General features: G+C 40.0%; 13 protein-coding genes across 30 annotated transcripts in view; 8 read left to right on the top strand and 5 right to left on the bottom strand.

Moving 5' to 3' along the window:
• c1ql4b (complement component 1, q subcomponent-like 4b) overlaps positions 1-16,646 on the bottom strand; it is a 22,287-nt gene extending 5,641 nt beyond the window's left edge. The window contains exons 1-2 of the mRNA XM_023299307.3: positions 16,122-16,646; positions 14,216-15,346 (exon numbers count right to left, since the gene is read on the bottom strand). Of these exons, the coding sequence (XP_023155075.1) occupies positions 14,216-14,755 (540 nt within the window). The 5' untranslated portion in view covers positions 14,756-15,346; positions 16,122-16,646. The remainder of the gene's footprint in view (positions 1-14,215; positions 15,347-16,121) is intronic.
• Positions 16,647-58,103: 41,457 nt separating this feature from the next.
• pfkmb (phosphofructokinase, muscle b) lies at positions 58,104-66,531 on the top strand. Its single transcript, XM_023299284.3, has 22 exons — positions 58,104-58,308; positions 59,798-59,871; positions 60,276-60,353; positions 60,609-60,798; positions 60,923-61,088; positions 61,179-61,223; positions 62,616-62,724; positions 62,837-62,932; positions 63,020-63,112; positions 63,244-63,369; positions 63,555-63,619; positions 63,714-63,777; positions 63,892-64,038; positions 64,129-64,199; positions 64,356-64,443; positions 64,573-64,725; positions 64,809-64,973; positions 65,068-65,129; positions 65,224-65,335; positions 65,435-65,534; positions 65,626-65,731; positions 66,286-66,531. The coding sequence occupies exons 1-22, from the start codon at positions 58,224-58,226 to the stop codon at positions 66,425-66,427; spliced, it is 2,337 nt and encodes a 778-aa protein (XP_023155052.1). The 5' UTR covers positions 58,104-58,223; the 3' UTR covers positions 66,428-66,531.
• A 1,098-nt stretch (positions 66,532-67,629) lies between these two features.
• Positions 67,630-82,364, top strand: espl1 (extra spindle pole bodies like 1, separase). Its single transcript, XM_023299310.3, has 32 exons — positions 67,630-67,796; positions 67,950-68,038; positions 68,312-68,614; positions 68,723-69,478; positions 69,578-69,679; positions 69,834-69,945; positions 70,083-70,210; positions 70,812-70,999; positions 71,115-71,357; positions 71,547-71,691; positions 72,001-72,160; positions 72,353-72,492; positions 72,973-73,107; positions 73,765-73,881; positions 74,031-74,202; positions 74,326-74,457; positions 74,552-74,708; positions 75,165-75,274; positions 75,620-76,725; positions 76,819-77,215; positions 77,579-77,704; positions 77,827-78,040; positions 78,205-78,410; positions 78,691-78,818; positions 79,634-79,756; positions 79,971-80,120; positions 80,251-80,418; positions 80,575-80,679; positions 80,796-80,911; positions 81,011-81,094; positions 81,349-81,513; positions 81,867-82,364. Exons 2-32 carry the CDS (start codon positions 67,958-67,960, stop codon positions 82,066-82,068), a joined length of 6,471 nt encoding a protein of 2,156 aa, XP_023155078.2. The 5' UTR covers positions 67,630-67,796; positions 67,950-67,957; the 3' UTR covers positions 82,069-82,364.
• A 1,187-nt stretch (positions 82,365-83,551) lies between these two features.
• pfdn5 (prefoldin 5) lies at positions 83,552-86,252 on the top strand. The gene is made up of 6 exons (XM_023299313.3): positions 83,552-83,709; positions 83,951-84,053; positions 84,797-84,828; positions 84,942-85,016; positions 85,112-85,217; positions 85,949-86,252. Exons 1-6 carry the CDS (start codon positions 83,644-83,646, stop codon positions 86,032-86,034), a joined length of 468 nt encoding a protein of 155 aa, XP_023155081.1. The 5' UTR covers positions 83,552-83,643; the 3' UTR covers positions 86,035-86,252.
• Positions 86,253-89,443: 3,191 nt separating this feature from the next.
• On the top strand, positions 89,444-101,010 carry larp4ab (La ribonucleoprotein 4Ab). Of its 2 annotated transcripts, none has more exons than XM_023299312.3 (15): positions 89,444-89,869; positions 91,429-91,567; positions 91,809-92,052; positions 92,394-92,530; positions 93,270-93,373; positions 93,692-93,802; positions 94,225-94,278; positions 95,044-95,256; positions 95,488-95,591; positions 95,908-96,129; positions 96,937-96,988; positions 97,114-97,269; positions 97,368-97,501; positions 97,591-97,768; positions 98,245-101,010. In XM_023299312.3, exons 1-15 carry the CDS (start codon positions 89,867-89,869, stop codon positions 98,617-98,619), a joined length of 2,226 nt encoding a protein of 741 aa, XP_023155080.2. In that variant the 5' UTR covers positions 89,444-89,866; the 3' UTR covers positions 98,620-101,010. The 2 variants fall into 2 exon arrangements, with proteins under 2 accessions (XP_023155080.2, XP_023155079.3); XM_023299311.3 differs by lacking the exon at positions 89,444-89,869 and adding an exon at positions 90,843-90,984.
• A 398-nt stretch (positions 101,011-101,408) lies between these two features.
• On the top strand, positions 101,409-112,634 carry atf7b (activating transcription factor 7b). Of its 6 annotated transcripts, none has more exons than XM_055010899.1 (12): positions 101,409-101,549; positions 102,658-102,719; positions 103,080-103,176; positions 103,352-103,479; positions 103,609-103,746; positions 103,841-103,998; positions 104,691-104,787; positions 104,905-105,024; positions 106,353-106,475; positions 110,123-110,296; positions 110,405-110,510; positions 110,652-112,634. In XM_055010899.1, the coding sequence occupies exons 1-12, from the start codon at positions 101,543-101,545 to the stop codon at positions 110,885-110,887; spliced, it is 1,446 nt and encodes a 481-aa protein (XP_054866874.1). In that variant the 5' UTR covers positions 101,409-101,542; the 3' UTR covers positions 110,888-112,634. The 6 variants fall into 6 exon arrangements, with proteins under 6 accessions (XP_054866874.1, XP_054866873.1, XP_023155071.1 ...); XM_055010898.1 differs by having other exon boundaries at positions 101,410-101,549; positions 110,108-110,296; XM_023299303.3 differs by having other exon boundaries at positions 101,411-101,549; positions 106,326-106,475.
• Positions 112,635-123,700: 11,066 nt separating this feature from the next.
• On the top strand, positions 123,701-168,186 carry dip2bb (disco-interacting protein 2 homolog Bb). Of its 4 annotated transcripts, XM_035943416.2 has the most exons (40): positions 123,701-123,975; positions 140,375-140,446; positions 141,756-141,902; positions 146,333-146,458; positions 146,574-146,897; positions 147,879-148,022; positions 148,200-148,217; positions 148,656-148,775; positions 149,596-149,793; positions 150,638-150,729; positions 151,101-151,211; positions 151,298-151,421; positions 151,639-151,748; positions 151,983-152,085; positions 152,181-152,245; positions 152,856-152,949; positions 153,036-153,155; positions 153,264-153,378; positions 153,702-153,841; positions 155,563-155,699; positions 155,813-155,893; positions 156,000-156,127; positions 156,857-156,971; positions 157,243-157,444; positions 158,409-158,521; positions 158,815-158,838; positions 159,367-159,447; positions 159,572-159,695; positions 159,811-159,932; positions 160,693-160,804; positions 161,452-161,561; positions 161,845-161,975; positions 162,078-162,246; positions 162,326-162,496; positions 162,585-162,646; positions 163,526-163,583; positions 163,672-163,746; positions 163,847-164,021; positions 164,251-164,374; positions 165,044-168,186. In XM_035943416.2, exons 1-40 carry the CDS (start codon positions 123,891-123,893, stop codon positions 165,294-165,296), a joined length of 4,875 nt encoding a protein of 1,624 aa, XP_035799309.1. In that variant the 5' UTR covers positions 123,701-123,890; the 3' UTR covers positions 165,297-168,186. The 4 variants fall into 4 exon arrangements, with proteins under 4 accessions (XP_035799309.1, XP_023155055.1, XP_023155056.1 ...); XM_023299287.3 differs by lacking the exon at positions 148,200-148,217; XM_023299288.3 differs by lacking the exon at positions 158,815-158,838.
• Positions 168,187-169,540: 1,354 nt separating this feature from the next.
• On the top strand, positions 169,541-176,669 carry atf1 (activating transcription factor 1). 2 transcript variants are annotated; one of them, XM_023299296.3, is made up of 8 exons: positions 169,541-169,722; positions 170,536-170,639; positions 171,760-171,882; positions 172,006-172,103; positions 172,193-172,326; positions 172,662-172,844; positions 173,716-173,869; positions 175,800-176,669. In XM_023299296.3, the coding sequence occupies exons 2-8, from the start codon at positions 170,541-170,543 to the stop codon at positions 175,942-175,944; spliced, it is 936 nt and encodes a 311-aa protein (XP_023155064.1). In that variant the 5' UTR covers positions 169,541-169,722; positions 170,536-170,540; the 3' UTR covers positions 175,945-176,669. The 2 variants fall into 2 exon arrangements, with proteins under 2 accessions (XP_023155064.1, XP_023155066.1); XM_023299298.3 differs by lacking the exon at positions 170,536-170,639 and having other exon boundaries at positions 169,542-169,722.
• LOC111588752 (putative methyltransferase-like protein 7A) lies at positions 176,329-181,532 on the bottom strand. Its single transcript, XM_023299299.3, has 2 exons — positions 180,872-181,532; positions 176,329-177,064 (listed from the first exon to the last, which is right to left on the bottom strand). The coding sequence occupies exons 1-2, from the start codon at positions 181,379-181,381 to the stop codon at positions 176,828-176,830; spliced, it is 747 nt and encodes a 248-aa protein (XP_023155067.2). The 5' UTR covers positions 181,382-181,532; the 3' UTR covers positions 176,329-176,827.
• A 2,337-nt stretch (positions 181,533-183,869) lies between these two features.
• On the bottom strand, positions 183,870-187,257 carry LOC111588757 (putative methyltransferase-like protein 7A). The gene is made up of 2 exons (XM_023299306.3): positions 186,681-187,257; positions 183,870-184,581 (listed from the first exon to the last, which is right to left on the bottom strand). Exons 1-2 carry the CDS (start codon positions 187,173-187,175, stop codon positions 184,348-184,350), a joined length of 729 nt encoding a protein of 242 aa, XP_023155074.1. The 5' UTR covers positions 187,176-187,257; the 3' UTR covers positions 183,870-184,347.
• A 12,421-nt stretch (positions 187,258-199,678) lies between these two features.
• On the top strand, positions 199,679-252,641 carry scn8ab (sodium channel, voltage gated, type VIII, alpha subunit b). Of its 6 annotated transcripts, none has more exons than XM_055010884.1 (29): positions 199,679-199,717; positions 201,489-201,568; positions 207,704-208,041; positions 216,917-217,035; positions 217,268-217,357; positions 217,447-217,575; positions 218,959-219,050; positions 224,424-224,645; positions 224,849-224,912; positions 226,740-226,881; positions 227,850-228,056; positions 228,158-228,439; positions 230,961-231,317; positions 232,640-232,772; positions 233,253-233,491; positions 234,711-234,884; positions 235,125-235,481; positions 235,597-235,770; positions 235,925-236,218; positions 237,756-237,873; positions 238,056-238,210; positions 239,021-239,194; positions 242,607-242,729; positions 244,586-244,870; positions 244,966-245,019; positions 245,103-245,240; positions 245,634-245,738; positions 245,851-246,121; positions 247,079-252,641. In XM_055010884.1, exons 3-29 carry the CDS (start codon positions 207,760-207,762, stop codon positions 248,242-248,244), a joined length of 5,946 nt encoding a protein of 1,981 aa, XP_054866859.1. In that variant the 5' UTR covers positions 199,679-199,717; positions 201,489-201,568; positions 207,704-207,759; the 3' UTR covers positions 248,245-252,641. The 6 variants fall into 6 exon arrangements, with proteins under 6 accessions (XP_054866859.1, XP_035799311.1, XP_054866861.1 ...); XM_035943418.2 differs by lacking the exon at positions 218,959-219,050 and adding an exon at positions 219,327-219,418 and having other exon boundaries at positions 199,681-199,717; XM_055010886.1 differs by having other exon boundaries at positions 199,681-199,717; positions 230,961-231,284.
• Positions 252,642-257,622: 4,981 nt separating this feature from the next.
• On the bottom strand, positions 257,623-272,759 carry si:dkey-195m11.8 (fidgetin). 2 transcript variants are annotated; one of them, XM_023299308.3, is made up of 3 exons: positions 272,600-272,759; positions 271,555-271,785; positions 257,623-261,613 (listed from the first exon to the last, which is right to left on the bottom strand). In XM_023299308.3, exons 2-3 carry the CDS (start codon positions 271,577-271,579, stop codon positions 260,454-260,456), a joined length of 1,185 nt encoding a protein of 394 aa, XP_023155076.1. In that variant the 5' UTR covers positions 271,580-271,785; positions 272,600-272,759; the 3' UTR covers positions 257,623-260,453. The 2 variants fall into 2 exon arrangements, with proteins under 2 accessions (XP_023155076.1, XP_035799306.1); XM_035943413.2 differs by lacking the exons at positions 271,555-271,785; positions 272,600-272,759 and adding an exon at positions 265,130-271,437.
• Positions 272,760-277,799: 5,040 nt separating this feature from the next.
• The window catches only part of slc4a8 (solute carrier family 4 member 8), a 37,008-nt gene continuing 27,090 nt past the window's right edge, over positions 277,800-287,717 (bottom strand). The window contains exons 10-25 of one of the 2 annotated variants that reach the window (XM_023299305.3): positions 287,617-287,717; positions 287,376-287,476; positions 286,315-286,489; positions 286,034-286,167; positions 285,679-285,924; positions 285,331-285,436; positions 284,802-284,963; positions 284,594-284,707; positions 284,345-284,506; positions 284,010-284,261; positions 283,683-283,751; positions 283,009-283,182; positions 282,779-282,910; positions 282,576-282,679; positions 282,222-282,327; positions 277,800-282,059 (exon numbers count right to left, since the gene is read on the bottom strand). The exon at positions 287,617-287,717 is cut by the window's right edge and continues 46 nt beyond it. In XM_023299305.3, coding sequence (XP_023155073.3) covers positions 282,054-282,059; positions 282,222-282,327; positions 282,576-282,679; positions 282,779-282,910; positions 283,009-283,182; positions 283,683-283,751; positions 284,010-284,261; positions 284,345-284,506; positions 284,594-284,707; positions 284,802-284,963; positions 285,331-285,436; positions 285,679-285,924; positions 286,034-286,167; positions 286,315-286,489; positions 287,376-287,476; positions 287,617-287,717 — 2,144 coding nt within the window. In that variant the 3' untranslated portion in view covers positions 277,800-282,053. The remainder of the gene's footprint in view (positions 282,060-282,221; positions 282,328-282,575; positions 282,680-282,778; positions 282,911-283,008; positions 283,183-283,682; positions 283,752-284,009; positions 284,262-284,344; positions 284,507-284,593; positions 284,708-284,801; positions 284,964-285,330; positions 285,437-285,678; positions 285,925-286,033; positions 286,168-286,314; positions 286,490-287,375; positions 287,477-287,616) is intronic. The other variant, XM_035943415.2, reaches the window with a different exon arrangement.

The following is a 287,717-nucleotide window of genomic DNA, read 5'->3' as shown; positions in this document are numbered from 1 at the left end:
CTTGTCTCCTCCTCTGGGTCTGGGTCTGACTAAGGATATGGTCCATCATCTCCACCAGTCATCAAGCTTCCCTGATCCCTTGTTATCACAAAGACAAATCAGAAAAGACTAAACTGCCCATTTCTCCTCTTCCTCTATCCAACAATGATTTTGCTGCCCATTTCATCAATTTAGCTAAATATATTTCTCTGTACAAGCATTTCTTTTGTGTCGAGAAGGTGAACATTTTTATTCCCCTCCTTACGACAGAAATGAATCGATACATTTCCTTTGTTTTAATTCAACTCACATCACTCCATTAATTGTTGTCTCTCCCTCCACACCTTACGCCCCTTCCATCATCCCTCTCCCATTCGCCACACCATTGCTATCTCTTCATTCTGGACCCATCTATCCATCTTTTTGTGTCCGCACGCCGGAATAAGATGCAGGTCACGCACACACTTTCTCTCCCCCGCCATGGCAGTGTTGGCGGGAGCAACGACTAAGTGTGTCCCTGTCCGGTCTAAATCGGATTGATTAACGACGTGCTGCTGTGGCAGGTCTCCTGAGAACCCCCTCACCCGACCCCCAACACCCCGCCTCCTCCCATCCACCGTGCCTCCTCTCCCACCCCACCCCCCATATCCCTTTACAACACCCCTCACCCTTCCCTTACCTCCAGATGCATCAGGGCAGGCTATACATGGCTACAGGCTACAGTAATTGGTAGTCAGACAGCCGTGGCAGCTCCCCGCCTAATAGGTCCAACTCCTCAATAACTCCATACAATCACAATAAATGGGGGCACAGGATAGGCTACAGTGGTCAAATGGGCCCATGAAATACTAGCAGGAGGTCAGGATAAGATGCTACACACACACACACACACACACACACACACACCAGCCTACTCTCTCTATACGTCTCGATAAGAGCAGCTCTCCTTCCTCTTTGTTTTTATGAATCTCAAGTGAACACCTGAGATAAAAACACATGCGGCATACAAGGCATTTTGTTACTTTATAGTGTTCGACTGCTTTACTCTGAAGGGACTGAACAGCTCCCCTGAGGAGACCTAATAGGTTTCAGGAAAAATATAACAGCAAAGAGATTCTGACATCTTGTACATCCAACATCTGTCTACATGGTTGAGCGGCAGGATTCCCCTGACAGTACTGTCAGCTGAGTTAGAGGCTGAAAGGCTGATATAACTAGCTATGAGTACAGTACACCAATGAGCCAAAAACATGATGATCAAGTGAACAACGCTGATTATCTCATAACAGCAGAGCATGTCAAGGTCAGGGATATATTAGCTGGCACGGGAACTGTCGGTTTCCGTTCAACGTGTTGGATGAGGGAGAAATGAGCAGTTTGTAAAGACTTAAGAAACTTTGACAACTTTGACTTGTTATGGTCAGAAGGCTGAGTCGAAGCATCTCTCAAACAACACGGCCTGTGAAGTGCTAACAGTTAGCAATGGTGAGCACCTTTTATGGTGTATCCAAGGAGGAAACACCCAATTTATTGAAGGATTTGCCAAAACAAATCTGATCCAAGGCAGTCTGACTCACCGGATGTAGACTGTGGGTATAAGCCTCCCTTTGGCCGTCCATTTCACATGGCTTTCTTCTTCCCTCCTATTATCTGCCTGTTACCATTTTTTAAAATCCTCTTCCCAATAGGAAATAACAACAACCTCCATGCAGCAACCTATTATGCTGAAAATTTCAAGTATTGCTGAAAATATGGCTGGTGCAATAAGGCAGCCCTGCTAGTTTTGTTTTTTTTTTTGTTTTTTTTTTGGTGAATTAGCTATTTTAATACCAGAGCTCACCACTCTGTTCCAAAAAAACAATTCCACCATCACCATTTTGATTGAACATCAGAGCATCCTGTTCTTAGCCCTGTCCAAAACAACTGCAATTGGTTTAAAGAAATGCAAACCCACACTTTTTTCCACTAAAGCAGAATAATAGCATGGTGCAGTCAGACCATTCTACACAGATAGTGCTCGAGAATGGTGTGACGTTCAAAGCTCTTTGAATTCTAGGTCTTCTGGATTAATGTTAAGGACTAACAGCATATCAGACGGGAGTGTTCATAATGTTTTGGCTAATCAGTGTCTAAGTGTTGTTAATGTTACTCTCTATGTGTACATGGACAAAAATTCTAAATCTCTCCAAAAGTATCCTTAAATAACGTCCTCTTTACCTGAATCGACCACATTTAAGGGTCACAGCAAAAGTTGCAGCAGTGATATTCACAGTACCTCACCGAAATGGCCTTTTAAACATGAACATCAGCTAATTATATTTGCCAGCCAAAAGGACAGAGTTTTATTTATGGCTTCTTTATGGTTGACTTCCTTATGAGGCACGTAAGTTTGCTTAGCCTCTGCTCAGACAGTGGAGAGACATGCTGACATTTAATGTGCTATGTTTATGATTAATTCATAACTACAGTTTCCTCCTATATATACAGTAAACCCAGAGAACCAGTTCTCCTTTTTATACATTTTATGCACATATTTACAAGAGTGTGACATTTAAAATATTATCAGAGTCATCATCAATTTTATTGACACACTGGAATATTAGTAAATCATGAATAAAATGTCACCTGAGTCGGTGAAACAAAAATAGAGAAAAAAAAATCTGCTAACTTAAAATTAATATAGTGTTTAAGATTAAACTAATTGTTCATATTTGCTATCAGATGAAATGTTACTTAAGTATGCATGTAAAATCTATTTTTTTTCAGTACTATAAAACTGAACAAGTACAATTTTGAAGTACATTCTTGAGAGTTTGGATTTTATGCTGCATTAAATTTATATTCAACTACATGCATCTGACAGCTGTAGTTGCAAGTACACTGTCAGATCTAATAGTGTAAAATAAAATAATGTACTATTCACTGGGGCTATGTCAGGCTTTAACATATCAATTAAAACCTTGGTATGCTGTCAAAGAATGTTTAATAATACATATTTGAGTGATGTTTTTCCCTAAATGGCCCACAACCAAAATTCTTCAATCTCAAAGTCAATATTTGGGCATTTATGACCCACAATAGATGTTCTCAATATGTCTCACAGACTTCTGACACCTCTCCTTCTCCTCTATGATATTCTTCAGTTTCTGTGCTGCCACAACTTTCTTTAAAACCAGCCAAAGATTTTCAAAAGTATTCAAATCTGAAGACTGAGACAGTCAATCCAAAACATTCATGGAAAGATTCCAGAACACTACACTGACACACCTTTGGGATCATTGTCTTGGCAGAAAGTTCAAATATTCTTCTTCAAAATCCATCTAATCATTGATCAGCTATACAACCTTATCCTGTAGAGGGTTTTGGGGGGCTGGAGCCTCTCCCAGCTGACCCTAGTCGACCATCCATCAGTGTTCTTCTTTAAAATAGTATTCTTTAAAAATCCTGTCCAAAGAGATGCTAGTCACGTAATCAAGTTTACCAGTTCCTGCGATAGCAATTTCACTTAAGACTTGTGGCCAAAGTGAATATCTATATATGTTCCCAAGACACAAAGTTATTCATGCCTTTATTGCCATGTGGTTAGACTATTATTATTCTTTGTACGTGCATATAGGAGCAGCCATCTCCTCAGAGTCTGCAGCTGCTTCAGAATGTAGCTGCAAAGAAAGCATGATCACATAACACCAGTATGGGCCTGAATCCACATGTTTCCTGTCCATTTCAGGATGGATTCTGAGATTTTGTTGTTGGTTTTTCAGATTTTCAGTAGGTTGGTTCCACCTTCTATAGCATTTCAGTACCGCAGTTGGAGCATTTAGGTCGACCAGCCAGATTCTTTAGGATGTTCTGAGATCTACATACAAAAATAGACACAATACTGGCTGCTTTTTATCTATGGAATAGTTTGCTTTTCCATGAGAGAACTGTTTAGACTTTGGAAACTTTTAAATTGCTGCTAAAAACCCACCTCCTCTGTTTGGCGTTTAGTGTAGAAAGCTTGTCACAGGGATTACATCTCTTCATGTATTATATCTTTTATTTTTGTTATTTTTTTGTGTTTCAATTCAGATTTGTCTTTCAGTCACGTATGTTGCTTCACACTGGTTCAAATATTGGAGTTTTTCAGAGTGCTAGTTGAGTGACTTGACTCACAAAATACCGCCATAATAAGACGAACCTGTTTCCATGTGCCATGTATTCTATTCGGCCATATAGATATACAATGATCCATGCATCCTATAATAATTCCATAAAATTCCATAAAACAGACTCACAGCTTTTCTATCCAACTGTTTTCATGCACCATGCAAGCATTGGCAGTCAAACGTCTTTTTTTTCAGCACAGAAATATTCGTCATTCTTCCACAATCAGGAAGTTTAGGTAGTGTACCATTAGTTTTAAATTTGTATATAATTCTGCTAACTATCTGCTCTAGTATCCTGGGCTTATGAAATCGTTGCTTTATTGGTGTAATGAAATCATTTCCATCCTTAGCTTTTCAGACTGCTCATTTTTATCTTAATCTGTGTCACAGCTGAAGCAAATCTAGTGTTGCTGTAGAGTTTGGATGGATGAAGTGACACATGACTGTAATTAATATCATTATGTTACTTATCCCACACAATTTTGTGTAAACCCTTGCATACTCAGCAGGATTGACTAAAATTGTAAATGAGTGGTTTTACATTGTTTTATTTTCCTCTATTTTAACCATCTCAAAACTCCTCTGAATTCCATCACTGTATAACATATTCAAATTTTTTGGACCAGGCCCACGATGATCAAATTGAATTGTGTTGTAACACTGAAACCAGCACAGATGAGTCTGCAGGTTCAGCTGTCAGTAACAATCAGAGTGAAACCTTGTTTTCTTGAAGTGGGCAGGAGGCACTGGGGCTTTGGGAGTGAAAACAAGAGGGAAAGGCAAATCAGGATTATCGTCAACAGCGGCGGAGATTGATAGCGACAAGGGAGTGAATTTCTGTCTGTTGGCCCAACGCTGTTCTGACTTGATCTGCTGCTGTTGGGAAGAAGGGAGACCCAGGGGACAATAGAGAAGATTACACTGACTGCACTTTTCATTAGGGGGGCAGCATTAAATGGGGAAAGTGAGACATGGAGAGGTGGAAGGAAGACAGAAATGGGGAGAGGAAATTGACAGCATAGAAATAATTCACCGACGGTGCTGAATGCTCAATAAAATCTATATTTTTGTGCATGTGTCACTGATTTGTGTGACATATTTAAGGGCTGACATATTGTATTTCAAATTTATTTAGTCATAAGATATTCACCACTTTTATGTATGGGTGTTAATAAAATGTCTGAGCTTTGTCTTCGAGGAAATTGATGAAATGAGGGCACGGGGCAAGGAGAAAAGACACATACATAACGAAAAGGTGGTTGTGAAAGCAGAAATTTGGATTGGGTCACTCAGACGAGCGAGCAGCTGCATGCACTTTAGCAGTCTAAGCACAGGATTCGAGTAAAGAAAGCCAAAGTTGAGAGGGGCCTTGAGTGATGGAGAGGGAGCCTGTTGGATAACAAACTGATCAAGCATGCCTGTTTCAGAGGAGGAGAGGAGTATAAATGAGGATGGGGAGGTGGGCTGTCCATGTAGTGTGTTATTTTTTCAGTTTTGTTTTGTTTCGCAGTGGTGCCTTGATCCTCTGGTAATAAAACTGACAGGATTCATTCACTGTGATGTACAGACCTCTCAGAGCAGAGCGGGCGATTGAGACAGGGTCTCTTAAACTTACCTGAGGGACCTCTGGGGGTGAACTGGGAGAGTGGAGAAGGGCAATTGAAATGGCCTTTTTTGTAAAAGCTGCCGTGTTCTCGCTGCTGCCGTCCGTGTGTACCAGCCTGAGGTATCCTGTTTCTATTATGCAGGTCGACATATAACCCTTCTCCTGCACTGCAGACTCACACACTAATTGGCATACTAAATGCTAATATTTTTCCATGACACTCAAGACCCAAGGTGTCAAGATGTTGATTAAAAAGTCTCTAATTGGCTCTAGACTGAAACCTTTGAGGGTAGAGGAGATGGCTTAATTGGATATAAATGGGTTCTCTGGATGGCTTACCTGCAGAGCTTCAGTTTCAGCAGAGCAACTTAAATTCCTTTACAACATATTGTTTACTGTCTTGTAGGAACAAAGATTTGCACACATGCACCAGTACATACAAACTATATGCAGACACACACACAGCACATAGAGAAAACAGCCATACACAACCAGAAGTAAGTAAAAGTCACTTATTCATCGTATAAAAACTGTCACAGGTCAGAAGTTAATGTCCCTCTAATTCTGCTATACCTGCTCCACTCTTCTAAAAATGTTAATAACCCACTGATTATTTACAATTCCTCATGTTAGGTGTGAATGTACCTCTATCAAACACTGGGGCACACTGCTGTTGATGAAAGAGACAAAATACTGTTTCCTTGATGAGGAGGAATAATGATATAATGGGGAGGCAAAAGGAAAGCACAACAAAGGCACGGCAAAACGCAGTAACAACCAGCCGGGCCCTTTTAGTCTTCAGAATATAATGGCCTCAGCCATTATAATGGAAACACATCGTCAAATAATGGTTGTACATGCGTATAAATGTGTGTGGTCTCAGAGAAAAGACAAGAAGGAGAAAAAAAACAAGCAAAGCTGCAGGGTATATGAGAGGATTCTTTCTGTTTGCTCTGCTGTGTGAAAGGATCGACTGTTATCCTTTTTCACAAAATGTTCCCTATTATACCGTCCTGCCATTGTGTCACTGAAGCAATGCAACACACCGAAAATTAGTTTATGAATTATTCTATCAAGACATGCACAACTGCTGGGAATAAAAGCAGCTAAAATGTGGCAAAATAAAATAAATTTAAAACAGTCTAATGAAGTGCTGCATGAGGCCCACATTGACACCTCTTCTGACGTACTGTAATTAGCAGCTTCCTCCTCTCAGCAGCCGCATCACACCTACCTACTGGAGGCAACCCGCTCCTTCTTCTGATTGAGTCCAAACTTGTCATCACCACAAGTTTAAAGGGTACATTTAATTATATAATTAGCTCATAGACTCATTAGTTATTCCTTGTACATGCTTAAATCTTACATTGTAGTTCAAGATAGAATTAAATGATGATGCTTGAGAGATGTTTATAGTAATCGAAATGGGAATTAGAAGTTTGCAAAATGCTGTCTTTGCTGCTTGATGCCTGAGAGTCAAAAAGTCTTAATCCAAACCTTTGTCTATCAGCTTGCCAAAATGAATGCGTATTTAATAATTCATTCACCAATACACTCATTACAATCAACATTCTGCCACCTTTACAAGAATCTAGACTGTCTGTTTTTACAGCTTCTACATCTTTAATTTGCCTTTAAACCAAAGAATAATTGTCAACTTTTAATTAATTTCTCTTCCAACCTTTACACCTCACATTCTCAAGGCTGAGCCACATGGCAGACCATTTTGCTGAACTTAATAAATCGCAGTTTGTCCAAAGAGTCTCATCTTTCTATAGGTGAAAGTAATGCCACTGCCATAATAAGATGCCCAATGATGAGATGCTACCAACACTACATACTGACCAACTGACCATTTCAAGTTCGCCTATATTGGACCAGTTATAAATATTCATACTCCCACTCCATGCTCATCACTGTAAAGGGCAAAGTACATATTGGTGGTGAATTATATATCCATTGAAAAGGTCATCTACCTCAACACCAATCTTTGATGAGTTATGGGGCGCGGCGATGGAAAAAGATTCCTTCCACGGGGGGCTTAATTTCTGCAAACGTGACGTAAACTTGCACATCTGTTGCACATTTAATTATCTGGTTTTTCAGATTATCAGCTGGCAACACAAGAACCCGACATGTCTCATTTTTTTGTTTTGTTTTTTGTAAGTGTCTGACTAAGTTGCTCTCTCCTTAATCCTCAGCACCTCTCCTCATTGGAGAAGCTCTGTCCATTCTCCTGTGAATATCCATCCATCTCTCTCCCTCCCTTTGTCAGCCCACTTGTCTGCGCCCTGCCTGTCTCTGCGGTGATCTCTCCCCAGGATGTGTCTTATTCTCAGCTCCCTTTGACAAGACATTGATCAGCACTGTGCATATCAGTCTGACAATTGTTGTATACACGCATGTGCGCGCACATCGACCCTGCTGGGAAACATGCCGGAGACAGACGTAGCAGACTTTAAAGGAATAGTCTGAAATTTTACTAAATATGCTTATTTTGTTTATCCGAACAGTGAACATGAAGCTGGATCCAGCAGCCGATTAGCGTAAAGTTTATTTACCATTATAATTTTTTATTATTTTTGCTTTTCCAGTAAGAACTAAGTAATATAAAAACAAGACAAAATGCATGTATTAAAATATTAAACTAATTAAATTTACAGACTGCTCCGAGTCATGTCACCATAGCGATTTTGTCCTTTCTATGTTCCTAATAACTACTATTCAAATGAATTTACTAAATGGGTTTGCACCATCAAAACCTGCTGAGAAATTAGCTAGTAAAGACCGTAATATGTAAACTGGTTGCTAGGAAACATCTCTCCAGCTCAATAAGGTGCAATTAATTTACAAATGGCATTTTTTTTTTTTTTTTAAAAAGGTAGATGTAGGTTCTATTTCAAGCAGTATAAACGCAAATGAGGCATAAAACGTCATAAACTTTGACCACTCCAGAGCGTAATTTTAAATGAGTTGTCATCTGTCTGCTCGGTGGCTTACACTCGTATGCAACTCTGGAAGAAAGTGAACAGGGTATTTCTTTTTTTTAGACATTCTCAGTCATCATCTCTGGCTCAAAGGAGGAAAATGTCATCATATAAGCTGATTTTAGGGGAGGGTGTCATCTCCTTTATTAGCAAAACGAGCAAAACGCATCCCCCTAGTTAACCCATCTACAAATTACCTACTGCTTAGAGGTGGATTAAAAAAAAATGCACCGTACAAGAACATAATTTCTCACAAAGATTGTTAGAGCAATACATAATAAAGAACTAATGTGATAGTGAGGGCCTTTGCCAGTTTCTCAATTGACAGTTTCTGTTCTAAAGTTTTCTCATTGACCTGACTGCTTCCCTGCACTTGTCTATTCAGTGAAAAAGCGGCAGGTGCAATGAAACTGTGAGGGCAAGATCAGCGTTGAATTGGGTTAAATAATTTAGTTGATGGAAAAAGATAATTAATGGGGAAGGAGTCAATAGTCAGTGTGGACGGGAAAAGTGTAAAGTGTGTGTGTGTGTGTGTGTGTGTGTGTGTGTGTGTGTGTGTGTGTGCTCACGCATAAAGGAGGGGCACAGGTGAAGGGGAGAAGATCTCATCTAAAGGCTATGAAAGATTTAACAGCAGGAGAAGACAGGAATGACAATGTCTGTGAAGGCATGCAACAAACCAAGTCCCCTCAATTATATCTGGCATTTAACTGTCTGTCCTCTTTATCCTGCACCTTATACATGGCCTGTCAAATCGATAAATTGTGGAATAAATATCTTTATGGACTTGATCGGTCAAATGAAAGCTTACAGAAGCTACTAAACAATGATGTATGTATTTAAAGGCCTATAAAACAAAAGTAGGATTTTAAACAGCTGTCAATATACTTCTTTAATGTATGTCAGTAAAGCTGAGCTGAGACTACAGATTCCAGTAAAAGAAAAACTGTCACAAAATGAGACCATGACTTTTTTTTCGTCAAGCCTGATTTAGCAACATATTGTAATAGGACATGTTGATTGATTTTCCCTGTTGAATCATGATTTTTAATTTAAAAATCTGTCACATCTGTATAGACTGTACTCTTAATTGCAGATCCAGACAGCAAATTACACATTTTTGATATTAATTTGGTGGCTTGTGTAGCCTTGGTTGAAGTATGCATTTCAGATTTTCTTTAAGTAACTAATTATTCATCTAAGTCATTGTTCAAGCCAACATGCCAAACATTGTTGTTTCCATCGTTAAATATAAAGATTTGCTGCTTCTTTCTAGATTCTATCACCATAAATTTACTATATTTGGGTTTTGGGCTGTTGGTCAGGCGAAACAATCAGTTGGAAGACATAGATTCATAATTTATCAATCTTTTACTGATTAAAATGTTTAGTTAATCAAGAAACAAATCAGCAGAATAATCAATAATGAAGAGAATCATTAGTGTTGAAGCACCAATTTGTAATTTGCATCCGGGTCCAGATCTGCACAATATAGGTACTGCAACAGACAGTCAGCAGATGCTAGGTGTTAAAACAAAAAGTAATCTTACTGTGATTAAAAGCAAAACCTGTATCTGCACCAAAAGCTGACATGATCTTTCTTGACCTAAAAACTTTCCACCAACAGTTTTCGATATGTCCAGTTAACCATTAAACAAATAGAGCAGGGTGGCTTAGTGAAAGAGCTTCAGTCCAACACTGCAGGTTCTATTGGTTTGATTCTGTTGATGCTAGATTTTATCCACTCTACATTAACCTTAACCAGCAATCATGTCAGAGCATCCATCCCACTGCACTTCTTCGGTTCATACTATCATCGTCCGTTTGATTCCTGGTGGCACAGATTATGATGTTGGTCTTGATGTCATAGGTAGCACTGTTGCATTCAAGTGAATGATATCTTGTTGCTGCACTAGTGACTCCTACTGGTTGACCTGAAGGCAGCTCAAACCTCACTATGAAGTTCAGGCAGACGATACGAGGCAAAAGGGGATGCGATGACTTTTACGCCGGTGTGCTGCACTCCATTTGTCAAAAGTAGCATTAGCATGAGTTGTATCTTTGAAAAAGAAAGCTATATCTCAGAGATGATCTGCTCCTTGGTTCAACTACCAACTGCGGACTTTAAAGCAAGCATCGCGAAATCTGGACAGGAAGTGGTATTCTACTAGTTTAGAGGATGCCAGGACAGCATATTATTCATCATTAATAGAGGAGAACAAGAACAACCCCAGTTTTTTCTTCAGCACTGTAGCCAGGCTGACAAAGAGCCAGAGCTCTGTGAACTTTGTACTCCTTTAGGTCTGAGCATTAATGACTTCATGAACTTCTTTACAGATAAAGATGTTACAATCAGACAAAAAAATGGTCTCGCCCTTCCTACAACTGTCACAGATGTATCATTGAGTACACTTGCTTTAGAATTGGCTGTAAGACCAGATGGGTATTTAGACTTCTCTCCTATACATCTCTCTGAACTAATTTCAACAGATTCTTCATCTAAACCATCGACATGTCTTTTAGACTCTATCCCAACTTGATTGTTTAAGGAGGCTTTACCTTTAATTAATTCCTCAATGTTAGATCTGATTAATCTCTCTCTAGTAACAGGTTATGTACCACAGGCTTTTAAGGTTGCTGTAATCAAACCTTTACTTAAAAAGCCCACTCTAGATCCAGGTGTTTTAGCCAACTATAGACCAATTTCCAACCTCCCATTCTCTCAAAAATTCTTGAGAGAACTGTTGCAAATCAATTTTGTGAATATTCACAAAGGAATAGCTTGTTTGAAGAGTTTCAGTCAGGTTTCAGAGTGCATCATCATTAGTGACTTTCTGGTGAAAGTCACTAATGACCTTTTCATAGCGTCAGATAAAGGACTGGTCTCTATACTTGTTTTGTTGGACCTTAGTGCAGCATTTGACTCCAGTTGTTTTTGACCAGGACATGTGCTTTAACTCACACACAAAACGAGTCTGTAGGACTCCCTTCTTTCACCTGAGAAATGTTATAAAAATCAGGACCATCCTGTCTCAGAGTGATACTGAAAAACTAGTTCATGCATTTGTTACTTCCAGGCTTGACTATGGCAATTCCTTACTATCAGGTTGTCCCAATAGCTCTCTGAAAAACCTACAGTTGATCCAAAATGCTGCAGTCAGAGTACTGACAGGAGTTAGCAAGAGAGATCATATTTCTCCTATACTGGCTTCTCTTTATTGGCTTCCTGTGAAATCTAGAACAGAATTTACAATCCTTCTCCTGACATACAAAGCTCTTAACGACCAGTTTCCATAGTATGTTAAAGACCTCATAGTACCATATCATCCTAGCAGAACTTTTCGCTCTCAGACAGCAGGCTTACTTGTTGTTCCCAGAACTTCTAAAAGTAGAATGTCTTCAGTTATCAGGCACCTATACTGTGGAACCAACTCCCAGTTTGGGTTCGGCAGGCGGGCATATTCTCATCATCTATGTTACTCTTATCATGCATGTTTGCCAATGTGTGTTGTATGTTTCCGTGTCCCCAACCCCAACCCTTCTCCCATCCGTCTCCTTCTCCTCCCCCTCTACCTCTTCTGTCCATCTCAACCCAGCCGGCCAGCAGCAGATTGGTCCACCCATATGAGCCGGATTCTGCTCAAGGTTTCTTCCTGTTAAAAGGAAGATTTTTCTTGCCACTGTCGCCTTCGGTCTTGCTCTGGGCGTTCAGGCATATGGGTTCTGTAAAGCGTCTTGAGACAATCTGAATTGTAATTGGTGCTATATAAATACAATTAAATTGAACTGAATTGCTTAAAACAAATGTTCGGTACAAGTAGAGACTTTGCAAGGTGAGCATTTAAAGTTGTAATTGTAGTAGTTGCCGCAGGAATGGGGAGGTGCTTTGATTTGTTTGTGCTATGTCCACTGTACTCAGGACAACTCGGGTCCAGTCGCATTTACAAGGTGATGCAGCGTCATCTGTAACCAGCTGCTATGTCCTTGTGTGTTTCCCGTATTTGAAATGTGTAGCAATGTCACTGTGTGCTCTCAGTTTTCAATAGCTGAATTAGTCTGCTCTCACGGATACAGAAAGCTTGAATTGACCCTTAACATGCAGATACCTTAGTTGTATCTGCATCTGTCCTGCTATACAATGTCAACCATCAAATGAAAACTAACCTTTGTTCCTGTGCCAGTTTCTTCCTAGCACACTTATTTACAATCTTCTCAGATGTAGATTCACTAAAGCAAAACAGCGAACAGCAGCCCAGCACGGCGAGGGTCTGCAGAAGCATATTGCTGTCAGTTCATGTACCGTGTAAATTATGTGTAGAGGAAACTGTGGTACCATCAAAGCCTTGTAACAACGCAAGCCCTGTTTTTTCCTTCTTTTCTGGTAATCCCCAGGACATCACTCTTCTGTTCTGCAGCACACGTCAGAATCAGAGCTCCTCAACAGAGTGAGGGCTTAGTACTTCAAGCTTGTCACGGTTCTCCAGATGGAAGCATTCAGGGCTTTTTCCAGGCATTTGTACTTGTTTATTTATTAGTGTTAAAGTCAGAGTTCCTCAGAGGACAGTAGCCAGCTGTTGCATTTTGGCTTTGTTCCACCGAGACGTGGAGGATTGTTATCCTGTTGATCGCTTGGCTGTCACTCTCTCTCTCTTTGCAAGCTGTATACAAATAATTACTTTCCATGTAAAGCAGTTCTTTACCCGCCTCTGGTCCTACTTTCATCCTGTCTTTGTTTCTTCCTTTTTGTCCTCCAAAGTAAATCACTGACTTTTGGGGTGTTTTCAGATTAAATTGTGTTTTTTTTTAAACACAGCATTACTAGTTCTCAGCATGAGTCATTCTACTTTAATTTTTCTCTAAGAAAACAGAATTCTTATATATATATTTTTTTTTTGGTTAACCATGTGGAACCTTTGCTTTAGACTTCTTTGTCTAAAACTTCCCTATGATGTTCTCAATGCTTTGTTGTTAAAAATTATGTTTTGACCGTTGCAGTCAGCACCTGTACAGAACAATCCCTTCCTCCTCAATAGCGCTGTAATATCTTTGGAATTCTGCAGTTGTTATTTTAACTATATGACTACAATGGTTCTGACATTAATGAAATCAGTTCTTTCACCAAAATCTTACCTTTTTATCAGCTCTTAGTTGTTAGTGCCTCAATATAACAAAACCCTAGTGATGTTTTATGTCTGCAACTGTTTTGAAATGGTTTTAAGAAGACAAATCATGTTGCTGAGCCAACAGGGGAAGAAAATAGTTATGAGTCATTACTGAGGGTGACTGCAAATTACATATTTTGCTATTTCATAGTTTGAAGAGCTTAGTTTATGTTGCACTTGTGTGCATTGGTTATACTGTATTAAACTCTGTACATAACTGTATGAAGGATTTTCACTGATGCTTTTAAGTTCATTTTGCACACAGGAGTTTGTGTTAAAATGTGGTTCATTAAAGTTTAGCGGAACACTTCAGAACACCTTGACCACACTCACCTGCCCGTTCTTCTTCAGGTCGGCCCACATGCTCGTCCCGTCGCCGCCTCTCATCAGGACGTGGTAGGTGAAGTAGTAGATGCCAGGCAGAGGGCAGGTGAACTTGCCGGTACTCGGCTCATAGTAGTTCCCTACGTTGGTCACCACGTCATCAAATTTGAGTATTTCACTCCCTTCGTGTTGTTTGCGGAGGCCGGCATAGAAGGCGATTTTAGGACTGTAGAAGGAAGGACCGTAACCGCCGGGTCCAGGCCCCGGTGGACCAGGCGGGCCGGGCTTGCCGGGCTCTCCTGGGGGCCCCTTGGGACCTGGAGGACCAGGAAGTCCGGGGCTCCCTCTGAAGCCCTGTTTGCCCCTGCGGTTGGGGAAGTCTGGGGGTTGAGGGGAGACGGCTGTCAGCTCTCCCTGTGGGGGGGTGAAAGTGTCACACACCATCTTGCAGCTCCCGAGCATCTCGTAATGCGTGCCCCCTCCCCCCGACCCTCCCCCCTTGGTGGTGTGGACCAATAGGGGAATGGCCACCAGCAGGACCAGGACCATGGCCACGCCAACTCCAGCCCCGATGACGCGTTTCTTGCGGCTGAGCCGTGAGGCGGCCAGCGTGAGGAAGTCCTCCTCCCCTTTAGCTGGAATGGTTGTGCCGGCCAGGCTGAAGTCTGGGTAGAAAGTAGCTATTGAACTGACAAGATGGAGGAGGGAAATTTGTGATTTTGTGGGGACAAAGGATTAAAATGTGGGACTGCTGAAGAACTGGGAAAGTCTCAGACAGGAGCAGGAGAAAATCAGAAGTGAGGGGGAGAATGACAAATAGTTTTTTCCATTTCTTGGCCTTCAGTTGTTTTGTATCCTTTTATTTGTCACTTTCCTCTGATTCACGGTGTCTCACCCTATCTAAAGACAGTACATCCCACACCATAAATATTTCTAATTTCTTTGTTAAAAAATGAACATAACGGTTGATATGTTGGATTTTAAGGAAACTGCTTTTTATTTTAATCCAGCTCCGTAGTTGTGGAAGCTCCAGTGAAAATCCTTCAGTTGCTCAGGCGGAGAGCTGTCAGGTGGGGTCTACAGTATTCCCACTGGAGTTCATCTCACCCACCACATACAGGGGAAGGGCGCTTTGCTTGTCTGTCCAGGAATGAGAAGAGAAGTACAAGGAAACTGTTAAACGTCTGCTCTTTTCTTTCTTTTTTCCTCCCTGATTGTGTGTTGCTGATGCGATTTATCTCAGAGATCTATTCCTCCATTTAAACTGCAGATTTCTTAGAACTCATAAAAAAGCAAAATGTGAGTAAAAGAGCATTGAATGTGTAAACTCTAAAACATTAACATCAACAATATATACTGATTTGCCTTGATAAAATGCTTTAGCATCAAAGCAAATCAGTGTATTTCTGGCATTCCAGAAGGAAACAAAGACACACATATACACACATGCTGTATACTAACATAACAGTACATTTTTATGCTATATCACATATTAAACTTAAAATACAGAGGACATTTAACAATTTACAAACTTCATTTTGCAATTAATTGATATTTAAATGTGTACTGGGTCAATTAAACATGAAGAAAAAAGCAACAGGAGATAGATGGATTATTCATATTATTTATATGCAATGCTTCCAATCTATTTGAATAGCTTTTACATTATTCATAGGAGTAAAGAGGAGGGGAGCATCAGGATCACAATAGACAAAGTGGCTTCAGAGGTACGTGTTGATATTATAACAGGCCGACAAGATCTGCAAGTTTTTTAACAGATACAATAATTAAAGTATTTCTTATTTAATTAATTTTCTTTTAATTACTTAAATTGTAAAAACCTAAAATAGCGATTTCTAAAGAAAACTTTTGGTGAAGTCGTGCAAAAAAAGATGAAAATGCTAGATGAGCTTACCAGTGTACCAATTTTTCCTCTCTTTTCCTCTTTTTTCTCCCCGGTGTTCAGGGTCTTTTCATGCTGCGGGTTCGGATGGAAACGCCGTTAGAAAAAGAAAAAAAAAACTGTTCCGGGACCGGATTGAAATCCTCCACAGACGGAGCGCGTTCAGTGGCTCATCGGCTGAAGTTGCGCTGCGGTCCAAAGTCAGCTCGGCTCTCAAACACTCATAATAACAGCCTCGTTTCAACTCACAGCGTCTCATCCATGAGTCCTGCAGGGTCCTGAAAGCTCCGGGCAGTCCGAGGCAGACACGGAGGAAAGAAAGAAAAAAAAAGAGTGATGATAACGCAGTTTAGTGTCGGTTCCAAAAAAAAAAAAAAAAAATCACATGTTTTGAGGAATAACTTTTGTAGACTTTCGCCTTTTTGTAATAAAATCCCGGCGCACAGCGACTTTACTTGCAGAGCAACAGTTCACTCACTTGTTGTTTTTTCTGTCCTGCTTCTTCTCCCTCCTCAGCATCTGCCTACTACAGCAGCTCCCCCCGCCCTCTGCCACACACACACACACACACACACACACACACACGCACACACACACACGCACGCACGCACGCGCACGCACGCACGCGCACACACGCACACACACACACACACACACACACACACACACATGCACACACACACACACACACACACACACATCCATCGTCCCATCCTGCATGTGACCTTTTCACAAATCAAACGACTACATCTGTTTAATAGTTTAATCAAAGCTCGTCGTTAGCAGTTTAAATATTGACAATTTATTTGCCACAAATGTTGCTGAACTATTCAATCCACCAAAAATAATTCTAATAATATCAACTGTGTGTCTGTGATTCTTGTTTGACATTGCACAGATGTCAGTTACATATGACCAAACGGCGGGAAATGATTAAGAGAACCGCAGCCCTGCTTAGCTAAATAAAGATTTTCAAGTAGAGTAAGATGTAGCTACTTGTGGAGCTGTTGTTTGAGAGAACAGCAGGTGTGAGGAGACTGAAGTGTAAGCTGCAAAACGTGGGCTTACAGATGTGAGACTGAAACGCATCATGCAGGCGGGGTAAGTGAAAAGATAAAATGAAAGGAGGAGAGTGCTGTTTTCAGGCTTCTGTTGTCAATGTCTGTGTTTTTGTAGCTTTCAGACCTCGTTAGAGATGAAAGATGTATCGCCACTGACATCTCTCCTCCTCCTCCTCCATCTCCTCCTGCTCTCTTTCTTTTCCTTTCTCTCCCCCTCGTTTTTACATTTTTAGCATCCACAAATTAATTAATTCTCAGATTTGACATTTTCAGTTTTGGAAAGCTTGTTGCGGGGCATTAAAAATATATTTCTTTCTGTTTTCACCTGAAAACTACATCTGTCCTGATATTCCACGTGGTTACTGTTGTTAATCTCACTTACGCTGCAGTAAAAAAAATGTTGATTTGGGTGCATTTACACAAAAAACTGCCAAGTAAAAGCGTTTAGATGCTCGCAGTCCTAGTGTACTCGTATGCACTGTCAGTTCTGCTCCTTATTTATTCATCTCCCAACTTTACTGAGCTGGAGAGTGTAGCAGATATTGAATATGGATCAATAGATCACTCCCCAGGATGCATACTGTCAGCCGACTGAGCCCTCAGGCAGATGCCAAGCCTCTGGTCACATTTGCATTTGGAGACAGAAAATAACTACTGCTTGTCAGAAAGTGGGAAACAGTGTGGTCTTTACATTTTTACAGAATTGGGAAATTAAAAGTATAGAGGCTGGAGAACTTTCTGCATCTGTGAACATAAGATTTAGCAGTATACTCTCCATCTGTATCAACATCCACATGAGCCTTGGTGTGCTTCTTCATATGCCTTTATGGCGGCTGTGTGAGCACCTACATGCGTACATATATGCACACACGCACACATATAATTTACATGTGGGCTCTAACACACTGCTGAAGCCCTCAGTGGCTCCCTGCATTTAAATTATTATGGCCAAGAAGGAACGACAATTTAGAGAGAATGAGGTTTTTAGAGCCCTATAAAATATTAACTAACCCGATGAATGTATAAGCTGTGAAGCAATAATATCTCTCCCTGACTCTGTTTCCTTGTGATATATGATGTCATGTTCGTGTCTGCATTATATCATCCTTTCCTGTGCTTAATTAAGCCTCAGGTTTACAAGAAAAACATGCTGGATATTTTCTTTTCTACACTGAATTTTAGCTGATAAAATATTACTCAATCATTGGTTATGAACCCAGTTATGTGCCACATGTTTTTCATCTCTTGGCATTGACTCTACTATCTTCCAGTTTCTGACTTCCAGGTGTCTGCGCTGCTAAAATGAGATGATGTAAAGGCTGTGCATAAGACTATAAGCTCTGACGTCCAGAGCGTTACAGGATTAAATCTCAGCTCGGACATGGCAGTTGTTTGTGAACGCATTGACCCAAACCTGTCAATAAGCCACAGTGGGATTCCCCAGAAAACTGAAGCCAAGCAAGTAGACAGTAGCTGCTTGTAATAAAGGCATATTTTTTAGATGAGAAAAATGGTATCTTTGTATAATATATTTCCGCGAAAATCACAAGGGAAATCTGGTTGCACAAAATCTCAAATTTGCTTCTAATGGCTTTACAATCTGTGCAGCATATGATGTGTTCAGTCCTGAAACTTAAAGTAATCAGAGGCAGCATCTATGCAAGAGATGTCCCACATACAGACAGTAAATAGAAACTACTGTATGAGTTAGAATGACAACACTGTGTAAATAAAGTGCGCATATTTATAGGGACTGAATCAGAGAATTCATCGAGCAACTTTCATGTGTCATTAAGGACAAAACCTCAACCAAAACTTTAAAAAAAAAAAAAAAACTTAAATGAAATCACTAGACACACAAGATCCAAACTCAAAGATACCATCTACATGCTGGGAAAGAGACAAGATATTTCATGTAACTTCATGACAGATTTTCAAAACTTGAGATATAATATCATCAAATACGTGATGAAAAGCCGCAACATTAAAACCACCTGCCTAATATAGTGTCGGTCTCCTTTGTGCTGCCAAAACAGCACAACAGTGTCTTGTGGTATTTTGCACCTGGAGGTTGGCATCGGATACCTTTGGTCCTGCCTATGATAGGGTGTACTTGCTCTGCTATAATGTTCAGGTAGACATGTTTAAGAAACATCCACATGAATGCCAAGACCCAAGGTTTCCCAGCAGACAACGGCATCATAACTAGATGATCAATATCGCTGCGCTTTACCTGTCGGCGGTTTTAATACTGCGTCACATTGGTGCAGACCTATGTTTTTGAAATGTTTTTGCATTTACTGTATATATGTTTAAACATTTGGAAAGCATGACAATAAAAGGAATTCAGAACACACTGTAGGGGACTGTAATGTTGTTTAATTTGATTATTATTTACACTTATTTGCAAGTTTGTTTATGAGCTTTCGAATTTATCTCAGTCTTCATAAGCAGATGAGATATCTCAGTTATCATCATGAAACATATATGAAACTTTAGTCACATGCTGATTAGATCATGGTTATTTATAACAATTGTTATACACAGCAAAAATATTACAATGAACATGTTTGTCGGTTTAGTTAAAAGGTAGAAAAAATCAATTAGATAAACAAAACAAATTCTAAATATCATATCATTAAGTTAAAATGTAAAGGCGAACCTGTCAGGTGAAATAGTCTTCAGTTATTTAACAGCACTTCAAGAGCTGGTGGGAATTCTTTGTCTTGCTGCAGTTTGAACTCAGGTCTCTGCAGACCAACGGGTTCTTCCTCTGGGTTTATAAAAAACAGGCTCAGCATGCTGGAATGGCTTATTGTGGCTGATTCAGTCAGGTCTCCCAGAAGCCAGCACAGTGAGACAGATAAGGCTGGACAGAGGTAAATTACCAGCAGGATAGTCCCTCTGTCTGTTTAGAACAATCAGTAAAACCAATCAGGGCATGAGCATGGAGTCAGCATGTGATCACAGAGGTTACCATGGTATTAACCAGCTCATTCAAGGTGGAGCTACTATCAACACAGTGGGACTCAAATACGAGCCATGTAAGTGGCAGTGGAAAGGGCTTAACCTGACCTGCAATCTCACAGGTCAGACAGTGAACGGGAAGGAGAGAGTGAAGGGGAAAGGATGGAGGATGGAGAGCTGGTGAGGGTAATGGAAATGTAGGGGTCACAGCATTACATCGTCAGTGACATGCAGCTGTTGAACATGTGCGTTGTATTTCTACTCAGTGGAAAGTGTAATTAACATTTTTCTGCATGGAATGGGGAGACTGTCCTCACAGGAAAAGCAATAACATTGACCTTTTAATGCAACATGTTTGTATTTACCTGACAAGCACCTCTTGAGACTAACAGGAACTGTATATAAAGTGGCATTGTAAACTCCCTTGTGGTGAAGACCCACCATGGGCGAACAAATATCATCTCCTCCACTTTCCACTGTGAGCAGATCATTGTTGGCAAAACTGCAAATAAATGACCTTCAATGTTCTCCAACAAGTTCTATGACTATGTGTAAGAAGTCACCCAACCACAGAATGAACAATTAAATATGTTGAGTATGTCAGTGCGCTTTTCACAGCACAATGCCAGTGCTTTGTGCACTACACAACTGTTGCTACTAATCAGTTGTATGATCTAATCACTGTGGTCCAGGGAACATAAAAAAGGGGGAGATTTACTTACAACATAGTAGAATAAACTACTCACTTTTCACACACAACTGCACTCGAGGAGTGAGGTCCAGGCCCTCACATCCTAGTGTCAGAACAATGACTTGCTCCTCAACATTAGCAAAACACAGGAGCTGTTACGATTGGTCAAAAGGCTCAAGTGCAGGAAATGAACAGACAGAAATCATATGTGTTGAAACGATGTTTAATTCCACCAAAAACTCAAATGTGGACTACAACTTCCAAGGGGGAGAACTACAACAGGAAATTCTCAAAGACAGAAAACAGGCGCTAACACTCTCAGAAAATACCTTTGCAACTACTAGAGGCAGGGAGGACAAAAGGCACTAACTCACGTAGGGTAACACCCAGGCAAGAAGGTTAACAACATATACTGTGAACAAGAGAGACAATATTTAAGAATCTCTAGAGAAGAACTCAATATAACTAGAAGTACGAAAACACTATTAGCTATTTACGGAACTCTAGACTACTGGATATAGATACGGAACCAGATGCTCGTACTGGGCTCGTAGCTGGTAGACGGCAGATGGTTCTTGGCTTGGAGTCCAGAATGAAGTTGGGGGGTTGCAGCAGCAGGTGAGTATTCTCCAGAACACTGATGAATAGGGAACTGGAGATGGCGGTGGGGCCAGACGGAACAGAACAGGAATAGGTGAACCAGAATTACTAGAAGAATGAAGGTACAGAACTGTGGCTGGAGTAATAAACTATAAGCGTTTTAAAGGCTTGTGTCACAATCCAGCATTGAGAGGTGAGTGGTGTCTGCTTATATTGTGGCGAAGGTGTATCTTGATTAGAGCAGCTCCACCTGCTCCTGCTTAGGCTGATGGTGATTGTAAATGATGAACACCTGCTGCTGCTGCTGCTGCTCTGCTGAGTGAACCTACAAAAAGGAGAAAAGGGCAGAGAAAGAGGGAGGGGGCACTACCTCAGCCTGGCAGCAGCCGGCTTGACAGGAGCTTGTCATTGACTTCAGAAAACACAAGGACACAATACATGCCAGTCTGGTGATCACTGGAGGTAGAACAGGTGGGGAAGTTCACGCAAAGACTCTTCTTCCTGAGGACCCTCCAAAAATCTGGGCTCTCACAAGAACTCACTGACTTCAACTAGTGCACCATAGGAAGTGTCCTGAGCTATGGATGCACAGCGTGGTTCTCCAGCTGCACCTCAGAAGAGAGGAAAAAAACCAAGAGGAAAAGCCAGCAGTGGATCACTAAGACCGCATCAAAGATCATCGGTGCTCCTCTCCCACCCCTGGAAGAAATATACTCTGTCCGGCTGAGGAACAGAGTCGAAAAGATCCGGTCGGACAACACACACTCCGGAAAATGTCTTTTTGACACCCTCTCCTATGGCAGGCTCAAGGTCACAAGGGCACGGACAGAAAGACAGGACTATAAAAGCAAGATGGTAAACCTGAACCAAACTTGCACTTTACACCCTATCATCTATCTATCTATCCATCCATCCATCCATCCATCCATCCATCCATCCATCCATCCATTGTACATGGGCCAGGTGATACAGACTGAGGGCCCTCACCATCAGCCACTAGCCCCCTGATTTCAGTCAGGACACCATCCAAGACAACAGAGAGACTTCATAAAACGGTATGGCATGACGCTGTGTTCCATTTCCTCCAAACTTGGATGACAGAGCTGGAAATGAGGTTAGAGCTAATTGTGTTCCAGCAGAAGTTGGAAAATTAAATGCCCACCTCCGGGAAAACCTTTGTTTTCAGGTTAGCAATTTTACTTGATAACACATTGCACAACTTTTTTCTGTTGTTACATTTATGTTGTCAGCATCAAGTGGGCATTACAGGACTTGAATCTTAAGGCTTTTTCTGCTCATGTTCAACATTCTGCAGTGTTGCTGGTGTCGGTTTTAGATGTTCTATTGAGGACATTTCTGCAAAGTGAGACCATTTTGAGACTCCTCACTGCTTTCTTAAAGCCCCACTTTAGTGGTGGAAGTTCAGTACAGGGTTAAGAGGAGAATAATGATAAGGTTGCGGTCAGGGTTAAATGTTCAGGACTGCGAAGGCAGCAGCGGATATACCTCATAAGTATCAAAAAAAAATTATGTACGTGCACGAAGCCAGCTGCTGCTATGCCTCCACCTCTGTCTGTGTGCACATCTGATTATGGTCCTTGATTGCGAGTGACAGTGTGCAGATTGAGTTGCACAGCCTCTCTAATTCTCTCTATTAATGAGTTGCGCTCCACACTGCTGCCCCGGACCCCATCTATTAATCACAATTTGTCATCTGTCTTGCGCTTGCCACACCCGCCCTCCTCCCCTCGCCTCCCCTTCTCTCCTCCCCCTCCTGTCCAAACCACATTATCCCTCTTCTACCTGTCCCATTCCTTCCTTCTCCTGATTCCATCTCATCCCTTTATCTCCTCCTGACTTACTTCTCCATTGATTATCAGCTCAACACTTGTCTGTCCATCCTGCTGTATCTCTATACATTCTCCCCACTCTGTTCTCTGCACCTGTTTCCTTTCCTGCCGTTTACTTGCATCTCCATCTTCAGCTCTTGCGCTCCTTTTTTCCCCTTTGCACTCGTGTCTTGCTCTCCTTCCACGGTGTGGTCAAGCATACAGAGTGGCTTTCCCCCTGAAATCCACATTTTAATTCTGCCAGCACTCCAAGGTTAAGTAAGCCCTCTTACATTGGTAAATAATGATTTATCACTCCAATTCATATCCGTATTGCTGCTCTGTAATTAGACATTTTGCAAAAATACTAAAAAGCTCATTTGAAAGAAAACTTTCCTCCTTTTTCTCTTTTTAAAAACACATTAGTTATGTTTGTGAGGGCATAAACTGTGAAAAGCTTGTCGATTTAATGATGTTTGTGACTAAACAGTGTGACAAAACTGCTGTACAGTGTCACTGTAACCATGACTGATTTTTTGTGTGAATAGAATTCGAGTACCACAAGAGTAAAGTTCATTACCTGTGGATCAAATGTAGCAACTAAGTCCCTACAGAGCGACTGTGTAAGAAATCCTCCACACCACACTGAACCTTAATTAAAGCTGTCCCAACAACCTGCTGGAGCAGGAGCTCTACATTTAGAAGATTCACTTGCTGCTATGTCACTTAAAACTCTGAGATGAATCTTGTGATCTAAAAAAAACTTGGCATTTTCCAACACTATGAGCTTGAAAAAGACGATGAGGAAATGCATGAAACCTTGGACCTTTTGGTTTTTCACCTGTTGGTCTTGTCTGTATTCAAATTAGAGTTTTAATTAGTGAAAAAGATGAATGGGGTCCTAACATGGGGCTAAATGTAACAGACTTTTTGCATTGTTACATGGAGTTGAGCAGGTCTGGTTCTGGTCTATTTCCCACTTTGGAGATGAGTGTTTGAACATGTTTTTATGTAGATTTTTGGCAAAGAGTGGTTTGGCAGTGTGTAGCAAATGATTTTATCATATTTGTTCTTTAGTTAATAAATTGAAAATTCCAAAATTCAGCTGCCTATTAGCTTAATAACCACCTTGAGGCCTAAATCATAGCATGGTGTTGAAACATGTGACCTCCTCATAGAATGTGTTAGTTAAAGTCCTCACAACTCGTGAGCGTATTTGTAATATGGGATTTTTATCTGTGCTGTCTCACCTGGGTACCTTGTATAGTCTGGCCAGAAAGGTTGAAGAAGGTCATAGGCAGGAAGAAGTCTTGTGTGCAAAAGAGGTGAAATTTTTATTTTACAGTGCTTCTCCGTCAATGTGTGACTTAAGCTACAAAACAATACAAAAACAATTTACAAAGAAGAATAATCTCAAAATTAACTCATAGCTACTCAGAAAATGTAGAAAATGTCACATTGTGGAAGCACAGCCTCCCCCCCTTCTCTTTACCTGTTATATAGGGTGCTCAATTCAGTTTTACTCACTTCAGCTCTACCACCATAGAGCATGGTGACCTATTCTACAACCTAGATGCAAACAAATCTGTAAACAGCCTCACTGTACACACTAGAAACCTGTAGGCACTTCTACATGTTTCGCAGAAAGCTAAACACGTAAAAGCTATACTGACTGATGCCTTTAAATATAAAAGAAACATTCATCAAAAAGAAAAAACTCCTCCACTTGGTCAGGTCCAGTGACGTCACTCTGATATCAGCAACACCATCAAAGCAGGAAGTGCTGGGCCAGCCTCCTCTCAAACACTTGTCCTGCCCATGGTGAGTCAGAACAAAGGAACACATAATTAAACCACATTTGACCAGTAACTTTGTAAAGGACAACTGATACTAATTAATGGCTGTGTGTTTTACTTTAATCCTCCTGATGCATGTAAACTGTAACATAACTTTAACACAAACAAACCTGGGATGGAATGTGCTGCAATGTTACATGGTTAAATTAAAGCAAAACACACATATGGAGAGCACAATGTCAAGGGACAAGTGGCGAGGAGAAATGAGAGTTCTCACCCACTTTGTCACACCTTGTGGACCAAAATACATTTGTCAATGTCAGACACACAGTTCCTCCTGAATATTCATTTATATTTCGACATATGGCTCTATTGTGAATATACTCCATCTATCTACATCTATTGGTGCACCTTAAATATTCATCAGTGATAGACCAATAGATGATGTATAAATAGACCTGTATGGATACAAAACCATTCATCCAGGATGCAAATTGAAAAACATACACCTATTTATCCATTATCTAGAAAGGAAGGAGAGAGATCGATAGATAATCTTCATATGCATCTATCTATCTATGTATCGATCTTTCCACCCATGATGGATGGTTATGATGGGGGATAGATAGATGGATAGATATGTGGATATCGATTAATCATATATGATCCACAAACAGTATTCATCTCTAGTATATAGGTACAATTACATCACATTAAAACTAGGGCTGTCAAAATGAATGCATCAATGTGGATTAATCTATCATCATGATTAATCTGATGAAACATTTTAATGCAATTAACCCATCTGCAGATGCGTTAAAATTGAAAATGAAACACGATTAATATAGATTAAAATTTTATGATATTTAATTGTGATTAATTAATTACAAATTTTAATCGTTTGACAGTTAACTAATTAAAATTGACTTTTCTCAGCAAATTTTACAGATAACCATCCATCCGTTACAAACACCTGTGCCTATGTGGTAGGTAAGTTGAAACATTCCACTTCTGACATTTTTTTGGTGGAATCATACAAGAACAGAAGAAACAAACTTTGGGTGTTCATTTTTAACAAATGTGTGTTGCTTGTGTAAAAACACAACTGATTTAACTTAGATATCTTTTAAAATTATTAACAAAAACTCAAATGTGTTGAGTTGTGCCACACTCTCCAATAAATATTAAAGCCATTATGACATACACTACCAGTCAAAAGTTAGACACACCTTCTCATCCAATGATTTTGAAAGCCCTCCTATTTGACAACTGTTAGAATCCATATTATGGCAAGAACCAATCAGCTTAGTAAAGAGAAACGGCAGTCCATCATTACTTTAAGAACTGAAGGTCAGTCAGTCTGGAAAATTGGAAAAACTTTGAATGTATCCCCAAATGCAGTTGCAAATACCATCAAGCTATATGATGAAACTGGCTTGTCTGAGGACCGCCCCAGGAAAGGAAGACCAAGAGTCACCTCTGCTGCTGAGAATCAGTTCATCTGAGTCACCAGCCTCAGAAATCACAAGTTACAGCACCTCAGATTAGAGCCCAGATAAATGCCACACAGAGTTCTAGCAGCAGACACATCTCTACATCAACTGTTCAGAGGAGACTGAACCAATCAGGCCTTTATGGTCAAATTGCTGCGAAGAAACCACTACTAAGGAAAAGCAACAAGCACATTAGACCAGTGGAAATCTGTGCTTTGGTCTGATGAGTCCAAATTTGAGATCTTTGGTTCCACCTGCTATGTCTGTGCGACGTAGAAAAGGTGAACGAATGGTCTCTACATGCATGGCTCCTATCGTGAAGCATGGAGGAGGAGGTGTGATGGTGTGAGGGGGCTTTGCCACCAGCACTGTTGGGGATTTATTCAAAACTGAAGATACACTGAACCAGCATGGCTACCACAGCATCCTGCAGTGACATGCCATCCTATCCGGTTTGGGTTTAGTTGGACCAACATTTATTTTTCAACAGGACCCCAAACACACCTCCAGGCTGTATAAGTGCTATTTGACCAAGAAGGAGAGGGATGGAGTGCTGCGTCACATGACCTAGACTCCACAGTCACCTGACCTAAACACAATCGAAATGGTTTGGGATGAGATGGACCACAGAGTGAAGACAAAAGGGCCAATAAGTGTTCAGCTTCTCTGAGAACTCCTTCAAGACTGTTGGAAAACCATTTCAGGTGACTACTTCATGAAGCTCATGGAGAGAATGCCAAGCGCGTGCAAAGCAGTAATTAAAGCAAAAGGTGGCTATATTGAAAAATCTAAAATATAAGACATATTTTGACTTATTTCACATTTTTTTGTTTACTACATAATTCCTGTGTGTTCATTCATAGTTTTGATGTTTTTAGTGAGACTCTACAATGTAAATAGTCAAGAAAATAAAGAAAAACCATTAAATCATCAAACTTTTGAGTGGTAGTGTAGTTATAAAATTAATTACTGTCTTGCAATTAGTATTGTACAGCAAGTAATGACAACAATCACAATAGAAACTGTACGCTAATTTGTTACACTAAGTGTTCCTGTGACTTGTGTCAAAAGAAACTGCTGTTGATTAGACAGATTAAAATTAGACAGACAAAACCCTGGTGGTGTGTCGAGATGTGTGTGCACAGCATGTATGAGCAGGTTTGACACATTAGCTGTTGAGAGACACTGTGAGGGGAATATATTGCAATTATCTGAGAATGAGGTGAAATATTGTGCACTATGGTGCGTTTATTTCTCAAGTCTTTGTTTTAACAACCTTGATTTGAAAAGAAAATTAAACTACATTAGCACACAAAGACGAACTGCGAAAAATGACACCAAAATAATGGCAGCTGATAGCAAAGTGATGACAGGATGTAGAAAAGAAACAAAGAGGTAGTTATTATTTTATTTATATTTTATTATCAAAAGTAAAATAATAAATTTTTCTCTCTTTGTGTATAAATTAATACAGAAACACAAAAAAATACAGTTTGTAATGACTCATAGTAACATCCAGTATGAACAACACTATAGCACAGTCCAGTTACAGAACAGAAGAAAAAAATACCCTTAATAATTAAAAAAAAAGAAATACAAAACAAAACAATACATTTTATAATCTAATATTAGTTATTTTTTTGTCATCGATACTAACCAAACCAGCTGTTTAAAAAAAAAAAACACTTTACAATCATTTATTTTACTAATGTACAGTGTTTTTATGTGCATTTTTAATAGGTTACTGAACTACTTTCTTTGATTAATCATTTTGTTTTCATGCTGTACAAAGTTCCTAGCCAGAAAAGTTGTACAGTATTGATTAGATTACTGTTATATTATTTTAATTTTGTTGAACTCCAAAAACTAGATCCCACTTAGAGTTGTCACCCAAACCCATACACAATGCAAGGAGTTTTGGACCAGTTGTGTCAAACAGGGAGGAGAAGGAATATCCACAATAATCCCCTTTGTTGTCATTTTTTATTATTTTTGGTGCAGGATGAGGCCTGTTAACACACTTCTGTCTGATTTTATAGTCAGTTTGCGATGCTTGATTATTTCCTAAGTGCAGATATCTCGCCAAATATGCTGGGGCATTAATGTGTAGCATTACTTTTTGCTTTGAAAATCCTGAAAAAGCTAAAAATGTGGATGTTGATGACTTTCCTAAAGATGCATATTATCCTAGGAAATGTCTGTCTGATGACTGGAAGGGACCAGATTCACCAGCATTTTATCGCATGATTTGACAGCAAATCTAGCACGAGTTTCAACTTGGTCTCCTGATATTAATTGGAAGCGTAAAGTTATCTGTGCTTCAATCACACTGGATACCTTTTCATCAAACCTTCTGACCAATACTACTTTTATTTTCATTTTAATGCACATGCTGAAAAGTACCTTAATCGCAATAAATTATGTCCAAAATGATTCATCTTATATCTACTGTGTCAGTTTACTCAAAGACCAGTTGCAATGATAAGTATAGCCTTATAAGTAAAATGTGATTAAATTAATGTAATAAAAATATTGAATTTTCCTCCATCCCCGGCAGTTATGCAGAGGTGTTGCTGTTCACCATTTCCATGGTTGTTGTGAACATTCCAGTATTAAATTGTGGGAAATAGTAGTCGAGGTAGTTTGATTCACACTGGGGATTATTTCTGAAATAAGTGTGACATTTGTGTATTTTGCTACATTTTGGACCAATCAGTAGACTACGTACATACTTTAATTTTATTTTTAAATGACTTTGTGAACATTTTCCTTCATTCAAAAGCTGTGTAATATCAGAAAGAAGGTCAAAAATGATCCTTCTCATGTCTCTTGTGTCATTGCACTCAAACAGTAGTGTAAGTTGCAAAGCAAAACCTTATAAAATGTAGTGAATGTATCATTGAATTTAAGTAACATAACTATTGAATTATCTTCCTTTCTCATCACTGATGCAGAAGTGATGCTGTTCACCATTTCCATGTTGCATTGTGGGAAACAGTATACTATTCAAATCCGTAGTGGAGACTATTTCATGTATCAGTTCGACATCTGAGTGTTTTTTGCAAACTGAATGTTGTGCTTTTTTTGCACATATTGCAAAATACGCACAACATTTTGGCCTAATCAGTAGACTATATACTGATAGTATAATAGCCCAGTTTCCATGCTAAGATTAGCATGTAGCTCAAATCACTGTTGTGTGCAGCCTCAACCGCCAGCTTACTGCAGACTCTTGTTTAAGGTCCAGCAGTTTCAGGGTCACATTCGTTTAAGGCACATTGACTTCCCAGGTTATTTCAGATAAGCCACCTGCCCAACCAATCTTATACTGCATCACATCCAGCTACAGTATATAGATGTAGATATTTTTACTAAGATGACCAAAGGTGATATGGAGGAATTTAATCTGATATTAATTTGTGAGAAGCTGTGAGGAGATCCAGCCTTCAGACTCCTGAGATAGAAACGATGGAAACAGTCATTTAAACCCACCAGATTGCCACCAAACCCACAGCCACACATCTCACGCCCACAAAACGCGCTGAGATAATTCAGCAGCTGTGTAAGCTGGTCACGGTTCTCTCAGTGATGAGAGGAAATAGATCTTGCAATGCTATCTGGTGGCTCCAAGCACGTTTTATTCCACAGTCACAAACCTGCTGTGGTCTGGGGCCCTTGTCTTTCTCTGCACTGCAGCTACTTCACAGTACTTCTTTTACAGTTTACAAATACTTTTTTTTTTCCAATGGACTGTGAATGTAGCAAAAACAAAAAAATCAGTCTAGAGGAGTGGAGTTCAACATGGAGCAGGATGCAGAGGGGAAAAAAACAAAAAGAAATGGAACACAGCAACCCGTGACGAAGGACAGAAAGACAGCCGGGTTGGAAGAGAGCACGAGGGATCATCCAGTAGGGATGACAGGGGCAACAGAGAGAGGAGAGAGAAGGAGGGAGAGATAGTGAAGCGAGACATCGATGACCTTCTTTTAGCTCTTAAACCATGCTGTTCATGCCATCGCATCACTCAGAGACAAGAACACCTCCTATACCCTGCTGCTGCGACATGAACATGACAGGGCTGTCTGATATACTGGACAATGCTCTCTAATACACACAACCACACACACAGACGCACACACAGTTTTCCTTCCCGAGGCTCCCTGTGATTACATCTACAGTAAAACATCCCATTTTCATGTATTCCTAATTCAACTTGCCTCATTAGAACAGGTTCATGTGTGCTGCAGCATGGTGCATAGAGACTCTAAACCATGTTACAAACATCCTTATCTTGCTTTAATTGGCCACTACATGTTCCACACCCCAAAAACATACATCCAGGCTGTGTAGCAGCTTTTAAACCAATGTGCTTATGTGTGTTTTGTAATAACGGACATTCAGCACAATCAGGAATAAAACTAAGTGTATGAGTTTAATAATTTGTCCATATATTGTTTGAGTCAGTATGTTTTTCATTCTCAAATGGATACAGCTCTTCTGCACATATTCTTCCATTTCTCATCAGTTCATGACTCAGTTTCACATCTTTTTAATACAGTTGTGAGATTTCGCTTTATTGCAATTCGTAATTTTCCCATGAGCAGAGCGTATTATTTTAACCACTGTCTGAGAGTTGGCCTTTGTAGGTTTTCCCAGAACTCTGCAACAGAGAGCCAAGAGTCATGACATTTAGCCTCTCCACCAGTCCTGCTCTAGCCTTTGTAACTCTCTCGTTCAGCATTTCTCTCATTGGTCTTTCTGAAAAAAAAAAGAAGAAGAGAAACATATTTCTGGGGTGTACTTTCCATATTCTTACACAAATCAGCATCCACTACAGTTATTTATAGCAGTTGTTGAATAAAACTGAAACTTTTGTGATTTCTGGAATTACCTTGTTGACTATGTGTAATATTTTTGGGGGGGATTGTAGTTTAGTATACACAAATCACCAAATCCTGATGATATCATAATAGTAAATGTTTGTCGTCAATGCACATCTTCCCAATAACAAGGGGACAGAGTTGACCTCCTCCACCTTCTAATGGACTCAGTAAGCACATCATTATCTGTTATGATGAGTGGTAAGCAGAAAGTAACACCAATAAAATTGGCAAAATCCTGCAGTCATGTAAATGGGTGCAGTCGTTACCAAGGGAACATTTAAAATAAAGCTTTGTAACTTGTGCTAAATGTGCTAAACAGGGTGTATTTTAACAAAAAAAATCATTCTTTTCAAATCTAATAATTTAGGCACCTATACCTAACCAAACTACAAGTAAGCAAGTGAAAGCTTAAGTCAAAATCAGATTTAAGTTTTAAAAAAATACCACTGTGATAATGATAATCTGAAGTGTTACTAAAACTCAGGTCTCCTCTGTGAAAGTCTGCTAATAGTTCCTCTTTTGTAAGTGTAAAATGGCTGCTCCACTGCCATTAAATGTACATCCACAGACTGAGCCTACTAGAAGACAGAGGAGGTCTTATTTTCTAATATGTATGGAAATTATGTGTAGTGATAACAGCCATGTAATGGTGGTGATAGCATCCAAAGTGGGTCAACGCAATGACTGCATAGGAGCCAAACATACATTATATCAGAGCTTAGCTAGGCGACTGTCCTATCTGTGTTGCTTGTCCCTGTAAGGTTTCTGTAGCGAGCTTAGAGACTTTATAGAAAAGATGGCCGAATTTTCCAAGCCTGAAAGGTAAAGCCAATGTGTAAGATGCTAAACCTGCATTCTACTGAACATCCAGCGGGGGATGACTTCTCCAGTTCCAAAAATAAGTCAGATTATATAGAAGTCTATGAGAAAATGATCCTACTTCTCCCTTGATCTGTAACTTCAGTAAACATTTTTGTAATAAGTTCATTGTCTCAATATCTGATTTCAAGTCTCTGTCAATACAACATTATGTTTTTTCTTGTAAATTATGGTGCCGTTTAGAGTAAAATAGACAAAAAAGAAGGGTATGTTTCAGGGCATGGCTATCCTGTGATGGACAAGCTGATACTGAATGTATTTGGATGCATTGTGTCTTCATGTTCTCAGTCTAATTCACTCCTCGTTAGTCGCATCCAGTTTCAAATAACCAAAATGGCAACTGCAAAATGTCAAACATGAGGGTTTAAAACAGAAGCCCTCAATAGCTGGTGTCATGGTGAGAAAATTAGTAAGTTATGGCTAAGCTACCAAACAGGGTTATTACAATAAAATAAGATTTCAAGCACATTTTAATGTATTTAATACTGTACTGTAATGAAATGTCCTCTAAATAGGACATCTGGTGATGAATAGACTCATGTTTTACCATCAACAAGAAGCTTTCTCAATCTGTCTTTTTTTTTTTTAAATCGTATGTAATTTCGAATTGCATATTTATGCACTTTTTCATTTCAGAAAAGTTTCACGACAAACGTTTTCAACAGATTCATTGGGTTAAACTGGAATTATGTTCCACCAAGTTGCATGTGTACATCACCTGAACTTTGTGTAATTTACATATCAAATCATGTCATGTGCAACTTCACGTTGACTAGTTGCCAAAATGAGGAAACATATCACAAATTTCTTCGTTTTAATTTTTTTTTATTCACAAAAACAACAAAACAAACAATAAATTGCTCCCCAAAGTCGCTCCTCAGCGTGATCCTCCGTCATGTTCAGCTCTTCCATGTATCTCACGAAGGCTCCACAAAGTTCCTCATATTCTTTCAACACATAAATCATTCTTTCCAGTGGAAGGGTCGACATCATAGGTCCCATCTAATGTTTAACACTTGGTCTGTGAGCCTTCCTCCAGAACAGAGCTATGCAGGTATTTGTTCATTTTTATGATAATTATGTTCTTTTGGATACAGACCAAGTAGAAACAATTTTGGGTCCAGTGAAATTCTTTTTGAAATGATCTTCTCTCATGTACCTCTTGTTTTAATGCAAATGTTTTAATCTTTCTGCACTGCAACATGTCACAAGCTATTATGAAACAAACAGTGTTATCACTGTGAACTGCAACATGGAGAATTGGATAGGTAAAACTAAGAATCCTGACAAAGATTAAAATACAATGTTTCATTGAAAAAAAAGATACTGGGATTCTCATTAAACTGGAGATCACTTCATGTAAACAACCACACTAAAACTGATTTTTGTTATTGTTTGTTTGGTCTTGATAAGAACCAACACTATGTGCTGAGGCTAACTGGCCATCCATCTTCCTCCATTTGGCCTAAATGTGCAATCTAACAGTGAAAAGTCATCCATCTCATAATGTGTCTCTCTCACACTGATCTGTCCATCTGTCTTTAATCTGAAGCCTCTACCTGTCTTCGTTGTGAAGTAAACAAGTGCTCTAGACACAATTACAGTAACAAATCTCCCCCCTCCTGCACTATTTCTATTTTCCTCCCACACGGTCTCAATCGTTCTCCCTGTTTTCCAGCTGCACCTCCAGCTCTCACTCTCTAACTCTTGATCTCTCCACAGACTGCAAGTGCAGTGGCCTCATTTGTTTTTATCTTGTGGTTAACAGCATTTCATTTGGCATGCCCTTGGTTGGGCTGGTAAACCAAAACTGTTCGTTTTTCTCTGTCAGACGGAGAAATATACTCAGGCCACGGTTGTGCAGAAAATAGTCACTGCTTCAGGTTTAGCTATTCACATTTTCTTGGTAAGAAGGGAAACTTAATCATACTTGTTTGTCTCAAACTATAAGAAGCTGGATAAACAGATGTCACTGCTTCACCCTTGAATACTCAACAAAAGGCAAAAAGAGCGACTTGAAATAAAAAGGGATCTTAATAAGAAAGGAAAAAAAGGAGTCTACTTGTGTCACCATTAACAGCAAAACAGCCTCTCTTCTTGCCCTCTTAACATTAAATATCCAGATAAGGTTTTATGACTCTCCCTTCCCTCTTCAGCATCCAGTGCAGTCTTCCCAGTTTCAAACTTTACATAATCTGTTGCGCCTCACTTCTCTGCTAATCACACTCTGTGTTTTCTGCTTGTTCCCTGCACCTGATTAATAACCTGCTTGTACACCTGCCCCCCTATTAGTCATTAACCCTGGCACATAATACACGTAGTTCAGAGGCTGCATTATTTCTTCTGTTTTATCTACGCTGCTATTTTACCTCGGCTTTCCAGGCGCTGCCAGTAAACACCTCTAGGGCATAGACTTCTCGTTAAACCACAGTGTCCTGTTGTTTCTGCACATAATAAATACAGAAGATGCAATGTGTCGTTATGGGGCTGTGTATTGTTTAAAAGGTACATTTGCTGAGTAACAAAAGTGAAATGACAACTTTTGTCAAGCCACTTTAATGAGAGACTCATGGGGCTCAACAAAAATACTCCCGCAGAAAGGTATTTTCTCTGCTGACCAATTAGCCAGTTTTTTTGCAGCTTTCGGTAACTAAACATTTCATTGGAATTGAAACCTGCAGTGACAGAGAGGACCTCTGACAGGAGCGTGACACCTTGCTCGAAGTATTTCCAGGGAGGTCACCACTTTTTCTTGGCACACTTTCATCGATGGGACATGACTCAAGCCCGGACACAGAGGAAAGTCTACAGGATTGGTTTGGAACACGAGATAACCCCTGGAGGAGATGATGCTGGTCAAAGGGTACAATGTTACTTCTAATAACAGTAAAATGTGCAGCAGTCAGAAGAAACAGACCTAAAAGAACACAGTTAGCACTTGAAATAGCAAATTCATTCAATGTGCTCTGCTTAGAGTTCTGTACTACATCTATAGGCTGGCTTGTTATTTCCACTTTACCCAATAATTTAATAATTTCCTGGATTAAAAACATAATAGAACTCATTTCTTAACTTGACCACCAAACTAAAAAAATCCTGACTAATATTGTGGTAACATGTTTACCACTAATATCACTCATTAATGCTTCCTCTTGGCTGGGATTTTTTGCCTCAGACGAAGGAGTGATGGGAAAATGTAGCGTGAGATATGGACAAATGGTGGGTGCAGCTTCAGCAGAAATGTGGATATTGTATCAGACCATTGTAGTGAAAAGGAAGCTAAGCCAAAGAGGGAAGCATTTGATTTACCAGTTGATCTACATTCCAGCCCTCCACAACAGTCATGAGCTCTGTAAAAAGACTGAGGTCAGGGATGAAAGAAGTGGGTTTCCTTTGAAAGGTGACTGGGCTCAGCCTTAGAGATGTGGTGAGGAGCTCGGACATCTGGAAGGAGCTTGATCACATTGAAAGGACCGAGTTGAGGTGGTTCTGGAATTTGATTAGGATGCCTCCTGGGTGCCTTACTTTGGAACTTTTCCAAGCACACCCAACTGGGAGGAGACCCCGCAGTAGACCTTGAACTCGCTGCAGAGATTACATATCTCATCCGGCCTGGGAACACCTTGGGATCCCTCAGAAGGAAGCAGAAAATATGGGACGTCTGGAATGCCCTGCTTGACCTGTTGCCTCGGTGACCTGACCCCAGATAAGATGATGGATGGATTTAAGGTAGCACATTTCTGGAGGCTAACTTCTTTTCCTCAGTACTGGTAATGTAATACTTACGATGGATATTGTTACATGAATGGACCCATTTTCAGTCGAGTGTTCTATTTGTTGTGTTTTAAAGTTTTAAGGATTTTATATACATTGGATGTGAAATGAAAGAATGACTTTTAGGTTCAAATGCAGACTTTGAGCCCCGTAGATCCACATGCATGAGTGGAAAGTAACTGTCATGTAACAACATCATGAACTCACTGAGCAGATGATGGATTATTTGCTTGGGAGACCACCATAAGGATCCAGAATTCCAGGTCAGATGAGCTTCTGTTCAGCACTGGAGGTCTCAGATAACTGTTTCGTAAAACTTTGTCTTTACCATGATTTGTTGGAAATCATGGTGAAGACAACTTTCAATAGCTCTCACTGTGAAGGGGGTATACATAAGCAAAGCATTCATAACACCTGACATCTGGTAAATAAATAAATTTTTGTAAGGTTAGTGTGTCAATCTGACATAATGTCTAACATTTTTTTAATTGATCAGGTTACTACGTTGTTGGTTTTATTATTTTCTCAGTGAATTACTACATTAATGGGTGCTACATGCCTTTATATAAAGCCTATACCTTTCTGTGGACTGGAGCTCAGTTTATGTTCTGAATGATGTGTTGAAATAGCAAAGACAAGACAGCCATGGATTTTAAGAATATATCGGAGCTGCTTAGCCAGTGACTTATTATTTCCTGCATTCACAGCCAAGACAGTAAATCTCAGCTGACCAAACTTACTCCCTCTCTCTGTTTCTGTTCATCTATCTTTTTCTGCAGTAGTCTTCCAGCATTTCTCTTTGTCTCTGGTGTTGTCTTCTTCTGTTTTTGCAGAATAATAACTGCGCATCATGACCGCTTCATTTTCGGAAGTTGCCATGTCATCATCTCTTTAACCCTCCTCTCTGGCTTTGCTATCTGCTGCAGAATTACAATACATTGATTGCATACTCTTTATATCAACATGCCAGACAGATGCTCTCAGGCTGAAATTCAACTCTGTCTTTGCTCAGTGTGTGAGTGAAATGTGGCGCTGGGTACCATAGGAGCTGAATAATTCATGCCTGCTCTGCCTTTGTCTATGTGTTTTAAATACTGCTTATAGACCAGAAGCTATGAATCATTCATCAGAGGCGATTAAAGTCTGCTGTTAATTAACCCTTATCCTTTCGCAGTAGTGTGGAGGAGGTCAGTGACTGATCCCTGCCCCGACCTCTCAGGCCACCTGCTCACTGCCTCCGACTCTCACTCCTGAGTTCAACTATTTGTTCTGCCGGTGCGTGAGGCAGTGTGCGATTGTTTGCCTTTTCTTGGAAGTTGATCCAATTGAGATACAAGCAGTTTTTCCCATTATGAATCACCCCAAAAAAAGGCATTTTTTGTATTTAAGTGATATGACTTCTGAGAATATACTGTACTGTCCAATATAAAAGACACTTTGCAGTGCGTTTGGAGTGTACTGAGTATGTTAAATGTGTGTATGTGTGTGAGTGTGTGTGTAATTGCCGTGACGAGACAAGATGTTGAGAACTCAGCCGTGCACGTCGTCAGAGCGCTTGAACGCTCCACGGATGGCCCACAGAGAGGAGGAATGAAGGAGAGACAGAAGGGGGTAGAGGGATGAGAGGAAAAGTGAGGAGAGACGGATATATATGAATAAACAACGTTTGCTGTTTAAACAACAGAGAACTTCACAGAGACATCAGAGCGAGCAGCTGCTTGTGTGATTTGGGTTTTGCAGTTTGTTTGTTTTAAAACACTGCGTGTGTCAGGACCAAGGTCAGATTAGTTTAATTACACTCAGTTTAAAATGTCATTTACGGGTTAATTACAAAACTAAAGCAGTTTTGTTCTACTGTACATACAGACTGGGCACCTGTGTGTAATATGCTTCAGATATACAAATCTGTGTTCAAGTGAAGATGAAGTCATTGTCCCATGAATGTGCAAATCACATTTATACTGTTTAACTGTGCTTTTATTTCTTCTGATCTCTTTATGTTTCCTTGCAGGATTACAGCAGACAGAAGGCAGTGAAACTAAAAACTAACAAAAAAAATGCAAAGGGAAAAAGCAGGCGACTGAATTACAAGACAGTGATTGTTCTATTAGAGAACGTGTGCGTACGACTTAGTGGAGTGGCACCAAGCAAAGAGGTTGCAACATAAAACATGACATACCCGAACTGAAGCCAGTGTTTTGTGTGTTTATTCAGGGCTCTACGCTAATGAAAACACAAAAAACAGCTCATAATTACAGATGATTATACACAAATGAAAACATAATTATGAATATTGTATCATACAACATGGTCCTTTAAACAGTTTAAAGAGGGAAGGCAGTTAACATCAAACATGGTTACTCTACTACGTATTATGAAGATACAACAGTTATCAAAGGCTTACAGCAGCAATATATAAATGTAATTCAATGTGATGTAAGTCTGTAATCTGCCTACTTTGAACTCAAAGCCTCGTCTTATGTCTACTAGTACAGATATTTTGCAAAATGAACACTTCACTGTTTGGGCGTCTTAGTGGATGTTGTATGTAGTGGTTTCTTAATGTTTTCGTAGAATTAGAAATTAGAAGTTTAAACCTCCATTTCGCCAGCATTAACAAGCTTCTGCATCCATCATGTCTGTATACGTGTAGACAAGCCCTTCCTCACATTATCTATTATAGACAAGACAAACTGTGGTTATATTTAGTTAAAAATATGTGTTTTACTCATTTAAAGCATCTGCAAGTATGTGGGTGATACAGTTGTGTTGTTCAAAGAGCCGCTCAGAAAACCCTCAGATATCAACTGTAAAAATATACAGAATTTTTCTGAGAATACAAGAGTGAAACTGAGAGAAAAACTGAAGTCAAGGTGTGTGAGAAACTAAGATTACTGGTTCTGTTCCAGACGTAAGAAATGGCTCCAGCTCCTAGTGACATTTCTAACTACGCTAATATCTAAAATTGAGTATTTCTCAGCAGCATATCATGCGTCTCATTGCATATGTCCGTGAGTGAATTAAGGGGACACAGCTAGTTCAGGTGTAGATTTTTTTAAATGTGTGGACTGATGTGGTCAGAACCAAGTTACAATGAGATGTCACACTGTAGTAATTTCTGTGCTTATTCTTCACACAAAGAAGATTCAAAATAAAACTATGGAAACGTGCTTTATGATTTCAGAAAGGCAAACGAAACCATGGTGAATGAGAGACTGTGTGATGCCATGAATTCAACTCTTTTTGGGGAAAGATCGCTGAAAGAGAGGCTCCAATGATGTTCCAAATTTCTACAGTTCTGCTCTACTACAGTCCAAAAATGTTAAACTATCTCTTGTCATCCGTCTTGTATTTTAAACAGTTTGGAACGCTATTTGGTTCACACCACTAAAGTACTGAGTCTTTCACATTTCACTGCACATACTGTATGAGCACGTGGCAAATAAAAACTACTGAATCTTGAATCTACTGTCATGTTCTTCTGCTTGTCTTGGACACTTTCTTTAGCTAATTTTGCAGAGGATTCGTCTTTTAGAGGGAGGGAGTAACGTCGGAAGCTGGAAGAGGAAGATGCCTCTGAGGACCTTGTTGATTTCTGTAAAGTGAGCAGCATTTTAATTCTGTGTGCCAAGGCCAGCAGACTGCAGATGAAAACACACACACAACCATATTTTTATATGCACATTCCTTCTGTCTCTCTGTGGAGTGTGTCCATCACACACTTTTAATACACTAACAAACACACTTCACCAGAGCTGTTTAACAGGCTTTCGAATTTCACAACGTCCTCTTTGCAAAGGCAAACGGTAGGTAGGCTGCTGATTCGACGGACAGTATTTCGTTGACAGGGCCCGGGACTGATGGAGCGTGTGCGTGTGTGTGTGTGTGTGTGTGTGTGTGTGCATGTGTGTGCGTGTGTGTGTGTGTGTGTGTGTGTGTGTGTGTGTGTGTGTGTGTGGTAGTGGGGGAGTGACAGGCAGTGACGGTGGGTACACAGCGTAACCTTTAGAGTGGAGCCACAGGAGCATGACGGCCAGACTCCAAGGTAACAGAGAGGGAGACAGGGAGAGGTGTTGCGGGGGTTGTTGGGAGGAGAAGGAGAAAGTCGACAGGTAGGGGAGATAGAAACTTCCATGTGTCTGTGTCATCTGCTCTTCTGTCCGTTTGCTTTGCCGTGTCCCACGGAGAGACTCCCAACCAGCCAAGAGGTTGCAATAAAAAAAAAAAAAAAAAGGAAAAAAAAGTTCAAGTTGTTTGCTTTGACTCTGATCACACATCGCATTGTATTTTTGCATACTCATATGCATTAATGCACACTGAGAGGGACACATGTCGCTGTAGTCATTCCTCTTCTCCACACTGCCCATGAAGCAATGCCTTCTTAACACTAGCATATCAATGTGTACAAAAAGACATTCTAACGTTCTAAAATCAGACTTAAGTAATCAGAGTTTTGCAACCAAAAAAAAGGGTATCTTTCAAACCAAAAGGGTTAGGGTTGGTCTGATATTCCCTCTGTGCTTTGAGGCAGAGTCTAAGTTCTGGTATTAGTTTGTTTCTGAGACATGCTAGTGCAAATAAATCTACACACAACCAGGATAAAGATATTAACTCTTTTATTTTTTTTTTTGCTCATAGAAGCTTTGGCTTGACATTTCCTATGTGTATTTGCACTTGTCTCCTATTTTATTCACATTACTCAAATTAAGATAGAATGAGTTCCTTTGAGCATTGTATAAAGACAGACTTGAAAACTAATCCAAGCCCATTTTTTAGGTATAGACATGGAGCATTAATGTCTACAAACTTTCCAGTAGCTCTCCAGTCAATGATTAAACCCTAAATCTATCTCTGTGTACCAAAGTCTTATATTTAGGGGTTGTTTCCATAAAATAATCCCTTTCTGCCTTAAATAGTGAAGATAGTGAAGATGTAGCTCTAAACTGTTGCCTCCTTACAATGTAGAGGTTTATAAAGATCTGTTTTCTCTTTCAACCCTCCCCAGTCTCTGCAGCCCAGGCACACCAGCTCACCTATGACTCTACTCAAACATTGTTAAACTGCTCTGCGCTATGCAATGGCAAGTTGTAATATCGAAGTAATTCACTGCAACTGGAAACCGATTCTGAAGAAGACTTTGTAATACAGAAAGCCCCATCCTGCAAGTTGATTTAACCGGTTCTTTGGGTTTCTTACACATGGATCCCTTAAAGTCTAAATCTGTGTTTCTGAGGCTATAATTGGTGCACTGTAGTACTGAGATGGAAATGCTCAGTGGTGGCAGTGATGGCATTTATTTCGTTTTTAATGTGTCTTTCTAGTATATAAAGAACACCATATGGACATGTTAACAAGGTTAAAAAATAGACAGATTTTCAGTAGAAAGTTTGCTTTTAACTGTTGTATGTCTTCCTTATTGACAAAACATATATTTTTTCATCTGTAAAATTAAAATTTCACACCTATTGTCCACCTGAACAAGTGTTTGTCACTTATGGCCTGATTAGAACACTTATTAAGACAGTGAGGATGTGTTTAAAATGTGCTGATTGACATTTCTCTCTCCATTTCTGCCTATGAAGCTGGGACAACTTACATTTTAATCATATTGGTGTGTTGAGTTTGATGACCTTGGGTAACACACGGTAGCTCTGCTCTGCTCAGCCTCAGCCTGCTTAATTCAAAAAAAGCTGTGAGGGCATGCAGAGCTTTAACAGGAATGTTAAAACAACAATCTGTGATTTTTACATGGAGGTATCAACTGCTCTTGATTAAGTGGTTATAACGTCATCAAGAAGTCCTATTTTGTTGCTATAGTGCAGGTTAAGGGTTGCTAGAAACATTTTGTGACCAAAGATTCTGCACAGGTGTCTGTACTGTTAATACAAAACCTTGCAAGTCTCCAGGATTTAGTGAACGGTCTCTTGGGTTTGCCATTATTGGACTAAAAACAGCTACCCCACTTAATTCCCACTAAAACCCACATACTTCTGCATGTTTGCCTGCTCTCATGTATCAGTGTGATCTACCATGTTAGCGACTGTGAGAGCTTAAGATCTGAGTGAATTTCTTTTTTTTCCACCATGACTTAATTACACAGAGGGACTTAATCATTCCTCTTGTCCAGCAGCACCGATGCTAATTAATTTCTGCACACACACCCAACACACGTACATTCGAGAACACACCCTCTACATATGCAAAGTACTGGTGGCTATTTACACGTTACACATGCTCATGTTCAGGCGATGACACGGTTGAGTGTCCCCCTGCAACATTTTTCTCATTAGGATCCCTGTCCTGTCAATCGAGGCTTGGTGAATAATTTATAGATATTGGAGGGAGGATAGTTGATGGAGGATGTGTGCGTCCAGCCAAAGTCCCTGGTGTGACTTTTTAAGCTTCCACAAGTCACTGGAGTTCTTCTGTCAATACTGTCTACGAGTTAGGATCCGCCATTTATTCACAGTGACAGGCCACGTACACACACACTGTACACATGATGGCACACACACACACTACAGCCACACATACATGTAACACATACACATGAGATGAGGACATGCTCAACCAAACGTGTGCGCATTTACATTTCTTTACCAACCTTTACTCCATTTGAATTTATGTTAAATATGCTATTAATTTGTATTTCCAAATACCTTTTGGAGATTGCTGCTTGGATTATATTTACTGTATTTTCATAGAGTGACGCCTACAGTTATTTAAATTATGCTATCAGCTACATATTACTGAAGTAAATGCATCACATTTGACTTTTTCAGTGTTTAGCCAAGAGGATAAACACTGGATTAGACGTCAATCATGCTTTAGTTGCTCAAATCAATATTGTAAGTCCATTTGTAGCCAGCTGGTGTATACTTTAAATGCTGCAAGTGTACTATTGATATTGCAAGACAAGTGAATTATTTTGACAAGCTTAGGTTTTAGTCAGCGAGTTAGGTCAGTTACGATGTAATATTTAGAATATATATACCAGTAAGGAACTAAAGTATGAATTACCCATGAGATCTGCTTTCCTACAGGGCCATGCAGAGACAAATTAGTCCCATTACACGCATTTTCTCAAATTAACTTCACATACTCATGTTCAAACACATTCACCTACAGTACAGACTCAGATGGACCTACAACCACTGGACACACACACATAGACAAACACAGCCACACTTGCAGCTTGGACCTGGGCCTGTGACTATGACAAGCCCTGCTGTCTGCTTCGGTCCTCTCCCAGGCTTTGGGAGAGGATGGGGAGGAATGCTAAAGAAACCAGGAGAAGCCAAGCATACAGTTTCACTGTGGGGGTAGAGGGAGGTGGAGGCTTGAAGTGAAGGAGGAGGGGTGGATGCTGCTCACCACACAACTCTCTTTCTCTCTTTCCCTAACATCCTCTCAGTCTGCAGAGACCCCATGTGTGTCAGCCAAGCAGTGGAGCATCCCTTCTGTCTATTTTACCTGTTTTTGTTGTTCCTCCTGCTGTCTTTCTCCCACCCCTCTCCTCCTGTTGTCTCCGTTATGCTTGTTCTGAGTTTGTCTTTAATTTAATCTCCTTTTAGCATATGTTATGTTACAGGTGGTGCATAGAAAGCCATTGGAAGCAAAGACAAATTAAAATCAAAAAATCGGGCAGTATTAAGTATATGGCGATAATGGGAGGAGGTGTACAGCAAATGTGGCTGTTGTTTTAAAGTCCACACGAAGTTAAGTCAGAAAGGGACTAAATTGCAAAGAATGACTTAGCGGTCCAAGAGAGACAGCCCTAGTCAGTGAGTGTGTGTGTCGATTTGTATCCTGTTAAACTTCTCCACAGCAGGTGTCAGCTGAAGAAGGAGGCTTGGAGGCGGAGACACGGAGGAAGAAGGCAATTACTGTTGTGGAGCGTTTTGTTTTGTTTGTGGAAGCAGCATTGTGTGGCCTTCTGCTAATGAGGCCCAGAAAGCTCGTTAATAATGAATTGGGGAAAAGGTGACGCAGGGACTTTGTGTGCGTGTGTGGGTGTGTGTGTGTATGTTTGTGTGTCTGTGTGTGTGTGTGGGGTCATCTCACCAGAGGGTGTTGACATTCTGTCTGATAGGCCCCCAGGCTGAATATGGTGTCACACCGCTGTTTGATATTGATCTGGCTGCACACACACACACACACACACACACACACACACACACACACACACACACACGCATGCACACACTCTTTTTTCCACCTCAACCTTTAAGCTATTTTATCTGTGTCCATGTCAACTGTGTTCTAAATCACCTTTTATATTGACTTACTTTTCAAAAATTGTGCATTTTTAAAGAACAATGCAAATATTCTTTAACCCGTTTGTGCGGTTGATATTTTCCACACCACGTTTTGTGTGACCCTGAAATGATGTAAAGAAATGTCCTTGCTGCACAACATTTTCTGTAAAAATCTACACTTTTTCTTGACCTCTAATTCTGTCCTTTTTTCAGCAGCTTTGTGCAGCTCTCCTTCTCGTGGCGGGATTGTTCGTCAATTCCAGGTTACTGAGAAGAGCGGAGGGATTTGAGGCTGGATCTCACATGAGAGCTGACCGCTGTGATGACAACACTCGCAGTTACACACTCACCTGCGCTGTGTTGACACTTCTGCCTATGGGTGGCTTTATGTGTGTGTGTGTGTGTGTGTGTGTGCCTTTTGGCTGTATGGATGGGTGTGTCTGTGCAGAGAGTAAGGGGAGAGAGAGAGAGAATTATTACTCCCCTCGCTTTGGTGTCCAAACGAAGCCCCTTAGATTTCTCCAGACTAACACCTCCCTGAGGAGAAAGGATCAGACAGTCTGCAAGAGGAATGAATCTGTGTGTATCCGTGTGTGTCTGTTTGTGTGTGTGTGTGTGTGTGTGTGTGTGTGTGTGTGTGTGACCAGCAGCCGTGTTAGAAGGTTTTAGGTTAGCATGGACCAAAGGACCAAAGACTACTGACAGCTTCTCCTCCATTACATTTCCTCGCCTCTCTTTGCACTTTGCTCTCCTTTGTCACTTTCCATCTTCATTGTGAATACAGTCTGATCCTTCCATTTCTCCTTTTAGTCTTTCAGTGTACCATCTGACTGTTAATAGCCTCTGTCAACGCCAGCGGTCTTTTCTCTGACTGTTTTTTTCTCCCCCTGCCGCTTACCTTTAAAAAGGTGAATACTTTCAGCATCCCCCTTTTGTCTATGTAGCTGTCTGTTTTTGACACTTTCTCCCCGTGCTTCATAAACCCTCTCTCCTCCTCCAGTGACCGAAATATAGTCTTATTTAAAAAGCTCGTATGCTTCCCTCCAGCCATTTAGCTTTTCTCTCGTCTCATGTCTCCTTTCATTTCTCTCTTTCTTTTACTCGTTTGTATCCAGCAGGCGAAAGAGGGGACGTGAGATGCATTCCCTTTCTAACTTATTTGTCTATTCCTATCATCTTCTTCTCCCGCCCATCTTCATCCTCTACAGATCAGACTGATGGACAGACAGATATTTTAGACATACTTAAGTCTGAATTTTCTCGTGTCATGTGTCTACACTGAGCCCAAACGTGGCGGCGTCTTGTCGAACAGCTTTACGTGGCCTGAGGGCTTCTTATTCTCTCTCCTGCCTCCTGACCAGCCTGTCCCTCTGGGGTGGGGCAGAGGAGACCCAGCAGACCTCGTCTATTTCCATCCCCCTCGTCTCACCCGGTTCCTGGCTGACGACACAGGCGGTCTCCTGATACCACGGCTGACCCCTTCAGTCAGCTCTCATCAGCCGGATTGACAGCTGTCCATCAAATGTCTGGGCTGCAGTGTGACAGGGGAAACCTCTGATGGACAGTCGGCATGTTTGTGTGCGCTTATACTAGTCATCAATGTGCTTCTTTAATATCAGAGCTGCCAAAGCCTAAATTGATCAAAATTTTGACGCAGGGCTCATTATTTGAGGGATGTAGCATTTTGAAATTTTCGCTGAAACAAAATAAATATTAATTTTCAATTGTGTACAGTGTAGGAAAACCAAAGAACTACTTCACTGAGTCGGTTTTTTAAGATCGATATGCTAATGAGTACACAGTCATTAAAGTCAATGAGGTGAGATTAACCTCAGCAGTTGTGTTATTTTAAAACGTGCCTCCTGTGTCGTGCTACCGAGTAAGGCAAACATTTCCAGACATTTAAATGTTTTGTAGCCGCTGGCTAGAGCACTGAAGATTTCTCAGCTCGCCTCTCTTTGTGTGGGAGACACATCCATTGTTTATCTGCATTATTATTCTCCACCGGCACCAAACCACTAATGACACAGTATCCACATCAAAACCTCCTCTATTTATGGCAGCCAGGTTGGATCGCGAATCATATTCTGCAACTGTATGGATGAGATAATGGCTGAACTTTGTGACCCTGTAATATATAGTGCGGAGAATCTGCCAATCGCACGATTTTTCTGTATTAGAGTGTCAGAGAAGAATTGTAGCACTTGACACATCTCTCTTTAAATTAGACCGGTGGGAAAGAAAGATGCCACTTACCTAAAGTATTAAAAAAAGAGGAAGTGGTGCTGAGATGTTATAACTCAAGTAGAGTATAACATCTCATTAGTGAAAAAATACTCATTCAAAAGCTTACACTGTAAAAAAATTTTTCATTTTACAGAAAATAAAAGTTTTGCAGTAGTTTTCAGTTAAAAATATTAAAAGTCTGTAAAATTATAGCCATTATTTGTAAAATAACAACCTAACACTTACTTTTTAGAATTATGTCGATAATGCCAAATTATACTTATTTCCCATTTTTAAAACTGCTACTGCTACTTTTCTTAAATTACAAAAATAATTATGTAAAATGCCAATAATTATCAGTAACTTTATTATAACATTAAATTATACCTGCAATGATATAAAAATAACATTCAAACTGTCATTCTGAATACAAATTCAGCAAACTTTTTTCATTATATCCAATACAATGCATAGATCTGAAAATAGCATTTTTGCACTTTCAATATCTAGCATCCCCTAGATATTTAAGGTGTTAATTTATTGAATTCAATCTTTTATTTTTGTAAATTCTGGTGTTCTGGAGAAAGACCATTTTACGTTTCCCAATTCCTCCAAGGGGGCTCTACAGAATTATTTGTGAACAATTGGTTGATATTCTAACTTTTTGTCTGAATGAACTAAAGTGATTTGGGATTAATAGTGGCGTCTATTTTATTTGTCCTCCAAAGTGAGCTGTTACGATGTTAATTAACGTGGGTGTGTGTTAGCTAATCATTTAGGGAGATTTTGTAAAATAATGATGTTTCACTGCAGAACATATAACGAAAATGTCAGTAAATGTAATGCTTTGTACTTTATTTGAGTCTGGAAATTTTACTTTAATTTTCCTTTTTTTTTGGAAACCACTACTGCCACTCATTTGATTGTTTTTTAACCGTGTATTTAAGTATTATTAGCAAAATGTTATGAAAGTATCACAAGTAAAATGCTTTTAAGTGGGAATGATCTCTTTTATAGTGCTGTAATTACTATGAACATGTTATTGAGATATTACCTTTAGTTCATTATGTATGCACAAGTATAATTATGTAGCATTTTAATGCTATCAATGTGAAGCTAAATTTAATAACTTCATATATTTTCTGTTGTTTATTCTGGATTAACACATGTTTTGAGAACTGGTAAGAAATTGTGTACATAAAATCTGAAAAGTAACAAGCAACTGAGAAATAATGACACAAAGACATATTAGTTCTTTATGAATTGTAGTAGAAAATGAAGAACCTCTAATGAAGTTAATGAATTAATTCATTAGTAAGTAAGTATTAACAAACTCAAATTTGTTTTTTTATCAGTCATATCTTACTTTTGGTTAAATGTCCTTGAACCAGACACACCAGCAGCAGAAACACGTTACTACTGGGAAACACCCAGTGCTCAATAAAATGTCAAGGAGAATGCTTTACTATTTCTAGATTTTGATTTGATTTTTTTTTTTAAAAATCAGCATCCTGCGCTGTTGCAGCGTTGTCTTAAAACCAGTATTTCTCGGTAAATCCACAATTCGGCTGGCAGAACAATTCATCATTATACGTAATGAAAATCTTATTATCTGAAGGCAGCACAATTAAGACTGTGATTTATGTGACTGCAAATTAACATATCAGTAAGCCTTATAGGAAATGTCTAATTAATTAGTCATCCCTTAATTGGCCCTGAATGCCATTAGCGCGATGTGTGTGTCAACCATGCGTTCATTAATAACATTACTTTGCGACCCAGATCTGCATGGCCAAACTAAGATTAGTTTAACTGTTGTCTCTTCAGCTGTTGCACGACACTGTGTGTGTTTGTGTGTGTGTGAGGAGGATATGACATCCATGCCCACGCTGATGCACAGCCTGGTTCTGCTTTGACCAATGGCGCCTGGCATTGGGAGGGGGGGTGGCGTCTCAAGGTGCGGTGGGGAGTGAGGACGGGGTTTGAACCTCCCACTGGTGCTGATGAAGACGAATGAGCTAACAAGACATGACGGAATTGCTTTTGCAAAGAGGGGGGGCTGAATGCCGTGTAGTGATATTGTGTTGAGGGCGACTAAAGGGGCAGGTTGATTTATTGTTCCAGCGGCAGATAGCCACCGTTTTACCTCCCCTCCCTACTTATTCAGCGAGACCCCTCGGTCTTTAATTACAGCCCCCAGCATTCTCCATTCTCTCATCCATGTCCTTATTAGAGGAGTCATACAACACATCATACATCCATGCTCGCAGAGGACAACAGTATATATGTGACAGCACCTGAGGAGGGGGAACTACTGCCCAAAATGTCACAGCCATGTTGATTTTTCATTCCATTACCAGCTTATGGTCGGGAAAACAGGGAAGAAATATAGGAATGAGGGAGAGTAGGAGAACAAGGGAACTGAAGGTCAAAGGAAGAGCAAGGAAAAAACTGGGAATGGATGAAACCAAGGAGAGGAGGGGAATAGACTGATTACGATATGTACATAATGGGAAAGAGGGATTGGGGGTAACAAATGCAGAAGCAGAGCAATCCTCTGAGAGGGGAGGAGGGGTAAAGACATGTTAAATGGTGTGGGAGGCCTGCAGTAAGGTGGAGCCCAGTGGCCCAACCTGATGAATTCATAAAATCCCTTTGGATAAAAGAAGAGATGAGGAAAATAAGAAAGAAATGCAGAAAAAAAGAGGAAAGTTTGAGCAGGAATAGCAAGAAAAGGCTGGACCAGCTGCTTACCTGTAAGCAAAACACACATTTTCAGTCTCGTGTGCCAGTTGCACACTGGTCTGTTCTAAAAAGAACATTAATAATCTAATATGAGACTGCCCTGCACCAACAAATGGACAAACAGCTGTGCATTTCTGCATTAGCGATTCTCTGCAGTGAGAGAGGAGAGGGGTGAGGTAAGGAGGGTGAGTGGGGGCTGCTCACCCTGCACAATTTATCACTGCATTTCTGTTCGCTTCTGAAATATCAACCTATTAAAACATTCATTGAGCTGATTAAACTGCAATAAAATCTAACAAAATTTCCACTGACACTTTCAGTGCATGATTCATTAGGCCGAGACTTTGCATGTGGCTCGTCGGCACTGATAAACATGAGGACGCGAAAGATCAGATGCTGCTGCCACCTATTGGCTGACAGGAAGTCAGTCAGGTTTTTCTGCGTTTAAAGGTCAGAGAGAGCAAGAAAGTGCAGGATTGATTTTGAAATATGTTCTGTATCGCTTTATAAACGCAAATCAGGTCAGTCTATGCAACATGAAGACATTTTCAGATTAAACTCAGTTTCATTCCAAGTACGCTTCTTTTGTGTTACATGATTTGATAATGTTGGTAAGAGACAAAGCATTTTTTTAAGTTATTTTTTGGCCTTTTTGCCTTTTATTGAGTGAACTGTTTGCTAAACAGTTCACTATTGAGAAAACATCACAGAGCAGGGTTGTGACTAACAACTATTTCCTTAATAAATCAATTTAACCATTGCGTTCTCCATAACTGCTTCATGATTAGGTCTATAAAATGTCAGAAAATATTGAAACAAGCACATCACATCCACGTTTTTAATGATCTCAAATCATGGCTAATTTTCTGTTGATTGACTAATCAATTACTGTGCTAAACATTGCAAGTTTAACTAAGATGGACAGTCCAGTATGATCGTCATTACCTCCTGTTATAGAGACTAAAAGTCTTAGTAACCTGCCACGGTATGGGAATATGTGGAAAAATTTAGAAGTGGAACTTTAAATTGACAGTAGCGACACATTATTCCATAGATTAAAGACAGACAATAGAGAGTCACAGAAAAAGTATTTCAAAGACTGAAAAGTAACCGGCAGTACAAAAAGGTTGTGTAATTTGATGCTAAATATACAGCTGCTTATTTCTAAATGTCAGAGCAGTTTCTTTATGCAAATTTAATTACAAATAACCATATGGAAACCATTTGGTAATCTCTGGCAACTGTCTTAGTATATTACAAGTCATTACATAACAATTATGTTCTCTTAAAGGCAGCATAATCTGATTATTCACATAATATGTGAGATAATTGGAGATGGTGAGGAGTCAGATTGTAGCAATATCCAGTCCACATTTCACTGCATTAGCTGAGGTGGAAGTGTTTTGTGTTGAACTGCTGTTGTATTGATCCATATGGTTTATTACAGGCGGTGCGAGTGTTAACAGTGTCTGGGAAGACAGGAGCGGGGATTACCTGGAAATGGTGCTATCGATCGGGGTTCGCCTCGGGAGAGAGCTGCATGTCACTCAACCCACCAGGGGCACACAATATTGGAAAGATGGTGCACAAAGAGGCAGAGCACGGACCACACCTGAGACGTGTGTTTATGACAAACGGCCTTTTGTGCACAGTGATGTATCTGCTTTAGAGACCCTTTCTGCTGGTAGGAAGATGTGGAGTCGAAGGATGAGCCGAGCATCATGACCTTCACAGATGACAGGAGCTGATGAATGACAACAACATAAAAACATTTAATCTGAAGCTTTTTTAACTAGCATAATGCATTTGTGTTTGTGTGCCCTAAATCAATCTCTCTGAGGTTGCATTTTTATATACATTTTATTGAGGCGAGGATAAGACTTGGGTTAGAGCATGTTGTTCAAATTAAAGTTTGAGGATTATGTCAGCCATGATCCTCAAAAATAGATACTGTAAATGTGTGTATAATGAGTGTGTGTGCTTGTGTTTCTCTGTTGCACTTTCAATCTGTTCTGGTATGAGAGTCACTCCAATGTCACGTAGCTCGTTGTCTGCTGGCTGCAAACTCAGTCAGTGGTTTAAAGAACACTGACCCCATTTTACGTGACATCACAGCTACACTGTCATACTGTAACCAGAGACAGACCGTAAAGGAGTTCAGCAACTTTTCAAATAAAGTTTGTTAACCCTCTGTATCCCAAGCACTTTCTAGGTGTTTTTTCCTGCTCCTGTCACATTTGTACTCACTGTGGATTCGGTTTTCACTGTAATATAAAGTTGTGAATCTCTACGGAAAGAGCACATCGGGGTTAGAAGTAGAAAATGTCTATTGTGCAGTAATACACACTAAAAAAAAGAATCTTTTTAACAGTTTTTACTGTAATGTCATTATCAGTTTACATATTATGTCACAATTTTCCCCTATGTTGTTAAACTACAAATAATAACAAGTAAGATCACAGAAAAAAGTATTCTTTTAAAACTTAATTTATATGTTAAACACAAAGACAGGTCATGTCAGAAATCTGTACTTTTACAAATAGTATTTTTTTTTCATTCTTGCTGTATATTAATCAGTAAAAAAACATATTTTAGAGATGTTTGTCAGTACTTGCAATATATATATATATATATATATATATATATATATATAAAGGACTGAAAATGGTAAATCATTTTCTGAGCTGTTATTTACAGATTTTCTTTGTTTTGTTAAATTATAGATATCTAGTAAAATCACACAAAAAAGGTACTAATATCATCTGACATAGCATTATAACCACTGGCAGGTGAAGTGAATAACACTGATTATCTCTTCATCACAGCACCTGTTAGTGGGTTGGATATATTAGGCAGCAAGTGATTTCGTCCTCAAAGTTGATGTGTGTCAGAAGCACAGAAAATGGGCAAGTGTAAGGATTTGAGTGAGTTTGACAGGGGCCAAATTATGATGACTAGACGGGTCAGAGCATCTCCAGAACTGCAGCTCTTGTGGGGTGTTTCCAGTCTGCAGTGGTCAGTATCTATCAAAGGTGGTCTGAGGAAGGAACAGTGGTGAGCCGGCGACAGGATCATGGGCGACCAAGGTTCATTGATGCAAATGGGGAGCGGAGGCTTGCCCGTGTGATTCGATCCAACATACAGGCTACTGTTGCTCTAATTGCTGAAGAAGTTAATGCTGGCTCTAATAGAAAGGTGTCAGAATACACAGTGCATCGCAGTTTGTTGCCTATGGGGCTGCATAGCCACAGACCAATCAAGGTGCCCATGCTGACCCCTGTGCACCGCTGAAAGCACCAATAATGGACATCTGAGCATCAGAATTGGACCATGGAGCAATGGAAGAAGGTGGTCTGGTCTGATGAATCATGTTTTTGTTTACATCACGTGGATGGCTGGGTGCGTATGTGCCGCTTACCAGGGGAACACATGGCACCAGGATGCACAATGGCAAAAAGGCAAGCTAGCAGAGGTAGTGTGATGCTTTGGGCAATGTTCTGCTGGGAAACCTTGGGTCCTGCCATCCATGTGGATGTTACTTGACACGTACCACCTACCTAAGTATTGTTGCAGACAGTGTCCACCCTTTAATGATAACGCTCCGTGCCACAAAGCAGAAATGGTTCAGGAATGGTTTGAGGAGCACAACAACGAGTTTGAGGTGTTAACTTGGCCTCCGAAGTCTTCAGAACTCAATCCAACCAGGTATCTGTGGGAGGTGCTGGACAAACAAGTCCGCCCTATGGAGGCCCCATCTCACAACTTACAGGACTTAAAGGATCTGCTGCTAACATCTTGGTGCCAGATACTACAGCACACCTGCAGGGGTCTGGTGGAGTCCTCGCCTCGACGGTCAGGGCTGTTTTGGCAACAAAGAGGGGACTAACACAATCATAGGCACATGATCATAATGTTACATCTGATCAGTGTATGTGTTGACTGTAGAAAAAACAGGCCAGAACTGTTTTTTTTTTTTTTTTTACTAATGACAGTTCATCATTTTACCACGTTTGACCATAAGATTACACTTAGAGCACTGTTTACTGCTAATTAGCAATTGTTTGCATGTGATAAACATTGTACCTGCCTAAAAATTCTCCTCACTGTCAGCATGCTGATGTGAGATTAACTTCAAGTATAGCCTGCTGGTAAGTCTTCTACGACTAAATTTATTGTACTATTGCTATACTTTCAAAACAACAAAAGATGGCACCAATATTATTACTACAGTGCACCGCATATATAGCTGACAACTACATCTTTGACCAGTAACATTACTGAGGTGACTGACCCCAAAAATTAGAGTTGGTGTTCATAGAATTTTGGCTATACTGTGAATCTGGCCATTGTAATGCTGTTTAAAATCACTAAACCATCTAAACATGGATATTCACCTTATTTTGCCACATTTGGGGGCCACATCTGCAAAGTGAGAGGAGGACAGGGGCCAGTAGTAAAAGGCCCATAACTTATCTTCTTTGAGATGCTTTATTTTCAAGTAAACTGAGTAATGACCAGGGGACATTACTGAACATGTACTATATATACACAAACAAACAAATTATTCCCATTGTTTGTCAATTCATTTTCATTGTAAATTAGAAAGTCGTTTGAAAGCCAAATAGCAAGTTGTCACAGGCCTGCATAAGTTGAGCATCACACCTCTGTGGTGTTTACTCTACAGCAGTGAACTTGCTCTAATGGATGAGTAACAGACAAAAAGGTCTTTAAATCCTTCTAAACTGCTCCAATCCACACTTTGGTAATGTTCAATAAAATGTAATTAAACACTAGTTAAATAAACAGTATAACGCAGGCCTTTTGCTTCTGGCAGAAACAAGGATTCATTGTTACTAAAACATGTTGAATGGGCTCAATTACACTTTTACATTCACAGAATCTGATACATCTGCTCATAAACATTAAGATCCAAATATATATTTACACAACAATGACCACAAGACTGCATACATGAAAACACTGTCTTGAGCTTTTTGTAGCTAAAAAATTGTTCTTTTCTTTTCTCTAATATACCAATACCATGCCAAGAAATGTCACCACCATGAAGCTTTTAATCTGAAAGACATTTTTCATATTCATGTGATTTACAGCATCTATAGTTTGTCATGTGATTCAATGAAGCTGCACTTCAGGAGTCTGAAGTGTCGCCCATGAACACCAAAATGCTTTTTGATCATCCTTACAGCTACGGTCATATTACACTGTTGCAGTGCTACAACTTCTGCATGCATGGCTTCATCTATAGCCACACTGGAAGGCTAGAAACATTTCCCCTCTAATTTTAACTTATTTGGGTTTGTGACCAGTTATTTTCAACTTTAATGCAACTAAACAGCTTGTATGGTCTGACTCTATTAACATTGAAACATACATAGAGTCCATTGTTTAGTATTTTTTATCTTTTTGTTCCCAGATAAAATACTGTGCTTAGAGACACTGGCAAGTCGTATCTGATTTCCCAGCATGCTTTAACGATGAAGGTCATTACTCCACAATGTACAAGTGATATCAAAGCTATTAATACAGATCAGATGCAGAAGGGTTTCCCAGGAAGAGAGGTGCTGCGAGGATGTGGTACACTGGTGTCCTCTCAGCCCTGTGGCTCGTTGGAGCTGCACTGTTGGCTTGTCTGCTGCTGTGGTTCAGAAAGAAAGGTCAAGGTAGGCATATGTGTGGATATTTGTGTCTTTGTGATGGTTTTATTCTAGCGATCTCTGATTCAGCCTGTGTTACATTTAAATACTGACACACTGAATCTACCCGAGGATTGGTTTTAGGAACTTTTGTCTTTTTTTTTTTTTTTTTGCAGTTGCTATGTCTTAACAAGCAGTGAATCCACATGACATGGTTTCACATGTTCAGCTAAGGGCATGACTGCAGTTTCACAGTGATGGTGGTAAAGAAGGGCAGGGGTTCCTGTGAGCTTTATAGATAGCCGCTGCTATCTATTTAAAGCAGCTCCATTGAGCTGCCTGCAACAGACGGGACTCTCACTGTTGTCCCATTGATTGCCTGTTTTCATAGTTAATTAATTTATATATCTATCTATGTCAATAACTGACATCTCCCACATCGTGTTTTTATTTAAATTTGAACTTTGATGGCTTTGTGGTTCACTTGCCTTATAATATCATGTGATGTACTTAATTCAACTTTTATATTAATAGACAGAAAAATAAGCATTTAGTTCTACTTTGCTGGTTGTTCAATTATTACAGGTTCCTTAGCAGTGACTGAACAAGTAGGTTAATAGTCACAGAGACACACACACACCCAACCCACATCCAGTTGTAGTACTGTGCTGTGTCTAATTACTCATCTAATTTATAATTCAAGACATGAATAACTGACTATCAAGATATAATGTGTTTGCTGGTGGGAGAGAAGTCATTTAAAAAGACAAAGTAGTTGACAGTTTTGTCATAGGGGCCCTGGAGGTTAAATTTCCGTGTGTACAGCAATTACAAACAAGCAGAGACTGGTATTTGAATTATTGGCTTTGTGAGCGGGAGTCATCAATTTAGAATACCCGGTGGTCTTGTTGGTGCTATATTGAACTGGACATATCTGACTGGCTGTTCAGAGGAGATTTTTTTTCCAATAAACAAAAATGTATTCATGGGCTTTGTTTTATTAGCATTCATTCCTAAGCAGTCAACCTATCAACTGCAGCTCGTCGCAAAAGACAAGATAAGGCCGGTGGGAGTAAACTAACCTGCACAGTGCAGATACAGGATGTTACATGGTGATGACAAATGCTTGAAATAACACAGCAGGCAGAAAAATGCTGAAGAATAATGTTTGAGCAGCTTGCCTTTTGTAGAGAGGGTCTATCATGTGAGTTAGATCCCAACTTTCACTTTAGAGCGAGTTATTTAGTGTTGTTTTTATAATAACTACTGATATTTCTGTTGTAGAGTTCAGTCGCATACAGCTGAACGTGTGATTGCTGTCTGTTGGATCACAGCTTGAGTAACAATGGTATCATTCTCCCTCCTCAGGTGGTGATGACCTTCCAGCATCTGAATGTGAAAATAAAGCATCCTCCAGTTTTGATCCAGCAGGAGATGCTGGTAAGCCAGATTGCAATTATAGAACTGGAGTATCCCTAGTTTCTATATGTAGAGTGTTCCTAAAGTGGACTGTAGTGGAAGAAACTCAGCGGAAGTTCAGAGACCAGCTTTACCAAACCATATTCAAAAAGCATTTGTATTACACATTTACTGCTGTACAGATATTTGACAGGAAATTTTAATATCCAACAAAACAAACTCACAGTGGAAGTAATTAGAATTTTTCTTCCACACACAAAAACAGCCTAAATATTCAAAATAAAATAAATTGATCTCAATTAAGCGCACTTGAAAAAATACATATATTTCCTATTTTCTTCTTTTACTATGACACCCCTAAATTACAAGTCTGACAGCAGTTTTTCAGTGAAAAAAGGAGCATTACTGCTGTACGGCTGTGGGACCCCTGAGTTACTGAGATTCCCATCACAGACACCACCTGCATTTATGATCCGTGAATGGAAATCTGCAGTGAAATTCTTCAAATGCCTAAGGGAATAGCAAGACAAAATACCATTAGTAGGACAAGACCTGAGACAAAAACACTGTAATGGTACAGAATGAAAATGCAAATCTTTAGTTGTAAACTTATTGTAGTAGCTGTACTCTTTGATATTGTACCTAGACTTTCCAGTGATGTGCTGTACTAAAGTGTCGCCATTGTAATCAACACTAACTTTAACTTCTTCTGCAACTGTGAAATCTATATATATTTATTCTTCTACAAATATATGTATATATATATATATATATATATATATATACATACATACATATATGTGTGTGTGTGTGTGTGTGTGTGTGTGTGTGTGTGTGTGTGTGTGTGTGTGTGTGTGTGTATGTGTGTATATGATCCACAATTGAGAAATTACAAACTCTGTTAACTTTTAAAATGCATATACCACTATAAAACCTAAAGCGATTGAGGATAAGGCAAGTTACAGTTTTGTGTATCAAGAACATATGTTCAATGGCAGCAATGCAACAATGTATGATAATGTTTCAGAGCAGGAATGTAAAGTTATCAGTGTTATTCTTAACTGCCTAAATCAAATGTCTGCTCTAAAGAGTGCTTTATGAACTCTTGCACGAACATTTTTGGCTCAACTTAAACCATTAGTTTTTAAAATGAGCTGCTGTTCATTGTCGATCTTGTTTTTGGCTCCATGAAAGCGTCAGATTTTACTGTTTAAAATGTATTTTAAAAAACAAAACAAAAAACAGTACACTACTGTTCAAGAATTCAACTGTATTTTTATAGTGATTTATTACAGTATATGTTAGAAATGTAAAGTTGAGCAAACTGACAGATGAATTACAAACAAAAAATATCAATACATCGTGAGAAGTCAGATTCCAGACTTAAATCCAATCTACAACTTGCAGTGAAATTTGAAACTGATAAATAAATTAAAAAATAATTACATTTTAACCTAATCTAAAGATTAGATTAGATTACACATAATTGTGATATTTTACACTGATTTTATTCTGATTTATTAAAGAGCAGGGTTTTCTGATGAAAGATATGAAGGGTGGGGGTTGAATACTTTAAATAGACACTGTGCATGCTTGTGCATAGTGTGTGTGTGTGCGTGTGTGTGTGTGTGTGCGTGTGTGTCTAAATGTGTAAGCACAACTATGTGTGTCTCGGTGTCTGCCAAGCGGATAGTTAAGCCGTGCACTTTTGCAACTGCTATTAGTTTCCAAACAGGCGGGCTGAGGTAGAGGCTGCTTGTACTCCACACAGTACAACACAGTCTCAGGGATTTACTCATTCAAGGCCTCTTCCTCTCAGCCAGCTCCAGCTCCAGGACCATGGCACAACCGACCACCATTGATCCCACAAAGATGGGAGTGGGTCGGGCAATCGCCGTGCTGACCTCTGGAGGCGATGCCCAGGGTAAGTGGACAGTTTCCAGGGTGGTGTGGGAGTTTGCCGAGCTATGGAGTGCATAATTACAATTTGTTTACCTCAGCAGGTGGCTGAGAGGGTCTGGTGTGTGGAAAGTCATTATTTAGTGACTCAGCAGTGTTTAACGTCAAATAGAGAGACATTGAGATATAAAGTGAATCAGAAACCAATTAGTCCAGAGTTAAGCTCTTGATGCCTTTGGGATTGTCATTATTGGTCAAAGACAAGTAGACTTACATGCTGTGCGTATCTGATTAGATTTCACATTATTACGAACTTGAATCATTTGCTGGCTGTTATAAAATCTTGTAGAATTGTCTTTAGATAAAGCACCGGAAATGACACTGCCTTTTGAAAAGCAGAGACCCCAGTCACTTTATGGCCATGTTCAATCATGATTGCTGCTCCATTTTATATCAAATCTAACTACTCGTAAATTTTTTATTGATGATCATCTTTAATGATTTCTCTGCTCGAACAGTTATCTTAGCTATCTGCTCATAAAACTAACTCATGTAAAAGGACGGCATTAATTACTTCTCCCACCGTTACCAGAGACACAGAGTGAGACAGACAGTCCTCTGACCTTTAACTTGATGAGGAATATCTTCACTGTGACCTTTGAAGATGTGTCAGTGACCCCAAAAACCATGTAGTGTGAACATGTGAGGCAGTGAGCTGCCTCACATCTGCTGTTTTTCTGTCTGTATATGAACTCTGTAAGATATTAGGATATGTGTAAATGCAAAACTAGCAACCTTTTGCCTTTCTTCTTTTTCTTTTTGAAAATACATAATCCTCATCAGAGCGACCAAGAGTGTTTCTTCCTGCTTGTGAGGGTCTAGAACTGAATCTGCTATGGAGGCTAATTTTAGAGGCATGACCTTTCTGTCATGTGTATGTAAAGTGGTGCGGTAGAGCAAGACTGCAGTTTTACTCCTCCTTTCTCTCCTCAACTCCTTTAAATGTGAGCGGAGATGCTCTTGGCAAGTTAATCTATCCCCGTGTTGTCCTTTAGGTAACCTCTTAAAAGAGCAGGCAGGGGCCTAGTTTTCTTGCCAGCACCACATGTTTACTCCTATCACTGGCTGTTGAACTGTTGCCAACAATAAAACCAGGGTCAAATAACATAGTCAGTATTGTTGTATCAGTGTTTTTGTTGCACTCATTGCACCCATTTGTCATTTTGCAGCTGCAGATGCAAGTTAACGTAAAGTCTAAAAAAATTATGCTGCTTTCATTCCATGGATGACATATGCAACATCCATGCAGCTTATTGTCAAGCAAATAGTTAGCTTGGAAGGACCCTACATAAGACTAACAATGATGTACCCAAAAAAGTTTGTCATTTATAACTCTGTGTGATTTCATATAATGTACTATTGACAGAAATGAAAAAATAAAAGCAAGTTATCACAAGGTTCTCATATATTTTAAGGGGTTATTTTACACAGTCCTACACACGTTATTCCTACAGGTATGAACGCAGCTGTGAGGGCCACAGTTCGAGTGGGACTTTACACTGGAGCCAAAGTGTACTTTGTCCATGAGGTAAATACTTTCAATTTTCAGTCATTACATTTTAAAATTTCAAAACAAACACAAAAAGGTAAAAACTACGCTTCCAGAGTACCTGCTGATATCTTTAGTTTGCATTCAACTGTCTAACTAAGCCCAGATGTTATTCAGTTAACAATATTATAAACAGCAACAGCTAGGAATCTGCAGCCAGTGCATGGCTACTGCTTTTGCCTGAGAAAGGATCTAAGCGATTAATCAGTTAAACAAGATTTGCTGAATTTGTTAAATTGCATAGCATAATAAACAAAGCACTTGTTGGACTGAAATAGCTTCTCATGCCAAAACAAAAATATGTCAGTATGATTAAGCATGAGGCTTCTTTCCAGCAATGACCCCTTTTTGAGGAGGTGATATTGTGTTGCGTTTGTTGACAGGGTTACCAGGGTCTGGTGGATGGAGGGGACAACATCCGACCTGCCACTTGGGAGAGCGTATCAATGATGCTGCAGCTGGTGAGAATAAATACAAGGATGCAAATTCATGTTTATCTGTGTGTTTATCGTCTCTACTGTTTTTCACTTGGAGTAAACAGTTCATAAGCTTTTGTCTAATTTGCAGTGCTGTAGGTCAGGTGGTCGGTTAAATGCCACGGTTCATTAAAAAGCAAGACTTAATGAACATGACATTAGTGCTTAGGTTTCAGATAATCCTACCTCCCTTGTGATCCTTGTTTTGAACTGAAACCCCTCTTACTGGCCTGACACCAGGGTGGAACTGTAATTGGTAGCGCCCGCTGTCAGGATTTCCGCACCAAGGAGGGACGCGCCAAAGCTGCCTGTAACTTGGTCAAGCTGGGCATCACCAACCTGTGTGTGATTGGAGGTGACGGCAGTCTGACAGGTGCCAACCAGTTCAGAACAGAATGGAGCGAGCTGCTGGCAGGCCTGGTTAAATCTGGTGAGAGGCGTGACCCCACAGTTCATGGTTTCAAGTAACACAATACGCATGTGGGAAATTGCTATGAAACATGCAATTTACTGTAGTGGTATACCAGAGAGATGTTATTTTAATCTTTGCTCAGGTAAGATCACGGCAAATGAGGCCAAGAGTTCCTCCCACCTCAATATTGTTGGTATGGTGGGCTCCATTGACAATGACTTCTGTGGAACCGACATGACCATCGGTACTGACTCCGCCCTGCATCGCATCATCGAGATAGTGGACGCCATCACCACCACAGCGCAGAGGTATGTCTGTAGGCATTTGTATGCTTGAGAGATGGATAAAGAGGAAAATTAAGCATTGGAGCCTTGACCAAAAAATGTGTCATTCTGCAGCCACCAGAGGACCTTCATCCTGGAAGTAATGGGCAGGCACTGTGGGTGAGTACAGCTTGCCTGGGTGCTGAATGCGCATCAGTATGAATGAGGCTTCGTGGTCACAAAGCTGTATTTATAGAATGTATATGGAGTCTGAAAGTATGGTACGATAACCAAGTGGTTGCAAAATGGGATGAAAAATTAAGGGACTAGGTTTATAGAATTATTCAAAGAATGCATTTAGATAAACTGACTCCACACTCCCACCCTCACCCATCCCATCTCTAAGGCAGCCACCCTACAGAAATGGAAAAAATACCCATTTCAGTGGCTTGTGTCTTGTATGGAGAGCTTCACCTGTCAGCTCAGCTCCCATCATCATGATGGTCAGTGGAGGTTGCACCAATCCATCTGTCCATCTCATGCTCCATTTTCCTATCACTTGTGAACAAGATCCTAAAATAAATTAACACCTTAGCCTGGGGGCGCAACTCACCCCAAACTCAGAGGGAGAAGTCCATCAGTTTCTGGCAAAGAGTGCAGAAGGAAAGTTGGAGTGAAGTTGCTGCTCCTTTGCACCTTCCAGCACCTTTCTTTGGAGGTTCACCAGGAACATCCAACTGAAAGGAGAGCCCAGGGTGGACCCAAAACTTGTGGGAGGGATTAGATATCTCATCTGGCCTGGAAACACCGTGTGATCCCCCAGGAGTAACTGGAAAATATTGGTAGGGAGAGGGAAGTCAGGAATGCTCTACTTGGCATACTGTCACTATAATCTCATCCCAGATGAGTGAAAGAAAATGGATGGACATATTGACCCCACATTCACCTCTTAAAGATGCTATATGTAAATATTTTATTTTGAAAAATCAATCACTGCTAACCAGCTAGCCTCACCATCAGCTCAACCTGATTCATGATTTCCTAAATGCCGGCTGGCCAGCTAGTTCTCTGCTGTCAGGTAGATCTGTTGCGTGATGGAGGGTCACTCCAACCAGAATGTGCATCAGGTGGAGAATCAGTTCCTGTACCATCACTAGATGCAGTCCGAGATGGTGAAGTTGGAGTCCATCTATGGGATGAGGCTCAAAAATGGAGATGCAGCTGTGTACATTGAGCATCACCACAACAACAATCTGACCAGCCTGCATCTGCAACTGAATTTACAAAATACTTACATATAGTACCTTTTAAAAAATCTAATGCTTTTTTGACAAGTTTTTGATATTCATCTCTGACATGATATGTAAGTATGTGATATAATGCAGTTCGTTTGATAAATGTTCACTGTGTTCTCTGTTCAACTCAGGGGCTTTTCCATCGTCATTGCAATCAGTTTTATGACAAAAGTCAATTTCCATGTATGAAATATCTGCTCCAGTTACTTACAAAAAGTTAGCACCCAGTGTCAGTTTTGCAAACTCTACTTACTCCACTTTGACTTTTTGTCTACAGATACCTGGCTCTGGTTACAGCTCTGGCCTGTGGCGCTGACTGGGTGTTCATCCCAGAGATGCCCCCTGATGATGGATGGGAGGAGCATCTGTGCAGGAGACTAACAGATGTAATCTTTTTCTTCTGTATCATCACATTCATGACCAATTTGGCTGCCTCTGATTTTATAAGAATAGAGAGAAGCAAATGCTGATGATAAATCTGTACCCTGTCCTTCTTAGCAAAGAGGCCGTGGCTCCCGTTTGAATATTATCATTGTTGCAGAGGGAGCGATTGACCGCAAGGGTAACCCTATCACCTGCGATGATGTTAAACAAGTCAGTAATGGCAGCACTCTAATATACCAGCATGTACAGGTTCAAGTCATAATAAGCAGACTGCTCATAAACTCTCTGTCTGTTTAGCTGGTATCGAAGAAGCTCGGCTTTGACACTCGCACCACCATCTTGGGCCATGTACAGAGAGGAGGAACGCCCTCTGCGTTTGATAGAATCCTGGTAATACCTCAGTAAAACCATTTCATTTATTCATCTGTCAGTCTTATTTCTGTCTAAGAAGTATGTGGGAAAAAGAATATTTCATCTGTTTTTCTGAGTGCCCCTCCTGCTCTCTCATTGCTGTGATTCAGGCGAGTAGGATGGGTGTGGAGGCTGTTATGGCTCTACTGGAAGCTACACCCGACACTCCTGCTTGTGTGGTCAGCTTGTCTGGAAACATGGCTGTCAGGCTGCCTCTCATGGAGTGTGTGCAAGTGGTAAGTCAGTCCTGACCACACAAAGCAAATTCTACACTGCCACACTAGTTCTACAGTGCTTATAATCTTTTGTATGCAAATATAAAATCCTTGGGTGAACATGACATTAATGGTGGGAGATTTGTGTAGTATTATAATTATTTTCCCATTTTTATTTATTTTTCTCTCATCTTCTTCTATGCCAGACTAAAGACGTCACGGTAGCAATGGCTGAGGGTCGGTTTGAAGATGCAGTGAAGCTCAGGGGAAAGTAAGACATGCACCTCTGTGCTGTTTACTTGAAATTCTCATGTGTTGTGTTGACTTTCAGATGTCTGTACAATTTTGTTCATTTTCACCTACAGGAGCTTTGAAAACAACTGGAACACTTACAAAATGCTGGCTCATGTGCACATCCCAGATACAAAGGTCAGGAAATGCATTTCTACCTTCTTATCAAAAATCCTAGTCTCTTGGTCATTGAGTCTCTGTGGCAAACATTTGTATTGAAAACAAGTGTGTCTGTGAAATTGCCTTTACCAGAGTAATATCAACATCGCCATACTGAACGTTGGAGCTCCGTGTGCAGGAATGAATGCTGCGGTGCGTGCAACTGTCAGGACCGGCCTCCTCCAGGGCCACCACATGCTGGCAGTGCACGACGGCTTCGATGGTTTGGCTCATGGAATGGTATTTACACACACGTAATTAAATTCCAGGTTTACTATGACAGTGCAAAACCTATACATACTACAGAGCACATGTTTTGCCCCTGCACAGATTGAACCCATTAGTTGGTCTGGAGTGGCAGGATGGACTGGAAAGGGAGGCTCCAATCTTGGCACAAAGAGGTGATACATTTCAACAGACCGCTCTGTTTACCTATGCAATGACTGTATATGTTTTCAATGTATGTGTCTGTTGATTTGCGTGGACCCACATGGCTAAATTTAACAAATAACTGTGCAGATGTAATCTACTATATTGTGTCTTTTTCTGTTGTGAAGATCACTGCCACAAGAGTGGATGGAGGAGATCAGCCTGAACATCACTAAGTTCAACATTCATGCTGTTGTTATCATTGGAGGCTTTGAGGTGAGCAAGACTATAGAGCCTTTGATAATACCGCTGGTGGACTGTTTTATTCATCTTCCAACTACATGGCATTCATGTTGATGCTAGTGAAAGTCACTCATTGCACTTTCACTACTTTTCTTCTACCAGGCATTCAAAGGTGGTCTGCAGCTGGTCCAAGCTAGAGAGAAATATGAGGAGCTGTGTATTCCAATTGTTGTTGTCCCTGCTACTGTGTCCAACAATGTCCCTGGATCAGACTTCAGCATTGGCACTGACACTGCCCTCAACACCATCACCACGGTAAAGTTTTTTACTGAATACTCACAGAAACACAAGGCAATGAAGTTCTATTCACTACATTATTTTTCTGTCACATTTTGCAGACGTGTGACAGGATCAAGCAATCTGCTGCTGGCACGAAGAGAAGAGTGTTCATTGTTGAGACTATGGGAGGATACTGCGGTTACCTGGCAACCATGGCTGGGTTAGCATCTGGGGCCGATGCTGCCTACATTTATGAGGAGCACTTCAACATTCATGACCTCGAGGTCTGTCTCTTGTTTTATAAAAGATAGCAATGGTAGGCATCAATGAGGGACGGATGGATATTTTTAAAGTCAGTGGTCTAATTGTTTTTTGTAGGTGAATGTGGAACATCTGGTGGAGAAGATGAAGACCACAGTGAAGAGAGGACTCATTCTGAGGTTTGAGGGAACTGGCATTATTCCTATCAACATGATCGGCTTTATGCTGTGCACTGGGGCTCATATCTCATTTATTGTTCTACTTTTGCTTTAGAAATGAGAATTGCAATGCAAACTACACAACTGACTTCATCTTCAACCTGTACTCAGAGGAGGGCAAGGGTGTGTTTGACTGCAGAAAGAACGTACTTGGACATATGCAGCAGGTGTGCTACTTAGTGCAAATCTGTTTTTTGAGCACAGACTCAATAATTGCCACTCAATTTAATACCATAAATATGAGATGACCTGTTCTTTGCTTTTAGGGTGGAACCCCCAGTCCATTTGACAGGAATTTTGGGACAAAGATGGGAATCAAGTCTGTCCTTTGGCTAACTGACAAGCTGAAGGAATGCTACAGACACGGTGAGGACTTGGTGAGCGTTTTATCAACTTTTTACTGACCTCCTATACTCACTGTGTTAATGTATGTTCCTTTTTAACCTCAAACCTCCAGGTCGCATCTTCGCAAATTCTTCAGATTCTGCCTGTGTGTTGGGAATGAAGAAGAGATCTTTGGTTTTCCAGCCTCTGGCAGAACTTGCAGAACAGACTGACTTTGAGTAAGACTTAATTTCTATCATGTCTTACTTAACATGAAAAGACTCTTGGTAGATTCAATGGGCTGCTAGTGCTAGTGTTAGTTTTCTGCTGAATAATCAACACTCCCACTTTGCAAGTTGCTTTCAGTTAATGGTTTTTGTTTCCTAAACATGATAACCAAAGCCAAACCAGTTAGTATATTTATATATTTGTATACAGGCCATTGTATGAAAAATGAGGAAAGACGTGAATAAAATCCTTGGATGATAAAGCAAGTTTGCATTTATTGCTAGCTTTAAAACATGAGTAAATATTGTACACCAACTACCATCTCATGTTGGTCTGATTGTACTGGAAATGTGTCCATATGCAGTTATTTGTCACCATGTTAGCTAAATAGCTTAAGGTGAGTAAATCAAACATTTAGGGTCTTTCTGCCTCTAGTGGTCAAAATTATTTGTTACACTTTGAACTAAAAATGTCATATAAATCCCTTTGCTGCACAGGCCTTGAAATGTTAATGGTGTTGTTTTCGTTTCCCTTTTTTTTCATTGATAAATATTCCCCTTTGCAGGCACCGTATTCCAAAGATACAGTGGTGGTTAAGGCTGAGGCCCATCCTGAAAATCCTGGCCAAGTACAAGACCAACTTGGACACCTCCGAAAAGGCTGCAATGGAACATGTCATCAAGACCAGAGGCTTAGTCTCTAAGTAGTCTTTCTATGTAATTTTTCAGGACAGGATGTGAACTGACTGTCTTATTTTAAAGCACTTTGCAAACTCTGTGCAATATAAATAAAGCTTCTAATTAAAACAAAACACACATAGCAAGTCTCATTAAAAACTTTCAAATCACTTGTGAAAATTTGTTACAGTAAACATTTACACTCTGGTGGTGTTTTTTATGCCTTAGACTTACATCAATTCTCTGAGCCTCCATTCCCATTGCTGCTTTTAATTGTACAGCACTTAAAATTTTGGGTTTTGGTCATTGATGTGCACTTTATATATTAATTTAAAATCAAAATTAAGAGCTCTTGCGCACTCATTTCTAATTCCTTCTTTTCACAGTTCTCATCAGTACCTATATGTAGAATTATTAGGCTGTTTTAGCAGAATTGTTTAGCTAGGAAGAAACCTTAGATCCACATTTATATCCTTTCATGCACAAGCTGTGTAAATCATTGCAAGCAGATGTAAATCTAAATAATTAGAATGATTTCATTGCTTGAGATTTTTTAAAAATTTGATCAAAACAGCAATATAATTTAAGGTTTTGGGTTAACTAGATCACTGTCAAGGTGTTTTTTAAGGTATGTGTGATACTTTGAATATGTTCCAAACCACAGAGCTAGAATGTGACAGAGCTGCAAACTCAGAGGTGGTAGATAATAGAAAGCAGGCATGTATCTGCTAGGTAAAGTCATCCTACGTTACATCAGTCTTCTTGTTCTCTTCTTGCCCTTTGCCCTATTGTCTTATTTTTTTATGCTTTTACATCCTGTTCCTCATATATTTCTTATATGGAGCCTGATATTTATGAATACTAATGATTAAAACTACTTAGAAAACTTATTAAATAAATGAAATCAAGCTCATTTTAGAATCAATGTGGGTTTGAAGTGCAACTGTGCAATACTTACTGATTATTATGATGATTAAATACAAAAGAGGAAGCACAGTGGAAACTATGACTCCAAATCAAAAGCACAACATACTAGGTATTATTTTTAATATAAGCAGATAATAATACATTTACTCAGTGTTTCTGATAGGTAATTGTTTGTAGCCACGGTGTTATAAGATTAAATGCACATTAATGCATAGAATAGTTGGAGTGTTACTAAAACTACACTACCCAGAAGTCCATGTGTCTCCGACTGAAAGCGGATATGCTCTCTGATTGGTCAGCACACCTTTTAAACAGTGCGCGGTTGTGTCTTTCCCGTGTTTGGACATTGTGTCTTTTAACGTATACGTTTAGGATAAACTGCACAGCTGCTCAAACCAATGTTATAATGGACGACAAATCTTCTGTTTATGTGCCATAAAGAGAACTTTTTTCTTCAAACATCCACCCTCAGGTAAGTAGCAGTTAACGCTGTACTTCAGTCACTAACGTTAACGTTTAGCTCAACAGCGTCGTATCGCGCATAACGTTAACGACGGCTAAGCTAACCGACTTTATTAAAGTTCAAATTTAGCATAATTCACCTTAACTAATGTGTCTTCTACAGCTGCCAACATGAAGTGTTTGAAAGTGGAGGAATACATCAAGCGGACTGCTTCTGTGAAAGAGACGCGGCTTTTATATCAAGAACTACAGGTTAGCATAAACACATAGTTGCAGCACGATGAAATACTTCTACACCCAGTAACGTTACATGGTCATGTTGCACGATGAAATACTTCTACACCCAGTAACGTTACATGGTCATGTTGTTTTAGTACTCTGAGAAAACCTGATTAAAGCACTGCCTCCATATGGTGCCAACTCTGTTTACTGTGCAAGATATTAGATATATCAAATACAACAACACTACCGTTAGCTGCACATTAATTCTCTTGCGTTGGAAACCTTTTTAAATATGTTTTGCAGAATTATGTGAAGAATCAACCTGGGCTTCAGGGTCGCACGCTGTGTGACAGGGTTATCAGAGCCTGTAACCATCATCTCGGAGAAGGATCCCCTGACTTTGACCATGTCAGTCAGCTGGTAAAGCTGGTTGAGCTTTCCCTTCATGGCTATGATATTTGTGCAGCAGTTATTGCTCAAAGCAGTCCGCTGTACATGGAAAAGATCATTTTCCATATTGTCAAGAAGCTGAACTCCCTAGAAGTTTGCTCTCTTTGCAGCCATGTAGCTGGGTTGCTTTACAACAGACTTGCCACAGCACAACAGGTATGTATCGCTCTGTTCAGAAGGGCTGATATTGAGTCATTGCACAGTTTATCCAACATCCACAATGCAAAATTACTGTCACCCTAACAAGGTTTGTATGTTCTGTAGGGTGGAGAAGACTACTGTGTCCTTGTGAGGAACTGCTTCTCTGTCCTGTGGAGTGGACTATCTGTGGGCAAAGGCAAAAAAATTCTTAATCCACGGGACAAGCTCCACTGCCAAATGCAAGCGTTGAGCTTCCTCCTGTTATTGGATACAGAAAGTGCTATTCCTTCTTCCTCTAAAGTTCCCATATACACAGAAGATGCCATTACTACATTTAAGTGTAGCTGTGAAACGATGACAAAGGAGGATGCTTCCTTTCTTATTGAGGAAATGCACATACTTTTTAACAGATTTTTGACTGGTGGTCGCAGCAGTGAGGGAGATGGGTCCAAGCAGTGTGCAGATGCATCAAGTTTTTATTCACTTTCTGCAGTGGCGCTGATTGTAGTGAAGGTGCTTTGTACAACCAGTCACTACAGTCTGGCCTCTGCCTTCCTGGATGAAGTTGAGAGCAAGGTCTCTGACTGTGTTAACTGTCAGTGTACGGCGCTGGGGCTCGGCAAGTGGGGAATAAAAATTCATTCAACAGTAAAGGCTGGTGGAGAAAGTGGCCAGGCTTTCACAGAGTGTGCAAGAGCCTTAAGGTCTGTCTCAGCTGACCTGGGCGACAGAGAAGCTCATGCTGTTCTGGAAGGATGCAGTCTAGTGGTTTGGGCTGTCGAAAGTGGGCACAACAAGGGATTTAGTGGACCAGTGCTTCTGGCGTTGTTTTCGTTCCTTGAGGAACACCAAATCCGAATATTGAATGGACTAAAAAAGGTTGGTGTGGCTGCTGTCCACGAAAAAGAGCTTTTATTTGTCTGCTGGCTTGCTAAAAAGAAAAAAAATTTACTAATTATTAAATTTTTTTTCTCCCAGAAATCAGCACAACAGGCTGAGAGCAGCAGACTGCAGCAGGCCCTTTGCGTCAGCATTTACAAAGGCTTTGCTTTTGCTTATGAGAGTATGCTAGCATCGCAGGTGAGGATGCTTCTGTGACGTCCAGTTTCATGACGATGATAATGACAGAGTTGACAAAACAAATAATATGATGGATGAATAGTTACTACATGCTGCGATAGTTGTGATTGCTTGATTTTAGGTTTTAGTATTGATTGTGATTTGGTGCATTTAGCTGGAGGACAGTGGCATACTGGACAGAGTGCTGCTCTACTGCAAAGCTACAGCTGGACTGATGATGACAGAACTGCGCAAGTTGTCTAATGAAAACCTTCTTGTCAAAGCAGGTGATTACATTCTGTATTGGTAATGCTATTAGATCACATGATCATATGTCTCTGAAATGCTTTCTTTAAATTGCAGTGTAGTCACATCTAATATTTTATATTAACATTTTTCGTTTTGTTTTCCCTGTGCCTTCTAGTGATTACTGTGAGCAACTTGGCCTGTGGTTTATACAACCGTCGTCTCTATGACCAAGCCTTCACTCTTGTTGAGACCCTCTGCAGGGATCTATGCAAGAATTGTCCCGTCTCGCTCTCTATAGATAAGGTAAGCTCTAAGACTCCTTAGTTCAATTGTAGAAATGCATTGTTTTGTACTTTTCATAAAATGAAGGGGGAGGGAAATTTTGTTATAGCATTTGCTAAGATTTACATTTGGGGTTAAAACTGTTGTATTTTGTCGCTAAACATATGCAGATATATTATAATGTAATTATGTTTGACAGATATGGTGATATTGGTCACATTATTTAGTGGGATTTCTTTTCCACCCAAAAAATATTTTTTGTTTTGTTTTTTGCTGGGATCTGTACCAAACAAGCATGTTCTGTCATGTGTGGAGATTATGATTTATAGTCTGTAGTCTGAGGCATTGCTGTTGCATCACAGTACTTCATGTAAAATAGTATGTTATGACACATTTTACTTTATTTAAAAAACTGCAGCACCTGCACTTGTCCATATTGCAGTTTTGATAATATTTTTGATGAATTCTTCAGACCTACTACCTTGTACCACTTTGGAATTGATGTACGCTCCAATTGTAAACCCAAATTATTCTAAAGGGAAATTTTGTTATTTTTATTACTCATTTCTTCAGAACTATTGGATGATTTTTAGTTCATAATGTTTGTAATGTCCCTGACCAGTTAAGCCGACTCTTCATGCTGGCTGTGCAAACTTCACGGCGATCTGGACATTTTGAGCAAGCTTTGGACTGGGTGATCCTGTGGCTAAAGGCTCTGGGGGACAAGATCACGACTCACATGGCTGAACCTGTGTCTCTCTGGGTGAAAACAAAGACTGATGCAGCACATCAGGAGGACATAAGACTCAGGTAAAGACAAGTCCTAATAAAGTGGTTTCAGTTGTGTGCTTCATGTAGGAAGAGTATGCTATAGTGAAAATTAAACCTATAACTGTTTGTCTTGTGCTCTCATATCCTGGAACAGGACATTACGTGATGGCTTTGGTCCTGATGTACCTGATGAGAAAGTAATGCTTTGCCTTTTGGAAGAAGAGTTGCGTGCTTATAAGGAAGTTGCAGCAGACATGGCCCAGGAACGTTACAACACTCTGTGTGATTTGTTGGACATCTGCCATGAGGAGAGTTCCCATACCCAGCTACGTGCTATTTACCTCTGTGAAATGGCCCAAGTTGTGTGCTTCCAGGATTTCAGTGAGCAGACTGACTGGTAAGTTAAATTTGTATAATTTTCAATGAATTTTGGGCTGCAATAGACTCACATGCAGTGTTTTGGGTGCTTGAAAAACTTGTTACTGCCAGTTTGTACAAACAAAGAAGTTAGTCTGGGGCCTTGCTGATCCAACGTGGAGAGTAGCCCTTTGTCTCTGAGTTAATTGTGCTATTTGTGATTACACAGCACAGCAGTTGATTTCACCCATGAAGCTTTAAGGCTTCTTGAAGTAGAAACAGAGACTCCAGAGAATGCTGACAAACTGAAAGATGACAAAGCTCATGCGCTACTTTGGCTGTATATCTGCACTCTGGAGAAGAATCTTCAGGAGGTGAGCTCTGTTTGATCAATCAGGATGTCATGTGCATACTTTTGTGAACCACTTTTTATTAATACTATGTCAGTTGAAGTGAGTAATTGTTTAGAATTTCCTTTTCTGTCATAAAATGAGAATGTCTTAAATAGAAATTTCTAATGGCATGGCAATATTCTTAGTCTCAAAAATGTGCTTTTATAGAACTGCTTGAGGAGTTGATGTTAGAATGTCCAACGGTTAATTAGCTAGTATTTAAAATAAAGGCTTAGTCTAATACTTTTTAAATGTTGGGATTAATTAATGATGTTATGTCTTTTTGGTCAGGCAATTGAGAATGACAGAAAAAGAAGAGAACTGCGTAGGCAAACACCGTGTGTTGCCAGTCCCATAGGAGGCAATGATTTTGATTATGAAGACAAGCAGAAGGCACAGGCCAGTATTCTGGTCTATGAAAGACTGCATTTCAACCTGGCTGCAGAAAACAGTAGGGATTGTTTATTTATTTAATGATTATCATACTCTAGATTCCTATATGTTCTCCTGAATATAAATTATATCATAGACTGTTGATCTGCTTCAGAATGAATTGATTAGTGAAGATGATTGCTGTAATAGGCAATTATTTGTCACTTGTTGTCTTTGCAAGGGATGTAAACACATTTCTTTTCTTTTAAAGAGTTGTGTCAGCCTTTGGAGAGAGCTCTGGATGGATGGTCTGCTCTTTTTCAGCGTCGAGCCCTGCCTTCGGTTAGGAACCCCAAACAGACCTGTAGTTCCATAGCTTTGACTGCAGCTCTCTTCAGGCTCATGGGAAAGGTAATAACACAGAATGTGTGAAAACATTTTTACATGGTCTTGTGTGGTTGTTTTTTTTTTAATAGTTTCTCTCCTCAATTATAAATGGATTTTTAGCCTCCAAGAAGTAACCTCACATGAGTCATTAAGCATTGTTTTAATCATAGATTTGAATCTTGAAGAGCCTGTATGTATTATGCTTTGTGTTTTGTTCTTTCCTTTCCTTTGTTTTATATATTTTTTGTGCATGTAAAATCTCTGTAAGCTCAAAAAGCCCAAAAGCAAATGTCAACTTTTTTATTATTTTCTCACCTTAGGTGTGGTAATGGCAATCTAATAGCACTGATTTAAGAATGCTGTGCAAGAAATACTTTAATTTGAAGTTGCATTGTAACAGACAGTGTGTAAAAAGTATATTCTGGTATATTCCAGTGTTGTAATCTTCTGAACATTGGTATCTATCTGTGTATGCTTCAAGTCTCCTTATTCCTTTTTTTTTAGCCCCTGAAGGCTTTGGAAGCTTACCAACTTGTGATTGGACTTTCACGCCAACTTGCTGATGCTCAGGGTTGTGCCAGTGCTCTCTGTCAGTCAGCCAGGGTCCTTCTGGATATGGGCAGCCCTGAAGTGGCTCTGGTAATGCAATTTTATAATGATTATTCTCAACGCAAAGAGAGTGTATCTTTTTTCCACATCAATAAATGGATTGAGTTGGAACGGGTGGAGAAAAAGGTCAGGTGTGATAAAAGAGTATCGGCGAGAATGAAAGGAAAGGTGTACAAAACAGTGGTGAGACCAGAGATGTTGTATGGTTTAGAGACAGTGGCAATGAAGAAAAGACAGGAGGCAGAGCTGGAGGTAGCAGAGACTAAAATGCTGAGGTTTTCTTTGGGAATGACCAGGATGGATAGGATCAGGAATGAGTACATCAGAGGGACAGTGCATGTTAGACATTTTGGAGATAAAGCCAGAGAGGCCAGATTGAGATGGTTTGGACATGTACAGAGGAGGGATAGTGAATATATCGGTAGATGGATGCTGAGTTTTGAACTGCCAGGCAGGAGGCCTTGGAGGAAGACCAAAGAGGAGTTTTCTGGATGTAGTGAAAAAAGCTATGAAGTTAGTTGGTGTGAGAGAAGATGATGCAGAGGATTGGGTTAGACTGAAGCAGATTATTTGCTGTGGTGACTCCTGAAGGGAAAAGCCAAAAGAAAAAGAAATGGACAAGCTAATGTTTATTGAGCCATTTTTCTGACTGAGAAATGATTTTCTAAAGTAACTTGCTATTTTTAGGCCCAGTTGGAGCAAGCAGAAAAAGCTCTTGCCTCAGACACGACTGCCGACAGCAGACCTGCCCTCTCCATGCTGGCCGTCCTATTGAAAGCTCAGTACTACTACAGCACAGGACAGGTATGTAATGTGTCTGCTAGCAGCATTTCTCACATTGTCACACTAATGTTTTTTTTTTTTTTTTTTGCTTTATCATGTGATTAAAAAAATAAATAATTGATTACTTTTGTTCCGTAAAATTGCCCCTCTCCTGCTACGCCATATTTCAGGTGGATTGTGGAGTGCGTTATCTGTGTGAGGTGCTCAAAGAAGTGAATGATCAGAGACAATCAAAGTCCTGGTACTTTCTGCGTGCGCAAACCTTCCAGACCTGCAGCTCTTATCTGAGTTTAGACACCACTCAACTGCCACAAACCCAGCGAAACTGTATCACACAACATGGTTAGTAGAAGCATTTGCAGCCCTTTTATACAACCAGATGACTTTTTATTTTGTCACTGTGAGAATATAGAGCTAAGTATTTTCAGACACAACCAACTTTGGATCTGTGTTTTTATGCCTCAGGTATAAATACCCCGGATGCTGCTCTGAATGAGAGCTTGAAGCTTCTCTGCAGCCTGATTTACACTTTAGTGGGAGGGGGTCTATATGGGGCTGACAGCAGCAGCAGCTCAGATGTGCGCTTCATTGACCAAGGTATGTCCATTCTAATACAACAAGCATACTATTGGTCTTTATTTTTTGGCTTTTTGTCAATGTGGTTCACTCCCTCTCTCTGGTCTATGAGCAGGTGATAACCTGGTGTGCAAGTGGCAGCTGCTCTCAGAGGTGTTGAACAGCTCCATGAAGCTGGTAGCTGTGCGGAGCAGTTGTGGGGCCATCAATGCTGCTAGACATCAATGCCTAGAAGCCCTGAAACTTGCCATTAAGCTGCAAGCACTCAGCCAGTAAGTTGTTCACAGTAGTGAGTTAAAATACAATTAAAGAAGTGGAGACGATATATAATTGGATTTGTTTTTTTCACGTCAAATTTCAGTTGATTTGGTACAGGTAAGGTCATAAATCCTAATTTTATGAAGCCTATCACTCATTTTTATTTGACAGTGAGAGATGTGATGTTAGTTTATTTTATGGTGGTCTGGAGTTGTGTTATAAGCAAAAATGTTTCTAGTATTTTGCAGGATTGTTTTGTTTTGTAGCGTTCAGTTGTAAATATCTAACAATTAAAGCTGATAAAAATTTCACCAGATTCACATTTTTTGGTTTAATACTGAACACAGTATAATATACTATACATATGTATATATTACATCACACAAGATAAATCTTTCTGATCATGTTGCAAACTCTGGTTAATGTTGTGATGAAATTCAGTCTTTTGTTTTCTTTTGTCTGTGTTTTAGATGTGCCGAGCTGCTTGTGATGAAAGCTGAGTTGGAGTTAATGCAGGGGGAGAGAGAAGAAAGTAAAACTGATTTAGACAAAGTCAGAAACCTTCTGGAGCTCTGCACAGGTCTGTTAATGCACAACAATACTATTTCAAATAGGGCTGGGTGGTAATTTTCATATTTACTGACTTTCTGTCAGGTCATATTATGACAGTTGAGTTATTGCTTTTCATGTTAGTGATCCCAAGTAATTACTACTCAAAAACAATGAAAATTAGTTACTGAATATGTGTTTTCTAAGCATTAGGAGTTTGGCTAATGTAATGCTTAAGAGTAGAATATATTTCAGTGCAATGACTGTTCATTTCATCTGCTTTGGTTTCAGGAAAATATTTTTTTTCTGTCATTTTTCTAGTGTCCCCTTCTGTGGGCAACAAAATAAGCTTCTTTTTTCTTTCGTTTTCCCAAAGATTTTTCTGATCAGGTGAAGAGAACAGACGTGAAAATCAAACCCAGAAAAGGTCGTCCTGTGCAGAAACCTCAGTCTCCCCTTCCGACCATGGAGGATGATCTACAGGACATCCTAAGCACCAGGTGGATTGCCAAAGAACCTGTAGTGAAGGATCAGTCCAGCTCCCCTCCTCTGAAAGCACAGCCTCGCCGCTGGCTCTCCTGCCTTGCACATGAACCTGACTGTCTGTGCCCCTGCTGCTCTGAACCGTGTCTGGGTCGTGCCACTGCTCGCTGGGCAGCTACACAGGCTGATGTGGTTCTTCAGCTGGATCCCAACGAAGCCAATGTCAGCTTGAAACTTCAGAGGGCAACATTATCCCGCTGTAAGAATCTTACCAGCAAACTTCGGGCAAAATTGACTGAACTCTTCCCTGCTAAAGGCAACTCAAGATCCTCCCTGATGCAGGATGTGGTGGGCCGTGTTTATCTATGTATGGCCCTGTCTGGGCTGGAACCAAGGCTGAACAAGGCCTGTGGTGTATGGAAAATCCTAGAAGCTGGGTTAGCATTTGTGGACTCAACACCCTCACCTGTGCTAACACCTGTGAGAGCAGGCCTGATGGCAACCAAAGCCATTGCATCATTGATGCTCTTGGCTGCCAAAAAGGGCTGCACCCCAGAGGAGCTCTTCTCAGATGCTTGGACATGGAATTTACCAAAAGAGGATAAAGAGCTGAGATCACTTGCTTCCTCATCCACACTTAAGAAGGCTAAAGATGTCATTAAAAACCCAGATATTTCTGACAAAAAAAAGGAGGCAAAGAAGGTCAAGATTCAAAGGACAAGTGCCTCAACCAAAGGAAAAAGTTTAGTTCCCATGACACCGGTAATGCCAAAGTCTAGGTCCTCTGTGAGGATGCTTGACTCTTTTGACTTCAACACAGTGGTACCTACTTTAGCTTGCACTCCTGTTCCAAACACAAAAGGCCCAACCTCAGTGCAGAAAGCACCAAAGACTGCCTCTAAGCTACAGTTTCATGTGTATGAAGAGTTGTCGCCCGTTCAAGACAAACCCCAACGTGTGCCCGCTGCCCCCAGACGCACAAAGAAATCACGTTTTAAGGTAGGCATCCAATCTCAGAGGTATATTTTGTTGATGTTACAAAAATATAGTTTGTAATTTGATGAAATTGTCTTCTTTAATATTTGAATACAGGTGGAATTTAGTGATGAAAGTGACTCAGAAGCCAGCACCCAAGCAGAATCTAAAGAAAAAGCAGATGTCCTTAAAAAGCGAACAACTGCTAGAAGAGCTGGTCAGAACGCTAAAAATGCCCCAGATCCACCTGCAGAGAAGGTCCAACCCAAGAGGCAGGTAAAGGGGAAAAAGAGCACTGCAGTGCATCGTTCTACCTCTTCTGAAGATGAGACTTCGGTCTCAACAAGAAGAGGTAGAACCAGAAGGCAGCTGTCCCAGGCAGACACAGACTCAATGGAGGAGCCAGACAAAATGAGGAGCATTGAGGAGGAAACTAATGAAGTCCTGGACATAAGCATTGAGCAACTCAGGACTTCAGACATTGAGGCTGACGACAATGCGGCTTCAAGTAAAGGTAACAGTATGTGTTTTGTGCACACATTGGAAAAGAAACCGGCATGCCAGGCATTCACACAATAATAGTGTCTCTAAAGCATAAAATTATAAGTTTAGTTTTTAATCAGTCATGCCTTACTTGATACAGAGGCAATACAGGTGGTCATAGTACATCTGAAACATCGGGTTTGTTCCCAGCTCATTATTAGGATTTTCAAACTCAGCATAGTACTTGGTTTCAGTCTCAGAACATCAACAATAGGCTTGAAAAAAATGTTTGGGTTGAGAGGTGCTATATGTGTAAGATTTCCAGGTAATTTCAATACAAATAGCAATCCTAGTCTTCACGGTATCTAAAAACATGTCTTGTTTCTCTATATAGACGTAGATTTTGAGGTATTGCGGAGGGATATGTGTTTGGAAAAAGGCGAATTGTCTGAATTGAGGCACAGAGGTCATCTAAGAGAAGGCCCGCAAACCCACCTCACTCATTCAGACATCAGGACAGGTGAGTCTAACTCGCATTCGGGTAATATGTGCTAAATCCAATATGGCAGAGAAGAGCCACAGAAAATGTGAAGCGCTGTATCTAGTTTCCTGTATACATTTTATTTATTTATTTTTCCCCAGAAAATCTCTCATTGGAGGATGTTCAATCATTGCTCCGCTCAGCCTGGCTGTCTCTTCAGCACTTCCCCTCTCCCACTATCTATCCCAACCTCTGTACTCTTCTGGCCTTGACCATGGGACAGCAAGACCCCAATACTACAGCAATGCTGCATGCCCAGTCCTTGGGCGTCACTGTTCGCCATCGTACAATCAGGCATTTAGCCAGGTGTCTCAAGTAAGCACGTGTAAAATGCATAGTGTCACTTTACCTACACAACTTGTCCATGCCAAGCTGTGTCAACAACTCGCATCTCAAATCCATAATATTCTGTATTTAAATTATCACAAGTTGTGTTTTAAATGATTGAAAACTGTCTTTTCTTTGTGTGGTTTTGATAGAAAGCAGAAAAAAGTTTCCAGTGAGCTGACAGACAGGATGGATGCTCTGAGTCTGAATGAGCTCAGTGGGTCTGTGTCAAATACTTCTACTGAACGGAGGCTGTCTCAGATGGAGAACATCTTCTCTTTCCCTACTGTCGACTCCTTGAAGTTCCCTCAGAACCACTGTCAGGACTTTATCCAGCAAATTCAACACATTCCTCCAGGTAGGAAAATAAATCGTGTGTTGATCTTAGCAGTAAAATGCCAGTGTTTTCTTTAATGAGAGCCTGAATCTGGTAATGTAGTTTCATTACAAATAAGAATTATTTGTTTGTCCTGTGTGCCATTCCTCTTGCTGCTGTGACTATGCTAAAAGGTGGCTGATTTAGGAAGTATTTTTGGTAGAATGTTGGATCCTCGAGCTAAGCAAAAGCAGAACCTGATTTGCATTATACTTGCATAACATGTCCTTACTCTCTCTGTGTCTCAATCTTTTCCTTACAGGGGTGACGGTGTGTTTGATGTCTGTGCTTGGAGTAAAACCAAAGGAAATGGGCAACAGTATTATACTGTCACGTCTTGAAAAGGGCTCTGCTCCTGTCACTGTTCACATCAACACATCTAAACAGCGGGTGAATGTGGTCATTTGCATAATTTTCAGATGGATGGTTAGATATTAGCTGCAAACTGAAACTAGATAACTGTGTAAATGGTTGCAGCTTTAGCAATGTAATCACTTAAAAATCTTGCCATGCTAACCGTTTTCCATCCTTTACCACCAGTAATAAGTAGCTTAGCTGAGTGAGAAAATCTGCCCTGCAGCAGTACTTCAACCTAATCAAATGAAAACAATCTAGCAAGTAATATAAGCTCATCATGGCACGATTCCTCCATTTAAGCGAGTAAACATTTTCTTTGCCTCACTGACTGTTCATACATCAGTCCTTGCAGTCAGCAGTGACAAAACCAGAACTACATTTGTGAACAAAAGTTTACAGACACTTGTAAAGACCATGTATATTATGGCAGTCTTGAGTTTCCAATGAGTCATGTCACTCTTTGCCATTGTATTGATTAGTTAAATTGCTGTATGTATATTATTGACCAGTGGGTTTTGTCCTATTTCCAGAAGACCGATAATAACTCTATGAAAGAACCAAAATGCATGATTGTTTTTCGTGGAAAAAGACATGGGTTTCAGTGATTCCATCATAGCAAATTAATTGTAATAGGAGTCATTGAAAACTCCAGACTGGAGTGATATGCATGATCTTTACAAGTTTATGTAAATGTTTGTTCACAACTGTATTTCCTAAAATATTGTATGTTAGTAGGAGCTTTTAAGTCCTATAAGGTGAAGACAGACATTTGTGAAGTTGTTATTTCATTTAGGTTTTAATATCACAATCTGAGATGAAGACTTTTTTGTTGTCTCTGTTTTATGCAGCGCCCTATTAGTTGGATGGTGGAGGAGATTGATAGCATTCTGGTGGAACAGCAGGTTGTGAGCAACGAGTCTGTAAAAGCCATATGGTGGGGCAGTCGCAAGACTCTTGACTGCCGAGTGGAGGTGGGTGATAAAAGAATGTCTTTGCTGGGGCTTAGTAATGATTGATTATTTACTTACTTTCATTTCAAGATATACACTGAGAAATTTGAAAGAGCGTAAAGGAAGAAAAATTTAATTTTCAGATGTGTTAATGCTGTTTAGTTTTTCCAAGTTCTGACAATGAAATGTTACTGAAAAATTGGCAAGTCAGAACTCACTGTCGTCCTTCCTACAGCAACTGTTGAAGGAGATGGAGGGATTGCTTGGATGGTGGAGGAGCTTGCTTCTCCCCCTGTCATTGGACTCTGAGCTCTCTAAACAGTCCCATCAACTTTGCAAGGCCTTATCGGCAAGGGGAGTGACAGTTAGCGAGGAGATGTTGAAGGTGTGGTTTTTTTAAAAAAAAATTTTATTTGTCGTTTTCCTTTAGCATTAATGTGCTGCTTCGTTTTGGTCTGAAAAGCACCTGGATAAAGCCGAACAACAACCAGTAACGCTTCTAACTTGTGTTATAGGCTGTGCTTTCTGCATCTCCTGTGCTCTCTGAAGAAGATCTTAAAATATTTGCACATGGAGTTTCTCCGCAGTGGAATACTGAATGTGATCAGCTTCTCCATGGTGCCGTTTCCCAGCTCTCAAAGAGAGATGAGCCCAAAGGCCACATGGTTCTAATCCTGGACAAGGTTGGTTTCATGATCTATATGAAATACTGAATTCTGCTGTAGATGGATCAGTACAATGATAGCCATGTGTGTCACAAAGACAAGCATTACTACAATATGTAATTTGAGAGGACAGAGAATATTTGATACTTATTAGCTGTTGTCTTGTGTTTGCAGTACCTTCAGAAGCTACCGTGGGAGAGCACCTCCTTTCTGAAGTCTCGCTCTGTAAGCAGGATGCCTTCTCTGCACTCCCTGCTAGGACTGTGCTTACAAAAAGAGGTACGTGTAAGCTCCGTAAATGCAACATTATAGTCTGTAATACTGATGTAATTTACTTTGTGACGGGTTCAATAGTTGATATGGATATAGTTTATTTTTTTAATCTACCCTTTTAGATTGACTCTCAGTCCATCCTGAGGCTTGGGGTGGATGCAAAGAAGGTGTTCTATGTGCTGGACCCTGATGCCAATTTAGAATACACTCAGGATCAATTCAGGGAATGGTTTACCAGGTGAGACAAAAACTCAACTTGTATGACAATAGTAAGTTTGTGTGTGTATGCCACTGGTTCATTTCTGTCCCGTTTACTAAATAACCATTCCCCTCAAAGTGAACTGGACTGGGAAGGTGTGTATGGAGTTGCTCCTGACTTGAGTCAACTCGAAGAAGCTGTTGCGACCAAGGATCTATACATGTGAGTTTAAAGTGATCTTAAGCAATCTACAAGGGAAAAGGAACAATAGTTAGAGATTCCAAGAATGTTAGATAAAAAACTACATTATTCAGAAAATATTCAAAACCCTTTACCTTTTGCACATTTACTGCATTGCAGATTTCATTGTTAAATGGATGTTATTTCTACACAAAGTCAAGCTCTTACCAGTTTCAATTACTTTTCCTACATTAATGCTTTGAGTTTCACTTGCTACTTCTTTGTCTGTGCTTTAGTTACTTGGGTCATGGAGCCGGTTCAAGGTTCCTAGACAGCCATGCGGCCCTCCAACGGCAAATGAGAGCAGCCTGTCTGTTGTTTGGTTGCAGCAGTGCTGCTCTGGCAGTACGAGGGGATCAGGAGGGACAAGGCATCATTCTTGACTACCTCATTGCAGGCTGGTGAGTTATCGGTTTTTATAGAGTCATCCTCATATACCTGAATGAAGATTATTTAATATAATTTTTAATACATGTCTTTAGTGTAAAATAAAGACGTGGGTTTTCTGTTTTGACTTTGCAGGGCTTCAAAAATTGCAAACTATTGCCCTTTTATTTCGACATTTTAAAGTTATACTTGGCCTGTTACATCAGCAACTTTATGAATCTTGCTTACCACAAATTAACTTCTCAATATAAGGAATATTGGTGGATTTTAGGGGTATTGTGTGAAATAATCATGTTACTAAATGCTCCAGAGGTTTCCTGTGATGTCTGTGTCAAGTACCTTGATTTTCTTTTATTTATTATTTTAGTCCCTTTATTTTGGGAAACCTGTGGAATGTGACGGATCGGGATATTGATCGCTTCACCAAAGCCTTGCTTGAGCCCTGGTTTTCTGCTGAATCTGGAGCGTCCCTCCTGGATTACATCGGTCCAGCACGTCAGGCCCCACAGCTGAAACACTTGATAGGAGCTGCTCCAGTGGTCTACGGCTTACCAGTCCACCTGCAGTAGGACACAAAGGCTGAAACTCTTAGAAAAATCAGGATGTAAACATTCTATGCAGTATTCAGATTTTACTGTTTCAGCACACAGGGTTGTAATTTGAAGTTAAACCCTTGTTTTCCTCATTGTTTTTATTTTCAAGCTTAACGTACTTCTTTATCTTTATTTAAACCAATGCTTAAATATTGAATCAATGTTTTTTACACTGTTGATGATTTTAAACACCCTGTAATTTGTTATAGTGTTTAAATGACTTTTTAATCCGTTGAACGATCAACAATTTTGAATTAAAGTATTTTCACATCTATGTTTGTGCTGTGGAAATGACTTTGTAATTAATCACAATTATACTTGAAAGTAGAGCTCGAAACATGAAATTTCTTTATCTTATGGGAGCCAGAAACATGTTATGAAATTAAACAAGTTACTGTTTGGAAAAAGGTCATTTTACTTCAGACACAAGTTGGATTAAAATTGTGAAGGTTGGAGGAGTTAAGCAAAGCAAAGTAAAATGCTGCACCTGCAGGATTTAAGGGATAATAACATTTAATTTTCCCACATTTGCTAACCTGTGTAAAACAACAGAATTCCCTTGGCATTGCACAGTGTACAATGAAGTCATGTCAGTGCATTTATGCAATCAAAGTTTTTTTCAAAGTAGAATAAGGAATGTACACATACAAACATTTTATAGAATAGTAATATGTAGAAGTGTAATCTATGAAAACTGATACTTTATTGTTAAAAGGCTAGATTATTTGGTGTATTAGGAACTACAAATATTGTAGTGTCACTGATGTTGCACTTCTGGATATTGCACAGTGCTAAACACACAAAAATGTAAAGGCTTGAAGTAGTGCAGAAAGTACATAATGCAGTTGTACACTCTCCAAAGTATCAGAACAGTGTAGCCAATTCTTTAATTTTGCTGTAGACTGAAAACATTTGGTTTTGACATCCAACGATGAACATGAGACAAGACTTGATCCAGATGTAAATACCTGGAAATAAAAGCTGAAATGTTGATCTCTCGTCTCATGTTCGATATCAAACCCAAATGTTTTCAGTCTACAGCTAGAATAAAGGAATTGGCCTCACTGTTCCAATACTCTTGGAGGGGACTGTATGTAAACATGCACAGGTTCAATATATATAGAGGGTGCATGCGAGGAAAGGTACAAAGGTGTAGAAAGAGTGAGCATTACATATAGTTGTGAATGTCAGCTGTAACTTAAAAGCTTATCAAATATTGTCCATTTGGATTTTTTTTTTTTCCCAAAACAGCAAGATTTCATGAATGGTGAATTGAGGAATACGAAAGGATGACAACATTTTCATCAAGTTTAGCTAGAAATAAGTAGAATGCAGTTGAATTGTGACTTTGAGAATGAGCTGTTAACTGTCATCTGTGATAATTTAATTTCTGTATGTTTAGATTAGTGTGGTTGGTAGGAAGTTTATCAGGAGAAGCTTCCTGTTTGTGTTTTGTCCTCAGGTAGGCGATGTTTCAGACTAAGAACAGTCCAGCGGCTCCATAACCCGGAACCAGCAGCGCTAAAGGTCGTTTAGCATCACGCTACTAACATGGCGGTGAACCTCACAGACCTCTCCCTGCCTCAGTTAGAGGGGCTGAAAACCCAGCTAGACCAGGTAATATAAATCACTTTACTATACATCTGCTAGGAGTGTGTTCTTAGAAACTGATTCTATGAAAACAAGACTCTGGGTGGCTCTGGGAGGGTGTGTTAGCTACCAAGCTAACTAGCACACCTGAAGCTAACGGTGCAAACGTTAGCTTCTCCAGCCGCCGGGTGTGTCATGTTGTCGACAACGTGAAGCAATGTTTTCCAAATCATGTGTGTGCCGTTTGTTTTGTACGTGTGTTTTTCAGGAGATTGAGTTCCTGACGTCTTCAATAGGTCAACTCAAAGTTGTCCAGACCAAGTATGTTGAAGCTAAAGATAGTTTGAATGTCCTGAACAAAAACAACGAAGGTGCGTAAACACAGTGGCTGTATAAATAATGTTTTATTTTTCAGTTGCCATGATAAATAAGGCTATCCTCTTTCATATGTTGTAAGGGTGAACTGTGTTTTTCATCAGACATGTGTAACTGTCAGACATTTTAATTACATATTGGAAACGTTGACCAGATTAGTCACTAGTCCAGTAATATTGTTTTCGAGCAGCCCAATATCTTGGTAACATTTCTGAATCTTGTTTTGTTTTTTTGTTATTATTTGACTGGGGAAAATGCAATGCACCATATCCCATTTACAGCGCAAAAAAAATGATGTGCTGCTAAATTTAAAACTATTGCACATTTTTAACTCTTGTCCTTAGTTGGGCTCGAACACACGTTACAGTTAGAATACACAGCTTTCTTTGTCTTAAAATCACATTCAACCACAAAAAGGAAGCACAATTAATTCCTCTTAACTAGATACTATATGATGTGTAATTGGGGGAACAATAACTCAAATTAGTTATAAATGACCACAGGTCTATTTTTTTCCCTAACACTTAATTTTTGTTGCAAATAATTTGATATGTGCAAATAAGTTCGTTTTAGTTGGTAGCGTATCCCAGAGTGGACAGCCCTTTATGGAGAAAGCTGATTCTCTAAATTGAGGTTTACAATATGGTGTTTACAGTTGCTATTCATTGTGCTTCGGGTTACTCTGTTACTGTCAAGCTGATTGAATGCTACCTTGTTGTTTCTCTCCTTTCACATACAGGAAAAGAATTGCTCGTGCCCCTTACCAGTTCTGTATCCTTTTCTGCAGTGTTACAACAAATGTTTTGCTGTTTTGTGTGATGTTCTGCACATGTCTCTTAAGATGTACAGTATATATATATGTCCTTAACACTGCTCCTTCTCAGATGTATGTCCCTGGAACATTAAATGATGTGGAGCATGTTTTAGTGGATGTGGGAACAGGATACTATGTCGAAAAGGTAAACATACCGTGAACTAATTGTTTAAATATATTCACATTATGTAGAACATTCCCCTGTATACGTTATATCTTTTGTTGTATTTTTCTCTGTAGAATGTGGAAGACTCAAAGGCCTTCTTCAAGCGTAAAGTAGACTTCCTCACAAAGCAGATAGAGAAAATTCAGCCAGCACTTCAAGAAAAACATGCCATGAAACAAGGTAATCCCAGCTCCATTTTTCATAGAGATCTCTGTTTCCTCTTTCAATATACAGTGCACTCATTATACCACATGATGCATAAAGGTCATCGCTTTGTTTCAGAAGGCATTAGATAAACAGTTGTCTCATTTATAGATCAACATATAGATACATTGCTCAACTTTAACTACAATGAATAAGTCAGGTTGTCACTTGAAGAAGCGTGAATGAAACCATCTAAATGGCTACGCAGAAGCAAATAGACAAGCTGTTGGAGTTACTTGGAGCTAGTCAGCTGATGTGATCAATCATACCTGTGGTTTAATGGGATGTATGGTTTGTTCATACCACGTCAGATGGCGATACAAAACAGTTTATGACATCTGAGCAGGGCGTTGTATTAACGCTGTCAATGTCTTCCATCAGAGATGGTCTGAAAGTGTAGTGTTATTTTTGAACAAGGAAATCTGTTTTTTTCCATACAAGTGGTGTAGGTTAACTTTTTTATGGAATCCTAAACTCTGAAGTGTACACAGGAATTTTAGATGCAAGCTCTTTTATAAATTTGCTAAAAATATTAGAATATTTCACCCAGGAAAAAGTCTCAGAGCCCTGACACCAATCCCAGAGAGCACCTACAGCATGCCATGGAGAAAGAAATGTCAGCTCAACATATTCTGGTGTGGATTAACTGATAACTTCACTGACTATAATGTGTATGAACCTTTTATACACTGTGCTCTTGCTTTCAGCTGTCATTGAAGTAATGAACGTGAAGATCCAGCAGTTACAACAGAGCCAGCAAGCATCACAGATGGTTGGAACCACAAAGGCCTAAACAGAACAAATGTTGAGCTCTTCATCATTGAGGCATTTTTAAGTGTGTGTCTAGACGACTTTCATCCACCGCTGTAGGACGAGAATATTAAGTGCACGAACCTTGTTCTAATTTAGCTAAACTATTGTCACGATAAAGCAGTCATGTGTACCAATTTTAAATTAATGAGATTGGCTGTTCGGTTACTTTCATAATTAAACAGGTCACTGTGGATTCAAGGAGGAGTAACGTGTTTTATTGTGTGTTCATCAGTAGGAGCCACAAAACCTTTACACAAATGTACAACTCCGTCCTCTTCAGTGCAACTTACACTCTCACACAGATGTTTTCATTGATTCTGGTTAATTAGACTCCTCTGGGATGTTGTCTTCACACTTATCAGACTCACTCAGCTGCAGTTTAGAAGGAGTCCAGCAAAACTGGAACTTGCAAGGGTTTCCTGCATTCTAGTAAATTTTTATGCACCAAGTTGGGTATTTCTTTCATCAGTTTATGGTGGCAATGTATGCTCATGTAAAGGAAAACAAAATGAAGGAACCAGGTGACAGTTCTAAGTATAATATAATGCAGTAAGGCTCTCAGGCATTTGTATTTCTTTCAAATGTTTAGAACTCCTGCGCATCATCATCACGACTGAGTTCACACATATACACATGATTTACTCTTCTGTCCTCTTCTGTATCTTGTTCAGGGTAAGTAGCATCTTCAAATGTACATGTAGGGCATTTTCACATCAATGAGAAATCAATTTATAAACCCCAGGACTTCAATAGCTCATTTTCAAAACTTTCTTCACATTCACAACATGTTTAGGTATCGTTCCCTGTGAATAAAAATGCTACTTCTTTTAAAAAAAATTCTAACAATACAGTTCTTTACTTGGCCAGTTTTTATGGTGCTGCTTTGAAAAGAGCTTGCATGGTAATCTATTTAAAACGTCTGCAGCGCGTAAAATGATATGAGCGGTAGATATCTGACCTTAAAATGAACTTAAACTCCTGTTAAACCTACGTGTCTGCTGAAGGCCAAAGTTAAACCTCAGAAACAGTGACTTGTACATGCTGGTTCACATTAACCTGCAGCTGCTGGTGACACAGTCTGTGTGATAAAGTGATCAAGAGGTTTTGACCATTGACCTAGACAGCTCTCTGGTTAGAAATGAGCAAAGCTACACTGTAATTACATGAGGTCACTGAACTCTACAGTCTGGTGACTAAATCAAATCAGTGTGAAGTGAAATCACCTCTGTGGGTTCACCACAGACACAACTTTTAAGTTATGGTATAATGCAGAGTAGAGCAATAAAAAAAAAAACCTGTACGCCACAATTCCAGCACAAACACACAGTTCTAATGAATGTCGAGGTAGGATCAGTTCACAGTAATATTAGCCTGCCATACAGCTGTTTTCTTAAGGGGGTCAATATATAATTGCAGGACTTTTTGTATCATAGTTGACATTTTTGCTGTTTTCAGGCCTAGAATCAACATGGCTGCCTATAACCAAACACCACACGGCATTTTTACAGAAAGATTCTTCTAAATATTATATATACAGTTCCGTAAAATTTAAATTGAAAATTGAATTTTAGAATAAGCTCTTTTTATCTTGTTTAACCCTTTGATGCATAGACCACATGAAGAGATACCCATTTTCCATTGGATTTGGGTCACTTTTGACCCAGGTTATGCATCAAAGGGTTAATTAGAAGGTGGTTGTTATTAAATTTGGATGGTTGTTTAATTGACATTTTAGTAATATCAAGTCATTTTTTATTAATAAGTGATTGTTTCCATAATAATTCTGGAATTTGTATAGACATGATCACAATGAACATAAAAAACAGTTTTGTTTTTTTTACTTTTAATAAAAATGTAGGCAAGATAAATCCCATGGACTTCAAAAGTCTGTCAATTATATATTGACCCATATACCTGAGTGGAATCAACACTCTCTGGATCTTTAATATTTAACTCCATTTACAACAAATTTTATACTGATGTTTTGTAAATTTGCTTTTAATGCATAACACTACTAACTGAAAAATGTACACAGCATGTGTGGAAGTAAGGAAGTAATTTTTCGCATTAAAGATTTATTATTGGTGATCATTAAAATACTCATGACTGTGAGCTGTGTGCTGAGGTTGGGTGGTCTTTGTTCTCTACAAGGTCTAAACAGACAGCATTTTATTTATTTTTAAGGCCCTTAGTGTTATTTTTTAACCTCCTTATGTTACTTCTTTATTGTCTGTTAATGTGGCCTCTTACCATACACACTCAAATGACTGAACTTTATAACTTATTAATTTACTTCCATTGTACTTGTATTACTTGATTTTTCATTTTCTTTTTTTGAAATGTGTACTAGTGCATCTCAAAAAATCAGAACACTGTAAACACCTTAAATATATTCCATCAGTTAATTCATTACACATAATGTGAGATATTTCAGGCCTTTTTTGCTTGCTTCAATTAGGATGATTAAGGCTCATAGCTCACTTTAAGTGCAATGAGTATATAAGAAAGTTTATAGAGCTGCACTAGAAGCTGGCCTGGACCTGGGTTCTTTCTGTGTGGAGTTTTCATGTTCTCCCTGTGCATGTGTGGGTTTTCACTGGGTACTATAGGTGTGAATGTGATTGTTTGTCACTATGTGTAGCCCTGTGATTGGTGACCTTTACCCTAAGTTAGTTGGGATAGACTCCAGCCCCCAGCAACCCTAATGAGGATTAAGCGGTATATCGATAATGGATGGATGAAAATTTATCTTTTTGATTTAAATTACAAAAATGCTTTTACTTTTTCATCATGTTTGAATTTCTTTAGATGCACTGCTAGAATGATCCTGTACTATATTGTTACTTTCCACATTCAGCTGAATTTGTGCAATATTAGATATATTCGTAATACTAATAAAATATATACATTACTATATATAGAAGAATCTGTAAAGTATCAATAGTAAATATGCATATTTCTTATTTACTTTGCTGCTGTAACACTGCTATTTATATATTTATCTATTTATTTTCCGCCAAATTGTAAATCAGAGCTCCATACCTCAACGTAGTCCAAGCTTAAATAAAGGTTTAGCACAATAATATATTCCATTTTGCTTTGTGACGTTAACTGAATGTAGAGTTGTTTTTTGTTTTGTTTTTTTGGAATTAAAATAATAAAAAATAGAGATTTCCACCATTCATTTATGCAAAAAAAAGGTATAAAATGGCGCAAAATTATTATTATTTTAATTACCAGACCGCAAGAAATGAAGTGTTTGATGCTACATTTTTTCCTGCAGCAGGACACCCAGACCCTCCCAACAGTCAAACAAACCTACGCCCATGCTGATGAGCGCCTCCGCCGGGCTGCTCCTCGGTCTCCTCCCCTCAGAGGTCACAGAGTCGTTGCTACGCTGCTTGGCCGTTGCCGGGGAGGCGGAGTGCAGCCTGCAAGGGACGGACCGTCGCACACCGAGGACGCAGCTGTCATACGCTGGAGCAACGCTGAGAAGCCGAGTATGATGAACTGAGCGGAGGAACACTTTTTTTTATATAAAATGGAAAGCGCTTTCTGTTAAAAACAAACAAACAAACAGCGAAACCGTCGTTAAAGCTAGAAGACTTCGAAGTTTGGAGCTCGTCCTGCCGTTGAAGACACCGGAGCAGTTGCTGGGAGACGGTAGTTAAGCGGAGAAAGCGAGGACAGGCGAGTTGAAATAAGTGTTTTCAGGATTTAAAGAAGGAAAAGCCTCCGCTGGAGAATAAAACCAACAAGGATATTAATTTTTCCAGCGTTGAAGAGGGCATACAGCCGAGGAACATATCAGCATGGTGAGTTCTGGGCCTGGAAACGGGCACGTTAGCTAACATGCAACAACCTGTTTGCGTCCTTCCTCGGGTTACACACTCGTGCTATCGTGAGTCTGTCCGCAACGCTGTACTCTGCTGCTGGAGCAACTTTATACTTTAATGATAGCGTTCATTACCCTAAACAAGACTTTTCTTCAACCCATTTGGACAGTCATCAAGATTTCTGTCAACATGTCACAGAAATTAGCTGGGGGTAGCGGCGTAAAGTGAGGCCGGTTCCAACTGGTCTTGCTAGTAAACATAAGCTAGTTAGCGTGGTGTCGCTAGTTAACATATGGCAACGTTACGGCGAAGCGACCGTCAAACAAGACTAATCTGCTAGCACGTGTTTATAAACATGTTAACTCGGGGAAGAATCGTGGTATCTCGTTGCGTTTTAATTTGGTCTAAATGTACATTTTCCCCCCGGTTTATTACACGTGTAGCAGCTCTGGCACGTGATTTGCGTTAAATGTTAGCTTTTACACAACTGTAGCTGAGCGGCTATCAGAGTTCCCCGATAGAGGTCACAGCACTGCGCTGCGGATACGTTAACTTGAAAAGGACACGAATATGAGGGTGGTTGATTAATCTATTAACCACATACACCGCATATCAAGAATTATCCCCTTTTAAGCTACATTAATCAGGAAACAGCGTGTTCACGTCGACGCATGTTTAGAAATGCATGCGCACTCCGCCGCCATGTGCTCTGCCCGACCCTGAAAGTGAAGCTTCCTTGTAAACCCGAAACTGCTGCTTGGTAACCACATTTTTGAAAAGATGAATGGTTGTGGGCCCTAAGATTCACGTACTGATCAGTAGCTGATATGAATGACTGTTACACACTCGTGGTTTTACAATGGATGACAGGTCAAACTGCCTTGTTCGAGTCACGCTGGAGCTTAGAGGCGGATCTATACCGTGTACTGTTACATGTGACTGCCGGAGAGGTGTGGTTGGACTGATACGGAAGCCAATGAAAAGCCAGATGGTTTTACGTGTGTATGCCTATGAAGGGCTTCTGCCGTTGCATAGACAGAAAGCTGGATTATAGGATCTCGGCAGGACCGACTCCATTCATTGGATTGACTATGGTATATTTAGCCCAGTCAGTTTCGACGGTTCCTTAATGCTGCTGTTTGTATGCAGAATTTAACCTTGTTTCAAATGGCTATTTAGAGTATTTGAGTCACTGAAGCTCAGTTATCTGCTTTCAAAACCTTGACATATGGAAGACATACACAGAAGTACTTTTAATTTTAGTTTATACACTACACCACTTGGAACTTGATAATTTATATGTTTAAAGTTCCCTCAGTCTAACCCTCCAAGTCCTGCCTTCACTTTTAGAAACCAAGTTTGAATACCAGTTTCTTATCATGAATTATGTTGTGCATGTCATGTCTTAAAAAAGAGAATCAAAATGCTTTTTACCTGCTGTATCTGCACTGTTGTTTGCCAATAACATATTGGACAAGATAAAGTGTGTACCCAAAAGCGTTCTCTATAACTCGCAGTATTTTCTGATAATTATGCAGGTTACCACAAAGGGAGCAGGTCTAAACCCGAATGCCAAAGTGTGGCAGGAGATCCCTGCCCAGCAGAGTGACATTCCCGGGGATACAGAGGATTCTTCTTGGCTGCAGGCCTACCCTCCTTCTGCTGAGATGACTGCAGGTAAGAGCTTTTTAAATAATGAAGAGGCAATGTGTGACATGTACAGACATCTGTTATATATACTGAGCTTTACCAAGATAATTACATGTAGATACTGGATATTAGGAAGTTGGTCTACCTCTTGTCCTCGAGGGTATGCAGTAAATGCAAAGAATGACAAAGCTTGTTTGGTGCATAATGTACTTTAAACATGGCGGTTATTTCACAATCATTTTGTCACTGCTTGCTTTCTCTTCCTTAGGTTACTCAGATGTTACCCCTTCAGGGGGTAAAGGATATGACACTGAGTATCTAGACAGCACTGCTGATTATGCCCCTGTACCCTCCGGCGTTGTGAATGACATTGACCAGTCGGACTTGGGCTATTCAGTGTTTGACCCACAGTGCAAGTCAGCCACAGATGGGGATGTGTCTATGGAACAACCAGTGACTGAGGAGAGTTTGAGAGAGACTTTAAAGAAGCGTCTTGAGTTCTGCTTTTCTAGGTGAGTGGTGTAGCAATTTGCAAGTCTTTTTTTATACCAGCGTTTTTTCCAGTATTTCATTTTGGAAGTAAACTTTTTTAACAGGTTTTATTAAGCATGTTGTAACACGACACTGATCAGTGTATTTCTACACGTATTACAGTTGCTAGCTATTTTTCATGTATAAAGCATAAAGAGGTTGGTGTATATTATCAAGCCCTGTTTTTCATCGAAGTTCTACTACTGTAAAGTGGATGGAGGAGATGTCTTGAAAAATATTCTTTTAACATTGGAGGAAACCAAAGGTATGGAGCAAAGCCATTTAAGCAATGCTTTCAGTTCAGTGTTTTGGTTGTTTACAGAGAGAACCTATCTAAGGACCTGTACCTGATATCTCAGATGGACAGTGATCAGTTTGTTCCCATCTGGACCATTGCTTGCATGGAGGACATAAAGGCTCTTACCACTGACATGGATCTTATTCTGGATTTACTGCGAGGTACCAGTGCCGCTCTTCTCTCTCTATTTGTGACAAATGCTTGAAAATGAACCAATTTGTCACTAAAAACTTGAAAAATGAATTTTAAAAAACTTGAAATACTGTTGTGCGCGTCGTCTAGTAAACCGTTCACAACATAAGAGATGGTGCCAGGATCTACCAGTCACTGGTAGTAAATGAATGTGGTGGGTCACTGTTAAGATCCCCACAGCATGATGTCGTCATCGGTGTGTTTCTGCTGATGTGCATTTTATTGGCCACTGTGTCTGAGGGGTCAAACAGGGGGAGCACATTGTTGCCTGTGTATGCTCAACACCGCTTGAAACCAGTTTCCCAAAAAGGAAGCCTGAAATGTTTGACTCTTGCTGCTGTTTTGTTTTTGTTTTGTTTTTTTGGACGAAATCACCTCCAGAATCCATTGGAAAGAGGTTTTTTGCTTGTACCTCATCTAATTTAAAATATATTGACAAAAAGAAAACAGATATTGTTCAGTTAATTTAGATTTTACTGTCTGCTTATATTGTGGGTAACTGTCCATCAAGTTTTCCAGTTTAAAACAAACTTTGACTGACGAGTGATAGTAATGATAAACCTGAGCATTTTAAGAAGATTCCAGTACCCACACATATTTGTAGTTGTATATTATAAATAATTGTCTTTAGTTTGTTGGGTTTTTTTTTTTTTTTTTTGCATTTTCCCCCATATTGACAACTTGTGTTTGCCTTTTGTTTGTTTACAGCTTCTCCTATTGTGCAAGTTGATGAAACTGGTGAAAAGGTTCGACCAAACCACAGTCGCTGCATCATTATTCTTAGAGAAGTGCCAGAGACTACTCCAGTTGAGGTAAAGACAACTCTCACTGCATACAGGGCACAATTCCCAGCAACATCACTCATCTCACTGTATCGCAAATCATTTACACATGATGCTGTGACATGATTGCATCTGCTTACAATATGATAAAGGCTGCTAATCAGGCAGTTGTAGGCAGTGCCTCGTTACCTTATCAGATTTAAAGAAATGTTAATATTTTTAATTGGTATGCAGTGAATCACTGACAGTTTGTTATCACTGAGCCAGCAGAATGGCTCGAGGGGGAGATATTTATAGGTTCTGTGTTTGAGGCATAAATGTATATGTTCCTTTCATTCCTTTTCATAGGAAGTAGAGGCTCTGTTTAGGAGTGAAAACTGTCCCAAAGTGTTAAGTGCTGAGTTTGCTCACAACAGCAACTGGTACATCACATTTCAGTCAGATATGGATGCATTGCAGGTACGTGTCATTAATAACTACATGGCTCATTTTTGACCAACTGATTGTATAATCTGTACATTTTCAGTAACATATGGTTAAATACGTTATCTTAATATGCCATTGATAATTATTTAGTTTCGGTTAACACAGCACATCTACGGTATAACTGCTTATTAGTTGTGGCTATCATTTGCAATGCTTCCCTTTTTTTTAAAAAAAAAAAAAAAAAAAAAAAAAAACTTTTAAATCAAAGGCAATATAAATGACCTTGGTGGTAGATGCTAGGTTTTTAAACTGATAACTCTTGAATATTATGGTTTGTTAAACTTGTTAAATGCCTTTATTGTAGGTGTTGTCACTGTAAAGAAAATCACAACTTAATTCAGCAAAGTAAAAAGGAGATAAAATGTGAAATTTGTTTCTTTTTTTCTTTGCCTAAGGCTTACAGATATCTAAGAGAGGAAGTGAAAACGTTTCAGGGGAAGCCGATCATGGTGCGTAATCTTTATGGATCACTTCTTATTATTGGTTATAAATTTGGCTGTAGTACAGAGTCTGCCAAGCTTTGTGTTACACAAAACTACATGTGCTGTCAGTTGTTGTGTCACTACTCTCCTGTTTGTTGTACTGTACTGTTGGCTAAGCCTTAGCCCCAGGCGTGACCTTGGGATTTGTGTGTACATAGACTTGATAAGCAAGGAGGAAATCCAGTGGTCTCTGCTGTGGTGTTTTGTCATAACTGTTTCCCATATCTCTAGACAGTTTGATTGCCCTTCTTATCACAGTGTGACATTTACCTTTTGGATTTCATGTTTATTGATTCCTTTTCAGTTGGACTTTGATTTGACATTGTGCATCCTGATTTTTTTTTGTCTTGATTAAACAAATGACGCTGTGAAATATTAATGGTTCTGTCTAAACCCCAGTGATGATCAGTATCGCGCTTGGAAGGACCCATATGCACTGTGGCTAGCTAGGAGGAAACTTTTAGTAGCTCTCTGTAAATCTTTATCTCCACTTCTATGCTATACCTCTACCCTTCTTTGACCTCTTTCACTCTCCCCATTCCCTCTTTTATTCCCCATCCCTTCCCCTTCTTTCCCCTAGTCTGTGCAGTGTTTTATGGCCTAATGACCGTGAGATTATGAGATCTGAGGGGACTAAAGGAAAATAGAGCTCACAATCACGTGCACAGTGAACATGTTGCATCTTTTCTCAAAGCAAACATACCTAATTGTCTTCTGTTATTTTTCCTCAAGGCCCGCATTAAGGCCATAAATACATTCTTTGGAAAGAATGGTTTCCGCAGCATGGATTCAAGTGTTTTCAGTCAGCATACCCAACCACAGACCCAGTATGGCTCTCCAGTCTACATGCCACAGGTGTACAGCCCCCAGCAGCAGTACCCGGTTTATCCTGTGGTGTCTCCCTCCTGGAACCCTTCAGTCATGCCTTACTTTGAAACACCACTGGTGAGAATCTGAGCGTCCTATTCAGCATGTCACATAAAGAATCTTAGAAGAAAATTTAGGTTTTCCGCTGTCAAAATGAAAGTATATCAAGGAGGTCACAGCAGTCTTTGGCAGTTGATGTGATATTGTCAGCCTCAATTAAATTACAAATGTGTTGTTCAGAGCATCAGAAATATTCATTTCTTGTGTGCATTATGTAATCGGATTTCTATTTGTCCCTGTGTAATCTAGGCGCCTTTTCCTAATAGTGGATTCGTGAATGGTTACAGCAGTCCTGGGAACTACAAAGCAAACACAAGCTTGATCAACACCCATCGTTCCATGAACAGAAACCGGTAGGTGCAAGTTATGACATAATAAACCTGTCATTCCCAGTAGTGCTGCCCAGTCTTGAAATTAGTTTTTGTTAGTAACAATAGGAACAGTTTACTCTGATATGTGATGTCATTTACATAATACGCTGAACAAGTTCTGCTCAACTGTCTCAGTTTTGCATTGTCACATGTTTTTATACCTACCATCCTAACATGTTCAACCTCTCTTTTTTTTTTTTAGTTAGTGGATTTTACTTACACACAACACTATCAAAATCTATTTCTTGCACTAGAGCCGATTTTCAGTTTATGTTGTCTGTCCTTTGTGTCTCTGTAGAAACCATGTAAAAAGTCAGCCTAGGCCTGGAGATTTGCCCGCTTCTACTTTGGCTCCAGTGTCCCTGATGGATGGCATATCTGGTCCTTCGAGTCCCCAGGCCCTTCAAGCACCAGCAACACCCACCACACCACAGTCAGTCTCACCTGCCTGCAACCTTAAAGACAATTCTCCACCGGCCACTATTCCCAGTGGAGATCTAAGTGGGGCTGGACGAGGAAGGTGAGTTAATACTGTTCTGCTTATTAAGGTTTGTTTTATGCTTGCTGCATCCGCGAGGTCCGTGCAGCTGCATGCGGAGAAATTATGTCATTTTAGCAGCCACGGCCCCCTCACACGGCCCTTATCAAGCGGAAAAATTCCGTGCTGTGCACCTCCAAATTTTTCAAACTACATGGATGGAGGCACACAGAAAACTGTCGGAAGAACAGGAGCTCCAAGCAGCAGAAGTTCAGAAATGCATGCATTTATACGATTCATCACACACCGATTCATCACCGTGGTAATCAGGTTATGAACAATTCATGGTGTGAAATTAAAAGTAACTGTTGAAATGCAACTCTTCTGTAAAATGCCATGTTGTAAGTGGTGTAAAGAATGATAAACTTCTTATACTCTAGTTTAGTACTTGAGTAGACTAGGTAGACGTGTGTTTGCGATACACTGCCCTCTGCAGTTTGGGAGCAGACACCGCACGGAGTACAAAGTCACACATGTTCTCGAGAGCAGATTTCCAAGCGTCTCATTTCCGCGTGGCACGTTCGTGCAGAAAGTATAACCCAGCCTTAACACTGTAGAGATGGTTTCGAATCAAAATGTCACAGTCTAATGCACAGTGAGGGCTGTGTCTGTATTACTGGTGCTGTCACAGTCTATTATTGAGACTTAACACTGTGGAAACCACTACGAAGTGTTTTTTGGCTTTTATGCAGTTAAAGACAAATGCGAGCAATTTTCTTCCTTTTGTGTTTATGTAAATGTAACTCATTATATGTAAAGGTTCTTAATGTAAATGTGTGTTTATTGTAGGAGAAGCAGCCATAGAGGCATGAGGAGGAAAAGAGAAGATGAACATACCACGGTCAGCATATTTCTTCATTTAACCCTGAATGTATCTCTCTTTCAAAGAAAAAACAAGTTAGCTGTCTGTACAGTGTTTTTATAGCAATCTTATCTCAAGTTTGACTTTTTTTTTTTTTAATGCAGAGGCCTGTGATGGAAGCCAAGACACCACCCCCAAAATTTGACTTGGCAGCTTCCAATTTTCCTCCTTTGCCAGGATCAGTAGTCAGCATGCAGGAAGAAACTGTGACAGAGATGCGCCTCTCTGATGTTGTGCGTGGGTTAAAGGTGACAGCCAAGGTGAATATTTTGCCTTTTTGATACCTTCTACTCTTGAAGCAAAATTTTAAGTTGCAAAATATAAATGCACATCATACTTCACCTTCTTAATATTTCAGTCTGTGAGCCAAGAGGTTAACTTGACCCGAAACACAAACGTCTCAGAAGGTCCAGTGAGCAAACCTGATTCTGTGACTGTGGCTGCTAAACCTGCTGCTGTAGTGCTACAATCAGAACTCCAGCCAATCTCAAGGTGACTTTCAAATCAAGCTAATAAAAATCTGAATGAGTAACAAATGTATATACACGTTAAAGTACTTACCTCTTTCTTTTTGAATTCAGTGCTTCTTCTCCAGCAAAGGAAGAGGATAAAACAGAACTTCATATTTCAGAGGAAAATACCTCCTCCTCCGCACAAGCTCTCTCTTCAACAGCTTCAGAAGATGCCCCATCCACCTGTAGGCAGGCCGTTCCTGCAGAAGCACCTTCATCATCTCCCCCAAGTCCAACATCAGAACCGGTATGACATGCTTTCCCAATCTGGAGCACCGTATTAGCTCATTATAACATCAGTTCTTAGCTCCCTAATGATTCAAAGGTTACATTACATGGACCTGCAAAAGTATTAGTATAAAACTTAAAAAAAATTGAAAGAATATTTCACAGAAAATCTTTCTAGGTATCAAATATGCTTTGCCTGTAGGTTTAGCAAGATGCTTCTGTCATACTGTCAACTGCAGTAGTGGCTAATATCAGGCCAAATGCAGTAAAACATATAGAAACTTCTCCAACAACTGCTGCCTAAACAACTTCTCTGCCATTGATTTTTTTTTTTAACCATCAATTCAATTAAGTGTTTGTCAAAATATACTTTGTATCATGTTATCTTCATGTGGGAGTGATCTGCCTTATGGCCAATTTTTGTTTTTTGATCCTATTATTATATATATTTCTACATCATGGTTTTTAAATTCAGCTCCGTTGTTCTCTATCCAGGGATCCAGAAAGCTCAGCTATGCAGAGGTGTGCCAGAGAATGGCCAAGGACCCACCGCCTGCACCGATGCCCTCTCCCACTCCCTCTCCTTCTGCCTCCTCTGCCAGCCAACCTCTGCAAGAGCTGAAGGTCAACAGGGTAGAGGAGCCTCGGGCCAACTCAAGACAAACTCCAGACAAACCTGGAGATAAACGGCCTCCTCGACAACCATTACACCCCTTTAGAGGGCCACCCGGCCAAGGCAGAGTCGGAGGTTCAGGGCTGAAGATTCGGGAACATCAGAGAGGCCTGAACACTGGCAAAAGATTTTCCCCACAGCGGGGAGCCAGACGCAGTGGCAAGGAACAGAACATTCCTCCAAGTTCATCAAAATAGCTTAAAAAAGAACCCTTTTAAACATCAACTATAATACTAATATGAACTCTGTAAATATATAACATGTAAATAGACAGATGAATATATTTAATTTGACAGACTTTGTCAAAGAATCAACATTGTTAAAGACCTGAAACTATTTGAATAGGCTGTAAATATGTATTCCTTTCAGGAAACTGCTTAGTCTGCAGACACAAATGCAGACTTTAGGGTGATAAAGCATACTTAGCTTAAAGTAATGTCACCATGATATTAAGAGTATCCCTCATAAATGGGCTAAATCTGTAGTGTATCTACATATGTATGTGTTTAAGCAAGTCGGGGCTGGTGTTGTGTCTATTTTTTTTTAAAAATATGAGTAATCCAGCAAACTTTACAATTATCAGAAATGACAAAATGGCACATTTGATTTCTTTCTCAGTGGTTGTTTGCATGTAATACGTCTTTAACTTTTCATCAAAGTTGTTTTGCATTGAAATCAAGGATAGAACGATTTTTGAAGTGGCTCATGTTGAATCCATGGCAGAACTATAGAAACATTTGGAAGGTTAGAAAGCGGCTTTGTCAGAAGAACTTTTCATGATTTCAGAATCTTGTTCTAACAATAATGTGAGTGTACACTTAGAGAATGGTGTGATTTACTTTCAATCCTTATTTGGTGTTAGTTGTATTTGAAAGTAATTGTCTTTGCGTATGTTATGTCATTACTGCTAACATTTGAAATGAGTCCTGGAGTATAACTGTAACAGGTCTGCATGTGTCATCTTTGCACGATTGATGGCTGATGGAGCATGAATCCCTGGCCAAACAGATGACTGTTGCTGAGGCTTATTCCAAGTAAGCAGGACCAGAAAGACTGTCTCCGTGTTTTCAGATCTCAGTGATGTTGGCACCTATCTCATGAAGCATTGTTAATAGTCTACAATGTCACAAGGCTAATTTTTAGCTGAGACTAGTACAAGTGGTCCTGTCTAGCATGGCAACTTGTGGTGCACAGCGAATCTATTCAGGAGGACATCAAATTTTGAGGATAGATCTGCATTTCCAGTTTTGATCATGTTTTTAGATCCAAGCAGCTTATCTGAAGAATCAGAAGTACAAGTAACTGTAATCTAAACATAATGGATGATCTGAGCGACCTAGAGCAGGAAAAATGATTTTTCTCCTCAATGGAGTGTTTTCACTGCTTGATTGATGTAGCAGTTTGAAGGTTGGCTAGAGTCCTCAATTAATATGGTAAAATTGATTGTAGTTTGGGGAACTAAAACCGCCTTTGAACTTGATTTGGTAAATGTGTATACTGTAGTCAGTCATTGTGTATATGTTGGTAATTTAGTTTTGATCTGGTTTTTCCATGTACTTGTTCTAATGTACGTCTCTACAGCAGTAGGCAAACTCTTTTAATGTTCTATCAGTTATGTTTCTCACTTTATAGTACTCTGTTTTGTAATATTTGTACATTTGTAGACTGCTCTGAGAAAAGATGTTTGGTTATTAACTAGCGTTAGATATGGATCTGTATTGCAATATGAGGCTCAACAATAAGCGCAACATACCTGTACGTCCAGTGAAATCCACTATCCTTTTGATCTTAAGACTTTTAATCATTACAGAATTTAGACATGTAAATAGATGAGTATATATCATTTGACAGACTTTGTCATAGAATGTCAACATTTTTGCAGACCTCAATTTGTTTAGAAAGACTTTCAGTAGGTTTTCCTTTTAGCAAAATGCATATATCATGAGGACTGAGCTGTATACTTTGGGGGTGGTAAAAAAAAAATTTCATTTCATCTCTGTAGCTTGAGGTGTTGTAAATGAGCAAAACGTAAGCAAAGATAGTTACTAAAACTTTTTTCCTTAATAAGTGAGTCGTCTGCTTGTAGGGAGTTACTGCAGTGTACTGTATTTACTGTCTTGTCGCCAGTTGTTAAATGTTGACAGTGTAAAATATGTGCAAAAGAGAAAGATATTGCTTCTGCTTCAGACTACACAGAATGATTATCTCAGCCCAACACTCCAGTGCCTTAACAGTGTTTCATTTAACTAAAAAGTCCAGGAATTTTGAGCACATAAATTTGCTCAAAAGGTTCAAAAGTTGGTTGTTAACATCAGTTTAGGGCATATGGGGACACCACATCTTGTCCAATGTAAATCTTAGTTTATTGTAGGCACAGCTGGAGCTCGTGTGTTTGTCCACTATGCATTTGTCAGACATTTTTTGTTGTTGGCTTGCCAATGCAAATTAAATCCTGTTTTAGAATTCTGTTCATAACTCACAATCAAACATGAGATTGAAATTTTTATCAACCAAGCACACACTGGCTTATCAAGTGAATATTTTATTACTGAGCCTGATGTATTAAAATAAAAATATATTTTTAAAGAGTTTTGGGTTTTATGTATATTTGCACAACATGTTATATCTGTTGTAACAGCTGACACTGATCTGTGGCCTGATTTTCCTGTATTTACACAGAGCACATTATGTCAATGATCTGCTACACAGCAAAGGAGAGGATTTGTTAACGGATTTTACATGACATCTGCCAAGACAACATCCGGAAATAACAAACATTATGTAACTTCTGTCAGCACATTTGGATTACAATCTTCAGTGAGTGTGTTCAGGACATTTAACTTATGGGTGAATATAAGACAGTGAAGTAGTACTTGCATAGAATTGGCTCGGGTTTGGTATATTTAAAGCCAGGGGATATGTAAAGATTCAGACAATACAAATGGATTCAGTATTACGTTTACGTTTTCCCTCAGATCAACCCTGTTACGTAACACGGTGCCAAGTTGTAGTTCTCGCGATATTTCGCTAATGGAAGTGTCAGAGTGTCAACAACAGCCAGGCAGCAGCAGCACAGAAACGCTGTCCGGAGCAGGGAGGGGGAGTGCAGAGGCAGTTTAAATGTCGGGTGAGTTTCGCCATATTTCAGATCAACTAATGTTAATTTTAATCCTCTGTGGACTATATTGCCTATGCCCATGAAGCATGCGACTGCTCATGCGATTGGAGCGCAGTTTCTGCGGCTGGCTCTCTTTAGCATTAGCGTGCTAACGCTAGCTACTAACTTGGCGGACCGCATAAACTCACAGTTAACGAAGCTTCGATTAGCAGTTAGCAGGAGCTTAGCTAGCTGTGGTGTGATTGGCAGCTACACTATAATAACCGCTTTGCGACGCGCTTCTGGTCGGCCGTTACTTGTATTTAGTTTCCACCATATCAGCTTACACGTTTGTTACAATGACACGTCTGTGGGGTTTTGGAAACAAAATGTTTTGGTGAGGTTAGCCGTAAGGATGTGCTACCCTGAGGCCTAGCTCTCATAAAGTCAAAGCTAGCCAAATAAGTAGTACATTAGGTTAACCTGTCAACAGTCTGTAATGTAAGCCACTAAGCTAGCTGCATAGCTAAACGACCTCGACAGTGATAGCAGCTAACTCCAATCGGTTGATAGACACAGGAGTGTAGGTTCGATGGTAACCTTCTCTGCTGCCCCATCGTTGAACGTTAGTCTGCGATTATCTCCGACCGAGTCCAAAGCAAATGCTCCGAACAGGCCGGCAGTCTTCGGCCCGTGTCCCTCCTAACCTCTTGTTTGTATGACCACGTTACTAGGCTTTTCGGTGACAGGTGAACACATGAAATTAATGGCGCTAACACAGATTGCACTTCTCAACAGGTGCATGGTATTCTTCATATGTAGACAGATGCTGCAGGTTGATACAAGTGAAAACACAGTCTGACATACTCAAATAATAGACAATAACGTCTGAGTATTTTCTAGCTAGCCAATTGCTTCTGAATAATTGTCTAGCACCGGTATAGATTAAACCTTTATTGATCCCGCAGCAGGGAAAATTGCAGACAATATAGATAAATAGAGAAGTGACACGATTGAAGCACTCAGTACTATTAAATCATTGACAGTGTATCTTGGCAACTTGAGCATCAGTTGTGTGATTACCTCCTGCATTAATTAATAAAGCAGCTAACAAACTGTGTTTTGCTCAATTTTGCAGAACATTTATCTGAGATGGGGGATGATCGACCCTTTGTATGCACTGCCCCTGGATGTGGGCAGGTATGATTACTCAGTGAATATCTTTCTAGCACTTGATTTCATTCTGTTTTCAGAGAAATTTAGAATAGATGCCTACCTTACTCTTATCATTACATTAATTTACTACAGTTTAGCTACATAGATGATGTAAGCGATCAGCCACTAATAGTGTTGCTCTTATAGTTGCCTACATCACTGTGGATCATCTAACAGAAAGCAGTTACTATTATTCTTCTCACATCAGCAATGAAGTAGCTCTTCTGATTAGTTCTTTGTCATGTTTTATCAGCATAGTAAACACACTGATGCTAGGTTTTATGTTATTTACATTCATACTAGATAGCTATTTTTTTTTCTTACTGACTGTATTTTCTTTTGCAGAGATTCACAAATGAAGACCACCTGTCAGTACACAAACACAAGCATGAAATGACTTTAAAATTTGGTCCAGCCAGAACCGACTCCGTTATCATTGCAGGTAATGGCAGAATCATTTCTTAGTCCTTGTTGGATGATGCTGAATTGAGGAGAAATAAAGCTGTCAGTGCTGTGAGGATCTGTATTCATGTGCTATTATGTGTCTGTTTGGACTGAGATATTTCTGTCTTCGTAATGCTGTTGACTAATGTAATATATGCCTTTTTTTTTGGCAGACCAGACTCCCACACCCACACGTTTCCTGAAGAACTGTGAGGAGGTTGGTTTATTCAATGAGCTGGCCAGCTCCTTTGAACAGGAGTTTTGCAAAGCACAGGAAGACGAGCAAAGGACAAAACACCCGGTGAGAAAAAGGGATGAATGTTGAATGAATGACTTGCTGGTTGTTACATAGAATGATGTTAGAATTAGACATTTTGTTGTTTTAGATGATTTAGAAAATTTGTCATTTTCTCAACTTTGGGTCTTTAAGGCTGCACCATTACAAACACCTTCTGAAGTAAAAGAGGAGGATGAGGGTCCTTTACAAGTTGATTCTTCACCTCCTGAAAGCCCAGACTCCTCGTCCAGCATGTCAGATGACAGCAGAGACTCAAGGGGGAGAGGCAAGGTACAAACTGCTTAACAGATTTATTGTTGATACATGCAAGTAAAATTCATTTATGAATGGAAAGAACAGTGTTTTATTGTTAATTTGTTAACAGGAGATTCTCACAAAGCCTGTGGCAAGCTCTGCTCCCACTCCAACTATTGTGCGTCCAGGTTCTCTTCCCCTTCACCTGAGCAATGACCCACTACACCCAACCCTACCTTCTCCGACTTCTGTCATCACACAAGCTCCACCCTCCAACAGACAGCTTGGGTAAACTAACTACATTGTGCTCCTGTTGTATATTTTTCTTTATGTTTGTTGGCCTATTTGAGAAACGCCTTAAAACTTAAAAGTAATAACTGGGAAAATGTACCAGAAAATGCCCACAAACCAACATGCAAGTAGTCACACCTAGTCACACTAGTCACACCTGGGACAGCTGTATGGTTCTATAGTTGGTTAGAACATGTTGTTCTAAATGAGTGGAAAGATCAGTCTTCTGTATGTAGAAAAACTTGCTGACTTTTGTCAAATCATAAATTACATTGTCAAAGTTCTACATCTGGATTTTTTTCAAGATACAAATAGATTACTACTATTACAGGACTGTCAGCGATGCAGATGCCACACATGTCCAGACGGGTTAACTGAGTTTTGTCTGCATTTCCAAAAGAACAAGGTTATGATCTGATTTCTCTGTCATTTTCCTGCTCCTGGTCTAACTGTGAGGTGAGGCAAGTGTAGTTTGAGGCTAAGTCAGACCTACTTTTGAGAGATAAATTAAGTCTCACTCAGAATTATAGGTTGTTTACATAGTCTATCATGGAAACTGGCCTTAAGAGGCTAGACACAACTGATGCTTTAGAAGAGTTCATTGGAAAAGTAAAAGACTTTGCATATCCAATCTTCAATCTTTTCTTCATCACAATCATCCATTTACAAGTGTCTAATCTTGTCAACAGCTCCCCTACAAGCGCGTATCCACTGGTGAGGCACCTTCCCAATGGACAGACAGTCCCCCTCCTGCCCAGTCCTGTGCAGATAACCTCAGTTATATCTGTAAGTGATCTTCAAAACACTGAGAAATATATAAATGATAGAAATGGAATGGTATTTTTACCATCTCTTGTCTGTTTCTCTCTCTCTCTCTCTGTCTTTATTTGTTACAATGTACAGCTTGCGAGGCCAGTCAACACTGTGCCTAACATCCCTGGGATTCCAGGACCTCCTGTTGGAGGGGCAAGCAGTGGTTCATCCTCCCCGTCTGGATACAGTCTTCACTCTGAGACCAAGATGGTGAGATCATCAGTCATACTGACATCATTTTGTAGGCTGCAGGCTGTGAAAACAATGTGCCCATTTGTGCATGCTCACTTAATAAATTTGCAAAACTGCTGCACTTAAAGGTTCAGTGTGTAGGATTTTCTTACTCAGCCTTTGACCTTTATTTATACTCGAGATTATTGAGGAGTGACCCTCTTTTCATAACAAATCAAATTACAAAAATGAAAGGAACAGAAAAAAAAACAGCAAAGAGATGGTCAAACAGAGAAAAGGTATTACCACAGTATGTTAATTAAATACATTAAAATTTCATTTTTAGGGAAAATGGTTTGTGAGATTAAATAAATAAAATTATAAAATGCATATTTTGTGAAACAGTTGCAAGTATAGTGGGTGAAGTTTAAAATAAATTTTCTAAAATATCCAAAAGATTTTAGTGTAATAATTTTAAGGAGTGACTGTTTTGTTCCACAAATTGCATGATTTATAATTGAAAGCATTGTTTCCAAGTTCAAATCTAACTGGGGAGAGCTTTTAGCAGAAATAGAATATAATGTTATAATTATGTTTTCACTAGTGTATAATCACCTGAAAAGACCCACTGTGTTTCTGTTACCTTAAAATAAGCCCTTTACATTTGAATAGTGTGTCCTCATCCAGAGAGTCACCATGTTCCACTGCAATGTTTCTGCAGTAGCCCAAAACGGAAAAAGAAAACACTCCCTTATTCCGATTTCTCAGTTTGTACATCCTCAATTTCTTTCCTTCTCACATTTTAGTCCCTCCTACAAGAGAAGCAAACAGATGAAGCAGGGAAGAGACACGAGGAGAGAGGAGTCTAGACAACAGGCATTTAACAAAATGAGACATTCTTGTCTTGGAGCTGTCGTTTCAGAGCAACGTCAGTTAAATGTGATGTGTGGCACAGCTGCATCATCTGTCCATTGTTTTGTTAAAGCCCTTACTTATGATTCAAAATACAGTGTGGCATAAAGCAACAAGAATGTACGGATGTCATGCATTTTCTTTTTAAATTAACAGGCACACACATTTCATGTATAAAATAGGTGATTATATATAATCTGCACAATGCAATTTGTTAGTTCTTCTCATGACATGGTTTGTATATTCCAGTTGTGTATTAAACCTTTTTTATATGTAACAGGCAAAAAGATTTCTGCAAAAAACACATTACATTACGTCTCTAATATCTGTCCCTAATAGCTTCCCTGACAAGCTTTCTTTGCTTTCTTTCATTGTCAGCGTGTTCAGTGGATTGCAATCCATGAACTGTCGTCTGTGTCTCTTTGTAGCGACTGAAGGCAGCTCTAACCCATCAGGTCCCTGGAGCACAAGATGGAGCTGGTGGGGGGTCAGGATCCATCCCTGCTGTCCCCCAGCGGCAGGAACAGAGCCAGCAGCCCACGCAAAACTCTGATGCACCGTCACCTGCTCAACCACAGGTACAGTCAACCATATTAGCTTGTATAGAGATCCTTTGTGTAATCAGAGTGCAACATAAAGAAAACATTTGACACAGTTGTATACAAGTACGTGGTTCTTCAGAGTAATACTCAATTTGACATTTCTAAGCCATGTTTCATTCTTTGTTAGCCTTTGCCACAGCTTTTTTTTTCACACACACCATTTTTTTTTTTTTTTTTTTTTTTTCTTTTTTTTTGTCTGCATTTGTTCTCATTGTTTAACTCCACAAAAGGGGAGTCAACATTTTATGAGATTGATGCATATTTTAGTCTTGCAGCCAAATATTTTAATATTTAGTGCATGTGTGTGACCATCACCGGCCCTCCCTGAAAGCTAAGCAGATATTCTTTATTAGAATTCCCTATTATGAGCCAGGGAGGGCAGTGCTACACCTCAGTGATGTGTGGGGGAAACAAAGACTGGACAGGACGAACAGGACGAACAGGATGAACAGGGATAGAAAATAACAGGCGTTGCTATTGCAATTAAAGATTGTAAGGTGGTGTGTTATGCCCAACTACTAATTGCCCATCAATAAAAAAAAATAAATAAATAAATAAAAATTTGAAAAAAGAAAAGAAAACCAAACCAACACAAAAGAAAAAGAGATTCAATAATAAATGAACAAATGGTACTGAGCACCATAATTGTGGGTGTCTTGATAGTATAGAATAGAATAGAATAGGCCAGAAAAGGATACTAGTGCGAGAGAGAATGAGTTTAGGGTAGAGACTGGAGAAATTCTCAGCACATTCTGGCGGGACCCATCAATCGCTGAAATGGGACTCGGCAGTAGCTGGCAAGACCTGATCAAACATGCAAGTGTGAAGAACCCCGAAGCCCAGAACAGCAGTCACGGCAAGGCAGGGCCAAGTCAACAGGGCATCCCTCCCCCCGGGCCGTAGGAGCCACAGGGCGGCACCCCCAGAGAGCCACCGGGGCCACCGTGAACGACGCGAACCCGGAGAACAAGAGGGAGCAGCTACTGACACCCCCTGCGCGCCCAGACCGACCCAGGTGGCCCGGGGCACGAGGACCCACCCGCCACCCAAACCCTAACCCCGCCCACCCCAGTCCCCACCAAACCCCCCACCCCACCACCCGACCCGCCCACCCCCACCCCCTCTCCCTCCCCCGAGGGGGCCAACGGCCCCACACAGCCAGGAAGCCAGACACAGGGGCCGAGCGGCCCACCGAAGGGATGGCAACCAGCCCATCACAAGGCAGGCCACCACCGGGAGCCGGCCAGAGGAAATCGGAGCCGGGACCCGATGTGAGTCCAGAGGGTAAAAATGGACAGTGTGGTGGGGCCCGGCGACGCCGACAGGGAGGCACCCCGCATACCCCCCGCACCAGGCCCCAGGTGAGCGCAGTACACCCAGGGCCCCCACTCCCCGCAATGCGCCCTGACAACCCACCAGGACAGAGCCACCACATGCCACCAGCCCGCAGTACAGCCACAGCGCCCACCAGGACGGCCAATCCAGCCCCCGAAGCCCACCAAGAGCCATCGCACCTGCCCGGACCCGTCGGGCACGCAGGAGAACCCCCCCCGACCACAGCCCCCAGGTCCCGGGGACCCCCCAGCCACAGCAACACGGATGATGGTCCACCCCCGCCACACCATAGCTATAAGGGGGCCGGGTCCCACCAGTGAGGCCATATTAGTGAGATCCCCCCATTACTCCCTGTTAATATGTCTCCCGATCCCAGACTGGAGACATTATCCCTGCACCGTGATAGTGTAACCCTGAGTGTCATGTGGTGCATTAAAAGTGGGGAGGCTGGGCGAGGCGTCCAGGGGGCGGGCCAGAGGACCACAGAGGATGGCTACTCTGCAGCCTACCCTGGCCCAAGTTCCCCGAGCCGTCCCAGACCTACCCCCAAGGTGTGAGTGTATGTGGTGCATTAAAAAGAAATTAGAGAGCAGGGGAGGCAAGCAAGAGGGTGATGGGGAAGAGACAAGGCCGTAGAGCCCTGCCATCCGCCCCACCACAGAGCCCATCATTCCTGCCCCCACCTGCTCTCGGGGCCCTAACTGTTGTGTCCCTATATGTGCCTAAGACTAACTATATACAGTGACGTGTGGAGTGTGTGAAGTGCACAGTAAGAGGCAGTCTGGTGTGGATCCGGCCCATGAGGAGAGAGCAGCGGGGGAGACAGGTAGTAAGACCACCGGTACTGATGCAGAGGGCCCCCAGAGCCCAGAGGCAAGAGGCCATGGTGAGCCCACACGAACCCGACCGGCCCGGCCAGCACCGAAACCCCCAGAAGTCGCAGCGCTAGAGCAGCGCCCCGGTAGGCGCCACAGCCCCACCACGGGCCAGCCGCATGCAGCACCCCGCCCCGGAGGGAGGACCAGGCCGCACCACTAGGAAGCAAGGGCCATGAGCCCCCACGCCCACCCCGGAGCCGGCACGTCCAGGATGCAGGGCGCCCACTCCGCAGCACCACCGAGACCCCACCCACCCCACCACTCCCCAGGACAGCACCGGGCCCGGACAGAAGCCCCCAGCCAGCAGAAATTTATCTCCAGTGGCGGCACACAGGCAAGTACCAAGGCCTGTGCCCGGATGAGCCAGAGCCACCCCCCCAGAGAGACCACCCGGCCCCCATGCCAGACCCCCAGGCAGCGGAGGGCCCCCAGCCCCCCCAGGGGAGGGAGAGGGACGAGGACACACACACCATTTATAAGGACTCCAGATTTTTTTTTTTTTTATTGGCAGCACTGTCTCCCACCCTGTCTCAGACAAAACACATCACTTGCTGAACATCTTCTTATTGATAGACACTACAATTTAGCAATATTCCCTAAATGCCCCATATTGCAGGCTGCAGTAGCTGCTCCTTGGTGGCTGTGGCTCTCCGATGGGTGTGTGATCAAAAATAGTTTTCAAAAGAGTTAAACTAGGGTGTTCTAATCTCAGATTTGTCTCAGATGAAACCGAGTTATTTTTTTCTACATCTTTTTCTAGCATCTTCCCTATGAGCAGCACGTGTAGGTGCGCTCCACATTCCACGAGAAGTTCACATTTTTAAGCGTAAATATCGCAGTACACCAAAGTTATAAAAGTACAACTTTCCACCACTGTGGTTAATGCAGAAGCCGTGTGTGCTGGTTAGAGCAACACTAATACAGCTTAATGATCATCATGACGTATCAAAGTGCAACCACTTGAAATTTTAACTTGTACACTCTTGTGACCATTTTCGCCGCAGTCTGGAGCCCTGTTTATTGATTTTAAACGTCAAAGGTGTGAGGCGGCCACCAGAATTATCACAATTTTTGTGCCTTAATGCAGCATGGCTTCTGTGCACCCAAAATATACGCTTTGATCAATCATACATCCAAAAGAAACTTATTTTGTGCACTAAATGATTGCTAAGAATTTGATTGAAGTCAAAGGTGAGCATTGCATTCAGTGTTAGTCTTGGATGTTGTTGTAACATTTCAGGAAATTGTCTGACATTTGTGGGTCTTTAACATCTCAGTAAATGTGATAAGTGCTATATGCTGTTTTGTGTTCAAGAAGCATGCATTTCAACCCCTACAGTGGGATTGCATTTGTGTCTGAAATTTGCCCACTTTTACCCCCTCCTCATTCTCCAGGTGTCCCCTGCTCAGCCCACAGGAGGCCGCCGGAGGCGAGCATCAGAGATGGACCCTGATGAGAGGAGGCAGCGTTTTCTGGAAAGAAACCGGGCCGCCGCCTCACGATGCCGGCAAAAACGAAAGCTGTGGGTTAATTCTTTGGAGAAGAAGGCCGAGGATCTGGCAAACATGAACGTCTCCTTGTCGGTGAGTCTCCTCCAGGGTTTATAGAAACCACAGATCGTTTCCTTGATAATACGACAAGAAGGGGCACGCTTCAAATAACTTGCGCTGTATGTTTTGTGTTGCCATCAGAGTGAAGTAACCCTACTGAGGAATGAGGTGGCACAGCTGAAGCAGCTGCTCCTGGCTCACAAAGACTGTCCTGTCACTGTTATGCAGAAGAAGGCAGCTTTCTTAGGTAACCATTTAAGATCATGAACTGTCCAACAAGCTTCCTGCACTGTTTAGGATTCATCCGTCATCATCAACACATCCATCTAATATGCTATTTTTACTCGCTCACCTCTCTAAGGGTGAATGTTTCTCTCTCTGTCTGTAGCTGCAGGAGGAGAAGAAACCTCCAGAGACGCTTCCACTGAACCCATCGGCTCCCCAGCAGCAGTTATTCAGCACGGGCCATCACCACCTGCCTCGGCTCCAAGTCCAGGGGCCACCATCAACGGGCTGAGCGTCCGTGCTGCAGAGGCGGTGGCCATGTCAGTCCTGGCAGGTATGGGATCTGGCCAGCCTGGAGGGGTTGTCATGGCAACGCAGCCACAGTCTGCTCAAAGATGATCTGCGGACACAGTTAGCCAGAATGAACTCAAGTGACGTTTGGAGGCCGGACTGGTGCAAAGTTGTTGTTTTTTTTTTTTGTTTGTTTTTTTAAAGAGGGACCCACCCTCACTCCCTCTCTCTCATCACAGACTAAGATCCTCTCCCCACCTCACAGCCAACGATAATCACACAAAGACATGGCACAGTGCCTCCGTCAACCCTTCATTCCCTTTTCAGAGAAGCTTCTTCACTCTCCTTGTGTAAATATGAATAACATGTCGGACACTCACTCTACAAGGTTTGGGGTCATTTTCTTGTTCAGTTATGACAGCTGGTTTTAGAGTTGGAAGAAAAACATGAATGAAAAATCTCGACATCAAACTCATCAGTTATATTCATTTCACTTCAAAAAGCAGCTTCAGTCAAACTTTTTCCCACACACTGGCTGTGAGGTTTGTTTCTTTCCAGGCTGGCAATTTTACTGTAAGATATCTTGTATTTTTCACCTGTAAGAAAAGATTTTTATGCCTGATCCAACTTGTTGACATAATGTTATGCTGATGCAGTGAGAGATTGGCTGGTTGACTGTAGTAAAAGGCAGCCTGGAGAGTGTTTCAATGCTCTTTTTTGTTTGTTTACTTTTCAACCTGTCCTTTTAAGTTTTATGTCTGTGTTTCTCTTTTCAGTTAATCCTCCGTAATTACAATTGGCAGTTTAGTCAGCTGAGCTCCTAACAAACCAAATTGTAGATGTGTACACTGTTTACCCTGTGATTGTGTGCCTGACTTCTTTTTATCACCTATTTTAACCCATTTAAAATGGATGTCACTATATTAGTCCTACGTATCAAACCCTATTGACTGCATGGATTATTCAAGGCTGAAGAATACCACTGTTTGTTTGTGATTCATCAAACTGTCACTGTTTTCTGATCTGTTATCTTGCTCTGTAACATCAAATTATTGATGCAAAAACTGTCCTTGTTATGTAAGGATTCCATCCTCTGTCCTAATGTAACACACTTGAAAAGATTAGTCTTTTAGAAGGCCTTTAAATGATAATCAAACATAATAGATTTTAAATCCTATACCCAGGCATTTCAGTTGAGAAAAGAGTAGTGCAATATATTTTTCTATTAAATATCAATGTTCTTGCATTTAGCTGACATGTGTAGCGCAGCTGCTGAGAGGGGTTTGGTCTATTTAAGTTGGCTAAAGAACGCTAAAATTCAGAGATGACCAAAGCAAATGTGAAGATGAGTGAATGGGATTGGTGATCAGTGCACATTTGTAGAGAGTTACAAATGTCCTGGTCTTGGGTGCGTTCCAACATTTGACAAGCCGTCTTGTATCATGAAGTAGACCTAATACTTGTGCAAGGTGCTTCTTTTAAAATTTAAGTTTTGAAATGCAGATTGTTTTGTACATCATTGTACTTCCAAGACTATCATGTTGTTTTCTCCCCTCGTCACTCTGTGTTTTTTATAACATATTATTTTAAGATGTTTATTTTTCTCTGTGGGAATTTTAGGAATTTTTTTCATCATGCGATAGTATGTCCCCTTAATTTGTGAAAGAGGATAGATGTCTTTTATGTGTGTAACGGAGGTTGAACTACGTGAAAAAATGTCTTGGAGATATCTGTATGGTGGGAGTTTGTCAAATACTCAGGCCTCGAGATGGGAAAAAATACTTGTGTATAGTCTCAACTAATGAATAAGTTGTCTTGGGAAAATGATAAAATAAATTAATGAACAAAAAGTTAATTGATGTGTCTGCAGCTAACTCAGTTTTGCATCTCATCACATTGGAGTCAGATAGCTGAGCAAACCTAGTTAGGGTCCGAGCACCGAATGGTGCGAAGACCCTATTGGAATGCAAGGAATTATTAGGGTCCGAGCACCGAATGGTGCGAAGACCCTATTGGAATGCAAGGAATTATTTATTATTATTATTATTATTATTATTATTATTATTATTCTTTCTTTGGCGAACTTTTGAATTGCACTTTTGGCGGCCTTATCATACCCCAAAATGCGTCAAACTTGGCATGCTCATCAGGACTGGCGAAAAATTTGATATTTTATGGGAGTTGCGCATGTGAGGGGCAAAATGGCTCCATAGCGCCCCCTGGAAAATTTAAAATTTGGTCATTAGGCCAACTGACAAAGTGTTTGATCTACAGCTACAAAATTTTGTCTGCTTACTTAGCACATCAGGAAACCCAAAAAAGTCAATCACGGCCATACTGTAAATCCAACAGGAAGTCGGCCATCTTGAATTAGCTGTAAACTTTTTGAGATTAATAACTCCGTGAGGGTAAGTCAGAGAGACGCCAAATTTGGCCAGAATATACAACAGCGCGACCTGATAAAAAGTTATAAAAATGCTCTGCAAAAGTCAAAGGGCGTGGCCATGGCAACCCCCAGAAATATTGATCCTTCGCCATGAAACAGGAAGTGGTGTCTAACTCTGCTGTACATGCTCCAATCTGCCTGAAATTTTACATGTGTGATCAGTTTCCAGCCCTGATGACATCCATGTGGTTATATACATTGACAGTCATAGCGCCACCTTGTGGTAGCAGGAAATACACATTTTTTACACTTTGATGTGCTATTCTTAGCACGTTAATCAGATTCACCTCAAATGTGGTGATATAAGCCTGAACACATTGATGATGATTCCCAGAGAAAATGGTGGCTCGTCGTCAAAGGGCGTGTCTGTGGCGGCGCGGCGAATTTCGATTTCTCGCCATGAAAATTGAATTATTAATATCTCAGCTGGAAATGATCCAATTCGAACCAAACTTGATGTGATGGACACCAGTCTGGTTCTGAACACATCCACATTCATAAATTTAGAAATACTCATAGCGCCACCTATTGGCAACAGGAAGAATTTGTCATTACATTTGTACTTGCCATTGCCAGAAACTTTGTCATATCATCCTGAAAATTGGTCAGCTCGATGTTTCCCCCGTGACGATGCCACAGTGTGAAGATTTTTATGATTCATAAAACATTGTTGCCGTGGCAACGTATCGTTACCGTAATAAACAAAGTACTTTTTGACAGGTTAGGAACGCTCATATGCTCACCAAAATTGCCACACACATCAGGACTCCTGAAATATTTTATATTTTAGATAAATTGTCTATGACTGTTGCAAAGTGGCTCTATAGCGCCACCTGGAAAATTTCAAACATTTACTACGGGCTGTGTGTGTGACCTACAGTTCTGAAATTTGGTAGGCATATGTAACTTGTCAAGACGCACAAAAATGTAATTGACATCCATGGCGAAAACCAAACAGGAAGTCGGCCATTTTGAATTATATGTCATATGTTTTGACCATTTTGGCTCATTTTTGTACATTTTCAAAAGCTATAAACTCAAATAGGGTAACACCGAGAGAGCTGAAATTCGGCCAGGATGTACTCCAGGCATGGGTGATCAAAAGTTATCAAAATGCTCTGCAAAAGTCTGAGGGCGTGGCCATGGCGGCCTCCGGAATTTTGATGCTTCGCCATGAAACATCAACTGCTGTGTAACTGCCCTAAACATGCTCCAATCTGCCTCAAACTTTACAAGTGTGATCAGAGTCCTGCCCTGATGACATCCATAGGCCGACATTAAAGTCTTGGTCGCAGCGTCACCTGGTGGACGTGCGTGGATTCGCCGACCAGCAAGGATGCGATGACCCGTCCAACGCTGCTTGCAGCTTTAATTTTTAACTTGAGTTTGGACTCGACAGTTTTTGTGAGGAGGTTGGACTTTAGGCTTTGTGCTGGAGGGTTGAACCCTGATTTCCAAGATTTTCAAAGTGTACAGACCTCTTGAGTCCTGAGGAGATGAGCTTTCACACAGTCTGAGGGCTGAAATTTTTGAAATTTCACAGTAGTTGTCTGTAAAGTAGAACCTTCAGATAGTCCAAGGACTTGTGTCTTCTATGTCCATGTGTAGTTGTCTGTTAGTTTCAAATGTCAGATAGTCTGAGGACTGAAATGTGCAAAGTGTCTTAGTACTTCTGTGCTAGTTAGAAATTTCTGTTTAATCGAAGCCTTAAAAGTTGTGAACATGAGTCTTGATTTCACATTTAGAGTATCCATTTGAGTTTTGGTGAGACGTTCACCTGTGTGCTATTTAGAAATGGTGAAGAAACTTTGATTGTATTCACTGAAAAGTATAGTTAGTGGTGATCAGAAGGTAAGATGAGTTTGAGCAATGATTTCAAGTATTAGTAGACTTTATGAGGGAAGCAGTTTTGAGAAAAGAGTTATTAGTAAATCAATTCATATTGCAACCCAGAACATTGAAAGAGGAAGTGTTTGAAGAAACAACCAGATGTTTTTGTTTCAGAATAGAAAACGTTTTAAGATATGTAAATTTATTTGTTTTTTTGGATTTTGTTATTGTGTCTTCTGTGTAATTAGATATTCAAAAGTGTCACTGGTGTTTTTCAAATTGTTTGTCTGTATTTAGATTCATCTTAAAAGTTTAGTCTTGGTCTTTTGTCATTTTTTATGATTTTATAATATTAGATTAGATGTCCAACTGTTTTGTCTTTTGAATGTGTAATTGTTGAGTGAAAAGTATTATTGCATGTGATGAGTTAAAATATTATTTTCAATAGTAAATGTTTAAAGTCTTGTAGTTTGTAATGTGAAGAACTTGTAGTAGATTGTAATGTGTAATTGTATATTTAAGGTTTTCATAGGAAATTGTGTTAAATTCCTAGTGAAAGTGTTATTGTCTTTAAGATGTTATTTTGTAAATAAACATTTAACTATTTAAATAAGTGTAGTATTGTCTTTCACTTTTTGTTTGGATAGGCGTAGTGAGAGACAGCCAGACAACGGGGTTAGACATAAGAGGTAAGCCAGCTCATACAGCATGGGGTGTACAAGCGGGAGTCGAACTCGGGCCTCAGCGGCGGGGACCTAGTACATACGTTAGAGGCGTAACTCGTAGAGCTACATGAGCACACATGTGCTCTCCTTGAAAACGTGTATAAATCCAATAGAAACTCAAGGGGTAGGGTTAGGGCTAATGAGCAAGGTCCTTACAGCTGTAATGAAAAATCGGGAAATTTAATATGATACATAAATATTTTTAATTTTAATACTAAGCAGCCGAATATTCTGAGAAATTAATTCGCAGTTTTTCCGTCCGCATCGTCGATATAGCTAACCTAAAGGTACTCTTTTCAACCACGATAGCTAACCTAAAGGTACTCTTTTCAACCACGATGCGGACGGAAAAACAACAACTTTATTTTAGGAATTTTTGGGTTAGTCTGACTTATTATTAAATTATGAAAAAATTTTTTTTTTTTAATGCATTCTTTTCGTACATTGCTACTGTCAGGACCTTCCTCTCCAACTCGAAACCCTACCTCTAGACTTTCTATTAGATTGATGCACCTTTGATGACAGCTAACACGTGTAGTCATATAGCGCTGCGGGTTAAACCACTGACGCATGTAGTAGGTCCTCAACGTTGAGTCCCTGGTTCGATTCCCGCTCGCAATCCCGTGCTATATTTGTTGTTCTCATTTTTATTTCTACCCCATTGTCTGGCTGTCTCTCACTACGTCTATCCGTCAATTAAATGCAAAAGACTACAACACTTATTTACAAAATTCCTGTTTATTTATTCAATACAATTCTTACATTTCTTACATCTTTTTTCCCCCACACTTTATTAAAGTTTAATTGTCTTTACTTTGTCCCATTTATTTAATTGCTTCTTTTTTATGTCTTTTCTTTCTTTAATCTTCTTCTTTCTAGAATTTAACACCAACCTTAAATTTTGGGTCATTTTTACACATTTTGAAAAGCTATAAACTGAAACAGCGTAACCCCGACAGAGCTGAAATTTGGCCAGGATGTATTCCAGTCATGGGTGATCAAAAGTTATCAAAACGCTCCGCAAAAGTCTGAGGGCGTGGCCATAGTGACCAGCGGAATGTGCCCATTTTGAATGTCTCGCCATGAAACAGGAAGTGCTGTGTAAGTAGCCTGTACATGCTCCAATCTGCCTGAAACTTTACTCTCTCAGTTGCAGCGCCTCTTGGTGGATATGCGTGGGCCAGTTGGGCCGCTCGGATGCGAGGACCCGTCCAACGCTGCTTGCAGCTTTTATTGGTTTAGTGGTTGGAAGTCCATAAAACATTAGCGTCAGTCAAATTGAATGCGTCAGTGGATGGAAGTGGTGGTTGCCTTGTGCTGCTCTTCACTTCACTGCAGCTCCATGGCTCCATCTGCTGGACGGACAGAAGTGCAGCAGCTGATGGCAGCTTCTTTGACCTCACGCTGCTGTCAGACCCCAGATTAGGGTTTATTTCAGATATATATAATAGAAAATAGTAATTAAAAAATAAGCTGATGTTGTATTTTTGCAGCAGTGAGTTTTACAGGGTTAAGAGCAACCAGTCAAAGGTTATTACTGAGGATTTTAAATAAAAACATTCAGGCAAACAGTTAACATCATAGGGTGCCTGACATGTTTGTTTTTTTTCCAGGTCGATACAGATTTTTTTTGTAATCAAGGAGATCAATAACCAAGATTTGGAATCACTACACATTTGCAGAAAAAATAAAGTTTTTGAACAGCACATAAAGTTAAGTTAAAATTAAAATAATCACGAGTTGCAGCCTTTGCTTATTTATGTTTTACATGCTGAAGTTGTCCTTCAGTGTTTCACTGATCAGATTGTGCTGTGGGCAGGAACAAGATCAGAGGGAGGCAGCTGCAGCAGACCCAAAGTAGTTTCACATTCATTTATCTGATCAGATTTCAGGGGGCTTTTTTTTTTATTTTTATTTTTTTTTAAGAAATGGGATCAATAATTGAAAACATGCTAAATGTCAGATGGGATCATTGGTGTCACAGGACATCTGCAGACACAGGTCAAAGATTACAAGGAGTTTATTTAACGAATGAAACTAAAACCAACACAGAAAGGATAACTAAACCAAGGTGAAAACAAAAAGGGGAAACCAGACTAATTGTAGGAGAAAGGTTCTGGTTTCAAAGTCTCTGGTCTGGCAGAGAGCGGAAGAATGAAGAACCGGGCCTTTGTGGATTAAGGTGATTGAGAACAGGTGAATCAACCCCCACACCTATGAGAGAGATGGATGGATGGATGGATGGATGGATAGATAGGTAGGGAGGTAGATGGACCATAGATAGATGGATGGATAGGTAGATTCTGCAGTGGGGAAATTTTCAGTGTGGCAGTAGCAGATAGGAAAAAAAGTAAAAAGAAAAGCAGCACTCAGTGCACAGATATAAATAGATGCTTTCTCCTTAGAGAAGAAATAGAAATGCTTGTAAAAAAAAAAAACCTTGTGAAATTGCACATATTGACTTATTTACATTTTATTGCAGTTACTTCATGGGTGATCTGAACTACTGGGAGCAGGCTTGATTGAACACAGTCTGACTGCTGCAGGAAGGAAGGACCTCCTTCAAACATCGTGGGTGAAGCAGTCTGTCCCTGAAGGAGCTGCCGGTGATGGTCCTGTTTCCTGCAGGGGGTGGGAGATGTCCTCCATGATAGACAACAGCTTTGTCATCATCCTCCTGTCTACCACCAGCCCAGGACAGAGCTTGCTTTCTTAACCAGTTTCTTTAGTGTCTTTCTGTCTGCAGCTGGGATGCTGCTGCTCCAGCAGACCACTCCATACAGGATGGCTGATACCACCACACAACCATAAAAGGTCCTCAGAATTGCTCCCTGCACCCCGAAGGACCTCAGTTTCCTGAGCAGGTGAAGTCTGTTGTGACCTTTCTTACACCGTGCGTTGGTGTTGTATCTCTAGACATGTTTGAATGTCTTTATCAATAAATGGTCAAACACATGTTGAGTGTCGGCTCAGCTCTTTGTTCCACACATGTATATGTTCCTATGTGATTGGTGTCTTGCAGTCAGAGTGTAAAGAATTGAAGCTGTCAGAGGCTTTCTGTGGTGAAGAGGCTGCAGGACATCAGCTGCTCCAACAGGTGATGCCTTTGTTCTTTGGCTCCAACCAGAACCAGCAATAAATCAGCATGAGCTGCAGCTTATCCACCTCATAGAGTGTATAATAAAGAAATCAAGAGGTTTTAGTTGATAGCTGTCTCTAGTGAATGACCAGCAGTGTCTTGTTCAGGTTGTGATGAGAAGTAAAAAGCTTACAGCAGCTGGTATTCCCAGGTAGTCTCCCATCCAAATACTAACCAGGCCCAACCCTGCTTAGCTTTGTAGATCAGATGAGATTGGGTGTATTCAGTCTCAGAAACAACCCTACAATGTAAGTTCTGTACCTCACATGATTCAAATCTCCACTCACACCTTTTATTTGTCCTTTGATTGCTCCAGTACTGGTTGATGCCATCATTTAAGCCAATTTATAACAACACCTTGTAGGAAATGTGGTGCAGAGGTAAGTTCTGTGCCTCACATATTGAAGGTCCATGGTTCAAATCCCCACTCACACTTTTTATGTGTCCTTTGGATGCTCCAATACTAATTGCTAGCATCATTTAAGCAAAGTTAGAGTAACATCTTGTAGGACAGGTGGTGTAGAGGTAAGTTTTTTGTCTGGCATGTTGAAGGTCCCCGGTTGAAATCCACCTTAGTATCTTTATTATCTTCACCTCCTTAATAGTTTTGTGTATCATCATTTATGAAAACTAACAGTTACACCCAGCAGGAAGGATAGTGCAGTGGTAAGTTATCTGCCTGTCATCCAGGAGGTTTTTGGTTCGAATCCAGCCCAGGGCTTTTTTGACACTTTTTAAGATAAGATAAAGATAAGATAAAGTTCTTTATTTCTCCCCACTACAGGGGAAAGCTTTATTTACAATATATATATACTTTGGCTGTATGACAACCTCTTTCAACCATCATTACAACAAAGTCCACGAAGGACCTTGTGTGAAAGATAGCTCACACATAGGTTGTGTGTCTGTCATGTGGAGGGTCACGGTTCGAATCCCCACTGGGAACCTTGCGGAGGATGATATCGGAGTGGAAAGGTTGTGGTCTGTGGTGTGGAGTGTCAGTGGATTGGAGTTGAAGGGTGGTTCCTGCAAAACCAAGAAGTTGCCTGAAAAAGGTAAAGAGCGTAAAGAGCGTAAAGAGCGTAAAGAGCGTAAAGAGCGTAAAGAGCGTAAAGAGCGTAAAGAGCGTAAAGAGCGTAAAGAGCGTAAAGAGCGTAAAGAGCGTAAAGAGCGTAAAGAGCGTAAAGAGCGTAAAGAGCGTAAAGAGCGTAAAGAGCGTAAAGAGCGTAAAGAGCGTAAAGTTTTTATTCTTAATTCTTCTATTCGTCAAGGCGGTGACATCAACACTGAAAGAAAAAAAAACAATCCACAAAATCAAAAAAAGAACATAATCTACCTACAACTTTTAAAGAACACGCTAAAAAACACAATACTAAAAAGTCACACTCTTCTCCTCATCACTCATTTTTACATTTTAACACAATTTCAAAGCCACACAAATCACATTCTTCATGTCAAATCACTTCTCTTCACTACAAATGGGAGAGAACAGCAAACAAATAAAATACAACTTATGGCTTAAATATCTTCAAAATCTCTTTGCTATTCCTCTACATTCAAATTCCTCAACACCACTCAACAATCACCTGCAGGATCTCTTACTTCTTTCTTAGCTCTGACAAAACATCTTCAAGACTCTGAGAAGACAACTCATTTTCAACACATTTGCTGCTTCGTCTAAGTATCCACACACATCTCCAGTCATCCACAGGCCTCACCACTGATCAGCTGCACAAACTTACATGTTAAACTTCTCCAAAGATAAAATACAGGCCCTTCTGTCTGATCACAACTTTTACTGGTGGCTCATATTTCAAGTTCATTTCCTTGCAAAGTCTTTATTTTGGATTAAAGTGGGATCTGTGACCAGGCAGATCACTTGTTTATTCTTAGCATTTGGATTTCACTGACATTCCTGTCATGTAGAAAAATAGAAATATCTTTGCATTGATTCAGCTAAACTAACTGCAGACACTGAGAGGCGTAAAGTTCAACAAATGCTGTTTTTATTTACTTCACTGGTGACATCAGTAGATGCTTGCAGTGAAACCACCACTGCAAATATTTATGCATTAAAGTATCACAACTGAAAACTCCCTACAAACGTCCACTTCTAACACCACAAACATTGTCCAGAGGAAATGATATTAGCTGAACATAAAAACATGTAAAACAGCTCTGATGCTTTCATCCTGAGCTCCACTCAAACATTTCACTGTGCAGCAGCTCAGCAGTTTGTTTAAGAAAAGCATTTAGGTTCAATCTGTGAAGCCCAAAACCCACCAGCTTTGAAAAATGACACCATTTACCAGAGTCACAAACTGTAAAAACAGAAGGAATTGTTGGATTTTCTATGTGAATGTGTCGCCTCTCTAGTTATTATTATTAGGGTCTGAGCACCACGAAGTGGTGCGAGGAACCTATTGAAACCCTAGGAATTATTATTATTATACTTTCTTTTTAGGCGTCGAAATCGGCCTTTTTGACGCCCTAAACATACACGAAAACGCATGAAAATCGCCACACACATCAGGACCATGCTCCAATCTGGCTGAAACTTTACATGTATCATCAGAGTCCGGCCCTAATCATATATATGCGCCACTTGGCAGCCATTTTGGATTTCTCGCCATTAAACAGGAAGTGCTGTCAAACCATCCTGTGCATGCTCCAATCTGCCTGAAATTTTACATGTATGATCAGAGTCCGGCCCTATTCACATCTTTGTGCCACTTGGCGGCCATTTTGGATTTCTCGCCATGAAACAGGAAGTGCTGTGTAACCAGCTTGTACATGCTCCAATCTGCCTGAAATTTTACGTGTATGATCAGAGTCCGGCCTTAATCACATCTATGCACCACTTGGCGGCCATTTTGGATTCCTCACCATGAAACAGGAAGTGCTGTGTAACCAGCCTGTACATGCTCCAATCTGCCTGAAATTTTACATGTATGATCAGAGTCCGGCCCTAATCATATCTATGCACCACCTGGCAGCCATTTTGGATATCTCGCCAAGAAACAGGAAGTGCTGTGTAAGTAGCCTCTACATGGTCCAATCTGCCTGAAACTTGACTCTCTCAGTTACAGCGCCTCCTGGTGGATATGAGTGGGCAAGCCGGGCCGCTCGGATGCGAGGACCCGTCCAACGCTGCTTGCAGCTTTAATTGTCTTTTAAAATCCCCTACAAGTTGATCAACTCATACTACTGACCTCACTTTATTTCCCAAATCCATAAAGCAGCTTTAATTAATATTGTCAATTTGAAAAAATATATGACTAGTTTCCCCAAACCATTTTTTTCAGTAAAGAAAACTTTACTGAACTACTTTGCTAAAGGGACCAGAAAAGAATTTATGCGAGCACAGAATTATGACATGATTGAAGCTCCCTTTAACTGCAGAGATTTGTAGCATCTTTCAGCACATTGTTTTAGCTTTCTGGTCTGTAGTTGAGGAGTGTACTACACAGTCTGACACAGCCTTCTTTTGTGCTTGCTGGAAAACCCCCCCCCACAAAACCTCAATCACAGATAGTGTATATCACAATGGTGGTTATCAGCCTTCATTGTTGGCTCAAGTTTATTGTTCATGAGCATGAATGCATGCAGGTTCCTGTGGCACCTCAATGCATACAGTTTGTGAAATTGCAGGGCTTTGTTCAGTTACATTAGCAATGTATTAAACTAGTATTTGCAACAGGTTTGCGCGTATAAAATATTGCCTTAGATGAGAATTGAAATCCTTCATAGAGCATATTATATGTATGAGGAAAATCAGGGATGAATGGGTGGCACCTCTTACAGCCAATTTAAGCCCTAAACTCTAATCTAGCAGATTAAAAAAGCACCACCTTCATGTCATTAAAAACTGCCTTTAGGCCAAACGTATCTCACTCACCCATAAATGTCACTTTGAAGTACACTTCTCTGCTCAGCAAACCATAGACAAAGTTAGCAACTATAGCTGGTGAATACAGCTGGTGGAAATCAAAACTGGAGCTAAAAGACAATGAATATTGGACTTAGATTCACAATATGGACAGAAACATAACTTTAAACAAATGCTGATGTTGCTCCTTATCTACTGGCTGTGCAGTTATATAGGCAGCTGTTTGTTAGCAAGTCCACCTTATAAATTTTACAGGTGGCTGGTTTCACCTCCTGCTTAAATTTTTCAAAAAAATGTGTTGCTGTATGTTTAAAGTTAGCTTTAGCAGTTGCTAATAAAGTATAATAAATTTAATTAATTCGACTAAATAAATAAAAAGTAGCCAGCAATGAAAGCTACATTTTCATGTTTGTTTGCGTTTTTTTTTTTTGGGGACCACATAAATAACTAAATTGAATATTTCCGGGCGCCATCTTTGTTTGGGTTGGAGAAGAGTCCCAGGTGTGGAAAAATCTAATAATTTGGATATCAGTGGATAGGAAACGTAATATTTTTCATTATTATGTTTTGAATAGTTGTCGTGGACTTTGGGGATAACTTCAGCCAAGGTTGACTGTAATTAAACATCCTTCTGGGTTTTTTTCAAACATCACCGAGTACTTCTTTTTCGGAAAATCAGCCGTTAGCTCCGTGACTGACGCGTGGAAACACGTTAGCGGCACAAACTGGAGCTGTGGTTTCCACCCGAGGACAGGGTGGCAGGTGAGTTGGCTCAGGAGGAATGCTGTTTTGCCTCCCAGGTGTAAAAACACGACAGCAGAGGGAGCACAGAGTCTGCTCTAGCCCACCATCGTGTCAGAGCAATTACCATCAGCCCCGGTCATGTGACTGACGGACTCCTCTGGCGAGTTGTTCCCATCTCCCACAGTCATGGCGGTGTCGGGGAGTCGCGAAGATGGAGTAAACACCAGCGCTACTACATCTTGATTCATTTTTTTCCTCCTCTCTTAGCTTCATGCTGGACTGTACCTGCTGTCACTCAAGATATCGCAAACATCCCGCAGGCTGCTGTGCTTCCAACGATGGCCGACCGCGGCGTTGATCTGTCGGCTCTGCCTAAAGAGGTCAGGGACCAGCTGGCGGAGTTGGATCTGGAGCTATCCGAAGGTAGGATATCAGTACGGCGGCTTAGATAGTTGGAGCTGCGGCTTCAGTTGATGCAAGCTGGAGTTAAGTGTTGATCCTGAGCGTGTTTACATGGAAGCAGCCCTCCTGTGTCAGCTGGGTGAGACTCTGTTTACTGCAGTGGATCGGGGCACGACTGCAAGATATGATGAAAACACACTGACCTCCTTTTAAGCCGCTATTTGTCCATCAGCTGTCCGTACTGCTTTTATAGTCCGTAAAGGTTATTATTTGCATAGGGTGCGACACATGCACTGAACAAATACATGTTTGTGTTAGTCATCTGGCTGCTTTTAGTCTTTTCCCCTCCATATTCAATATTTTGATCACCATTTTCTACTTCCATACATAACATACAATGCTTATTATCACATTTATATAGGTATTTACACTCATGTCAGAGAAAATGGGTCAAGTTTATTACCCTGAAGGCCTTACGTGAGTGTGTGTGTGTGTGTGTGTGTGTGTGTGTGTGTGTGTGTGTGTGTGTGTGTGTGTGTGTGTGTGTGTGTGTGTGTGCAGCTTCAGACATCAGTGGACACAGAATGATGCTGTTGCCCATCCAACACTTCTTCTCAGAGTCTGAACCCTGAACTGCAGCAGATATAAAAGGGTTATTTGTTTAATAGGAATGACTGTGGGAAAAAGGGAATATGGAGCTGGCTGTTATGCAAGTCTCCTCCTCAAACTGTGAATCACTGTGCAGCAACTTGATTGGTGCTGTGCAGTTCTCAGGTGCCCGGGGGTGGATGAGTAATGTTATGTTTCACATAGAGAGCCAAGCAGGGGGAAGTATGGGCCACTAATGATGCCTCAGTCCCTGTGCCACCACAGGCACTCACTGACACTTGGAGCTGCCCTGCCCATGTAGGAAGACAGGTGAAACTTCATGTCAAATGAGAGAACCTCAGGGGAAACTGTTTCCCTTGATTACTGTCCATGTGTTCAGTTTTTTTCCTTAGTAAGAGAAACTATATCGGTGACATGAACATATTGTCTTTCATTCAGTAGAAGTCTGTTGTTTTTCCAGATCTGTAAGAACTAACTTTATCCTCTTTAATTCATTACTGGCACGATCTAAAAAAATAACATTTTAACAATGGATTAATATGACTGCTGATAGCTTTCTTAATATACTCAGGTATAGGTTTACAATGATAGTTTGCTCTCAGCGTGTAAAATTCACAGTGTCACAGAGTGCTGCTGTGGCCTGTTCAGACCTGAGTTACTGAGGGTAGAATGTGTGTTGTGTTTAATAATAGACTCCAATCAGCAGAGTTATAATGAGGGTGGATAATGGAGGATCGGATGCTCGCTGTATGTTCAACTCACTTAACAGAGGTGAGAGGTAGTGGATGCTGGGAAATAACTGTGTAATCAAGTGTAAAATATGTACTGGAATGAAGTAATCAGGCAGTCATTATTATTACTATGTAACACAGCTCATCATGAAAGTACAAGGAGCTTGTTTGTGAAGAATGCAGCAGAGACTAGTAACAGATGAATTAACCTGCTGTGGTTTGAGCTTTGAGCATTACGGTATGATGAGGTTTTACCTTTGCTTAATGTTCAGTGCCACAGAACCCAAACAGGAGCCTTCTGATTGTAAAACAGCTTCTATCAACTTTATTTGAGTCCCAGATGTATCAAGTCTTGAGAGTTTAAAATCTAGTATTCAGTGAGAATTTGGCAGGTCAGAACAGTAACAGGCTGGCACAAATTTGAGAACTAGATCAAACAAGTAGATAGACTTTGTCAGTTGAATAATTGACTCTTATGATTAATGGATAATAGTAAAAAATGTTGATCACACACTCATGGACTGTCTTCAGATTGGTTGTTTTAATGGTTCAACACTGAGAAAAACACCAAGTCTTTATATTTTGCAACAAATAGGTGTTTCTGTTTCTGACGTACTTAGTTGATTATCAAAACTGGAGAAGATTCATCTTCTCTCGATCAGTCAGCACTTCTATTTTAGCACCGCACAAATAAATGAATAAAGTATCGTCAAGTCCAAGTCACATCTGAAGTGCTCAGCCACCCCAGTATACAAGGTTAGGCCTCAGTGTGATTCTTCTAAAGGGGACAAAAGCACTCTTTTTTCAGCGTGTTAGGCTGCTAGACTGAAGGTAGTTGTTGTTGTTTCCTGTGGGAAAGTGGATTTTGTAAACAGTAACATGTAGATAGTGGAAGGAGAGGAGAAAGCCAGCTATATGAAAGCATGCTAAATCTAGTATAGTATCTAGTATACATCTCAAGTAATTCTGAGTAAATTTCTGAATATATTCATCATTTATCTATCAGGTTTCAAAGTACAAACATTTCCTTGAGTCATAGTTATTCAGTTAGTCATTTGACAGGTAGGCACCAACGATATATTTGCTTGTTTGTTTGGACATGAAAAATATGAACATATAATTTTTTGTATGAAATATCAGAAATATTCTATAATGTTTTGATGTAAAGCAAAATAAAAATTAACTTAAAATTTGCTTGTTGTCAAACAAAACTAAACACCTGTCATTTTCAGTTGCCATTTTTGTTTGGGTCAGGAAAGAGTCCCGCTGTGGTGTAAACTGATAAATGGTTTCAAAATCTTTATTTTTTTTATTTTTTTTAGAAGGAAATTGACATAGTATTATTCATCAGGGTATGTAGAATAGTCTGATAATTTAGGAAAGAACTATTATTACTCAACCTTCAGGGTGTACAGTCTTATGCATTGTTGCTTTGTTATAAGTTGTGAGCGACGTCTGCTTGGGTCTGGTCAGATAGTCTGCCTGGATCAGCTGCCGCGGGTCTGTTGAACCAACAGAAATCTTTGAGTACATTCAGAGTTACCTGTGACAGTTTTAGTCTTTAAAGTGTGGCTGACCGGTAAGGTGAAACCCCCCCGTCCCTCTACTGGAGTTGGGGGACGACAGCATCATTTGTAATTCTAGATTAGACACGATTCTTCCTCTCATGAAAAGGCTCGGTGCTGTCCAGATGCCCTGCTTCTGTATCCACAGCTTCTAGTGTGATGAAGCACCTTTACCGTCTGCTCAACGTACACTCAGCCTGTACAAGGCTGGTGGCACAAGCAGCAGCTGGACGCCCAACGAGTCTGAAGCTTTCTCATGGATATCTTTTACATGGCAACAATCCCCCCATTGTTGTCCCCATAGATGGGACTCCCTTAGCAACAGAGGAAAATGTGCATCAGCAGTTTTGTTTTTTTTTTGTTTTTTTTTACAGAAATAGTTGAGGGCTGCAGTGCCTGTCTCTATCTGTATTTGTGTGCAAGTGTGTCTGTGAGAGAGCGACAGTGAGAGAGTAACTCCACCTACTTTAACCTCCATGACTGTAAGGACACAAAGAAAACCTTTGAGGGGGTCAAAGACTTGGTGATTGAACCGGACTGGAATTTAGAGCACTGAACCACAACTGTATAAGCTTCTCAGCATGAGAGTGTGTGGGCATCAAAGTGTCTGCAGCTCCTATATTTATATTGTGTGAAAGGGACAAAGAGAGTTAAAAAAAATGACCACAGACAATTCATTTTGTGCAGATGCTGTTCACACTAGAGGTCAGTTCAATAAAACGAAACGATTTCAGAAATGTGTCTTTCACTTAGATTCTTAGTCCTGTTTGGTTACTCTCCAGTCAGGTATTTACCTATTTCAATTAGAATTTTGTCACTTTCCTTGTTTGACAATTCATGTTTGTTTTGAGTTTGTATAACATTTGAGAAGTTTGGCACCTTTTGTTAGATGAAAGAACTTGTAGAATAGAATGTGGGCTGAATACTAAACTAAATAGGCTGAAACTAATTATTTTTTTCATCGTTGATCAGCTGTTTGCACTATAAAATGTCTGAAAAATGGGGAAAATGGTGACTAGTTTTTCCCAAAGCCCCCATATAACTTGCTTTGTTCACATCCCAAAGAATTGATTTTCATAGATTAGTTAAAAAAAGAGAGAGAGAACCTATTCAATTTTAAGACTCAGGAATCAGGGACCTTTAACTTTTGTTTTCTTAATAAACTACCGAAACCATTTGTGAAACCATGATAGTTGACATCTAGTTGACTAATCATTGCAGATACGTTGTAGAACACTGTTTATGTTTTTCAAAGTTAAAGGTATCACAAAGGTTAGGGGTGTATGCTAGTGGCTCTGTGAGGCTGTACTCATGGTGCTTTGAGCTAAATGCTCACACCAGCATACTAAGATTGCTATGATGTGCCAGCGTTGTAAGGTCTGAATGATATAATGTTTACCATCAGCTTCATCTTGGTTTTGCATGCTTTCATTTGTTAAGTAGCCCTACACACAGGGTACAGGTGAGGGGAGGGGGAATCATCAGTGTTTTGGTCATAAACTAAATAGAATTTAAACCTACTTATATCACTGGAGCACAAGAGTTGTCCTCTGAGGATCATGAGTGTCTGTGAAGATTTTTATTGAAATCCATCAGATATTGGTTGGAATTCTTTAATCCACTGTCAGACTGAGGATGTAGTTCCTATTGATATGCCTCTAGCATGACCGAAGTAGACTAATGTTTCAGTATTAATGCTTAAACTCAGATGTCATTTTGATACTATTAAATGATACCCAGTGCCATGCATGAACAGTGATGCATGCCATCTGTACTGTATTGTACACGACTGTGTGTGTGACTATAAATGCATCACGTGTCTGGTAAACAGTCAGTTCCATGCAGATTGCAGTTACACATAATAATACTCCTGTGTTCCACAATTTGATCGCTGACCCAGTCCCTGCTGTAACGGTCAGACTGATAAGTGGATGTATGGATTTTCTAGTGAGCAGCATCCATCCCGCTGTCTGTCTGCCGCGCTGCAGAGGAGAGGCAGGTTTTCATGTCGGCAGCCTGTTCCATACTGAGAGAGAGAGGGAGAGGAATGAGAGATTATAGTCCTGCCTGCATCTCTCAATCTAGGTCACAGAGCATCAGGGGGCAACAGGCCTGGCTCATTTAGCCTGAGTCACACTGGGCCAGGACTGCTGCTGGGGATCTCTCCCTCACTCCCACCCACCACCAACAACTTCTCTTAGTTTTCTTATTTCCCCCTACTGCTGGATTATTTTAGGTTTCCCCTCCACAAATATTAATAAACCCAGTCTTAAAGGATGAAGCTGGTGTTATTCAGTGATGTTATTAAAAGACAAAAAGGACCCAACATTTCACTTTTGCTGTCCAGTCTATGGCACTCAGATAGATAGACAGATAGATAGATAGATAGATAGATAGATAGATAGATAGATAGATAGATAGATAGATAGATAGATAGATAGATAGATAGATAGATAGATAGATAAATAGATAGATATTTACAGCACCAGTCAAAGTGACTCAAAATTTAAAAGTTCATTGAACAAAAATATAAATGCAGCATGTTTTTCCTAACTTAAAGACAAAGAAAGAGAAACATCTATAACAAAAGCACCGTATCACTCAGTGCAACTGTGTTGCTCATTGATTTGTTTTTAACACTTGTTATTTTTTGTCGATATTAGACAGCACAGTGGAAATGTGGGAACAAGAGCAGAGGAATGACATGCAGCAAAGGTCCATCTACCCTGGTGTTGAATTGGGGATTGCCCGATGTGACACGCACCTTATCCACACAGCCATCGGGTCACCCCTCATTAATTAGTTTTTAACAGTTTTTGGACAACACTGGAGGTCTTTGATGGTCAGGAATATATATTAGGTTTTGGATACCTAGATAATATTTGTCACACTAAACTCATTGTTGGTTGTGGTGTTTTCACATGCTTCGTTGACAATAGAAAAACTATGGAATATCACCAGCTTTATCCTTGAAGGTCTATGGGTTGGAAAACAATGACTGTGTGTATGTCTGTGCTGCAGAACTTACAGTTGCATTTATTTGTGTGTGTGTGTGTGTGTGTGTGTGTGTGCGCGCGCACATGTGCGCATGCCCGTGTGCGTGTGTGTTTAGATGCAGCATGACGGGGACAGGAAGGAAGCTGATTTAGCCTATCTGTTTAAAAGCTCATTAACTGTTGCAGAGGAGCTGTCCTGTGATCTTCAGAGCTCCAGGCCACAGACTGCTGTGCCACTCGAACAAAAATACCACAGCAGGATTAAATTTTTTAATGTAAAACCTTATGTGTCCAATTTCCCCATGAACATGGTCCCACGTATAAACACTGCACACTGCTAAGAATGCATTGCAGTTTTGTGTACAAAAAAGCTGAATAATTTAGATGAGACCCGAGCGCACACCTCCACACAGACACGCACTATCAGCTGGGTAGCTGAACCATCTCATTTTCAAGTTCACACTGAAGCTCAGGTGGGCTCTCAACCCCATTTGGCTGCCATGTTGTGTTTCACAACAGCCTCTGATAATTAGAATCTAACCTGCTCTGATCTATTGGTTTTCTACTTGGCAGCTTGTAACTAAAAGTTATACAACTCAAATAAGTGCCACAGAGATGATGACAGTGGTGGAGAGAGAGGAGTAAGTAGTGGTCAGGTCACTGTGCTGTTCACTGAATTATTAAAAAGTACCAAGTAGAAGTAGCAAATTGCCTGCAGCACGTGTCTCAGACCAGTGAGTGCAGTGCCATTTAATCCACGTTTTTCTTCTAGTTTACATGTTACTTTCTCCTTCATGTCAAACCAACTAAGCTCACTAATTCTGTTGCAATGGCTGCAAGCCACTGATTAAGCAAGTGAACAAAGGCAGCAACAAGTAATAATTATTTTGTCACTGTGTTTAAAGTTGAAATAAATCTGTAAAATGTTAAAAATACAACAGTTTCTATTACAACTGTGGCTAAACTGATTGACTCTGATACTTGGTTTACAGAAAATCAACTACTTACTATTTCAATAACTGTTTAAGTCCTTTATCAAGCTAAGTTCAGTTATTCATCTTCTGTTTATACCATTGGAAACCAAATTTCCAATGGTATAAACAGAGTTTTAGTTATCATGTTAGACAAATCTGTACAGGTTGTTGTTAATGATAGATTTCCTCTAAGTTCACTGAACAAATTCAGCCATGAAATGAAAAAATGACAAGCAGCTTGCCTCTGTAAGTGTATTTCATGTTACTCTTCATTTCAGTGCTTCGTAGTGCGTTTCACATGTCAACAGCTGCCCTCATGGATTGGTGCTCGACTATATCATCACCATGGTTTTATATCTCATTTTCCCTCATGCAGCACCACAAGAGCCTGGTTGCTATGGACATGGCCCATATGGTGCCCCAACTCCCTGCCCCCCAAAATTCCTGCTCACACACACACTTTTAGTTTGTGAATTTTTCATAAACGCTTTTCAGATTAAAACAACCATATGTTGAAGCTATGCTTCCAGCAGCACAATTGAACGCTGGGCTAAGCTGTTAAAGCCATTACAGAGGAAACATGCAGGGGTTTTCCTGGCTCAAAATGGGCCTTTTTTTGGGGGGGGTACGATCGTAAGCATGATTGGTCAATGTAAAGACAGTGAACCTTGGACCTCATTAGATGTAAATCTATGTTTTTCTCTGTTATTTCTGACATTTGAAAAATGTGTGCTGTGCTTGAGTACATGAAACCCTCATTACCAAAATGGCTTAAAACTGTAAGTTTTTAAAAGAAATTCTCAGTTTGTGTCATTTTGGCACTGGCCATTTTTCTTTGGCTTTGACTGAAACTTATTTGGGGGATGCCTAATACTGCTTTGAAGGCCACCATGAATTCTTCTATGCAAGAGAAAACCCTGAGCATGAGGCCTTTGCTGTTTCAAATGGGTTGGTAAAATGTAGTTTATGTTGTTGTAGTGTATGTTTCTTGTCTTAATTTAGATGATTCAGTCCAATGAGGGCATTTAGTTAATGCTCTTCTACCAGTAAAGTCAGGAAATGTGTGATCATGTTATGTGTGTATGTCTACAAGTATTTTCCAGGTGTCCATCGTATGAGAAGGCAAACTTTTACAATTCTTATTATAGGTGTGTGCATCAATGAGCTTGCCCTTTGGAAATTTTTTGACGTTTTGAGTTGGTGAGGGGTGCCCATCTCCTCGGCTAGACTGTGTCATTTGGGGAGGAGGAGCGAGTTCAGCCAAGCTTTCAAGTCATGAGCTGCATCTTTCAAAGGATCAGGCCTTTGAATTAAGACACAGCTATTGAGTCCCTCTGCACTTTAATTACATTTAATTAATTTAATTACTTAGTGTGCTGCTTTAAGTAATCTCAAATGTTCTCAAGTAGCTCAAACATTTGAGGTAATTTTTTCAATTATTTTAGTTTGGAGTCAAGCCAGCAATACATACTGTCCAGATATCAAGCAGGTTGTACACAAATTCCAAAATTTAATCCAGTTATTTAAACCAAAATAATAAGATCTATAGCACTGGTCCAAGTGTCAACAAGAAATTTGAGAGTAAAATGTTTTCATGGTGGATGTGGAAAATGGCAAAAATCTACAAACCCATCAAATGACTGTCCTGATCTTATCAGCTATATCACACATTCAGTAAGGCTTTCATCATAACTGTGCACAATCCTAAAGCTCTTTACAGAGGGTTCTTTCATATTTTCCTGTGTTTTCTACAGTGTATGGGCTGGGCCAGGAGCCGTTGCTGTTGCTAAGCACAGTGAGACATTGTATGCTGAAATGGACAGTACAAGCAAAACTTGACTGGGCTTGACTTGGCTGCAGCATGTGCTCCCTAAGTAGTTCAGTGACGGTTTTACACATCATTTTCCCCTCATGTACAAAGTGTCACCTGGTATGTATTTGTAGATATCAATGAAAATAATCTCCTTAACACCATGTTCCTCTGAATTTAAATGCTGTTTCACGTAGGTCACACCCACTGTCATAGCTGTCATGGTCCAATCATGTTTGACAGGGTTGTGTGAATCCTGCAGGAGGATATGGGTTTGTTGGTGCTAATTTAGCATTTGTAACTGCTTTGCCAGCAAGTATGTGAAGTGTAGCGTGTCAGGTGTGTCAGCCACGCCCTCATCCTCCACTCTGTCTACTGCACACTGAGGAAAAGCTTCCACAGAAGGTGGAAGGGAGCCAGTGGCTGAGTCACAGCTTCATTTCAGTTAACTCATTGCACTTATTTGTTCTTCTGCCTAGTAAACCTTCTTATTACTTCCACTGGCCCTCAAGGACCAGCGTGTGTGTGTCGTCACTTTCTGTCTGAGTTGAGTATAATGAATGTGTGGAGGGAAACATGATTCGCAGTGTTACCTGAGTTGGCCGCACCCTGCTTGCTGTTTCAGAGAGAGAATCACTTGAGACCCGCAGTGAAACTGTGTGTGTCTGTGTGTGCGTTAGGGCTTTAGGCTTTTTTAAAGCATTTTGTTCACTCACCATTGCCTGCAATTCCAGTTTCATTGTCTGAGTCAATAAAGGTACACATTGAGCTTCTCTTTGAGGAATGTGCTGCATAGTGATCTCAATACATAGTGAAAGAATACAACACACAGACTTCTTTTTGATGAGTCTTTAGGGTTTACATTCTTAAACAAAAATAAAGTGCACATGGTTAAGTCACTATGCATAAAACCGAATCTGTCAAGCAAAATTTGGGAGGATGTATGCATAAAATGTTACACAAAGCAAGTAAAACATTTCATTTTGTCAAAAAGATGCAGTCATAAAAATGTCTTATATCCTATTTTTTCAGCATCAAACCAACTTAAATGGTAAGAAAAGGATAAAATATAGATGTTGCAAGTTTAATAGCATCTCAGTAAATTTTATGAGTAGCACTATAACCCTTATTGGCAGTTGCAAGTTCTTGTTGACACACTTGCGGTCCTGTATCAACATGCACTCTGAACTGTTCAGGCAGTGGCAAGAAAAAAGCAATGAGCCATTTTGAATCATTTGGAATTTATGTAGAAATTTGTCTTCAGATACGATCAGATCTTTATCCAAGTTACAATTATAAACAAACACAATCTACCATGTAAACTAATAACTCTGAAATCATTACATTGTTCTTGTCCATACTGAATACATCAACAAAGCATTTACAGTGACGGTTGGAAAAAGTATGTGAACTAGTAAGCAAAAGAGAGTTCACAAACCTGGAGTTGGAAAAAAGGAGGTGTGATTTAGAGGTACTTTGACTAATGTTAAGTTTGCTATTCACAAGAAGAATCTACTAAGGTAAACCATGCCACAGTAAAAAAAAAAATTCAGATGCTAATAACGTAATGGCAAAGAATGTAGATATCCGCAGTCTGCATTCAGATAAAAAGTCTATAAATGGAGATGAATTTAGTACTGTGACCGCCCAGCTAAAGTGACTCCAAAGGCACAACAAAAACACTCCACTAAAGCAGCCCAGAATAACAGCTAAAGGCTTAATACAGTGTTACTCACTATGTGGCTTACCAAGTGTTACACGGTGGATCACATGGGAGCAAACAATTATATAATAATGCACATAATTCCTATAACACATCACAACAGCTACACTTTTTGTACACTGGATGGAAGGGAGCATCATAATTTGAGGCTGGTTTGCAGTCTCTGGTCCTGGATAGCTCATCATCATTGATGGGAAATAAATTTCCAAGTTAAGTTATCCTACAGGATAATGTCAGGGTGGAAGTCAAGTTGAAGCTTAACAAGAGAGTGACTTCAAACAAACAAAGAAAATCCGCATTTTGTAGGGACCCGGTCAGTCTAGACCAGGGCTTCTTAAAGTCCAGATCTTGGTTCATATCCGGAATGAAGGCAAATCAACTTCACCATATTCAATCGTGCTACGAATGTATTTTGAGTGTGTTGAAAAATCAGATGTGGACCTATGAGTAGTAACTTTGAGACCCTCCGGCCTAGACCTTAACCTTATCCTAAGAATATGGCTCTGTTGAAGCAGTTTTGTTAGAAAATCCTTTCTGAACATTGTACAGGTCTGATCCTCAGATATGAGAAAGCTTGTTTTGAGGTAACTGCTGCCAAAGGAGGTCCAACCACCAAATAAATCCAAGGGTTCGCTTCCAATTTTCACTAGCACTCTGTTTTCTGTGGATGTGCTGAAAAAGACACAAACCCCGTAGGATCTTTCTTGGTCTTGTCAAAGGATTCCGAGTGGTAAGATAAGAGCCTGTGTGAATATAGTCCCAGATCACATTTTATAACTCATGAAATGCAGAAAACTAGTTACCTTTCTGAACCTTCAAATCTACTAGCAGGTTTGAAATGCGTGTATATTATTTTTTTTTTTTTAAATCACCAAAATGAACCGGTGACTGTAAAAAACAGGTAGAATAGTCTGAATTTAAACTTAACAACGATCCTGGAAATACTCATTTGTGATGGGTCATTCTATCAGGCTCTTTAACTAAATTGAAGTTTAGGTTTATTCTACATCTGTCTCATTTAAAAATTTGCCAAAAATAAAGCATTTGCTCTACCCAGATTCTGTAAAAATGCAAAAATTCTGTGCTCCTTCATGCAACTGTGAAGCCATGAGACTTAGTTTTGACCAATAATCACGTAGCAAAAATTAATCTATCTGATTCGCTTACATATGCAGGTAGGAGAAAAATATTGAAATAAATTTAAAAGGTAGTGGTTGTAAGGTATTACTTTATTGTTTCTACTAATAAAACATGGAGTCACTATTTTTACCAGTATTAGTAACACATGTGGGCACTTGGAAGGTCCAGGTGTTTTTAATTTTTTCCAAAGGAAATAAAGAATTTCAACTTGATTTTTCTTTTTTTATGATTTATAGCATTATAATTTTGTTATACTGCACAAAAGAGTTCCCTCTACTTTTAGATTCTATGGTTGTGGTGTTTCTACAGAGATGAAAGACTTTATATTGCAGTGAAGGTGAGCCTACAGTAGGTAAAAATGTGACAGGAGCAAAAAAATACTTGCGGTTCAGAGGCCTAATTCCACCATTTATGCATATAAGCACAAATATTGCCATGATCAGTTTTATGTTACAATGAGTAAATATGATCCTAAATGAAATAGGTACACTGGCTATGTTGTATTTGTAATGTGGTGGTAGATAGATATAAAAAATACATAAGATGGTGTTCTATAGAGTATGACATCGACCTCCTTGTCAGGAAACAAATGTGTGGAAAAGTATACTTTGCTGCATACACTCATAACTTAAACAGTGTTATTATCTCTATACTCAACAATAAATCCTGTCAAACTGTTGGTCACATGTCCAGGATGTGTGTGTGTGTGTGTCCTCTGGCTGGTTGTGTGTGTGAGTGAGATGCTGGTACAAGGAGGCCACTGGGAGGTTTCAGTTGGATGTTTGCTCTACAGATAAAATTTGCCGTCTCTTCAGGCCTCAGGAACATTGGTTTGGTAAATAAACAACAACCCCCCATGAAAATAACACACTTGAACTCAGTCAACAAAGGAAGGGATGGCACAGTGCCAAAGAAGAGGGGAATCCATGTGCCATTCTGGATCTTACAAGGTCTGTTGTGATGACTGACTTGGGGGATTACATTTGGAGGATCTGACTTGGAGTTTAATGGCATGTGGTTATAGTAGGAATCTTATCTTCAAAACTTTAAAATTCTCTGTTCTCTGTGTGATAACAGCTGGAAGTGCCTGTGTCCTGCTGTAATATTTCAACAAATGTTCGTGTAATATTTCCGCGAGCAGGTGTTGACATGAGTTGAAATTAAGTGAGATGTGATGAGGGGTGAGAAAGAAGCAGGGAAAGAGAGAATAGAGGTCGGTAGCTAATTACTATTCCGACTGAGTGCCTGTGGGGTGGAAGGAGAGATTGGTCTCGCAGCGATTCAAATAATCAGAGGCTAGTAAGTGTGAGAGTGTGCAGGGCTGGGAGAAGACTCAGCTTCTGTGTTTCTCCATCTAGATCGTGGAAAAAGATAACATATGCTCCAAAGTGAAATCTTCCTTACCGGTGCAACTGTCAAGCCAGGATGAACGAGGAGAGCTGCCTCGTGAAAAGCCTGACTGTAACGCTGAGATAGTTTGATTGTGACCTCAGCCATTAGGACAGACATGACTGGGTCACAGTGAGAAAATGGGTTAACGAGTGAGGCCCTCGTCTTCTCAGTGGAGCTGTGCTTTGCCTTTCAAGCAGGTTTCTTTGACTTTATTTAAGTGTGAATTGTGCTCTGACAGGTACAGTCTCTTATAAATACATTTATATGAGGGCAGTCAGGGTGCTTCCAAATAGATTCTAATAGTTTCTCTAATCTGATGCATCTACCAGTTTTCACATTTCGTTTCCCTTCTGTTTTTATATTATTATGCAGCCCTCCTCACCTGGAGTTCACTGATGGGACGTTCTCCCTGTTCAGAGGTTTAACCCTTCAGCTGCGACTGCTGGAGTCTGATGATGCAAGCATAAAAAACAGACGAATATGAAATCATCCAGATGGAAGAGTGATTACTTTGAGATTCATTTAATGCCGTGCCAGCCCCTCCCCCATCACTGAATCCACTCCCCCCCACCCCTCTCTCTCTGTCTTTCTGCAGAGAAACTGCCTGTTCACATAAGCTAAAAATAAATCATGTGACTGAGCGCGGCCAACTGTACCGTTCATGCATTACTTATGGAAGTGTTTGCTTTTCTTCCATTTTTTTCCCCCAGAAAAAAAAAGGCCCCAGTCCCTGAGTAGATATTGTGTTGCAGTGGGCTCTCAGGCAACATCCTCCACACAGCAGCACTCTCACTGTTCCCAGCTTGGCTGTAGTGATGTCAGCTGCACTGTGGTTTGTCCATCGAGATGTGCAAAATGCAAATGCTGAAGCAGTGCAAACAGATTAGTTGTGTTGGTGAACTGGGATGATGTTGTGATTTAAGCTAAGATGCATCAGTTAAATGTAAGAGTTGGGATTGTGTATTGTCTTTCAGTGGAGTCATATCGAGGTGAAGTAGTCACTTTGGGTCATTATTTCACAACTTCTGTTTTCCAGAGGTTCGATTTTAAGCAAATTGCATCTTATTTTCATAGTTTCGTAGTCAGAAAAACAAGCAGATGATTAGACAGGGTTTATTCATCCCCACATGAGGTACAGTTATTGAAGTCAAAGGTAATTGTTACCTAAACTGTCCATTTTAAAAATCCATCAGTTTATGTATGAAAACTCCTGGTTCCTGCCTCTTGGCTCTATAGCTGCACATTCTCCCTATGGACAAAGGGATTTTCACTGACAGTGTTGTTTAAGATGCAGTAGTAGCTGCATATCAGAGTTTTTAGTCATATCCCACAGTCTTCTTCTGCAGATGAAGTTGGCATTAAATTGTCGATTACATTTTTTTATTTTTCTAAGCATTTTAAGGGGTTTATGCTCAGTCAGAGCTAGTTTTTACAATGTGTTAAAAATAAAACTGTTTTGGGGGACGGCTGAAGGTATGTTTTTTTAAGCTTATTGTCTTGGTGTATTTCGCCTTTGGTAAATAGCTGAAAGTGAGCAGGAAGAGAGGAAGTAATCGGTGAAAGAGGAGGGTATGACATGGAACACAGGTCCATCCATCCATTCTCTTTGCAGTGGCAGCAGCAACACTTTCCTTTTCCTCTTGGGGGGTCCCAAGGCATTCCCAGGCCAGATCCTTTACTGGAATTAAACCAGAGACACTGCAGCTATGTGACATCTACTATAAGCCCCCAAGTATTGTTTAAATATGGCTATAATTGTAGATATTTTCACACTTTCTCTCCTGGAAGGCATTCATGGTGTTGCATTCAGCTGCTCGCATGAAAAGTGGCCAAAATAGTAAATGAATAAAGAGAGCTATATAAGGCTGCAGAAACTGTCAGACAGTGGCCACTTAGGAACTTGTTGTCTCTGTTAGCTGAGAATTTGAGATTTAAATTGAGGTTGAGAACTCATTCTTGAATAAACTGTTGGTTCCTGTACAACCTGTATGATCATCTGACCGTTTCTTGCCTGATCAGACTTTGATTTCATCATATTTGTGATAATGAGACCAATAAGACTTCTTACAGTCGATATCAATGATTGATTTCAACCATATTGCCAAGCCTTAGGTCTGTCCTATATGAAGCTCCATGCCTGGCAGCGTGTTTTGAGATGCCAGAAAATCCTCATCTAGTCTCTGTTGTTGTCCGTGGTGTAACTGGGAAGAGACGACATCGGTGTCAGACAGCTTTGTACCTTTCATCACTGTGTGTCTCAGTAGCCTAATTTTTAATCACGGATTAAAACTCGGAGCTTCAGGAGATGACACTGCTGCAGAAAACTGACAGCTTCTTATGAAGTGCCATCAGACACTGGCCAATATCTTTGCTTAATATACAGGATTGTCCCATTGCTATACACATATTAAGGTTTGTCCCTTGTTACTGAGTCAGACTTGGTGATTGAGATGAGGTTTGAGAGCAGCCAGGGCCGCTGGCGGACATACTGAATGAATCATCAGCGATCAGCACAGCTACTAGAAAAGTGAGTGCAGGCTCTCCAGATGGATTTTTAGTATGTGTCTAAAAATCTGACAGCTTTGCCCACAGTGGAGTTTGGCAGAGTCACTGCATCGCTTCAGGGCCAGCAGAGAGCTCAGTCAGCCTGTGTTGGGTCTGGTGGGGTGGAGGAAGATGCAGATGGGCTATCGGCAGGAGGGATTGAAGGGGATGTCGAAGGGACGCTTTGCTTTCCTCTGATTCAAGTGAACCCAATGACTCAGGATTCCTCCTCCTCTGTCCTCTTGATGCGCCATCACTCACCTCAGTCATCTACTCCTCAGCTAATCTCTCCTCCATGCTGTCGTCATTTGCAATTTATCGCCTTGCGTCTCCCACCTTCCTTGTCCTCATCTTCCACACCTTTCTGTTTTCTCTAAGTGTCTCTGAATCATTACATCTCTTGCCCACGCTTCCGTATGTTTCCAAATTTAGTCCTGTTTTGTTTTTGCCTTCGTTGAAGCTGGAAGTGAGCCACATGTTTGACGCCCTCAGCCATCTCTGGAGATTAACACAACTCTGTGTGCATCCATCTGTGTTTCATCTTCTTCCTTACTAGTTTTATTTTTTTACCTACCTGTCTGTCTTATCTCTGTTGCGCTCTTTCCTCTATTAACATTTTTGTGTTTGAACAGGTGGTGATTGAGTCCATTCAGAGAGCATTTAATCCATTTTGAAACAATGAAGAGTTCAGTGCTTGAATGAGCGTGTTGGTGTTTACCAGGGCATTGCCACTAAGAGCTCTGGTCTCCCTTGTTAGAGCCAGGTTTAAGAAGAAGATAAATTTAACATATAGCTGCCACCAAAATGTTGCACAAAAGCAGTGCATTTAAAACCTTTCTTTCAGAATAGGGCTGTTGACAATGTGAATCGAGTGATGTTTGTCTTGTCATGCTCCATCTTTCAAAAACAGCAATATGTTTTGTTTTTCTTTTACAGGTGACATTACACAGAAGGGCTATGAGAAGAAAAGGACTAAACTTCTGGCTCCCTACATAATTCAGGCTCCAGGTGAGGACACATCACCTCACATAACTGTGCATCCCACAGCTCGCTCTCATTTTCTTGTCTGATTTTATGCAAAAGAAAAAACACACCATGATTTAATGTTCTCAAAACGTAAATATGATTTCTTTCTGTATTTGTAGTAAATTTTTTTTACTGTATTTAACTGCAACTTTTCCTCTGCAAATGTATATTGCAAATGAAAAAGTCTGACATTTTGAAAACATAATTGCATTGCAGAGTATATATGGGTATTGTAAACTAGATGTAGTTTGCAGCAAAAGCTCTGCTAATGGCTGTTTTACATAAATGTCAGTGTTATTGTACATTATTGTATATCGTGGTACTCCCTGCCGCCTCCTAGTGGATCAGTCTGACTGCTAATTTCCCCCCCCCTAACTTCTACTTAGATGGTGTTTGTCTTAAGCTCTGACATACAGAGGATAGATAAACACATTGCTGCTCTTCTGTTACCTGATCTAGCAGGAGGGTAAATTTTGGCATGTTCTAGATGGCAGCTAGATTTTTATATAGTTTAAACATATTGTCATTGCAAACAAGAACAACATTATTGAGGCACAGGTGCACACATTATTCCTCTGGCAAAGTGAGAGGCAATATATGAGTGCCATTTTGTTGTTTGTCTATCATTATTATTGGCAACAAGATTTCACAAGGACTACCAGGCCAACTTTCAGGAAATGTAGCAGAGAAGTGAAAGGAAAAACTCAATTAATTTAGGTGTGGCTTGTGGATTAAGTGCAAGATAGAGGGGTTTGCCTTGGTTAAACACTCTGCACTCTCCAAGTGTCCTTCTAGTTTAAAATATGACAGTGTGATAATTAAATTTGAGACAAAAAAAGAATATTAACTGAATTAATAAAAAATAAAATTATCCAGTGACCTCTGATATCACGTACCCAGTAGTTAAATTTATTAGAATTGTATTAAGTATACCAAATCTTACGGAACCACTCATAAAGTCCACTTTTTTCAACAAATGGTAAAGCTTTTTTCTTCTGAAGTAATAAAAACTACTTAAAGCCAGGCTGAAAAGCAGTGCCCTCTCTTGTTCAAACTTCAAAGCCTGTTTTACCTCTGACAGCATCACTGGTGTGTTGTGGGGGTCAGAAATGTGCTCTGCTACACCAGTAACCACACCCAGCAGTGGTATCACAGGGTATTGAAGTGTAGCTGCAATTCAATGCAGCCCAGTGAAAAATTAAACCATTAGAAGCCAGAAAATTGAAATGACCAGTGATGTTCCCATTAAGTCTGTTTTTAATGATGTGTCGTTATTGTGTTTATCTGACAGTGCCGCCCCCCCAGAATGAGGTACGCCCTCCTGCTCCTAGTTCCTCCAGCCATCCCCCTCCACCATCCAGTTCATCCAGGTATCGTGAACGTCGTTCCCGCAGAACACATCGTAATGGAGGAACCAGGGATGACCGCTACAGATCAGGTCAGCAAGAAATTGTACATCAAGACACTCTGATATCAATGGAGAAACTACATCCCACTTGTTCCCCAAATGAAAAACACCTCTGATGCAGCAGTCACTGAGGAAATTAGAGCTGAAATTAGCCTGCATCAGCTTCACCTGTTGAGACAGCCTGTTTTTAAGCTCAGATACTTGCACTGTTTCAGAGGGACCAATTATAGAAGACTTGCAGAGTGTGTTTGTGTCTGTGTGAGGAGCTGAGAGAGGCAGGCAGCAGCGCAGTGCTGCAGCTGGGGAGCCCCTCAGTGAGGACCCACACTCTGACAACAGAGTGATGTCACTGCCGGGCTATGTGTTAGGAGGCTGTGCAGAGAGCAGAGGAAATACTGATGTGGAGGGGAAAACCCTGAACCTGGTGAGGATAAAGGAAAATAGAGCAGTAGAGCTGAGGTGAGAGAGCAAAAAACGGAGGATACTACTATAGTTTGTTCGCTGAGGTTCACACTATAAAAGCATTCTCCCTCCAGACTGACCAAAACCCTGCTGTTTCTTTTTTTTTGATACTCTCTCCCTGCTTGCCTCTAAATGTGAGACACCCTCACAATGCAGCATACAAAATGCCATGCTGACTAATCTAGAGTCTGTCTGTTAGAGAGTGGGGGGTTGTCTAAAAATGTTGCAGCTTCAGAGAAAATCTGACCAGCATCATTTTTCTGTTTGATCTGATAGGAGGGTTCAGAAGGAGATCGAAGTGAGGCTTCAACAGAGAGGATTAGAGCTAGAAAAATAAAGTAGAGGCTCAACTGCAAATGGCACAAAACGCAAAGAAATAAAAGAGGAATTTGGATCCATTAGAGCCATTGTCATGCTGCCTCCCTGATTGTATTGCATACCAGATAAGGATCTATACATCTAAAATGCCTGAAACTCCTGCACACCAATCAGCTACATAGTTAGAACCACCTGCCAAATATTGTGTAGGATTTCTTGTGCAGCCAAAACAACTCTAACCCATCAGTGCATGGACATGGGACTTCTGGGGTAGTCCTGCGGAGTCTGGCTCTAGGACGTTGGCAGCGGATCCTTTGGGTCCTGCGGGTTTCAGAGTGGAGCCTCCATGGATGAGGCTTGTTCCGGTACATCCCACAGATGCTCGATCAGATTGGGATCTCATGAGTTTGGAATCCGGTCAGGTTTTGGGCTTTGATCAGGCTACTTACTGATGGTCAAATCTGGCAACACTGCTCCTTTCTTCATTCATTCACTGCTCTCTTACAATACAGACAATAGTTTACACTGTACTGAGCAGGAAAATGAGATTTTAGACACCGATGAATAATTTTTGCAGCACAAGGCGAATAGACAAAATTCAGATAGCTATAGTTACTGGACCACAGCCCCTTGCTGTGTAACATTACATTGAGACTTCGAAAGCATTTTATTTTTATATTTTTTATTAGGCAATAGTATACATTTCATGCACACTACATTTTTGTTCAATTGTAGGAATACTTGAAATTTTGGACAGCCAACAAAAATGGTAAAAAGTTAATATACTGATTATTAGGAGTCATTTTGGGCAATTGACAGCTATATATTTACTCTGTTAATCACCATAAATTACATTACATAATTTAACATTTACTGATATAAACTAAATACAAGTGAAACTGAGGCCATTAGGAACTGAATCACTTTTGCAACTAACTAGTTTTAATTTTGATCTGGTGATAGTGTTAGCGGTAAAATTAAGTGATCCCCACAATGATTACATTTTATCCTGAGACAGATAAAAATATTTCATCATCTTTTAGCCAACAGTTGTTGAGACATTTCACTTAAACAAATGTGAATAAGTTATAATCCAGCCCTTGCCAAAGCAGTTCACGCAGTACTGATTAGACCTATCAGCACCAGGTACATCTCTGTATTTTGAGTTTTTATATGGTTTCTGTGGCAACGTTTCTGTGCTGGTGCACTAGTAGTGATGTGTTAATGATTAGTTAGTGGATGCTGTAGTGGGGAGCAAGCATAGAGATGAATACAGAGTAGACTACAAAAGCTACAAATATGCTGTAGTCTGCAGTCCAAAAAGCACGGAAGCATCCAAGAAAAGTTTCTGATGCTCCAGATAAAAAAGAAAATATTACGGTTTTATAAATAATTAGATCAATAGTGAGGACATATGTCATTAGAAGCATTGAAGGTGTCTGTCACTGTCAGAGGTGGGGGGGTAAAGTTTGCCCCTCAAGCTTAATTTAAAGATCACAAAAAATGCTTTCTTGATGCCAGCCATTGTAAAACAAAACCAGAGAGGAAGAACAAACTTCCTCACACAGTTTACATGCTGAAACACCATTACTTATTTGCCTCTTTTGTAGTCAGCACACAGAGAATGCAGCTTACTTGCAAATTTTTGATTTACTAAAAGATCCAAGCCAATCAACTCAACCACCAGCCAGAGTTAAGTTGTTCCCTACCACAAATGTTGGCACTGATTGAAACAATAATAAATAAAAGGTACATTTTTTGCTTTATAAATGGTGTATATGTCATTTCAGACCACAAAAAAGTAAAAATAAATAAATAAATTGTGAACTCACTCTAAAGTCATGGACTAAAGTCAGTAGGCGTCCTCCTCTGGGGAGCCATCGATGTCATTGCAAAGTTTCATGGCAGTTCATCCAAAAGTTGATGAGGTATTTCAGTCGGGAACAAAGTGATGAACTGTCTGACAGACAAAGTGACTTTGTTGTCCCCAGAGCCGCATTACTTGCACGGCTAGAAAATGGAAAGTCAAAGTTTTAAAAGAGACATAGCACCCAAAAATTCTGTAACAACAACCTGAAACTCTGCAGCAATGAGGAACAGAAAAATCAAAATGGTTATAATTTAATGGACTGCAGAGAAACATTAATTTAATAGCCTCTTATTTCCTCTAGCCTCTACCAGTTATTGCACCTCTTAAACAACCTATCACCACTGCATTCACCAAAGTGCATTGTTGACTAGTTTCTGATGCTGCTGATTTCTCTGTATTTACACATTTGTCTTTTATAAACTTGATCACCAGTTGAGATTTGTATTAGTAAAACAAACAGACATGTATGAAAGATAGAGGTCTCTAGCTGCCCACACACGTCAGTGTTAATTGGAACTAGAATAAGAGACACCACGGGGCTCCGCACACCCCAGCGTGCTTATCGTCGTGGAGACAGCCCTCATCCTCGCGGACATGTGTAAGGAGTCAGCCTCTCATGACGCTCCTGTGTGAGGGCAGACTACGGCACATTGTGAGAGAGGATGATTTACCCCATAGCAATCTGTTCAGCAGAATGCCACTTATGTAATTATGGTCCCCACTGCTGCTGTGTAATGAGCTATGCTTGATGATTTATTTAAATCTGTTGATGTTTGAACAGAAATTATATCCCCTGAGTTGATAGATGTGATTTTTCAGTAAGTGGTCTTTTGTTGCACATGTTTTGTCACATGGTCTGAATGTGTGGCTGTTCACATGGCGCTTTTTTTAATGGGCCTGTGGGTGTCATCAAGTGAAAGTATCTCTGCATTTATTACTGTGTGCATTTGCGTGTGTAGGCATGTGAGTGGGCTAGTGCACAGCTTTGTTCTCTCCTTGTGGTTTCAGTGGGAAAACACTGTCATCCTCTTTAGATTTTCTTCTGGCTTCTCACCGGTAATTTTTCTTAACATTTTAACAAAATCTTACATAAAAATTAGCAACCTGCTATCATAAAACACTGCAAAGGATTGCAGCTGTGGTTATCAAACGTATGAGTTTATGATAACTTAAAACTCGTGGTTTTTTTTTACACAGGTATAATGTGTTTTTGTGGACTGTCAACAGAATAAGTAAAGTGAATTTTTCCTCCCCAGATTGTCTAATTTGAATAATTAGTGTATGTTTGATCCTATTCTTTTCTGTTCAATTAACCCTCCTACAACCTACCAGATTTATCCTTCAGCCTATTCTGTAATGAGGTAAATCAGCTGATAAATAGAAGAAATAATTTTACACATTTTTCACAACGTTGTCTGTAAACCCCACAATACTTGCCATATTTTTGCTGTTTTGACTGCAGGAGCTTTTCCCCAAACAACAAAACGTTTATAGCAACACAGAATTCTTCACTTGTCTTTTGACTGGAAATCGGGGTCTAAACTCACCAAAGATTGCCATATTTGCTGCTCCTGAAAAGCCCTATTTTGGGATGGTTTGTGTTCAGATAATATAAAATAGTGCATCTGGAGCAACAGCGAATCTTTAAAATCACTTAATGTAGCAGTGTCTGAAGAAAGGAATCTTGTTTCAATAGCAAAAATATCTCAGTAAGTGAAAAAGAAGACATTCACAGTGTGTAGTAAGCAGCTTATCTCTCACTGAGTGTATTTTAAAAACTATTTTCTTTGTTTACCAAATGTCTTTGCAGATATCCATACTGAAGCAGTACAAGCTGCTCTGGCTAAACATAAGGAGGAGAAGATGGCACTCCCCATGCCTACCAAACGGCGGTCCACTTATGTGCCATCTCCAATTGAAACTCGCACACCACCAGGTAGGACATAAGAACAAACAATCCGTCTGTCCTGAGATGCCGTGATGCTATTAAAGTTGGACCTTGAGCCCCGAGGATTCTTCTAGATATTTATACTTTGTTCTGTTGTGTTCAGACTCCTCATCAGGTTCTGAAGATGAGACGTCTGTGCGCAGACAGTCATCTGGGGTCGGTCCTCCACCTCTGGTCAATCCCAACCTGCAGAGCCCAGAGTCCTGGATCACCCGCTCTGTCCAGGGCTCCTCCACCTCCTCCTCGGCCTCCTCCACACTGTCTCACGGAGAGGCCAAACCGCAGCCTCAGAGCCACCCTCAGCCACAGCCTCAGTACAAGCCGCAGTACCAACCTCTGTATCAACCTCACCACCAGCCACAGTACCAGCCGCAGGAGCAGAGCCGCACTGCAGCTGTGACAGACATGCTGGCTCACAGTCGCATTGGTGAGGCACTTTACTGATTGTTCAACATAAAATATTCATGGACACCTAGTATTAAACAAGTTCCCCATTTGTTCCTAAGATCTGACCAAAATTTACTCATTGTTACACAGAATACCAGCAAATTCTAGTCAAAAGTTTAACTCTTTGTGTCGTAGCTTAAAAACTACAAATATGCATACTCATAAAACAACCAGAGGGGTCTATGAAGATATATATTATATTGGGTCAGCATTCTTTCATGAGCAGAATGGGTATATATATTTTGTAAAGATGTGATTTGTCTGTCTGCATGTGTAGAATTTCACACTGAATTCCTGTGTTTAATTTAATGGTATTTATTTCTCTCGTCAAACATTGTTTAAGTGTTTTATTTCCTCAAAGAGCAACTGGACCCTTTATTTTCCTCCACTGCAGAAGGTAACAGGCCTTTATTTGAAGCAGGGCTGTACTAGACTCAGGCATCTTATAAATGCTTCATAGTAATAACAAGAAAGACGGATTTGATAGACAGAGCACTGGAAAAAGGTAAAAAATACCACTAACTAAAAATGAAACACAAACAAGAAATACACTAAAAGCTAGCATTGCGTTTTTCTATGCTAATATAATATAATAATGAAGATAGCTATTTTTATGTGAAGTTAGGGATTCAGTCGAAGGTCTAAAAAATGTGATTTTTATTGTAAGTTAGTAAAAAAAAGTAATGTGCATAGAGTCATATATAGTTACTAAACAAACTAAAATGTTACATTTCTTTACCCATGTCTACCCTTTTGACATATTTGTAAAAAATTTTCATACTCACTTTTCGAAACTGGGATTATCTGTTGAGTTACCTTAAATCTTGACCCCTGCACATTGATCAGATCCAATAGAACCGAATCTATGAGTTGAATATACTGAAAACATGCACACACCTGCAGATTCTCCTTTCTGCTAGTAACAATTAAAACTTAAGGACCTCTTGCTGTTTCATTGCAGCCTCCTCACAGAACAGCGCCCCCCCTCCAGATGTGACAGCTGTGGCCCCTCCGTCCAGAGGCCCACGGGTGGACTTGCCCTCAAACACCGTCCGAGGAATGAGCCGTGGGCAGAGCCGCTCGAGCATGATGGAGACTGCGGACGGTAACTACTACACCACACTTTTTATTAGTTTATGGGTCCTTGAAGGAGCCTGTGTCTGATTTGTCTTTCTTTAAAGTGTTGAAATCTAGCCATGACATTTTATTAATCGAACTCTACTGCTTTCTTTTCTTCTCGATCTTTTCCACCCTGTCACATGTTTATTTGACTGGCTGATAGCGAGAGGTAATATCCAGAGTAAGGAAACTCCTTAATATATAATGTCCAAAGCCTTCTGTGTTTCCTGGTGTACCCTTATTCACCCTGTTCCATTTGTAATGAATGATTATAGAGAGAAACGCAACAAAACAACGTCCACGCACTAAGTGAATCCTCTTGTGTGATCCCAAACCAAAAAACCTTTATCCCAGGTCTCACCGTCTTTTCCTTGTGTTGGCGCCACCTACCTGTGCTGCTGGTTTTCATTCCTAAAACATATTTCAATCAATTTTATGCTAAAAATGTATCAATTCATTAACTAAATCTTTAGTAAAAATGTGTTATGGGATGAGAAACAGCAGACTATACGATGGTAAGGCATTGAAAAAGGTAGTGTTTTTGCACTGTGTGCGCTACAGTATGTGACTGTTTGCTTGTTCCTGCTGCTGCTCGTCTCCACCTTCACCCTGCTTGTAGGAGTTCCTGTGAGCAGCAGAGTGTCCACGAAGATCCAGCAGCTGCTCAACACTCTGAAGAGGCCAAAGAGGCCCCCGCTCAGCGAGTTCTTCACTGATGACTCTGAGGAGATTGTAGAAGGTACACTGCTTTAAGAAACACCTCGGTTACCATTATACTGTAGTAGATTTAATATAGATAGACTTTTTACTATTTCACACAAAAAAACACAATTTGTACCCATGTGCTCAATCATTTGTGCACACTAAGCACATTTCTCTGTGTTTTAGAAATACATATTGAGGTTCCACTTTACCCTTGTAAAAGGTTCATAACTTGTAGCTTGTAGTAAAATACTTACCATGACTTTATAGATCAGTTACAAACCATTAATTAGAAAGGTGGTTTTGCTGTGCTTGCTTTAAATTTTAGTCAATCATTAATGAAGGGTTTATAATTTTTCAAGTCTGGACTCATAAATGTTAATAATTTAATAAATTGTTTTGATCCAAGAAAGTACAAAAGAAGTCCAATCAAAGGTATTTTTCACAACACGACAACTCAAAAATTGTTCTTTTTACTGGTTATAACTAATCTGTCAATCAGTGAATGACTAATTGACCAGTAATTCATGAAGAATTTCTTGTTAGAGAGGGTTTCACATATTTGGTCACATATTTGAAACATTTAAACCAAAGTTTTACAAGCAGAAAAAAATGAAAGCAATTTTGAGGAATGTTTATATATTATAAATGGATAGAGAAGACAAAGCAGTCTGTTTTTATATATTCTGATCATTAAAATAACAGAAGATGAGAGCTAAGGGAAGACATAGGCAAAGGAAAAGACAAGTAATATACAGTATAGGCCAGCAGTGATGTAGCTTATTCTACCTTGGTGGCATCTCTGACTCATTAATCTGTAACATTCTCAAAAGCCTTCTGTTGTCTGTTTAACATAGTGCCCCAGCCGGACCCCAACACACCCAAGCCAGAGGGTCGTCAAATCATCCCAGTGAAAGGGGAACCTCTGGGAGTGGTCAGTAACTGGCCCCCAGCCCTGCAGGCAGCATTGGCTCGTTGGGGGGCCACTCAGGGGAAGAGCCCTGCTCTTACTGCTCTGGACATCACGGGCAAGCCGCTCTACACACTGACATACGGTGAGATGCAAGAATGAACTCTCTGATATTTTTAACAGTATTATTTTATATATTTCAAATCAGCAATTATTTCTGGGCTTTTTTTTGTTCCTGCCACATGTTTACTCACTATGGACTCATTTTTTTACTGCAGTATAAAGTCCTGCACAGCCTTTGCATGGCAAAACCATGGCAAAAATTTGTGAGAATGTTAAAAAGCAATTAATCATACCTGAAAGCAACATGTACAGTATATTTTCAAGTTCCACAAAAATGTGACTCTACATATTGTAGGTATTTTATTACACTCATTTTTAATTTGTTTTTCGTGTTTGTATATATATTTATATATAAAAATATATATCTTGTTTGTGTAAACACAGCCTGCAGTTTAGCCCAGTTCATCTAAAAAGTCCCTGAATTTTTATCATGTGAGTGTTGGTTGCAGCTGAGTCACTAATGTTTTCATAGTTGTACTAAAGATTGGAAACGTTTATTTTTTTACAGAATCTGGTTAGATTCGGATGGAATATCATGGTTTTAAGCTTCAATTTTGACAATGTTTTCTGACAGAATGGCACATCACAGATGAGTAATCAAAGGACTGTCAGAGAGTTGAAAACTCACTGATCCTTTCTGTTTTTATAGTTTCTGGTATAATTTTGGCAAATTTTTGAAGATAACATACTTTTCAAATCCGTTAGCCGGTTTTGGGGTTTAGAGGAATGATATTGTGCAACATCAATTACTGGAAGTTAATGTATTATTTTGAGAGCTATTACTCTGTGACATGAGATTTTTTTGAAGGTGATATAATGAATTGCCCGCCCGCCTCACTCACTCCTCCCTACCTCCTGTCTGTTAGGTAAGCTGTGGAGTCGCAGTGTAAAGCTGGCGTACACCCTCCTGAATAAGCTGGGCACCAAGAACGAGCAAATTCTCAAACCTGGAGACAGGGTAAGAGACAGACACACAATACACAGAAAAAATGTATAACAAAGTTAGCATCTTCCTGGCAAATTCATTTAGTACAGAGAAATAGAACAATATATAACACATAAACCTGTATATTCTTAATAGGCACTAAAACTATCAAATTTTTTGGTTGCTGTTTTCAAATGATCTGTGAAAGGAAGGACTCAAACACTACTTTTACAATGATTAGAAAGAGTTTAGAAAGTGTATATAAATATATATATATGTGGGGTCTGCAATGTGATCTGTCGGTTGTTTGGTATGAAATTTGATGGTTGGATGCCTCTACTGCCCTTTTGTCTTCATTCTTTTACTTCAAATGGTTCTAAATGGAAAGTGAATTGTCTTGGTAGGTGGCATTGGTCTACCCCAACAGTGACCCAGGGATGTTCTGGGTGGCCTTCTATGGCTGCCTCCTGGCTGAAGTTATCCCTGTGCCCATTGAGGTTCCACTGTCTCGCAAGGTATGCAAACTTCAGCAGGAACACGCAGACTTGCAGAAAAACTTTATGTTCTAACCTGAGTGTGTTTTTTCTCTGTGGTCTTTTAGGATGCAGGTATCAGCCAGGTGGGCTTTCTGCTCGGTAGCTGTGGTGTCGGTCTGGCTCTAACCAGTGAGATCTGCTTGAAAGGACTGCCCAAGACCCCCACTGGTGAAATCCTGCAGTTCAAAGGTCAGCGAGCTCTGTTCTGAATATGGAACTATCTGTTGTTGTTTTTTTTTATTAAGCATGACGTGGCTTAGTTTAGGTTGGCTTCAGACTGGTTGTGTAGTTGATTATTATGCAGGGTGAGTACAGTTTGCTTTTGAGTTTTAATTCAGAAGTGATATGTCTTCAAAATGGTTGTGTGATTTGTGACTTTACTTTTCCTGATGCTTTTCTCTGATAGGCTGGCCTCGAATGAAGTGGGTAATAACAGACTCAAAATATCTGACCAAGCCTTCCAAAGACTGGCAGCCGCATATTCCCACTGCGAACACTGACCCTGCATATATAGAGGTAACAGAGCTACGCTTGATATACCAGCTGCTGTCGTCATTGTAATCAATTTTAGAGTCTACTGTATGACGTTTGCTGATCTAAATACTATTGTAGCTTAAGTGGGGAATTGCTGATTGTTTTTTGTCCTGTCATCACTGAAAATAATAATATTAAATAGCAGCATTTAAGTTCAGTGTGTTGTGGTTTTACACAAGCATTAACAGGGTCATCTCATGCTTCTTCCCTGTGTAGTACAAGGCAAGCAAAGAGGGCACAGTGGTGGGTGTTGCTGTGTCTAAAGTGGCCATGTTGACCCACTGCCAAGCACTGACCCAGGCCTGCAACTACTGTGAGGGTGAGTAGTGTTGTAGCCTTGTCATCACTCATCATCTGAAGGTTCTTTCCTCAGTGCAGCTCAAGTCACTTCTGTCTCTCTGACTCTATTTTCAGGGGAAACCTTAGTGAATGTCTTGGACTTCAAAAAGGATATGGGCTTATGGCATGGAGTCCTCACGGTGAGTGCTGTTGGGCATGAAGTTTGAAATCCACCAATATCCTCTTTTTTTTTTGCAGTTTCTCACTCTCATAAAAGGAGCAACTTTGGCTATTTTGTTACCATGCCTTTCAGTGTATTATTAAATAGCAAATCTGAAATACAACACTGTTTATAATTATTTTTGGGGTACTTCATGCCTTTATTTTATAGTTGAATGTAGAGAGATGACAGGAGATGAGTGGATACCAACAGGGTGTTTTTTTTGTTTTTTTTTTCCTTTGTCTTATCTATAAGATTAGATAAGGATCTGACAATGAAAAAGGACATTTCTTGTTTTTTGTACAGTTTTGTTTTTTTGTTTGTTTGTTTTGGCACTTAATGAGAATTCTTTAATAACAGCGTTAGATAATATTATCTTCACAAAATCATCACATAAATGTGTCTTTTGCTGTCTGTAATCACATCACTTAATTGTTGAACAAGTAAAATAATAAAAAAAAAACAGATATCAAAGTCCCAATAATTTAAGAACATAATGTATAGCAGTGTTCAAATGTTTTTTTTGTTTGCTGTGATGTGAAAACTCAGCTTTAATATTAGCTGCTTAATTATGTTCTGTTTATTTCCAGGCTGTAATGAACAGGATACACACAATCAGTGTTCCCTATGCAGTGATGAAAGCTTGTCCTCTCTCCTGGGTTCAGAGGGTTCACATCCATAAAGGTAAATTACACTTCATTCAGCACGAGTCCACACTGTATAAATGAATTCAGTGCATAATATTTCATGTAACTGTTACTGTTGTGCAGCTCGCGTATCTTTGGTGAAGTGCCGTGATCTGCACTGGGCTATGATGGCTCATCGGGATCAGAGAGACACCAGCCTGGCTTCATTACGAATGCTTATTGTTGCTGATGGTGCTAACCCCTGTGAGTAGTTCATGACTTCTAGCTTTTTAAAACTGGGCCTTTACAAAAAAAAAAAAAAGAAGCTAAAATTAGATTTAATATGTCGAATCGCCTTCTCTTGGGATCCAGGGTCAGTGTCTTCCTGTGATGCCTTCCTGAACGTGTTTCAGTCCCATGGGCTGAAGCCTGAGGTTATCTGTCCCTGTGCCACCTCTCCTGAGGCCATGACAGTAGCTATACGCAGGTAAATCACTCATCTGTTTTGTTCTTACCATTATGTAGGATGAAAAAAGATAGAACCCCGTTCTTCATCCGAGTCATACTCACGCCCTCTATTTCAGTCCAAGGTGCAAGACGACATTGTGTTTTTAAAGATGGCAAAGAAAAAAAACTAGACGCACTCCTTTACTCAAGGTTGACTTCATTTTTACCGCTCTACCTGGTTGAATGAAGATGTACTCTGTTGGATGCAGTGTTGTACATGGGTGGGTGGGCAGATGGTTGACTGCACCAACAGATGGGATGGAGGGAAACATTCATGTTTGATCGAACTGTCTCTACATGTAGACCGGGAGTCCCAGGGGCACCTCTCCCCGCTCGTGCCATCCTTTCCATGGGCGGCCTGAGCCACGGTGTCATTCGGGTCAACACGGAGGACAAGAACTCCGCCTTGACTGTACAAGATGTAGGACATGTCATGCCTGGAGGTGAGGATAGAAAGCAAGCTACACGAGTCAAAAGGAAAACATGAGAAATAAATGACAGCTAGGTGCTTGTGGGAAACTCTAACATTCAAGATTTTAGAGTCTGCTGCACAAGTAGCACGCAAGCATGACAAGAATGTTGTCAAAATGTAAGCCCTACGAACAAACATGAATGTTATGGAAAACCCTGATATGAAATGTTTGGTTCTTAGATGTTGAAGAGTGGCGTGTTGCAGCCAGTTCTTAGATCTTTCCACATGAACATTTTGCTCACATCATCAAGAAATTGTTTTTAACTGCAAAAAAGAGAAAATGTTTTCTGTGATGGATTAACTGGAGTATTTCAAGCAAGTTCAAATGTCTTGAATTCCATTTTATATCTTACTGTCATTGACATAGCAGGAAAAGTTACAATATGCTTTTTAAAATATTCAAAATTAATGTATAATGAATTAGATACATCCATAACATCCATAGAGGGTGACATTGTGTTTTCAGATTATTATACATCCATCCCATTGTCTTGAATGTGATATTTAAAGAACATCTCCAGGAAATATCCTGATATTTGACACAAACTTTCACTAGGACTCCAGGATGAACTCTTTAGATTTTAGTGGGCAAGGATCTCTGACATCACAAAAGACATTATTGCCCTTAACAGTTCATAAGGACATTTTGGTAAAAGCTCACACAAATGTCTAATATGATAAAGTGATAACTTTTAATACCCAAAACATCAAAGGTCAACGTTTCTGTGAAATCATATTGTTCTGCAAAAACCTCTTCTCCACTTTATTCAGCACCATAACTCAGGAACAGACAGACTGACTGTGACCATGTTTCACATTTGGTCGGCACTGAATTGGTGACATTAATCTTGGGCACCCACTGAAATTGTGTTAATTGTATAGACCTTCTGTGCTGCCGGGCTGAAGATGTGTGAAGCATTCACATTTGAGAATTTGTAGATTCTTTGCAGCACCATTATAATTTAAATAATCCTCTACCATTATGACAACAACTTTGTGTTCTACCAGAATCAACTTTATTTGTCAAACATGTGAGAACATACAAGGAATTTGACTTAACATATATGAAAGTCTTTACTAAATGTAATAATTGAGTCTGGACAGACATGGATGGAAACTGTGACTTCACTGGTTGGTGGAGGCATACAGCTCTGAACCGGTAATTCTACTTTCAATTCAATCTCAATTCAGTACTTCTAAGAGTTCAGATGTTTGTCATGTCTACAACATAATTAATTAATTATTGTGAAAACATAACCATATAATTATAACCATAGTAGAAAAGTCAAAGTAAAGACAAATTTAATTGACAATCCTGCCCTCTGAATGAATGAAACATTCCAATTTATGATCATCTGTGTAGCAGAATATTTAAGGTATTAATATTAAGGAATATTCATTGTTCCCTTGTTATGTAATACAGAAGAAAATGGGGCTCACTTTTCATTTCTCCAAAGTTACACAGCTCATACCCTCCTCACTGATGCTTTTGAATAAATCAGTAGCTGGAAGACGATGAAAACACAAGTTTTAAATGTGCAACTTAAGTACTTTGTCCTCAAGGAAAAGCATGAGATGGAAGAAAAAGTCGTCAAACGCATTAAAACCAGGCTGACGCTGAAGCATTATTCTTTAGATTTTTCAAAATAACGAAGTTCATATTTTCCTAATGTTGCCTTTGTGTCTTTCCAGCTCTGATGTGTATCGTTAAGCCAGACGGACCTCCTCAGTTGTGTAAAACAGATGAGATAGGAGAGATAATAATCAATTCCCGTGCTGGTGGCAACATGTACTACGGTCTGCCTGGACTCACCAAAAACACCTTTGAGGTATAAAAGCAGAACTAAACTTTCCACCCACCAGCACTATCTAAAACAGGAAAGTTGTTTAAAGGTTCTTCCTTTTTGTGTTATCTCACCATCCTTTCGCTGTGTGTGTTCAGGTGATACCGGTTAATGCTAATGGAGTTCCCATTGGAGAAATTCCATTTGTGCGGTCAGGACTCCTGGGGTTTGTTGGCCCAGTAAGTAGCGCTGTTTCATTAAGGCACAACATCTGTAGTAATGTGAAACCATTGCTCTCTCATTTACAGTGTAATGAACCTGCTGTGTTTGATTCGCTCTGTACAGGGCAGCCTGATCTTTGTGGTGGGGAAGATTGAGGGTCTGCTGATGGTGAGCGGGCGGAGACACAACGCTGATGACCTGGTGGCTACTGCTCTTGCTGTGGAGCCGGTTAAGACCGTTTACCGTGGGAGGTGAGGCAAGAATTCTTCTTTGTCTGTAAAGAGTGATGATGAGTTTTTCGGCAGTTCAAGTGTGAAGTTTAATTTATCACTACTGACATCTGGTGGTACAGAGGAAACACAGCAGGTCCAAAACAGATGACTTAGAGTAACGTTAACGTACAAAGAAAACAGCTTTGGAAATACTTATTAGACCACAGTGACCACTGTTTTGCCTTTCCTTTATAGTTTTTTGGTGGAGCCACTCTGCATTATCTTCTTAAGGTTGTAATGGACAGCTGTTTTACTGATTCCAAGCTAGTTAGCACTGACTCTCTCCTCTATATTAAGTACCAAGATGGCTGTATTCCCGTCATCTCGCAGTTGTCTTCTTTAAGACATTGTTAAGTCATAATTTAGTTTGGATCATCTGTTGAATATACAAACACAATACAACAAAACAATATGTTTTAGCTATCTAGTGTGAATTTTGACATTTTTATAGAGCAGAATTTATTGTATGTATTTAATTATGAAGACTTTTTCATGTCTTTTAGAAGATGCTGTAAATATTTACTCACAAAACTGTGAGTGTTGAAAGTCTGTTTGTGGACTTTGTAGAGAAAACAGCAGGTGGAATGATAATTATTTCTAAAGCTATATGTGTCACTTCTCAGTTTATTTTAAAACCACTTAGTTGTGTGACCTCCAGACTCTCTGAATAATCTTCATATTTTTGTGGGTCTTTTCTTTGCTGGTCAGGATCGCTGTGTTTTCGGTCACTGTTTTCTATGATGAGAGGGTTGTAATTGTGGCAGAGCAGAGGCCAGATGCCAGCGAGGAGGACAGCTTCCAGTGGATGAGCCGAGTGCTTCAGGTAAGTCACCTCGACATGTTTTGTCAAAAGTTTTTACTATGAAACAGCTTTTCTTCTAGCGTCGAAAACTTTTTTTTTTACGAACACATACAAACCCTTAACTAATTCAAGCCATGATCAAACATAGTAATTATTTTTTTTTATCAATGACCTGTGATATTGACACAAATCACTTTTTGCCTCTGTCTTCCTACTATATGTCAAATGTTTTATGCACAACACACCAAAGCTACTCAGTATACTTGGTCTCAATGTTTGATTTCCTCCGCAGGCTATCGACAGCATCCATCAGGTGGGCCTCTACTGTCTGGCTTTAGTCCCAGCCAACACCTTGCCAAAAACACCCCTGGGTGGCATCCACATCTCTGACACAAAACAGTACTTCCTAGATGGCAACCTGCACCCCTGCAACATCCTAATGTGTCCTCATACCTGTGTCACTAACCTGCCTAAGCCTCGTCAGAAGCAGCCAGGTTCGTGTTGTCTGTACAACATGTATGAAAATGTCTGTTGAGAAGAATGTCTGAGATTCTGCCAGAATGGGCCTTCAAAACTTCAATAATTCATTGTCATGCTAATTATTCAGGATATTTTGGCAGAAACTATTAAACGCAGTCCATGAATGGCTGACCGTATCGATGACGTTGAGAAAAATTGCTGTCTCTGTTGTGCAGTCAGTCATATTACAGAGTTTCTGTAAAGCTGTCTGTGTTACATAATATTCTCATAGCATTTTCTGAATTTGGGAAAATGATATTCCTGTTGTGCTGGCCCAAGCTGTGGTAAAATTGACAAATGTCACACAATCGGCATACAACCACATCTAACACAGTCTGACACAAACTTTCATGTGAGGCCTTTGAACTACCAATATGTAGTTAAAAGAAGAATTACTTTATACCACATCCAGTTAGAGCAGTAACCTGATAAATCACCAAATAATTAGTGTACTAACAATGAGAAAATGCATGTACATACTGAAGTAAACTCACCATATGTACACCCCCCATAAAGAATACAAATGTGTCATCATCAGTAGATGTGTTTGTCTGTAGAGGACCTCTGGCCCCTATTGCTTATGCCACTCTCGTGCCACTCTAATTCTCAATTCCGTTTTTGTCTTACCCACATAGCAAAACTCACAGAGACATTTCAACAAGTAGACTACATGTGTGGTCTGACATGAGAGTCAACCCTATACTTTCATTGTTCTGCCTGCGTGGGGATATGTTTGAGTGGTAAAAATTAAAGCCATGGTTTTTTTTAAACAGGACTGAGGTGACAGCTATTAAGGTGAAATGTGTGAATGGTGCCTTATTAGAAAATGTCCTCTTTATGTCTTCGTCCTTAATCTGCTTTTTCATTCCTACCTTTCCTGTCTTTTTCTCTGTACACTTTCTTCTATTTGTCTCGCTCACACTCTTCGTTCTTTTGTAGTTGGTGTCGGTCCTGCATCCGTCATGGTGGGAAACCTGGTGGCTGGGAAGAGGATCGCCCAGGCTGCAGGGAGGGACCTTGGCATGATCGAAGACCAGGATCTTGTCCGAAAGGTAGTATGAATATGAACATTGAAGCTTAAACTTTAAACCAGCCTCTAACTTTGAATCTGATAACTTCATAAATACGTTCCACTTGGCAAAACAGCTAAATGCATGTCCTCCAGAAGCTGCAGGAATCTTGTGTGCATGATTAATGGCAATGCTAAAAGTGTGTTAAAATGGTAAATAGTGAGGTTTGAAGACTTTCCACTGCCACTGTAATGGCCGAAGCTTGATCAGAGTTCAGTTTTATAGAAAAATCTGGACTCTTGTCTCTCTCTGCTCTCGTCTCTCTCTGGATGTAGCTCTGTATGTGGCCCACTGTGATGGTAAGAATTATGGCCCTGTCTGGCATGTTCCCCACACCCTCGTTTATTCTGGTCATGCTAATCTGTATTGTATTGTGGTTTTATTTTATGTGCTTGTGTTAAATTATGACATGAGCAAGAATTTGCATGTCCTATTTTTTTTATTTTACTTTTCTTTTTTTTTCTTTTTTTTTTTTTTTTTACAAGACATGCAACCTCCATAACCATCCCTTGTTTTACTGCAGACACACCTCTCACATCCTAAGTTATAGTCCATTATTTTAAGAGCCTCATTGGCTTGGAGTATGTGGTATAAATTGTTTGCACATTGGCAGACATTAATTTATGCCAGACAGCTGTCCACTGACGTATGCAGTCTTTAAGCTCCAGTTCAGTCCTTTATGTCGGTGTATTTAATTAGGTTCTTCCATCAGCACAAGAACCCTTCCTGTATTTCCCCCCATGGTTGTGTCTATAACAATATATACACTTTATTAAAGTAAATTCTCAGATGTACAGTACATAATTGTTTTTCTCATTTAATTACAGCACCAGTATTTGACAGAGGCTCTACAGTGGAGGGCACAGACAGACCCAGACCATGTTCTCTATGTTCTTCTTAATGCCAAGGTACCAAATTGATCTGTTCATACACTGGGAAATACTGTAGATCATCTGTGTATACATTTAAGTCATCCATGAAACTAATTTTTAAGATATTGCTACATGATTTATCCTCTCTCCTGTCCTTCAGGGTGTAACAGTAGGAACAGCGACCTGCGTCCAGCTTCACAAACGAGCAGAAAAAATAGCTGCTGCGCTCACTGAGAAAGGCAGCATCAACACTGGAGAGAACGTGGTGCTGCTCTATCCTCCTGGTGGGTTCTGCCTTCACCTCTTTTCTATGTATGACTCCCATGGACATGATTTTTTTGACTGATAATTTTTTCTTTTTTTTTTTCACTCCACCTTTGTCCTCTGTTATTTTCTCAGGCATTGATTTGATTGCTGCCTTCTACGGCTGCCTCTATGCTGGATGTGTTCCCGTAAACGTCAGACCTCCTCACCCTCAGAACCTGGCAGCCACACTGCCTACTGTCCGCATGATTATTGATGTAAGTGTGAACACGCTCTTTCTCACATTCATATCTGTTTATGCATGTTTCAAGGTTTTCATATAGATGAATGTATATTCTTTCATTTAATCCTAGTGTCTGGATCTCATATGTGTACATATTTTAATCAGTAACTTGAAAACATCACTTAATGCTGTCACCTAAGTTAACTTGATTTTTATACTGTAGGGAGGTGACCAGTCACCGACTCAACCAATTATTGGATCTGATGTTTGTTTTTGTTATTTATCAGTTCCTAATAGCGTAAATACATTTAAAAGTATGCTGTTTTAGCAATGACAAAGCTCCCTCTATTCATCTGTAGTCAACTCTCTGTGGTTTCATGCAATGTCATGACTGCAGCATTATCTGACTGACTAACCTGCCATTAACACTGAATCTTAAAATGGGAAAGTTTTCTTCTACCTGAATATGTAAAACCTAAAAATACAGAAAAAATTTTGAGTTTTTCCAAAGTTTTTAAATTTTGGATTTGGAACTTTACTTGATTACCAATAACTGGCATCAAAATAAGTCAACAAAAAAACCTGTTGTTCTTGTCCTTGCCTCAAAAATCCAGTATAAAGATGCTTTAAAGATAAAGCATGTTGTGTCTGTGGCTTATAGCTGTTTTGTCACTCATATAATGTTTTGTTTCTGTACTGGATAGTGCCTTGACACAACAGCTTTTGTTTTGAATGTGCAGTGTAAATAATGTTGACTCTCTTCCAAAGGAATCATGCTTTTGTTTTGTCACCAGGTCAGTAAAGCTGCATGTATCCTTACGACTCAAAACCTCATGAGGACTCTGCGCTCCAAAGAGGCTGCTGCCTCTGTGAACATTAAAACATGGCCAACAATCATCGACACAGGTGATGAACCAAAATATTCTCAGCCAGCTAACAAATCCTTGCCAGAAAATAGTAGATAACTTTTGTTGTAGTTTATCAACCTGACTTTGAAGAAAATAATTTGAGAAGGAACAAACTATTTCTCCTTCACAAACATCAATCCAAAGTTTGACTTTAATACTTAAACTAACCCCTAAATCCAACAGTTTCAAGATATTTGCATAAATACTATGAATTAAATATGCATGTATTGTTTACAGTAGTTGACTTTCTCATGAGTCAGAGTCAAGACAGTAAAACAGGCTCATCAGCTGCGATTAGTATTTGTCACAGTGAGTGTAAAGTCAGTAGTGTATAAAGTGCACAGTTCTGTCAGAAACACTCGTGTCAGCTATTGTCGACTGTTTGCTGTGTCAGAGTTTGCAACACTAAGACAAACAGGAAGTGGGGCATTTCTCTGCACTACTTTCTAGGGTTATTATCAAAATTGCTCACTGGGCAGATTTGTGAGTCGACATAACGCTTGGCAAACTTTTGATTTATTGCTGCTTGTAGCTTTACAGATAAAATGCATCTGGTAATGATTCATTTTTCTTGTCTAATTATTGCTCGGTATAATCTGATGTTTTCTTTGCCTGCTGTAAAATCTGAACTGTTCTTGTTTGCAGATGACCTCCCTCGACGTCGGCCTCCACAGATCTACAAGCCACCCACAGCAGAGATGATAGCTTATCTCGACTTCAGTGTGTCCACTACAGGCATGCTCACTGGGGTTAAGGTGAGACACACAAGTGGCAACACGTCTTTCATCGTCTCCTCATGTTTAGAGTTAGCTGAACATAGATAGTGTGTCATCTCTCATAGTTTACCAGAAAAGTGTTCAACAATATGCATTAAAACATGAGGCTGGGTAGTCAGGTTGTAGTTCTTACATGTCTAGTTTTCACTACAAGGTTACAAAAGTATGGAAAATGTCCAATGGGAATTATTAATAGAGTATCAGTCATTTTCTTTTTGTTTATTTTACCCATTGTCTTAACTTGTCTTCTTATTTCCATCAGATCTCTCATGCAGCAGTCAGTGCACTTTGTCGTTCTATAAAGCTGCAGTGTGAACTGTACTCCTCTCGCCAAATAGCCATCTGTCTGGATCCTTACTGTGGTCTGGGCTTTGTCTTGTGGTGCCTCGCAAGGTACAGTAACTAATCACCAACAATACATACACATGAGTTATTGATTTCTACTGTCTTTATCCTAAATTCACCCACTCGTCTCTTCCATTTCTTGTGTCACAGTGTTTACTCAGGTCACCAGTCCATCCTGATTCCTCCCTTCGAGCTGGAAAGCTGCTTGTCTCTGTGGCTGGGCACGCTCAGTCAGTACCGCATCAGAGACACCTTCTGCTCCTACTCGGTTATGGAGCTCTGCACTAAAGGACTGGGTACTCAGACTGAGCTGCTCAAGGTGATTATTTCACAAATAGACAAAGAATTATGAAATGTAACAAACATAGAGTTGATGGGTTTGATCATGTGTGTTTTAGGCCCGTGGTGTGAACCTGTCGTGTGTGCGCAGCTGCGTAGTGATAGCAGAGGAACGACCTCGCCTTGCCCTCACACACTCCTTCTCCAAGCTCTTTAAGGACGTGGGGTTGTCCTCCAGAGCTGTCAGCACTGCCTTTGGCTCCAGGGTTAATCTGGCCGTGTGCCTGCAGGTACGTCAACTCAGCTGAGCATGAACAAGTACAGTTTGAATTATATCTGAAATGAGAACCAGTGGAGCCTGTTCTTTGTGTGTTACAGGGCACCACTGGTCCTGATCCCTGTACAGTGTATGTGGACATGAAGTCCCTCCGCCATGACAGGTGAGAACACTCAGGTCTTTTGAACCGAGGTGTCTGGTTAAAATAAACATTTTTAAGTGTTTAGTGTCCTGAACTGTGCTTTCTAAATTTAAAAGGACTTATGAATATAAATGTGGTATATCAAGTCTACTATATATTATACAGTACATGGATTTTAGGTCTTGGCTGATGTTTCAATGAGGCCCCTTGTATGTGGTTTTGGGATTGTGTTTTTCTTTCACTAGACATCATCAAAAAGTTTTAGTCTCATTTTTAAAGATCTTTTATTGTGCCCCTTTTTAGCAAAGACATTAAAATCTCACATTTTTCAGCTCAAAATATGGCACAGATTGTTAATTTTACAATGACTGTATAATGTCTGGTTTTAGCCCTGCTGTAAACAGACAGTTTCAGTATCTGTAGCTTTAAATAGAGTAGAGCTGCTGCTATCCACACCCCCTCCGACTCTCTCCGGCTAAATCACCTTTGATAATAAACAAAACCTTTAAACTCAGTCCATGACTTATACGCAAAACACACATAACACTCATAAGATTAGATGGATAAACCTAATTAGGAAAATTAACAGTAACTTAGGAGTTTTGGTTTACTGAGAACATTTAATGTATTTGGAAAAAACAAAACACATCAGACTTTGAAAGGGATAGAACTTTAAATTCCTGGGTTTGTTTTGATCAATGTCCCCAATGTTTATACAGTCCACCAACTTTTAGTGAGATGGGAATTAAAAAACAAATCATAGAACAGGCTAAAGTAAAGAAGTAACATAGACACCCACAACAGAAACTACACCATAAAAGAGAGTATATGATGTCAGATACAAGATGCAAATGTCAGTTTGAACTTTAGTTATAAGCCATTTCATGCGTGCATTTTCAGAGTCAGGCTGGTGGAGAGAGGAGCACCTCAGAGTCTTCCTCTCATGGAGTCTGGCAAGGTGAGTGAGAGTCAGTTTGAGAAATATTTAGTTAATTGCAATTTGAAAACGTATTCTTCAGAGCATTTGTGTTTCTGTCATCTTCCAGATATTGCCAGGTGTTCGAGTGATTATAGTAAATCCAGAGACCAGGGGCCCACTTGGTGATTCTCATCTCGGAGAGGTGAGAGAGCTGAAAACATACACTCTTCTTTCTTTATTAGCAGAAGTAGACAAAACCTGTGGTTACAGTGAAATCAGCAGCATATGTGCCTCTCTGTTAGATCTGGGTGAACAGTCCTCACAATGCCAGCGGCTACTACACCATCTATGGAGAGGAGAGTCTTCAGGCCGACCACTTCAACACCAAGCTCAGCTTCGGAGACCCGCAGACTTTATGGGCCAGAACTGGATACTTGGGTTTTGTGAAGAGGACAGAGCTGCTGGATGCCAGTGGTGGTAAGTAGACTTGTATTAAGCTGAAACCCAGATTCAAAAAGAACAGACTGAAATTAGATAGTGTTTGCTGGATAAATTGCACATTCAGAAAGGAAAAATTATAATAAACAAAACCTTTAAACTTATCCAACTGAAATAAGCACAGTCCTGCAATAGCTGATTGCACATATTCCCTTCTGTGTTTACAATCTTATCTGGGTTGCTTATGTTTCCTGCATTCTGCCTTCAGATCGGCATGACGCTCTGTTTGTGGTGGGCTCACTGGATGAGACATTGGAGCTACGAGGGTTGCGCTATCACCCTATTGACATTGAAACGTCAGTGTCACGGGCTCACCGAAGTATTGCTGAGAGGTGAGAATGCTCTTGATGCTTGACGTACGTTACCTGAAGCACACTTTGATGTAGCAAAGAAACTAAATCTTGACTTTTAAATCCAACACTAAAATCCCAGCTGCTCCAGGTGCCAAATACAGTCTATTATAATTATTCACACTGTGTTTGAGAGCTTTAGCTGTAGTGCTGACACATGCAGGAAGTCTGCTTAAAAAATGGATATGTAAAAGACAGTAAGACTACCAGTTCTGCAGTACAAATGAGGATGGACACAGTTTAAAAAAAAGCTAAAAAGAAAAGAAACCTATTGTTGTATGACGATCAGCATTGGTTTGACTGTTTGTTAGCAACATTACTCAAAAATATACGTATATAACGGATTTGGATGACATTGTAGAATTGTAAATGACAAAAGGACCAAGTGATTAAATTTTGGCAGTGATGCGACTTATAGTCTGGATCCACGGGTTTGTTAAAGATTTCTGTATCATTGTTAGATAGACTGTTTTCAAGTGGAGACATTAGGATGAAGCATTCGAATTAAGCATGTCTCCATAATCAGTTATGGCCAAGAAGGTCACTGTCACTAATGTCTTTCTGACCCTGAGAGAGGAGCAGGTGTTATTTCTGAAAAAGAACTCCAGCTTCTTACACTGTTGGTTAACACTCCATGCTCATCCCTCACAGTGCTGTGTTTACGTGGACCAACCTGCTGGTGGTGGTGTCGGAGCTGTGTGGTTCAGAGCACGATGCACTGGACCTGGTGCCTCTGATAACCAACGTGGTGCTGGAGGAGCACCACCTCATCGTGGGTGTGGTGGTTATTGTGGACCCTGGAGTCATACCCATCAACTCCAGAGGAGAGAAGCAGCGCATGCACCTCCGTGACTCTTTCCTCGCTGACCAGCTGGATCCTATCTACGTTGCTTACAACATGTGAGCGTCTGCTGTTGTCTGGGCTTGTTTAGCCATCATCCGCGGTCTTCTGCACCACCATCCTGGCATTCGACTACTGGCCTGGCGGGGGTGTAAAGCAAAAGCATGAACCACACATACTGACACCCAGCCCTGTGTGACACCAGCATATCTCGGCCACTGCATGTCTGTGATTGGATCTGCCATGTGTGGAGTTGTTCACTGTGTTTTTATAGGTAGAATTTTTGCAGATGGGACAGAGATAACATGTACTGCAAATCGCGAAGGAAAACAAAGTCCCTGCAGCACTTTTTATGGAGAAAGGGCAAAACAACACATATAACAGGACCACTTTATAATGAAAACTATATTAATGTCTTTGTGAAAATGTCTTTATTCTGTAGTTACCACGAACACGTCCCCTTTTGCGTCTACACAGAGCTACTAAACTGAAATCAACAACTTGAAATATTTTTACATGCAGCTTTCAAACAAACGCACACAAACGCATGTGCTGAGCCCTGGTCATTTCTCACTAACGTGGATGATTAAGAGGGTAAACTATGACAACAGCAGCCAGTCACATTCTGTGTGCATCATTTAGAAAGCTTATTTTTCCCTTAATAATGAAGCCAAATAGATTTTCCTGCCCTAATATATTTCCTGCCTTATAAAACTTCAGCCATACATTCCTATGAATCACTATTAATGGCTGTTTAATCCCCTTTGGGTTTGACTAGTAAGTGGAAATCCTGACAGGTATCCATAGGGATCAAAATAAAAGAGGAAAGAGGCCATATTCTGTACTGTACCTACGAGGGCCTCTTTGTATTTTAGATACTGTATGTTACTGTATAGATATTTTTAATTGTATAAATGTATAAATGCTTGACTCACCTCTCTCAGTTGAAGGTTTCTGGATAAATAACCCAGCTGGGAGATTCTAATAGTAGCAGAAAGAAGATTGTAAATAAGATTTAACTGTTTTTGAAAGTACTTTTGACGTGGGATACTAGCTATATAACGGAGGGTAAAGATAAATAAGTAAAGCATTGTTAGTCAGGATAGATATAACATTGCACTTTCTCAAAAATGATCTATTTTATTATAACAATGAGGCATTATAACTAATGGTTCAGGAGCATACATTATATTTGGAGAATCTTGGTTACGGAGCTTTGAGAGTTTACTGGGAGGGCTATCACTGTTAATGCAAGGAATCTTTCCTATCGGCCATTAAAAAAAATGCTGTAAGGAGAAGGCTGAAACCATGTTATGACTGTTTTCAAGCGACCAGGTTATTTTGTAAAAAAGTAGGCCCCTAGCTGTTCGTCTAATATCCATTTGCCATTGTACTTTGTATTGCTAAACAGTCATGCACTTCTCAGTTTTGTATTACATAATAGAGCAAGTGTTCAAGAGTTTGGCCCCCTTTTCCTCTCAGCACTCAAAGGTTCATTCAGACCGTGTTTTGTCTTTGTGCAACTTTGTAAATAATTACTTCCAAAAGGGATTGTTGTTGGTACTGTAGTCAATAGAGGCAGGTCATCATGTATCTGGATTATGTTCTGTATTCAGTCACTGGATTTAGAAGCACTTGTGAATGCAGTTGCAAAGCTGAGCCACATTTGAAACATCGATTGGTCAATAAAGATAATATATGACAAAGAAAAGGATAAAAAAAAATGTCATTTGCATCAGGATGTAGTTGCAACATGTATTTGGTTTCCTGCAATCTTGTGCTTTCCTTGTGCTCCTTGCCATAAGTTCTAGGTTCTTTGTACTGGATTATTCTGTATTTGAGTGATGAACCCTTAATGTCAGCATGTAAATAGTTTTTCGTTCTTTTTGGACTTTGGCAGTTGTTCCAGTCTAACATTCAGTCATGCCAAACACAATATTAGAGAGAGTTTTAATCATTTAAGGTAAACAGGAATGACTTAATTACTGCACTTTGCACTGGTATTACTATCAGTAGGTTTCTACTGTGTGGACTTTATTTCTGCCCATTTCACATTCCATAAGTGTGTGTTTAGATATATACTGCTTGACATTTGGTTTTGCCCAGTTTTAAGTCCATCTGTAAAAACAACACTCTAACAGCACTTCATCGTAGCTTTGACATTGCATCCTACATTCGCAGTAGAATGTTTGCATGACTCAGCCAAGCACAAGAAGAAACTGGCTCGAGGCACATCTCATCTGGAGGCACAAGTGGTAGAGATAAATACAGTATGTATGAAACTGTATATTCAGGGAACAAAACTCATAACACAGGGATGGACCAGGTGGTCCCATGGTGCAATCTGTGAATAGTACCCATAAAATGTAGACATTTGTCAAAATGAATCTCCTTGTAATTGTTCCAGATCTTGCAAACCTAGTAAGCAAAATGAGGGGTTACCAGTGTTAACCAGTATCCATCTACCATCTACCTGCTTCGCTGGAAGTCTACAAGGGCTTCCTCTGGTTTCCACTCTTTTTCCGTCAGAGCTCTTACACACTATGCAATCCCAACGACGGTGCAATTTAATTTCAAAGCTTGCACAGTCTGGTGAAATAAACATGATGCTTATACATTTTGTAATAACTCAGAACAGAGGACTGATGAAATTTAACCAGTAGTGTACTTAAGACTGTATTCATCTCTTGAGTTGTTCTGTCAATATTTTGTGTATGCACTCTTAGTATGTTGTATTTTAATTATTTGGTGAAATCTAAACTTGCGCCAAGAGGGTGTGACCCACTGATGAATCTTTAATACTACGGAGGTGTTTTAACTCACATAGTTAAAAATAAATCACGGTGGTACACCCTTTCCCATTTTTCTCACTTATTTTCTATTTTGGTTTGTTGTACTTTGTTTTATACTTCATGTATAAGTAATACAGAATAAACAGAAGCATTTAATCATTTGAGGTGTCTGGATATTCATGCGTTTAGTAATGATGTAAAAGGGATTGAAACAAATCCTAATGTCATAGTTTCCTTGGATAATTATACGACTGCATCCATTTTTAATGGCATAAACACGGAGTTTTTACATCTGTGTGGCTTACCAAAAAGCCCAACATTTGATGAAAAACGCTGTGAAGCTAATTTAGGGAAATCAGGAAAAAAATGTTTCAGTCACACTAATAACTTTGTACCCATTGGAAGCTCAGATAATTGCAGCTGTAGTGGACAGAAAAAGTTTATTCACTGAGCACTGGATCCTTTTGAAGTAAAGAAAAGAACCCACACCTTCATGGATTTAACTGTTTAAAATAACTGCATATTAACATTTATACTCTATGTTCATCAATGGAAACCACATCAACTTGGAAAATGGAAAAGATCAGTTAGAATTTAAGAACAGTATATCGCGCTTTTTAAAAAATGATGAGTGATGAACATATCAATCAATTATTTGATTATTATTAAAATTATTTGTGTAGCACTTTTCATACAAATGGAAACAGCAAGTCCAAAAAAAGAATCTTAAACTCAGTTCAAAACAGACTTTAAAATTAAGCAGTTGAGTTTTGAAGCAGCGGAAGTTGAGATATATTCTTTTTGGGGAAACCAGACAGCATAGACAGTTACACACTGGTGTTGTTTCTGGACTTGACCAAGCTGCATAAAACCAGGGTTTGAGTTCAGTATATTTGTTAATTGGTGCACCAGTCACCCTGCACAGATGTTCCTACTTCTCTTGTCGGCACTTACATTGGCAGCAGCAAACTAAATTTCCTAACAAATACCATGTTTTGTAATATAGTTGTTAAATGTATTCATTGTGCAACAGATTTAAAACGTGGTGGATCATTGCCACATAAGACAGCACCCTAAGTTTAACTGCTCTATTTTCTAATGAAACAATAAGAACTTAAATTTTTAAGTAGCATGAGGGATAAAACGATTTACAAAAAACTGTGTAACTGTGTTAAATTGATAAAGTATTAGTATTGAATAAATAATTTCTGTGAACAGTCTGACAATAAAACAAATCATTAATGCCTTGGGAGCAGCACCTAAGTATTGTACATTTAAGCAAACAAGGCCTAGATTCATTTATAAGGCCGCATTGGAACTAAACCAGCAGAATGAGGAATATGTAAGTTTCTGGTAAATTATGTTAAAGTACAAGTAGCGCAAATGAATACTGCAGTAAAGTACAGCGAAGTGAACTTTTTCCATTGTTTTCTGTATCTACTAGTTGCTCAAACTCTCTCCACCAATCACGAAGCCCAAAGGAGCCATTACGTAATGCGTATTTGCACATAAGCCCCGCCCACTTCCTTTGGCGAAAAGTACTCAGCTATTTTTTTTAATAGCTGACATCTTTGTGTTTTTAGCTGTTAGCCGTCGCTGCTAAGTAACTTTTCGGGTCACTTCTTCATTAAAAGTAAATACACGAATTGCACGAAGTCCACGCTGTGAACAAGAGCAGTTACGCGGCCTTTGAAAAGGTAAAAAATCCCGGCTGGCTGAGCGGTTATGTAGCGCTCGTCTGGCTTTCTGCTCTGCTGTGGCCGTAATGGCGGCCGCTGCTTCGTCAACTCCTCGCCGTTTTACGAAAAGGGAAGGTGTAGTTAGCTTAATGGCTCCCCGTATCGCTGACGTCTATTGACGCGGTAACTTGCGTGCCAGTGACAGAGTTACACATATTTGCTCATTGAGACAAAAGCTCGTTCATCCTGTGAATCAGAGTAACGAAACTAACTCAGCGACTCGCGCTAGAACTATTGTTTTTAATGGTTTAAACTGGTTAACGTCCGTTTAAGTTGCACGTTAGCTGTCCTCAACTAGCACCGTTAGTGATCTCGAATTTTCTAGCAAAAGCGATCTGCTAGTTCTGCTGTAAACACCACCGTAGAGTGAAGTCGCACACTTTGTCGCATTTGGTATTAAATTATTGAGGGGGGGAAAGTTAGTAGCATTGAATACGGGGCCTAGCTGTGTTTCGCAACTCCATGTTAACGTTAGTTGCATTGGCTAACGCGGTTGAACCAAAGAGGAAGTCGCTCTGTACTTAGTTCAAATTCTGCTTTTTGAACTTTGAATAATAAAATGCTGGCTGAAGCAGCAGCCTGTGATTTGTTATCCTCTGTGATGTTTTTCATTCTCTTCGCGGAGATCTGTTTGTTATAAATAATGCAGAAGGAGTGCACAGGCCACAGCGGAGTGGTTACAGCAGGTTACAGGCGGCAAACCGCGCCACAAACTACTGCTGTTGTACTAGAGACACTATAAGACAGTAATACTGATTTATTTCTTCCCAGTTACTATGGAAGAAGTACAGAGAGGCAGCAATGGCACAGAGTCACAGGCTGCAACCATTCCCACTACCATCACAACCTCTCAGTTCTCACAGATAGCCCAACAGGTAACCAGTAGATCCCATTCAAAACACCAGTAAAGAGTGTCTCTGATTTACTGCCACAGTAGCTTTTGTACTGCTAATACCACAAATCCATTTATGAATGCCATGCTGATAGTACGAGGTTGACTTGTTAATACAGCTGCAATTCAAATTTAATTACCTTGCAAGTTGTTTTCACAAATGCTTGCTGTTGTATAAAATAAAATTGAAGAAATGAAAGGAAATCCTGAACAAAATCATTGTCGACTCTGGGGTTTAGTGTGATTAGTCTGTTTGCTTGAGTCTTGCACCTGTTGTCGCTGTCTATTTGATTCTTGTTGATGTACCAGAAGGTGTTTCAATACTTCCCTTGATGGTAGGAAACAGTTAAAATCAGAACGACTTTAAGTTCTGGTCTGAGTTCACAATATATGATGAGACAGAAATTTCTCAATTTTAATCGACTCAAAGCTGCTTCAAAACTGCAAACATATACATACTGATCAACTCCACTAATTGAGGGTAATTGAACACATTTAATTGTGTAACAAGGTGTATTATTTGCTTATATATAGTTGAGATTTTATAGCTAATAGGTTTCTAAAACAAAAATTATTTTTAGGGACAAACGCACCCAAATTTTCCATTTCCTGCATGTGAGATCTGGTTATATACATCATTTTAGATTTATTAGATATCCACTTTGAAGACTACAGCCAGTTGATCCCTTCAGTGGTGGATGAATTGTGTTTGTGTTGCTCAAATTATTTTCGAAAAGTAGCATTTGAAAACTTTAAAAAAAATCTACATCCATTGAGCATTGTTGATTATCTAAAGTAACCAGGATATTGTCTCACTGTTGCTAAGTTTTTCTTTTAAAAAAATGTGTAATTCCCTCTGGAATACAAGGAATTTTGGCACATGTAAACAAAACCATCGCAGCACTAGAGGTAAAGAAATAACATGTTGTGTATTGTGGGTGAAATCTTTCTTTTATGCCTTTTTAAAAAAAAAACACAATGACGCTTAATTGTGCTACTGAGCACAGCTTTGCATGTACACAATGAAAGGAAGCTACTGTGACAAACAAATAAATACAAATACGGTATTTTGTTAATTTGAAACTGTCTTTGGATTTTTCTAGATGTCACTGGGTGGTTCTGCTGTGACCGTTGTACAACTGCCAGGGGGTCAGTTTCAGGTTCAAGGAGTGATCCAGTCTGCACAGTCGTCAGTCATTCAGTCCCCTCAGGGCCAAACTGCACAGGTGAGACCAGCTGGTTGTCTTGGCACTGATTCTAAAACTCAGCCTAATCGTCTTGGTTCTCTTTATACAGTATTTATGTACAAATACTCAGATGCACTTGCTAATCCATCTTCCACTTTCAAGGCACAGGATTCAGATAGCGATGATTCACAGGACTCATCTGACAGCGGAGCAGCAGCCCACAAAACCAGAGAAATACTGGCAAGACGGCCTTCATACAGGTACACAAACGACTCAGAAAACAGATAATGAACATAGTTTGTATTTGATGAGTAGTGATTCTAGGAACCTTTCTTTCCTCACCTTGTAGAAAAATCCTAAATGACCTTTCATCTGAGGAAGTGGCACACATTGAGGGAAAGGATAACAGCCCGGCATCCACAGGAGTGACAGGTGTTACAGTACCAACCACCCAAATCTACCAGACCAGCAGCGGCCAGTACAGTAAGAACCTTTCCCTTCAGTTCCACTTGCATAGAAACGAGGAGAAACCAAAATGGTGGGTGCCTTCAGAGCTTTTGAAATCTCAGTTACTTTGATGTCACCCATTCTGGTTTTCTACAAGGGATATGAGGTAATTAGGATATTTATGGATGATTGCTTTTGGTATTCTTTCGTCTGAGCTTCATTTATGTTTTGTAACAGAACTTTATACTGGAAACTTGTTGTCAGTTATTGGCAAAAGTCAGTCATGGAAGAAATGTGTAATCTAGCCAGCAGGGATGTGATTTCTACTTATGCCTTACCCATTTCTGTTGCCATCTGTGTGATTATTCTAGTTACCATAGCTGCAAATGGCACAATCCAGCTGGCAACTCCAGGGTCGGAAGGCATTCAGGGACTTCAGGCTGTCACCATGGGCAACTCTGGTGGAGCTCAGCAAGGCACCACCATCCTTCAGTATGCCCAGACACCTGACGGCCAGCAGATCCTGGTGCCTAGCAATCAGGTCGTTGTACAAGGTGAGCTGATTAAATGTGACAATTTACAATTTTTAAATCCACATTCATCTGATAATAGTGTTCTTGTCTGAGAGGATTTACACAAATATGTTCAGCTGTATTCCAGCAAACTGCAGACAGTTTGATGAAAACAGTTATTCCAGTGACAGGCAGGTGCTGCCTGAAAAGGCTCTGAGGAGAATAAAAAAGAGTTGTTAATCAAAAAAGTAAATCCAGGCACAACTTTTGGGCAGCACAGTTCAGCAGTTAGTATAAACGTTTGTGTGTTGCATTTATGTCTGATAAACTTTTAATGAAGCCTCTTATACTTTATCTGCTCACTGTCCGGCACAGTTTATTGGTTGTTTGTTTGATGCAGTGCTTTTCCAGTTGAAATGTGACTTTACTTCTAGGTATTTTGCTTCCAACAGGATGATTTGATTATAGTCTAATTAATATTAAGCATCATTATTTTTAGAAGCTTGTTCTTATTCATTGATTTTTAGTTAATGCATCTCTTGAAATATTCATAACTCTGTTGTATTTATGTTTCAGTTGCATTTTCATTGCGTTGTTCCTTAACTGCTTCTGAATCGCCTAATTATAATCGTCTCAGTCTTTAAATATTTTAATGTTGATTTCATCATGTAAAGCACTTTGTAACTTTGTTTTGAAAAGTACTGTACAAATTAGAATTTTTATTTGCCCAAGTAAAAAAACAACTTTCTTCTCTGTTTTGATGGTGCAAAGATAGAACGAGCAAAAACAAAAACAACAAACCCCCCCCCCAGAAATATTACAACAATCACTCCAACTCAGTACATAATTATTCTCAACCAATAACAGCAGCGTTCTTATGACCCCTGTTGTTAATCTTTGTGTTTACACTCAGGTGCGGGAGGAGAGGTGCAAACATACCAGATCCGCACAGCGCCCACATCCACCTCCCTGCCTCAGACTGTAGTTATGACCTCTCCAGTGGGATTGTCCCAGAGTAAGTCTGATGATCCAACGCTGAAGAGAGAAATCAGGCTTGCGAAAAACAGGTAAATGCACAATATATTGATGAATAAAAGTCAGTGTAAAGGCTCTCAGGCCTTCTGAAGGGGGAAACTTTATGTAAACAGAGGGCAACTTTTAACAGAGACACAAACAAGGCAAAGTTTTAATAAGTTTCAGTTTATGAAGTTTTAAAAATATCTTAATTGTAAGCATTTTTGTTACTGGTACATATTTTACTTTACTGTTGTTATTGTGGCTTTTGACTGACATGGGTCAGGGTAGGGGTTACCATGGTAGTTATAAGTTTTATCGATTATTTTAGTAATCGAGTATTCTATCGATTATTCTGGCGATAAATGGAGTAATCACATTCTTTGCTTGGCATGCACATTAAGTGAGCGCGCTGTGCAACAGAAATAACCGTCCTGACAGAACACGAAGGGACATCTGCAGTGTATTGTACATACATAGTATAGTACAGGAGTATTGTACATATATATAGTATAGTACAGGAGTATTGTACATATATTTAGTATAGTACAGGAGTATTGTACATATATATAGTATAGTACAGGAGTATTGTACATATATATAGTATAGTACAGGAGTATTCAACTAAAACTCAAAGCCATGGGAACCCCACATGTAGTTGGTGATGCAGAAATCACATAAATATGTTTTTATGTTTGTTCTGTTTAAATTGCTGCTACTGCAGCTGTTAGAACACAAATAAGAAAACCGATTAGTTTATTAGTATTTATTACATAGAATATTCAGTCAGTAACTTTAGTTTCACTTTGGTTTGGCCACAAATTTAAGTGATTTCTTTCATTATGAGACAGTGTCAGACCTACATGCACTTCAGCACAATATCATGTTTGAATATATGAAATTTGATAGTTTTATTGTGCAGCTGTCAGTTAGAAATAATCAGCTGCATTGATTGGTAAAACACATACATTACGCACACTTGACAGGTTTCTACCAGCATTCACGTCTTAAATAATTTCCAGTCGCACCACTTTTTATCATCACACATTTTTATATTCCTCATTGTTCTCCATTAAAACAGCCTGTTGACTGAAACAGCTGTGTACGATCGGTTCATTTTGTCTGGAAAACAAGTCAAATGATGTGTTAAATGCCCCTCTGTGTGAACAAGTTTGAAGCAGAGAGTCTGAATTAAAGAAAGTTGAAAACCACCTTCATAGCTGTTAACTCTGACTGAGGTTTTAGTTTTTGTTGAGCCAGCTCACCCAAAGAAAGCCCAGCCATACTAAACTTACTTTGTAGTTCAGTCCTCTGATCTGCTAAACCAACACCGTAAACACTTAGAAATGCTGCGCCGGTTAAAATAGAAGCATCCTGTCAAATTTAAAATCCCCTTATAATTTATTAATTATAGGTCCTGGTCTGTATAGGATGAAGTCTGGGTCTGAACTCGGAAACCTGACCCACCAGTTAGGGAAAAGTTTGTGGTGGATTAAACGAGGAATGTTAGTAATGGAATTACTCGAATAACTGGAGGAATCATTTCAGCCCTTCACTACTTTCTATTAACGTGTCAGCATCTGTGAACATTTCATGAATGAGCTCTCTGGTCACCGAACATCATCAATCATTACTTAGTTTCTTGGACTGTGTGATAAGCCAGCTGTTAGTTTAGATTTATTTTCTTGTTTATCAGAGCATTACTATGTATTACACACAACTGGATGTGCTGCATAGTCCTGCGTGTAGGACAAATAACAAATGTAGTGTGCATGTGTGAATGAAGCCGTGAGAAACATAAACACACAAGTAACCTGTAACTGGATGACAGAATGGCGTCTCTAACAGTTTGATGTAGCCAGCAGTGTTACATATGACCATGTCTGATAACAGCTTATGTCCCAACTGTTACACTCTGTACACTGTGACATATTCTAGGAGCATATTTCAGTTTGACTAACTGCACATTTTTCCCCGTTTCAGAGAGGCAGCCCGTGAATGTCGACGAAAGAAAAAGGAATATGTTAAATGCCTGGAAAACCGCGTAGCTGTCCTTGAGAACCAAAACAAGACTCTGATTGAAGAACTGAAAACATTAAAGGATCTTTATTGTGTTAAAACAGGATAACGTGTCTGAATAGAGGATTGAGACATAGTGTGGGAGTGGCACAGCTCAGCCATTTGGACATGACGGGGTTTCTGGGAACACTTCATTTCAGGCTGAGATTCTCCAGGTTTTTGTTTCTTTTTTTTTTACTCTGTTTGATATAAAAGTGACTTATGGCAGTGAAATTTACTCAACAGATTAAAACACAAATTGATTGGCCATTTTTCCACCTGCTGTTTTTTAAACATTTGCTAATGCTATAACATTTATAGTTGTGCTCATTTTTAATACTGGGAGATCTGAAATTGTGAGCTTTAACATTCGGACTCAGTTTTTAAGTGTATCCCTTTCCTTTTTTTTCCTTGTGTTTTTAAAAAATGTTGCTGTTGGCCTTTTTTTTAAAAAAAAAATGTAACAGCATCTGCAGAATTTTGACTGTATAATTACTACACAGACATGATTTCTGTTTATTTTGTGAACCAGCAATTCTCCTCATTTCCCTTTTAGGAGATGTTACAATTGTCATTCCTTATTTTTGTGCAATGGAGTATAAAGGGTAAAAGAAAAGATGACATTAAGTGTGGTTTGTTGGTTGTTTCTTGGCAGTTACTTAGACAATCAGGGAAAAAGCACAGTGTCCAGGTAATATTTATTAATGTACATCATGGGACGGGTGGGAAAGAAGAACAAACAGTGTATGAAATGTTGCTGATTCTGTAAGTAAATAAATATATTTTCACTCAGTAGTGTGGCTCATGTTGGTTGTAAATGAAAACCGAATGTCATACACCTACAGGGCTGTGTGGTTTATTTTACTGGTCAGCAGCCAGTTAATATTGTCAGAGTGGTTAATGATTGAGCTCCGAGTGAATGCCCAAAATAAATTGTACATTCTCTCCTGCAGTCACTTGATAGAATATCCCATAATGTGTGGCCTTATCATTAAAGTGACCTCTGGAGCCTCAATGTGTCTCAGGTGAAGTTCAGTGAAACCGGCTGCCTCTAAGTCTTTCCAAGTCGCTCTGGTGATCGTACATCCATCCCCGAGATAGTACCACAACGGCTCAAACACATACTGAAAGAAGTACGTCCAGGAGGAGGGATCTGAGACGACGTGTTCCAAAAAGTAGAAAGCTCCGCCCTGAAAGAGAGAGAGACAACAAAAGCAGATTATCTTAAACTGGATCAAATCCGGTTGTGTAACTTTGCTGCTACATACACTGAGGTTGCCTTCTGCCCTGTTATTGGGTGTAACTCGTTTGAACAGTGGCAGAGGAAATATACGACATATATGGTGATGCTGAGGTAGACTGAACCATTAAATCCTGATGTGACATTCAGAAGAAACTGCAAAATGTCTTAATACTTGTTGAAAGTGATAACTTGTTGACCAGATTAAAGATAAAAAACAAGCTCAGCTGTTTCAAATGTAAACGGACAGAAAATGTAATTAAATTTGTCACATTCAAAGATGTCCTTTTAGCTGCACGCATCTCACCTTTATTTGGATAGATTACAAGCTATTGCAACTTCTGAGCACTGTTTACTTTGAAACAAATGCATCCTTTAATGTAGCCAAAGAAAGTACATATTTTTTTTATTTTCTAGTTTAAATTCATCACCAACAACAACCTAATGAATACCGACAGAAGGTTAATTTGTGCTACTGAGACATTTCTACTTTTATTTCAGTGTTAAACTGTTTGCTGAGGGGATTCAGTCTGTGACAGCAGAGAGAGTGAAAATATATCCATCCATCCATTATCTATACACCTCTTAATCCTCATGGGGGTTGCAGGGGGGCTGGAATCTATCCCAGCTGACTTAGTGAGGGGACACGCTGGACAGGTCACCAGTCTATCTCAGGGCTACATATACAGACAATCACACTCACATTCACAAGTACAGACAATTTAGAGTTGCCTAAATTAACCTCAGCATGCTTTTGGACTGTAGAGGAAGCTGCAGAACCTGGAGAAAACCCACACATGCACAGGGAGAACATGGAAACTCCATGCAGAGACCCCTGGGAAAGCAGAAACTGGGGATCTTCTAGCTGCAAGGTGAGAGTGCTCACCACCAAGCCACTGTGCAAGGTGCCCGAGTGAAAATACATTCACAACATATTTAAAATCTAATATATTTGGTTACACTTAGGCCTTGTCCACACGTAGCCGGGTATCTCACAAAAACGAAGATATTTTTCTACGATTCGGCCTATCATCCACACGAAAATGCAGATTTACGTCATCAAAAACGATTCTTTTTAAAAACTCCGACCAAAGTGAAGATTTGCGAATTCTCCGTTTTATGCGTCTGCATGTGGACATCAGTAACCGGGGTTTTGCGTTTCGAAACGTCACCGCCTGCGACAAAATATGTTCTTACGTCACATATGCGACCTGTGTTTACATTCGGTAACAGTATGGATGCTCTCACAAGGTTTTGGGCGCTGTTTCTTGTACAGGCGCTTTTTACTTGCTTGTTTTTACAAGCCCAGATACTGCTCCACATTCAACAACACAGGCGAAGGACGACGTTAAGGACGGTTATTCTCCACCACCTTGCTAGCATTTGGGGAACTACTGCCACCTAAAGGTCCGGCATGCTTATGAATGTGGTGAAAAACGCACTTATGCGGTTAGGTGTGGATGAAGTTTTTTTCTAAAAACGAGGTGGTGTGTACGTAAGTTTTTTTCTAGACGGAAGGGGGAGGATATTCGGTTTTACAAAAACCCTGCTACGTGTGGACTAGGCCTTAGTGGCCTGAATTGTCACTTTAAATGTCCTTTATGTTACCCCATCAGAAACACTGGACAACCAAGCAGGCAAAGTGTAATTTAATCAACTTGTATCTAGTTTTTTATCATTTTATTTTCATGATTTGTCATTTTAATCTCTTTTGTATAGTCGAGTTTCATCTTGCTGTATTTCAGTCTCTTTTGGGCCTATCAGTGATCTGTCAAGCTCTTTGTACTACACTAAATCATATAAAAGATTCTATACAAATAAAAAAAAAAATGATTGATTGACTGAAAGCTGGAAATTGCCTTCGAGACCCAAGGGACCCCAAAGGCCACGAAAACACTTCATGTTAACTGTTGAAGCTGGTTTAATGACATTTTTGTGAAGGGAGTTGAACCACTTAAGCTCAAATTCAACAAAGATGTGTCATTCATTCTTACCCCTGATGTTGAAGCTGTGCTAACAATGGCATTTCAGCTCTGTAAATATTTCACACTGTTGCCGGGTTCACATAGTGCAATTCCTATTTAAACCTGTGTTTAATCAAACGTCCACACCTTGTCACACAGAGAACCTGAGGCTGACTTGTAGATTGATATTCTTATTTTTTTCTCTGTGGTTAATGGGATCTTACAGGCTACTAGGTACACAAACTCTGTAAAGATACAGGTAAATGTCGAGTTTTGAGTATTGTTTTGGATTGAAAAGTTGTTCAACTGGTGCCATGTTCAGATATATAATCAAAAAATCAATTTAAAAAAAACTATGCTATACTGTCACAGATTAAGCTATCCAGCAAAATACCTCAAATTAGCTCCAGCTTCAACATTAAAGGGATGTGCAACAATTGTAAACCAGTAATATAATAATATATCTGTTTCTGAAAAGGGCCAGTCTGCATGATGAATACTTTTATTTTAGATACTTTAAATGTTTTAATGCACAAGCACAATTTTGAATGTAGGGCTTTTACTTGAACTAGAATAATTTTACATTGTAGTCCAGATGCTTTTTGCTTAAGCTCCACACTGTAAAAAGAAAAGAAAAGAAAAGAAAAAGATCTTAAACTATACTATATTACTGTAATTTATCAAACAATTTACAGTTCTTTTACAGATTTCTCCCTTTTTTGTTGAATTACAGATAACAAATAAAAAAATAACTGAAAAATATATTTTAAAAAATCTGTATTTTTTTACTGGTTGTGTTTGATTGTTTTTGGAATATTTGGCTGTAAAACCAGCAAAAAATCTTAGTATTTTATTGATATTTGGAAAATTATGTACATAAAAGAGCCAACAATATGCTATAAATATTTTTTAAACTGGTATTTTACAGATTTTCCTTGCATTGTTAAATTACAAATAACTAAGAAGATCACAGGGTGAAAGTGTAATCAACTTTATTGTCATTATATGCAGTGTACAATGAAATTCTAGATGACTTTCTCCCTTTGAAACAGACAAATAAGTTAAGAAAATAAAATAAGAATGAAAAATAACTAAATAGTGGAGTAAAAGACATAAATAGAAATCTTTACAAAACAAGAAAAGCACTCAGAGAGCGCAGTACTCAACCAAGGCTGCTCAATCGTTATATGATTTCCGATGGATAAGTCCTGATAAGTTCCGGTGGTCGATTTGTAGTAGGATCGCAATCATGTGATCGTCAGCAGGCAGCTGACACAGTGCTCACTTCTTGTCATACAGTGACGCTGCGCTACTATCTCGTAATGATACAGAAATCTTTAGCAAATCAGTGGATCCAGACTATAAGCCACATCACTGCCATAATCTAATCAGTTGGTCCTTGTGTCATTTCTGACCTTCCCTGAAAATTTCATCCAAATCCGTTAATCCACTTTTGAGTAATGTTTCACACAGACAGACAGACAAACATACGTGGACTGTCACATAACTCCGCCACGTTCCTTGGCGGAGTAATAAGTAAAACTGTACAAAATAATGTACATAATGTTTTACTGTATGTAGATTAACTACAAAATAGTATTATTTTACAGATTTTTTCTTTCACTATTAAAAAAAAAAAACAAACAAAAAAAACATTACACTATTTCACCATTATTTAAAACTACTTTTCTGGTACACTTGCTGCCAGATTGTAACTTTTACTTATTTTTTGCGGATTTGTGCTAGGTTACAAATATGTCCTACGGCCCCTGAACGCAGCAGCAGGGACTCACCGTCCTGAGGACCCGCCGGGCCTCCTGCAGCACCTGATGCACGCTGCTGACGGAGCACAGCACCAAAGTACAGACGACAACATCCACAGACTCGTCCCGCACCGTCCTCAGGTCCTCTCCGGACAACACGATGAACTGCTCGTAAGTCAGGTGCGTGTTTTCCTTCATGCTCCTCCGCAGGAAGCCCTCGAAGTGCGGGTTGGGGTCCGTGCAGACCACCGTGCAGCCGTCCGGGTAAAACTTAAAGTTCGCCCCGCTGCCGCAGCCGATCTCCAGCAGGCGAAGCGAGCCGTCGTCGGCCGCAAATTTGGCCACGTTTCTGAAAAGCTCCCTCTTGGTTTTGTGCATTTTGTCGTTGTATGAAAACGTGATGTTGTAGGCGAGCAGAGGAAACAGACGTTTGTAAACACCGTAGAGGCCCGCAGCCTCCATCACATGGAGAGGAAAAGTCAGCGCCAAACACAGTAATCTGCACAGTTTCATGAGACAAAACCTCATCTTTCTCTTCATTGAAACCTTTCTGCTTCACGACTTTAGCAGCTCAAAGGATTACTGTTTATTCCTGACCAAGCATGTCCCACTTTGACCACACAACGGCGCAAGAACCCTGAAGTCTCCCCATTTTCCTGCCCCACTGCTGGAAACAGCTTCCCCTGGAACTTAAACACAACCCAGCTGGAGTCATTAAACCACTCCAGTGCTTTTCATTCATGCGCCACTTATTTATTTATTTACAATTCTGCTTCAAGCTATAGACTGTGGGTAAAGATGATGCTTTAAGCTCGTCTGTGCTCTTACAGAAGTTGTCTCTTTTTATACTTGAAACCTTTTTTTCTCGATTCTTTACATTCCTAACATTGATGTATTTTAACCCTTGTGTTGTCCTGCGGGTCAAATTGACCCTTTTTAAAGTTTGAAAATGTGGGGAAAAGAAATATTTTCACAGTGAAATTTCTGGTGTCCACATTTCCAAAATTTTTGGAAAATTTTTGAAAATTTCAAAACCCAGCGAATTTCGCTGGATTTTGGTTGGTTTGTTTGTGAATGTTCTTAAAGAAAATATCAGAAGTTTTAATGATTTATGCGTAATCACTTTAGATATTTTTGGAACATTTTTACTAATTTTTGTGAAAATATTTACAAGAATTTCTTGCCAAATTTGGGGGATTTTTTAAAATAAAACTTATAAGGGAATCTTTTAAGGAATTATTGGAAGTTTCTTCCTGAAGGCTTTGAAATTTTCTGAAATTTGGGGACCTTTTTTTGCAGAATTTTTGGATTTTTTTTCAGACAAGGAAACAATATTTTTTGGTGCTCGTAAATGAAGACAACAGGAGGGTTAATGACTGGTAATGATTTGAAGATGCCAGATCATAAAAGCTACCTTTTAAATTTATTCTGATTACATACACTATGGTTGAAAAGTTTGGGGTCACCCAGCCAGTTTCATGTTTTTCATGAAAACTCACACTTTCATTCATGTGTTAACATAATTGCACAAGGCTTTTCTAGTCATCAATTATCCTTTCAACACCATTAGCTAACACAATGTAGCATTAGAACACAGGAGTGATGGTTGCTGGAAATGTTCCTCTGTACCTCTATGGAGATATTGCATTAAAAAATCAGCTGTTTCCAGCTAGAATAGTCATTTAGCACATTAACTGTATTTCTGATTCATTTAATGTTATTTTCATTGAAAAAAAAACTACTTTTCTTTCAAAAATATTACATAACATTTCTAAGAGACCCCAAACTTTTGAACGTTAGTGTATGGTAGAAAACAGCTGCAGTGTTCAGGTTATTTTTGAGTTTATTTCTTTGTAATTTTATGTTTTGTCGTCATGAGGGGCAAACAGCACACCAAGTGCTCCCAGATACATGATCAGCCATAACATTATGACCACTGTCGGCAGGTTTGTTAGTTGAGATAGAAAGCAAACTACTTCTCTCCAATCAAGATGTTTATTCTGTTGACAGAATCTCAAACTTGACCAAGGACCATTTCTGTTTGGAAAATCTGTAACCAGCCTCCCAGAAATGGATGATTTCTTACTGTTACACAAAAGTTTTATAACATGAAGTAAAATGTGATTTTTGGGGAGGGGAGCTGTGGTTTAGATTTAGCTCTCCCTTCATTGGTGCACAGACATCTCCATGTCTCTTGGTTCACGATCCATCCAATCTGAGGTGACAGCGCCCTGAAAGAGAAACATTTCTCCATTCTAGCTGTCCCTGTTCTCACAGTATTATTCCAGGTTGTATGCTGGTCTCACCCTGTAAGTCATTCAATGACTGTCTCCAACTGCCCCCATGTTTGTGAAGCTGCATGCGTTGAACATGCAAATGTGTGACGTTATTGTGCTTTGCAAAGCCTGTCGGAGTGATCTGGCTTATCTGTCCATTGTGTTCATCCTTCGCACCGCAGGATCAATGCTTAAATCATTTCTCAGCAGATCACTACAACTCTTATGAGCACGATTGCAACATGGTATTAATTCTTAAGCTTAATCAATCAGTATAAAAGTGAGTAGAAAAATATAATTCCTTACACCACTGACAGGTGAAGTGAATAGCACCAATTCATGTGGATGTTTGACATGTACCACCCACCTAAACATTGCAGGTCAAATAACTCCCCAACCCCATGGCAACAGCAGTCCTTGATGCCAGTTTCCACCCTCAGCAGGACAATGCACCCTGACACACTGCATAAACTGCTCAGGAGTGGCCCAGGGAACACGACAGAGCTAAGGTGTTCCCCCAGGTTCCACACTCCCCAGATCAAATGTTATCGAGCATCTGTGGGATGTGCCAGGATAAGCCTGATCTAAGTAGGTCCCCCCACAGAATTCACTGCCACAGGACATCCCCAGAGGTCCTGTGTCCACTGGGTCAGAGGAGGTGTAGCAGCATAAAGGGGACCAACACATATTAGGCAGGTGGTCATAATGTGATAGCTGATCGGTGTATTTTCAATAAAATAAAACTACCAACGTTCTCCAGGTAAAACCTCTTTATTTCCTTTTCACACAAGCCCTTCAATCAAAGCAAAAATATACATTCTAGTGACTTCATTTTCATATCATAAAAAGGTACAAATCAACCCACACAGGTAAACACTGATACACAACAGTTCCTATTGTTAGGATTATATCAATTCATCAGCAAGCAGGTTGGAGATGTGAAACAAACACCAAGATAAACTTCTCACTTAAACTGCATACAAAAGTACTATTGTGTGCTGTGTATGTGAGGGTTTTTGTTTTTTTGTTTTTTTTTTTTGCTTTTTCTTTACAAAACAACACTAAATGTATTATTTTCAATACAAAAATAAAATTAGTATTAAAGTGACTGGTGTTCTCTCTATCACTGGTGATCTTATCACACATGGGGGGGGAGAGGCGTTCAATGCTTGGCATATTAACACACTGGTTTGCGAGGGAGGGCGTGCTACAGAGCTCATCAGACACGACCTATTTGACACCGTAGCCCACGATGTGCGGTTTGAGCATGAAGACGAGCGGCGCTTGGATGTGTCTTAGTTTGAGATCAGAGAATCCGGCTGCCTCCAGGTGCTTCCATGTTTCCCGGATGACCTCGCATCCGTCGCCGAAGTAGTACCAGAGGGGCTGCAGGACGTGCTGGAAGAAGTAGGACCAAGTGGATGGGTCTGCAACCACGTGCTCCATGAAGTAGAAGGCTCCACCCTGCAAGACAAACGTTTGTTATGTGCAAACTACAAAATAGTAGAAATGGGTTCTATAATTTCCTCATATTTGTGTGAGGAAAATCTGAGGATACTGAAGGGCACACATTCACAACCTGATGTTTTTTGGGTCATGCAGGTAGCACAGTGTGTAAGTTCATTACAAAATACATAGAAAATCCAGTGGCAACAATCTAAAGACTACAGCTGAGCTTGAGCAAGTGTAGTTAATCATTTCCTGGCATTGCTATGTTTTGAAATCAGGTTCCAGTCATATTCCTGATTCACATGATTTAGTTCTTGTTTTATAAGGGTTTCTACATAAAAACAGAGTGTGTTCACCATATTTATTTTTGTTATATAATCTCAAACCAAATGCTGATCATTTTTAAATGTTTTTTTAAAGTCCCATTTATGAACCAATACATATGTTTTTTTGCATTTCTATAACAAGACTTTAAATTTTTAAGTATTCCCAGGAAACTAAAGAACCCTTAACACTCCCTTTGAGTGTTCATTGTTCCTTCTCTTGGATTTCTGAGATTCACTGTGGAGGATTATGTGTGTACATGTTTTGTTTTTTAAAAATATATCTTCTCAAATTTCACATAAAATCTGAGTTTAAGGCTACAAGCAGGATCTTTGACTATGCAGCTATTTGAGCAGCTTGATGTGAAACTTGAAACCTGTACTGCACTTAAAGATAAGAATGAAGTTCTGCTGATGTAGGAAAACCGCTTGTAATTAATAGTTTAAACTATAGAATGACAAACATTTGTATCTTCACATTTATTTTAGATTTCTTATTGAATAAATGTCAACACTTCTAAGCATGTTATTGAACTATTTATGGGAAAAGTCTGACTCAAACTATAAAGGAAAGCATTTTTATACATCCTAAAATACATTTGGAGAGAATCTTTTAAAAAGTAGTTTCTAAAAACAGACAAGTACTCAGCAGGACATTTTACAGATGCAAAAATAAAAGTATCCAGGCGCTCACGTGCACACTTCTTCCTGTGCATGTGTGGGTTTTCTCAGGGTACTCCCACAGTCCAAAAACTGGTTAACTGGTAATTCTCTGTAGGTGTGAACGTGAGTGTTTGTATGTGTAGCCCTGTCTTGCCCTCTCAGCCAGGATAGACAACAGCCCCCCGAGACCCTAATGACCATTAAACGGTGTATTGATAATAGATTGATGGATGGATGCGTCCAGTGATTTAATTTTTCTTGCAGACTGAGGCTTATATCTACAAAAACATCCAGGCTAACAGGAAATATTCCCACAACATTACCTACAAGTTCTAAAGATGTCTTTTTAATGTAAGGTTAGAAGGATATTTCTCATTTCAAATAATATTCCTTGAAGATTAAAAGTTAATGAAGACATTTTAACTTGAACAATCGGAGGATGTGGTCAGATTATCTAACAAAAACATTCACAAACCAACATTCAAAAAGTGCTTCAAAGATGTTACCAAGGCCTCAGTTGACCGGATGTCTTTCCAGACAGTAGTTGTCCAATATTCTGAGGATGTTTTCGGGGTGTTGTCGAGATAACTGACTACCGAAAATTCTCAATAAAACATCCCCGCAGTGTTAAATGATAATAAAATTTAAAGAACATTATCATGTCTTTAAAAGATCGTTGTGGGAACCAAAATAAAACAAAAACTGCTACTTTGCAGAACTTTCTTCGGGACAGAAAAAAATCATTCTAGCAGGGATGGCTGTGGTGAGGTCATATTAGTTGAGGGCAGCCTGGTTGAATTATCAGTCATGTTGTGACCTTCAGTCTATAATCATCTACAGAAAACTTGGACTTTAATTCCATATTGTGTGATTTCCACTACATATATTCAGTTTTCTGTTCACACTCCTATACACCAAGCTATATGAAATTTAAACATTATACAGTTAATTCTATAGTCATAATCTGACCCTGCTACTCACTACTTTGTGTAGTGGGTTAGTTATGAATGCAGAGGTGAATGATTAATCCAGAAGTTCCGCTCCCGACACTGTGACCCTGATCTGAAGGTCGCGGATGCAAACCAGCATTTGTGATTAAATCAAATTCGGGCTGCATGGAGGACTCACCGGCCGCAGGATCCGGTGCACCTCCCTCAGGGTCTGCGGGATGTCGTTAACGGAGCAGAGCACCAGCGTGCAGACCACCACGTCCACCGACTCGTGCCCGACTGACCCCAGGTCCTCCCCGGTGGCCACCACGAACCGCTCGTATGACAGGTGGTCGTTGTCGGCCATGGTCTTGCTGAGATACTTCTCGAAGTGCGGGTTGGGGTCGGTGCAGATCACTTTGCATCCGGGCGGGTAGTACTGAAAATTGGTCCCGGAGCCGCACCCGATCTCCAGCAGCGTGAGGCGGCCTCCGGGCTTCGTGAACTGGGTCAGACTGCCGAACAGCTCCTTCTTCTGCTCGTGCATCTTCGTGTTGTAGGCGATCGAGAAGCTACTTTGACACATGGGGAAAATGCGTTTGTAGATGTTGTACAGGCCCATGGCGTGCATTAAATGCAGCGGCAGACACAAAACATTCACCACCGCTTTCCACAATGTCATTGCGAGCGTCATGTTTGCGGAGCTTCGTGTCGCCCGGGAGCGCCGACAGCGAGGTGTCAAGTGAAGTTTATCCGAGCAGGAGAGAGCTCCGCAGGGAAGTGAGCGGCAGAGGAGTCCCGCCCCTTCCGCTGGAGCATCACGCAGCACTTTACTGAGGAAACAAACATGTCCAGGGGTCAACTGCAGGACAGAATTAACTTTTATTTTCCAGTCCTTCATACGTTTGATGTTTGTCAGATTAAAAGATATTGCTCAGAAAACGACAAAAACATGAGAATAAATGCAGTGCCTATAGTACAACAGCAATAACATATAAATATGATTCATAATTAAATATACCAATAAATAAGATCAGAGCAGAAAAGTTGGAATAGAAAAGAAATACTTTATGGATCCCCAAGGCAAAAAATCTGTTGTGTGAAGTGACCACCACCACAATACAAATAAAAAACAAAGATGAAAGACACAAAATGCACAACAAAGTGTACAATATAGTATGATAAAAAATATACTGAAGTGGAAAAATACAGCATAGTGCCAATTGCTACCAATAAAAATAAAATACAGTGAATGAGGATATTAAAGTCTATAAGCAGCAGTACAACGGCGGCAGAAAAACAAATAACTAAGAAATAATATTGGCAATTATACTGAAGTAGCTGTGTACATGAGAGTGAAATCTTCAAAATGCTAATAAAATACTGTCAAATATCATGAAATAGGGCAAGTATTGGTAAAATAGGATATTTTCTCAAAAATCTGTATTCTGGTACAATTTACAGAACTATAACATTTCCTCAGCATCCAATTGTCAATTCAGAACAGTTCTATATTAACCTATGTTACTTAACATTAACCTCCTTACTACAATACACAGAAGGAAAAAAAATCAAACACACAGTTGATGTCCTGAAAACACTTTTTACAAGCGCTACTGGCAAAATGGGACACTATAGTTTGATATATTAATACAAACAAACAAAAAACAAATTAACGAGCATAAATAACATCAATGTTTTAATGTCTTGAAATAACCATACAGTGAACATGCATTTGTGAACCACTGGAAAGTATTTCACTTTTCCCCTTATTATTTATCTTTCAGTTTGACTTCAGTAAATATGTTTTCTTAGATAAGGCTTCATGACTTACACCAAACGGGGAAGGACCTCGCCTCTCCATGCTTGTAAGTACCATTAAAAATGCATTATTTAATTTCATGTAAACTTATTTGAAATTGTTCCTACTTTAACATCCATTCTAACATTAAGTGGCTGAATTATTCACAAGTAAACCAACAGAAAAACATGAAGAAGAATTAGCTGAAATCAAACAGGCAATAGAAATTTTAAAAACACCTTTAAAGCCTACATTTACAAACGTTATTACAGTTGGTAAATAATAACATTACTGACATTACTGTAATAATTTAGGTATTTTTGTGGGAGCTTATTGCTATAAGTTTAATAGTGGTTTGTGTTTTGCCAAAATGGCAGGCATTAACTTAAGTAGCTGAAGAAACTAAACTTGTGATTGTCGTGTTGGTAACTAGCCAGAACATTGAATTTTAGGGAAACATTGAGGGTGGTGTTAAGCGTTCTGACTTTCTATGTTAAAGCAGCATTTTTTTATTTATCTGTTTTTGTTTGTTTTATTCGGTCGGGGGTAAAAATGTCTTCTTAAGAAATTTACAACACATGATTTAAACTTTCACAGCTAACAGGGTTGCAAATGGTTGTTGTAAGCAGAAAGGGTTGGACATAAACACTATTGTTTAATCAAGTTTTTGACCACTTGTCAAAGATTCACTGTCTTTTTAGCTGGTTTAGTTTTGGTTTCTATCAATGTCTCCAAACAGTACTAAGAATCAAAGTCCTTTTATGACCTCTATTGTCTTTTGCTAATGTTCATTTCTAGCTTTGTTTGTCTGACTCACATGCTAAGCCGAAAACAACACAGCTGTGAGACTGAACCAATTACTAAATTTACACATTAAACCAAAAAAAGGCAAAGCTGAAGAATTTAATGAAAGTTAAAAGCTTAGTTTGTCAGTGCAAGCAGACAATGCAGAGTTTTCAACCAGCTTAAGGCAGTCCTCCTGAGGGCGCCGTCATCCTCATTTTGGCCAATGGTGTAGATTGTGTTGTTCTTTTCATAGATATTCCGTCAGTTTTAGTGAAGCTCAACATAAAAGCGCCTGTTTGGAGTGTACTGCTGGCGAAATCAGTCACCCAACCTCTGCCCACCTGGTTGTGTTTACTTTGTGTGACACAAGACTGAGGACACCTGAGGACAAGTTGATAGTTAAACCTCATTGTTATTTGATGACGCGCAGTTCAAGGTCCTCTACTTATTTGATCTTAAGTTTTTGACTATATCAGCCCAAATCAGCAGATGAAGCTTGGTTAATTGTTATATAACTGTAGCTGTTTAAACTTACCATGGTACAGAACAATAAAAATGTGTTACTGTAATGTTTCTTACTGACTGAACAGTAATTATACTCCACCTTTTTCTTTTTCTGTTAGTGATCAATCTTGGATACTTCATGTCAGTCCACTTCATGTGGCAGCATTTCTGCATAGCGACTCTACAGTCCTCTTGAGGTAGGAGAGTTTATTTCATATATTTGCAGAATTCAACAGTTAAACCACATCCATTAATAGTTTGTCTTGTAAAGATAAAACATATTGTTTCAGAAAATGTTATTTTGTCCCTCCATTGTTAGCCAGTGGTGCCGGCCAAGGTCAATGTAGTGCAAAGCAATGTAAACTGCTTGGAAGTCCTCTCATATTGTAGTCTATAGTTAGATCTGACTTTAAATCTCACGTGTCTGTCCCTTCTACAGCACACTATGCAATAGATTTCATTATTTCAATATTTACTCATTTGAAATGCAGTAAAAAGCTGCACAGAAAAATGCCCAAATATTTCCTGTAGATGTTAAGCTGCAGTTCCTTATTATTCCACAAGATAGAGACATAGTTGGAACAAACTCAAAACAAACCCTGTCATCCTGTGTTTTGAAGTGTAAAGGCTACAGACCAATGGTTCCAATATAGTGAAAATGGTTATTTTAGTGACTTCATGTGAGCAGTGTGTCTAAATCAATCTAGAAGAGAGTTTTCCTTCAACAAATTTGCAATCAGTGACACACACAATCTGCTGAAGATACAATCTTTATGGTTTGACAGTTTGAGATAAGCGTGAACTGTACTAATAAAAGTGAGGTATGCAGCATAAGTCTCAAGGTTACCTTGCATGAACTTCCTTATCAATAAACTGTGTAAATTCATGTTGCCTTGTGATCTTGATTTAAAAACTATTATGACTCAAAACACACAGGAGCTGTAGGACCTGTAGAGCAGCACTCTGGAGCAATTACTCCATTTATTAGTTGGAATCCAAAACTAATAAACTTCCGTAGAATATCTACATATGCTGTTTAAAAAAAAAAAAAAAAAGCTACAACAAACAAAAGCAAAACTAACAAAAAATAAAACCCAAAACTAAACTACTCAGTATAATCAAGGTAATTTCAACTAGACCCACTGAAATTAATAATTTAAATGAATAGAGTCAAATATGAAACAAAATGGATTATTTAAAACCTACACCTTCTTTCCCCAGTCCAAAAATACTAGAAGCCAAGTTCGGTCTCTTGTGTTGTTTAAAATTGACATAAGTATTGTCAGCCCTTGAGCAGGCAGATCAGAAAAGTAACAAATAAAACATAGCATGAAGTAAATTAATGAAACTTGGAGGTACAAACAAGAACCTTCTGGATAACAGAGGTATGCTGCCACCAAGAGGACAGTCGTGAAAACACTTTTCTTTCTGTTTCACTTCATTGGAGAAGATGATTTCCAAGAAACAAAACTTAAAAGCAGACAGAGTTGAGTCAAGAAATAAAGAACTGGAAAGAACAGTGTTTCAGGAGAGGATGTTATACAGTTGAACCAGCTCTTGATATTAAAACACAAGGTCAAAGATTAAAAAAGTAATTGCACTACTTTAAAAAGTAAATTTGTGAGTACATCTCATACAAAATGTACAAATTCTTGATTAAAAAAAATGCCTTCATCATCATAACAGCAATTGCCACCAAGTGACTAAATAACTGTCCAACACAAAGTAATCCTAAAACAGAAAATAGATGCTTACAGTCACAAATACGACACTTAAGAAAACACACATACATATATATATATTTCCCTGTGATTCTAATGGCTCATACATTGTTTTACTTATTTATTTATTTATTTTAATTTTCTGATATAATGTCCTTCTCAGCCATTGCTACCCTTATTAGTTTGCAATTTCTGGAAAACAAAAATCTAGTTTGAACAAATGTACTGGGCTGATGTGGTGACAGTGGACAGATACAAGTTGTATTTGGGTAAAATGACATGCAGGTACCTGGCTGAATTTTCTGCAACACACTTCTGTTTACACAGTCTCTACTGTATGTGGCTTGTGGTACAGTCATCAACTCATAAAGTACTAGTTGTTATAAATAGTGATAAATTACATTTGAACACCTCATCTGCGTTTAAGGTGAACATCTTTGAGTTACACAATGACATGCTGGTATAATCCTTACAGATTTTATATATTATTAAGATACATAAACCCAAAGTCTCTGGAAATATGAAAATATAAAGAGATTGACATATTGGGGTACTGGAAGCTGAAGCTATGAAGAAGATGCATGTTTTACTGCATTTGTTTGTTCTTATACATACACTGACTGCTAAAAAATGTGTTAGTAGTTGATTCAGAATGAAACGTGTTGCTCTTAAATCTACATAATAAGGTGTTCAAACGTCAAATCCACCAAATTAAGCTGTGACTTTTTACATCATTTCAGTGTCAGTGATGGAAAAACACTATCGCTACCTGCCAACAGTTACAGACGGGCAACAAGACAGGTACAGTCACATTTTTAAAGCCTTCCCATAAGAAGACTAAGAAAACAAATCAACCTATTGAATTCACGTAGTTATATACAGTTAAACAGTACTGACAGACATAGAGAGGTGAAGTCAGAGTTGTGAAGTGTTTTCATTTTGAAATGTGACATAAAAATATTGTTATTTTAGGTTCTCCTGTTCCAAAACTTTCATTTTAAACTTTGACTGTGAAACAAATGTGGCCTGTAAACGTTTGATGTTATCTTTGATTTCAAGTGAGTCTCAGCAATTTGGAGTGGAAAAATGCATTGTACCACATGACCTGCATAAATACCGTGCTATATTTTATATATTTTTTCAGTGTTTGAAAGTAGCTTTGACACAGTGTACAGTATCTTTGCTTCATTCAATACAAACTGCTTTGATGCTGAGGAATTCAGAAATACATAATGAGAAAATTAACTGACCCGTTTTGTTCAACTTCAATTATGAGTCCAGTTAAAAGGACAGTGTCTGCACACTAAGATGTGAATGTTTAATTATAACCAGAACAATACCAACGCAATTATCAGAATCTTTGGACTGTCAGTTTCTCTCTATGGTTATTATTATGACAATACGAAAGTTTTTTAAATAAGTCTTTTCTTCTGTTAATCCCCTGGAGGGTTGAACAGGTCATATCCATTTAAAAGGGCTTGTGGCAAGAAAGAAAGAAATATGCACATATATGTCGATCTGCACATGACCATTTATAGTAACTAATAACCATTAGTAGCGTAATATTCCAAAATCGAAGGCCTGCACTTTCAAACAAAAAAATATAAAGTTAAGCTTTTATGTCATAAGCAGCACTACACATGCAACGGCCTAGAGTGGTTTCCTGCTTACATTCAAGCCGTAGCACAACTCAGAAATTGTCAGCTCTCACATAATGCCTAAAACAAAAGAATTATGTGAAGCCACAAAGGCAGTCATCTTGGCACTGCTGGAAATTGGCATGAGTGAGAGACAGGTAGTGAAAAAACTGAAGATCTCCAAGACAGCTGTTCATTACACCAAGAACAAGCCAAACATGGTACTACCAAACTGCTAGCTGACCACGTAAATTTTATTTTCATATGATGTGGTTAATTTGTTTGTTTGTGCTGAGACCAGTAATATGATTCAAAAACAGGTAAAAACTCTGAATACTGTCCACATCAAAAATCTGTATTTTTATACAGGATTGTTTGTGTTTTAGATAATTTTTTAATGTATATTAAGGTTTAAAACATTTTAAATAATGTCTGTATATTTTAGGGTTAAAGGTTTTAGATAAAGATGGTGACTGGGCCATTTCTCAAAAAATAACTGAAATGTGTATTTTTGGTAACCATTTAGATGATGGAAGTATTACAGTTTTTATTCACGATATTTCAATTTCAAGAACAAAAACAATTGTTGCTTTGTAGACACTTGCTGGTATTTGAAAGGAAAATGATGCATGATGTATGTCTGATCTATCTATTCCGACTTTATTTATTGTATATAGTTTGTTTGTACACTGGGATTTATGTTGGATGTGATTTGAACAGATTTTATTTGAATGAATCTGTTGTGATTATGTCTGGTCGATCTATTCCAACTTTATTTGAATCATTTAAATTTGATTGTATATTTTTGTGGCCCTGTGATGGACTGGCGAGCTGTCCAGGGTGTCTCTGCCTTCGCCCTGAGTCAGCTGGGAGAGGCCGAGTGTAGAAAATGGATGGATGGATGAATGTATTTTGTGTGTTTCCAACTGAACTCTGTCCTTGCCAGTGGGACTCAGGTCAGGGTGCCTTTCAGAGGTGTGGGTGGATCTGGTTGGGATCAACGCCCTCACAGTGAAGCTCCGCTCTGTCTAAAGGTGAGAAGGATGCAGACAGCATGTCATGGAGTAGTAATATGTGTGTCTGCGTCCCATCCTGGACCCACAGTGGAGTTCCACAGTGATAAGGACCAGAGTTCAGGGGAATCACACTGGGAGGGGGGGAGGAAGTTTTCTTGGGTCACCGCACAGTGGTGGCCCGTGACAAGGTAAGTTTTACGTTTAGATTTTATATTTATAATACAAGAAGTTTTTAAATCTCCAATATTAGTTGGTAAATTTTGTGCAAGATTCTCACACGTTTTCCTGTTGTTTTTTTCCAGCCCCAACCTCTGATGACCCCGGGACTCAAAACTGCAAGAAGGATGAGTAGAAGACCCCAAAGATGAGACCCAGCTCCAGCAGACGCATGAAGACGAGGAACCGAGCCCACCAGAGATGATCCTAGAGATGACAACCAGCCTGCAATGAGACGACAGGACAACTTTGTAAGGAGCAGAATGCACTGGTAATTTACATGTGCTTTAGAAAGAATCACCCTACAGATGCTGCATGTTTACACAGTATATTTAGTATACTGCATATTGCTGACTGAGAAAATGTAGTTCTGTCAGAATCAATGGAAAAATCAATCTACGTTTTTTTTTTTTGGAACATTGAGGAGAAATAAGTCATTTTGAAGAAAAGATGGGAAACATGTCCAGGACCAGTGCATGAGATGTGAGACCACTCAACTAATACAAGGTGAGTCCATGGAGTGAACTGTCTCATTAGATACTTTATGTTAATATGTGCATATGCAGTTCTATGGCTCAAATGTAATTATCTGTGATTTAATGAACCTTCTTGATGTGTTTTTGCTCTCTTTAGAGCTCTCTCTTCAAGACATCTCGTAAAATGTAGAGTCAGATCAAGACAAGAAACTGGATAAGGAGCAGCCCCAGCATGTGAACTCAGACTATGGAAGAGGGGATGCTTATCATAGTTACACAAAAGGTGAAACGACAAAGAAATCTAATTCTATTGTGTTTCATTATTTTGTGTATGTTGTGCCCTACAACAAAGGGCATCATCCATCCATTAGCTACACCTTTTATCCTATATAGAGTTGCAGGGGCTGCAGGTCACCACTCCACCTCAGAGCGATCACAAAGAGACAGACAACCATTCACACCAACACTTCAGATTTAGTTTAGAATCACCAGTTAACCTTCTATGTATGTGTTTGGATTGCAGGAGGAAGTCGGAGTACAAAGAGAGGACCACACAGTCACAAAGAGAACATGTAGAGAAAGAACCAGATGACCAGCAGGTTGGTACCAATATAGAGAACAGAGAACAGGAAGAAGTTGACCAACAGCATCAAACAGAGAAGAAGAAGAAACAGACCCCGGAAGAAGAAGAAGAAGAAGAAGAAGAAGCCCCAGATTACTCCAAAGGTAAACTCCTCAAATGAAATGTGTCTACAGATAAAGTCATTTCAGTGGATGTCTTTACTATAGACATAGATGCTGTGAACGACAGCCTCAACACTACATTTACTTCATCGTTAGACTCTGTTGTTTTTTCTCCAAATGTAAATACACCAACCCAGGCTGCTGGGGGACTTCCCATGATGCACTGAGTACCTCCCCTCTCCTCATCTCCTCTGCATACAGTTAGATGCCACAATTGTATGTCACTAACTTTGTGTCTGGTCCTCTCTGCAGGTATCTCTGGATCTGGAGCTACAAGTTTAGATCTGCTGTTACTGGCTTCACTGACCTGCAAAGAGTTCATGTTCTCTCCCTCCTCTTTACCCTCATCCCAAATGGAGGTTTTTTGTCAACTTCCTGGCAACGGGAAGTTTTTTCCCTCCACAATGCTACCAAATGCTTGATCTGATCAAACTGCAATAAGAGAGTCTTAAATAAAAAGTCAGAACAAAAGACCTGTATCTGTTTGTTTAGAAGTTTGACATTATAGACCCTTCCTGTAATTTTAGGTTTTAAAGAACCTTATTCTATGATTAGAAAATCATGTTAGTCTCAAAAAATCTGTTTTAAAACCACTGGTTTCTCATAAACACCTGTGACTCCTTCTTTAAACACACTAGATAATGACATAATAAAATGAAAATAATATAGCAACTCAAATCACAAATAGAAAATATGAAGTAAAATACATCCAAATCAGAGACACATTACCCCCAACTACATCTCACCTCTTGAATGTTGTTTATACTGAAGTCCAGAAGTTTAACAGGTGCAGCAGCTTCTGACTTAAAATCCCATATTTAGTTAATTATCTATGCATTTGTGAGTCTCTCTACCTAGTAATGATGTTTTCATTTTATTTGGGTACATGTTTATGAGTAAATATTGCCCACAACCTCATGATTTATGAGTAAATCATAGACTGTATAATAATAATTAATTATTATGTAGTCTATAGAGTAGCTTCTGACGTCACCAACATCTTCACGTGATGTACGATTTCTTAAAGTTCAAAATGGCGGCGCTTTAGCGGGCGACAAAAACTTTTAAACTGTTCTCTGGTCGCTAGAAGACTTTTGGAGGCAGGCATTTTGTTCCAGCGCTGTGAAGGAAGCATCATTTTCTCTTCCTTTTAGTGTAGTGTTTGCTCAGTAAGGAGACAATGTATGGTTCTGCTTAGAACTGCTGATTCTAGCAGTCTCTCAGCAGCAATTAGTCTCCAAAGTTTGGCTCTTCTAATAAGTGCTCTGGTCTGGTGAGTAAAATAGTTGAGACTTTCTCTTTTATTTCAAAAACACTTCAGGGAAAAGTATTTCTGAAAGCATTTGAGGCGAGAAATAAACTGTGCAGTAGCTGAATCCGTGCTTGTTTTAGTTAACTGACGGCTAGTTTCGACGACCGTTCAGACCGTGGACTGGTTGGGCACTCCTGCCGTAAACAATAGAAAAGCTGCACTGTAGATAGAAGAGTACCGACAAACTTAAGGACCCTGTTTGCATCGAATGAAGTCTGGGTCCAGCCTCGGACCGCGGTCCACCATTTCGTGACCTGGGGTTTAGCATGTAGTTGATTAAACGAAGCCTCGATTCAGAGAATTTTGCCTCGAGGAATTTTAGTAATCGAATTACTGGAATTACTAGAGGAATCGTTTCAGCCCTACAGTTAGCTTAGCTGTCTGTCGGCGGCCATGGCAAGGTAACTGCAGAGCTAATTCATGTAGCTGTAAAGAGGTGGAGGTAACGTTAGCCTTGAGTTAGCATCATTAACAACTGAACTGATATAAATCAGCAGTGTGCGTGTTAAAGTAACAGTCTGACAACAACAACAACGTGACTCTCATATGTTTACGTATGTCTGGGCACAGATTTTTCTGTAAAATGAAACAACAGGCGACGTTTCCAAAATCCAGCAGGTGGATTAGCAGCACTTTCCCGACTCTGACCAGACGGATCCTGAGTCCTCAGACTCTTTAAATGTACAGTTTAGACTGAGACATGATGAGCTAGCTAGCTAGCTAGATGTAGTTCATGTCACCGAGGCAAACACACAACAGACAAGGTGAGTAAGTGACAAGCTGTGTGGGTCAAAGGCAGTGATTTATTTTAGTGACAGTGAAGAAACATTTCCATTTCCATCCTCCTCTGTTCGTCAGGGCGGGATCAGCGGCAGGTGTGCGCACGCGCGATTCATTTGCTGTCTGGACGCGGAGTGGTGTGGGTCTCCTCCATAGACTGTGTAATATATAATATATATAATAGTATATTATAGAATCTGTGGTCTCCTCTGATGTGACTGCTGCGAGGCTACTGTGACCGCCTGTGAGTGCTTTGGGGCGGGGAGGGATTCACAGCAGCACACCCGCTACTTGTGTAGGACAGTAACTGCAGAACGATCCGTGCTTTCATGTCAGTCTCCAGAACACCAGAAAAGTCTCTAGATTAGTCATTAGTCGCTTTTGAAAAAAAAATGAAATAAAAATGGCGCTAAGAGGATTTGAAAAGTCCCAGATTTAGCCAGAAAGTCGCCAGCTTGGCCTCACTGAGTGGAAAGAGTCAAACGCTTGTGTGTAATACTGGAAGATTAATTGAGCAAGTAGCAGAAAACAGCGCAGGTTTTCTTGTCTGAAATGTGTGGAACATGCATCAAAGTTAAATTCTAAATGATGAGAAAGAACTGAGTTTAATTTCACTGATGTGGCCCTTTGTGTGTCCAGGTTGGGATGTTTTTCATGTAGATCAGTTTGAGTTGGACACTATAGTTCAGAGGGAAGGTAGAATGTAAAAGGTCTGGAAAATAAATGTTGTAAGTCAAACAAGAGAAGGAAGAAATGACCTATTAGGAAACACATCAATAGTGTTTTATCAGCGTATGTCCACCAAATAGGTTATTACATTTCTTTGACGTTTAAAGAAACTTGTCTGAACAGAAAACGTTGAACTGTATGACTATCAGATGTGTTTGTGCGGCAAGTCCTGAAAGTGAGATGACACATTGATTAGTTTTACAATTTCTCTGAACAGTTATTCCATCTTGTATGCTTAAGTGGGAGTGAGTTTGAGTGGCATTTTCTCAATTGTCAAAGAAATCTCAGTATGATTTAAGCTGAAATGCAGCTGATTGTTGAATGCTTGACTGTATCACTTGGTTCTGTAGGCCTCCTGCAGATGCTGGTTTACTATTCTGAAATGTGATTGTGTCACACTAACGTTGTGCATCTGTTGGAAGATGTGTTTGTCATATTAGTGCATTTTTACATGGGCATTATTTATTCATTCCTTTTTTGCTGATCAGAGTTTTTATTCCTGTATCGTCCACTTCTAGGACTAGAGAGAGTGCTGCTGAATGTGTTCTACGAACCAGAAAATCTCCACAACTCAGAACCAGACTGACCAGAAAGTAGTTAATAGGTTTATATTTAATGATAACATTATACAATAATAACATGTGATTTTTGAAATACGTATTAACTGGAACCATCTGACTTATTAACTGCAATTTCCTTGCGACAGCAATCTGAAGTATGTTTTGAGTTGAATGATAAAATTCATTATTGAAAAACCATAATTGAACTAAACTGTCTGGCAAAGATATTATTTTTTCACAGTAAAGCAGCTTGCAAATCAGAATTATACTAGGGGACCAGAAGATTAAAGAAATACTACATTGCTAGTTGCAGAGATATCCAACTTAAATAGTAGATGCAATGTGCACATGAAAGAGTCCATGTTTTGGTGATTACTTTTGTTTACTTTTAATTTGTGATGAATGTTGATTTTGATTCTCACCAGGTAGTTTAGCAGTCGTAACCATATCTGGCATTAATAACACATCACCTGTCTTTTCTTACAGGACAGAAGGAAGACTGGCTGTAAGACAAAAACAATCCATTTTGTGGTACTCCACTGAAAAGCAGAAGACTTTTTGCATGATTATAATTTTCTTGATTAATCCAAGATGATGCTTCTTTAAGAGATAACTGCTTTTTCTGTTTTTTTTTTTGAGTATGTGCGTAAATGTTTTTAAAACGTTTACATTAACTTTTTTTAATGTATTTAAAACAGAACGCTGGCATGAAAAAGGAGACTTACGCTCCCCAGAAGTGTGTGCTATGTATATAAGTTGCTGAAGATGTTTCCATGAAGTTCAGTCTAAATGTGTGTGTCTTTGTTGTGGCCAGAGACAGTAGAAGATCTGAAGAACTTTATGCAAGAGAAGTTGAAGCCAAGACTGGACAGTGACTTCAGTCTGCAGTATGAAGATCCTGACTTTGATGGACAACTTAGCTACAACTGGACATTGATGGGATGGCAGAAAAAGGTATTTTGAAAGTAATGAGGTCAGAATGTGATGATACTTGAGTTGCAAGTTTTGATACAGACATATTCGTAGCATTGAAATAATGCTGTGTTATATCCGTATGTACATGGAACATTATCAAATATCCATGTCCATCTCCTTTGTTAAAGACGTGTCTTGTCTCATACTGAACACACATGAGACACTTGATTCAGATTTTGAAGTCTTACAAACAAGCCACAGCGTTTTCCCCCTACAGCATAATGATGATGAGGTGTAGTCAGACTATTCTACACAGTGCGGTGTCAGTAGTAGACAGTGGTTTGACTATGGGAGGGTAGTCTCAAGAAGTGATTAGATGTGGTGAAATTATTTCTTTGTAACTCAGCACTGTTTGATTTTATTTTCAGAGCTGTTGTCTTTACACCTAGGTGGTGCTAACTCAAGTGACATCACATGAAGCCATTTATCAGACACATTGCTAGCTGCAGTAGGCGATATTTTTTGGCATCACTGGGCAAACATTTCCTAATAACCTTTGCTCATATTGTAATTCAAATGGTCTGAGAGGAAACAAGACTTCGGCATCTCATTTTGGCTCCGTTACAGGCTTTAGAAAATAATGTGAGAATGTGGCCACTCAGTCATTCTTATTGGCTGTTCTAATGCAGATATGCGTGAATGTTCTTTCAGATGGTGGAAAGCCTGACTCAGTGGTGTAAAATTTTGCAGGGAAAGTTGCTGTTCCCTCATTGGTAAAGACTGCAGACACAATGTAAAGCAATCCCCCAAAGAAAGAAAATAGACCTAACAGAAAGAGAGTATGAGTGGGTCAGTATCAACAAGGTGCACTCATAGAACTGAAGTTATGTCCAGTAACAGCTATATTTTAACAAAATGAGGTAAGCTGCTACCTTCATTAACTGTAATATCTAATCATGTTTTAGTAGATGTTAGGCTGTGTAGGTAGATTTATCATGCAACCAGTTTTTTTCTTCATTTAGTGACTAAATAATTGGTTGTTGCATTCAAAAAGAAGGTGCTTTTCAATTAAAAATTGCCTGATTAGCTTGGACTCATTCAGTAGCCTCGCAGCTTGGAAACACATAAACAATATGCTTTATTGAACAGGGATAAGTGGATTTATATCAAACATTTTTATTTGATGTTTTCATAAATACCTGTCACAAAATCAAGCAATTCAATAATTATTTTGAATATATTTCACCCAATGCATTATTTACATGACCAAAGAATCATTTTGTTCAAATCAGAGGATTATGTTCACCACAAGTCACCACTTCTAACTCCTCAATGCATAGCCCATATCCTACTAGACGCAACTTAAGGATTACATAAGCAAAACCTTTCCCCTCTAACCTGCTGCAAAACAAGGAAATGGACTTCCTAACTCTGTCATTTGATATGGTCAATTTTCACAGTATTGAGTATCTCATTGTTCTTCAGGATGCTTTTATTTGCATTAGATCAGTGCTTCTCAAATAGTCGGGTGCGCCGCCCTGGGGAGGTGCAGAGGCATGACAGGGAGGCGCAGGCAACTGGGAGGAAAAGGTCCATCTACGTGGAACTAATTAGGTGAACTATTGTTTTAACCTTGGCCTGTTTTTCGCGGCGCACAAACTGCGCTGGCCGTTGTGCAAGTCCGTAGTTGCTTACTTGGCAAATACGGACTCCCGAGAACGGGAGAACACATCATTAACATGCAATTAGAACACCGGCGTACTTGGTCACGTCACCACCTCGTCTCATCTGCTCCGATTATTTCTATCAGGAGTGTCAAACATGCAGCCCGCGGTCCAAAACCGGCCGGCCAGATGGTCCAGTTCAGCCTGCGAGATGACTTTACAAAAGGTAAAAATTACAGAGAAGACATTAACTGTAAATTGTACATTTGTAAAACTGTAAATTTATGTGTGTGATATTTTTATATATAGAAAGATAACATTCATCAGTCAACCTGACCATCATCATCCGTATGTCCTAAGTAGTTGGAATGACTTTCTAAATTCTGTGTTTTAATGTACACTACAGATGTTCTTTGAGCCTACACAATCAACTTTGCTGTAGTTTCTTGGCATATACTACACTGTACAAGATGCTTTGACAATTATGAACCACTGAATAATCAGCTTTGTCCACTGATGGCACAAATGTCTATATGTTTTGTATGCATCACTGCAATACTTTATTTTTCGATTATTCAAGTCTTAGACTGGTGCAGGGCAGAATTAAGGGAGGAGGCTCACAACCGCTATGTGCATTATGTTGTGCTTGAATTGGAGATATTAGGTTTGGTCAAATACCAGAATTTGGATAGGATTTATGTGTGTTATCATCAAGGCTTTAGCATGTGATAGTAGTGGCAAGGTTTCAAACACACACCATTCAATAACCATGAAAAAGAAATTAAAACTTTGGGTCAATGCAATTGATGGATGTTACAGTATTACAATGTTTTCACAGAAGACAGTTTGACCTGCCACAGTAGGAAAAAGCTCATTAATGAAGAGTGATGATGTGTATTCGCCTGCTTTTATTTGAGGATCCTTGCTTTGTGCCAAATGGTTTACTGTCAAAGCTTACAGGGACACTTACTATTAATAATGCTATTAGTAACACTTGTGTTTTTGCAGCTATGAAATGTTCATAATTTTATGTCAAAATTCTGTGTTTTTGGTTCGGTCATACATCGACAAGTTATTGATCTTTCGGTCCACTTAAACTACTGGCTGGTTTTGCTCAAGAATGAAAAAATTAAGAATCAGTTCAGTTCAATTCATTTCTATTTTAAGGTGCCAATTCACAGCATATGTAATCTCAAGGTGTTTCAAATAATAGAGTGAAGATCTACCCCAACAAATCCAAAGATTCCCTTGGATTCCCTCTGAGCAGCATTTGGTAGCAGTGCGAATCAGGAATAGACAGTGCAACCTGACTAAGAAAAATGCTTCTCTGCTTTGCTGTCTGGTTATTTATGACACATTTTTCATCAAACTTCATTTGTTAATGTGTTATCAACAACACTTTAGCATGTAGTGATAGAGACAAGGTTTCAAATGCAGTTATGCCATTCTTTCAGTATGCATGCAGAAGAACCTTTGAGTTTATGCAGTGTTGATGCTACAATATTACACCTTCTTCAAAGAATACAGCTTGACTCTTCAAAATAGGAAAAGCTCAAGTGCAATAATTAAATTGAATAAAGGGTGCATTCAGCTGCTTTGGATCAAGGGTAGCGGTTTTCTGTCATAGTTTACATTGTTGGTAATGCTGATGTGTAGAAATCTGAGCAAATTTGTATAAGAAATCCTTTAGTGGTTAGTAGTTTTATGGCAGAATTCTGTGTTTAGTTTGGTCATATATCAGCAAGTGGCATATCTTTTGGTCCACTTGAACTACTGGCTGGTTTTGTATAATAATAATAACAATAACAACAACAACAATAATATCAATAATAATAATAATATTAATAAAGAATCACTTAAATTCAATTCATTTATATTTCCAAAGTGCCAATTCACAATATATGTTATCAAGTAATTTATAGAGAGAAACCCAACAAATCCAAGATTCCCTTAGATTCCCTTAGAGCAGCACTTCGCAGCAGTGCAAGTCAGGAATAAACAATGCAACCTATTTCAGAAAAGTGCTTCTCTGCTTTGCTCTCTGGTTATTTATGACAAAAAAAAATTGTATCAAACTTTACTTGTATCTGTAAAACCATCTGAAATCAAAAAATGGTTCTAAACCTGATATTTAGGTGCCATCCATTGTGTTTTAAATGTTACATAAACTCCCATTATAAGCTCAGTCGTTTTATAACATACAGGTCTAATTCTACAGATAATATGGAATTACACACTTACCCACACATTTTATTTTTATAAGAAATCAAATATGACTCAAATTGCAATACCAATAACAACCAGAATATCGAGAACTGTTGTTACAAGAACAGTGTATTTTTTTTCTTTTTTTTTTGTGCTTACGATGCTGCGGTCTCTTGTCCGTTACTGAAACTAAAGGCATTTACCGACACTCCCTAACAATTTGCTGAGAGTCATCAATTATGCAGGGTAGCCGCACGCACTGGGAAGGAAGATAGCAGCAACAATATGGCGACAGCCGCAGTTACTCCCGACTCTTTTCTACATCTGCAGTTCAGTGACAGCTGTCTGGATTTCTGTTAATGCGAGAAAAAGTAAGTAGACGATCTGTTTCCTGCCTTGTCTTGATATTTGTTGGTCGCGGGATGGATCTCGGTGCTACTTTGTCGACTGACTGCATCCCAGTGCCGCAGAGCGGTCCCTCTCTCTCAGCATCTTTTCCCCCCTCAGCGTCTGTGGCGGGCTCAATGCCAGTACATGGACAGACATGCATGCGAGGGTAGAAGTAGGAAAGATGTGGATTTTTTTAAAATTTACGAATTAAGGGGAAAAGGCGATGTGGCGATGCGGAAGGAAGGAAGGTGGGAAGGAAACAGGGAGACAGCGGGTTATTTGGGGAGTTGGCCTGCCGCTGGATGGAATGGCATTTCACTGTAGAATGTGGAGACATGTACGCATCTGGGATGTAGCAGAAGTGAGATCACGTCAAACTTCTCTGAGTGGCGATGATAACCGGCCGGTGTCTCCAGAGTGCGCGAATGATGCGTGCAAAAAAAAAAAAGAAAAATCATGCCAGGCAGCGTTTTTTTTTTTCTTGTGCCGTTATTTTCTAACTATGATTAGTTTTACCTCCTCCTCCCCCCACCCACTCCACCTCTGTGCACCCCCTCCCTCCTTGCCTCCCTCCCTCCCACCCTCCTCCTCCCTTTTTGCAATCTCTTTGGAGACTGTATTGCGTGAGGAGGAAGGTGCGTCTTTAGTTTGGCAGTCCTCAAAAGGGACCGCGGCACCCCCTTTTCTCTTCATGCAGTCTCTCCCTCCCTCTTCATAGGAAATAAATAAATAAAAAAAAATGCGATCAAGGAGTCTGGATCTCTGTCGTCTGGGCTTTTAAAAAAAATCTATACGGGTGTGGTATATAAGCATCAAGGCCATTTCTCCTTGCTGCAAAATAATTTCACTTTCTTTGCGTAATCGGGCTGTGCTGACTCCGTATGTGTGTTGCTTTAAGTTCAGGCCGGAGATGAGTTGTCTGGAGGACTTGTGCATTCAACTGACCTACTAGGAGTTAGTTAGAGCCTATAGCAGCAATAAACCACACTGCAGTATTTTAGGCTTTGGCCCTATAGAACAACGGCGCGCCTCGGTGCGAAACACTGGACTTTACAGGGTTACAAATCAGACTCAAGGCACCGAATGGCACTCATATGATGAACATGGGAAGCAAGTTTTCTTAGAAATAGGAGGAGGTGTTATTTATGTGTCCAGCGGCCTGCTCTGCATAATTTCTGCCCTTCCTTCCTCATCCCTTGTCTGCCCTTTGAGGAAAATTGATCAAAATTTCCAGTCAGAGCGTCATAACTTAACCAGAAATGGGCTCAGCTCAGGCGTCAAGACTAATGCCTCCCTACAGCATATAAGGGTTATTTTAATATTTGGCAGACAGTTTATTCTCTCAGTGATGCTGGATTATGCTCACCTGCTCTCACTGATGCTGTAGATGTGAACGGAGGTGACATATTTAGTGACAGACAGCATTGAGGCGTCTCTGCAGGAAATGAAGGATGAAGTTCGACCCATGTGACTCTGATGCAAGTGCCCTAAAGCTACACTTCGTCCTCGGGGTGTGCAGTCAGATGTCAGGTCATCATCAGAGCAGAATAAAGGATCTTTTTTCATTTGGTTCTCCAGGAGTGCGGCCGCGGTGCGTTTGGATGAGTCTCCTCCGCGCAGAGGACGCAGCGTCACAGCAGTTTGTTTCACGCTGCTGAACGGGACAGCGAGGAGCTTTCCTTTTCTTTGGGAGGCAGTTGAAGCTGTAGGAGTGCTTAGTTTTGTTTTTTTTTTACGCCATTTATCATTTTTTGTCTCACTTTTACGGATTTAACTGAACCGAGGCCCGTTTTTTTTTTTTTTTTTTTTTTTTTTTTTAAAACGAGCTGCGCGCTTTTCGTGCCGTCTGTGCTGCGCTAAATGGAATTCAGTGCAATTGCTTTAAGAGCGACCCGAGCTGTCGTTTCAACTCAGTATGTATAAGTCAGATTGTTGCATTTTGTGCAGTATTTCTCATAAAGCAACATCTGCGAAAAAAAACAGTCTGGCAGTTCTCCCTTCTCGCCTTTCCCAGTTTTACTGCCAGTTTTTAGAGTCCTCTCAGCGTTATGTGTAAACTGTTCATGCACAGCTGGTCATGCCATTGCATCCTGGTTTGAATCACCTTGACGGATCAATTGGTGTAGCGTTGGTGGAAGGAGACTTGGAGGTTGTGCCGAGGCTGGGTTACTTGAAATGGACTTCATCTCCGTCCTTTTTTCTCGAAGATACCAGGCTGTTGGATCCCTCTCTGACTGTGGATTTCCTCTGACTTCTTTCTGATTTATGTCCAGGTCTGTACCCTCGCCTTTGTTTGCTTGAATGTTGCACAGTGTCTAATTTTTGACAGTGTATCAAGCAGAATGACTGCGAACCAGTGGGGAGTGAAATTCATCCATTGGAGGAGAACAAAGCTGATAATATTGCCATAACCTCACCAGAACCCCAGAGGTTGAATAATCTCCACCAACTCCAGCAACAATTTATAGACTGCCCTGTGACAAGGTTCAGCAGTTTAAGGTGTGATTTGCAAATCAGGAATGAATAAATTGTCTTGTGTAGAGTCATTGTTGTGGTCAGTATTGTAGGATGTGAGTCACCAGGACAGGCTGCAGTTGTAGTTTAGTGCAGCAAGCTGCTGGGTTTGCACAAAGAAAAACAAAAACAGCAGTTTTTTTTTTATGTAATCAAAGTGAATACGTGTTTAAATCAGCTCAGAATGCTGTTTTTTGACAAATGAATTTTTAACATATAAAGTAATATCATGCAATAAACTCCACCCATTCCCACAGATCCCATTCACAACACTTCATCAGCTGCTTCTTATTTGTCAGTGGATTCTATTGTATTAGGTCTTCTGGTTGTCATGTAAGCCGAGGTTTTCCTCTCGAGAAGAAATATCTGGGCCTGTTTGGCTTCCTCGGTAAACAAAAGGTTTGTTTTGAACCTGCGTGCAGCAAGTACTTACTGTTTCTGAACTCCACCATAGCCCATTGTTTTCATATCAAAACAATTAGCTGAAAGCTGCATAGCGCTGCAGACCTGGATGTCTGTTCCAGTGAGATCAGCAGCGACACATTCACATTACAGAGTGCCTTTTTCTTCTTTAGCAAAAAAGAGTCATGGAGCTAAAAGGAAAATCATACACAATGGAAGCATCCTTAGAAAGGAATACTGCAAAATTTCATGTGAGATACTGAGCAGAAAGAGGCCGTCTGACATATGAGCCCTTGTTGTTGTCATCTGTGAGCATAAACACGAGAAGAGAAAACCTGACACGTCTCCTTGCTGTGTGAAGTTGGGGTCACAGAGGTGAGAGCAAAATGGGAATTTAATGCAGTCTATGTGCAGACTACCTGAGTTTAGCTTTTGGGCATACAGGATCAGTGCTTTAGTCATTAGGGTTGATGGAGAGAGCAGAAATACTGCCTACTGGCCCATGTTCCAAATGTTTGCACTTTTTCAGCTTTATTTTGCTTTGTTTGCTTTCTCTTGCAGAACGAGTAAATTCCATCTGTGAGGCTTTGAGCAACACTGAACTTGAAAATGAGGGATGCAAACCAACTGGTCTAAAATATAAATAAATATATACATATATAAATATTGTAATCGTGACATTTTGCTGCCCACTCAGTGTTGTTGATAAAAGGACACTTGATAAAACAAAATGACAACTTTTAAGAGATTAAATCGTTGGTTATTCTCTCTTTTTTTAATTTCTCTTTGTTGGGTGTCTTTTCCTAGCTCTTCCACACTTAATGACTCTGTATTCTTTTCTTTCTCTCAGAGCTGGATGTCTGGGATGGAAAACAAATAAAGAGGAAATAGCTGCAGGATGAAAACATGGCCGCACCCCTTCTTGCACCCCCAGGACCTGACAGCTTCAAGAAATTCACCCCGGAGTCTCTCGCTAATATCGAGAAGCGCATCAACGAAGAGAAGAACAAGAAGCCGCCTAAGCCCAGATCGGACAGTAGTCACCGCGACACATCTGACGACAATGAACCCAAGCCCAACAGTGACCTGGAGGCTGGGAAGAGCCTGCCCTTCATCTACGGCGATATTCCTGATGGAATGGCGGCCACACCGTTGGAGGATCTGGACCCATTCTATTTGAACAAGAAAGTGAGTTTTTAAATGAGCTGACAGCACCAAAAAAGACTGCATTTGCTTACTGTAGTTTAGAAACCTAAAACATTCAATGTTCCTTTAATTCTTTTCATATAATGCAGCCGCTGTGCTAAACTGTCAGATGGGCTAAATCTTTACCCTTTTCTCATGTCAGACTCTAACACTGCGGGTGTAGAGTTTAAAGGGAAAGTATTGTAATATTTCCAACATGTGCATTTGTCCTCCCAATGAAAACATGAGGCCAAATTGCTTTAATGTTACCAATAGATGGAACAATTACTCAGATGGGGTAGACCCTTTTTCATTTTTTTCTCCCTCTGAAAATATTAATTATAAGCCTGTATAACCACTGATTCTATTGTAGAAAACATACTAGCATTCGTAATTATTCCAACATGTATTGCATTTTCACCCGGTGCCTGAATTTTGTGTTTTCTTTTACATAATTGAAGACACGTCCACTAAAAAATGAATGCAGAAAAGGCACAATTTGGTGCATAATTCGCAAGAATTCAGGAAATGAAGTGTGTGATGCTCAAAATGTCATTAATCGGCCCTCCCTAACATTCAGAGGAAACCTACGCCAATGACTAGTCCTGTCAGTGAAGCTCACAATACAGAATTTCTCTGTCATAACAGATTCAAATCTCACATCACTTCAAGCAAAATGGAAGCTGCTGTGTTAGATACAGACGTAGGGATACCATAATAGCGAAGATGACCTTGAGGCATTTAGCAGCTTTTTAGTATTTCTTTAGTCACGGGTACCGGGGCTCAGATGCTGCCTCTGCATGAGGCTGCACACTGAGATTATAAAAGGCCTGTGAGTTGGTTACCACACCTGTACAGTCAAAGCACAGCTGAGGAAGAAGGATACAGCTCTGCTCCTGCAACACTGCAGGGCTGCTGTAAAATGCAGTTCTTGGGCAGTGGTTGGTCTCATATAGGTTTCTGCAGTGTTGATTAATTATATGTGTTAATGCCTGGTGAAGATGATGTAACAGCTGGAGGGGATGAGGAATTTGCCTTTATGCATATATACAATCAACGCTATCGCTGATGACAAAACAGACGTGTGCTCTATCGAGACGGGAGGAGAGGACGAATTGATAGTGAAGTAAACACATTTTTGTTTATCAGAATAATTGTGCTATAATTGACTGTGGGCAATTTGTAGCAGCATTGGGGTTTCGAGGGATTATTTCACTCCACTTTTGCTTATGCTCTGGAACTATATTTTCTTTACCGTGAAGATAATTTAGATCTTATATTTTTTTCAGTTTGGTAAGTCAAGGTACTTCTGGTAGATTTGAAACAGATAAGCACATCCAAAAATCTGCACTGAAGGTCATATTAGTTTTACTTTGATATTGCTGTTATTTGGGATTGTGTTGTTATATTTCGGCCACACAGTCAAACCATTACTACCAAAAGAATGTCTGAATTATTGTGATACAGACTCAGAGGACACAGACTCCAATAATCTATTTTCTCTCCAAATTATGTTTTTTTTATTATTAATATTTAGAAGAAAAGGCTTAGCTCTGCCCTTCATGTAGTTCTGCACAAATGAAAGAGGAATTAAGAGCAAAGGCAGAAGATGGCAGGAGAGGATAGGAAGTGGAGAGAAAAGGCCAGAAGCCTGTTGTAGTACCTTCAGCTGAGTATAGGTGTGGAGTCTCCTGTGTGGTGGCAGTGATAATGTGCAAGAGAATCTGTGGCCTTTATAGGAGCAAGAAGCCCAGTCAGCAAGACTGGCAATCTCAGCGAGCAGCACTCCCTCGTAGGGCGGATGGAACTATCAAGTGTATGTGCCTTTTGTGATCTATTGATCCACAGCCCCAGTTCAGTGGTGGCCACAGGAAGGGTTCCATTCTTGTCTTCTAATCCTTTCCAACTTTGCTTATTGCCCATTGCATTCTTCTTCTCTCGCTTGTGGCGTTACCTTTGGTGACTAAGGGAAAATTGCTAGAATAATGGCTACAGCTGTGTGATGGTGTGTGTACGTAGAAAATCTTCACACCATGAGAAAATTATGCAAAAATAATGTTTTTGGATGATTGATGCATAGTCGATATGTGAAATATGATGTTATAGTGTTTGGAACAGCAACTACAATTCTCTAACAGCAATTTTAGTATTTTGTAGCTGAAAACTTTGTAGCTTAAACAAAATTTCTATTGACTGATGGAGCCCACAGGATATGTAGTGTTTTTATGACATTGGTGGTTGTTAAACATGTGGTGCAAAACCCCCCAAAATTTGTGAAAAACGGGATTAGCATAACAGACTGGCTCTATATACAGAAATGTAGATGAAAGGTCATCCGGAGGTGTAAAGTAAAAACAAAAGCACAAAGTTTTCCGCCACTGAAGTCCAGGATGTTAGAGTACAAATCTTGCCTTTTTGCATAACGCTGCAGAACAATGTAAGTCAACATTAACAAAACATGAAGTCCATATTTTCAGCTCTGTGTGCCTGTCTTTCTATGATGACACTGAAGATACATTATGCTGCTTGTTTTCTTAAACTCTTTGGCCTCTTTAAATGCATTCAGATATCCATTATCTCCATGAACCGCAGATCTTAAAAGCATGTGTTGGATTATGACTTAACTGATGTTTACAGTCTTCTCTCTACTCATCTAGTCATTGCTAAAATAATTCAGATGGAATATTCAGAAGAAAAACAACACTAAATCTATTTCAAACAATGAAACAGACTTTCTGTGGATTGTTTTTAAAATAGTAATTTAATCATGAAGGCAGTCCTATATGCATTTGTAGGCTCTGGCAGGTCATAAGCTTGACAAATAATAGTGAATGGGACCGTTTTCTTTTTTCAAATTGTTATCGACTTAAGTTGTGAAATATGATAACATCTACATTTCGGGTGTGACAGGGTTATACAAGAGATGTACCATCATATTGGCATCATCATTGGTATCAACCGATAAAGAATTTAAAATGAAATATTTGCATCAACCTAAAATTAACAGATTACTGTATGTCAGGCTGAAAGTTTCAGTTTTACCTAGAAATGTTCCATAAAAATGAATCTGACTTGTTTTACATGTACATTAAAGAACATTGTATTTTATGTGTGCACCTGCCAGGTCGCATCACAATAAGAGTCAGCATCATAATATTTTAATTTCACTACAGGAGAGACCTAATGTTCTCTGCAATTAAGTGGAAAAAATAACGTGCATGCATCGGCATTGGCGATCAGCCATGGTGAGTTGGAAGCTATCGGCATATTGGATATCAGCAAAAATCCAATGCTGTGCATAAGTGGGTTATACTCCAATAAAGAGATAATTCATCCACAAAATATTATTTACAGGTAATTTTTAATCAGAGTGACAGTGATCACAATCTTTAGTAAATACTCCATCAGCTGTAACAAAAGCCAACATTGTAACTTTTTGATAATTGCTGCAAATGCACTGTTGTTAGGGTCGGATCCATCAGCTGTGTGAAAGTATGACAGCTACAGTCCTTTATTTTCTTTGAGCAGTTCCACTGGTGAAACAGTGACACTTCTGCCTGGCTAATGAGTACATTGTCAGAGAAACTCGAGTTATTCTGCTTTCAGACTACCAGCTGCATATCTTATCTAACTATTAGGTCACTGCTTATAGTATTTCTGCATGTATGAGTACAGGTTCTGACTTCTCTTCATTCTGCTCAGTCAAGATCTGCTAACTTCATCACACCTATCCATGTGATCAGCAACCACACGCCATCTTTCCGTGATTCATCTATCAATGCTTTTCCTAATTCACTAATGTATTTGTCCTTTTTTCACACTCGAGGAAGTACCTTTAAGTACATTCATAGTTAGCGTCCGATCCTCCTCCTCTGTCTGTGCCCTCACCTTTCCAGGCTGCTCGTCTCCTCTACTCGACCGACAGTCATCCAATCGCTCACCATTGCACTGTATGTCAATGAGTGTGTCTAAGTGTGTGTGTGTGTGTGTGTGTGTGTATGTGTGTTACCATCAGCTGCAGGAAACCTGATCACAGCACTCATGCATAAAAGAGAGGAAGAGGGGGCAGTGGTGAGGAAGAGAAATGCAGCGTTGCAGTTCTTGTTTTCCCCTGTGATGAGGAGAGGACTGCCTGGGCTTTTCAAATGTCTGATGTGATTAGGCAATGTTAAAGCTGCTCTGGTCATACAGGAAAAGCAGGATGGGATGGATAGAGGGCGTACGAGTGTTTAAGCTGTGCACATTTCTATGTTTGTGTGCAGAGAGGAGATTGGAAATACAGTTATTGTTTCCACTCAAACTGGCTGTTGTGTGAACGAAAATAAGTTTCGTCAATGCAAAAGCTCCATTCTCTTCCTGAATGTGGCATTTTGGCATCTGTCGTGCAACAGTAGCAGACCAGTCATTTCTGTACAGGCTTCTGCAGGGCAGCAGCTACCAGTGAGTGCACAAGGGAAGCTCACAGCTAAAGCAGCAGCTTCTGAAACTCAGCATGTAGCATTGTATACACCATTACATTGTGTCCCTATCCCCCCATCTCTGTCTCTGTGCGAGTCTCTGTCCATTACTCTCTTTTTTTCCCTCTCTCTTCCACTGCCTCCTCGCCAGCGTTCTTTCTTTCAGGGTGTAGTAAATTAGAGCGAGGGCCAGGCTTTAGTGCTCTGTCTGAGTCCTCAGTCTCTGATGACACAGCATCCTCCTGTGCTGGGCTGAGTGAGGCAGGGATGGGGTGGGGGGTTGAGTGTGCTGTCACTGCTAGCCAGGTTGGTATAAAGAAGGAGGGTGGGGTAAAAGGGTGGAAAGTGTTTTTTACTTCCTTTCGCAGCACAGCATACAGGTAAAGAAGCAGGATGACGCATTTTATCGAGACAGTATAATTTGCTGGTAAATTAGTTTGGAGCCATACATATAGAAGTGAGACTTTACTACTTCTCACTCTTACGAGCTCAAGCACACATACATGAGTTACATTTATGTAAAGCTTCTCAGGAGATCTGTGCTGTGTTGAACAAAGCATCAATCTTGAACAATGTTGAAGATATTTTGGTCAATTTGATCATGATGCACTTCTCCATAACAGGCTAAAATTTGGATTTATTCTGCAGTTCTGCAGAGAGACCTTTGAATACAGATATACTATTAAAAAGAACAACGTGTGTGCCAGTAGTACAAAACCCTATTAAATTAGATTTGCAATTACAGTAAAACATGACAAGTAAATCCACAAAGGAGAAGGTAGAAACAGCAAATATTTGGCCTTTTTTCCTGGATAAATCCTCTGTTCAGAGTTAATTTCATTGCTATTTTCTAATACATCACCTAAACCTATAGTCAGTTTTGTGAGGTCTGTCAGTCTGGGGTCCTGGGATGACTAAGAGAAGTACAACGCCCCTATTTGCTTTTTACTCTCTATTATTTCCCCGCTTGCATCTCCCTCAGCTCGCTCTCTCTTTCTCCATCCTCCTCTCCTCATCTCTCTCTCAGTTTCTCTCTCTGCTGCATGCCTACCCAATCCTCCTTCCTCTATCTACCCGTACATTTCAGGTTTGGCTCTCTCCTCTCTGCAGCTCTTTGGCTTTCTGTTCTGCATCAATCCCCCTCCATCCCCTCATCTCTCGCTCTCTCTCTCTCTTCGGCTCTCTTTTGCTGCTGTCCCATACCCCTGCAAGCCCCTCTCCACATCCCTGCTCCACTATTCCTCCCTCTCGCCCAAACACACAGACACAAACACACATACACTGTCCTCGCAGCTGCATTCTGCCTCCTGATTCTTGCATATGTGCCTTTTTCTTTAATGTTCTTTGGAGAAATAGGAACATTTCTACAGCTTTCCTGCAAATCTGGCTTTGTACAGTGAAACCTGATCTGCTGACCTGTCTATTCATACACGTGTGTGATATATAAATATGTAGGTAGATCAGTGTTATGGTGATGAGTATCTTCTGTGATTTCAGGGTGTATATACAGTGTTTTGTTTGGTGCCACAGCTATGTATTTAAAGAGAGCTTTCTAGAAACATGTTTGTGTTCTTTGAAGTCGGATTTACAAGATACAGCATCTATGTGGTGCTATGTTTATCCATGTGAATCGATGCAGTTCATCCTCAGTTTACCAAACACACTAGTGCACCACATGGTTGATATTTTGATTCCACTGAAGCGCTTTGTGACAAGCAAAACCTTCATTTCAGCGACGATTGTCTCCAGTGCAGTGTGTGTAAGCCTGCTTTACAGAGAAATTAATTCATCTTTGTAAAATTAATGACCGATCTGTCAATTAACCACCTTGAAAAATTTCAACAATCAAGAATGTAACAACCAGTAGTGTGGTGTTTACATCTGGACATTGCGTAGGTGTTTTCAGTGGTTGGATTTATGATAAATGCTGAATGTCTGAACTCAGCCAAACTCCAATAAGTGCTAATTGTCTGCACCACTTGATTTTCCAGTTGTTTTGCATCTTCCTTTTGTGCAATTTCTCTTCTGACTGGGTAGTTTTCCTCATATTTATAATTTGGCAGATAGAAGTCAGTTATTGGACTCAGATGAAAGCAGGTTTTGTTTTTCTACTTGCTGTGGGCAGTGTAGGTCTTTGTTTTGTTCCCTCCGCTTTTAGACTGATTTACGTGATGCCCTCCAGTAAAATCTGAGTTGTCTATTCCATTTAGTTAAAACGAGTTTACTGGTGTTTATTTGCTTTATAATGTGAATTGTGGGGTGAAAAAAGCCTCTTGACAGCAAAGCTTTCATTGATAGGAATTATTCATTTCGGATTTATAAGGTTCAGTCATTCAATGATTATCGATTAATGTGGCAGATGATCAATTAAGGAAATTGCCTGACATTTGCATCCCTTGTTGTAATCGTGCCAAGTTGCCAAGTTTGCGTCAACAGCAGAATTTTCTGTCTCTAATTCAACGCAATTCATTGAGTAACTGAAGCCTCTTTGCAAATGGATTGTGAATCTTTATAAAAAAGGTCTGAATTTCAATCTGTAGTGGACGGTGACCTGCACTGAACGAAAAAGGTCAAAGCACAAGTGTTCTCTCTACTACAGTGTCGACAAGTTCAAAATTCTCTAAAAGTGCAGAGGACTTATCCATGGCAGTACACTTCACATTGACTAGCCTGTGGACCATCGTTATGCATGCTGTGCATATGTAAACCACTAACGAGATATTACTCATTTTACAACCTCTTCTTCCATCTCCATACCGCGTTTGCCCTGTCAGCAAAACGCTTCATTTGACCTCTGAGGGAGATTTACCCTTTGGACATGACTGTAGATCCTGTGTTTTCCTGCTTTCATTGTGCCCATTAAGTAGATTTTTTACCATGTGACAGGAAAAATGGTGAGAGGATATTTTAGGAAGTGCAGATGCTCAATAGGCAAAAAGTACCAGCAAAGAAGAAGGGAGGGAGTGAGAGGAGTCTTCTGATGCAGAGAATACATTTTATCTTTTCCCAGACTGTGGACGCTATTTTTAATTTAATTAGATTTCAGGACACCACTGGTCTCAGGACACTTTGGGTCGCTTCCCCGTTTCTTTCTAGTGTTTCCCTATGGTGTGAACCACCAACTCATGGCGTGTGTGTGTATTTACCCCGGTGCTGGTGTCAAATGGATACTAAAAACCAAATATATTTATTATAAGTGCATCCTCTACATCAGCAGGTTAATATTTGTGAGTTTAGTGATTATCATTGGTATTTTGGAACTGGTATTTTTTATCCAATTGACAGAAAAAAAGTGCTTTAAGTTCGACAAGATTCAAGAGCTGTTCATCATTTACAGTTGATCGCAAAGGATGCATTTTAAAATACTAAATTCACAGAGAATAGTGAAATAATTTGTTTTAGATGTAAATGGTTGCCATCATTCAATGGTGGTTTAATAGACCATCATATGTTTTCTGTAAATACTGGCAGCTGACATTGCCAGTGGTCTCATAAATACACAGGAGAAGTTGTGGTTAACAAGGAAAAACAACCTAGCAGCAGATCTTATCCAGACCGCACATTTGTAAATTGTTAGTGAACCAAATCTGACCTGCAGTGCCTGCATGTATAAGAAGAAACTGGGAGCACGACAATAGATGTGAATCTTCTCAGTTGTCCATTGGTTTGTAAATGGTGCTCATACTTTTCACTCTGCCCCCACATTTTGGTTTTTGTCCAGAATCGGGCACAAACATCCACAAGCCACACACAGGTATGCACAAACAAACACACACTACTGCCTCACCCGACTTCCCAGCCCCACTTGGCCCAGTGGTGTTTATGGGTGGGGAGTGGTTGTTGAGAGCCTAGAGTCAGCAGTACTGCCCCTGATCGATGACAGCATTTGCGGTTCCCTTCCAGTAAGAGCTTTAAACTTGGGAAGAAGAGAGTCATTTGGCCACAGAGAAGGGAGAGCTTCCCATGTGCCTGTCTGCTGCCTCTGAGACAGCTCGCAGCTTTTGTCCAGGCGAAAAAGCTCGCAGTACCGAGGCTCAGTCTGATGCAATCAGGACGGAGGTGTTCTCCTGGTTCTAAGGTGACTGGTCACAGAGGGAGTGATGTCAGTGGAGTACAAGGCAGATTCACGCATTGTTGCTGCTGACCGTGTGCACTTTTCTATACATTTATCCTTTCACCATATTGTTTTCATCCTGAATTGTTTATCCCTGGGTATATATTCCAAAATAGGTAAAGGGACAATATCAAATTCAAATGCATTATCTGTATTTTGACAGTCAGCCCCGTAGTTAGAGAGGAAATTAATGTAGTAGGTGCTCCATGACTCACTACCTAAAATAAGAGGCGCAGATGTCTTTAGATGCACTTCATTCTACAGTTTGTCTAACTGTCTCTCTGTCTCTCTCTTTCTCTCTCCACAGACATTTATAGTCCTAAACAAAGGAAAAACAATCTTCCGCTTCAGTGCCACGCCCTCCTTGTACATCTTAAGCCCTTTTAATCTACTTAGGCGAATAGCTATTAAGATTTTGATACATTCATATCCTTTCAAGTGATTCATTTTTATACTTTACAGTGAATGAAAACAGATGTAGTTCTTCATTTTCAGTTTCTCTGCGTATTTTAAGTAGCCAGTAAAGTGAAGCTAGCCTACTGTAAGTACTGAATCTGTTCAAGTTGATCTGCAATTTTATAATTTTATTTCAGTTATTGGTGTGCAAAGATGATGTTTAATTGTCTGTGGACTTTTTCCTTAACTTATGTGTTCTCACGTTATTCAGCATGATCATCATGTGTACCATTTTGACCAACTGTATATTCATGACATTTAGTGATCCTCCAGAGTGGTCCAAACAAGTAGAGTAAGTACACATCCATACTTCTTGTCAGCAATCCTCATTTAATGCACCATCACTGTTATTTACTCCCTTCTCTTCTTTTTTTTTTCAAGGTATACCTTCACAGGTATCTATACATTTGAGTCACTCACAAAAATTGTTGCCCGAGGTTTTTGTATCGATGGGTTCACGTTTCTCAGAGACCCATGGAACTGGCTGGACTTCATGGTCATCTCAATGGCGTAAGTATATAAAGTCACTGTTATGATTTGTAATAAAGGAATTAAATATGCTAATATTTGGATCATTTACATGAAAGAAATGTGGTTAAATGTAACAAGTGAAACGCTCGAAAGTTATCGCATGACTTTCATGATCAATAAATGTAATATTTTAGCATATTGATAGATGGAAGTTGTGAGAAGTGATTCACTCACATGTCACAGTAGATACAAGATAACAGCAGGTAAATCAAAAATGGCAACAGAACTCTTTCACAGCAGACATATTTGTTATTTAAGCATATGTGCAACTTATCCCATTAGTAATAACTGCATCACAGGAGCTAGTACCAGGGCCCCCGTGTTCTGGTGCTAGTTGGCTCATCGTTATCAAAGAGTTGCTGTGAGAAAAGTCTTGAGTCAATTTCAGTGCAAAGTATTGCAAAAAAAATAATAAAAATTTCCTTCAGGCAAAATGGCACCAGATAATAACCATCTTACACATTCTATTAAGATGTGCGTGTCACAATACACATTTATGACACTTTTGTTTTTGTTTTAGTTCCAACTTCCAACAACAAACTGGTGTTGTGCAGTTTGCAGTAGTGGTTTGTAGCATTAACATGACTGTGGTTATTTTATATTGCATTGGACAAAGACAGCAACCACAATCTTAATACTACAATGTGCAATTTTGGAGGAATAAGACAGAATCTGTATAATCAAAATCTCCTGTTGAGGGCCATCATGAGACAGCCTTCAGGAATATCAGATTTTTTTGCTTCACACAACGTCATGAGCTCAGTCTAGTGATTACAGCTAAACTAAACCCCAAAAGCATTTGTGTCAAACAACACATAAAGCTGTTACTGTAACCTCAACTTTATTTATATAGGGCCTTTCATACAAACATGCAGCTCAAAGTGCTCAACGAAAGATTAAAACGACACCAAACATTGCATGATTCTTATCCAAATATATTTTAGTGCCAGTATTTTGTTTCCTCTTTGGATATAGATTATGGATTTGTTTACCTTCTGCTATTTGGAGGCTTGTAAAAACTAGACTGAGTTGTGCACGTGTGATTGACAGGCAGTAGGCATTGTTTCTTGCACAGAGCGATACTCATTTTTGTTAAGAATTTGATATTTTGAGTGGCTGAAAGCTATTCTTCGGCTTTCTTTTTCATAGAAATATTTTTTCATTAATTTGTTTCAGGATTTATATGGAGTTTTACTAAATTCTGCAAAAAAGTTGAAAAGCAAACTGCCTCCAGCACCTTCAATCCACATCAGTCCATGACACCATGTTGATAAATCTTATTAAACTATTCTGTAACAGTCTCTTCTTTCTTCCCTCTGTTCGGGATGGCTGCTGAGTAACTGTATCTGATCCACCTTGCAGGTATATAACAGAGTTTGTAAACCTAGGCAATGTGTCAGCTCTGCGTACGTTCAGGGTTCTGAGGGCTTTGAAAACAATTTCAGTTATCCCAGGTAAGACAGTCCAGGTGTTTGTGTTTTGCGGGTGGGCGAGTCCCGGGGTTGATGTTAGGTGTGGTTTTGTTCCAGTCCCTCTTCCTCTTCCTCTTCCTCCTTCGTTCTCTCCCCACTGGTTGGACAGGTGTTCTCTCTCACCGTGGTGTCCCCTCCTGGTCTTCGGTGGTGGTGATGGTGTCGTGCTCCTGCGCGTACATGCGTGCGTGTGTGTTGTTATCGTGTGTGTTGTGTGTCATGGGGTTCTGTTCTGTGTGTCATCCTACCTTGTTACAGATATATAACAGAGTTTGTGGACCTTGGAAATGTCTCGGCGCTGAGAACGTTCAGGGTTCTCCGAGCATTGAAAACTATTTCTGTCATTCCAGGTGAGACTCCCATTTAAACACTAAGGCTGAGCTTACATTACCTATATACCTGTCTTTATTTATGTTTCTTTGATATTTTTTTTCTTTTTAATAAGAGGATGGTTCAGATTTTTTACATTATTTTGTATTACTTTTGTTTTTTGACAATCAAAAATGGTAGCAATACATTTTTGATAGGCTTAGCAGTCTGCTGGCAGTCTTATGGGGTCACATGTTCCATTTGCACAGCAGGAAATTTACAGCACATTAAGATCTGCAACAGCTGTCTTTCTGTACATCCTACCCCAAATGAAATTAATGTCTCAAACTTTGTGACATCCTAAAGCAAGGTGTATTATTTCTAAGATGTGGACGTTCAGAACGTAGTATAAGCAGTTAAACTAATTAGGGAAACAATTTGCCCATCATCTGTCACATCTTTGCACATATAATTGTGTTTTATTTTGATCCAAATTCTAACAATCAATGATGCTCCCTTCTTGTTTTTAAAAAAATATTTAATTCTCTAAGACTGCCAAGCCTAATTTGATGACATATTGACCTGCATGAAGCTTTGAGACACATGCTTTTACAAGTTTGGCTTAAAGAGGCTTTTCTTTGGGATTTTGTTATTTTTTGAGTTCTAAGAGAGAATTTCATTCAGGATCTAGGCATTCTTTTGGTTTCTTCTTCTTTTTTTTGAAGATCTTTGTCCATCCTGGGAATGAAACATAAACACAATCTTAACTGAATATTGTTATTCAGCAAAATTCTGTGGTTACATGGTACTGTGCAAACAGTTTAGGCATTTTAGAAAATGAGATTCTCATAGTATTTCAGAGGCAAATACCATGTTTATTCTGTGGCATAACAACAACCCCGCACATACAACCAGAGTCAAAAGGAACCATCTTTAAGTCCTGCAACAGATGGTGTGGTCCTCACAGAGCCCTGATCTCAACATCGAACCACTCAGGGATTACACGAGACAGAAGATACTAAAACAGACTAAATCCACAGAAGATCTGTGGCAGGTTCCCCAAAATGCTTGGAACAGCCTACTTGCCAAATACCTTGAAACCTGTGTCCAAGTCTACTTAGGAGAATTGTTGCTGTTATAGATTATAGATGTAGTGCTTAAAACCTTTGCACTGTGCTGTTTGTATGCCACATTTTAATTAATTTTTTCTTGGTGAGACATAGTCACTGATATTTATACATTCTCTTAAACGTTACATCCACTCAGAATGCTTGCAAAACAATAATACTGACCCCATGAAGTTAGTGGATTTGAGCTGACATGCACACATATGCACACAAACAACATCGTCAGTACAGTTAGTTCCCCCTCTAGCATGTTGTGCTCTGGGCTAAACCAGCCTGAGGGCTCGCCCAGCACTGTGAGAGTGGGACAGAGGGGTGCCTGAGATGGGAATGGTTCTTCACTTAATGCAAGGTCATCATCACAGTTTAGACGGGTGATGCTGACACAGTCAGTTCCTTCAGCCTTGGCGTTTAAATGACCTGCATGCCACCTCTCATTGCCCTCCCCCTGAATCTCCTCCACCCCCTACAGGCCTCGACTCTTCCTTGCCTGTCTTCTTTCTCTCCTCTTCACTTGCTGCTTCCCTGACTGAGCCTGATTCTTTGTGCTGTTGGCTGTTTGCGCTGCTGCTGCATTCAGCTGATCTGTTGGATGCAGAAAAATTATGAACTGAAGTTAGTCGGGGATGTTCCAGTAGATGGACACAAGGAGCGAAACAAAGTGGTAATCCCATGATGCAATATTTAATTTCTTATCCAGATGGATCTTAAATTCAGCCGTAGCCTGCTGAAAATGCTTCAGATCACACAGATTTTTATTTCTATAGATCTGCTTACGTACATGGTGTAGTTACTGTAAAAATGTGAACATGTAAATGTGTCTTTCTGATGGAAACATCCCGTACAGCTGCAGTATTTGTTGTGAAATATATTCTCCAAAAAACAAAATGTCAATTCTATAATTGTGATTCACCTTAAACACAAATCAGTGTGCTCTTGCTATATATACTGTTTATATACTATATGTACTACAGAGATGTGTGTTTGATAATATTACAGTTTTCTATATACATCTATTTTTGACAACCATATAGTTACAAAACTGCATTAAATAGATCTTCTGAGGAGTTTGGATAAACCTTTTGACCAGTGTTTTGTCTTCTTTAAAACCTTTAGAAATGCATTGTATAAGACATTAAATAGTCTAAAGTACATAGCTTATCGAAAGCTTGGAAATCTTTATGAAGTATTATTTATTACCACTGCTTCAGCTCTGGTTATCAACAACCTACCAAATTGCTAATCCTAATTGGTGTAGGGAATATATATGACAATGTAGTTTTCCATTGTAGCTTCACCCACTTCTAACTAGTGAGATGAACACAGACAAACAACAAATACAGAAATCTCTTAAGTGAAATAATCAAAACTATGTTAACTTGGCCAAAAAATTATGTGAAACAAGCTGGCTTTTTTAATTAATGCCTGATGATTCAAGAACAGGTCCGTGGTAGTACATTCTACTGCTACAAATAAAACTGAAGGCATGTCTTTTAAAAAGTAGCCATATTTACACTGTTTATCTGAGCTACAACATTGAATTATCAAATTTTCAGCTTTCCGACTGTCCGTGAACTAATCTATGTGGAAAAATAGCGAGATCTAAACTTACAATCATTATATTTCATCAAAAAAGACCACTCTTCTTCATTGTCATTTTAAAATTTGTGTTTGCTCCTCCCAGACACTGTAAAAAAAACAAAAACCCTTCACCTCTTAACACAACTGACAAGTCATGTCTGACTCACCATGCAACCAAAAGTCACATGACAAAAATGTAGGGAGTTTTCAGCTGAACTGCAGACTGTGCACACAGAACAGTAACAACACCTTAGACATGAATAGTCTATTAAAAAAAAAGACTCTATAGTATGCAGTCTTTTTTTCAAGTTTTGGTAAGACCTGTGGACACGTCAGTATATTTAATGTTTTTTAAAATAAGAAAAGAAATTCAGCTGTCATTTTAAAAAAAGTTATTAATTTCATTATAGCTGTGTCATACTGCACAAAAGACATTTCTGAGTTCTCTGCTGTTTTCATAGAGGTGCAGGATTTTATATTGCAGTGAAAACGAGCCCGCAGTAAATAAAAATATGATGGCAGTAAAAAGCCCAGAAAGTGCTTGGAGTTCAGAGGGTTCAATGATGTCCCACTGATTAATAAAACTCTTAAAAGGAAGACCTCCAATTTAATAGATTTAGGTCTTTTTTCTTACTATAAATATTAAATTAAGCAACTGCAACATAAAGCCTATCAGAATTATTGTGAAAAGAAACAACGGGAGTCAGCAGCCAGAAAATTAGCACAGTAAAGGAGACGGGTTTCTCCTCCCAGGAGACGTGGAGAAGCAGGACAACCTGTTCTGCTGCCTCTGAGCTGCAGTTGTACCTGCAGACAATGACTGGAGATATTAAGCCCCCCCACACACCCACACACACCCACACAGAAACCCACACACGTCCACACACAAACCCCCACTTTGCACTGGCTACACTTTTTTATTACCTTATGGGACCACCCATACCCTTATTGCACTGTGCTTACATTATTTATGTTTAGATATCAGAGAATTCCAATTTTTACACTTAAACATCCTTCCCATCTAAACTGGGTTCTCTTTTTGTATGAATTCTCTCCAGCGTGCTCTGTTGTGTTTGCAACTGTGCCGTAGCGTGTTATGCAGCAACTAAATCATGCTGTATTAAATAACATATTACACTTGTATAATAAACTTTTTATGCAGGATTTAAAGTGTACAGGTTGCTTCAGTCCATGAAACTCATCAGGCAGAGCTCTGATGAGACATACCTGAACAATAAATGTAGTATTGTCATATTAACCCTAGTTAGATTCTAATTGTCACAACTATTGTTATGAATTCAATATAACTATAGATGAGTCAGATACGTTTATTTATCTGTCTCACCTCACTATACTTTCCTGCTAAGACAGAGTTTCTGTATGTTTAAATTATAGGTCAAGTGCTAAATACCTACAGCACGGCTTGCAAATGTCAAAATAGAAATCCAACCATCCATTGTCTGTACACCGCTTAATCCTCATTAGGGTCACGTGGGGCTGGAGTCTATCCCAGCTGAGTTAGGGTGAAGGCAGGAGACACCCTGGACAGGTCACCAGTCTATCACAAGGCTACACTTAGAGACAAACAGTCACACTCACATTCATACCTACGGTCAATTTAGAGTTACCAGTTAACCTGAGCATGTTTTTGGACTGTGGGAGGAAGCCAGAGTACCTGGAGAAAACCCACGCATGCACAGGGAGAACATAAAAACTCCATGCAGAAAGATCCTGGGAAGGTCTGGACGCGAACCTGGGGACCTTCTAGTTGCAAGGCGAAATAGCTAACCACCAAGCCACTGTACAGCCCCCAAAATAGAAATGTTAAAATAATTTTTAAAAATCAATGAAATGAATCAAGGCAGAAATGACAACAGAACAACACCAAGAAGTACCGTCTACACTCTGGTTTATACTGTAAGGAACAGCACAAGACACACTGAAAGTCAATTTCTGGAGTTGAGGCTTGGCAGCGCTGGGCGTAGGTGCTTAAGAAATCATTCTTATGCCTGCCAAGTTTAGATTTATGTAAGAGCCTGCACAGCACAGGGTTAAATACAGGATTAGATATATGTTATCTAACTCAAGTTTTTTTTGTATGTGACTTGAGTCAGCTCTAAGTTGCAGCTATAAAACCAAACCCAGTTTGTACAATATTGTCATGCCAAAAGTTGCCAGACGTTTTATTTGTGTCTATCTGTGTATGTGTGTGTGTGTGTGTGTCTATGCGTTTGAATGTGTACGCTTGTGTGCGTGTGTATGTGAGTTTGCCTGTTTTCATGTATGTGCATTTTTGCACATTTGTGTGTGTGTATATGTGTTATTTGTATTAACTGAACAGGCCTGAAGACCATTGTGGGTGCTCTGATCCAGTCTGTGAAGAAGCTGTCGGATGTGATGATCCTGACTGTCTTCTGCCTCAGCGTCTTTGCTCTGATTGGGCTGCAGCTGTTCATGGGAAACCTGCGGCAGAAGTGTGTAATCTGGCCAATCAACATGACTGAGCAGACCCTGGCAAATGGCAGTAGGGGTTTTGACTGGGGCGAATACATCATGAATGACTGTGAGTGATTACTTTGGCACTTGATTAAACTAGCTGCACATGACTACATAACAGAAAGTTTTTGATAATTGCTTTTTTTTTGGAGAAATGCTACATTTTTCTATATTGTTGATATGAAATATTAACAGAAACATTGGGTAAATTAAGTGACATACACATTTTTGCCCTGAATGCAGATAAATGTTCTTTGTTTTTTTTCATAGCCAATTTCTACTTCCTTCCCGATCAACTTGATGCTCTACTATGTGGAAATAGTTCTGACTCAGGGTAAGTCTGTGCTTATCTCAGTAAATTCATGCCATATTATATTTACGCTATGTTTTCTAAAGGTGTCTTTCATTTGTCTGTTGATTTTCTATGCATCTTGATGCATATATGTGTGTTTCGACTATTTTGGCTTCCCAGATGACCCACTGGATCAACTCCTCTTGATTCTCAGCCATTTTGATGCTTTTTATGTGTTCAGTGTTCCTGAGAGGCTTTCTTCTTGTGCATTTCATTGATGCCAAGGCGCAGCAACAGAACCGTCTTAACAGCTTTGGTCAAAGGCAACTGCACTTCTCTTTTTCATTCTTGAAACCTTTTTACCATCTTTCAAGAGGCTTCTTCAGTTCTAATTGACTGATTTGGAGTCACAGATATATAATGTCACCCTCCAATCCCACAGCTTAGTGTCCACTAATGACACAAGACTCACACGTCTTGAGTTGTGAATGGTTGTGAAACTCCTAGGTGAGGGATGCTTAGATATTAATGAAGGTGAAACTTTCTATGGAGACATCTCAAGACTGCATTATAAGTACGTGACAAGGTGTCACAGACTAACTCCAATTTAGTACACATGGCTTCCTTCACGCTTCTCTCAACCCATCTATAACCCCTGTCCAGAATGTGAACATTGTTGTCCTCAAAGGAATGTCTCTTATCCTTTAGATGGACTGTTGAGTCTTGTCGTCAGGAGCTGGTGTTCTGCCATGTGTTTGCAGAGTGCTTGTTTAGTCTCCCCTATATATAGGTCTGTGCACCATATCACTTTCAAAGGTGCTCCTTTGAGATGTCGAAGTACATTAGGTTTTCTTTGAGGAGGTGCTCCATTAGGCACCGAGCAACAATGCTAAAGTATGTTGAGGCGCTTGCTTCCTGCTGTCTCTCTGACCCTCTAAATGCTCTCCTCGATGCCTTCTCCTTACAGTGTTCTAAAGATCTGCTTAGGTAGCTTTACCCCTCTGATTTCCTTACTTGCACTGCCTCCTAAGAAATTTCAGCCACATTTTTACAGCTAGCTGATAGTCTCCAATCACCAATTCGTCTGCCAGGCTTTCTTGTAATCTGCTGGTCGTTGTTGACAGTTGACATGACCTGGAGCTTCTTATCTGCATCACCCTTGACTGTGGCTTCAAAGATCCTGTCCACAACCTCAGCAAACTTGAGCTGCGCTTTTCGTCGGATGCCAGCCACTAGAGCTGTGGATGCTTAGATTTGCATTGGCATGGTATTCGTGGTGTTTAGAGGTTCCAGGTACTTTAGTATCCCTTTGCATCTTATCAGGTGATGATCTGGGACATTTTACCACTCAGGCTCCCTTCAAGAATCTCATTTTGAGATGGGTGATCTTCAGGCCTTGTGGGTTTATACAAACCTTCTCATATCCATAAAAAACCATTGCATCAGCATTTTACCAAGAAGTTGGTGGTACCAAGGAGAGCAATAAGTAATTTAAGTGCATTCTTTACTGTGCTATATGTACTTTATTGAGACAGTATGTGTACTCACATACACATAGAGTCAAAGCAGTTAAATGTTTATTCATAATTCATGAGCCTGCTTGCTTTTGAAAAGTGCATGAAATATTAAAGTAAATCATATCAATATCTGACTTCTATCGGTGCACACGAAACCATGGATGCACAAGCTACAATAGCAACAAAACACACTGTATTTTTTTTAAGGTTACTTTTATGGCCCTGTTGCATTTTAGACAGCGATGCCTGTAACATGCCAGCAACGCATATCCCAGCTGTGCTGTTAATAAAGTGACACATTTCAGATAATTTATTAAGTTCCAGTTTTTGTGTTGCTATGTGTTCCTTCCAGACGATGTCCAGAGGGCTTCACGTGTATGAAAGCTGGAAGAAACCCCAACTATGGTTACACCAGCTTTGACAGCTTTGGATGGGCTTTCCTGACCCTCTTTCGGCTCATGACCCAAGACTTCTGGGAAAATCTCTACATGCTGGTAAAGCAGTGCTTTCCTAAATTCCTCTCTCTCTCTTCTCCTTACCTAATTGACACACAGTATGGTTTATAGATGACCTTTCTTACACCTATTTTAGCGACTGATATTACTGTTATTAATTCAGTCATCAGCAGTTGTCTACTGTATAAGCACTACCAATGATTTTATCCTCACTTCATCATAATAACAGATATAGACATCGTCAGCTTAGTACCTGAATGAATCAGCAAAAGTGCCTCTCAGCAGCTCCCCCCCTCAGTTCATTTGCCCTTTGAATAAAAAGGAAGGAAAGGCAGCTGATCAGAAAGGCTGTAGCCAGAATTGTGTGACTATTAGGATTTTGTGTCTTTCATGCAGGAAGAATTTAAAAATAATTTAAGAATTTTGAAATTGCTTGCATTCACATTAGAGCAATTAAAATTGTGATTTTTTTTTTGTTAATGACCTTTAGATCACTCATATTCTATGCCAAAGAAACCAGTGAACCACTATTATGCATTTGCTTTCTTTCTTTAGGCCTCTTATTTTTGTTTGAGAAATATATAACATGTGCACTGGTATCTGTAATTTCAAATTATGTTACCATGACTCTGCACTGGCATTTCTTTCCTGCTCCTCCAAACCTGCACCACCATAGCCATAATAGATTCACCTCATTTGGCAAATAGGCCAGTCCCTGTTGTTGTGTGTGTGTGTGTGTGTGTGTGTGCGTGCGTGCACAAACTATAAAGTGTTGTTTCTGTTTTCCTGGAAAAAGGCTTGAATTGGATGCATAAGCAACAGCACTGTTGACACAACAAACATATACATACAGTACCTCTGACAGAATGGCAAAGTTCTGTAGGACAAATAAATCAAAAACATTAAACAATGGTTTTATCAAGATGCATTTCATTTATATCCCATTATTAGTAACAATAATGTTTTAATGCCTTATCTTACATGTTAAATGTCATGTCTCATGTCAGACTCTGAGAGCTGCTGGGAAGACCTACATGATCTTCTTTGTGCTGGTCATTTTTGTGGGCTCCTTCTACCTGGTGAATCTCATCCTGGCTGTGGTGGCCATGGCTTACGAGGAGCAGAACCAGGCCACGATTGAGGAGGCGGAGCAAAAAGAGGCTGAATTCAAAGCCATGCTGGAACAGCTCAAGAAGCAACAGGAGGAGACACAGGTCAGTGTCCCACACACATACAACTTTACCCATTTTTCATCATCTATAGTGTATAGTTTGTATTGCATGTTTTGTCTCTGTTGTATGTTTTTGTCTCTCAGGCTGCAGCCATGGCGACATCTGCCGGTACGGTGTCAGAGGCTGCGTTAGAGGACGAAGGAGGAGGGCACTTGTCCCGCAGCTCCTCCGAAGTCTCCAAGCTGAGCTCCAAGAGTGCCAAAGAGCGTCGCAATCGCAAGAAGAAATGGCGTCAGAAAGAGCAGGAGAAGGAGAAAGGAGATAGCGAGAAGGTGGTTAAGTCTGAGTCCGATGATGGCAGCAAGAAAAGCACCATTCGTTTCCCAGGAAGTCGACTGGGGAGGAAGACATCAATCATGAACCAGGTAAAGTTAGCAAGAAAGGGACTATGAGCTCCAGCAAGATGATGTGTTTGATGGCGTCAGTCTAGAGAACTGCTATCTAGTCTCAGCCTGGTGGATGCAATGTGCTGGAGGGAATCAACTACTTTTGTAGGTCCACCAACAACTGCCAGTCCTTTGTGTTGACAGTTCCAGCCTCTGATGAAGCTGATCGTATGCTCAGAAGGGTGTAGCTTATTGCTCCAGTGTATTTGTACGTTGGTGGTTAGGCAGTGACCTTCATAACCTGGTCATGGTACCAGCTGTGTCACCCCGCTGTGAGGGCTTTAGAGCAACAGCGTAAGTTGCATTTGCAGAGTTCCAGCTTCAGAGTTGACATGCTGCTGGTGACTCTGCTTTGACTGATCTGGGGTTTGGTGGATTGGGAAGCCCATACACCTGGCAGTGCATCCCCATTGAACTTGGTAGAATCAAAAAAATCTACTCACCAAAAGTAAAATTGCTCATTGTGGGATATATGTCATTTAATCCAACACACTGTCAAATTCAATGAATATCTCTTAACAGTTTGCTAGCTGTCCCCTATTTGTTTGTGTTGAAAAAAATCTGGAGTTCTTCTACAGCCCTGGCTCTGTAAATTGGAAACACAGTGGCTGGACTGAGACACACAGCACTATTCCAGTGTGTTCTGTGCAGAATGAGTAAAAAGGAGATGAGAATGAAAGAAAAAGGGAAGAGTGGGAGCAAGAGGGACGCTAAATGTGTAACATACTAACCATCTGTATAATCTGACAAGCTAAATATTAATAATCTTTACCTTTAATACACAAGTAGCACTCTGCTGTTTAGCTGCATGATGCAAAGCTAGTTTTCATCTGTGATTTGCGCCTCAACTCAACAATCACCATTTGTTATTATAGGTTAATATGCCTACTTTTCTTGATTAATTGATTAATTTTTTGGCTTTCAACACTTTAGATAATGGTGAAATTAAGAATGATTAAAAAAGATAAGACATCCATCTGATACCCAGAGAAACCTTTAAATGTCTTGTTTTGTCAAATATGCCCACAATTATCAAAGCATTTATGAGAAATCATAAAATTTCAAAAGGCAGAACTCTTATGGCATTGATTCAACAAAAGTTTATTAGAATACATGAAGTTACATTTCTGTCAATTGGCACAGTAATGAGTCAATTAATGGTTTCAGATGTAACTGTATGTATGTGTTGGGTGGTTTGATATATATTTGATGTGACAACTTGTCCTTTTTTTTTTTTAAACTATTCCTTTGCTCTGCATCTAAAATCTTATTTTTTAAGAAACAATTATGTAAAATATTAGTGTGTCAAATTTGTGCTTAGTGTGCTTACTTGGAGCAGAGCTCCCATCACATGCTTCATTCTAGTCTAGTAGATCTTTAAGCTTTCTGCTTGCAAATCTTGACTCAAGGGTGTTGCTTGCTTGTTTTACTGCATTGCTTTTCCTTGTCTCTTACACCCCTGTGAAGTATGTTTCCATGAAATTCTCTGTAGCTTAGTTTTGATCTGATCCATGCAGATTGGATTGTCAGTCCACTCTGCCCCTGTTCACATCTCTCTGAGCTGTCACTGTCGCGGCTGTCAAGCAGCCTTTTATGTTTATTTGTGAATGGTCAGCTTTCCAGTGTACAAAAACAACTTGTTATGCTTGTGGACACATTGTCAGTGATATTCCTGGAGTCACTGTTTGGTATGTGACTCTCAAGGCTCCTCGATTTGATGCAGGTTGAGGCTGATGAGGTCAGCTCGCTGCCTCCTCCTCTTGGGTTTCCTTTCTTGAGCCACTTTTGTGCTGCTTCAGTTGGGATATAAGTGACTTTTTGGGCCTTCTGTCATTCAGTGTTGACTATATTGTTTTCCGGTGATCGAACTACACCTTGTGATACCTTTCTCTCAAACTGCCTACCCTACATTCACTGACCATCCCTTTGTACTTCGTTGATCCAAATGGTCTCCCCTGGTGACTGTCGGCTCCAGCATGATGATTTACAGCTAACTTGTAACATAATATTACATAGAGGATAGAACAAAACAACTGGTTATGTTGTAGCTCAAAACATTTCCAAAGCTTGAACTGATCTGTGATTTTATCCTCTCCTTTCTTTTATGAGTTAATAATGTCCTAAAATGCTAAACTTACAAGAGGAGAAAACAATCTTGTCAATTTTTTTATTCCTTGAGATTGTTCTCAGTTTGTTGGTTAAATTGTGTCAGTATATAGCACAAAAACCAAATATTCTTTTTCATGTGGGATGGTCAGAGAAGTCATAATTTTCCTTCTAGATAAACATTCTAACATGCATTGAATCTTGTACTGATTTGTGCCTTTATCCGAACTACTATCCAATTTGCGTCAGAGTTCTCATTTCTTTTTATCTCTGTCCTCTGGTTTATTCTTATATCCCTCCTCACCTTATCGTACCTTTTTATTTACACATCCACTAACTTCTGCAGTTTTTTTAATAACTCTTTAACTCTCCCTCTCCTCATTTATCTCTTCAGTCACTCCTCAGCATCCCTGGCTCACCCTTCATGTCACGCCACAACAGCCGCAGCAGCATCTTCAGCTTCAAAGGCCGTTCCAAGGACATGGGCTCGGAGAACGAGTTTGCAGACGACGAGCACAGTACAGTGGAGGAGAGTGAAGACCGCCGAGGCTCCCTGTTTATACCTTACCGTCGCAACAGCTACAGCGGCTACAGCCAAGGCTCCTCACGCATCCATCCACTGGCACCCCACTCTGGAGGGAAGAGGAACAGCACAGTGGACTGCAATGGCGTGGTGTCTCTCATCGGCCCTGGGCCTGGCAGACGGCTTCTGCCTGAGGTGAAAATAGATAAGGCAGCCACTGATGACAGTGTAAGGACGTCCATGGGACACCAATACAGTTTAGGCATGATGGTGGTGGCCCCGGTCTCTGCAGCTTCTCCTTCACAAACCTCTCCCCCTTGGCTCTTGTTCCTCTCTCCCCTAAACTCAGTAGCTCTCTTGTCCTTCCCTAAATATCTAGATTCAGTTTTATGATTTCACCTTACACTACCATTTATACTTCCAGCCTGATCTAATGCCCTTTTCCCACCGCTTCTTTTTTTAACAGCTCTAGAAGGCACTAACCAGCTGTAACAATGTCCACAAACTCACTGCCTTACCAGCATCATGATTATTATTTTACTAATTAACAGTAATTCAGTATAAGATCAGCCCCTCAGCTTGGTGACAGAGTTGTTAGGGAAACAACTCTGTCACCAAGCTTATACTTATAAAGTCATTATCATTTGTTAAAAAATAAATGAAAACAATCAAAACACTTCATAAAACTCACTCCTTACTTCAGCCTCTTTTCCATTCTTAGCAACACTGCACATCCAGGTCTATACTATTTTCTATCTCTGTTCTTATCTACTCTTCTTTTTCTTTCTGCCTCTTTGTGTCATTTTCACTCTCTGTCTGCAGCCATCTCTTTCCTACTTGTCCTCATTTGTCCTCTGCAGCTGAGCCCCTCGATGGTGCAACAACAAATCTGAATCTTTTTTCTATAACAGTATTTCTCCTCATTCTAGCTAGCATGGTAGACCCCTCTTTAATTCAAACAATGTACCTGCTTTTACCTTGTTTATGTCTCTTAAAATGTAGCATGGTGTAGCAGCAAATGATGTCTTGAATTCCCCCCTGTTCTTGACATGCATGCCACTGCATGCAGTGTAACGTTACTTAAGGTATGTAGTTATGTTTAACACAGTACATGATGAAGGGATTCGAAATGCACCGTGAATTCTCAAATAAAAACCACAATTTCAAGAATGACTTTGAATGTAAAAATGGAAATCAGGGGGATCACAAATAAAGGCCTGTCTCAAACAATAGTTTGTTTTAAATTGAAACTGGTGTCTGTCTTCAGCTGTATAAAATTAAGGCAACAATTTGAGAATTTACAGTGTGAATAACATCGATTATATGTGACAGAAGATGCTTAAAGTGAACAAATTATGTAATTTGGGACAAGCGTTCATTGTAATTTGATGATCTGATGTGAAGAGCTGCGTTTATCCCTTCTTGTCTTCTGAGCAGACCTAGGGCATCGTTTACAGTTTAGGTAGCTTTCAAGCATGCGTTTGAAAGTGTTTGTTTGCTTTGATATAAGGAATATCTCTGAGTGACATTGTGTCTTTCTCTGAGCACAGACTACAGACGTGGAGATTAAGAAGAAGCACTCTGGCTCTCTCATGGTATCTGTGGATCAGCTCAACTCTTCCTTCAAAGGGAAAGACCGTGCCAACAGTCAGATGAGCGTAGTCACCAACACACTGTTAGAGGGTACAGAGAGTGCATTTGTTTCCCTTTTCCCTTGTCAAAATGGTTTAATCCTGTGCCTTTGGAGGTCAAATTTAGAGCTTGGCCCAAAGGGATTTGTACAACTATGTGCATTAATCTAGGCATAGAAATTGCAGGAGTAGTAAGACTGGAACAGCAGCATCAGCTGTCTAATACCAACAAACTGAGTTGTTGTCTGCAACTTGTGTGTAGATTCTTTCTTACAAACAGATGACCAAGTAAAATTTAATAGTCACCTCACTGAGATTGCAATTGAATTCATACCTAAAATTGACATTTCATTTATGTGGATAAGACACCAAGATACAAACTGTCATTGTCAAACGGTGATCATTCACCAGGAAATTTAATAGTAGACAGTAAAACTGGAAACTCTATTTTGCTTGTATAGTCCAAGGAACTCTCTCTGAACTTCTTTTATTTTTTACCCTTTTTTGGGTCTTTCTTCATCTCTTGTGGCAGAGCTGGAAGAGTCTCAGAGGAAGTGTCCTCCCTGCTGGTACAAGTTTTCGAACATCTTCCTCATCTGGGAGTGCTGTCCCATCTGGCTGAAGATCAAGCACATAGTCTACTTGATTGTCATGGACCCATTTGTTGACTTGGCCATCACCATCTGTATTGTTCTCAACACCCTTTTCATGGCCATGGAACACTATCCCATGACTCCGCACTTTGAGGAGGTCCTGTCTGTCGGCAACCTGGTGAGAAACTGCAGTTCTTCTTTTGTCCTTTCTTGTACCGTTGCCATTTGTTTTGTCATCTCTATGCCTGCATGGACCTCATTGTCTCTGCTGCAGAAGCACTGCAGATTTAGTTTCCCCTGCCTACATAATCTCAAACCAATTCATCAATGCATCATATGATATGTGCACTTAAGAACTCACACAGTATATACAGGAATCTGATGGGGTCTCATTAAAGATTTAGTTCCATTTTAATGTAGCCAGCTTGCCTGCTCCCCAAACTCTCATCACCCCCACTTAGGTCACTCACCCTTCTTCCGCTGCATCCTGCTTACCTCAACTCTACTGAACTCTCTAACTGATCTGTCTCTCATTTGCTTGCACACACACACACACACACACACACACACACGCACACACACGGCTGTTGAGAACTAGTTTGTCTGAGTACATATTAACCATATCTGTAGCAGACATTTTGATTTGTGATATTGGCTTGGCACTGTGTCAGTACTCAGACCGGAAATGAGGTCATAGACATTGGCAAGCTGTCCAGAGTGAAACAGGAATTGAACTCTGAGGAATCTACTTTGATGGATGGTGCAGTGTGAATCATTGGGTCTTCTCTGCAGCGCTGACTGGACATATGATTAGCTGTTGAGTGGACAGTACAGGAAAGGCTCGGAGTGCAATAGTCCCATACACATCCTGCTGCTGCACAGCGCCATTGCTTTTTGACCTTGCCCTGTCATTCGAGTCTAAATTCTGACCAAATCAATATTTTTTTAAAATACATTGTAATCAAGCAAGCCAGTTTTTCCAGTATTGTACCCAGTATCATTTAAGATTTCTGTAGTGAGGAAGAGATTAAAATTTTAATGTTTTTTATGTCTGATATTAGTGCTATTATGCAATTATCATTTGAGTGCTTTTACAGCCATTTAAGATATTTGTCACACTTTAAGTCCGATTCTGTAAAGTCACAGTTTCCAGAAATTAAACAGTAACCGTTAACTAGTAATCAGAGCACCTTCAGTGCCGACTTCATGCAGCACTAGCAGGTATAACTAATTGTCCAACTAATAAAACAATCACAAATCCCACTGAAATGTCATTGTTTTCCTGTTACACAATGAAAGACATTGTTTATTTTTGATCTATAGGTTAAAAAAAATACACAGAGACTGGAATCTGTGGCCGGTTTACATGTAATGTGTTATTTTGTGTGAATCTGTAGGTATTCACAGGGATCTTTGCTGGGGAGATGTTTGCCAAACTGATTGCCATGGATCCCTACTACTACTTCCAGGAAGGCTGGAACTGCTTTGATGGCTTCATCGTTACTCTGAGTTTAGTTGAGCTGGGACTGGCTGATGTGGAAGGTCTGTCAGTGCTCAGATCCTTCCGATTGGTAAGTGGAAAACAACATTTGTTTTCCTCTCCTGCAGGAAAGCATCAGTAAGAAGAAAAGACACTTTTATTAACGTTCTGTCATGCTTTTATTTATGTTAGTCTTTTTCTTTGCTATCATTAAAACTTCTTATCAAGGCTCAGTTGAAGCCTTGAAATAGCTTCTGTAAATAGTAAACTATCAACAGGCTTTGTTTTCCAAATAACTGTGAAGTAATTCAGTTTTCTATTTCTCTTGTAGCTAAGAGTTTTCAAACTGGCCAAATCATGGCCGACGCTCAACATGTTGATCAAGATCATTGGTAACTCGGTGGGAGCTCTGGGTAATCTGACCCTGGTGCTGGCCATCATTGTCTTCATCTTTGCCGTGGTGGGCATGCAACTGTTCGGCAAAAGCTACAAGGACTGTGTGTGTAAGATTGCACGAGACTGTGAGCTGCCACGCTGGCACATGAACGACTTCTTCCACTCCTTCCTGATTGTGTTCAGAGTGTTGTGTGGGGAGTGGATCGAGACTATGTGGGACTGTATGGAAGTGGCAGGACAGAGCATGTGCCTTATCGTCTTCATGATGGTCATGGTTATCGGAAACCTGGTGGTAAGAAAAGACGGATTACATAGTGTAGATGGTACTGAATGGTAATAGCTTACTGTAGTTCCCCACATGTACTGAAAGTGCAAAGGCTGAAATTTTGAGGTGTCTTCTTCCCAAGGTGCTGAACCTGTTTCTGGCTCTGCTACTGAGCTCATTCAGCGCTGACAACCTTGCTGCCACAGATGACGACGGTGAGCCGAACAACCTCCAGCTTGCAGTTGCCCGCATCAAGTTGGGGATTGCCTGGCTAAAGGCCAACATACGGGTGTTTGTAGCCACAGTGCTCAAGAAGGTACAAAATGATTACACTTATAAAAGAGCAGTTTCTTGCCTTTTAAATGACTTGAACAATTTCCGATAAATGTTTTGTCTGACAGTTTGATGATGGAATTCTTGTTTTCTAATACCTTGTTTTGTTAATATTATTTTCACGCTCTGACAAGCAGCCTATAGAAGATGAACAGAAGCCTCTGGATGAAATGTATGAAAAGAAGCTCAACTGCATTGCAAACCACACAGTGGACATCAACCGTGAACTGGACTATCCTAAAAATGGCAATGGCACCACCAGCGGCATTGGGAGCAGTGTGGGAAAGTACATGATTGATGAGGACTACATGTCCTTCATCCACAACCCCAACCTCACTGTCTGTGTTCCTATTGCTGTTGGAGAGTCAGATTTTGAAAACCTTAATACAGAAGACTTCAGCAGTGAATCGGATGTGGAGAACAGCAAAGATGTGAGTAGGAGGGACTGCTAATAATGTGAGCATAGTGGTCGCAGCAGTGTTGCTTGCTTAAGAATTTGCAGATGATTTGGGTGAAATATTGGTTGATAGAGAGAGATAACATGATGGTTTTACTTTGGATCTTGATTTTTAAAGACCTGGGGTCAATGCAGACATATGACAAAGCTGTGATTGTTTTTGTATTTGATAACTTCAACCTACAATATGGTCATGTTTCACCTCAAAGGCCAAGTATATCATTTCTTGAAAGGTAAGCAGAACTGGTCTGAGCTGCCACGCTTAAGAGACTTAGTTTACCTGACATTTCAGAACATCCATTAGGACAGAAGCACTGTACCATTGAGCCTGTGTGCTGAGCCTGCAGCCAGACAAACGCAGGCCCAACGAGAGAACAGACAGAGAAACATGGTCTACTATATATTATGAATGTAGAAGAAGGATGAGCCAGACATAAAGCTTGACTGATGCGTGGGGTCACCTTGACCTGGTTTGTTGTAGAAAGCAAGAAGATAATGCAGCTGCATCACGACTGTACCTGCACCAGGTTCATATTCCACTGGGCTCCCGCAACCAACCACATAACAATCTTCCCTGCACCACAGCCAGCCACAGGGTACACTGCAAGGAGAAAACACAGAGAGCTGCTAACAGCCAATCAGAAGAGCAGAGGTCCTTCTGGTTGTTTGGTAAAGAGAAAGTGAGAAGACAGAGGGAGGAAGAGCATATGAATGCATTTCTCTGCTGGCAATTTGCAGCGTCAAAGTGCAGTATCATTCTCTGGTGAATTTAATTGGCTGAGTGTCTGCATGTGCACAAGAGTGTGGATACTTTATTGGAATAAGGATGCTATTATGCTGCCATTTTACTAGTTTGCCCTCTATCACCTCAATGTAAGAATGACATAATTTATTAGGAAAGGTGAGCTTCACCAGGCTTGATGAAATAGTCACATGAATATATATATATATATATATATATATATATATATATATATATATATATATATATATATATATATATATATATATTTTTTTTTTTTTTTTTTTTTAAAAACAAATTCTACATAGTAATTAGACTTTTCATTACAACAGATTTTCATTTTGTGTGCTTAGCTGACCCTTCTGTTTGAATGCGCATGTACACTCATTGTGTATTTGTTTAATTCTTTCATCACCAATAAATTTATCCTTCATCACTGAAAGATCTATATTTATGCTAATATGACAATGATTATCATTACCAGTGTCATCAATCACTGGCCAGGTTTAATTACATCCATGTGACTCTATTAATAACTCTGCAGAATAGTAAGTAGCAAAGGGGAAACTAGCTACGCTACATGGCTACAACATGTATACCTCTAGCAATCAATCATGTTGTGCATGTAAACCCAAAGGGGCATTAATGTAATGGTTGCACTGGCGCAGTGCCGTATATATACTGTATGCTTTCAGCATCTCACTGCTGAACATGTTGCTTAAAAAAATCTGAGGTTGAACTGGTCTCTTCCGTCCTCTGTGTGTCCTAGCTGGATGACACCAGTTCGTCTGAGGGCAGCACAATAGACATTAAGCCTGATGTGGAGGAGGTGGCAGTGGTGGAGGTGGTGGAGGAGTATCTTGACCCAGAAGCCTGCTGGACAGATGGTAAGTGATGTTTATTATCTAACTTTTTGTACTTAATGATACCAATGAACAGACATATTATCATCAACATTGTATATTCTTTATTAATGGCACTATGGTGCGTATTGCCTTGTGTCTTTACTTGTACTGTACAGTACATCCTTCTATTTGCATCAGCAGTTGTATTTTCATTTGTCACACAGAATGTGTGGCCAAATACAAGTGCTGTGATGTTCCCATCACTCATGGCTGGGGGAAACACTGGTGGTTCCTGAGGAAGACCTGCTACCTTATCGTAGAACACAACTGGTTTGAAACGCTCATCATCTTCATGATCCTGCTCAGCAGTGGAGCATTGGTAAGATCATAAGCACACACAAGTATGTAGGTTCCCATTTATGCGCTCACTCATAAACATTGCCTAATGCCTCTACTAGGTCTAAATATTGGTATAAAACACATAGAAACAGTCATTCTGTGACAAAAGTAGGTGATACCGTGTAAGCAACAACTGGGAGGAAAAATGAACAAAAAATAAGCAAATAAATGCATGTAGCATTTAGCAAGGGTGAGTATCATTTCCCTTTAAGGATGTGAGCAAGCAAGATCATCTCCTGCTTTCTTCTGCAACTGCTCTTGATATGATTCTTGCTAATGGACAGCAAAGTGCTTTAATGCACCAGCCTTCCAACCAGCAGAATCCAGCTTAGGTTTGCAGCTTTCTGGAGAAGGACGGCCTCCAGCCAAATCAAAACACTTATGTGCTGAAGAAAAAGATGCTGGCAATGGACACAATTATTAGTCTGGCCTGACATGGTTGAAATTTACTTTATTTTTTTTACTTGTTTTCCTTAGTGTGTATGCAACTCTGTAAAACAAAGAATTTAAGTTGCTTTATAAACTATAACAAAAGCAGCGGTGATTTAGGATTTTAAAAATCAATCCAAAAGTCTGTAGGAGTTCAGCTGCATTCAATTACAACTCAGACTGATACAGAGAATAGTAGTGGTAGATAAAGATTCCCTGATATTTTTCATTAGTTTAACGCAAATCAAAAATGAAACAGAAATGCTATACAGTGCAGCTACCTTCCAGTTTACTCATTGTTATGTGGCAGTGATAAATGCTGTAAAAGATTAGTTAAGCCACTGTTTCTGCCGTTGTTTAGGCCTTTGAGGACGTGTACATAGAGCAAAGGAAGACAGTCCGCATCATTCTGGAGTATGCTGATCGTGTTTTCACCTATATCTTCATCCTGGAGATGTTGCTGAAATGGGTGGCCTACGGCTTTGTGAAATACTTCACTAATGCCTGGTGTTGGTTGGACTTCTTCATTGTGGATGTAAGTACACTTGCATGCTGCTTGGCTACATACAAGTCACTTTGTTCAATTCCTCTTGTAAAGATTTTAAGACTTAATGTCTTAGGAACCCATGGATTTGAGAGATTTCCTCATTGGTCAATGTGAGCATTAAGCAACACTGTACGGGAACATTTTAGGAGTCAGAACATGTGGTAGAAATATTCTGTAGCACTGAAATCAACATAAACATGAAGTGAAAGCTCAAGCTTTGAGTGTCAGGTTCCTTGTTTTAGAGTCGCAGAGCCATTCATCTCTCAGATTTCAGCTTGTCACACAGTATTCTTTACGCACCTACATGTTACATAATAACACTACCATCACAGTTTTTGCACAAAGTGAGCTTCAATATTAGCTGAACTCTTCAGAGATGATGGAAAAACAGGGATGATTCTCTGTCTCTAATCTGTTTCATATAGAAGAAGCTGACCAAACAGGCCAAGGTCTGTAAACATGGTCTATTCCTTGAACTACAAAATTGAAAAGCTAAGCAGTTCTTGCATTGTTGGGTCATAGCCTGAGAGACTGTTTTTATGTAGTCAGCATGGTGTAGAAACACAAGCGATCACAGAAATTTAGATGGTGAGAGTGGACATATTATGCAACATCACTGGTAATGTGATATGAGGGCTGTTTCCTTGCACTGTCACAGCCCACCACTAGAAACTCTGAGCCCCCTCACAGCAGCACATCACAGTAAATATCTGTAAACCTTGATGTGTTTCCTGTCTGGCACTGGGCTGCTGAGTCATTCCGTGTTTTCCCACTCTGCAGTTACATATGGTTTGTCCTTTTCTGTCATTTGTGCATGATGAGTTTCTCACTTGAATTTCTTCTTGCATATTTATTTGAAAATGGAAAAATTATTTTATGGTCACACCGACTTGTGCCAGGTGAGGTTACAGTGAAATATTCACTGCTTTTCAGGAAGTGACACTTTCCTTGTCGTTCTATGGCATCCTTAAATGTTGTGGTGTTGACATGCAATGAAGAGGAAGAGTGTATGTAGAGAATCATATAAATTTGGAGACTCCCAGGTCTGAGAAAAAGTCAGAATTTGGGGAAACGTCTTGCAGCATTAAAAATGTTGGACTGCTGAATGACTTTTACAGTGATATCTGGATTCCCAAGTGAAAATAATTGCACTCTACCCCAGGATCAATCAAGTACTATCCCACACTGCAAATTACCTTAACAAGGTCAGGTTTTTTTCTTCAACAGCCTTTTTTCCTGAAATTCTGCTATTTTTTCTCAGAATATTGAAATTAACTCATATTTTTTCATGTTGTCTTAACTCTCTCCATGTCTCCATATTCTTCACATAGCTATGTGTACTTGATAATGTGTTTTATGTCGTGCAAAGTCATTTATGTGTTGGTAAGTTGTCCATTATCCCCTGACCACCAGTTTTCCACCACCGTTGACTGTGAGGTGCCAGTCTGTCTGTGACTCAGTATTAACATCCATAATGTATGTTGTGTTTCTTGTAGCTTTCAGAACTTGTCTTTGAGTTTGTCCCAGTACCCACACTTGCAATATTTGGGAATATTTAAGCACCTATTTGTACAGCTACATTGTATAGTCCAGTGACTATCACAGTATCCTCAACAGTCACTCAGAATGTGTCGACGGCTCTATGTTGCCAACAGCAACTATAGGAATGGTTGGGTTGTCTTTGTCTTTAACGTCTGGATTCATCAGCAGGGGAATATGATTATCCAGAGAAAAAACTCCTACTGAAATCAGGTAGATTTCAGTAGGAGCTTTTTTTTCTCGTGTTACTCGTAGTGGCTTTGCTCCTACCTTTTTTTGCAACGAGTAAATTTTCACCTGATGGTATACAAAGGTAAGATGGTCAACAAAAATCACTTGGATTGTGGATATCAATAGATACCAAACTTCAGTTCAGTTTTAAGATGAAAAGGTTTCAGGGTGGGCCATGTATACAGAAGTTGACCAATAACAACTAGAAGAATGAAAATATGATACAAGTGTGTATGTTTGTCACCGAGTCTACACAGAAAACATATGTATGTCTGTTTATAGGTGAGCTACAAGGTTTGGGCAGAACATAGAAATAACAAATATACTGCAGTTCACTTAGATAATACTGTTAATAATAATAATAATAATAATACATTTGTGAATCCAAATCTATGTAGTTGTAGTTCAGGTGTTGATCCAGCTCTTTGATAATTCTTACATTTTGATGTATTGCTGTATTAGAATGCTTTATATTGGGATTAATAGTTTTGTCCATTTGACCACCCATTGTGTTTAAGTAATATGATGAATATATTTATTCCCAAATCGCAGTATTTTCCCAAAAATGCCATTCATCTTTCTTGTGTCTAAATTTCATTGAAAGCAGAAATTGCATCAGAATATTAAATGTACATCATTTGGCTTTTCTCTTCTCAAACATAAATGAAGACAGCACCTTATTTCCCCCATTCACTGTATTGTCAGTAGTCTAATTTAGAGATGTGGCTCATAATAGAGAACAGAGGAGTCGTGTTTTTTCAGTTATGTGATGAGATCGATTGCTTGTGGAGCCCGTTACTGTTTCTCCAAGATAAACCCTAAAACAAGCAGAGATCTCAATATATTGTGAAGATAACTTAATCCTGACTTTCCATGCAAACCTCCACCCTAATGCTGACCTGTCCTCTCTCTCACAGCAGGTGCCTATAAATGTGTCTCTCTTTAAGTTAAGAGAGACATTATGCAGCTGTCAAGAGGGACTGAGGGGTCGGTGTTTGGGGGTCCAGGGTAAGGTTTGTGTGCTGTGGTGGGACTTTCACAGGTTATTCTCTCTTCTAACCCTGAAAGTTGTCCTCAACCTTCTGCGTTTTCTCTCCCTTCTTTAAGTAAAAATGCCCTCTGGTGTGGAAACTGTACTGTTTTGTACTGTGTACCGTGTGTATATTATTGTGTCACGTTGATTTTGTGTTTGTGAACACATCTCTCCTCTAATTTTTCCCTTTGTTTGACTCTCTTCTCTCCCTCTCACTGTGTCAACCACAAGTTTCTTTCAGGTGTGCTCACTGTGCTGTTAAGCTGGTTATCACGCTAGACTGGCTTGCCAAACTAAACCAAACACAAACATAAGCAAACACTGAAAAAAAAGAAACAAAAGAAAAGAAAAAACCTTCGTGTTCACTTTATTGACCTCTGTATACTGTTATAACCCCTGTTTAACCTTTATGTTCTATAGATACATATACTTACACATATAGAAGCTATATATGTACTTATATATATCTGTATATAACCATTCAGCCATCCTTACAGTTTATTAGGGTCCACCTTTCTCTCTATATCCCCTCTAACTATGTGGGTCCTCTCTTCCTTTGCTCTGTCTTTCCTTCTCCTTCTGTCCCTATCTGTGTAGGTGTCTATAGTCAGCCTTATAGCTAATGCGTTGGGCTTCTCCGATCTAGGCCCGATTAAATCACTCAGGACACTGAGGGCCTTGAGACCCCTCAGGGCCCTGTCACGTTTTGAAGGGATGAGGGTAAGACCTAAGATACCAGGCAGCTGGTGCTTTTGCATGCCGATTAAATAAAAGCCTCAACGCATGCTAGAGATGCCAATGTAGAGCATTTTAAAAGTGTCTCTGAGGGAAATTATTTTTAAGGTAGCCCCTTTGATCAGTGAGAAGCTTTTTGCATGGATGCTGATCATCTCAGATGGTCATGATACATCTGATTTGATTTATCATATTTCATTTCATATATGATAAATTTAGCATTATGGTAAGGCATTTAGCAATGATTTATCCATTAAAAATATGAACCAATGTAAAAGTCTATCCAGTGCCTAATGAAAGACTTAGATTATAACAGGGATTTTGACTTGAATGATGCAGCACATTTCAATAAAACCTCAGCTCTATTCAGTACCAGCTGAGAGCACAATTAGAGGTTGGTATGAATCATCACACAAAACCTTTTTAACACTGAACCACAGGACAAGGCTAATATAGACTGAAACACCATCTGTGCAAGAAAGCTGATGCCTATCTAAGTGTTTCTGTGCTACAGAGACCCTCGGCTGTTGAACTGATTTGGAAATCTGTTCACATGGTCAGTTAAAAACTTTGTGCACATTTATTTTACGGTGCGCACACAATTTATTCGCTTGTCTTTTAGTGTGTTCACAGTTTCCACATCAATAGTTCTGATGCCAGCTGACCCCGGAAAGGCTCTGTAATGAGTTTTGGCTTTTATTCATCAGTAATATTGAAGTTTATTTCTGATCATTACTTAAATGTGTGATGGGTTGGATTAGCCTCTAGTTGTTGCTGGGCAGAAAAAAAAAAATTAACTCAGCATCTTCTGACTTTTGGTCTGCCTCAAGTGTCCTGTTATCTGATCCTATCACAGTTTGGCTTTGGCATTGTCACACTGGAAGATCAACAAACTTCTGGTTGCATACCCCCCTTCCCTGCCATCCTCGCTCATCACTCCTCAGTGAATTTCGTCACCATTATTTTCATTATCACCATTTTGCAGTTATCACACAGATGCATTGTCTCTATATTATAATATTAGGCAGAACACTAGATTGAAAAGAAAACCTAAATAATTTTGACATTTGATGTTTGCCTGACATTTTGGTTTCTTTGAATTATTGTTTCCATTGCACCTCAGTGTTTGGAAATACACATTCTTATGGCGTCCTCCTTTAGCTAAGAGCTTTGATGACCTTCAACTGTGAAATGTATTTTATATAAAGCAAAACTCTGGGTATGTAATTTTAAAATAATTTCATTTTATAGGGGTGTAACACTAAATTAAGTACATCTCAATACTAAAACTTGAAAATGTGGATGTGGAGCTAAAAATGGGTTCAATTGTAAGGGTGGGGCAATTAATTGTACTTCATTAACAGTAACCAGCTAAAAATGTTGACATCCATGTATAGCCTTATAGAATGTCCTTGTCCTGCTCCAGAAATCTGATAATGTTTAAAATGTGATATATAGCCTTCTACACTAGAAAATGTTACTGGAACCATTTTCAGACAATCTCCACAAGCACATTACTTGTTTTATGTCAATGGAAATATAGCAAATACACATTTATTTTAATATAGTAATTTTTGTTTTTACACCAAGAAAAGTTTAATGTCTTAAAAATGACTTACTGGATGAAATCAAAAAGAATCAAATTGTTACACTTCTTTCTAATTGATTGTTATGACCTTCAAGTTGTGCTGAGAAATCAGATAACACATGAAGGGCTTCTAATAGAGGGAAAGAATGTGCTTTTCTATGTAAGAGTGTCTTGATGTTCTTACGTGCGAACATCGCCACGCAGCTGGGATGTGAACACTAAATTACAGTTCTGTTTCCTCACTTCTCCTCAGGTTGTGGTGAACGCCTTGGTGGGTGCAATCCCCTCCATCATGAATGTGCTTCTGGTGTGTCTCATCTTCTGGCTCATCTTCAGCATCATGGGTGTCAACCTGTTTGCTGGGAAGTATTATTTCTGTTCCAATGAAACGGCTGAGGAGATGTTTCCCCCGAATGAAGTGAACAACAAAACAGAGTGCTTTGCACTCATTAATGCAAATTATACAGAAGTGAGATGGAAAAATGTCAAGATCAATTTTGACAATGTGGGTGCAGGATACCTGGCACTTCTGCAAGTGGTAAGATATCTTTTTTGCCACTACTAATTTGTATCTCTTTGCTAATGTCAGCTATTAAACCTGTTTTCTCACACTTGTGACTACCTACTACGCAGGCAACATTCAAAGGCTGGATGGACATCATGTATGCAGCAATAGATTCTAGAAAGGTACGCTTTCCCCAATTTGACAGTCTGACTCTCCACACATGGTACAGTTTTTTAAATATATTTTTGCTTTTGCCGCTTTACAGGTGGAGGATCAGCCCGTCTATGAGGACAACTTGTACATGTACATCTACTTTGTCATATTCATCATCTTTGGATCGTTCTTCACCCTGAACCTCTTCATTGGTGTCATCATTGATAACTTCAACCAGCAGAAGAAAAAGATAAGATTTATTTTCCTCACTTTCACTTTTTCAGAAAAGCGGATTTGTTTGACTTCTTGGGAAATGCATTGTTGTCATTGATGGAGGATCTATATCTCTCTCATGTATGTTTCCATATCCATAGCCAGCAGCATATTAGCATAACCTAGCCTAGCATAAAGACTGGAAACAAGGACATGGGTTAATTAGTGGTCTAATCATAACCAAGAAAACAAGAAAAGATTTTTTTGAAGTATCAAATGATCCTTTTAAGCTTAGAACCTGAACAAATCAAACAAATCCACGAAGCACTGTTTGTCTCATGTCTGTTATTTTAAAATATATTTAGATTAGGAATGACCAGAATATTCTAAATTCCTGCAGACTGTAACCAAATAGTTTTTGTCCCTTTACTTTGGAGGTCAGGATATCTTCATGACAGAAGAACAGAAGAAATACTACAATGCCATGAAGAAACTAGGGTCAAAGAAGCCACAAAAACCAATACCCAGGCCTCAGGTAAATATTCTTCTGCTGTCTTTACCACAAGACAGGTTTGTTACTTTAAATTTCTAAAACTGAGTAATTGACTTTAACATCCCTGCTTTCATTTCTCCCCATTTCTTCTCAGAACAACATCCAGGGCATGGTGTTTGACTTTGTGACGCAACAAGTGTTCGACATCTCCATCATGATCCTCATCTGCCTCAACATGGTCACTATGATGGTGGAGACAGACGATCAGTCAGAGGAGACGGAGGTTGTGCTTTACTGGGTTAACTTCTTCTTCATTGTGATCTTCACTGGCGAGTTTCTTCTGAAGCTCTTTGCACTGCGTCACTATTACTTCACCAATGGCTGGAACATCTTTGATGTGGTTGTGGTCATCCTTTCAATTGTGGGCAAGTATTCAACAAGGTTCTTATACATGGGAAAAGAAATGTGAGGCAGCTTGATTGGAAGAAGCTCAGGTGGTGTCCATGTAAATAAACCTGACCCAGGTACAGCACCCAGAAATGGTTAGGGGGCCGCTTAAAGGAAAAATACATACAGTGAACAAAAACTTACATACATTTGTAAAGACCATTTATATCATGGCAGTTTTGAGTTTTTGATGACTCCTGTAACTCTTTATGTTCTATGACTGAAACATGTTTCTTTATTGCAAAAGACAATCATGCATTCTTTCATAAATTCAAGGTCTTTTGGATAAATGACAAAATCTGCTGGATGAAAAATATACATACACTGCAAAAATGTAGTGTATGTATATTTGAGTCCTTACTTAATCACCATCAAGAACCCGTGGACTGTGCTTAAAAAACAAGACTGTATCAGAATGCCAACATATTTAATTTAAAAAGGAGTAGTCAAAGATATAGTCAGGTGCTTGCGGATGGCTACTTAAAGTGCCTAGTTCAAATCCATGATTGCTTTTTTTTGTGACAAAGACCCGTGTTCCGATGATTCGATCATAGAAAATAAAGAGATATAGGAGTCATTGAAAACTCAAGATTTACTTTACATAGACCCTTTACAAGTGTATATAAAACTTTGTATATGACTGTATATGTTGTCTCTTTCTTCAGTTGATAGAAAGCCAGACAGTTTCTTTTAGTTTTAATGTATGTATCTATAATCTATACAACCGTGGTGAATGAAATATCTACTCTATATATTTCTACATGTAGTAGTGTTAAGACCAAAAAGCAAACAACAAAAAAACTTGAATGTGCTGTTTTTACTTGTTTAGACGTGATGTATACAAAGTAAAGCAGTCAGTGGGCAGTTTCAGTGATCATATTCCATATATCCTAACAGAACATATGCTGTGTCTTTTTGATTCCTTCTAACTTCAGGCATGTTCCTGGCTGACCTGATTGAGAAGTACTTTGTGTCACCAACGCTCTTCAGGGTGATCCGTCTGGCTCGTATCGGCAGAATCCTGCGTCTCATCAAAGGTGCCAAAGGAATCAGAACTCTGCTGTTTGCCCTCATGATGTCCCTTCCGGCTTTGTTCAACATTGGCCTGCTGCTTTTCCTGGTTATGTTCATTTTCTCCATCTTTGGCATGTCCAACTTTGGCTATGTGAAACATGGGGCTGGAATTGATGACATGTACAATTTTGAGACCTTTGGCAACAGCATGATCATCCTGTTTATGATCACCACGTCAGCTGGCTGGGACGGCCTGCTGCTGCCCATCCTCAACTACCCTCCAGACTGTGACCCCTTCTTAGAAAACGCTGGCACCCCCGCCACGGGAGACTGTGGCAACCCATCTGTGGGCATCTTCTTCTTTGTTATGTACATCATCATTTCTTTCCTAATTGTGGTCAACATGTACATCGCCATCATCCTGGAGAACTTCAGCGTGGCCACAGAGGAGAGTGCCGACCCGCTCAGTGAGGACGACTTTGAGACCTTTTATGAAATATGGGAGAAGTTTGACCCTGATGCCTCCCAGTTCATCACCTATGCCAAGCTTTCTGACTTTGCTGATGCACTTGAACACCCGCTCCGTGTCCCCAAGCCGAACACCATTGAGCTGATCGCAATGGATATGCCTATGGTGAGTGGAGACCGCATCCACTGTCTGGACATCCTGTTTGCCTTCACCAAGCGCGTGCTGGGTGACAGTGGCGAGCTGGACATGTTGAGGCAACAAATGGAGGAGCGTTTTGTGGCGGCCAATCCCTCCAAGGTCTCTTACGAGCCGATCACCACCACTCTGAGGCGCAAGCAGGAGGACGTGTCTGTCAGAATCATTCAAAGGGCCTACCGCTCCTACCTGGCTCGGCGGGGTTTTGTCTGTAAGCGCAAACCAGCCAATAACAAAGTGGAGAATGGTGGTAACAATCAGGAACAGGAAAAGAAGGAGGGCACTCCCTCAACTGCCTCCTTGCCCTCTTATGACAGTGTAACCAAGCCTGACAAGGAGAAACAGGATGACAACAATGAGGGCAAGCAAGGGAGGAAAGAAAAAGGAAGAAACCAAAAAGACATCAGGGAATCTAAATGTTAGGGCGGTGGATTAATAATCACAGTAATAACAATAAAGATTATAATAATGTAACTTCAAGCAAAGCGAGAGGAAACTCACCCACACAGATGTACAGATTATTTCATTTGCAAGTCAGAAAAAAAATAGTATTCAATAATTTTGTTTACAGACTTCATTCTTATACTGATGCAGAAGGAAGCAGCTTGGTCTGTTACAGCTTGAAGACTCTTGAACTTTAGTCAAACCAAACATAATCAGCATACTGTGTGACATTGTTGTATCTAGACTGCTGACCTTAACAACAAGGAAAATGAAAACAGACAGGAACATGTCTGTTGCTCACTTACCACTGGTCTACAGATAAGACAAGTAACTCTACACCAAGAGGTGGAATGAAAAAAAACAGGAATCTAGCACCTGGATGCAAGTAACGGATTCCTATGGAAGACAGTGTTGTCAAAGTAAAACAAGGATGCTGCTTGATGCTGAAGAATTGTCCTCTTAAAGCAGCCAGTGAGGGTTGCTGTGTCGTTTAGCACTGAAATATACAGAGGAGCAAATGACACACTCACTCTGTGAGCAAACAGAAGGATGACTGGTGAGTGAAAGACACAAATAGAAGAGTGTTGGAAGTACTTTTTGTTTTCTTAAAGCTAGAAATTGTTGATTTGAGCAGCAAAAATGCAAACAGATAAAAAAAGAACAATATTCAACAGTTTGCCCATGTCATTCAACTCTTCTACTCATTTTATCTTTGTTATACCCACATCAATATGCTTTTTTTTACATGGGCTTTCACACCAAATTGGTTAAGGGTCTGTTTATTATGGGGTCAACTCGGGCCAAGGGCTTACATTTACTCAGAAAGATTTCCAAACAAATACATAAGTAATTGTGCTTGTTCAATGCATAGAAATGACTTGCATGATGGCATGTTTTGATCAGAAATCTTGCATGAATTATCATAGTCCACAAGACACTAATACTCAGACCACAAAGGTGGCTCGACTGTATGATCGAGACGTTGTCATAATTTGAAAGTTCAGAGTAATTTGTTCAACAAAGACAAGTGACATGGGGGTTGATCATCAAAAATAGATCCAACATTTTTATCTCATCACTCAACACATTTCAAATGTTTAAATTGTTGCCTCTATAGATGGAAGAATAAAATGTATTGGTAAATAATACCACCACAGTGGTTATGAGTGAAATCCAAACAATTATTTGCTGCTCTGGAGATTTTGAGTGTTTAAGATGTGGTAAGAGTCTGCGTGTATCATGGGACTGAAGTGTTTGTTAATTTGGACTGAAATATTTTCAAGGGCGCAACACTTTGAAACAAAAAAAGCTTATATTTATGATTTGTATGCACCGATGTAATGTTCCATACCATCTGCCTTTATTTTTGTGTGAGCGGGCATTTTGGGAGTCCTACTGTCGGTGGTTTGTGGGGATTTCACAGGTATGGCAAACTCCTTTGTATTTCTGATGTTTCTCTGTGGGCGGTTAGACCTTTCTGAAAGGGCTGAGAAGAGTCTGGATTATTGTTCGGTTTAAATAATTTGATTTCATGTAGCTTATTTACATATGTGTAAATGTAAATGTTTTTTTGTTTGTTGGTTTGTTTTCCCTGATGTAATTTCCATGTTTCGGTGGGCGATGTCTTATTTTACACAGTTGTATAAGCCACATCAAGCCAAGAGGGAAACGGTCTTGTGTTGGAACATATTTGTTGGGTGTTAGTCGTGTCCTGTTTTAACGAGAAACAAAAATGATGAGTGACTGATGAGAACATTGTGTGTGGAGAAGCCAAAGAGATCTGCCTTGTTATCCCTTGTTGCCCTTTGTCCATGGAGTGGGATTGGGTGAAGTATGCCCTGCCCATTCTGTTTTTCGCTGTCGTTATTAGACAGAGAGACCCTAGAAATGTATGCAATGCTTGAAAAATTCATCCCTTTTTCTCAGGAGATATTATAGATGTACTATTATGAGCTCTGCAACAAAATGCAAGTGAATGTGATGGAAGTATTTATGAAATCATGTTTTACTCTTTTTGTTTTATGCCATGTTGATGGACAATGATCTCGGCTGGCCGTCCCACGTTGATGGCCGCCCGGTCAGGGGCCAGTTTAGTGCTTCCTGCTTATGACGCTTAGAACTATAGGGCTAGAAAGCATCTCAATGAAACAGCAAACATTGCGCTCGCTTGTAATGGCGACGTTTATACTGATAGCGGATTACATTTGTGGTTAAGTCGTTATGGACTGTAGTCTGGTCTCAGTTAATTTCAGCGAACAAAATAACAATGTTCACCCTGATAGCAAACACAGATACAGGAAACACTGTGAGGAGATGTCATGAGAGTGAATTGGGATATGTTGGTTTTGAGCAGCACACTGAATTCTTTCCGAAGCAGAAGTGGAACGATCAGTGGATAGGCCCCAGATTTCAGTATTTAACAAGTGCTCTGAGCCTCTCATTTGCCATTTTTTCTTCATGTTGCTCTACTGCGTAACAAATACCAAATAACCAACAGAGCACTGAATGCATTCTTATGGTACTGTGAGCCTAAGCACCACACCAGAGCTTTTGCACTCCCTGTTGTGCAGTGATGTCACTTACTGTTTATGAATAATTCCCTCATCCGTTTTCAAGTTCCATGTTCCAGTTGCTGCATGAGATCTCCAAAATCAGTGTGGGTGTTAACTTGAACCAAATAAAACTCTGAATGATAAGCATTAAAGCTACTGCCGTCCATTTTCTCCAAGATCTCCATGGATTAAAGATTCGTATGACAGAAAGAAACCTAAAAATAATAATTTTTTAAAACAATGGATACACATACATTCATTTGGGTGGGGAAAAAATAAGAATTAAAATTCAGGCTATGTTCTATAGGGCACAAACTGCAAAAGCTAAGACTGGACTTTTTAAGAGACTATAAATAATGTAATATATTATTTTAACAGCATGTGTAGTTTTTTTTGTAAATACAGGATTACTTAAAAAAAAAACTACAGCTATTAATCTAACACTAAATATTAATAACCGTAAATAGAATGGCTTCCAGCTGACACCCCTTGTCACACTTGTTAGGCTGTGACGCATTTGTTAGATGGAATAGATTTTTTTGAGTCACTTTTCACAAAAAAGAGGGGAGTAAGCTAAAAGAATCTATATTAAAAAGCAGAAATTGTATTTAAAACTGTATAAATCAATACGTACATATACAGAGCTATGTTTAATATATATTATATATATATATTCTACCACATATATATATAGTATATATAATATTAGAACAATGTCTGTAAATCAACTCTCCTGTCCACTCCTTGCATTGAGGTGAAACCAGAACCACAGAGTGTAACTGATCATGCTTCTTTCTTTGTGTGGTATGTTCAGAGAATAACCAAAACTCTGGCCTGCCCAGGACTTCTGCATACTGGGTACCAGCGTACAATGCATGGTGTTGTACTGGCTGCTTGCTGAAAATTGTGGAGCCTGCCTTGGTGAGAGGATTGCACTACCAGCATACCCTTTTGTACATGTGTGAAGATGTCTTGCCCCTAGTTTCCTATATTGTACACACAAAGTTACACAGATGCAGACAGACGGACACACACTCACACTCACAGCCTTTTTGCAGGCGACTGCTGGTCAACCAGTGTGCCCCAGTATGAGCCACAGCTCACTTTGTGTGACAAAAAAAAAAAAATGTTTTGCTTGCTGCAGCTCTAACCCTCCATGTTTCCCCCTTAACACGCTGCTGCGGTTTGGAGTTGATCTTTCCTTTTGCTGTCACTTTCAATATGATATATCTAATGATTTAAGGGTTAGTTGTCTTAACTGTCTGTGTGTTTGTTTATGGTGCAATATCTCTTAACGGCACGTGCCTTTTTAGCTTTCTATTTAGTCTGTCAATAAAATCAGCAACGAGGATCTCAACACCCATGGGAGTGAATCAAAACGGAGCACGATAGAAAAACGATGTATTGAGTTCAAAATTAACTTAAACTGAAAAACTCACCACCTAGATTAGACTGTCTGGACTAACATCTTGTAGAGTCATGTAGTACAAGTGCTCTCTCTGTGTGTTCTGTTTACTGGCTCTCGGGCTAGTAAAAGAACAGCTTGCCTTCTGTTTTACACTTTTTGTTCATTTCCAGATGTTGGTTTACCAGTTGGTATAAGAGGCCATTCTTTTGTAGCATGACTGAGATAAATTTCTTTTCTTTGAAAATAGGTTAACTGAAAAAAAGCCCTTTTGACTGTCATTATCTCTTGCCACTAATACAGTCAGAAAGAGGACATGTGTTGCACAACCACGTGGGACAATTAAATGAGAATCAGTGAAAGAATGTCTTCATTTGAGCACGAAACTATTTCCAAACAATAAAGCAGCCTTCCAGTTATTCCTCTGGCTGGTGTCGTTTTTGGTTATAAAATGAGTGGTTGTGACTTCCATACAGAGCAGTGTATGTTTCACCATATTATGACAATGGATGGTTCTGGTGTGGTTTTACTGCCTTGTTTATTGTTATGACTGTGAGGATTTAAATGGTGGCATTTTGCAACACTTTCACACTCTAGTGAAGGTAATTTTAGTTTGTTGCTAACAATCCAGTCAGATTGCTTTGTTAAGTTGCGGACATGACTGAGGAAAAAGCCAGAAACAGCTGCAAGAGGAAAATCTACAGTCTGTTTTAGTTTGGAAACAACAACATGCAGAAATGTGTGAAATGCACTCTTTTGGTTCATGTTTTAATAACACCCAAACATAATTAGGGTTTGATTTGATGTGGTTGGGTGTGTCATGGTGCAATACTACTAAGATGGCAAGTGTGTGTGTGTGTCTGTGTGTGTGTGTGCATGTTTCTCTCCTCTCTCCCCCCTCCTGTGTGTGTGTGTGTGGTGGCGCACTGAATGAGGGAGGAGAGTGGTGGTGGTGGTGGTGGGGGTAAGCAGAGACAGCACTGCAGTGCAGATAGATGAATGCAGTGGCCTGGGCTGAGTCAGCAGCATGTTCCCAATAGGCTCAGACTGTACAGTGCACTGGATAGCACCTCCTTTCCCACAGCAAGCAAAGCAGAGGGAGAGCAGCGAGCTACTTGAAGAAGATGAAAAGTAAATGAGAACAATGAACACACAGTACAGAGCAAGTCTGTTGCTAAGGATTTATTCCTCACCTCCTACCACCAAATGTTGCAAGTGTTTGCAGTGCGCATCTTTCAGTACAACGTGATGCTGCATCTTACAGACTTCTCACACATGACTTTAGTATCTGAAGCTGTCTTTGCTTTATTCTTCATTTTTATTCATACCTGACTATTAATTCCACACTGTGTTACCCTAAATGTGCTGGTTTTCTCTCCAGACACTGTCAGAAGTGTCTGTATGCCGCACTATACACACTCTGCTTTGTTTTGTCTCTCCCCCCTTCAGGTTCCTGTCCTCCTTGCATCCATCTGAATAGCAGGCTCTTAGCTGCAGAGGTGGGACGCGGATTAAGTAGGACGATGGTGGTTGGTGTGATCTGTCGGGTTGTTGGAAGTGGGAGCAGGTTTGTGGAGGAGAGAGAGGGAGACCATGAGTGTGTTTGTGAGTGTAAGTGATACAGGGAAAAGAGATCGTATGTCTTCAAGGAATCAATGTAATCTGGGTGAGGTAGTGTTTGTCTCTGTTCATACATGCAGCAGTTTCTCTGTTTCTATGTCACGTCTGTTGCTTTATGCAGAAGAAGACTCAGTGTGCATGAATCACTCAGTGCATGAATCTGACATGTTTGGGTTGAAGAGTCAAGAAAGCAACCTTCTTTCCCCTTGTCTTGATACATAACTAAAGAGGGACCAATTTTGCCAAAATGGAATAAAAGATGTGACAGATTTGTAACTTTACTGCCCTTTTCACTCTAGTTTTGCCCTCTGCTGCCTAATCTGTCTTAGAGCTTCACCTTCTGTGCTCATTCTGGGTTTGGTTACAATGTCTGCAGATATTACAGCTGCTAACTGCTCTGCTTATTTCTGTAAAGTCTCCTACACACTTTGCTTGGCTGCTTCAAATGACTTCTCACAGCTATCTAGCACCCTCTAGTGGGACTTGAAGGAAATAACTCAAGACAGCAACGTAATTTCCTTGGCTTAAAGGGCTGGTTGAAAATTAATGACAAAAGGTGTCTCACTAATGGTGATGTGGTATTAACTCTAAGTATGTTAATCCTAATAAGTTGGTAGACCAGAAAGAACAGCAGCAAATAGGGCCCACAAAGTTATTTACAGTGACTGCATGAACAAAATCCAACATTTATTTTTAATTATGTTATTTAAAGATGGAACATTTGTTGATTTTCAGCTAGCGGAACTCTAAATGCTTCGTGTTCATGTGGACATACTGTTGTAATAAGAAGCAGGACGCATCATGAAATTAAAACTTCATGAGCATCTCTGTCCTTCAGACTTTATTGTGCAAACAAGCCACTTGAACATGGACACAAACCAAAGATTTGTCAATCAAGGCAAGAAAAGTCCCATTGAGGAAACCCACCCACTATTGTTCATTTTTGTGTGTTATTTTTGAAGTATGATGGTAGACCTTCAGAGCAGGATTTGAAGTATTAATGGTTTTTAATTGCAAAAAAAGAGAGATAATTTCTTGCCCTTCCTCTCTGTTTTTAGGGTCCAACAAACAATGAGCTTGTTAATGTCCGAGTCTGATTTGTGGAATAATGTTTAGGTTGCTAGTGCTAGTTTTCTGTTTAGCTTTCAAGGAGAGGATCTCATTAGATTTAAATAGCATTCATTTACTAATAGAATTAAGCTGCCTTTAAGTCGATTTCATTACTTTACATTGACTACTCACCCTCTAGTTGGTTTCAGAGGGAAATTCCACGGCCATCTTGACCAAAAATTAGGCTGTTGTCACAGGTCTGACGGCACATTCAGCATTAGTGAGTCCACTAACAGCTGTTCGTTTAATGTTCACCTAAATGTCAGCTGAAAATATGGCCTCAATATATTGAGGGGAACAAGACTGTCTGATCCAGATTTTAAACATGTGCTTAAATATAATTTTGAGAACATTAAGAGTTAGTTATATGTGGTAACCTTACAGATTCTGCATAGAAAAAGTAAAACAGCTTCCAAAACGTGATTCCTTGATAGACTTTTACTGGTAATCAGGTATTTTTTGGTCTTGTTTGTCTTCTATGCAAATGAACGTCTTTGTGTTTTGTGGTTTTACTTGATAAAACATTTGAAAATGTCACCATTAATTTTGAGAAATGTGATGGACATTTTCACAGTTGTCTGTCATTTTATAGAACAAATGATTAATGCCATGCTGTAAATATGCTCCTAATGGTGGCTGCTCAGTGTTGCTTCTCTGAACTAACAGGCATTTTCCTTATTGAATAATCTGGTACTCATTTCCACAATTAATCTAATATTAATTTGATTGAAGAACCAATTACTTGTGCCATCATACAGATGTCCCCTTAACCTGAAGGTGGAGTTCTGGAAACCAGCTAGCAGAAGTACAATACTGTGTAAGAGCTTGGAGAACCAGGGTTATCTGACGATGTTAATAGAAATTGTATATTTACAGCTACCATGTTGTGCCTTTTAATCCTTTGTACAAACAGTTTGAGTGCAATTTGTGCATTTTAAAGAGTCTTTTTGGCAAGAAAAAAATCATCACAAAAGAATACAGACCTAAACCAGCTGTATAATTGCAAGAAAGTCAGTGAAAATCTCTCGTTTTCATTTGATCCATCTGTACTGACATTTGAAAAATGTATTCATACTCCATCCACAACTTATGCTCATGTCTTTTTTAAATCGTATTTTGTTTATAAGTTGACACTCTGATTAGTTGTCTGCCATAAATATTAGTATTCCCAGAGTTTTTCAATATAACAGGATGCTTCTTAGAAAGACCCCGTAGGTGTCACTGTTCCACTTGTTATGTGGCACTGCAGCAGATGGACTGCTGCTTGTGAAAGTGTCATCATTAGAAGGGCAGATACACAACAATTTGGCAAATGTGTCATGTGCACTTGAGAGATAAAAAGAAAACAAGCTCTTTTTGTTTGCTTGCTGTTTTATTTTTTACGTCTTGAATCTCAGACTGAGAACTTAACCTGGATACGACGACCTGCTGGGATAAGTCCATTAGATGGGAATATAGGCTTAACTAATGAGGATGGAGGCTTTAATGTTGCTTCCATTACAATGATTTGTCTAAAATGCAGTCTGTAAAGGAGTTGATGATTTCACCATTATAGGTAAACACAAGTTTAAGGGAGAGCAGTTTTGAGCAGAGGGCTTTGCTGTACAATGCAGCAGAGTTCTATTCTGTGGCTGAGAGGACAAAAGCTTTGGACATCTGTCACATGCCAGCGCATGCTCTCCGCCTTCCAGACAACAAAGCTCTCTTGAGCCTCTCTTCATAGCACAAATGGTCATGTGGTTTCTAACAACTTGGGAAAAGAATATTAATTGAGTTTACTCACAGTAGAAATAGGAATCTGGTAATGCTTCACTTTGTAGGTGTCCATAGAAGGAGCTAGGAAATGTGGTTCTAATGTTTAAGGGGGGAATGTAACAATGTTCTGAGACTGCAATTACAATTAGTTCACTTAGTTGAGTGTAAAAGCTATTTTCCTCCATCCCAATGAAAGAAAATGACTATTTTATTGCAGAAAACTACGTTTATTTTGAGGCACTTCACCTATATTTGACAGGACAGTTTGGAGAGACTGAAAATTCAGAGTAGAGACATGCAGCAAATAGTCTGGTTAGAGTCAAACTGGGGATTCACTGCTCAGGACACGTGTGCATTGAACTCACCACTTGACCATCAGGTCACCCCACAAAACTTTGCTTTACTCTTTCATATTGTTCATGTTGCATTGTAAGCCTGCTCAGAACTGCACATTTGTTCATCTGACTTGCTGTCTGACTTAAAGATGCTGGGTTAATTAACTCACATTAATATATCAGATTTTTCTAGGACGTTTTTAGAGGATGAGCGTGAATATATACACCAGTGATATAAAGAATTCCAAGATCTAAGGTTTCCTGTCAAACATCTAATTTTAAGGTATTTTAATGGTTGAGTGAAGTGGAATAAATATACACAGTAGAGCCACTTTTCCACTAATATCTCTGTTAAAAGGAAATTTGGTAAGAAAACTGTCTTATAATAATCAATTTGCAATAGTAAGAGAAGCAGAGGTAGAGAGAAGTAATATGTCACTGTCAAAGCTGCAAACATTTCTATTTTTTGATATTTGTTTTGTGGCTGCGATCAAACCGCTCAGGGATCAGTTATCGGGTCGCTCCTGCTCAGTGTATCTGTTAGGAGAAAAATGTTGCAAGTAATGAAAGATAACAACACTCAAACCTCAAATATTTTTTTTTCATTTCCACAGACAAAAAGACTTTTTTTTTTTTTTTTTGGTACAATATCTTCATTTCCATGACACAACAGTCTTCAGTGAGGTAGACTATAACAGGCCAAGAATTAGAAACAACATTGCTCCTTAAACTGGCATGTGAAATGACATGAAATAAATACTTCCATGTATAATGTCTTCAAAATGAGGTAGAAATGGTTACAGAGAATGTACAAGATACAACAAAAGTACAACTGAATTACAAAGATAACACCGAAGTCCAAATTTTGTCCATCTGACAAACTTGACTCCACTTCCTTCACTGAATCAGAGTAACCAAGAAAACCAGGAAACAGCAAATACTTCTTGCAGTGTGTAGGGTCATGTAGAGCACATTCTTTGTGTGGCATTGAAGAGCATTCATTTGTTGTAGCTAAGCGCTTAAATACTTTTAAAATCTGGGGGTAAGAGTACATCATTATTTGTTTAACACCTTTTTTTAATTATCTGTATTTTATTTTGAAGCTTCCTCTGCTATCTGCTGTCAATTTTTCAATACCAGAACCACATTCTGAGTAAGATGTGTGTACTTTTCCAAAAGAGGCAAGAAAATACTTTTTCATCACACTGAATCTCTGAAATCTTACTATTTAAAGGGGATCCATTGTCTGTGTTAACTTTGAAGTTGGGTTTTGCCAGATCCTCCAAAGCGTATAATTTGCAAAAATACATATGGCACAGTTTATGAAGGGTTGGCATAGCGGGGCAGCAAAGCTACAACACAGTGGGAAAAAAAAGTTTCGAGTTGCAGCTGTACATATTTTCTAACAGTGCACACTCTGATAATATTAAACCTTCCCTTCTTCATGGTGTCAATTCATGTTAGAGCTATTTTAAGCTGACTGACTGGTGACACAGTGTCAAGTGGTTTTAAAAGACTGACATGGGAAATGGGAATTGGATACTTTATTAAGACATTTAATAAGCCTTCCTATTATAGAGCTCATACTGCAGTGTGTGTATGTCTTGATATGCCAACATGTGTTGATGAGGAGTGCTTTGTTTTGTCCGCAAAAACCGTTTCCCCACTGCTAACTACACTAACACTTAACATGTCATTCATTTCTCCACCAAAACCTAAAAGACAATTACATCTATACATGAAGAAAATATGTTTCATATATCTAAAAACATCATTGATGTACATTATGGCATGTATTGTCCTTTTAAAAAAAAAATATCTGAATTACATTCAACATTTCAGGCCTTGGTACAAAAACCTCAAGTTTCCCAGAGCTAAAGAAGCCGTGCGGATAGCGTTTGTGTGCATGCATGCATGTGTGTGTGTGTGCGAGAGTTTCATACTATTGAAGGCCTTGCAAGTTCATTGTTTCCCTGAAGTGTTAGCCATGGCTCCGTTTTCATCTTGCTCCATAAAGCTCCCTACAAACACCTTAAGGTAATAACATACATTCTTATTTATTCTTTTTATCAATCTGAGGTAACAATATTCTTCCTGAGTATTCGATAGCACGACTATAAATCATCCTTCTGAGAGGCAAAAGTAAAGAGAATGCATATTTTTTTTAAAAAGTAAAATCTTAGCAGACAGGCTGGTAAATCTTCATAAAGAATGTAATGTTGAGCAAAAAAAAAAATTGTTAGAGGCACTCATCCAGATGCATATATCCTCCACTGCAACCTGCAGGCCTCTCAGTCTGATCTGTGCATCCAAAATAAGCCATAAAAAGCCTTCAAGCACCTTTGAACTGCTCTCAGTGAATTTTAGCAGTACGCAGACTTAAGTTTGGTTGTTTGGTTTTTGGTTGTAACTTATTTTGTAATATTTTAAATACTAAACACAAGGCATACGCTTGGCCAGGTTTTGCATTGCTCACATTCTCTTGAGAAACGGTTCATTTTAAGATTAGCAGAAATAAGCACGTCAACTACATGCTCTGAAGATGAGCTGCATTTACTTATATACTGTCATTTTAAAATGCTAAATATTGTATTTTTAAATGAATAGAGAATCTTAGATTATTTCCCCACTCGCAAAGAAATTAAAGGGCAGCTTCATGTCCACTACCACATAATCATTTGAGCAGCTTGATATGTATAAATTGGAAAAAAAAACAATGAGAAGGGCTGAGCAGAGGAGGCAGGGCTCCAGGGTCGAAATTAGATAAAGAATGAGACAAAAGGAGGCTACAAAAACCAAAAAATGTCAAGAATAAGGAAAAAGCAGGACAACATTCATTTCTCAAGGCCGAGTGACGCAGCAGGCCCTGCAGTCAGCTGTGTAGCAGTGATTGTGCTGAAGTAGTATGGCAATCTCACCATTTCAGTTATTGCTCTCTCCACTTTTTGGTCAGTAATGATTTTTTTTTTGTGGTGTGATAGAACATATTGCAGTCAGGGGCCTTTTACATACATAACGGCCACAAATAATTACACCAACTTCTCAAACAGCAACGTTGCAGTGCTGCTGCCACAGTAGCAGAAAGGAAATAAATAGGATCCTGAGAGAAACAGACACTCATACATTTAGACTGTCTTAATGCTATCTATGTAGAGAATGCCTCAACCTCACTCCCACGACTTAACCTCAACCTCAGAGGGCAAAACGCCTCTATGAATCTTTGGAAAATCATGAGTAATGAAAATATTAAAACATGCACAAGAAGTACCAGTCTAGTGCCCTCTTGTGTTTGCTCGGGAAATTCAACTTTTCACTTACAAATCCAATGTAATTCTCCATGTGTGTCTAGGTAAAGAACCCTGGGTTGGTTTTGAGGAGCGAGGGGAATCCTCTCAAATTCTGCCCGGGCTGTCAGCGCCCTCCAGTGGGGTCCTCAGATCGAGTGTGAGATGAAGGTATCTTCATAGACATTCTCTGCTGCTGAGGAAAGCTGTGCTCCCCTGATACACTCTCTCCTGCAAGGCCTGATGGTGGGCTGTAGTCCCCTGCCCCGCCATAAGGGGGTGATATCAGAGGCTTTCCAGATTTGTAAGCCTGTGGGTCTGAGGCCGATCCGCTCATATCGTAGCCGTTGCCGTTACCGTGACCTTTGCTGTGACTGTTTCCGTGGCCGTTGCCGTACTTTCTGTAGCGAGATCCCTCCACCTCTGCTCCCTCCTGTTCTTCCTCCGTCATCTCAAAGGCCTTGCGTTTCAGCGGCACCCCTGCCTCTGAGCTCCCTCCGAGGCTGTGGGATGGGTAGCTGTAACTGCCGCCCACCATGGTGGGCCTAGGGGCCAGAGGAGTGGGAGCACTAATCCCAGAGGGCAGGTATGAGGCACTGGGGTGGCTGTATCCAGAGGACAGGCTGGTTTGGGGGTAGCATCCTGGTGGGTAGTTGTAAACAGGAGTGCTGGTGCTGTAGCTGGGCACTAGAGTAGGTGCGGCCTGCAAAGAGTGTAGAGGGGCAGGTGGAAGTGCTGCGCTAGGCTGAGGGCAGTATCCTGAGGACAGATAGGTGCTGTTGTAGGCAGGAGGGTATTCCTGAGAGGATGGGGTGCTGCAGGTGCCAACACCACTGTAGCCCGGCTCCGAGGCCAAGTTACTGCTCACTACTGTTACGCTCCCTGTGGCTGGGATCCCCACAGAGGCAGAGCCCACTTTGGTGCCAGTTAGTGCCTCCAGTCCGGGGTAACACTCCATGCCCTGACCCAGAGCCCAGGGTTCAGATTCTGTTTTCAGGAAAGTTCCAGGCTCTGCGTAGGCCCCGGTAGCTGGGCGCTCATAGGACAACTCCAGGCCTGAGTACTTCTCAGCATAGCGCTTGAGCAGAGAAGAAGCGGTGAGTGCTGATATGTCATCACTGGCCCAAGGATAACCTGCAGGGGCATAGCTGCGGCGAGCGGCTGAGGTGTAGGGGTCGTGTTTGTGGGCAGATGGGGGTGAAGTGGTGGAGGTGACATCTAGGTGCTGCTCAGGCCACTGAGATAAAGGGGCGGCGTGCTCCGGAGACCAGTGCATCTTCAACAGACCTGACAGAAAAAAAGAGCAAAGTAGTGAATTTACACAATCTTAAAATAATGATTCATCCAGCTCAGATGACACCCATACGGCCAACTTGAGGCATTTTACTCTCTCTGTTTCCCAAAACCTCCTTGAAAGCTAAATCTGCATATCTGCCCTCAGAAAACTGACCCTTTTCCAGAATCTTGTCACTGCTTAGCCCGTGCTCTTCTACATCTCTTCCAGGCAGGGGACAACTGTTCAAATCTTTATGAGAAGCCGCCAACATAGCCCCCAGCCTGGTCTCCACGGCGATAAGCCTCCATCAGCCTGTGTGCTGCCCTCTGCCTTTGCCTCTCTCACATTGGGCCCATTGTTGTCTCTCTGTGAGTCTCTTAGTCCACAAAGCCACCCCCACCAAGCGTGTGATCTAATTCGGCCCAAACCTCAGGGGTCTGCTGGACGGGGGGAACAGAGGGCGGGGTCACCGGGGAAACTGATCAGAGTGGTTCTTCTCCATATTACACAGACTGGACCGGTGCTTCTATGAACACTATTACAAGTGTAGTGATCGATTGAGCAGTCAAAAGAGTCCGATTTTCATATGGCATGTGTGATTACATATGCACATTTACACAAACAGAGTAATCCACTGGTTTAGTGGCTGAGGGCTTGGCTTTTTGAACTGGCATTAGGCCGACATTCCAGGCATTGCAGAGTATTATTAAACTGTCCTGACCCCAGGCTTGGACCAGAGGCGCTTCCCTCCAACAGCACTGGACAGAAGAGGATGCTCCTGCCAAGACTTCATCACTACATGAAATAACTCCTATGTCAGTATATTACATTATTGTGATGTTTTCTTGCAATATATCTTGACATAAGCGTATTTTAACTCTTTTTATGACCCATTTGCTAGTTTATAGATGGGACTCCATGCAGAAAAAATTAACGAACTTCATTATTATATGTAAATAGTGTTAATTTATGCCTTCTTTTTCAGCAAATAATCTTTCTCTCTTCAGTTTGCCACATCTACAATAGATGATTGTCTTGCTGCAATGAGCAACATGTGATTATTTTGTGAGTTAGAATCAGGGGTGCCGCTAGCAAATATTTTCCTCATGGAAATTCATTTTTAAGTGGGAGTGTTGTCAGTAAAATGAGTGGAAAATGTTCAGCAAGGCTTACAAAACCCAACAAAGTCACAAATATGTTCAATTTACACTGACATAACCCGTATATGACATATATTGATTATCACACATGCCCACACACACTTCCTCACTCACACATTTGGTCTAAAACTGACTCCATGTGGATTACACCAGGTTGTGTCATATGTCCACCAGGACCACCAGATGGGCCTCTAAACGGTCCACATGTTGAGCCCTAAATTAAATGAGCCTTCAGCCCAATAATCCCACTCATCCAATCCAGGGATCGCGGCGCTCTTGACCAGCACAAGCTCCGCCCCATCTCTGAGAAATCCCTATGCTCCAGGGAATTCTGACTGGTCATGGTACCCATCCTAAAACATTAAAGGCTTACATTCCCAACAATGCACACTGACCCCATTGATTGAGACCTACCACAAAAACTCAGCAGTGAAAGATATGTGGCCTCCTGATTTACACAAAGGTTAGAATGAAAGTTATGTCATTTATCCCTGTAAGCAAGGTGTTGATTCATAGTATTTAATAGTAAGTCTACAGATCATGGGCGGATTACCAAATGGGCCTACTGGGCACAGCCCCAGGGGCCCAAGGGGTTAAGGGGCCCCTAAGCCACGGTGCCTGCTGCACAGCGACTGTTATTACATTTCTCAATGAAGAGCTAAAGGACTCAGTCATTCATGTCAGTGTCAGAGCACCCAGAATCCCTCTGAAGACCCTGAAGAAAGAACGGGAACACTTGCAAGAAAGATGGCATCATGACATCTTCACGTGTGTTTATTACTATCACAGGTCATTTAGGCTTTTTTTAAAGCTGCAACAGAGATGAAAAAGATGCCCCTCTGAGTCATTGACGAAATTAGTGTGATGAAATTTAAAGCGTAGTTGTCTTGTGCCCTCTTGTGTTGGCTGTTAAAATTAAACTTTTCACTGACAAGTTCAGTGGTATTCCTCCTAAATCTGGATTACAGACTCTCAAATGCCCTCAAATCTGATCAGTGCAGTCCTCCAATCATGTATCTGTGATGTACTATCTTCACAGACATTGTCTGCTGATGACAAAAGTTGTGCATCACAGTACACTCTATCCAGGTCTGACTGTGGACGTATGATGCTCTGTTTGATATTACAGTATAGGTGCAGGTAACACAGTAATCTTTGGTAAAAGTGTTCTTATAGATACTTTCACAGGTGCAGTGTGAGTCAGGCAAGGTGACAATCTTGGAATGACTGGACTCTATCTGTGTGCCAAAGCAATACAGCAATACAATTTCATTTTCAACTATATAGGTTACATGTTGTCATAGTACACTATGTTGGCAGTTAAACCTCGCCAATGCAAAAAAATTGTCCTTCTTAAGACTAACTGCTTCTATTTTTTCCTGTTTCTGGATCCGTTCCACCAGCATCCAGTCTATTTTATTTTCAAGGTGTAGCAGTTTCCTGTTTCCTTAAAGCATTGCATTGTGAATAAACAGCATCCATGAACAGCACATAAAAAACATCTGATAAAATGTGCGTTCTCTCTGGTTTTAATATACTTTATGTTGTCATTTTTGTATAAACAAATTGCACACTAAATACCTGCTTGAGATGAACACATCTCATGGATTTTTTGACAGCAGTATATTTCGTTATGCACAAAATGGCAATATTATTAAAGCTGAACTGAATTTAAAAACATTTTCAGATATAATCCTAAAAACACCTATTATTAGAAAGAGAAATTATATTGGATCAAAATGTTTCGAATATCCAGATAGTGAGCAAACTTTACCCAGCTCCAGCATTTCACTGGGAAAACAGTAAATAAATTGTGACTTCATCAGATCCTCAGCTGTGGCCTGCAGAGATGCTTTAGGTAGACGGTATTCTGACTACAAGCTTACCATCACCATTAACAAATGCAGAAGTTCTCTGTCATCTAAGGCTCCTTGAGACAATCATAGTTAAGTCCTTGAAGTAAATTAGATTATCAGTTGTAAAATCTTGACATCTTGTATTGACTAAACTGACCTAAAGGTGATTTATCCTTGACATCCTTGAATATATCACTAAAGCCTGTTCAAATTATTATTTTTTTTCAACATCACTTTGATTCTGTGTGTAGCTCTAAAAAGCTTTCAGCTCATAACTAAAATCATTTAATTCATTTGTTTCAATAATGAAAACAGACAGACTTTGGTTTCACAAATGACACTACTCTGCAGTCATGTGACTGGTTGCAATAACAACACTAAAAGATACAAGCTTCTGTCTACAATGTGTGATCTTTGTTTAAAAATGCAGCAGTCTAGTGACCGTATTTACACATGCATTCAAACCTGGGCATCACAGACACACAATCAGGATCATCAGACTGGTACTCACTGGTCATGCTGATTGCAGGCATGAGCCATTCACTTGCCGGCTTCAATCTATTCTTCTCACTCCGTCGTCACCAGATGGTCTGTAATCTCGCCAAGACATATTTAAATGCAGCAATCTACTATGTCTGGAATCCTCATCAAAATTCAGCAAAGGAATGTGAAAACTGAACAAATGGAGGGATCACTGTGAGATCAGAGGATGGAAGAGTGAACCGGAGGGTCTGGATGGGTCAAGGACCAGACTGAGGGAGGAAACCAGACTAATGATGGATTAGAGCACATAAGGCTTATGGGAGTGTCAGAGCCTGACGACAATCTGACAGTAAGCGACAAGAATTAAAGAAGCATCATTGGTAAACTTAAGCTGGGATTATACTTCCTGCGGACGTGCAGCTGCGGACACTATGAACATGTACTTGTTCTAATTATACTCCTCTTAAGTCTGCTCGGCATATGCAGTAGATTGTCTTCTTATACCACATATGGACACTACCGAACATGTGCACTACTGCCCTTGTAGTGTTGTGGCTGCACAGACACAAATTTGTTTCCAAGTGAACTCCCACAGACTTGGGCAGATGACTAGATTTACATCACTCTGACCTTTGCAAGCCTTTGCGTACTTAACATATGCAAAAAGTGTAACACTGGCTTTACTCCTTATCCTTACAATAAGCTTATAAACTTAATTTTACTGCTTCACAAATATCAAAACCAACTCCATAACCACTGTGCAGTAGCACAAAATGGTATCGCTGTTTAATATAAACTAGTGTCACTGCAACTTATTACTCCAGGGAACGCAGCAGTTATGTGACGATCAGCGTACGTTTGTCTGTCTGTCTGTCTGTCTGTCTGTCTGTCTGTCTGTCTGTCTGTCTGTGCACAACATTACTCAAAAACGAATTTGGATGAAATTCTCAGGGAAGGTCAGAAATGGCACAAGGACCAAGTGATTAGATTTTGGCAGTGATGCAGCTTATAGTCTGGATCCACGGATTTGTTAAGGATTTCCATATCATCATCATCCACTGTAAAATAAGGCAGTTGAAGGGTATATGAGACTTGTGCTGTATTGGTAGGTACATACTTGATTGATCCTAAGGGAAATTCAAGAAACATATTCAAATGTAACATTTCCACTTAATTCTCTCTGTGGAAAAACATTTTTCTCCCACATGGGTAGATACTTACGATACATATACACAAAAAAGATCTACTTAATGATGTGTATATTTATTATTACAAGGGGCTCATTGGAAAATGCCTGACATGCCTCACAATGAAAGTAAAGTACAGTTAGTTAGCTCTATATAAATACTGTTTTCTTTTTTTGTTGACTAACAGACATGCAGCTATCTATATTCACCTCATTTCTATTGTAGATATTTTTCATATTTTCACACTGTATAGATTACTAAGATTGCTACTTGATGAAACGATTTTCTAAAAAAAAAACTTAAATTTCACACTCGTAGGTTTGCCAGTTATTTGAGAAATGTGAATTTCTGTAGCTGACTAAAACCTCTTACTTCTTTGTAAGTGCTGTAGGATCAGACATCTGTGTTGAAGCGAGGATGTCAGGGAGCTGGGTTTGGGTGTTAGAAGGGATGAGTGAGGAGCCCGTAACCCTAATCTAGCTCTTCATGTAGGCTTGGGGCTTGGAAACACCCTCCATTCTTGGTCATGCTTGACTTACCAATAGACAAAGATGAGTACTAAGCCGGATTGGTACCGTGATGGCCTCCCTTAATCATTGTGATTACCATACTGTTGACTAGTGTTTCCTCTGTGCTCTGCTGTAGTTTGGATACTGGACTCATGTACAGTGGAAACCACATAGAGAAAAACACAGAAACAAGAATACAAAAGAAGGTCAATGTGTCAGAGAAGGCACCTTATAGCGGAAGACAAAAATATCGATAGTCATGCTGCTCGACATGCTGTACTGTTGCTATGTTGTTCTCATATGTGCCTAAATCTGGATCTGGATAGACTTTAACTCCATATGCTTAGGGACCTAGCCATGAAAATAAGTTCAATTTAAAGTCATCTTCTTTACATCTTCCATTTAAACAAACTGCCTCCACTACTTCTGCTTCCCAGCAACTTTTACTTTGTATTGATTTCCATTTACTTCCACAAAGTGTTCAGCTTCACTGCTTACATTTTCCCAGCCTTCTCTTTTTGTGTGGATTTGCTTTGGCGTGGATTTCATTTTTGGGATAAATTACTTTGATAACCCTAAAAAGCCTTTAAGCTTTCTTTCGTGGAAAAAAGTTGCAGCTCAGATGCTTCTTGTCACAGAAGATGTGCGTCAGGACAGGCTTTTATCACTGCTTTGATGTTGGTGGGAGCATGTGATGGTGTGTGTGTGTGTGTTTGCATGACTCTGTATTTGTGTGTGCATGTTTGCGGTTTGATTTGGAAAGTAAAGTTAAAATGGGGAATATTTGATTGCACTTTTCCCACAGCCTTTGTGCTTTTATCTTCCTCTGTAGGTTTGAAAAGTTTCCTGACTTGAACATTGTTGTGTTCATATAAACAGCCTCACTGTTTACTCTTTCTTCGCAGAGCTGTCAGAAGTAGGCCGTTTCTCTTTTAACAATAAACAGAAATGCTAATTTGTTTTGAGGCAGATCTAATGTCAGTCTGAACATGATCTACACATTTACAGCTTCATAGACAATTCAGACACTTATTCGTATTCAGGCAAGTTGGCACTTTGATGTACGTGCCTGTTTAAATCTTTCTCTTTAACTCTACTTACAGGCAAAAAAATAACTAAAAGATTTTTTTTTGTGCCTCCTGCAGCAGCTCAGATCTTCTACATTATATTATGAGCTTGAATAACAGCTGCGTTGCCACTAGGAATCTTTATCATTGGAAGGTTTAGTGTTTATGGTGCAAAGCAGGGCTGTGTCACATCCGTTTTATGTGTTTATTCTGAAGCCACAAGTAGACATGTCTGCATTCTCTTGCATTCATTTCCTGATACAGACCAGTAACAATAGTGGTGAAGAAAATGTTTATGCCTCAAATTGCTTTTGTGTGGAGAACGACAAGATTACATCAGAAGAGGAGACGGCCTGTTAGAGACCCAAACATGTTGAGGCAGGACAGGATCAAGCAGAGTGGGCTAGAAGGAAATGCACAATCACAAGCAGATAAATACTGCATGTGTGAGGAGGCACATGGAATTTACAATAAAGTCTTCTGGGACATGAAAGAAACACCACAATCACTAACAATGTAGCTGCCATGACACCGTACTCAGAAGTAGAATTCTGCTTTGAGTGTGCCTGTGTGTAATGAATTGTCTCAACACAAGCAAGTAAGTCTCTTTTGAGTCAGAAATTAAGTAAACATGGTCAATTTCTCATCTGTTTTCATGAAGACATACGCTTGAATGCACTGTGGCATCACCAAAAAACAAAGCGTGCAATATGTGAGTGTGTAAAGCTGGGGATGGGAGTAAAGAGAACCTCCCAGCCTCCATTAAAAAGCAGTTCCAGTGTTTCAATCTTTATTTGAAGGTGTTTATCAATTGCATATAGAGATAACTTAGTATATTGTTTGGCCGAACCACATGATTTTCTGTTTTAAGGATGCACAATTATGCAGTTCATTAATGTTTTCTGTGTGTCCACAGAGGCCAGTTTGACTCCTGGTCCACTGCGTGGTCAGTATGAGTAATTAGGGGTTAATTAGATGGAAGTACATGTGGGGGAAGGGGCGGACTGGAATGGGATTTGGGGGTTGTGGAGCATCAGAGATGGCTAGCTGGTGTGGGATGGGGAGTGGAAACAAAAATCACCCTTCTGGAGCTGACGGTTCTCTGTTAGTGCTTTTACCCCACTCACAATAAACAAAGAAATCCCCTGAAGACGGACGGACAATCGGAAATACACACACAGAGAGACACACACAGGCTCCAGAAAAGCACACTCCCATATTGTGGCTTTCATGCAGCGTTTAGCTTCAGCTGGCAGACGGACTCTTGGTCATCTATCGGATGAGTCAAGCATGCTGGAATGCCAGGAATCTAACCTGAGATCTATTTACAAAGCACATATCCTCTCCATACACTCAGCACACATTGTCCATTTGCATGCTTATGGTAAGAGGCAAAAAACAGAGAGAAAAAGACAGAACATGCTTACTTAGAGCGTTGATAAATGACCCCTAACCGCTGTTTGCACATTATTGGGTGATTTGTATTAGTTAGAAGTTGATTCATGCCAGTGCTAAGATCAATACAGAACAGATGAGAAATGGGTTGTGAACATACACGTAGAGTATCAGGATTCTTGTCGCTATAAACAGTAGCGTACTCATACAACAGCCAGCTAAGGTTGTCCTACTTTCTTAAAGGGTAAATGAGGGTTAGATTGTTATGTAAGCAGGCCATAGTCTAAAACACTGAACACGGAGTCAGTGTGAAGGAGGATCTACTGAGAAGAGCCTCCCTCTCCCTCCTGTTTGCCCTTCCCCCTTATCTCCAGGCCTGCACAGTCCACCAGGCCACACTGCTGTCAGCCGCTCAAACACTGTACCATGTCTGCTTCAGGTTTTACACGTCCCTAACCTCCAAGGCATTTTTAAGCTCCTAATCAAATAGCAAGTCGAAATGGGTGCAGCCTGTCACACAGTTTTGCTCCTAAATGCCACTAACAAACTAGCTTACTTTCATAATTCTGCGTTTTGCTTTCTTTGTATTTAATTTTTCAGTTTCCTTTCTCTCAGTTGTGGCCCCTGCACTCTTGTTTCCTTGAGGCTCCATGACTCTGTGCAGCAGTAAACAGGACTGTGTGTCCCAGCATGTGTGGTCAGTTTTCCCTTCCCCCACTGCTTTAGCTCACACACTCACATGTGGCAGAGGCTGGCCGGGGCTCATTGTGTCCACTCATATATCAGGCTGCAGCTGACCAGTCCCTCCTCACGTCTTCTCCATCTGTCCTTCAATTTGCTCTTTCTCTCTCATTTTACCAGCAGCACACATCTTTACTATAACACCTAATGAGGATCTAAGGTGTGCTACAATTTGTTAAACAAGCTTTCATGATTGGTATGGAGGACAAAAGCAAGTGTGTGTGTGTGTGTGTGTGTGTGTGTGTGTGTGTGTGTGTGTGTGTGGAGGCGGAGGGTGATGTTTATGTGTCCCACTATACAGGACTAATGAGAGGCTGTTGACACCAGGTTACTAACGATCTGGCTTTCATTCACAGAATCGCTTCACCCTGGTAACTGGCGACTAAAAAGCGCTAAAGCTGCTCATCACTCTCACCATGTCACACTATCATCATTATAGACAGAGCCCTTAATGAGCTGTGGGTGGCTGGGATTGTGTTTTCTCATTTGTGTGTGGAGATGGATTGGAAATTTGCCAGCATGTGAGATTCGACCGAGGTGGTCGGGAAATTGCGTGCAACTATACGAGTGTGTTTAGTCAAAAGTTTCTGTGGGAAGAAAACTAACATGATGCTGCGAGTCACTTTGAGGGAGGAATGTGACACAAGCACGCTACTAAAACTTCTGTCTGCTGAGACAACTCCCTCGTTCTCCCTGGACGACGGCACAAAAAACAAAGTCAGTCGCTGCACCTGTGTAGCCGCTAACATGCACAAGTAAATCCCTGTTGCATTATTCCAATCAGGTTAGCGTTGTAATCCTGTTAAAGCTTGGCCTAATCAATAACCCAGTCAGTCAATAGAAGCATATTCAACAGCCTGGATAGGAACCTTTCATGATATATATACGAAGAGGGACTATTCGGTGATGTGTCGACGAGATTTATGTGATTTAATCTGCTTTTGCATACTGATGTTGCAAATGTAGGAAACGCATCTGACTGACCTCAAAAACTGCTAAATTAGATTGCACATTTAATTACAAGGCAAAAAAATGTCAATACAAATACAGTTGGAGTCAACCGAAAACGTACAGGTGTGCTTAAAAGCGTCTAATCAAGATATCGTGTGTCTTCTCTCATTGGAGAACAGCCTTAATCCAGGTTGTTTTGCTGCACAATCAGTTGATGTTGTTCCTAAGAGCACAGCCAGAGGCGCTTGAGCTGCTGTCTGTTCAAACCGACTGTTACTACGCAATATTCACATGGAGGGGCTGAAAAAACAGCCATTGAACACTTTCTGTGAAATTCCTCAATGCAAAGCCTGGAGACTCAGCTGTTAAAGCCATTAGCATATCTGCCTTCTCAACATGACTTCTCAGAGACACCCCCCCCTCCCACAGCAACTCGCTTCCCTCTGCACAGCCACAGGAGATGAGTCCTGGACAAAAGAGGAGCCAGAAGAAGAATGTGTACAGGAAAATGGTCTTTCAAGTCGAGCAAGGTTACGGTATCCACACACAACATGACAACATTTGTTCCCAACACAGGCAGCGTGCACACAGCGGTAGACTTACTGTATGGGGTGACAGGACTGAGCATTCTGCAGCCCTGGCCCCCAGGTGAAGAGTAGAGGACCGGGTCCACTTGGTGTTAGTGAGGGCCCAGCTGCATGCTGCGGGGCCTTCCTGGGTTTCTGCTGCTTCTCCTGCTGTCGGCTGAGTGGCTGCTGGTTTGGCTAGTGACTGGCCTCCTGTATCGCTCCATGGTTCATCTCACACTTCAACACCGCTCTGACACGCTGCCACCTGAAGAGCGCAAACAGGCCAGTGTCAGAACCAACACACACCACGACTGTTGTTGTTCAAACCCAGATTCTGCGATATTTTCAGAGGATTTAATGATGCACAAATAATACAAACCATGCTTATTTAATTGCATTTTTTTCTTAGCTGTTAAGCTTAATGTCCCAATTATTACATTAAATTGACTGTTGTGGGAAATACTTGTGGAGAATACTTGCAGCAATATTAAATAGTATTGACTGACAATGAGTTTGTCATGCACTCCATACGCTTTCCTCGTGTTTATATGTGCATATACATTACATACTATGTATGTAACCCGTGATTGGGAGAGTTTGAATGCTGAACGTCCTGACAGAGACAGGGCTTCAACATCTGACCACAAAACGACCAAGTTTCAAAATTCTTTAAAACCACTCGTGTTTCAACAGAAAAACTATAAACCATAACGCCAAAGAGAACTTTGCACCGTCTCGCTAACAAGGACACTCTCCTGTCCAGCAATGCATACATGTGGTTAAAAAAAAAAAGGAGAATGAGTGCATAGACTTGTAACACAGACCCAACGGGTTGACGTACAGAAAATCAACAAATAAGAGCGTAATGTAGCATAACACGCGTGCGTAAAGGGAAGAATTACGCATGTACAATTAAGTAGGCTAAATGAAAACGCGCACAAGAAGACAAAACACTCGAAAAAAACAGGAGCGAGAACATGGAAAACGACAGGAATGTCCAAGAAGCAGCGGAAAACACTGTCATTACTGTTGAAATTACACAAAGTCTTCTCCAACAAGTATGTAAATGGCGACTGTACCTGACCATGCCTGGATTTACGCGCTGAGTGGCTCAATTTGGAAAGTAATCCACTATTCCACAAACTAGTACAGCAGCAGGAGCCGATGTAAACGCGTGTGGCAGAGTGTGTGCGTGTGTGTGTGTGTCTGTGTGTGTGTGTGTGAGAGAGAGAGAGAGAGAGAGAGAGAGAGAGGGTGAGGGAGGGTGAGAGAGGGAGGTTTACGCACTCTTCTGGGACCCTATCCTTTTCTCCTACACTCCCTCGCTCGCCCTCCAGCTCGCTTCTCCCTCCTCCCCTCCCCTCTCCCTCTCCCTCCCTCGCCTAGTGACAACAGAGCAGCGCATACATCCCCTCCCCCAACCACGCCACCCCTCCTCCTCCCCCCCAACCTCCCCCCTCCTCCCCCCTCCTCCCTCTCTTTTGTTAAAACTATTTCAGCAGGAAGGGAGAGAGAGGGAAAAAGTGACCAATCATGCAGTGTCAGAGAAGAGCCTGTTTCCCCCTGCTGTGTGTGTGTGTGTGTGTGTGTGTGTGTAGATGATTTTCTTCTCTTTTTTTGGTTGCATGTGTGTATTCGTGCATGTTTTTGATGCCCCGATGAATGGGCATGTTATGTTGGGACACATGCTCGTGAAGAATTGTGAATTTTCTCCTTCACTGATCACATGAGAAGTTCAGTTATTGTCAATGACTTCTATTGATCTGGTACATTGATCTTAGTATTGTTGGGAGGGCGGGGTTGAAACAACCAGGTCAATATTACCTAATTCCTGTGGAAGCCCATCCCCCTGCCACACATACACAAATACACACATGTCCTGCACACATGCATGGGCAACAGCAAATGACCTCCACATTGGCCTCAAACCTTTGACTAAGGAGCAGGTTAATTTCTTCACCTGTTTTTTGTCAATATCACTACAATGTACACAAGTAGTGCTTTCTTTTTTCATGTAGTGCTTCGTTTTTTTGCGGGTCATTTAACTTTTTCCTCTAGTTCCTTATTTTCGCTCTAACCCCGGCCGCTCATACATAGAAACACAGCTGTGGTTCTGCATTTAGAGTTATGGTATAGGTGGGACAAGCTGCCTCACTCCTCATGTTACTCTGCTGTAAACACTCAAAGGCCCTGCAGGACACACTCCTCCTGCTTTGGCTGCACACACACACACACACACACACACACACACACACACACAAACAGGCACATGTTTGACATGTGTGAGCTGCTTTTCAGAAAGTGGTTGTTCACAGAAAATACTCATTTCTCTTGTAGTTTCATCACATTGCAGCAAAATCACATCAGTATAATTACACAGTTTCCCTCCTGCTTGCACCAACAACACGAGGTCACACTGCGGTGAAGAAACCACCAGCAGACTATAATCTGAGAGCACCGTGAGTTGAAATGTTGCCTATAATAGCAGAGGAGGTAGAGCCTTGTTATAAGACCTTTCATCGGGTGACTCAGAGGAGTAATGGCTAGTGCCGCGCTCAGCTCTTTCCCCTTTACCTGCTTTGCTGACGGACACTGAAAAAAAAGCCACGTTGTTATTTTGCAGACTAGGAAACAATACATCTAAACAATCCCAAATGTGCTGCGGGGGCTTTTCTTTTCATCATAGATAAGGTAGGCCGTTTGATACATTCTCACAGCCGAGTCCCCAGATGTTGGTCTCTCATTACGCCAGGAACACCTCGGCATGCAACCACGAGGCCTTCAGCAGGTTACAGGGAGAAGCAGAGGGACGAAGGGCAGAGTGTGCTAACGACAGTCCAACAGAAAGGTGCGGCTATCAGCAGGTTGGAGGAAAAGTTTCCAGGCAAGGGCGGAGGGGAGAAATTCCCTTTACAACTCTGAATCAGATACAACACAAATGTACACAGGAAGATGGATTTCCACCCACCCACATATAACGGTCATGCTGGAAATTGGACATGGTAACTCTAACCCTGCGCTGCTTTGGGCCTGTGGGTGGGATAGGTCACATGATAGCCCCCCGGAGAAGCTCAGCTGTTTGCCACTCTAATTCTGTCTCAAGCAGCTGAGCACTGACCCACTGCTCCACTGAACTGTCCCTGCAATGACAATAGTGTGTGTGCATGTGTGTGTGTGTGTGTGTGTGACAGTTTTAGAAGCAGGAATTCGGTTGATGATGAAAAAATCTGCGCATATCTTCTTAAACTGCACCGCTGTTGTACCTGCAGAGTTAAGCATTTTTCATTCCCGCACACCAGTTCACAGATGAAGACAGGGGTGAATTATGAGGCAGAGAGAGAGAGGGCAAAACAGGAACAGGAAATATTTGGGAAAAGAACAGGAAACGTGTGTGTTGTCGGTATTGTCTGCCACAGGCGACGTCAGTGTCAGCGCAGCACCGTGCTTGTATTTGAAGCCTGGTGATGTTCTATATTTTTTGGGAAAAAAAAGAGCAGAACCCAACAGTGAACTTATCCTGCTAAGGAGCATTTATAGCCTTATAAATTTTTGTGACAGCAAAACACACCAGTGAGCCACACAGTTTCACTCTGTTCTACTATAATGAAATGCCCCCTGTAGTTCAGTTCAAATCAGTCCCATATGCATTATCCCGCAGTCAGAAATAGACCAGGAAACCATATATAAATCAGTCCCCTTGTTTCCTTAAAAGTACAGCTATACATTTACATCTTCAGTAGAGATACCAGTGGGCTTGTGTCCACCAGCAAGGCGGGGAAGTCAGAGCACAGAGGAGTGAACTAGAACACTGTCAGCCTTTTCATGGGATTCTTAGAATTTATTCATGCTCTTTATATCACACAGAAACTGGACACAAGCACATGTTACAGCACATGCACTGAAACGTACACAATCATTCTGCTATTAATGTCTAATGTGGGTCTTCCTGTTGATTGTGTTCTGTTTATCTTGTCTGGAAATGTGACATTGACTGTAATTCACCTCCAGAATGAAATCAAGGAAAAAGAGCAGAAAAGCACATTCATATACACACAAACACGCTAACACCACATTCTTGTATTAACTCCTCATGTGTCCTTCCTTCTCATCAAGTGCAGAATGTCAATTAGCCAGCCTCACGTTCACAACATGTCTCTTCAAGGTCAAATGGCGTTGCTGTGCCAATGATTTCCAGTTACAACACTACAGCAAAGGGAGTCTATAAGACGTTCTAATTGTTATGTTGTTTTTGGAAACTGCAAATGCTGGACAAAAGAGGATTTAGATTCATATCGTTTTATGTGCACAGTTGAAATACACACCCAGTGCAGCTTGCTACATGCACACATGCACTCTCCACCGCAAAAACACACATGCATATGACTGCACACCACACACACAGCCAGTGTAGAGCTCCATGTTTGAGTGGCTTATTGTTCTCTGCTATAGAGCACACAATATCCAAGTCTGGTAATAGAGGTTAGATTAATTGCTGACAAATCTGTATTCAGCAGTTCCCTTTCTCTCTGCTTGACAGATTTATGACAGAGATTGATGGAGAGGAGGGACGAGCTGAGAGCCGTCTCTGTTCACTGAGAAAAGAGGACAACAGCTCAGTGAGTCAAAGAGAAAGGAAAAAAAAGACAAACAGGATTGTTTTGGTCGGATCTTACACGTGACCAACAATTTTGTCTTTGAGCTCATTGGAGGCATACACTACTATATTTTATGCTGTTCTGACCAGAAAGGTTACCCTTAATAAATTTCGCTTGTCTGTTTCTAGAAATCAGGGCAAACTGGAAGTTGGGCAGATAGCCTCCAATAAAGCAAGGTGTGGTCATCCCATGTTCTTTCTACACAAACTGAAAGCAAGACCTGTCAAAGGGGAGCTAGCTGATAGTTGCCTTTAGAATAAGCCAAGCTACATCCCTCCATTCTTCTCTAGCTTTTGGATTGAGATTCATACTTACTACAGAGGCACGGTAGTGGTGTCATTATGCTCATCTAACTCAGCAAAAAACAGTGAATACATTTCTTTCAGAAATGCTCCTTCAAGACAGTATTTTGATTGCCAAACACATCTCTAACTAATGCCATTAACGATGACTGCATTCCATTCAGGTGTGTCAGTTCATCATCAAATTATTTGTTGAATCTTTGCTTTCTGTTTTGGCATCTCTGTTCCTACTGCTGGCTACTTGATGTACACAATTAAAAAATAAAGAAAATAAATAAGATGATCAAAGAAGAATTCATCAAACTGTAGGAACATCGTTCATACTGTCAATAAATAATCAGTTACATCTGTCCTAGAGGGGAAAAAAGGTGCATTCCAGTTCCAGTTGATTTTGCAGATCTCCTTCACAAAATTCCCAGACCATCACATGGGTACAAAGAATTTCTTTAAATGCCTAAGCAGAGGCATTAAGACCAGAGCTGATTGGCTCTGTGCTGACCTTGATCTTTAATGAAACTGGACCCACGTGATAATAATCAATGCAAATACACAAACGAATGAGCTGAAATTACATAGAGGGCAAACACTATGATGCATATTTGGACCAACTGGCGACATTCAAAGTGAAATGTGAGCTATCCATCACAGTTTAATGGATCACCCTGATGCTGCTGATCCCTTGTTTTAGTACATGAGATGAAAAAAACACCTTAAATTGTATGTCCACCTCCCTCCTTCGACCTGATGTCACAGCCTGAAGCTTGTCTCATTGGTTGAGGCCGTTGCCCGCCAGCTGCTTGTAATCAGGAGCATTTGGGAGTCAGGATCACATGACACCCTGAAGGCACACATGCACACTTAGATATACACATCGAGAGAGCAGTGCATCTTTAACCTCATACCCCTTCCCACAGGCTACTCCTTTGCAGTCAGGATCACCTCCAGATGTGCACACAGAGCTCTTACCTCAGGATATAAACTGGGGGAGGGGTGAGGCACAGGGAGGGAGAGGATGGTCTAATGAAAATGGAGGTCGGGAGGAAGGTGAAACACCTCATGTGTGTGTTTCGCAGGATCTCAAGGGTGGAACTATTGTTTTTTTTTTTTGTTTGTTTTTTACAATGATGTAATAATTTTGGATTCAGATGAATATTAGGGAGGACAAATTCCTCCTGGGCAGAATGTGATGGAGAGGATTTTGACTCTGCTGCCTCCTAGTGGCACAACTTCTTAAATACGTTCATATGCATAAAAACTTAGGGAGAGTACTGTTGTTTTCTCTGCAATAGTAGCAATGCAATAACTCAAACCACATTCCTCCATTTCAGCTGTAGTTATTTATTTTCCATTTGTCCATATTCAAAAATTAAATTACATATACATATAAAACATGTAGATTTATTTTACTCAAGACTAATCATTCAGTGGTTGAAGAGACAAGGCATCGCTCTTTACTATGGCTCCAAGACTATAGGATTAAGGTTACTGCAGTACAGGAGCTCTTCTCCCTGAAAGCCTCCCACTCCTTCCTGTCTCACATTATTTTCCTCTGCTGTCACCTTGTCCTTGAAACAGACTCAGGTTTTGTGTTATATTCATTAGAGGGACACAGCCTCACACAGTGCACAGATTCCACTTGTATCTACACAAAAAAATGAAGTGGGAAGGGCAATAGAAATAAATGGGACCCGGAAACAGTGCTTTTTTCGACAGCTTATGCCTCATTACTGACTCTGAAAAGGTCTGTTTTAAGTTGGATGTTAGTCAAAGGTAAAAAATGACAGCACAACAGGAAACTGCAATGTATTCTATGACAGGCACACATGTACTGCACATATATTTATACTCACATCCATCTAAATTTATGATCCCTCCTGGTCACATTTATATGCAGTCAACCTACAGTACACTGAAGGCTTTTTACTGTATATTCACCATACATTCACATCTACATTAATGAGTTGAAAGTCAAGCTTAAGACACATAATGCTCATTAAAATAACTTGAACAACTCCTAATAATTAAATTATTTTGTTACAGCACATTTACAATCCTTTACCGCTGGATGTTCAACAGTGATTTTACAATTTGGTTTAGTCCATTTCCCCCCCTCCCCTCCGTAATTTACACAGCATTGATTTTTATTTGCACCCACCCATGTGATTCTTAATATATATTTACACAATGAATAATATTTTAGTCATGCCATTTATTTATTTATCTATGGGTCCTCAGATGCACATAGACTACTCACATTCAGAAGTCTGAAAGAATCAAAGCAGAATTACATGACAGCAAACACACCGGACAAAACTTTCATACGGGTCATGGAGGAGGTACTTACTGCATGTGATACTACACTGATAGTTCAGTTGTGCACTTTGCTTTAAAGTCACTTAAGCAGAAGAGGAGACGGGGAGGAAAAATCATTGGAAATGGTTTGTGAATTGATATTTAACAAGATGTTGCCATTTATATATTTTGAATATGATTAAATGAATCCGTAAATGGATCAGATATTTTAATATATTCAGTACTTTATTCACAGATTTTATGACGGGTAGCATCTGGTGGCCGGTGTCAGAGCCAAGAGTCGGACTTTAATATGCTGAGTGTGTAACTGCAGCATCCCTGATTAGAGTCCAGGTCAGGACCTGTGTTGCTTGTCGTCCTTTTTCTTTCTCTAACTGCGAATATTTCCCCCCAAAACACATGAAATATAAAATGCTGAATAGTTCTGTGTTACAGTCCAAGTAAATATCAGTGAGTCAGTTTAATTTGATTCTCTAAATCCTCCATCAAAGATACAAGGATGTGACAACTGCAGCTTATTACACAAACTCCTCATTTCTCCCAGCAGACCTCTTGGTTCTCCAAGGAATAATAAGCCATGACAGTCATTCATTCACCAAAGCATTAGTTATGTGCTGCATTCTTCAGCCTTTCCCTCAGCTAATCTTGCTTATACATCATATATACAGAAAGCAAAGAGAATAGGTTCTAATTTTATATCTAAAAATAAATAACTGTAATCATTTTTTGTAAAATAATTTAATTGCTTACTAGAGATTTTGAAAATAAAATATATCACAACCTCTTTATCTACAGAAAGTGCATCTACAAATAAAGTGTTATTGAAGATCATTCTTTTCAAGCATAATCTCTCTCTGCTCTCTTTCCAAGCTTTGAGGTGACACTGGTGTGTGAAACTGCAAAAAGAGAGTCTCATCCCACAGAAATTAAAAGAAAATAAAAATTAAAAACCACCACATTTGCTGGGCACATTACAGTAGAATCTAGTGTATCTGAACTGAAATGTCTCAGGAATCAGCATAAGTGAAAAGGATGAATGTCGAGATAGTATCTAGTGATTGTGTGTAATTGTTGCAATTTTCTTATTGGCACATGTAATTAAAGTGTTTTTTGGCTTCAAATTCCACCTGAAGATGGATGAACAAGGTTGTACTGGTACAACAGGACCCTGATAAATAAAGAAACTGGTATGGTTAATTTTGGTTTGATTGTGGATAAATTATTGCTTAAAAAGAAAAAATGTCAACATCCAGTGTCAGATGACTGTCTAACTTGCCTTTGATTTTCTAATTAGAATGTCACATGACACTGAATGTTGACGATGTTGCCTAGTAACAGAGTTTAGAGCCACAGGCAGCAAAGTTCCAGGCTTTGGACCACATAGAGACCTTCGTTTATCCGTTGTGCTTCAACTTCAGCACTGTCGTTCCTTGCATCTCCAACTATTCACCAGCCATTTTTTGAAGTGGATCTGTACACACACACGCACGCACGCACGCACGCACGCACGCACGCACGCACGCACGCACGCACACACACACACTGCTCTGCTTTTCCCTGACCAAACATCATCCAAAGTGCCTTGCAGGAGCATTCGTAGTCTTGTCTGAGGTAAAGAAATAAGACAAACTACGTGACAAACATTCTGTAGAACAACCTTCATCCTACACAATCATTAATTCAAAGACAAACATCCATAAAGGGAAAAGAATACACCTCAAAAAGCACATTATTGATGCCACTGAAGTGGGTCTTCTAACATTTACAGTTTTCAGTTGAGGTCATCACACAAAACTGACACAAAGTTTTATGCCCCAGAAGAGTATGTGAAGCTGCAATGTCAGTTCTACCAAATAATCAACCACTACTTTTTTTTTTTTTTTAAAGAACCCACTCATGGCACAATGAATAAAAACAGACTCTAGATTTAGAGTAGGTTTAAGGAATGATGATTGACAAACCTACATAGATTAATAAAAAGAACCTGGTTTGTTTTATAGGAGCATTTACGCTCCATTATATAGCCCAGCTAAGTGTACAGTGGCAGGGTGAAGGTTAGATGTTGTTTCTAAAGAAAGGGTGAAAAAGAGGAGAAGAGGCTGTAGCTGTTGTTGTTGTTATATATGTTTGTGTGTCTTTCTATCTTTGTGAGGACCAAATGGCTTTGAAGCTGCTATAATTGATATCTTATTAACAATGGATCACGTGACTACTTGTATATAAAAGAAGGGTCAACTGCAGCGAAGGACCAACAATAAATTATCACCCAAATCTGCAGTTCCTCTCAACTTTAAAGAGGTTTGTAGCTTATTGTTTTGGTTCTCTCTCTCTCACAGCACTGTTTTCTATTTAAAGACAAGCCTCAGGAGCTGCTGGCAGGAGGCGTTGTAAGGCTATTGGAGGTGGTACACCCACAAATAAGCTTTATGTGAATGTATGTTTTTCCAGCTATGAAACAGAAAACGTATCTCAGTAAAATCATCGCGGCTGCCAGCAGCTGTCAGTGTCTCCTCACAGCTGCTTCGTTATTTACTGCCGGTGGAGCAGCTCCAGCATTTCTCTCTAGATTACATTAGCAGAGTCTGTCTCATTGCTCTCCACAAATTAATTAAAACTGAGCTGTTCGATAGTATTGGATTCTCACAGGTGAATGCTGTGTCGTCCTTAATATCATCTCTCAATTTCACATTCGGATCAAGAGCCAAAGGCAGTGGGTTTGCCAGCACTTGTCACTACGGGGATCAGTTCCTGTCTGGGTTTGGACCTGAAATTAAAATACCCACAAGGTTGGCCACTGCTCGCCTGGTTTAGATGGTGTAAGAGGCTGATGTTGTGTCTATGTAATAGTGGTGAGGTTAAAAATGAAAATGAACTTTAAATTTAAATTTAAGCCAATGATAGAGAAAGTGGGTGAGCTTAGGGTTAGTTGCCAGTCACAGCATTAGAACTGAGTTAGCAATGGTTTTAATTCCAGAGCTCATAGTCACATTAGATTTGAAATGCAGTTTTTATTTACAAACCTCACAAAGATAGAAGAATGTGTGAGTGTACTGCACCCTTGCCTTTATCTGTGTATGTGGGCAGTATTATATGTTATGGGTAGCTGGTAGTAATTGTTGAGACTTATTTCTCTAAGCACTGAAGTGGCTGATGGTTGAAGCAGCCAGATCGTGGCGTCCTGTTGTCCAGAACTACAGTCCAGTGATACAGCTGAGTCTGCCAGGAGTGTGAACGTCCTTTACTCATCAATGAACGCGATCCCTTCAATCCTGCAGGGTGAAACATACAGAGTTATGACAAGCAAAGAGCACAAATGCCCTCAAATTTCAATGACAAATTCAAGTAACAATTACAAGAAAAAAGTGGCCACAGTGTGTAGAATGAAAATTTCCAGATGGCAGGGGGGAGGAAGAAACAGGGTGTGGCCTTGCCTTTTTAGCAGCCACAGGACGAGTGTCCTTTTGATTGGAGTTGAGGGATTTCCACACCGTGGTTTTAGACATTTCATCAGATATGTTAATATCAGAGGGATCACACCTGAGGAGCAGGGAAAGGAGGGTAAGACTGGAAAACAGTTACAAGAGGTGGAGGTGAGGTGTGACTTGAGGATTAGGAAGAGGTCTGAATGTGTTAGTAATCGCAGGGGGTACTTGAAAACAGAGCACCACACACCACTATATAAAAAAAAAAAAAACTGAAGGAAAAGTGACATCTTACCACTCCAATCAGCTGATATCCATCCTGTAGTTTTAAGTCTATGTAGGTGTGAATGTGTGATTTCTCACCTGGGATCATGTGCTTTTGGAGTCTGTACAGGTTTGCTGCTCTCCATGGGGATCTGAACTGTAGTCGCATCTTCCTTTTTTGTGCTGAGCATAACCTCTGATTCCTATGAGACACATTCAAGCTATAAACATACAAAGGCAATATGCGCATGTTTACTGATCTCAAATATGAGCTTTGCATTCAAACATTCTCTTTAGTCTACCTCTTCCATCTTCTTGGAGGCATCATCAAGGTTTTTTTTCTTCCACTCCGGCATTAAATCATCCAGGTAGCTCAGCTCTCGTTTAGAGAAACAAAAGTCCAGCAGCTTGCGGATGAAAACCAGAGCCAGCACCTGCAGGCACGGGAGGAAATAAGCCATCAGTGTAATTTAAACTGAACACACGGAGAGATGAGCGAAGCCAGATCGGAGGCCGGCGGCGGTCAGCTCACCATCATGGGGAAGACGATAGCAGCTGGTGAAGTCTTAATGACCCAGAGCAGAACCAGACAGGTGAGCTGGGTGAGAGTGAATAGGTGCACCTTCCTCAAGGGGACGTGCCGCAGATAGATGAAGTCCGGCTGGTGCTTCGCCGGCATACCAAACAGTTTCAGACGATCAAAGAACTGAGACATGAAAAAAGTAAAATAAAATAAGAAAAAAAGATGGGCACAGGTGGTACGAAAGTTAAGGAAGGAGGGAGAGAATGAATTAATGGGAGCAGAGCCGAGACGCAGATGGTGAATATGGCGAAAGACTGGAAGTAATTATGAGTGACAAATTTTGTTGGCTTGTTCAGACAATTAACTGTCAGGCCTCAATGAAATGCAACAGGATTAATTAGATCAGGAGCAGCCATAACAGGGACAGTCAAATCAGTAAGACACTGGGATGGAGAGGCCATGAGAGCAATTTGGAACATTTTGTACAAAAGTAATAAGATGGAGTATGGCCAGAGCTGACTATTCACATGTCAATGTTATTATAGCATCTTAGATATATTCTCATGGTATGATGTTTTTGTTTGTCGATAACCACAAAATAATTTTGACTCTACAACCAGGAAATGGTAATAATATATTGACATTTCTATAGATCCTATTCACTGTATAATATTTTATGTTACCTGGATGCCTTTTAGTGAAGAGGCTCCCATGTACAGGAAAACACCATACAACACTGGCATCGGAATGAACTGGAAAAAAGCAAGATATATCAACTTCCATTTTCACTAATCATCCAATACTAGTATCATAGACGCTTTTTCACAAGACATTTTGACTTATCATAGTACAGAAATTATAGGTCTAATTGATAATATAAACAATGACACAAATCACTTAATATTATTTCATAAAGTCTGCTTCAAAAAAGTTACTTTGTCATGCTTTAATTCTTCCGATTAAATGTCCTGGCCAAAGGGGGGCAGCATTGCATAGCTTGTCTGACAAACCTGCAGGGCTTTAGTCATGAACACAGAGCAGCCCATGAGCAGGAAGATGACCAGACCAGTGAGTCTCTGCTCTCGAATGCCCAGGAAGCGTGGTTGCTCTCCTGGAGCTGAGCTCTCTGACTCCAGCTTCAGACTGTTGACATGAGAGATGGACAGGACAGTGGCTGCTACGAACCAGGGCAAACCCATGACGGAACACACAGCCAGCATCACACCCACCATCAGCAGGTCCAGATGGTACCCACAGCCTTTCTGTAAAACAGAGACAAGATTGAGTTACCGGTCCATAACCTGAGTGAAATATGATTTCAAATTTCAGGGGTTATTTTTCTTGCCAGCAGCTTGTGCTCTTTGCGATTGATGATGACGGCTGTAATCTGCTGGTCCATGAAGATGAGGATGGTGCAGAGGAGCGCAGGAATAGAGGCAGCCAGGACTGTCCACCATGGGTTGCGTCCTATTGGATTGATCAACCAGCCACGATCATCTCTGGTAGGCTGGAGAAACAATTAGCAGAGGTATGAGGCCATAATGCTGCTGATAACTCTTTGTGGTGCTACATTAAGAACAAGTTGCATTCATACCTGGAATTTACTCGGCACCTTCAATTTTTGGGAGGGCACTCCAATAGCAAAATCAAGCAGGACCATAAAGACAATGGTGAGGAACACAGCAAAGTCACTGATCATAGACCGCACCTGGACACAAGAGATAACAGCTCTCAGAGGTCAGTAATTACTGATGCATTTCCTGATAATCCATCACTCAGTGGACTGCTAACTGGTTAATTACCTTGGTGGGAAAATAACGACTAGTCTTGAATTGTTTGAGGAATGCAGACATGAAGAACGTTGAGAAGAACAAGATGGTAGACCAGAAGAGGACATCTGGAGTGTAGGGGCCGTGGTGGCCACATGCTGTCCCAACAAAGTGGCCCTGCAGACTGATACACTCCTGCAGAGAATCACATAATAATACCAAAATGGCCTCTGATGACTCATGTGGAAACAGACTGAAGGACCATTTTATCCAAATTATCTGGCAGACAGAAAGAGTCTACAAAGCACAAGGAAAAGACAGCACACCTTCAGTGTACTCAGTTATACACACAGCAGTGAAAGGTTAATTGATTGATTGTCCTTGTCTGTGTTTGCAAAGGTCCTGAAGACAGCTTAGCTGCTCAAGGGAAGGTTAGTTGAATGTTAACAAAAGAAAACAAGCTGGACCAAAGGCAGCATGTGCTATCACATGAGAGTTGCACTGACATCAGGCATCATTAGGAATGTGTGGGTGTGTGTGTGCTTCCACGTAGTTAGGTTACCTTGACAGTCAAGTTGGCCCAGGGTATAGCAGAGGCTGTGATGTTCCTCTCACTCCACAGTTCTAAGGTTTTATTACTGGGATTATCAGGCTCTGCGCACCTACAGCTGCAGAGAGCGATGAACATACACAGGGAAATCAGTGTATGTTGGCTGACTAAAAAATGTTCTTTTACTAGTCAAATTAGGCCAGACATGAATGGAGCTGCATGCAAGGATGTGATCACTACTGATTCCCTCTTGCCTGACAATGACACAAAATGACAAGATGCTTTATATTCTTATGGAAAAAAACAGCAAAGAGAAGAACATGCTGGAGCTAGAGGTAATTAGTAGTCTCTTGTACTCACTATGCCAGTGTGAGCTTGTCCAGATCACTATGTGCATTGAAGGGGTAGAGTTCTCCCAGGTGAAACAATTTCTCCAAGGCTTCATAGATGAAGATGAGGCAGATGAGGGCAGCGAATGCCTCCTCCGTGAACCGAGTGATGTAACATACTAGAGAACTGGCGTCCGTGGCAACCAACACCAAGCACAGCAGGGCCGTCCACAGGCCTATGCATGTTCGTAGAGAAAGATAGGACAGGTCGTAGTCCCTGAAGGGAGAAGGAGAAGGAGAAGAGGGAGTACATAATGAGTTAACGAAATAAATCTCATGACGGTGATGATAAAATCACAGAGAACTTATTGAAACGCTGCACGTACTTGCAGAATTTAAAGAGGATTTTCTCAAACACCAGAACAGGACCTGTGCTGCCCAGAATGGTGAGAGGCTGACCAGCAAACAGAGAGTAGGCGACTCCAGTCATAGACGCACCAAGTAAGGACTCTATGGCACTCTGGAACATGTGGTAGAAAAGCATCGAGTGTGTTTTGTTTTATGTACAGTATGCAGTAAGGTACAACGTCTCTGTTGTATTTCCAAACACACCACAGTATCTGAGCACATTTTTGTGTTGTCAGCGTGAGTCTCTTTGTGCTCTTACAATGCGTCCTTCTGTCGCCTCCCCAAGCAGCCCTCCAAAGGTGATGACAGGAGACATGCAGGCACAGTAGAGGAAGAGGAAGGAGGCCACACACTGGAGGCTCAGACCGTCCTTAAAGTCGCTCAGATAGAACGGAGCTTTTCTCTTGATGTCCAGTATCAGACCACCAAACAACCTGAACACAGCACACAAGCAAAGAAGAGGACTTGTTTGAAAACTTGTCTGGTAAAAGGATGGATAATGTCCAGTTGACACATTGTACATCAAAAACACAATGAGAATAGAAAATAATTTCCACGGTGGAAGGAATAGTTTGGTTTTGTGTCATAGGAGATTTTGCATATTTGCTGAGAGCTACATAACAGCTAATCCTGAACCTTATGGCTCAGTCTTTGTGTCACGCTAAGATAACAGCCTCCTGCCTCCAGCTGCATCGTTACCACACAGATGACTGGTAGCAATCTCACAGCAAGATAGCAAATACATTTATTTTCTAAAGTCCAAATACTCCTTTACAGAGATTTTGGGGTATATAACAAATCCAATATTTCAAGAGAAAGAGAAATTTAAAATTTCTTGTTAGCTTTGGAAAACCAAACAAAAAAAAAACTATAGAAAATGACTTATTCTAGTTTTGTTAACTTCTAAGTTACTTAAACTTGTTCCTCATTAGTGAATGGCATGTCTTCTAATGTGTCCCATGGTGACTTTTAAAGCTCGCTGTTACTCTTTAAGAAATAAAGTGAAGAATGTTCTGGTGCATGATTCCTCTTAGGTGTCATTTACTTGTCCCCCTCAGTACCTCGCAAATCCAAATTTAGATTTTGTGGTCGCATCACCTGACAACATGGTGTAGAGTGCTAAACTGAACCCCAGGCTGCGACACATTGCTTCAGAAACCTAACTGCTGCTGCAGGTTTTTCCACAGGCTGTTTTTTTTTTATGATTGTCTATCCTAGGGAGTAACATCCTGCTGTTTCACATCTGAATATGGCTTCTGTATTCACCGTGAGTTATTGCACTCATCACTAAATCAACAGTGAGAAGTGTAAGTAAATCACCTTCCAGTTCTCTGCAGCTCTGGCCCATGATGTTCAGCATGTAGCTCTTCCATGACTTGACAGGCTGTGCCATTAGGGACTCCTGGCATCTTCCTCTTCTCCTGCAGACAATAGGAACAGACCAGAATCAAAGAATAGCTAAACTCTGTACCTATAGTTCAAGACTACTGCTTAAATTGTGGCAGTTGTTGCTAGAATTTAAACCCAAGAAGTAAATCTTTATGTGTCTGAAGCCATGTACCTGAGATGGGACATTCTTTGGGGGCTCGATGCGGATGGAGGGGTCCCATTCTCCCGGTGGCAGAACAGTCACCTGGTCCAGGAACTCATCTATCCCAGCTA

The sequence above is a fragment of the Amphiprion ocellaris genome, chromosome 5 (genome assembly GCF_022539595.1).
Source record: "Amphiprion ocellaris isolate individual 3 ecotype Okinawa chromosome 5, ASM2253959v1, whole genome shotgun sequence".
Classification (NCBI taxonomy): domain Eukaryota; kingdom Metazoa; phylum Chordata; class Actinopteri; family Pomacentridae; genus Amphiprion; species Amphiprion ocellaris.
This window is presented reverse-complemented; position numbering and strand designations above follow the sequence as displayed.

What these genes read in the sequence shown, in the direction of transcription:
- si:dkey-195m11.8 (XM_023299308.3), bottom strand. Translation starts at nt 271,579, where the DNA reads ATGCTCAGTCCTGTCACCCCATACA. An exon ending in CAGTCCTGTCACCCCATACA is followed by an intron (nt 261,614 to 271,554) that starts GTAAGTCTACCG and finishes TTTTTCTGTCAG; the next exon opens with GTCTGTTGAAGATGCACTGG.
- espl1 (XM_023299310.3), top strand. Translation starts at nt 67,958, where the DNA reads ATGAAGTGTTTGAAAGTGGAGGAATACATCAAGCGGACTGCTTCTGTG. An exon ending in GCAGCCCTGAAGTGGCTCTG is followed by an intron (nt 73,108 to 73,764) that starts GTAATGCAATTT and finishes TGCTATTTTTAG; the next exon opens with GCCCAGTTGGAGCAAGCAGA. An exon ending in AAGCTGCAAGCACTCAGCCA is followed by an intron (nt 74,709 to 75,164) that starts GTAAGTTGTTCA and finishes TCTGTGTTTTAG; the next exon opens with ATGTGCCGAGCTGCTTGTGA.
- LOC111588752 (XM_023299299.3), bottom strand. Translation starts at nt 181,381, where the DNA reads ATGAAGAGAAAGATGAGGTTTTGTCTCATGAAACTGTGCAGATTACTG. An exon ending in CCCGGCGGGTCCTCAGGACG is followed by an intron (nt 177,065 to 180,871) that starts GTGAGTCCCTGC and finishes TCTCTCTTTCAG; the next exon opens with GGCGGAGCTTTCTACTTTTT.
- pfdn5 (XM_023299313.3), top strand. Translation starts at nt 83,644, where the DNA reads ATGGCGGTGAACCTCACAGACCTCTCCCTGCCTCAGTTAGAGGGGCTG. An exon ending in TGAAAACCCAGCTAGACCAG is followed by an intron (nt 83,710 to 83,950) that starts GTAATATAAATC and finishes TGTGTTTTTCAG; the next exon opens with GAGATTGAGTTCCTGACGTC. An exon ending in AAAACATGCCATGAAACAAG is followed by an intron (nt 85,218 to 85,948) that starts GTAATCCCAGCT and finishes TCTTGCTTTCAG; the next exon opens with CTGTCATTGAAGTAATGAAC.
- atf7b (XM_023299302.3), top strand. An exon ending in CTGCCCCTGGATGTGGGCAG is followed by an intron (nt 102,720 to 103,079) that starts GTATGATTACTC and finishes TTTCTTTTGCAG; the next exon opens with AGATTCACAAATGAAGACCA. An exon ending in GAAGAAGGCAGCTTTCTTAG is followed by an intron (nt 110,511 to 110,651) that starts GTAACCATTTAA and finishes CTCTGTCTGTAG; the next exon opens with CTGCAGGAGGAGAAGAAACC.
- dip2bb (XM_035943416.2), top strand. Translation starts at nt 123,891, where the DNA reads ATGGCCGACCGCGGCGTTGATCTGTCGGCTCTGCCTAAAGAGGTCAGG. An exon ending in GGATCTGGAGCTATCCGAAG is followed by an intron (nt 123,976 to 140,374) that starts GTAGGATATCAG and finishes TTTCTTTTACAG; the next exon opens with GTGACATTACACAGAAGGGC. An exon ending in TGAAACTCGCACACCACCAG is followed by an intron (nt 146,459 to 146,573) that starts GTAGGACATAAG and finishes TGTTGTGTTCAG; the next exon opens with ACTCCTCATCAGGTTCTGAA.
- larp4ab (XM_023299311.3), top strand. Translation starts at nt 90,895, where the DNA reads ATGCCTATGAAGGGCTTCTGCCGTTGCATAGACAGAAAGCTGGATTAT. An exon ending in TATTCTGGATTTACTGCGAG is followed by an intron (nt 92,531 to 93,269) that starts GTACCAGTGCCG and finishes GTTTGTTTACAG; the next exon opens with CTTCTCCTATTGTGCAAGTT. An exon ending in TTCAGGGGAAGCCGATCATG is followed by an intron (nt 94,279 to 95,043) that starts GTGCGTAATCTT and finishes TTTTTCCTCAAG; the next exon opens with GCCCGCATTAAGGCCATAAA.
- pfkmb (XM_023299284.3), top strand. Translation starts at nt 58,224, where the DNA reads ATGGCACAACCGACCACCATTGATCCCACAAAGATGGGAGTGGGTCGG. An exon ending in TTATCATTGGAGGCTTTGAG is followed by an intron (nt 64,444 to 64,572) that starts GTGAGCAAGACT and finishes TTCTTCTACCAG; the next exon opens with GCATTCAAAGGTGGTCTGCA. An exon ending in CCCTCAACACCATCACCACG is followed by an intron (nt 64,726 to 64,808) that starts GTAAAGTTTTTT and finishes CACATTTTGCAG; the next exon opens with ACGTGTGACAGGATCAAGCA.
- atf1 (XM_023299296.3), top strand. Translation starts at nt 170,541, where the DNA reads ATGGAAGAAGTACAGAGAGGCAGCAATGGCACAGAGTCACAGGCTGCA. An exon ending in GCAAGACGGCCTTCATACAG is followed by an intron (nt 172,104 to 172,192) that starts GTACACAAACGA and finishes CTCACCTTGTAG; the next exon opens with AAAAATCCTAAATGACCTTT. An exon ending in CAATCAGGTCGTTGTACAAG is followed by an intron (nt 172,845 to 173,715) that starts GTGAGCTGATTA and finishes GTTTACACTCAG; the next exon opens with GTGCGGGAGGAGAGGTGCAA.
- LOC111588757 (XM_023299306.3), bottom strand. Translation starts at nt 187,175, where the DNA reads ATGACGCTCGCAATGACATTGTGGAAAGCGGTGGTGAATGTTTTGTGT. An exon ending in TGCACCGGATCCTGCGGCCG is followed by an intron (nt 184,582 to 186,680) that starts GTGAGTCCTCCA and finishes TTTGTCTTGCAG; the next exon opens with GGTGGAGCCTTCTACTTCAT.
- scn8ab (XM_055010884.1), top strand. Translation starts at nt 207,760, where the DNA reads ATGGCCGCACCCCTTCTTGCACCCCCAGGACCTGACAGCTTCAAGAAA. An exon ending in GAGTGGTCCAAACAAGTAGA is followed by an intron (nt 217,358 to 217,446) that starts GTAAGTACACAT and finishes TTTTTTTTCAAG; the next exon opens with GTATACCTTCACAGGTATCT. An exon ending in TCAACCAGCAGAAGAAAAAG is followed by an intron (nt 245,241 to 245,633) that starts ATAAGATTTATT and finishes TTGTCCCTTTAC; the next exon opens with TTTGGAGGTCAGGATATCTT.